The 286,770-nt window shown below is 47.5% G+C and overlaps 4 protein-coding genes and 1 long non-coding RNA gene across 12 annotated transcripts; 4 read left to right on the top strand and 1 right to left on the bottom strand.

The window, feature by feature from the left end:
• Positions 1–11,706: 11,706 nt before the first annotated feature.
• Positions 11,707–24,321, top strand: RNASEH1 (ribonuclease H1). Of its 2 annotated transcripts, XM_084793009.1 has the most exons (8): positions 11,708–11,922; positions 14,279–14,394; positions 15,694–15,855; positions 19,524–19,623; positions 21,043–21,097; positions 21,589–21,673; positions 22,127–22,251; positions 23,689–24,321. In XM_084793009.1, the coding sequence occupies exons 1-8, from the start codon at positions 11,795–11,797 to the stop codon at positions 23,773–23,775; spliced, it is 858 nt and encodes a 285-aa protein (XP_084649135.1). In that variant the 5' UTR covers positions 11,708–11,794; the 3' UTR covers positions 23,776–24,321. The 2 variants fall into 2 exon arrangements, with proteins under 2 accessions (XP_084649136.1, XP_084649135.1); XM_084793010.1 differs by lacking the exons at positions 19,524–19,623; positions 21,043–21,097 and having other exon boundaries at positions 11,707–11,922; positions 21,593–21,673.
• Positions 24,322–41,497: 17,176 nt separating this feature from the next.
• Positions 41,498–49,270, top strand: ADI1 (acireductone dioxygenase 1). The gene is made up of 4 exons (XM_084793614.1): positions 41,498–41,680; positions 44,568–44,687; positions 45,726–45,905; positions 48,421–49,270. Exons 1-4 carry the CDS (start codon positions 41,561–41,563, stop codon positions 48,538–48,540), a joined length of 540 nt encoding a protein of 179 aa, XP_084649740.1. The 5' UTR covers positions 41,498–41,560; the 3' UTR covers positions 48,541–49,270.
• Positions 49,271–57,305: 8,035 nt separating this feature from the next.
• Positions 57,306–124,801, bottom strand: TRAPPC12 (trafficking protein particle complex subunit 12; the record flags this gene model as incomplete). Of its 3 annotated transcripts, none has more annotated exons than XM_084793600.1 (12): positions 57,306–58,265; positions 58,468–58,555; positions 59,376–59,476; positions 63,810–63,908; positions 68,428–68,501; positions 70,931–71,003; positions 80,868–80,980; positions 91,240–91,378; positions 92,982–93,095; positions 110,942–111,058; positions 120,955–122,191; positions 124,644–124,801. In XM_084793600.1, 11 exons carry the CDS (start codon positions 122,188–122,190, stop codon positions 58,023–58,025), a joined length of 2,397 nt encoding a protein of 798 aa, XP_084649726.1. In that variant the 3' UTR covers positions 57,306–58,022. The 3 variants fall into 3 exon arrangements, with proteins under 3 accessions (XP_084649726.1, XP_084649725.1, XP_084649727.1); XM_084793599.1 differs by having other exon boundaries at positions 124,676–124,788; XM_084793601.1 differs by lacking the exon at positions 124,644–124,801 and adding an exon at positions 124,461–124,630.
• LOC311604086 lies at positions 59,486–61,449 on the top strand. Its single transcript, XR_014781372.1, has 2 exons — positions 59,486–60,220; positions 61,236–61,449. It is a non-coding gene; the product is annotated as an uncharacterized lncRNA (long non-coding RNA).
• A 1,213-nt stretch (positions 124,802–126,014) lies between the features above and the next one.
• Positions 126,015–244,577, top strand: EIPR1 (EARP complex and GARP complex interacting protein 1). 5 transcript variants are annotated; one of them, XM_084793605.1, is made up of 10 exons: positions 126,015–126,221; positions 133,903–133,986; positions 136,107–136,239; positions 168,453–168,536; positions 200,041–200,197; positions 216,773–216,872; positions 236,562–236,698; positions 239,988–240,155; positions 241,644–241,808; positions 244,039–244,577. In XM_084793605.1, exons 1-10 carry the CDS (start codon positions 126,180–126,182, stop codon positions 244,211–244,213), a joined length of 1,245 nt encoding a protein of 414 aa, XP_084649731.1. In that variant the 5' UTR covers positions 126,015–126,179; the 3' UTR covers positions 244,214–244,577. The 5 variants fall into 5 exon arrangements, with proteins under 5 accessions (XP_084649731.1, XP_084649732.1, XP_084649735.1 ...); XM_084793606.1 differs by lacking the exon at positions 168,453–168,536 and having other exon boundaries at positions 126,017–126,221; XM_084793607.1 differs by lacking the exons at positions 126,015–126,221; positions 133,903–133,986; positions 136,107–136,239 and adding an exon at positions 167,915–167,932.
• The last annotated feature ends 42,193 nt before the right edge of the window (positions 244,578–286,770 follow it).

Here is a 286,770-nt window from a genome sequence, read left to right as displayed (position 1 = left end):
CTTCTGTCTGAGATTGCACCCTAACAGCCAATCCCTGCTTGCCTTTGAGTGGCAAGACCCTGAAAACAGAAGAACTGGACAGCTTACGTGGACGAGATTGCCCCGGGGGTTTAAAAGCTCCCTCACCCTATTTGATGAAGCCCTACATTGGGACCTTGCCCCTTTCCGTGCTAATAATCCCCAGGTGACTCTTCTACAGTATGTAGATGACCTCCTATTGGCTGCAGAGACCCGTGAAGAATGTGAGCTTGGGACTCAGAAAATCCTGGCTGAGCTAGGTGAGTTGGGGTATCGGGCTTCTGCCAAAAAGGCACAACTGTGCCGGACTGAAGTGACATATCTGGGATACACCCTGAAAGACGGACAACGGTGGCTCACAGAAGCCAGGAAACAAACAGTGACTCAGATCCCGACCCCAACCACTCCTTGCCAGGTAAGAGAATTCCTAGGGACCGTGGGATTCTGCAGGCTTTGGATTCCCAGGTTCGCCACTCTGGCGGCCCCATTATACCCTTTAACAAGAGAAAGGGGGTACTCTAGGACCCTGGAAGAGCCCAGTGGCCTATCTGTCAAAAAAACTGGACCCTGTGGCCAGTGGGTGGCCCTCTTGTTTGCGGGCGATAGCAGCAACGGCTGTATTGGTAAAAGATGCTGATAAATTAACCATGGGCCAAAATGTGATAGTGATGGCCTCCCACGCCCTCGAGAACATTATCAGACAACTACCAGACTGTTGGATGACCAACGCCCAGATGACCCACTACCAGAGCTTGTTGCTGACAGAGCAGGTGACCTTCGCTCCGCCCGCCATCCTTAACCCTGCCACCTTGCTACCCGAAGCTGGCGAGACCCCAGTTCATCATTGTAAAGAGATACTGGCTGAAAAAACAGGGACTCAATCAGACCTCACTGACCAGCCGTGGCCTGGGGTAAAAACTTGGTTCACCGACGGAAGTAACTTTGTGGTAGCAGGTAAGCGGAGGGCTGGGGCAGCAGTAGTAAACGGGAAGTCTGTCATCTGGGCCAGCAGTTTACCAGAAGGAACGTCGGCCCAAAAAGCTGAACTTATTGCTTTGACCCAAGCACTAAGACTGGCGGAGAAAAAGGCTATCAATATCTACACTGATAGCTGGTATGCTTTCGCAACAGCTCATGTCCATGGAGTGATTTATAGACAACGTGGGCTGCTGACTTCAGCTGACAAAGACATTAAAAAAAAAAAAAATCCTCACAGAGAAAGAGGGGTAAAATACCTGGCTAGTATACACCGCCTTACCCACCTAGGGCCCAAGAAGATGACAGAACTGGTCAATAAGTCTCCCTATCACATCCCCAGACTACAAAAGACAGTAAAGGATCTGGTAAAAAAAAAAAACTGCAAGGCTTGCGCTCTCACTAATGCCGGGTCCAGCAGACACTGTGCAGGAAAGCGCTTGCGGGGAGATCGACCTGGAACTTATTGAGAGGTTGATTTCACTGAAGTCAAACCGGCCCGATATGGTAATAAATACCTTCTAGTTTTCATAGACACCTTCTCGGGGTGGGTCGAGGCGTTTCCCACGAAAAAAAGAAACGGCAAATGTATTGGCCAAGAAGATACTTAAAGAAATCCTTCCCCGGTTCGGGATACCTAAGGTAACTGGGTCGGACAACGGGCCTGCCTTCGTCGCCCAGGTAAGTCAGGGACTGGCCAGACAATTGGGGATAAATTGGAAATTACATTGTGCTTAGACCCCAGAGCTCAGGACAGGTAAAAAGAACGAAAAGAGACCTTAACAAAATTGACCTTAGAGACTGGCGGGGGTGATTGGACAGCCCTTCTCTCCCTTGCCTTGTTCCGGGTACGGAACACGCCTGGACCAATGGGACTGACACCCTTTGAGATACTGTTTGGTGCACCACCACCTCTGTTTAAAATCCTAGAAAGTGTGGCGCGTCCTGATGACAGTTTTGTGCCTTCCACCCATCTTTTAGCCCGTTTAAAGGCTCTCGAGACGATCAGGCGAGAGATTTGAAAACAGCTGAAAAACGCTTACGCCGTTGGAGACCCTACAGTTCCTCATCAGTTCGAGATTGGAGATAATCCTCTTAAGCTGCGTCTGCGTCGCGGACGCGACCCTGAGTCAGGACAACAACCCTCATGCCCCGATGCAACAGACTTGGGAGGTGATCAATGAAGAGGGGAACACTGGTCGATCACTGCAGTACACCCCCCATAGACTTGGTGGCCGGATCTAACGCCAGATATTTGTAAGTTGGTGGCTGGATCGCTCACCGGGATCTCCCCGACCACACAGACCTCTCTAAACCACTGGCTGAAAAACAGTGCGTCCTGGGTGGGATAGGGAGCACATTCAGGTGCTCAGGACAGTTCTACCGGGCCAACCTCCGGTCCTCAAAATTTTATGTTTGCCCTGGTCAGGGCCACAGTTAAAAGCTTCGACACAAGTGTGGGGGGACCTCTGATTTCTATTGTGCTGCATGGGGTTGTGAAACTACTGGTGAGGCTCATTAAAACCCTACTTCCACCTGGGATCTGATCACGGTAAAAAGAAACAGTAGCTATGACAGGCCAAACCAGGAAAAAAAAAATGGGTCCCCCTGGCTTACCACCCTAGTCTCCTCCCTGCTGAGACCAATTATTATTATACTCCTGATTCTCCTATTTGGACCCTACATCCTCAACAGATTAGTCCAATTCATAAAAGATAGGTTATCCATAATCCAGGCGATGGTCCTCACCCAACAATACCATTGCCTGAGGCAGGAAATGGAAACTGAAATAGAATGAAAGATTCCATTCTAGTTCATAGAAAAAGAGGGGAATGAAAGACCCCATTTCTAAATGTTGTTTAGTCAAATAGTTTAAGGCTTGTGTAATGCTATTTTGTAAGGCTGTACAACAGTTCAGGGAGGTCACCTGAAAGGCCCAGTCAGACTGGAAAAATACCACCATGTCCCAAGGCTCGCAGATGTCACAAGACTCGTGGTCACCCACCATTTCACAAGGCCTGCACAAACGGTTCTAGGAAACTGCCCTGGGGCAACAGGATGTATGGGAAACTGCCCTGGGGCAACAGGATGTATGATCTGTGAGTAAGCTACTGGTAAAAATAGCCCAACCGTTTCCTGATTCCAAAAGCCCTGACCAGAGCTAAATCTAGCCGCATCAAATTAGCCAATCAAAACCCTGTAATTATGCCTCTCGCTTCTGTAACCCTGCTTCCTGCTTTCCACCCTATAAAAGGGTCTCCTCCCCTTCACTCGGCGCGCCAGCCTCTCCAGAGACTGAGACGCCCGGGTACCCGTCCCCCTACAATAAAGCCTCTTGCGTGTTGCAACCGAAACCTTGGTCTCGCTGGTTCTTGGTGGGGGTCTCCACGTTAAGACCACCGTGCTGGGGGTCTTACAAAATAATGAACATTATTAGCCATTTTTATTCACTACAACAAAACCTTGTATCCAGTTTTTAAAAATTGTTCTTTATTGTGTGAAATACTAGTAGATAAAGGTGCTTGTCTCCAAGCTGAGGACCCAAGTTCAATCACTCAGACTAATGTGGTAGAAGACAACTGACTTCCACAAATGTGTCCTCTCACCTACACACACACCCTTGTGTGTACTCACATGCACAAATGCGCACACACACACACACACACACACACACACAAGATAAATGTAACAAAGACTTTAAAATCCCCTATGTCGGCAATGTGTCATCTCAGGGTCTAAAAAGCAAAAAGTCAGAGGAGCTTCAAAGTCATCTCTTCTCCAGAGCCTCGTGCCGTAATGAGCTTCAGAGAGATGGTGATGAATCTTTGCACAAGAGATGGATTCATGCACCTGCCTTTGATCAAAAGTTAATGGACTGAGTTTTACCGAAGGTCTCTTCTCTCCCTCCACTTAGGGCTCGCAGGGCTTTCATCATGTTCTTAGCAACTTGGAATGAAGATGAAAAGCATGGGGTAGCAGATGCTCGGTGAGCTCGGGGTCACAGGCCTGTTCTGTGAAGCTGCAAGGTCACTTGTTCCGAGCACCAGCTCATGATCTTCCAACACCAGAGCCCATCGGGCGGAGGGAGGGAGGGAGGGAGGGAGGGAGGGAGAGAGGGAGGGTAATCACTCTTCAGTTTTCTATCATAAAGCTGAGAATCTGCTGATCATTTATGTATTCCACCAAAAGAGCACATTCTCAGCGTGAACTTTAATGAATGAAGTGTTAGGGTGAGAAGGCACGTGGCACCCAGGTGACAGCATGAGGGGCACTGCACACAGCGTCCAAGTCACCATCTGGCACTGCCAGCATCATTATCTCCATCTTTCGCAGGAGAAAGGGGTCATAAGCAACTCACTAGATCTACAGAGCTGTGGAGCTGGGGATTGAAGTTGATGCTTATGAACTTTGCAGCTCAGGGATAGCAGAGCAGAGGAGGCTAGGGGAGGAATGAGCCCTGTGTTTCTCCCATGCTGGTCTTCAGGGGTTGGCATAGATGGTTCCACAGCCGTCCCAGGGATGTAGTGTATGGGGCACCTGATCCCCATTTCTCCAGTGACAAAACAAGTCTACACAGGGTAAGTCACTTGACAGATTCCCCCAATGGAAGGAGGTTTTTGTTTGTTTGTTTGTTTTTAATTGTTTGGGTTTTCAAGACAAGGTTTCCCTGTGCAGCCTTGGCTGTCCTGGATTCACTTTGTAGATCAGGCTGAACTTGAACTCAGAGATCCGCCTGCTTCTGCCTCCCGGAGTGTTGGGATTACAGGCGTGTGCTTGAAAGGAGTATTGCTGATTTACCTTTAGGATACAGCACTTGACAGGTTACATAACAAAAGTACTATGGAAAGTAAAATTCAATTATTATTAATAAGCTGGGCATGGCGATGCATGCCTTTAATCCCAGCACGTAGGAGGCAGAGGCATGTGGATCCCAGAGTTTCAGGCCAGCCTGGTCTACAGAGTGAGTTCCAGCATAGCCAGGGCTATAGAAAGAAACTGTGTCTCGAAAGACCACCAAAAAAAACTTGTTAATAACGTCCTCTACAAGGGGACATTTATGGAGATTGTCCAAGAGGGTAGAGGGAGCAGGTCTCCTACATAATGGACCCGGGGGGGGGGGGGGAGGTAGGTTGGGAAGGATTCAGACAGTGACTCCCAGTATATCCAATGCCCATTGTATTATTACAACACACACACACACAAACACACACACACTGCACTGCAAAAGGGTACTGAGTGCTGGTCTAACTAACTCCCTTTTGTTCCTCTCTGGCTAAAACATGGTGGTACCCAGAAGATGTACTTTGGGATCATTAGATCCCTTTTATCTGTTCTTCCCAATTTGAACCAAATCCACTAAATCTCCTTTCTCCGTTTTCTGTCAGTATTCTTTTTAATGGTATTTTTGTTGTTGGTGGTGGTGGTAATGTGTATGCTCATATATTTGTAGATGTGTCTAAGGAGTCCAGAAAAAGGCCAGATCCCTTGGAGCTGGAGTTATAAGGCCCCAGAACAAGACCCAAGAAGAGATTATGTGCTCTCAACTGCTGAGCCATCTCTCCAACACCCAGCACTCATTTCTTTTTCTTTTTCTTTTTTTTTTTTTTTTTTTTTTTTTTTTGGTTTTTCAAGATAGGGTCTCTCTGTGTAGCCTTGGCTGTCCTGGACTCGCTTTGTAGACCAGGCTGGCCTCGAACTCACAGGGATCCGCCTGCCTCTGCCTCCCGAGTGCTGGGATTAAAGGCATGCGCCACCACGCCTGGCTCCCCAGCACTCATTTCTTTAGTTGTTACTTTGGGACAGGTGCCAGGACATCACCTTTTGTGGTTTCTGGAACCAGGCTTCTGCTGGTTACAGATACAATCACACAGAGGAGGAAAAACAGGCTTTAATAAGTTGAAGTTTAGCAATAAGAACAGTACCTTCAGGGCTGGACAGATGGCTCAGAAGTTAAGAGCACGGACTGCTCTTCCAGAGGTCCTGAGTTCAATTCCCAGCAACCACATGGTGGCTGACAACCATCTATAACATGATCTGGTGCCCTCTTCTGGCCTGCAGGTGTACATGCAGGTAGAGCACTGTATACAAAATAATACATAAATCTTAAAAAAAAAAAAAAAAAGAACTGTAGCTTCTCTGACTTGACCAAGGAAAGATTATCCTGGGAGTTGCACTTATCACAGGCAATGTGAGCAGGCCTTAGAAGTGCTGGAGTTTGGGGGGCAATAGAAACAAAATTTATTTTTCCTTGAAACAATATGTAGTTCTGGCTGTCCTGGAATTTGGTATGTAGATCAGGCTAGCCTTAAACTCCCAGAAATCTGGCGCCTTTGGCTCCCGAGTGCTGGGATTAAAACCTGCACCACCACACCCAGCTTCTCCTCAAGTCCCACACCTGACTTTCACTTTGGTGTTCAGTATTTTTTCATGTTGCTCTAAAATTCTTTACAGATAACATGCCTGGTTTGGTGTGTGCCGGGTGACTCTTTCCCCACCTAGCTACTGGGGCATGGCGAGAGGTAGATGCAGGTGGGGGACGGAACACTGGGAAGGTGAAGTTGCAAAGTGGGTGCCCAGGAAAGATGGCGTCCTCCTCTAGGTTTCGGCTGGGCTTCACTTTTGTAGCAATGACTGGATCTCGGTGTGGAGGGTTGAGTCTCAGAAGGAGGCATTCAATCCCGTGCCCTGAAAATGGCTGCAGGGGAGGGGGTCCACTCTCAGCCAACCTCGAGAGAGCCACCCTGAGGCCCCTTTGATCCAGACCAGACCTTCCAAATGCTGCGGCCCTTTAATGCAGTTCCTCATGTTGTAATGACCCCAAACCATAACACTATTTTGTTGCTACTTTATAACTGTAATGTTGCTACTGTTATGAATCATAATGTAAATATCTGATATGTGAGGTATCTGATATTTGACTCCCAAAAGGGGTTGAGACCCACAGTTGAGACCAGCTGATCTAAAGCAATGCCATGATCTCGTCACCACTGCAGCTTAAAGCTGGAAGGCTGCCATAGACCCTCCAGGCCAAAGCCAGTATGAAGAGCCACAATCCCTCTGTATTCTCCTTTTCCTCTCCTATGTAGGAGCCTTGCAACCTCTGACTACTGAGCTCTACCTGACACCCTATGTTATGGTCTGGGGTGCAACTTGAAATCCCTTTTATTCGCCTGTTTCAATTGCTGTCTCAGAGGCTTATTGCTTAATAAACTCGCCCTTTCTTGTTCTCTCTGAGCTCAAAGCTGGCTGGTTCAATTCAGCTGTTCTGGCTCAAACTCCTCTCAGCTGACTTATTCAGTCTGGCTTTTTCCTCAGCCTCTGAATTGCTCTGCTTGGCCTCAAACTAACTGCAGCCATCTTTTCTAATCTTCTGGCTCTTTCTCAGCCGCTGGCTTGTTCTTGTCTTCACCTGAGTCTAGCTTGTGTTCCCTCTCTACAACCTGTCTCTCTATTACTGTCCTGGTAAAAAACTGCCGCCCCTCTCTCTGTGTTACTCCTTAAATAGCTTCCCTTTCCTGTCTGTTTTGTGAACAGTAGGACGTATTCTATTCTGCCAAATCTTTCTCTTATTCCTCACTTTTTCTTTCACTCAATTAGACATCACTTTCAAATATGGGTGCTTCTTTCTACAAACAAACTTTGCCTACATTGTTTGGGATTAAAGTTATGTACCATCTCGGAAGGCAGAGGCAGGTGGGTTGCTGTGAGTTTGAGGCTAGCCTGGTCCACAAAGCAAGTCCAGGACACCAAGGCTACACAGAGAAACCCTGTCTCAAAAAAACCAACCCCCCCCCCAAAATTTATGTGCCACCATGCCTGGATCTAAGTTTTTCTTTACCTGAAACTTGCTCTATACCAGGCTGGTCTTGAACTCAGAGATCTACATAGTGAGTTACAGGACAGCCAAGGCTATACAAAGAAACCCTGTCTCAAAAAGATAGATAGATAGATAGATAGATAGATAGACAGACAGACAGATAGATAGATAGTAGTCTCACTATAAAAAGTAATTAAGCCAGGCAAAATAGTGCACACCAGTAATACAAGCAATTGGGAGGCCAAGTCAGAGGGACTCAAGTTCAAGACCAGTCTGGGCTTCACAAGAAGACACTTTTTTTTTTCTGGGGATGGGGTTTAGAGGGGGCATCTGTCTACATAGCCCTGGGTATTCCAGAACTCACTATGTAGACCAGGCTGATCTGAACCTCACAGAGATCCACCTGCCTCTTCCTCCCAAGTGCTGGGATAAAAGACGTGCATTGCCACATGCAGCTTGCACACCCAGTATACACATGATACTAGGTCCTCTTGTTATTTTTGTTTTGGTTTGTTTCTGATTGAATCCTCCTATGTAGCCCAAGACAACTTCCTGCCTCTGCCTTATAAATGCTGTGCTTACAGCTGTGTGCTTGCACAGCCAGCCACACAATTCTTTCTACAGAAATGGATGATTACAGAGATGTGTGCATAAAGTGTGAGTCTGTGTGTGAGTGCACAAACTATGTTCCTTTGTGCGTGTGGTGTTTGCTGATCATGAAAGCCTGAAGAGCTGTTTGTTTCTGTTGTCATGATAGAACACCCTGACTAAAATTGACTTAGGGAAGAAGAGATTTAGTCTAGCTAAAAATTCCAGGTTACAGTAAGTCTTTGCAGGGAAGTCAAGGCAGAAACTTGAAATAGTCTCCAGTCAAAAGACAGACAATGGACACATGCCAGGTTACGCATGCTCAGCCCACCCTCTTTACCCACAGAGGCCAGAACTCCTTCCTACCTCTTCCTTTGTCTCAGGGTCTCTCCCTGAACCCAGCAAGCCCTAACAATCCCATCTCTGTCCCATTTAGAGATGAGATCACAGGCATGTGCTGGAGCCCCAGCCTGTTACAAGGGTGAGAGGAGCCAAATTCCAATCTTTGCACTTTCAAGGCAAGTTTTATTTGGGGGGGGGGGGTGTTGGGTTTTTGAGACAGGGCTTCTCTGTGTAGCCCTGGCTGTCCTGGAACTCACTCTGTAGATCAGGCTGGCCTCGAATTCAGAGATCCACCTGCCTCTGCCTCCTGAGTGCGAGCATTAAAGGTGACAACGAAAGGATTCTTAATTGCTGAGCCATCATCTCTCCAGGCCCAACAAGGAGTTTTCTCATATTGGAGTCCCACATATTGGGACATACTAAAGTATTTACCACAATAATTACATTAAGTGTTAATCAGTGTTTATGAAAAATCTAATTTGCAAGAAAATCTAAGTTGAAGTTAGAGATTCAAAGTTAGAACACTATTATTATTATTATTATTATTATTATTATTATTATTATTATTATTATTATTATTTTGAGACAGGGTTTCTCTGTGTAACCCTGGCTGTCCTAGACTCCCCTTGTAGACCAGGCTGGCCTCGAACTCACAGTGAGTTTGCCTGCCTCAGCCTCCCGAGTGGTGGGATTAAAGGCGTGCGCCACCACCCTCACCTGGAACATATTATTTTTCACATTTAGTTCTTTTGTTGATTTTTAGCTATTTTCAAGATCAGCATTAAAAAAAAAACCCTAATGTGTGCTGGAGTGGGAGCACACAGCATTCTTGTGGATGTTAGAGGATGACTTTGTGACATCAGGTCCCTCCATTCGCTTTTCTTTTTCTTTTTGAGACAAGGTCTCCCTATATAATCCTGGCTGTCTTGGAGCTCCATATATAGACCACACTTACCTTAAACTCATAGAGATCCTCCTGCCTCTGCCTCCTGAGTGCTGTGATTAAAGGCCTGACACACCATGCCCAGCTTTCCATCCACTCTTATGAGTTCTGGAGATCTGATTCACGACTCCAAGCTTGCACAGCAAACACTTTACCTACTGAGCCATCTAGCCCAAGGCCAGAAGTTATTAAGATTTTTTTTTTGTCTTAAGACCTCTTATTTTTTTCCAAATTGTTCTTATTTTTTAAGTGTCTCTTGTATCCCAGGCTGAATTTGTTATGTAGCCAAGGATGACCCTGAACTCTCAATCCTCTCTCCTCTTCCTCCTTAGGCTGAGATGGCAAACATATGCCACCACGCCTGTTTTCTGCAATACTGGTTGGTCCATACCTCCTTCTTTAAACTTTAGAATAGTTTTTTAACTTTGAAGTATTATTTGAGTTGATATCTATTAATACTTTCTACATAAAACTAAAATAAAGGCCTGAGAGGAAGCTCTGCGGGGCCTGTGCTTATTATCTGTGAGACTCTAACTTTGATTTCCAGTGCCACAATTCACTGTGTAGCCAAGGCTGGCCTTGAACTCACAGTAATCCTCCGCCCATTAGCCTATACAGTATTGAAATTACAGGTTTGAGACACCATGGCTGGTTTTAATTATATAGATATAATTCTAGTTGGGCTGGAGAGTCAGCTCGCTCATTAAGAGTAGTAGCTGCTCTTGCAGAGGACCTGGGCTTGATTTCCAACTGCAGGGGATTCAGTGCCCTTTCTTGGCCTTTATGTGCAGGAACTTTGCATGTGGTACAGATAAACAAGCAAGTAAAACACCCATGTACATGAGATAAACAACTGATTTCTTTCTTTCTTTTCTTTTTTTTGGGGGGGGGGTATTTTGGTTTTGTTTGTTTGTTTTTTCAAGACAGGGTTTCTATGTGTAGCCTTGACTGTCCTGGACTCACTTTGTAGACCAGGCTGGCCTCGAATTCACAGCAATCTGCCTCCTGCCTCTGCCTCCCAAGTGCTGGGATTAAAGGCATGCACCACCACTGCCCAGCTAAACAACTAATTTCTAATGCAAAGAGAAAAATAGAATTGCTTTCCATTCCAAAAACCCACTGACATTTGGCTCAAGGACAGACAACCAGAAGCAATCATTACAAAGAATTTTCCTTTTCCCACTTTTCCTTTATATTTAGCACTTTTTGCATATCTATGTAACTTCAAGGAGTATACATTTTTTTAAAAATGTAGTTGTGTGCACACATATACTTGCATCGTGGCACATGTGTGGAGATCCGAGGACACTTGTAAGAGTCAGTTCTCTCCTGCTGCTGTGTGGGTCCTGAATATGGAACTTGAGTTGTCAAGCTTGGCGGCAAGCCATCTTACTAGTGCTTCAAGGAGTATATTTTAACTTTTTAGTTGTTTTGGGATTATAAGGAGGATTTCCCACTTTTTTATACTAACTTGCTTCATTCCCTTAATTATATGGCCAGAATGGTGTTGTGTATTCCTGACATTCCTTTATTCCTTTTTCTTTTTCTTTCTTTTTTTATTTATGGTTTTTCGAGACAGGGTTTCCCTGTGTATCCTTGACTATCCTGGACTTACTTTGTAGACCAGGCTGGCCTCGAACTCACAGCGATTCGCCTGTCTCTGCCTCCCAAGTGCTGGGATTAAAGGCGTGCGCCACCACCGCCCGGCTTTATTCATTTTTCTATGGTCATCTCTACGGTCCAGTATCTGCTGAAAGAGAGGGGAGCCATTTTCTGCAAGGCGGGCATCCTAGAGTAGATGGTGTAGTTTCACAGGGCCTGTCTGTCTGCCTTCACATCCATTCACTCATCCAGCCAAAACTTCTCCCTCCCTCCCCCTTCCAAGCCAATTTTGCCGTGTTGTGAGTGGATTTTACACTCGCAGCCGGAAGGCACCTCAGCATGCGGGACTACCATTCTAGCGACGTCTGGGAAACAGACGACACAATCCTAGGTCTCACCCCGCTCCGGGACAGGCGCCTGACAGACGTCACCTTCCTGCGCCGGAAGTGTGCCGGGCGCTGGCGGGAGTCTCGCCCGCAGCAATGTGGGTTGCAGCGCAGCCGTGAGTGATGCGTTGGCTGCTGTCGTTCTCTCGCACAGTGATACTGGCCGTCGTGCGCGGGAGGCGAGGCGTTTGCGGGCTCGGGATGTTCTATGCGGTGAGAAGGGGCCGGAAGACCGGCGTCTTCCTGAGTTGGTGAGACGGAGCCCTTTATTCTAAACACCAAACAGCTTGTTTAGTCCTTCCGTGTTGCAAAGACTACTAAAGAGAACACTCAATCACTGCAGACTAGTATTTACGCTAGGATTCCCCTGTTTTGATCGTCCCTGTGTGGCGGTGTTTTGTTACTGATACAGGACCCCACATAATCCAGGATGTTGGTCTCACTGCCGTGCCCCACAACACCCGGCTTCCTTGTGTTCTTAGTTATTTTCTTGGCAACAGGGTTTGTTTATTTGTTTGTTTGGTTTTTGGTTTTTCGAGACCGAGTTTCTCTGTGTAACAGCTCTGGGTGACCTGGACTCCCCTGTAGAATCAGGCCGGTCTTGAACTCACAGAGATTTGCCAGCCTCTACCTCGAGAGTGCTAGGATTAAAGGCGTGTCCTGCGCCTAGCTGCAGCAGGGTTTCTTTTCTCCAGCTAGTTATGTGCCAGGTAGAACTTCTGCTCTTTCTGCCTTCACTGACCAAATGCAGGCATCGCAGATAAGCACTGTTATGCTCAATTAAGTCCTGTCTGGGGGAAATGACAAAATGTTGAAAGCTAAGCCCTCCCAAAAAGCTGCACTTAGCCATGTATGGAGATTTAGCTCGTAATTGACCAAATTTGGAAGCTGAGTTTCCAGTAGGCAGTGGATTGATAAACTACTGGAATATCACGCAGACCTGAAGTGGGTTATCAAAGGTGAGGTAGTATGAAGGGGAACTAACCATATTGAGCTAAGAAAAAAGGCTAATGTGAAATGACCACAGTGTGTGATTCCAACTCCATGACATCCTGGACCAGATACAGAGAGTGCAAAACAAGTCAGTGGTTGTTAGGGGTTAGAACCAAAGGAGGGTGACTATGAGAGTAGATAGGGCTGGGCGTGGCGGCCACACCTTTAATCCCAGCAGTCGGAGGCAGAGGAAGGTGGATCGCTGTGAGTTCAAGGCCAGCCTGGTCTACAAAGCAAGTTCAAGACAGCCAAGGCTACACAGAGAAACCCAGTCTTTGGGGGGGGGGGGAGGAGAAAAAAAAAACAAGAAAGAAAGAAAGAAAAAAAGCAAAAGGGTCTTATGTATCTTTTTTTTTTTTTTTTTTTTTTTTTGGTTTTTCGAGACAGGGTCTCTGTAGCCTTGGCTGTCCTGGACTCACTTTGTCGACCAGGCTGGCCTCGAACTCACAGTGATCCGCCCGCCTCTGCCTCCCGAGTGCTGGGATTAAAGGCGTGCGCCACCACGGGTCTTATGTATCTTAAACTGACTTTGAACTGAACTATCTACAAATCAAAGATGATCTGGAACTTTTTCTTCCTTTTTTTTTTTATTTAATTTTAATTTATGTGCATTGGTGTGAGGGTGTCAGATCTTGGAGTTACAGACAGTTGTGAGCTGCCATGTGGGTGCTGGGAATTGAACCCGGGACCTTTGGAAGAGCAGACAGTGTTCTTAATCACTTTCAGCCCAACCTGGAACTTTTGACCTTTTGTCTCCACTTCCCAAGTGCTGGGATTACAGGTGTGCACTCCCAAACCAAGGTGCTTTTAGACTGAGTTTCTATGAGGCACTGGCTGGCCTGGGACCTGTATACAGATTAGGGTGTCATTGGACTTGTCAGGATCCTCCTGCCTCTGCCTCTAGAGTATGGGATTATAGGCATGCACCCCCCACCCCCAGCTTCCAGCAGGGGTCTTTTAAGGCATGAGGTTTTTCTGAGTGGCGTGGTAATGTAGACCCATGTCTCTGTCGTTACATATCCACTAACCCTGTAGACGGTACAGCACTGAGTGAGCCTTGATGGAAGCAGTGGACATTTGTCAGGGCAGAAGCTAAAGAGGACTCTGCCTTTTCTCTTCCTATTTGAGGTGGACCTGAAACTGCTGGAAAACATGACTCTGATACATAGATGAATTATAATAGTAAAAATAAAATTCAGACCAAGAAGAGACTTGATACCCTATGATCATATACAGGGGGAGGTAATCCCCCTCAGGAACAGTCATAGGGGAGGGGAATAAGGGGAAAATGGGAGGGAGGGAAGAATGGGAGGATACAAGGGAAGGGATAACCATTGAGATGTAACAAGAATAAATTAATAAAAGAAATTTAAAAAAAAATTCAGTTTAAGAAAGCAAAAAGGAGCCAGGCACGGTGGCGCATGCCTGTAATCCTAGCACTTGGGAAGCAGAGGCAGGAGGATGGCTGTGAGTCTGAGGTCAGTTTGGTGTACAAAGTGAGTCCAGGGCAGCCATGGCTACGTAGAGAAACCCTGTCTCTGGGGGGAGGGGTGGGGGAGGGGTGGAGAATGTGGAAGAAAGAAAGAGCCTGGGCTAATGAACACACTTTTTCAGGAGTGAGTGCAAAGTACAGGTGGACCGGTTTCCTGCTGCCAGGTTTAAGAAATTTGCCACAGAAGATGAGGCCTGGGCCTTTGTCAGGAACTCTTCAAGCCCAGATGGCTCAAAAGGTATGTCACTTAGCGTGGGGTAACATTTTAACCTGTGAAAACCCCTGTATCCTCAGCACCTCCTCATCTACCTCTGCAGAGGAGGTGAGGTAATTGTCTTAGTTCCCCTCTACGTTGGAGTTAAGAATATTGGTCCAAAGGCTAGAGAGATGGCTCAGAGGATCAGAGTTTGACTGTAGCACCCATATTAGTGACTCACAAGCTCCTGTAACAAACACACACACACACACACACATGGACAAACGAACACATGCATGCATGCAAATAAATAATATTGGAAGCTGAGTTTCCAGTAGGCAGTGGATTGATAAACTACTGGAATATCACACAGACCTGAAGTGGGTTATCAAAGGTGAGGGAGTATGAAGGAGAACTAACCATATTGAGCTAAGAGAAAAGGCTAATTTGAAATGGCCACAGTCATTTTAAATATTTTAAAGCTGGGCCTGGTGGCTCACGCCTTTAATCCCAGCACTCGGGAGGAAGAGGCAGGCAGATCGCTGTGAGTTCGAGGTCAGCCTGGTCTACAAAGCAAGTCCAGGACAGCCAAGGCTAATACAGAGAGACCCTGTCTCAAAACCCCCCCCCCAAAAAATAATAACAACAACAACAATAACTATTATTATTATTTTTTTTTTTTTAATAAGGGATAGTGTGCTTCAGTCAGGTGTATGATGCCTGGGATTGGGAGTTTGAGGCATGAATGACACAGCCAGTTCCAGACTTAGCCTACACTGCAGGACCCTGTAGGAGCAAACAGTAAATAGACCAGTGGTCCCTGCAGTAACAGTATTATCAGTTCTGGGACTCAGTTCTCCAGTGGCATACTCAGAAGTGCTCATAATGTCCCTATTATTGTCCACATACTCATACCTCTTAAGTTTCTTTGCATTTCACATGTCATGGAATGTACTGGAAGCTGAGGGCCTGCTGTAAGGGACATCAGATTAGAACAGACACAGGACTCAGATCAGCAAGCTGACTCTAATTTAAAATAAGAGACAAAACCAAACAAACAAAAATACCAAGAAACTATCTGAACCTCCCTTGAGAAGTGGGATCTCAAGAGCTTTTTATTTGTTTAACCATCTGTTACTGTGTTCAGTGGGAGCCTTGCACTCTCTGCAGCTCCTTCAGGCCACCGGGGATGGTTTGTTCTCAGTCGTTCCCTCTTGGTAGGCCACATCTGGAGTGCCCCAGTCTGGTGTACTGATGTTAAAAACTCTGGCCCCAGGGTCTTTGGTTCCTCAATGTTCATGTACTCTCTGGTTATGGATCATGGTTGGAATCTCCTTTCAGGGCAGGAAAATGCATATGTGCAGAAGTCACAGGCGAAGACCAGCAAGCGGCCTCGGGAGCCTCTGGGTGTTGGGGAAGAACCTCCAGAGCCAGGGACAAAGCACCCCAGGCAGAACACAGAACCAGCTACTCCAGTGAGCAGGGACACGTTTTCTTATATGGGTATGCCTTTGTGGGTTTGTGTTTGTTTTTGTGAGGTGGGGTGGAGGGCTCAAGACAGCTTCTCTCCGTGTAGCTCTGGCTGTCCTAGAACTCATTCTGTAGACCAGGCTGGCCTCACAGATCCTTCTGCCTCTGCTTCCAAGTGCTGGGATCCAGGATGTGCACCACCACTGCCCTGCACCTTTCTTGGGTTCAAAATTTTTAATACAATTATGAAAAATTACAATTGTCAGAAGGAAATCTTTTCCTTTCTAAACAAGTGGAATTTAAGCTGGTTGTTTTGGTGGTGATGTGGTGTTTTGTTTTGTTTTGTTTCGAGACAGGGTTTCTCTGTGTAGCTTTGGTTGTCCTGGACTTGCTTTGTAGACCAGGCTGGTCTCGAACTCACAGAGATCCGCCTGCCTCTGCCTCCCAAGTGCTAGGATTACAGGTGTGCACCACCATGCCCAGTGGTGGCGTTTTGTTTTGAGACAGGCTCACTGTGTAGTCTGGTCTGCCATGCCTGGCATTTAAACTACGCTGATCTCTTTTGTTTTTGTTTTTTGGTTTTTGAGACAGGGTTTCTCTGTGGAACAGCTCTGGTTGTCTTGGACCCTCTTGGTAGACCAGGATGGCCTCGAACTCTCAGTGATCCACGTGCCTCTGCCTCCCAAGTGCTGGGATTAAAGGCGCGCACCACCACCACCTGGCTCAACAAAGCTGATCTTTAGCCCCAATTTTTATTTTGGAGGGAGGGCATTAACAGAGTTCCTTTGCTTTCCTAGACCAGTGCTCTTACTGATGTGGGCCTACCCCTCTTTTTACTTTTTATTTTGCAGCAAGGCCTCTGAGTCACCCAGGGTGGCAATGAACTCCTTGCTTTGAAGCCTAGGCTAACTTTGAACTTGCAATCTGTTAGCATACTATTTAATCTACTTTATTGGGGTTTCTTAGATCTCTTTCTCCCTTCTCCACTGCAGTCCCTTCCAACACCTCAGCCCCAGGTAGGAGAGAAACATAGTTTCCTTAGCTACTTCCTGCTAGTTAGGGTCATTGGGCTCCTTGGCAAGTCCAATCTTCATTTCAGGAGATCTCCTACTTTTTCTCAAACTGTAATAACAGCAACCAGGAGCAGCAAGGGGGAGATCCCTGTCTCTCTCTTTTCTCTGACATTTATTCCCTCTCCAGAGTCCTCAGAGTTAAACTATCTTCAGCTGGCAAGGAGCCGCTCTCAGGACCCTCACAAGGCGAATAGTGAGGCATTCTCTATTGAATTTGAAGCAGCCTCATATCCCACACCTGGGATTAAAACAAAAACATATTTACAAAGCATAACTGAGGTTTATTGTTTGTTTGTTTGTTTTTTGGTTTTTCGAGACAGGGTTTCTCTGTGTAAGCCTTGGCTGTCCTGGACTCATTTGTAGACCAGGCTGACCTTGAACTTACAGAGATCTGCCTGCCTTTGCCTCCCGAGTGTGCCACCACACCCAGCCCATAACTGAGTTGTTTTTGTTTTTTAATTTTTTTTCCATAACTGAGTTTTTAAGATACCAAAACTTTTCACTATAGCCATCTTCCTGCCTTAGCATCACAGCCACCCGGGTCCTCCACAAACAGGCCTGGCAATGAAGCCACTATTTCATAGCTAATCAAATAGTGAAAATTCATTAAGCTTTTGGGAATTTTTAAGAAACCTTTGCAGAGCCACAGGCTGCTGAGGTGGGAGTGAGGGCCCAGCCAGAGCTGCCTGTTTTAGCTGAGCAGAACAGTATGAGAAATTACGAGCTCGCATATGGTCATTCATCCACCCTCAGACCTCGCTGTGTCCTGAGGAAAAGAGATCTAGGGCTTTTCCTGTACGTAACTCCAAGGGCAGCTGTGTGCCTTTCAGTAACTATCGTATATACATTTCCTTTTCTTTCTTTTTTTTTTTTTCTTTTTCTTTCTTTTTGGTGTTTGGTGTTTGGTTTTTCGAGATAGGGTTTCACTGTGTAGCCTTGGCTGTCCTGGACTCACTTTTGTAGACCAGGCTGGCCTTGAACTCACAGCAATCCACCTGCCTCTGCCTCCTGAGTGCTGGGATTAAAGGCGTGTGGCGTACATTTTCTTTTTGTCTTGCATTCATGGGAACAAAAAGAATCAGCATTTAAAGCTGAATCAGCATTAGTATGTGCTTAGTTTTTTTGCCAAGAGGAAGCCATCTGTACTTTACCTCCAGGGAAGGCACCAGAAGACACTGTAGAGCTGTGCAAGTAGATGGGTTTGGCAGTTAGCTAAGATGAGCAAGTACCCTTTCACTGCTCATTGTGCTGGGTGTTGTATGTCAACTTGACACAGGCTACAGTCATTTGGGAGGAGGGAGCCTCAAGAGAAAATGCCTCCATTAGATCAGGCTGTAGGTAAGCCTGCAGGGTATTTTCTTAGTGATTCATAGGGAGGGGCCAGCCCATTGTGGGTGGGGTCACCTCTGGGCTAGTGGGCCTGAGTTCTATAAGAAAGCAGGTTGAGCAAGCCATGAGGAGCAAGCCAGTAAGCAGGCCCCCTCCGTGGCCTCTGCATCAGCTCTGCCTCCAGGTTCCTGCCCTGTTTGACCTCCTGTCCCGATTTCTTTCAGTGATGGACCAAGATGTGGAAGCTAGATAGAGCCTTTCCTTCCTAAGTTGCATTTGGTCACGGCGTGGTTTTTTTTTTTTTAATTAATTTAATTATATTTACATGCATTGTTGAGTCACCTGCATGTACGTATGTCTGAGAGTGTCGGGTCCCCTGGAACTGGAGTTAGACAGTTGTGAGCTGCCATGTGGGAGCCAGTAATTGAACCCAGGTCCTCTGGGAGAGAAGTCATTGCTCTTAGCCATTGAGCTATTTCTGCAGTACCATTGGTCATGGTGTTTTATTGCAGCAGTAGCAACCCTAACTGGGCACTTTGTGATGGAACAAACCTTTGTGATGCAGTAGAGGGATGAGCCATTTCCAGCATGCCAGCTGTTGCTTGGCACACAGCTTGTGATAAGTGGCTTCTAGGAAGGTTTAGTTGGAATCCGAGTTCAGCTGACAGAGGAGGCCTGGACCAGCCTCTGTGCTCAAATGCCCCCAGTCTTGCTTCTCTGAGGGACAGTGGTCTCTATGTTTCCCCTGAGCCTGCAATGCTCAGGCCACTGTCCTCTGGATGGTTCCTTGTGTGCAAGTGGTCTCTGACTGCTCCACTTCCATCCCAGACACTTTGCTCCTCAGTTCTCCCTGCACTGTGCTGAGGGTTTGCTGCTGGCCACAGACAGGCCCAGCAGTGGCCTTAGCTCTGCCCTCCCCACTTGAGCAAACCATGTTTGAAAGGAGGAAGCAGAGGTGAGAACTACTTTACAGTTAGTGGCAAATGGCCTAAGAGAAAATGAGACCATTTGCCAGCAGAGTTGGCTTTCTTGGCATGTGCGGCCAGCATCACACCAGCACTGCTGTCTCTGGAAGGACAGCTTGAGTGAAGGTGACCCAAGCACAGGCACCTCATTAGCTTGAGGTATAAGTAGACCTCAAAGGGGGGGAAGTTCTGTCTTAGCTCTAACTCACCTTGTGTGTGGAACAAGCAAAAGTGGCCACACCCCATGGGAGAATCCATGTCCTGAAGAGGAACCTGCAGCAGTGGGTCAGCGTTCAGCAGGTCAGTGCGGTGGCCTCACTCTTCCCTCTTACAGGAGAATCAGTCGTCGTCTACACGGATGGCTGTTGCTCCAGTAACGGGCGGAAGCGGGCGCGAGCAGGAATCGGCGTTTACTGGGGGCCAGGCCACCCCTTGTAAGTAAACACAGCTGAGTGTAAGCATCACATTTTACCGAGTCTTGGCAGGATTTGCTTATTGATATGTTCTTTGCTGCTTATTGATGTGTTCTTTGCCAAACTGCCGGGTATAGCGTTGGCGGAAGTAGAAGTAGAGCCTCTGACTTTGATTTATATTGGTGCCAGGCAGCGTGGTTCTTGACAGTGCCAAGTTCTGAGACCTGGTGGTGTTTCCCTGAGCCTGGCTCTTACAAATCATAAGACATTGGTAGAAGAGCCAACCGACAGTGATGCAGGGACAGGGCACCAGCTCAGAACCATCCCCTCATGAGATTTCTAGACTTGTTTCTGAGTCAGGGCTGATTATGTAGCTTTGGTTGGCTTGGAACTCACTATGAGACCAGATTGGCCTGGCACTCATGAAGATTCCCCTGCCTCTGTCTCCCCCAAGTGCTTGGGACTAAAGGCATGTGTCACCACACCTGGTGACTTTTAGACTCTTTTGAAGATGCTTTACTTAGAGGTAGTCAGAGAGCACAGCCAAAGATGTGGAACTGGACCAGTCATGTATACCCAGTCCATGTGGTGAAAGATAAGGAGTAGCATCTGTCAGCCATCCATCCCATGAGGCTTTTTTACACCTGGTCTGATGCTCATTGGGAATGGTTGTCAGACAGCTCATGTAAATTGTTCATTAGCAAATTTTAAAAGTATTTTTATATTTTATTTTAAATACTTGCATATATTCAACATATTAAGTAATTTAGGTAATGAGGGTGCGTTTTTGTTTTGTCTCACTATGTAGCCTGGCTGGTTAGTATTTCGTGGAGATTCTTGTGCCTCAGCCTCTCAGATGCTGGGATTAAAAGTAGCACCAAGGTGGGCAGTTGCTCAGCCTTCATCCCACCACTCTGGAGGCAGAGGCAGGTGGATCACTTAATTTGAGGCCAGCCTGATCTACAGAATGAGTTCCAGGACAGCCAGGGCTACACAGAGAAACCCTGTCTTGAGGAAAAAGAAGGTGTGTATCATCATGCCCAGCCTAGCAAAACGAGCCTGTTACATCGTCAACCTTGGATCTTTTGGTTTTCTTTTTGTGTCTTGAGGCAGGGTCTCTCTATGTAGTTCTGGCTGCCCTGGAGCTCTCTATGTAGACCAGGCCGGCCGCCATCTCACACAGACTCCTGCCCCTGCCTCCCGAGCGCTGGGGTTACAGGTGTTGTTTACAGGTATTGATATTTGGGCAGTGTCTTGTGGCAAGTACTCCAGCACAGAGCTGTGTGCTGGCCCTGGTGTGGTTTGCCAGGCTGTTATTTGTATATCGGTTTTATGTTTCAGTCGAAAGTGAGCACTACTTTGTTATTCCCCATTGAGAAGAATTGCTTTGGGAATTAGCATTGTCATTTTGTTTTTCTTTTTTATGCTGTTTTGAAACAGAAATGTAGGTGTTAGACTTCCTGGACGACAGACAAACCAGAGGGCCGAAATCCATGTAAGTTCCCAGATAAACGTGAGTCTGCCTTCCTCCTTGTGACCATAAGATCAGCCCTGCTCCCTTCCTTTCCTGTCTTAAATAGAAAGTATTGAAAGTGCACAAGAGCTGGGCGGTGGTGGTGCACGCCTTTAATCCCAGCACTTGGGAGGCAGAGGCAGGCAGATCGCTGTGAGTTCCAGCCTGGTCTACAAAGCGAGTTCAGCACAGCCAGGGCTACACAGAGAAACCCTGTTTCAAAAAACCAAAAGAAAGAAAGTCCACAGGAAACTTCTAGACTAGTAACAGTCTTAAAAGACAGTAATTCTCTAGAAAAGTTCTGGAATCATTCCACGTAGGCGCATGGGATGTTGTAGGTTTACCCTTCTTCACACAGAGAAGACAACATGGTGGTGAGAAAGAGCAGTGCTTCGGTCTTGTAACATTTGACAGGTCATGCAAAAAAGTCAAGCATTGTGCACGTAGCCTGATTGTGGACTTGCTTTTTCAAGGCAGCCTGCAAAGCCATCACGCAAGCCAAGGCTCAGAACATCAGCAAGCTGGTCCTGTACACAGACAGCATGTTCACCATCAATGGTAAGCTTTCCCAGGCACTGTGAAGGAAGCAGGCCCCTCTTAGTAGGAGGTAGTGTGACAGCCCTGGATGACACCGGGCTCCGAAGGGTCAAAGGGCTAGGAGTGTAGGTCTACTGTCTTGGAGAGCTAGGCTCCTTGGCTCCATAACACCTGGGTCAGGATGTGAGTAACTTAGGGTCACAATGTGCTGGCTTTGGGACTAGGGGTGGCTGTACAGAAGCACATGGCAGAGGCTTCCCTGAGGAAGCCCCATGCTCATCTGACTGGATGCAGCTAGCAGAAAGAGGAAAGGTTGGGGCCATGGAGTGTGCTAAAGACTTAAGCGAGGGAGGCACCAAAGGAAGGCAACAGTCCAGGCTGTGACACAGAGCGAGCAGAGGCAGTGCGGAGAGACTGTGAGGGAGGCCAGGCCAGGCCCTCCTCATGGACCAGCCTGCGAATGTGCTGCCCTAGGGATAACGAACTGGGTTCAGGGCTGGAAGAGGAATGGCTGGAGAACGAGCACAGGGAAGGACGTCATCAACAAGGAGGACTTCATGGAGCTGGATGAGCTCACCCAGGGCATGGACATCCAGTGGGTGAGTCACACTTGACACTGCGTGTTCTGCCTTAGCTGAGAGAACGGTGTTTGGAAGGAAGGGGTGTAGTGATGAGGTTAAAGTAGCAGCTTCCATGAAGGTACGTATGTATTTGTTAATGTGTGTTAGTTATACACAAGAATGGGTTCTTTGTACACGTATGTACATTATATTTAGGTCGTGTCCCCCCCCCCCCCTTTGAGTGTACTGTTTCCTTGGTTGCTTACAGGGGCATGGGCACCTTAGCAGTGTCTACACCACTGACTAAGTGTCTGTTCCTCCTTCATCAACCATTAACTGCCTGTAAAAGCCCAAGAGGACAGACGCTCATGCACCCTCCCCCATCTGTTGACCAGCCAGGTCCTGTGTAGGCCTTGTGCTGCTAATCACACTTCAGTATGTTCATGAGTGCAGTGCCCATGTCTTGCCTGGAAGATGGCGTCCTGTAACACTCACTCCTTTCTCTGGCTCTTACGTTGTTTCCTCCTGAGCCTTGGAATTGGTGACAGACATCCCATTTATGGCTGAGCACGCCATTTATCTCAGACCAGTCTGCAGTAACCACCATCCACTGGAAAAAGAAGCTTTTTGACCAAAGCTGACAGTGCTAATCTATGAGCAAAACCATGAACGTTTAGCAAAACAACAGTAGCTCTCCAGCTAGGCCCTGTGACTATCCAGCACGGGCTTTTCATAGTTTACAGTTCCAGATGTGAGTTGCTCCTGTGTGGTAGGCTGTAACTCCAGTCAGAGGGTGGATGGTTACAACCAAAAGAGACTTGTCACTATTGCTCCAGTGGGCACACTTGCCTGGTGGGTTGGTGTTTGATAAGACTGTTTCCCCAGCAGCCTACAGAGCACTTTCCAGTGCTGTGAAAGCTGGCCTGCAGGGAAGGAGCTTCCAGATCAGTTTCAAGTTGATTTCTGTATGTCTGGCAGCCAAGGTGTACATTGCCTTCAGCAGTTGGGGGTCTTATCATCTAGTTCTGGTGGCCACCCACGAGCAGAGGAATAGCCCGCGTTGTTTTGGGGGCCTTGGTGGACTTCTGAACCAAATAGTCTATATATTTTTGTCATCTTGAGTAGTCATCTTGGTTGGTTGGTTGAAGGCAGGGTCTCATGTGGGCCAGGTGGTCTGAAATGTGCTGTGTAACAAGGATGATCTTGAGTCTGTGATCTTGCCAGTGTTAGGACTGTAAGCATATGACACCTCACCCAGTTTATGTGGCACTGAGGATTGAGCTCCAGACTTATTCTGTGAGCTGACCGTGGCTCCAGCCCCAGTGTGTGTTACCCTAGTGAGGGAGGGCTTTGTGAACGTGAGCTTTGGCATCCGCCTCTTCTCTTCTGGTACACGAGCTTCTGGGTGTGAAATATAGCCATGTGATGCACATGTAAACATCTGAAAAAATTAAAGGGGAATTTTTATTTTAACAGATGCACATTCCTGGTCACTCAGGATTTGTGGGCAATGAAGAAGCTGACAGACTGGCAAGGGAAGGCGCAAAGCAGTCTGAAGACTGAGCAAAGTAGTTGCTGCACACTCAGACCCGAGACGGTGGCTGTTTCTTTACCCTGACGTGCATGGAGCACACGATGGTGACATGTGACAGAGCTTGATGACAAGTGCTTGAATAATGAAAGGAATTGTTGAGTCTCTTGCCCCTGAAACATCCTTGTGTCTCTGTGTGTATCAGAGATCATTTGGCCATATGGGACCTGAGGCTGGACTTTGCCTGCACCCAGGAGACCTTGGCTCCTGGATTACCTTGTAGGAACAGCTGAGACCTTTAAAAACCAAAATGCAGCCAGGTGTGGTGGTGCACGCCTTTAATCCCAGCACTCGGGAGGCAGAGGCAGGCAGATTGCTGTGAGTTCGAAGCGAGTCCAGGACAGCCAAAACTACACAGAGAAACCCTGTCTGGGGAAAAAACAACAACAACAACAAACCAAGATGCATAAATATATTGCTAATAGATTTCTTTGGCTATTTCTCTTAAAAACACTGTATAATGCTTGAAATTATCCTTATTTATTTTTATAATAAAAATACACAGGAATGACACAAAATACACCTAGTTTGAGTTACTGCTAAAGGTGCGTGTCCCTTACTATAAAACTAGAAATTAGCTGGGTGTGATGGTGCATGCCTTTAATCCCAGCACTCAGGAGGCACAGGCAGGCATATCACTGTGAGTTCAAGGTCAGCTTCATGTACAAAGTGAGCTCAACAGCCAAGGCTACACAGAGAAACCCTGTTTTTTAAAAAAAAAACTAGAAACTGAGAAATCACTCTAGAGAAAGGAGCTGGTCAATTTGTTCTCATGCAAACATGCACATTGCCCTTTTCAATGGAAAGTTGTGCAGCCTCAGTCTAGAGAGAATAGCAGTGACAGGGACACTGAGACAGTGCTGTCACCTGAGCTGACTCTGAGTTCCTTGGGTTGTGAGAAGCTGGGCCATCTGCTGGAGGCCAGGACAGATGGGGTCATCCCCGAGAGCCAGTGACAGCACAGTTCATATGCTCTCCAGCCTGCTCAGGAGATTTCACTGTTACAGCTGCACATGTGAAGATGGTATGTTTGGGCTGTCACAGCAGGCCTCCGAAAATCCTCAAAGAGCACATGTGTTGGGGAGAACAGGGCAGTGGGCCTGAGTGAGGCTGGGATGGCCCATCTTGGCTGACGTGGTGTGTGATCTGTGCAATAAGGCCAGCTCCAAGTCCTGTATGAGGGCTGGGGAGATGGCTCAGTGGGTGGGAGGGCATGCTTCATCAGCTTGAGGACCCGACCTGGGTCAGAACCCCCAGCAGCACACAAGATGAGCGTGACTAAGGCTCTCTCGGAACCTCAGTGTCGTGCAGGACAAAGTCAGGAGAACTGGGGGGCTTGCAGGACATCCAGCCTGACCAAAGGTCTGAGCTCCAGGTTCAGTGGTGAAAGCCACTCAGAAGGAACAGGGCAGAGGGATAGAGCAGGACATCCACCATCTACTGTTATTCAGCTGCACAAATACACATGTGCATAAACACGGTCCTATATCAGAACCAGGTGTGGTGGCACATACCTGTCATTTCAGGGTTTGGGAGGCAGAGGCAGGAGTGTGAGAAGGAGTGTAAGCTTTGTCACAGTCTTGGCAGGCTTTGCCCTTGGACACACCACGGATACTCCCTGAGGTTAACCTTGAGATAGACTGGGTGGATCCGTCCTTGGCCTGGAATTCAGGAAGCGGACCTGGGGACTCTACCTGGACTATTGTGTATCTAATTGACCCTCAATGGGAGAGGGAGACCGCCCCTTGCACGTGACAGGGAGGCGGAGAGGACAGAGAGGAGCAGCAGGTTGAGACTGGGCTTGAGCACACGTGGATTGGGAAAAGGATCAGTGAATAGGCCGGACTAGCGTGCAGACCAGAGATACCTAGGGACCTGTCCTGTGGAACGGATACTGGAAGGTTCACTCTTTTTTCCCTCTTGTGTAAGCTAGCTAGGTTGTATAATAAAGTTTAACTGTTAAGAAACAGCCAAGATAGCCAGGCGTGGTGGCGCACGCCTTTAATCCCAGCACTCGGGAGGCAGAGGCAGGCGGATCATTGTGAGTTTGAGGCCAGCCTGGTCTACAAAGCAAGTCCAGGATAGCCAAGGCTACACAGAGAAACCCTGTCTCGAAAAACCAAAAAAAAAAAGAAAAGAAAAGAAAAAGAAAAAAAGAAACAGCCAAGACAGGAGGGTAAACAGTCCCAGGTCAGCTTAGGCTATGTAGCAAGTTTGAGACTAGCCTGGGTAACCTGAAACCATGTCACCAAACAAGACCTCCTAGCATTGTTTTCTGTATATGTTTACTGGGGAATGTTTAATATGGTGGGCAAGCACTGTAACTACTGAGCTGCGTCTCAGCTCGCACTATGTGTGTAAGCTGGAGAGTATGCCAACTGTCTTTATCAGTTACTCTCCACCTCTGAAACATTTTATTAACATACATAACAGGTTTCATTTTATTTTCATACATGTGCATAACTAACGACTCATAACCCTATCTTCTCTGTCCCTGCTCCCCAATGGTCCCTTTTCTGAACCAGCCCCTTTTCGTTGACTGACAACTTTTGAAAGTTGTTCTATGGAGAGCAAAGGCCTCTCAGTGCTAGCTTGAGGTGAGGATTGTCTAGAAGCCAGAAGCCAGCTCTCCTGATGTGTTTTACAGGAAGTCTAGTGCAGTCACGCCCAAACACTAGAATAATGCACCCATAAGGATGCCATGTGAGAAGTCCCCTGGTGCTGTTGTGACTGTATTTGAAAGGTGTGAGAGTCATAATAAAATGGATGCGTAATATACAGTTGGTGAGTCTGCTACCCGTGTCTGATGGAATAGGTGCGATGTTATATAGTTGAAATGCATTCTAAAATCGCCTTGCTTTTTTTCACTTATGTGGGGCAAACACAAAGGGTATTGGATTCACAGGGACTGTATTTGTGGGTACCGGAAATGACCTTGGATCTGTAAGAGCAGCAAGTGCTCTGAGCCATCATCCGTCTCTCCCTGGATCTGGAGCTCACTGAGCAAGCCAACCCCCAGTAATCCACCAGTCCCTACCTCCCCAGGATTATAGGCACAAACATCAGTGTCTAGTTTTTGTGTGATTAGTTTGTTTGTTTGTGTACATGTTCCTGTATGTGTTCTCATGCCTGTGTGCAGGTGTATATGGAGCTGTGTGGTGGGTGTCTTCAATTGAGATATGGTGTTACTATGTGGCAGCCCTAGCTGACCTCGGTTTCACTATTGATTTATAAATGAAGCTTGCCTCAAAGCCACAGATTACCTGCCTCTCAGTGCTAGGCTTAAAGGTGTGTGCCACCACATCCAACCACCTTGCTTTTGACTCTGACTCCTGGAGCTCACCAATTTAGCTAGCCCGTCTGGTTAGCAACCATTACTATGTGCCTGTCTCCACATCCCTGTGCTGGCTTTACAGGAACCAACAGTCCTATGTCCCCAGTCTCCCTCTGGCGTTTTGTTGTAGTAACTATAAAAAAAAAATCTAATAATGTTTATTATAAAATTTGCCTATTAATTATTATGGCAGTATTATCTAACCCACTATGGAGAAAAGACACAGACACCCGTTGTATTTTCGAATAAGCTTTATTTTACCTGAGGCTGGGCAGATATTAACCCCTTAAACTACCTTCCATTATCTCCCAGCCCCCATCCCAAGCCATCTGCTTCAATCATTTCTGTCTGGTCTGTCTCCCATCCATAATCCCAAAATACTTGTTTGTTGTTCATCTGGGCCATTCCTTTCCAGGTGGAACTTCAGAGTTCCTCCTCCTGGCCTGTGTGGTTCCTGTGCCATGGCGATTCCGCTGCTGCCCCCTCCTCCTCAGGGACTTCCCTTCTCTCTGCCAAGATTCTTTCCCCTCCAAAGCCCGAGACCCGCCCCATTTCTGCCCTGCCCAGGGGTAGGCCTTTTTACTAGTAATATTATTAGTATTATCCAATCAACTTTAAATAGGGAGAGCAGCCGGGCGTGGTGGCGCACACCTTTAATCCCAGCACTCGGGAGGCAGAGGCGGGTGGATCGCTGTGAGTTCGAGGCCAGCCTGGTCTACAAAGTGAGTCCAGGATAGCCAAGGCTAACACAGAGAGACCGTGTCTCGAAAAACCAAAAATAAATAAATAAATAAATAAATAAATAAATAAATAAATAGGGAGAGCAAAGTTTACACAGCAGGGACAGGTATACATGAGAATGTGCTGTCTGGGCAGTATCTAGATCTTGGGGGCCAGTCATTAGCATCAGAGTACATAGCTCCAGACCAAGCCCCAACACACTTTGTGTCAGAGTCGTGCTAATTTGCTCAAGCCAGCCTTGAACTTTTAGTATCCCATTAAGTCTTTATTTTTTTTAAAAGATTTTATTTATTATTATATATACAGTGCTCTGCATGTACACCTGCAGGCCAGAAGAGGACATTAGATCACATTATAGATGGTTGTGAGCCATCATGTGGTTGCTGGAAATTGAACTCAGGACCTCTGGAAGAGCAGTCAGTGCTCTAAACCTCTGAGCCATCTCTCCAGCCCCCCCCCCCCCAATTAAGTCTTTAAAGTTGTTATTCTCCTGCCTCAGCTTCCAGAGTACTTAGGAATACAGGTCTCTAGCACCAAACACGGCTTTTTTTTTTTTTTAGAGGCAGGGTCTCAGGCTGGGGCCTTGAATTTACAATTCTGCCTCAGCCTAAGTGTTAGTTTATAGTTTGTATCACCAAGTCCAGTGAGGACTGGACGGGGCTTTGTGCATGCCACATCGCCAGCCCATCAGTGGCTTTAATTTTTTTCTCTCTTTAAATCATGTGTGTAGCAGTTTCAATGAGATGTCACTATGATTGAGGGCATTTGAATGCTTGGTGCTCATTTGGTAGCTCTGTGTGGAAGCCTCCTTGCTGGTGGAAGTTTGAGCTTAAGGACTGGCACATTTTGGGTTTGCCCTCTGTGGTGGTTTGAATGAAAATGGCCCCCCAGAGGCCCATGGCAATATTAGTAGGTGTCATCTTGGAGGAAGTTTGAGAAACTAAAGACAGGCCCAGTGTCATTCTCCCTGCTGCCTATCAATCCAGATGTTGAACTCCACGCCGGGCCCAAAATCATATATTTTTTAAAATAATTATGTAATCTATTCTGGGCTTGGTGGCATAAGCCTGAAGCAGGAGGATTTCAAGTTCAAGGTTAGCCTAAGCAACTTGGAGCTTTGCTTCAAAATAAACATAAAAAAGCCGTGCATGGGGGTGCACACCTTTAATCCCAGCACTCAGGAGGCAGAGGCAGGAGGATCTCTATAAGTTCAAGGCCAGCCTGGTCTACAAAGTGAGTCCTGGACAGCCAAGGCTACACAGAGAAACCTTGTCTCAAAAAACAATAACCCCCCCCCAAAAAAAGGGGGTGTGGGGATAGAGGCAAGTTGTTGAGTTCTTGTCTGGCTCATGAGGTCTCGGTTTAATCCCCATGAACACAGTGGGTATAGAAAGAATCCCTAATTGGTGGTCGCCTGCCACAGCTGCACAAAATGGACTGACAGGGTGTGTGTGCTGGGTGGTACAAGCTAGGAAAGCATGCAGCCACTCAATGAATCTAGTTTCTAATGTAATTAACAGCCAAGAGTACTGTTCATGCACAGAAAAGCCACCATCATAACTGCTTGTGGGGCCCTTCTTAGCACTTCTCTGCTAATTGCCTTGCACTTCCCAGGCATGCAGCCCCATCACCTGCTGAGGACACTCATTTCACTACTTCCTGTACTCCCGTCTCTCCCTCCTGGCTGACAGCTAATTGCCAGTCTCCTCGCACTTCCCACTCTGGTGGGAATGGCTGGGGTGCATCCCAGAGAGCACTGTGGGTGAGATGGGTCTCTCAACCATCACCATTTAGGATGCTTTTCTTTGATCATCTCTTAGCAACCCCGCCATCAAAAAAATACATCATTGAGTTAATGCACATTCTACAACTTCTGCAGGCTGCATGGCCCTGGGACGTTCTCTGTCCTTCCTTCCCTTCAGCAAAGCCCTGTCTCATCCCGTAACTGAGCTTTGCTGACTGCTTACCCCACTGTCCACATGCCACCTGGACACCTGCTCCCCAGAAGTCTTTCTTTGTCAGTGCTCTATCTGCTTACCTTCTGCCTGGCCCTGCCTTGAATCCTTATGTATTCTGTGTGCTGTGTTATTAAGTCCAAAGGAAACTCCACTTCCCCAAATCCCGAAAGGCCAAAGGAACAAAGGAAAGGCTATCTGTGGTGCCTATTGGCATACCGAAGTGCATGCTGGACTCCAGGCTCCCTCAGTATCATCAGTAGCTGGCTCTTCTCACCTCCCCATCATCCTAAACTTTTCCAGCTCACAGGCTTCCCTTCTCCCAGCTGTTTAGTTCTCCTTATAACCCTGCTATTTTGGCTATGGGCTCTCCATCTGTCTCTGTCTCCCTCCTTCTCCTCTCTCTTTGCTCTCCAAAGTTCTGTCTGTCTCTCTATTCCTTTCTTTGCTCTGCTGTGTTCCTGCTTCTCATTAATGTCAGATCCAGTCTGCTGGCCACGTTCAGTCTACTACTGCTTTCTTTCTCTCTTCTGGACTTTTCCAGATGCCTTTGGCTGTTGTCTCTCTCTCTCTCTCATATCTACAAAACAAACCTTCCACTTAACTAAAGCGGAGTGGTCATTTTTGTTGGTTTATACAGTGTGAACTCACAGTGTGCTCAGGGCCTCTGCGGATCTGGAAAATGGTAAAGTTACAGGAGTCCTTATCTTTAGCATTAGGCCACAGGTCCTTCCCATGATGCCACATTCCTCTGGAGCAGATGGTCTGGGATCACTTCATATAAGAAACTTGAAAGTCCAGCATGGAATAGGTGTCCTCTGGAGAAACAAAGGCAATTGCTTTGAACTTTTTCTCTGTTGACATCATGACACTAGGGACAGAGAGAAAACAAATATAGCTTTCCTTTGAGTAAATATACATCTTTTCAAAGAAAAATGTAACATTTTGCTTAAGTTTTTAAGTTTTCACACAAATATATACTATATGCTGAGTTTATTTCCTCATTCTTGATGGCTTTCTTCTCCTCTCCTGTCAACTAGCATGCTTCATTCTTGATTACTGTCAATTACAGCAATAAATACTAATGTGCAAGCTTAAAAAAAAAAAAAAAAAAGAAAGAAAATTGTCCTCTGACCACACATATACCATGACATAGGTACACCCATACATGTGGACACACACACACAGATGTGTACACACAGAAACAAACCCTTTTTATTTTTTGGTTTTTCAAGACAGAGTTTCTCTGTATAGCCTTAGCTGTCCTGGACTCACTTTGTAGACAAGGCTGGTCTCAAACTCAGAGATCCACCTGTAAGATTCCATGTGGCCTGAGCTCAGGCACCTTAACAATAGCATTGTAGGCTGATAGCAAGAACAAACAGAGCAAGTTAGCATTGTTAGCCAAGCAGAGCCCCCACCTCACCCTGCCTGCTCGGAATTTACTACCTGTACCTCACCCTGTTCAGAATTTACCTGCCTCTGAGAAAAGGCCACATCCACATATTTTACCTCAAACATCTGCCAGAATCAACTGCTCCCAACCCCACTGTTGCTGAGTTCTGCTTCTGTAAAGGGTATTTAAACCCTCAGCTTTTGCAGGATGGGGTCTTCAACTCTTCTGAGCTTGATGGACCCCAAAGCATTGGCTCAATAAAATTCCTTTGCTTTTGCATCGACTCTGGACTCTGGCTTTAATTGGGCTCCCAGGAATAGACTGATGATCTGAGTCTAACACTCCTGCCTCTGCCTCCCGAGTGCTGGGATAAAAGGTATGTCCCATTACATGCAACAACAGTTTCTTTTTAAAATTGCGCTGTACACATCCTACTAGGGAATGAAAAATATTTTTCTTTTTCCTATGTATATTATTTTTTTCATTGGCTACCAAGGTGTTGAGGTGTTGTACTGTTTACTTTTGTTTGTTGTAAGTAAACTTTTTTTTTTTTTTTTTTGTTTTTCGAGACAGGGTCTTTCTGTGTAGCCTTGGCTGTCCTGGACTTGCTTTATAGACCAGGCTGGCCTCGAACTCACTGCGATCCACCTGCCTCTGCCTCCTGAGTGCTGGGATTAAAGGCGTGAGCCACCACGCCCGGCGAGTAAACTATTTTTTGTTGTTTTTTTCTAGACAGGGTCTCTGTGTGTTGGCCTTGAATTCTCAACGATCAGTCTGCTTCTGCCTCCCAAGTGCTGGGATTAAAGGCATGTGCCAGCATGCCCAGCTTGAGTATACTACAAAACCTACATAAGCAAGTACTTATTTTGGTTCATGGTTGCAGGAAACCCATGGTAGAGGCATGCTGGTCACGTTGCCTCTCTAGTCAGGACTCAGAACGAGATGAATGCTGTCACTCAGCCTCCCTTTTCACTCCAGGCTCTCAACCCACGGAATGGTGCTGCCCACATGCAGGGTGAGTCTTCCCACTTCATCTAGCCCAGTTCAGAGCCTCCTTCACAAACACAGCCAGAGGTGGGTCACATATGACATCCATCCTGTTTGGCCCTTGCAGCTGGGTAGCAGGTGCCTCAGGTCGGAATGAAGTGGGCCTCAGAAGCCCTGATCGAGCTTTCTCCCTGGTCTCTGTAGTCACTCTTGGCTTTTACCTCTTTAATGTGAGTCCTTTCTCGGGGCAGTTTTAAACACGCTGTGTCTCTGCAGTAGGCTGAATCCACTCCTGTAGGATCCCGATACCTCCTGTCACATCTGAAGCCCCAAGGGGCTGTCAGGATGGTGCTGATGAGGACCGCAGAGGCTGAGAGCTCTCTGGAGAAAAAACGTGTGTGACAGGAAGGAAATGTCAGAACAGGCACCCTTCATCAGCTTGAGGGCTCTTGTTTACACTGCAGCCTCTGCAATCAGCATCTCCCTAGAACAGCAAGCAGCCTGTGCCCTTGCTGCTCAGCTGCTTCCCACGCCTAAGGGCACACACCTGACAAGATTTCAAATCTGGGTGGAGTTTATCTTGCTGAAATCTGTAAGTGGATCCAAGAGCTCCAGCACACAGTTGGCAAACCAGCACTCCTGAGGAATAGCCCTGAGTTTGGGAGGGGCTTCGTGGAAAATGAATAGAGTGCCTGCATGCAAAAATGTCTGGAAAGGCAGGAAGCAAGAAGGAGGTGGCAAAGGAAGAAAAGGCTGTCATCTTTCAACTTGAGCAGAGACCTGGCTTGTCTTAGCACCTCAGGGTGCAGGGACCAGGTCACAGAGGTAGCCTAGAGGGCCTTCACAGACTGCCCAGAGTGGAGGGAGAGAGATGACAGCCACTCTGAGGACACTGGGGTGGGGCCCATGGGTACCACAGTGAGGTGAAGCCAGGAAAAGGGTGCAGGGAATCTGCAAGCTGATTTTGTAACTCTGTAGCCAGTTAGATAGGCTGGTAATGGGTAGAGTGCAGTTCTTGGGGCTTTTTTCTCTTTAATTTTAATTTTTTAATGTATGGATGTTTTGCCTGAGTGTATGTCTGTGTACTATGTACATGTCTGGTCCCGTTGGAGGCCAGAAATGGTTATTGGATTCTATAGAACTGGAGTTAGAGTTGTAAGCCAGCAGCAGCAAATGCTCTTAACCATGGAACAGTCTCTGCAATCCCACTGTGACTCTTAGAAGTCAGCCTGCCCATAGTAGAAACCACACAGTGTAGAGGTTTGAGATTGGAGCTCTAAACCAGGTGTGGTGCACGCCTTTAATCCCAGCACTTGGGAGGCAGAGGCAGGAGAATTGCTATGAGTTCAAGGCCAGCCTGGTCTACAAAGAGTCCAGGACAGCCAGGGTTATTACACAGAGAAACCCTGTCTAAAACAAACAAGAGATTATGGCTCTACAGAGGGCTGACTGCTGGGGGCAGTGATAGCTTTGATATCTCAGATTCAAAGTGTTGAGTATTAGCTTTCAGTATGGAGACCTGCTAAGTCATTGACATGGCTGCCAGGAACCTGCCAGGTGAGAACTGCTCTATGAAATTATATCTGCATAATCCCTTCCGTATCACTTACATAGCCTTGCTTCTTAGGACCAGGCTATCAAATTCCTCAATGCTTGCTTCACTAGCTCTGCTTTCCTTTCAGGGCCCCATTCCCCAATGCCACAACATGGGGTTTATCACAGAATGTTTTGTGGACCACTCAGAAGCAGTAGGTACCAGGATGCCTCCCCAAAGAGCAAATGTTTGTCCTGGTTGAATAGTTTCTTCACGTCGGGTGGTTAGACGGGCTGCCATTTCATGTTAGGAAGTAGAGCCTCTTAGAGGCCATCCGGGTTAGACCTGATCACAAGAGCGAAGATTAAAGGCATCAGCAACTTTATGCTAACTCATCTTTGTTTGAATTTTTTTTTTTTTGAGACAAGGTTTCTCTGTGTAGCCTTGGCTGTCTTTGTCTTGCTTTGTAGACCAGGCTGGCCTCAAACTCACAGTGATCCACCTGCCTCTGCCTCTCAAGTGCTAGGATTAAACACGTGCACCACCACTGCCCAGATCTTTTTTTTTTCCTTCTTCCTGGAATTTTTTGATTTTTAAAAAAGATTTATTTGTTTTATTTGAGTGCTCTATCTGCATGTACACCTGCATACCAGAAGAGGGCATAAGATCCCAGTATAAATGGTTGTGGGTCACCATGTGGTTGCTAGGAATTGAACTCAGGACCTCTGGAAGAGCTGACGGTGCTCTCAAGCTCCCTAATTTTTTGATTTTTGAGGCAGGGTTTCACTATGCAGACCAGGCTGGCCTAGAACTATTGTGCAGACTAGGGTGACCTTGAACCCATGGAGATCCACCTGCCAGGGCACCAGAAGTTTCAGAAGGTGGTGAAGAGACCTGCCATTTGTACCAACTAATGTGACATGGAAATGTTTCAGTGCATATTTTGGGACAGTGAAATCCGCACTCTGGGGACAGCTAGCATCTCATCAAATGTTTGGGTTGATTTTTGTCCTGGGACCACAGTTGATTGAGATTACTCACATTTTGACAATTATGGCCCCATTTTTTTTCCTAGGAAAAAGAGCCTAGAGTTACACTCGTGTCATCCTTGTTTCCCTCAGAGACATATTATTAGGATCAAGAGACAGGTTTTTCTTTTAATTAGTTTGAACAGAATTTTGCTGAGTGTGGCCTCTAAGCAGCTGTTTGTAGACGTTGCTTTCTTGTTAAGAAATCCAGCCCCTTACTCATTTTTTCCTCAGGAAAATGTACATGCACAGATGGCTTCTTTCTTTCTTTCTTTCTTTCTTTCTTTCTTTCTTTCTTGATTTTTTGAGACAGGGTTTCTCTATGTAGCTTTGGCTGACCTCGAACTCACTCTGTAGATTACGATGGCCACCTCAAATTCACAGAAATCCACCTGCTTCTTCCTCTAGTGCTGGGATTAAAGGCATGGGCCACTATAGCCCATCTGGTTTGTTTATTACACAGATAAAAATTTAATTCTCTATCTCTCTTTTTGTTTTTTGTTTGGTTCTGAGACAGTGTTTCTCTGTAGTCTTGAGTGCTGGGATTAAAGGCGTGTACCACCACTCCTGGCTAACTTAAAAACCTTATTGGACAGTTTCAAATGTAGATAAATAAAAAAAGAATAGGGCCGGGCGCGGTGGCGCACGCCTTTAATCCCAGCACTCGGAAGGCAGAGGCGGGTGGATCGCTGTGAGTTCGAGGCCAGCCTGGTCTACAAAGTGAGTCCAGGACAGCCCAGGCTAACACAGAGAAACCCTGTCTCGGAAAAAAAAAAAAAGAATAGTTTGAATAGCTATTTGTCTGTCACCCAGCTTCGATAATTCCAACATTTGTTAAGCTAGCTTTGAAAGGTATTCTAGGATTGTTTCTTCTTTAAGCCAGAGGCAGGAATATGCTCCCTCCTGCCTGGTAGGCACTGGCTGGTTTCCTTGATGTGTTGGATCCGTGTCAGTCTCTCTGATTCTCATTATCCGTGTCTTCTGGTTGCCCGTGCTTATTTATAGATGGGCCCTTGAGTTTCACTGTGCACTTTTATTTTCTGTTCTTTGTTGTCGGATGCCAGCTCCTGTCCCCCAGAGTCTCATGTAGCTTCCAGCCATTGCTGCATCTTCAATTAGTTATTATTGTGCCCACCTCCCCTTAGCATTTGCTATTTCCCACAAAGCCCTCCAGGCTCTTCCATTTTGAAGACATTAATTCAGTTCTGACCTTAGCAGGGAAAGTAGTTTGAAGGTGGGCTCCACAATGGGTGGGCTCCACATTTTTCTGGCTAGCTCTGAGTAAATAGACCCAACCATGAAGTGGGGCTGAGGACCCAGGCCAAGTGGAGTTCTGTGCGCCTCCTGTGGCCCTGAATCCCCTGTCTTCTAGACACATAGAAAGCAAGAGGCTTGGACAGTGAGGCAGCGGGTGTGGAAATGCACCTGTGGCTCGATGTGTTTGCTATCTCCTGCCTGACCTTGACCCCAGCTGGCCACACAGAGCAATACCCCGGTCCTACGCATATCAACTGGAGCAATTTTATTATTATTTATTTATTTATTTATTTGCTTTACCCGGGCTACCTGGAATTTTCCAGAAGACTGGATTTAAGATGTTACCTAGAGAGCCTTTGCTCTGCGTCACAAGTAAGCAGTAGAGGCAGTTGCTGGGGGCTGTCCTGTGGTTCGCATCTGCCCCCACAGCTCATGTGTGGTAAGTTCATGCTGTATAGAGAATAAAGGACACGGGGTTGGGGTCAGATGTGGGGCACTGTCCTCAGGAGGACTCATGTGTTCTCTTTAGACCCTGTATACTTCCTGTAAGACCAGGTGACAGAAGACCCTGGCTCTAGCACATTGCTGGCTTCCTGTGACCCTCAAACATGTTCCCACCATGGTGTGTCACTCTGGAACAATGATGTCCCTTACCAGAGACCAAGGACCTAAGGCTGGCTAATACTGGATCCTCAACTTGCCAACCTTTGGCCTAAATAAATCTTTTTCCTTATAAAGAAACAGAGCCTCTGGTTTTGTATTTATGGCAGCGGGAAATGGGTCAATATATTAAATTCATTACAAATATAAATACATTAAATTAAATTAATAAAATAAGCCATAACACACAAAACAAGAGGTTGAGGAAGGAAGGGAGACAGGGGGAAGAGAGGATACAAGATACAAGGAGGGAAGAGGAGAGAGGACAGGAAGAGAGAAGACTGAGAGGTCAGAAATGAGATGGAGACAGACCTGTTAACATCTGAGGATCCGCAGCTAGCCACAGTGAAAGCCACTGTCATCCTTCTCAGGAGTGTGTTGAAAAAACTTGTTGGAGTCCTGCCATCTGCATCCTAAAGTGTCCAAATAGTAAGGACAAGAATAGGGCTCTTAGCTAGGCGTGATGGTGCACGCCTTTAATCCCAGCACTGAGGAGGCAGAGGCAGGCCGGCCTGGTCTACAAAGAGAGTCCAGGACAGCCAGGGCTACATAAAGAAACCCTGTCTTGAAAAAAAAAAAAAAACGAACAAAAAAGAAATAGGGCTCTTAAAATGTGATGAGACTTGGAGTGACTGTGGAAGTAACGTGATAATAGTGCCCAAGCCACTGGAGGCTCAGCTCCTGAGGTGAGGCAAGCCATGTGACCAGCAGTCACTGTTCCTCACACAGGTTAACAAAGATAAAGACATTCCTTAAAACTGTCCTTGTCTGAGCTTCCACACGAGTGGCTCCGCCTTCCAGACAACCCCGCCCCATGCCCCGCCCACCACGGCACCGCCCATAATGGTTCCGGCTCAGTCCCGCCCCGCCCCCTCCGGCGCAGCTTTTGGAATCCTTGTACGTGGACGAGATCAGATAAAAACTTCTAATAGCACGCCGCAGGATCAACAGTTAAACAGAGCTGAGCGCATCCGAGTGTATCCGTTTACCTCTTTGGAATGCTCTGTGAATTAAGAATTTTACTGTTAGGGCCGGGTGTGGTGGCTCACACCTTTAGTCCCAGCACTGGAGAGGCAGAGGCAGGCGACTCGCTGTGGATTTGAGGCAAACCTGCTCTACAAAACGAGTCCAGGACAGCTAAAGCTACACAGAGAAACCCTGTCTCGGAAAAAAAAAAGGAAAAAAAAAAAAGAATTTTATTGTTTTTGAGAAATAGTCTTAAGGGTATATAGTCCAGGCTGGCCTCAAATTTATTATCCTTCTGCCTGGGCCTCTCTGTTGCTGGGACTTTAGGCATGACATTCCAGCTTGAGAAGGTTTCCTGGGTCTGTAGAGTGGTTAAGAGGTTAAGATTGCTCTTGGAAAGGATCCTAGTTCGGCTCCCAGCACCCACATGGTGGCTCACAACTTGGTAACTCCAGTTGCAGGAGATCTGATGTCTTTTTCTGGCCTCTTCAGCCACTAATGTATATATCCATACATGCAAGCAAGCGTTCATACACATAAGAAAACAAAACAAAATGAATAAATCTTTAAGAATGTTTTTGTGAGCCAGGCTTGGTGGCTCATTCCTTTAATCTCAGCACTTGGGGAGGCAGAGGCAGGCGAATCTCTGAAGGTTCAGGGCCAGCCTGGTCTACAAAGTGAGACCAGAACAGTCAGGGCTATTACACAAAGAACCTCTGTCTTTAAAAAAAAATGTTTTTGTGTTTTCATTTTTTTCCCTGCAGTGCTGGCTACACCTCCTGTACAATTTTGTTACTACTGTTGTTGTTTGATACTGGATCTTGCTTATTAGCCCAGCCTGGCCTTGAACTTTCAATCTTCCTGCATCAACTTCTCAAGTGCTAGAATCACATGAATCCCTAGGCTCAACCCTAAGAATAGCCTTTATATTTAGAAACGACTGCTATAGGGCTGGGTATGGGGACACACACCTTTAATCCTAGCGCTAGAGAGGCAGATACAGGTAGATCTTTGTGAGTATGAGGCCAACTCGGTCTGAAAGTTCCAAGGCAGCCAGGGTGACATAATGAAACCCTGACTAAAAACAAGATCAGTGGGGCTGGAGAGAGGGCTCAGTGGTTAAGAGTGCCGCCTACTCTTCCAGAGGTCCTGAGTTCAAGTCCTAGCAACCACATGGTGGCTCACAACCATCTTATAATGTAAGCTGATTCCCTCTTCTGCAGATAAAGCACTCATATGCAATAAATAAAATAAACAAATCTTTAAAAAACCCAAACAACATCAACAACAACTACTGTTATAAAGGAGCCTATACACCATCTTCACATTCTTGCAAAAGCCTAGAGTAATACCAGTCCAGGCAGGTTTGCAATGATGGAGACCAGCTGCTTTTCAAAACACCTGAACAGTTCTTCCCAGGTGTCTTAACTGGGGCAATACATTCTGGTCATGAAACATGATTCTGGGTTGCTGCTGGCTATTTTGGAAGAAACGGTTCAAGTTCAGAAGAGCTTCCTTCAAAGGCGAACTCTCATGGGCAGGACAGCTGCAGGAGATCAACGTGCTGTTTCCAAGATTCTGCTTGAACTGGTGCCGGCAAACGTGGTTTCCCCCAACAATTCCTCAGGGCGTCTCGGCCATCTTACTTTTCTAAAGTATGATTTTCTTGGCATTTTTCTGCTGCCCTCCCTTGTCCCAGTTGGGACAGAAAAGACCTCAGCATAAGACAGAGGCTAACACACAGTGCTTGGGATTCTGCTGGGCCACTCTATCCCGAAGCAGCCAGTAGAAGGTGAGGAGCAGGCTCCCTCTCAAGACTGTTATTCTTAGGGCTGAGCAAAGGCTTTGCTTCTTGCTCTGTATTTTAGCAGCTATATGCAGAGGCTTTTGGGTGAGGCTTCCTGAGTTCAAACCCCTGCCTTGTCATCTCCTGAGCACATAAATTCCTTAAAGCCATCTATCTGGGCCTCAGTTGTCTTATTTTAAGATATGAGAAGACTTTTTTTTTCCTATCAAAGATGGCTAGCTCACTGTCTTAAGACCAAACATCATGACCAAAAGGCAAGTTTTGGGAGAAAAGAGTTTATTTGGTGTATACTTCCAGATCACAATCTATCACTGTTGAAAGTCAGGACAGGAACTCAGGGCTGGAACCTGGAGGCAGGAGCTGATGGAGAGGCCATGGAGGAGTGCTGCTTACTGACTTGCTCCCCATGGATTTCTCAGTATGTCCTTCCTTCCTTCCTTCCTTCCTTCCTTCCTCCCTCCCTCCCTCCCTCCCTCCCTCCCTTCCTTCCTTCCTTCCTTCCTTCTTTTTTGGCTTTGTGAGACAAGGTTTCTGTGTGTAGCCTTGGCTGTCCTGGACTCACTTTGTAGACCAGGCTGGCCTTGAACTCACCTAGTCCATGTAGCAGGCCTGCACCATAGCTGCAGCAGGAGATTCCACAAACTGAACAAGACGGGACGGGAGGGGCCGAGCCGGAACTATTATGGGCGGGGCCTTGGTGGGCGGGGTGTGGGGCGGGGCTGTCTGGGCCACGGGGCTATTCACGTGGAAGCCCGGACCAGAGGCAGGATCCGCATGCCTCTGCCTCCCAAGTGTTGGGATTAAAGGGATTAAAGACCACCACGCCCAACTTCAAAGAGACTTTGAGACAGGGTTTTTCTGTGTAGCCTTGGCTGTCCTGGACTTTGCTTTGTAGACCAGGCTGTCTTCGAATTTACAGTGATCCACCTGCCTCTACCTCCCGAGCGCTGGGATTAAAGGCATACGTCACCACACTTGGCTCAAAGGGACTTTCTTAGATTATTTGAAGAAGGAACACCTATCCTTAGTCTGTGCTATGCCTACTAATAGCATGGTGGTTAGTTTCTTTTATTTATTTTAGATTCATGTGTGTTTTGCCAGCATTATATGTGCATCACATGTGAACGTTCCCACAGAGGTCAGAAGAGGGCATCAGATTCATCAGAATTGGAGTTATGGATGGCTGCTGGGAATTGCACCCGGGTCCTCAGAAAGAGCAAGTAGTGCTCTTAACTGTTAACCCATCTTTCCAGGTCTATGATAGTTAATTTTAACTGTCATCTTAATACACCTAGAATCACCTAGGAAGAGAGTATTAGTGAGAAATTGTCAAGATCATGTTGGCTTATGGCATGTCTGCGGGTGACTGTCTAGATTACATTAATTGAAAAATGAAGACCTACCTCTGTGGGTGGCACTATTCCCTAGGCAAAGAAGTATAGAGAGGGGGCCGACCATTAGTTAACGCACAGGCATTCATTTCTCTCTGCTTTTGACGTGGATGTGACTAGCTGCTTCAAGTTCCTGCTCTGACAACTCTGCTGCTCCCAATGATGGGCTTTAAAATTTGGAATTGTGAGCCAAGAAAACCCTTTCTGCCTTAAAGCTGCCTTTGTCAAGAGTATTTTATTACAGTACCGGCAAGGAAAGTAGGGCAGACACATAACTGCCCCGACTGTGGATATGCTTTCATCTGAGGGTGGCGAGCCTAGGATCCCGCCTTGACTCCGGGGTCCTCTGTGTGACTGCGTCTGCAGGTGTAAATGCACCTGAGCCCCGTGGGCCGCAGTTTAGACAATCATGCTTTTGATTTGCATTTGCTTTTATTCTGTGAAATACGAATTGCATGTTGGTACCGAAAGTAAGCACAGCCTATGGGAAGCATGCCAGATGGTGCGCCTGGGGGTGAGGATGCTCAGCCCACCGGAGCTGGGCCACTGACCCTTCCTGTTCCGGGCTTCCACGTGAGTGGCCCCGCGGTCCAGACAGCCCCGCCCCCGTACCCCGCCCACCAAGGCACCGCCCATAATAGTTCCAGCTTGGCCCCGCTCCGCCCCCTCTTGTTCAGTTTGTGGAATCCTCCGCTGCCACCATGGTGCAGGCCTGGTACATGGACGAGTCCACGACCGACCCACGGATGCCCCACCGCGCGCAGCCTGACCACCCGGTGAGCCTGGAGCAGCTGCGCACGCTCGGAGTGCTCTATTGGAAGGTACGGGTGCGGGCTTGAAGTACCGCGCGCCTGCGCACGCCGTGAGGGGCTTAGGGCGCCGCGCATGCTCAGCGCGGCCGCTGACTCATGCACTCTCTTTGACTGCGGAGGCCCGTGGGCTGGTGTCCCCTGCTTTCCTCGTGGCACCCGCTCGCGCTCACAGCTAATGTTTACAAACGCAAGGCTAGCTAGTGTCACGAGTATGGCACTTCAAAAACGGGAAAGCCCGAGGGAACTTGGGGTTGGTGGAGGGGGACTGGTACAACCTGTCTGTATTGGTATGGCCAAAATGAAATACACACCAGCTGGCCTGGAGCCATGCCCGGGGAACATTTGATGAACCCTTTGCAGAGCCTTGCTCCTCAAAACCATGCAGGCCTGTTCACATGCTGTGCCCACAGATGAAGCAATGACCTGTGAACGCCGCAGAGTCCATGTGTAGGGTAGCCACATGAAATTGGGGACGACGCTCAAATCCATCTCTGCAAGAGTACTGTTAGCATTTTTTAGGATAGGAAGCAGGTGATAGGGGAAGAATATGCGGTGTGTACATACACAGTCAAGGCTCTGCATGGCACGCGTGCTCAGAAAATGGGTATTAGCATGATGTGATTGATGCACCTTTGTCCTTTTGAATCAAAAGGTCACTCATGTGACACTAGCTAGGGCTTGAGGGATGGCTTTAAAAAACAGCCTTGTAGCCAATGTGGTGGTGCATGCCTTTAGGTTAGCCTAGTCTACAGAGTGAGTTCTGGACAGCCAAGGCGACGTAGAGAAACTCTGTCTTGAAAAACCACCAACAACAATAACAACAAACACCCCCAAAAAACAGAAAGCAAAAACAAACAAAAAATATAACCACAACAAGACCACAGCCTTTCAGTTTCCAAGAAGTATTCTAGGTGTCCATGAAGATCTGACCCCTACACACTCACTTGGTGACCTCCAACTGAGTTACCTAAAGCCAGCAGTGGGGGGTGCTGGGTGCGGGAGTTGGGGCCGTTTGCTCAGTGATGCCTGTAGCATTCCTGTTGAGGGTTGTGTGTCTCCCCCCCCCCCCCAATCACTGCAGAAGTTGCTAGGCAAAGGGGACAGAAGCAGGGTGACAGGCCCCTCTCATGGCCACACAGTTGAAGTGATAACGTTTTGTTTGGAATAGTGCCTTTGTTCCTTCCTGCAGTTGTCACAGATACTTTAGACTTTGTGTGTACACCAGATGATCTGTAAACAACAGAAATGGGCTGCACTGTTGAGACTGGAATCCCATTGGGTGCCTTTGGCGTCTGTGGAAGGCCCACTCACCGCTACAAAGCAGTCCAGGACAGCCAAGGCTACACCCGGTCTGGGGGGGAAAAAGCATTAGGGCTAGAGGCATGGCTCAGTGCTGAGAGCATGGGTTTTCTTGTCATCTGCTCACAGTTCTCTGTAACTCCAGTTCCAGACGATCTCATGTTCTTTTCTGGTCTGTGAGAACATTAGGCAGGAGAGTGCTGCACAGGCATGCATGCATGCAAATCACCCACGCACACAAGATATATTGATGTCTATGCATTGCGGTGTTCTGTGATGATAAAATGTGCACTCCATTCTAAAACAAAAACTAAATGTCACTAAGTCCGTCAGTAGTCTCTTGTAGGATTCCAGATTAGTTCTCTAAGGGAGCCTTTGAAGAGCGAGTTAGGAAGAGAGTGTCCTTGGCTATGGACCTTAAAGAATAGGTAGGATTATGATAAAAGAAAATTATGAGCAGGAATTTGAGGTGTGGGACCTTGCCATGAAAGGGTGTGAATATGTATTTTTTCTTTTTTGGGATGGAGTTTTGCTATGTAGCCCAGGCTAGCTCCCAACTCACAATTCTCACATGCATTCTAAGGAGCTGGAATTACAGTCATGGGCCACAACACTCTTCACTGATTTAAAAAAATATATTTATTTATTTATTATTATGTATGCAATGTTCTGTCTGCATGTACACCTGCAAGCCAGAAGAGGGCATCAGATCACATTATAGATGGTTGTGAGCCACCATATGGTTGCTGGGAATTGCACTCAGGACCTTTAGGAAGAGCAGGCAGCGCTCTTAACCACTGAGCCATCTCTCCAGCCCCTCTTCAATAATTTTTAAGAATGGTGAGTGGTTTTTTAATTTTTAGTTTTGTGGTTTTTCAAGTCAGGGTTTCTCTGTGTAGCCTTGGCTATCCTGAACTCGCTTTGTAGACCAGGCTGGCCTTGAACTCACAGAGATCCACCTGCCTCTGCCTCCTGAGTGGGAGTGTTTTTTTTGTTTTTTGTTTGTTTGTTTGTTTGTTTAATTTAGAATCTAGATTGCTTTTGCAGTAGAGGGATGGGGACAATAGAAGCAGAAAACTCAAGTGGGGCCAGAGGACCGCAGCTCTCTTGGTCCATCTCAATCAAGTGGAGCTTGGACTGTGGCCCTGAAAGCATGCTGACCACAGAGAGCCTAGTGAGGCGTGCTGCGTGGAAGATGGCAGAGTGGTCACACACACTGAGGGAGCTGTGTCTTGGTAGCTGTGAGGGATGAAAACTTCCCCTGGAGATGTGGAGGACCCGTCAGGACTGCTGGAGAGGAGGGCAGGACTGGAGCCGAGCTGCGGGTCCCACCTGGCACTGAAAAGTGGACAGTCCATCAAGAGAGAAGGCGCAGGACTGTGCTGGGACTGGCAAAGGATTAAGGATGCTCTGTTGGGTTATCTAGCCACAGGTCTGGAAGGAACATGTTTCTATGCTTCCCTCACATAGGGTTCGGGAGTAAACCTAGGGCCATGCGCCCTACTAGGCAAGCATTGTACTGGGGAGCTATACTCCCAACTCAGTTGCTGCACATCCTTGTGCTAAGGTGACCTCCATTTTGCTTAAACTCATGTAGCTGGATGCCAACAAGTATGAGAATGATCCAGAACTAGAAAAGATCCGGAGAGAGAGAAACTACTCCTGGATGGACATCATCACCATATGCAAAGATGCACTCCCCAACTATGAGGAGAAGGTGAGCAGGCCCCGCTTGGAGAGAGAGTTATTACCCTCTTACCTGTTAACACAAGACTTTCCATTTAGTGTGGTTCAGAATGGGGCTGTCCTCATAGGATGAGCTGGGCTGATTGCCTCCCTTTCAGCTCTTCTAAGGGACATGGATGTAGCGGTGCTGTATCCTTTGTGTGTGGTAGGTCCACCAGTGATGCTTGGATCCCCTTGGGGTTTTCTCTGTGGGATTCAGAGCTCTGCATCTGCCTCTTTCTTATACTAGTTGGTCAGATGATACATTTTCCTGACAGCTTAGGGGTGCTGTCCTCGGGGTACCTGGCCACTTCGCTGGGACCGTTTGAGTTTAGTAGCGTAGTTATTTTGAGTGGAGAGTGGTCTCAGATGAAAGGCTTGTTGAAGTGGAGCTTCGTCTGTGGGCCCTGGGAAGGATACTGACCCAAGAGAGCTTAGTGAGGCTTGCTGCGTGGAAGATGGCAGAGTGGTCACACACACACTGTGGGAGCTGTGCCTTGGCAGCTGTGAGGGATGAGGACTTCCCCTGGAGATTGGAGGACCTGGCAGGACTCAAGCAGAGCTGGAACGTAAAGACAGGAGAATCAGAAGTTCAAGGTCATCTCAGCTACATAGCAAGTTCGAGGCCAGCCTGGGCTACATGAAACCCTGTCTCAGTTTGCTCCTTCTGTGATTTGGGATCTGGGGATTCAATTCAAGACGTCAGTGTTGGTGGCAGGTGCCTTTACTGACCGTTTCGTTTCCCTGGCTCAGCTCTTGGTACTTTTGTTTTGTTTTGTTTTTGAGACACCGTTTCTCTGTGTAGCCTTGGCTGTCCTGGACTCACTTTGTAAACCAGGCTGGCCTTGAACTCACAGTGATTCACCTGCCTCTGCCTCCCGAGTGCTGGGATTACAGGTGTGTGCCACCATGCCTGGCCCCGCTCTTGATACTTTTAATAACATGAATCATTTGCTGTAGTCTGGCTATAAGGGCTGGGCTGTGTGACTCACTGCCACCCAGCAGACTCACAGCTTTCCTCTTGCACTAGATCAAGATGTTCTTTGAGGAGCATCTGCATCTGGATGAGGAGATCCGCTACATCCTGGAGGGCAGTGGGTACTTCGATGTCAGGGACAAGGAGGACAAGTGGATCCGGATTTCCATGGAGAAGGGGGACATGATCACACTTCCTGCCGGCATCTATCACCGCTTCACGCTGGACGAGAAGGTGAGAGAGAGTGTGAGTGGGCCGTGCTGTGGTCTGGCCTGTGTGTGGACATCATAGGTAACCATGATGACCCACTAGCTGTGTTGGGTGAGGCTCCCCTGTGGCTGGTCACAGCGCTGTCAGAGAGAGCCAGCAGAGCCTGTGGCCAGGGAGCTCCTCCACCTAGGGGCAGCCTGCACTTGGGGCTTGGAGCTGTGATGCACCCGTAGGGTGGGGATGCTCTCAGTTGGGGATCTCCTCAGTAGTTTTGCAGTACAGTCATTTGGACTGGAAGTAAGCACCAGTATTAGTTCCTAGCATCTCAGATGATTTGGGTTTAAGTATCTTTTTTTTTTTCCTTTTTGGTTTTTCCGAGACAGGATTTCTCTGTGTAACCTTGGCTGTCCTAGACTCACTTAGTAGACCAGGCTAGCCTTGAACTCGCAGTGATCCCCCTGTCTCTGCCTCCCGAGTGATGGGATTAAAGGTGTGTGCCACCTCGCCTGGCCCTGTTTTTTGGTTTTTGAGACAGGATCTCATATATTCCAGGCTGACCTGGAACTCACTGTGTAGTTGAGGATGACCTTGAAAGTCTGCTCTTGGGCTGGGTGTGGTGGTGCAACCCTTTAATCCTAGCACTTGGGAGGCAGAGACAGACCTGGTGTACAAAGCAAGTCCAGGGCAGCCAGGGCTCTGTTACATAGAGAAACCCTGTCTTGAAAAACTGGACAAAGAAAAGAAAGAGATTCTGATCTTCCTGTCTTGACCTCCCAGTGCTGGGATTACAGATGTTTACCACGAAACTTGATTTCTTGGAGCTGGGGATGGAACCCAGGGCTTTGTGCATGCTGGAGAGAAAGTCTACCAACTGACTTACATCCCCAGCCCAAGTTAATTAAAAATAAAACATTTTTATCTTTAAATTATGTGTATGTTTGTTGGGATATGTGCACATGAGTGCAGGTTCCTGCAGAATCCAGAAGAGGGCATTGGATCTCCTGGAACTGGAGTTGTGGGCCACTTGATATGGGGGTTGGGAACTGAACTTAGGCCCTTCTCCAAGAGCATATGCATTTTTTATTTTCCCTTTGAGACAGGGTTTCTCTGTTACACAGAGCCCTGGCTGTCTTGGACTCTCTTTGTAGACCAGGCTGGCCTTGAATTTACAGAGATCCGCCTGCCTCTGCCTCCTGAGTGCTGTGATTACAGGTACCCGGCTGAACGGATGCACTCTTTTTTTTTGGTTTTTTGAGACAGGGTTTCCCTGTGTAGCCTTGGCCGTCCTGGACTAACTTTGTAGACCAGGCTGGCCTTGAACTCACAGTGATCCGCTTGCTTCTGCCTCCTGAGTGCTGGGATTAAAGGCATGCGCTACCACCGCCCGGCTAATATATGCACTCTTGTCCATTGATCCATCTCCTTTAGGTTTCCAGGTTAACAGTAAATACATGCATATGGTTTAAAATCCAGATTTATGAAGCCAGGCGTGGTAGCATATGTCTGTCCTCTCAGCATCTGGGAGGTTTGGAGGGAGGATTAGGGCTTCAAGGTCATCCTTAGATCAAGTTTTGAGGATAGGTTTGACTAGATGAGATCCTGTATCAAAAAGAAAAACAAAATAAAACAAAAATGAAGAATTATGAGATGGGTACAAGTGTTCGTGCATAGTGAGTGTCCTCTCCTCTGTTCCTCAGGGCCCCAGTTCGATCCCTGAAGGGTGCCAGTGTCTACATTTCAATAGTCCCTTTAGAGCAGTGGCTCTCAACTTCCTAATGCTGTTATCCTTTAATACAGTTCCTCGTGTTGTGGTAATCCCCCCAACCTTAAAATTATTTCACTGCTACTTCATAACTGTAATTTTGCTACTGTTAGGAATCATAATGTAAATATGTGATATAAACCCCCTAAAGGGGTTCCCACCCGAACTTGAGAACCATGGTTTTTGAGGGTGTTTGTATATTCAAGAGTCACAATTCTTTCTTCCTTTTACCCAGGAGGCAGTGGGCTCTGCCAGTGTGCTTTAGGGGTACATAAAGAGCCCTGCCTCTTGTTCACAGCTGCATTGTCAGGCATACCTGATTTATTTAACTATGATTTACCCACTGTGTGGGGAGTCCTAGTGATGAGCTTATTTGCAATTTTCTCGTGGCCATCAGTAGTCCTGTAAGTAACATACATTTGTCATCTTTACCTGGGTATGTTTATTTGTAGGATGAGGGTGAGGGCTACATGGAAAGCGCATTTCTGGCTCAGACAAGCACTGACAAATTATTCTCTTACCAGCCAGCATCAGGGCCTGGGGCTGGTCCCTAGGTGAGCTATGCTCAGGCGATGAAGCAAGGAGGGTGGACGGAGCCCAGATCTGTTTCTGCTCTGGTGGGGACCCTGGGCAGGAGCTGCAGATGCTTACGCTGCCTGGCTGTGGTCACTCACACAGAGGTCAGGCGGAGCAGAGCTCTAAGTGGATGAGACAGTTCTGAAGGTTCCCATGTGGATGAATTGAAGTGTTCAATGAAATGCGGGGCTTGTTTTCTAGAATTACGTGAAGGCCATGCGGCTGTTTGTTGGAGAACCTGTGTGGACACCGTACAACCGGCCTGCTGACCATTTTGATGCCCGGGTACAGTATGTGAGGTTTTTAGAAGGAACAGCATAACGGTGCTCCCTGAAGAGTAGACTGCACCGTGCTCATTACCTGCTGCTGTAACCGACTAGAAAGTTGCTCACCTCTCTGATTTTATATGTGCACTTGAGGCTAGACTAGCTCGCTTTGGCAAGATTGTCAGATCAGAGTCTTTTAAATGAAAATATCTATAAAAGCGATTTTTGCATGGAAGCCACAAAAATGTGAACAGGTGACCTTAATTTTCCCTAACTGTCAAGACTTAGAGTTGTGGGAGCCTTGGGTTGGTATGTACATTCCTACACAGCCAATCTTCAGCTCCCAGAAAGTCCTTCTGTGGGTGTCTGTTAGGGCGCGAAGCAATGCCCTCTGGGAGAGGCAGTTATACCCAGCCCAATTAACTAGATGGAAGATGGTTTTCTCCCTTGCTGATTTTTGGGTGGGGAGGTGGGGTTGTTTGTTCCTGTTATTTCAGACTAAAGCAGTTACCTTAATTGTATGTTCATGGCTAAGCTGTATTACACTCATGTGTACATACGGCATTTTACTTGATTCATCAAAGCCTCACATTTAGATTCCTTACATGATTTTATATGTACATAGTTAATTTCTACATCTGGGTAGATATTATTCAGTGTGATTTTGGGTTCTTTTATAATCAAGAATATATAATTTTTCTACACAAGACGTAAAACTCTAACCCAGCAAATGCAAGGTTTTAGGCGGGAGCCCGAGCACCACAAATAAAGAATCATAATCCTGAGATATGTTTATGTGTAGTGTGTTATAATTACAGAAACCCCCAATAATCTGTGCTGTTGAAGCGTAGGCCGTTTGTTCTCTGAGTAGCAGCCCTCAGTGTGAAGAGTCCCATTGTCTTCTTCATCACTGTGTTGGTTGGGGCCTCGCTTCCACCACACAAGGATGCATGAGCCATGAGGGAAGCTGCCTCAGCCATAGAACGCAAATGTGTACAATTCAAGCCCTCTGGGATTACTGTCAGCATTTTTGATGGGGTTTCTTGTTATTGTTGTTGTTTGTTTATTTTAAAGGATGTTTTACTCTGTATCAGTGGCTGGCCTGGAACTTGATATGTAGATCAGGTGTATACCACCATGCCTGGCTTTTTAAAAGTTATTTTGTGTTTGATTGCTTTTCCTCCATGTATATATGTGTACTACATGTATGCCTGGTGTCCACCTAAGTCAAAAGAGGAAGACAGATCCCCTGGGACTGGAGTTATGTTACAGATGGTTGTCAGCTGTCATCTGGAAGTTAGGAATTGAACCTGTGTCCTCTGCAAGATCAGCAAGTGTTCTTAACTACTGAGCCGTCTTTTTAGCCATATTTTTTTTGTTGTTCTAAAATTTCCTTTCTTTGTAGTAGGGCCTCTTGTGCCGTAGGCTGGTCTCAAATTCATCTTGTAGCTGATGATGACTCTGAGAAGGCAAGATGAGCTTGAAGTTCTGTTCTTGTTTGTACTTCCTGAGTTGCTGGGATTACAAGTATGTGCCACCATGCCTGCGTTATACAGTGCTAGGAATGGAACCCAGGGCTTCATGCCTGCTGGGCAAATGCTCTACGCACTGAGCTTCAGCCCCAGCCCCTGTTACTCTTTTCTAGTTCTAGGCAGGCTGGGCTTGCTCTTAAGCCCGCCTTCCTGCCTTCGTTTCCTGAGTCCTGATTACAGGTGTTTGCCACCACTTGTTTCGCTTCTTATTTTTTGTGGCTCCCTTGTTCCTGCTGAAGACTGACTATGTTTTCCACTATGTTCACATTGTAGAGGAATGTTAATTCAGAACGTGGCTGTTCTGGCAAGAGATCACATCCATAGACCTTCTAGGTCTGTGTGATCCAGCTGGAATACAAACATGCTTTTAATCCAGGAGATGGGGGCAGGCAGACCTGAGTTCAAGGCTAGCCTGGTATACAGCAAGTATCAGATACAGAAAAGCTTGGATCCAGGTGTGGTAGTACACGCCTTTAATCCCAGATGAAGGAGAAGTTAAGCAGAAGTTGTAGAAGGAAGCAACTGTGAAAGTGATGTCTAATTGAGGACACGCCCATCTCTCATGAGAAAAGAGAGGAAAGGGAAGCTACTTAAGAGGCAGTTTTACCAGGACAGTAATAGAGAGATGGGTTGCAGAGAGAGAGAGAGAACTGAGGTAAAGACAGAATGAGCCAGAAAATGAGAAGCCGGAAGATTAGAGCAGATTGCTGAGATAGTTTGAGGCCAAGCAGAGCAATTCTGGGCTGAGAGAGAAAGCAGATTGACTGTCAGTTGGGAGAAGAGTTTGAGGTAGAACAGCTGAGTTGAACCAGCCTGCTCAGAGCTCAGAAAGAACTAATAAGGGTGATCTTTTTTTTTTTAAAGATTTATTTTTATTTAAGTATACAGTGTTTCACCTTCATGTGTGCCTGTCTACCAGAAGAGGGCATCAGACCTCACTGTAGATGGTTGTGAGCCACCATGTGGTTGCTGGGAATTGAACTCAGGACCTTTGGAAGAACGGGCAGCGCTCTTAACCACTGAGCCATCTCTCCAGTCCCAATAAGGGTGATCTTAATAAGCAGGAAGTCTCAGAAGATGAAAACATTCTAGGCCTAGGTTAGATTATACAGAGGCTAGAAGCTTCCAGCACTAGGCCTAGGTTAGTAAACAGAGGCAGTAAGTCTACCAGACAACAATTGAGCCAGGGGAATAAAAGTTACTTTTACACTACATGCTGCAGGTCTTGGGTGTGAGCCATGATTTTACAGATTTGGTGTTAGATTGAGGAAGGTAACAGAATTCTGTCAGTACACCTGAGGCAATAGTTTATTAGCTCTCCCAGAGTATTCCTACGTTTTGTTTGTTTAGGTTTTTTGAGACCGGATGTGTGAGCGTGTGTACGTGTGTGCATGTGCATCTGTCTGTCTTTTGTTTTTTGTTTTTGTTTTTGTTTTTTTTGAGACAGGGTTTCTCTGTGTAGCCTTGGCTGTCCTGGACTTTCTTTGTAGACCAGGCTGGCCTCGAACTCACAGCGATCTGCCTGCATCTGCATCCCGAGTGCTGGGATTAAAAGCATGCACCACCACACCTGGCTCTTTCTTTCTATCTCATGGTACACAAGTGGAAGTCAGAGGTTAACTTGAGGAGTTGATTCCTTCTTAATAAATGAGTCTGAATGATTGAAATTAACTCATAAGAGGCAGGCAGATTTTTGTGAGTTCAAGACCAGCCTGGTCTACAAAGCAAATCGAAGACAGCCAGGGCTATTACACAGAGAAACCCTGTCTCAAAAAACAAAACCAACCAACCAACAACAACAACAACAACAGAGAAATTAAGTCACTAGGCTTGATGGCAGGCCCTGTTTATTAATTTTTTGAGATTGGATCTCACTCTGTAGCTTGGGCTGGCCTAGAATTCAGTATTGTAGACCAGGCTAGCTTCACAGTCAAAGGCTCCACTGCCTATGCCCCTGAGTACTGGGATTATAGGCCTCCACACTGGACCCTAGAATAAGTTTTTAAAGGTAAATCTGGGACTCCTGGACTTGTGTGATTCCCCTGCTTCTTGTCTCTTGAGTAGCTGGGATGCAGGCAGACCACCACTCTGGCTATGGGGTGGTGAACAAAGGAACTTGGGTAGGTCTCCGAACCCATGAAGGCATGTGGAGTTGGGAGCACAAAGTCTCATCGTTGGATCGTCAGATTCCACTTTTGATTAGATGGCCTCTGGGCCAATGTGTGCACACCACATCTAGACTGGAGGAGGAAAGCCATTTCTAAGGGTGGGGGTGTTTTCCCGAATTACACAGTGAGGCTCACAGCTTCAGACACATGCTTTTCTCTTGCTTCCTTGGGTTTGGTGGTGGGATAGAACCCACTAGGCTCATTTCTGTAAGACAGCTTTGGCATCTAAAAGGGAGCCTGTTGCTTATGCTGGGCTGGAGGGCTGCAGAGATCCAGGTCTCTGCTGGGCATCCTGGGAGCTCTAGTGGTATACAGAGCTGGGGCTGGGGCTGGCCTGAATCACACACAGTGGGATAAAAGCATAAATCTCACCTGTGGTGGACATAGAAAGTGGGAGGGTCGAGGAGAGAATTTGCTGTAATTTGTCAGTGTGAGGACTTAGAGCATTTTTCAGTGGTAAAGTTAAGTATATCGTGGTGAGCAGATAGGTGAGGAGTGTTGGGGCCGCAGGGAGTAGGCGGGTAGGTAGGGGGGGGGTGGGTGGGGGAGGGAGTGGCTGGCTGATGGTGGGTGGATGGATGGAGGTACTGGATTGATGAGTGGGAGGGGAGGGAGATGGGTTGTATTGATGAGTGGGTGGGTGGATGCAGTGGGTGAATAGGAAAATGGGCTGAGTTGATGAGTGGGTGGGTGAAGGGCGAGGAATATGAGTCTTGTTCAGATGTGTGAGCTGAACAGCCATTTTTCTGAAAACTGTTTTCTTTTGGAAAATATACTACGTAAAAGGTTTCAGAAACCTTAAATAGTTTTATGGCTATACAATGAAAATTCTCCTATTCTCTCTCTCTCTCTCTCTCTCTCTCTCTCTCTCTCTCTCTCTCTCTCTCTCTCTCTCTCTCTCTCACACACACACACACACACACACACACACACCCCAGCATCCTGAAAATGGCCAGATAAAAGAGGAAAGTCATACAGTGCTGGCTCTGCTTGCTCAGGAGCCTCTGAAATCTTTCACTGAGTTGCAGGATTGTAGGACATCAACATGGTGGCAGAACTGGGTATGTCTTTGTTTTAGAATTTAACCCATAGAACTCCCAAGCAACAAAATAAAACAAGAAACTATGGGTTTTGCTTCACTCTGTTCCCTCTTTGACTAGAGCCTGAGCCATTGGTATTTCAGCTAAGGTTTCTTTTGGGGTTTTCTGTTCTGCCCGTAGCTCTGGGGTACTGTGGGCAGGCTGCCTGTGCTGCTATGGCCTTGCTGCTTTGACAGTAAGCAGAGTGTTAGCTAGAAGCACTCAGACGTGGACGTGTGGATGGCACTGGATGCCAAAACCACAGAGGTTTATGGGTCAGTGAGGTTGAGGGTGGTCTGCACAGCTGTCCGGTAGCGGTCTAGGTGTGGGCCAACCCTAAAGGGAGCCCCTCTGTAGGTGTCCTGCTTACCTGTAGCAGTGCGTCCCAGTTGCAGGTCATAACCAAAGCATCCAGCTCTTCCCGTCAGCCCTTGCCACAACTGGGATCTGATATGTATGGAAGACCTGATTCCTAGTTAGTGGTGTTGTCGAGTGATTGAATCATGTGGGCTCTGGCCACACTAGGGAATTAACGATCACTAATAGACAGTGTCCAGTGCGGAGACTGAACCCAGAGCCTTGCACATGCTAGGAACACAGTCGGCCTGAGCTCTACACTCCTGTCATTAGGCTTCCATGGGTTAAGTGTGCTTGTCTGTGTCAGCCGTTATAGAAAGGCCTCCTGTCTTAAATCCACACACCTGCCTGGCAGACAGATCGATGCAATCAGTGATTGGCCTTGTGGTCTATACATCTTTCAGCCTGGCCAGTCGTTCATTAATCCTGATGGCTCTCAGGCGTCCTGGAGTAATTGATTATTGCTTCTCCAGGAGAACAAAGGAGGATCGTCATCCAAGGACATGGGAATGTCAGCAGAGCTGCGGACAGGGACACTTCCAGGGGCCTGTCCTACTGCCCCTGCCCCTCCCCCAGAGCAGGGCTTTGAACCACACAGTGGCGTCATCTGGGACACTGACACTAGTGGCCATGTTGGCTCCTCCACTGTACAAGCTTCCCTGTGAACTTGCTGAAAGGAGGCAGCACAGGCCGGGTCAGGCCTGCAGTGGACACTCAAGCCTCCAGGGCTGTGAATGGAAAGACCTTTGCATCCAGGTTCCAGGCAGGAACAGGATGGGGGACAGGACAAGTCTTGGGGGAGAGCAGAGCCAGGAGCACAGTGAGTGGGTGCAACCTTGCTCCTCCCAGATGTTCTGTGGATTATGTACTGATAAACCTCAAGCGGGGCGGCTGCTTTTCAGATTCGGGGTGTCTTGGGCTGTCAAAAGAAACACCACAGACCAGGAGACTCAGGTGACCACACTGGAGGCTGGGTGTCTGAGGTCGAGGTCAGCATCCCCTTCACAGGTTTGGGCCCCGGGGGCCACCTTACCACTGTGTCCTTCAGTTTATGCCAGGGCTTCGTTCCTATTGGCCCAGGCCCAAGCCTTACACAGGTCTTACTTAGTTGTAATTAGCTCCGCAAAGTTCCCATCTCCAAATCAAGTCACACTGAGCAACAAGGAATTCAATGTGTGGGTACTGCGGAGACCTATTTTAGTTCTCACAATGGAGGACGAGCTTTCCAGGCTCACAATGCTGAGGCCTCACGTGACAGCACGGAGAGAATATGTCTTGATGGAGGCACACCGTTAGGCTTCATAATTTGGTGTGCAGCAGGGACTGGGTCTCCCTCCGGGTAGAACCCAGGGAGCTCAGGGATAGAGAAGGCGTGGTCTGGCGAGGCCCTGGGTGGGGACAAGACCAGTTAAGAAGTGGTCCAAGCTGGGCACGGCAGCACATGCTTGTGATGTCAGCACTCTGTAGGCTGAGGCAGGAGGATCCAGAGTTCTGCGTGTGCCTGGTTTATCTACACAGGGAAATACTGTCTCAAAACAAAATGGACATGCTCACTGCAGGGGATGTGGTGATTTCCCAATGGTCCCTATTTGGGAATAGGGAATTTTAATTGAGAAAATGTTTTTATAAGGTTGGCTGGTAGGGTATTTTGATTAATGAATGACGTGGGAGGATCCAGCTTGTTGTTAGTGGTGCTACCCAGGGGCAGGTGGCCATGGATGGTGTAAGAAAGCGGGCTGATCAAGTCAGTACGCCAATGCTCCTTCATGGTGTTTGCTTCAGTTACTGGCCCCAGGTTTCTGCCTTGACTTCCCTTCGTGGTAGACTGGAACCTAGGAGATGAAATGAACCCTTATCTCCTCAAAAGGTACTGATGTTTATCACAGCGTAGAAACCAAGTCTCACAGGCTTCCCTTTTTATGTGTGCTGGTTGTTTTTTTTTTTTTTTTCCGAGACAGGGTTTCTCTGTGTAGCCTTGGCCATTCTGGACTCACTTTGTAGACCAGGCTGGCCTCGAACTCACAGCGATCCGCCTACTTCTGCCTCCCGAGTGCTGGGATTAAAGGCATGCACCACCACACCCGGCTGAATGTGTGCTGTTTTTTTTTTATGCTAGATGAATGGCCACGGGCCCAACCCTGGCCTGCCTGCGTATCCTGTCGCTTAGGCACCCAACATGTAGCAAGGATGCTGTGTGGAACTTGAGGTTTTGGTATTGGCTCTGCTAGATCCAGACCTGGGTGATCTTCCTGGTGGTGGGTTCCATATAAAGGTCCCTGGGAGGGCTGTCACATTGTGGCCTATCATTCTCAGCAGTGTGAGTGCATAGGACTTCACAGGTGTTGATAATCAAATGGCCCAGGCTCTGCAGGGATTAACACCCTAGGAGGAGAAAAGCAAGAAAAGGGAATTGCTCCTGAGGGAGTGTGGCCGTTTCTTATGAGCGATCCAAACAGTAATGGCTGTTTTAAAAATTGGCATAGTGAGCCTTTGAAAATAGCCTGTCGCTTGTGGTGCCAGTGTTGATAGCTTGGGTTCCCTTGTGTGAGGGAGTCTAATTCGTTTTAGATGCTGTGATCAGAAGAGTGAAGAGCTAGGTGTGGTGGTGCACACCTTTAATCTCAGCACTCGGGAGGCAGAGGCAGGTGGATCTGAGTTCGAGGCCAGCCTGGTCTACAAAGCGAGTCTAGGATGTGAGACCAGAACTTAGGATGCTGTGTCTGTTGCCCAGACTTGTGATTGTGTGATGATGTGGTGCCTGAGGGGAGCAGGGTGATTCTGGCACTTTCTCACTGTGACCAGAGACGAGGACCCTTGTGGCTTAGCTGACATTCCTGGTCTTATACAGTCAAGATGCTCTGCCTCAGCCCCCAGGGCCTTGTTTCTAGTCTGCAAGACTGAATTACTGTCTTTTGTCCTTGCCATAGTCCTAGTTCTAACCTTAAGAACTTGTAGAACATGAGGTCAGGTGACGTGGCTCAGGGCTAAGACTGCTTGCTGCAGAACCTGTATCAGGCTGCTCACAACCACCCACCTGCAACTCTGGCTACAGGGGATCTAATGCCCGCTGCTGGCTTCTAGTGGATTCAAGGTGCACTCCCCTGGAGGAAACTCATGTGACACTGAAAAGCAGGGCGGACTTGTGACTTTGTTAAAGCAGATGTGATGCGCCTGTTCAACCACCCTCTGAAACATCTGTGCTTACTCCAAAAGTGACTGATGAGACCCAGCCAGCCTGAGAGTGAGTGTTGCTGCAGCACAGGCACAGTGGGACAATGTTCAGTCATAACCCCTGCAGAGCTCAAGAAACACGCTGGAAGGGGGTGTGGAAAGAATGTAAGCCGAGAAAGAAGTAGAGTGCTGTGTAGCCATTTCCTCCCAACTGGACGGACAGCTCCTGCCTAACTGACCATGTTCATGAGGCTCCTCCTCAAGGGTACATTGCAGTAACAGCAGCTGGGACAGGAAGCTGGTCAGCTGAGCTGCCTCCAAGTTCTGCAAGGGCTCCAGAGATGCAAAATTTGAGACTCACCACCAAGGAGATGCCTTTTTAGTACCTTTGAGTATCCATGCCCTTGTGAGTGACCCTTCTAAACTCTCTAAGTTAGTCCTGGGTAAGACTGTCTGGTCTGTCTCTGCTGAATCTGAGATATTTGCTTATGTCTCCCCAGGAAGTCACATAAGTGCTCTACCTTTTCACTTTATTACAAAAGTGAAGAGACGTGTGGCTTTGCTCTGTGCCACAGACATTTTGTTTATGGAGCTCAGCACATGAGGTACACTTTATGCTCTACTGCACCCCACAGTCCTGTATCCTGCCTTTAAATGAGTGTTTTCACATGAATAAGGAAAGCTGGGTACCCAAAGCTATTTTCAGGTACTTTACATCTCTCAAAGTGGAAAGAGTTATAAGCATTAAGCAATGATCCTGCCTTCCAGGCACACAGGAACGCACAGATGCTGTGCTAGCCTGTCATGCTTCTTGCCCCAGCTGTGTTCTGAGTGTGCTGATGGATCTCAACATAGGCCATTAGGGTGGCCTGTGTCAGGACCGAAAGAAGTGACCTTAATAAAGTGATGCTTTGGTTGGGACGTGGAGGAAGCAAGACAATGAACTGTGATCATTTAACCCTTTAGTGAGAACAGACAATATTATGCACCTACTCTTTGTGAGTATTCAGACGTGATGAAAGAGCAGGTTAGCTTCCAGAACCAACCAAAGGGACTCCATGTGTCCTGTATTTCCTGTTTCACCAACAGGCAGTGCTGTGGGGACTGTATGGTAGGCAGGACAGCGAGTCTGAGAGCAGCTCAGCTCAAGGCATGCTCCCACACACCCGTCAAATGCTTGTACTGATCCATTTGGTCAAGTGTCTGCAGGGTGCAGGGCCCTGGGGGGAACTAGGCCAGCTTGAGGCACTGCGTGTTGAAGCTGTCCCCTTCTTTGCTGGCGACGGCCTCGAGTAGGCTCTGCTTCTTCTGCATGCTCCTTGAGGACTCCAGCTCATACATGGTGGTCAGGTTGAAGAGCACACTCTCGTGCAGGTAGTGCCTGGGGTCCTGCTGCACCATGGCCTCCAGCTGCCGCAGGGAGTCCTTGAGCTTGCCCAGGTAAAGCAGACACACAGCAGCATTGTTGTTGGCCTAGAGAAAGGGCAGGTACTTAGGGTGGCACAGACACAAGCCTGTCTGCACGTGGTGGTCCCTGGTCCCCATGTCTCACCATCCCCTTATCGACCTCTCCAGCTATCAGAGGCCAGGCCTGGCCAGGCCAGAGCAGGAATCTGGGTTGATAGGTCTGAAAACAGTAGAGGGGCCTGTGGGGTACCAAGTCTGCATGCCTTACCACTGCATTTGTGGGGTCCATCCTCAAAATCTCTGTGAAGAACTTGTGAGCTTCTTCAAAGTTATTCTGGCCAAGGTAGAGAAAGGCTCTGCAATGTACACAACAGATAAAGCAGTGAGCTCAGGTAAGCCATGGGTACCCACCAGCTGGGGCCAGTTCCACCATGTAGCATAGGGATACCAGGCATGTGAGTGTGCGCACGCGCGAGACAGACAGACAGACAGACAGACAGACAGACACACACACACACACACACACACACACACACATACACACACACACACACACACACACACCAGAGTGAGTCATGTGCTCTCAGATGGAGGCAGTGGCTTTACCACAACTGAAGCCTCTGACTCATAGGCAAGTCAGCCATCCAGGTCCCAGTCCAGACACAGTAGCTCCAACCAAGGTGACTTCCTGCCTTGTAAAATGACCCCTGTACCATGTCCACTTTCTGGTGTCTGGGCCTTGTTTGAAGGAGGAAGAAGCTTGTCCTAATGGCCACACGCTCATGATCCTGTGATATGTGACTCATAAAAGCTAATCTGAGACCAGCAGTGCCAGGAGCCCCTGACGGTGCTTGTTCCACAGCGGTCTAAGTCTATACTGAACACAAGCACGTGTTCTGAAGAGCAGGGATCCTCTCAGACTGGCTCTTAGGAGTAAGGGGCTGGGCCATGGTTCTCAAAGGCCAGCATGCTGCTGCCACCTGGCCTGAGGCTCTTGGGTCACAGCACTGAGGACAGGGACCTCAATGAGATGGCTCAGTCACCTGCTGTCCTTAAACCCTGAGTTCAATCCCTGGAGCTCATGTGTGTCCGAGCCATCTCCACAGTCAGTCTCTGAGCTCAGCATGCATGTGTACATGCACACACACACAAAGTAAATAATTAAAAGAGATTTACCTGTTCATTAAAACCATTATTTTACCCTGCAGTCCGTCCAACTTCTGTGTTACTTTCTCAACATCTTGAAAATATTTTTCAGCTGTTTTTATGTCTCCAATCTGCTTTGACAAAGTTATCCAGTTAGTTTAGCTGGCAGGTTAAAAGAGCTGTGAATGTACAGTCATACTTGTTCCTGGTATCGTGCCCGAATAGGAAGGGCACCCCAGAGCCCACACAGTGACCAGAAGATATGTACGCCAGTCTCAGGTTAGCATCCAGTGATAAACCCAAATGGCCCAACGTGTCTGATGCTCCCTGTCTCTGACAGGGAATTGTGTTAACAAGAATGCCTGGCACGGCTTACACCTTAGCAGCTGTGCCCCCTAGAATACATTTTGGTACAACATTAAGTAAAAACAAACTTTGATATAACCCAACAGGCCCCAGCCAATTTCTAGGGTATTTCTGGCTGAGGACAGAGTAGATACCACCAGTTTGCCAATTTCAAAGTACTATTTTGACCAAATAATACAGAATCCTACTGTAAAACTAAATGGAGAGACCCACTGGTAACCCTTGTGAGGAAACCATCAGCCCTACAAACAAAGCAGGCATCCAGGAGGTGAAGGGAACTTGTTCCCCAGGGGAAATGGTGAAGTTCTGACCTTTGCTCTTACAGCTCAGCCCTGGCTCCCCATCAGGGATGGGAGTGTCAGGAAGACATGGAGCTGAGATGAGTGGGCGCCATCCATGCCCTTCTTTTGCCTTAAGAGGATTGGGGGGGGGCCAGTGCTCTAAGCTGGGCCTGCAGTGGGAAGTGGGAGAAACAAAGGAGTCTGGTCACGACAGCTTTATACACACAGGTCAGGGACAGACAGATGACCCATGTGCTTTGGGCCTGCCTGAAGACCCTCCAAAAGTCTCACAGAATACCATCTTTTGACCACACTGCACCTTACTATAATACACACCCTGTTTGCCTCCTGATACCTGGGGGACCCCTGAGTGACTGAGCTGTATGAGTTCTGGGTTTTGGTAAAGTCCATGTTCTGTATTAGGAGGCTGTCTCAGCCTGGTGGCTCACCCCTTTGGCAGCACTTTGTCACTGTTTGGGACACCCTTGAGCTGGCTTCCTTTCTGCTTCCATTGCATGTAGGGAGTCCGACAGCTCTGGGGAACGGATCATCAGCTACTTATCGGGAGGCCTGCTTTTGGAACGAGAGTGATTCTAAAGTACACAGGGTAGGGTAGCACGGGGGTGGGGGTGGGGGTGGGGAGACAGCCTGAGCTCCTACCCTGGTGGGGCAGGGGGTAATGGATACCTAGTGTGACCACTATCCACGGTATAGGCCTGGGGAGGCAGAGCCCCTTGTCTCTCTGCACTGACTTGGATCCTACCCAGCAATAGTCATGAGGGGCAAGTGCAAGGAGCTCTCCCCAGCTTGGGTTATCTCACTGGCTGATAGGGATGTGGTTGGGGGCGGGGCCCTGGTTGAAACACTTCAGCTTTATTAATGTTCTTACGTAGACCCTCCCCACTTCTAGCCACTCAATGGCTCAAAAAATAAACATGAAAAGTTTTTGTATTTCTTGGGGAGGGGTTGACAGCTTAGCAAACCGGAGGCCATTCCTTTCTAAGCAGTTTTCTTTAGGTCTGATTGCTGGTTAGTGAGCTGCACGTATACAATACAAATATTTAATGTGACATCTAGGACATAACAGGGTGTACAGCCACCATCCATCAGGCATCCTTGGGCCACTGAGTACCACTGTTCGCCACCTGCTCCTACTCAGGGCTGCAATTGTGACTAGCTATCGGCACCTACTCTGTTGCCTCCACCCCTATCAGCCTCTCTAGCTCCTCCCCTTTGTTTCCAGCATTCACTTCCTAGCTCGGTGCTGGCTCCTTCCTGGCTCTCCAGTGACCTCTAATAGTCATGGGTCTCCTGCTTTGAAGGCAAGTGGTCATGAGTATCCTCTTGTCCTGCCCTGGACAGCAGAGCTGCTTTCACACAGTGACATCCTGTGGCCACTGCACTTCCATGGTGGCTTAAAAGCTACCTTGCTGGTGTGAGTGATGACCTCCCAAGACCCACGTGAAAAGATTTGGAGGAGCAGAGTCTGAGCCAGAGAGAAGTAACTTCAAAGGATGAATGCTCCAGATGTCGAGAGACTGGATTACTCTGCTCTGCCTTTGGACTGTCTGAGAAGTTCCCAGATACAGGCATCTCCAGCCTTCTGTCAACGGGCTTCCTCAATGTGGAATCTCTCTCATGTCCACTTCCCTCCCCCTAGCCACTGTCCACCTGCTTTCTGAGCAGACGGCACAAACTGTCTGCAGGATGCTGTGTGTGATGGTGACATCCACAGGCCTGAGAGTTTCAAATATGCAGATGGCACCTGGTCTTTCTGAAGGCTGGCAGGGAGTGTGGGCAGGAGGTAGTCACGCCTGTGGGGACAGGCAGAGGCATTAAGAGTTCCCTCATGTCTGGGAACTGAATCAAAAATAAGCCCTTTATTGTGCTGCAGGCCTGAGCTGGGTTTCCAGCTGTTACTTGAATGGCACAGAATCTACAGAGGTGACCCTCTGCTCACAGCCAGATTTGCTCTCTGCCCATCTCAGAAAGAATGAAGACTGCTCTTCCAGATAAAGCACCATGGAGAATTAAAACAGAAGGCTTGTGGCCAGGAGACTGGGGGAGGGGCACATGCCTCTGGGGCACTCGTATTTGTCAGTTATCTTCCTCTGTGGTCCAGCAATCCTGTGTGGGTCAGGGGAGAAGGTGACAAAATGATGCCTCACCTACTCTTAGGTCACACAAAATTTTAGAAAAACCTTAAAAACAAATTTAAATACAAGTGTGAAGGCCACAGAGAAAGTTCATGGCAAGATGCAAATTCACCTGTGTGAGATTATCTAGGAACCCACGGTTGGGCATTTACTTCACCTTGGTGGCTGCAGTCCCTCCCTGATGTTACCAGATCTCCTCAAGGTCCCCTGCACATTTGTTTACAGTAAGCCACTTCTGTTGCCACTCTTTAGCATCATAATGGAAAGTGCCCGGCCTTGTTTGCATCAGTGTCCACTTTTCAGCAATCTGTTGTGCTCTCTCAGACTCAGAAGCCAGACACAGTGTCTGAGAAGTGTGTGTGTGTGTGTCCGTTTACATTTGGTCTCACACACTCAGAGAGACAAAATGGCTGTGGAGTGGCTCACTCTGCTGACTTAGCAGGGTGGGATGGGATGACCATGTATCTTAGGCCTGGCCATGTCATTCTGATGAGGACCTGAGTCTACAGAGGGAAGCTGCTGCTCTTTTTCACTGAAGACTGGCCAGTTACTCTTGTGCCCTGGGGGCAAGAGAACAGGTATAAGATGCAGATGCTAGCACCACACTGCTTGCAGGTCAAACTCAACAGTGTCCAGGAATCTGCCTTCTTTGGGCTCTAATTCCTTGGCCTGGTGGATACTACATCTCTCATCTGGAGCACTATGTCCTGGGCTCTCTTTTGTCTTGGTTCCCGAGATGGAGCACTGGCCTGTAGCAGTCCTCAGGGCCAAATGGCCCAGCCCCACTACACAGCAAACCTACTGCCTGTGTAGAGAGCATTCAAGATGGAGCAAGGGCACTCTTTCCCATTATCCTCTCATGCACTCTTTAAACAGCTCCTGCTCAATAATGAAGTCAGTCTGACCCCGTAAGTGTTTACCTTCCTTATGTAACTCGGCTTTCACTGTTGAGATGTGATCTTTGAGGGATGCTCATCACCCAGGCCCCCAAACCATCCAATTTCCCACTCTGCACAAGTACTTTCAGTGTTCCCAGATGTGTGTGCAGATGGCCCCCTCCTGTGTCCTGGGTCCTCCAAGTGGGAGGGCATTGCTAAGGAGTTAGAGGATGCAGGACTCTGAACCTAGGAGTTCTGGACTCCCAGGTGCCAAGAAGGTGCCAACAACAGATGCTGTTAAGGTGGTTGTGGCCATGCAGGCTGTAGGACACTGTGAGGTCATGAGCATAGCAATGCTTGACTCCTGTGACCATGTGTGTGTGGGGGTTGGCTCTTTCTTCTCTTGCCATTAGCTGTTGTCTACCAGCCTTTCCCATATTCAGAGGCTCTCAGGGGACAGACACACAAGACCCATATGCTGAGCAGCCTGCAGTGGGAGATCATGATGCTGGAACTGACAGGATGACCACCAAACATTAGAGAGCCTTGCTGAGGGCGGCTGAGCCTCTGCATTACTGCAGCCACCCTGACAGGGTACACTCGAGTGTTCCCAACAGAGCAGCTGCAATTTAGCAGATGTCCGTAACTGCAACAGGACAGAAGGCCACCCAACAGAATCATTGCAACTAAAATAATTTCCCGTTTGTGTAAGTTCTGAGGGACAGAATTCCAGGCAACCTTACTGGGCTGCAGCTTTTGGACTGTCAGCAGTGTGGCTGGTACCTGGAGGAGGATGCGGCCGATGCCACTCAGCAGCTGTGGCTCCTGCTCTGGGTAGTACTTAATTACTGTGCGGTAAGCGTCTACGGCCAGCACATAGTCCTGTGGCAAAAGACCAAAAGCATGCAGTGAGCTGGAGAAGCTGTACAGCTGTTCGCAGTGCATTATGAGCCAAGGACACACACACACACACACACACACATACACACACACACACACACACACACACAGCTGTGAGGCAGCAGCTCAGAGCGCCGTCCATCCCATCAATGGTGATGGGCTGAGGACTCTGAATTCTGTGTGACATCCATGCTTCTGTCATCACAGGGACTCTGGACCTAGAATCAGGCCCTAACACTGCCTCTTGCTCCCATGTCCTAAGCCAACATTGGGTCCCTTCCGCTTTTCCGACAGAGTTCTTGTAAGGACTCGTGGTTTTGCACCGTCTCATCCTCCTAACACATTAGCCACATTTTCAAAGTGTCTCAAACATTTTCTGTGCTCAATATTGAGGTGAAATGTCTGTATTGAAACAAGTTACCATTCAACTTTGCTATGACAGTGATGGCATACGGATGTCGCTGCTTCCTGTAATGGCATGTAGTTACCACTGCTCTATGGAGACAAGTGCGCAGGCACTGAAGGTGCTGGGCTTGGTGTCTTCAGTGCCACAGTTCTGTGCACCTTCCTAGCAAGAGCCTCACACTGACCCAGCCTGGAGCCCCTCCTTGAGGCGAAGTCTGTCTACCACCCACCTCATGCCCATTTCTTACTTTCAGTCCACAGTACAAAAGGGTATGAAAGGCAGTCTTCATGAGACTGGTGTTGCCTATTACAAGGTTCAGAGGTCAGCTCCTCCTACATCTCTGTAGCTGAGAACCTGAGCAAGGTTTGTGGCAGGAACTGTGCTGCACACTTACTTCCTCTCAGTTACAGTGCATGCTGACCAGTTTGGGGTCACCACTGCTGATTTCCTCTCAACCACAGAATTCTGGAAGGTATTTCATTTCTGTATCCTAGACTTTTCACTTTCCTCCAAACTGGGACTACAGTTACTGAGCTTGCTAATTGGGAGGCTAGAAAGACAGACGACAAGTAAAATTCCAGTTTGGCAGGGGAAAAAAAAGGAAGACTCTCCAGTCTGGTACCTTCAAGTGCAGCTCGTTAAAACTAATTTTATTCAAGGCCTGATGCTCACAAGGAGCCAGACCACACATGCCTTGGTTTCCGCTCCCACCATGTTTGCTGCCTGTCGCTGCTGCCCGAGGCCGGGCTGCCTGGTCTCTAGTTGTGCCAGCAGGTGCACTTATGTACGTGTGTCTGTACCACGAGGTGCCTGCAGAGAAGGCTTTTGACAGCTCCTCTGCCTTTGGGAAGCCAGGGGACCTGCTTTCAGATCACTGTCCTGGGGTCTGGATGACTGCACAGATGAGCAGCAGCCAGTCTTGCGTCCCTGAAAAGCGTGATGGCCCCTGAGATCCATCCTGGTCTCGCCCTCTAACCGAGCATGTACCCTTACATTTGGTCGCAGTGGGCAAAGGGCAGATTGTGCTGAGTCACACCGCCACACCTGACCACAGGCCTTGACCTGTGTTGCATTCTGCTCATGATGCTTCTGAAGGCAGGCGTGGTGCCGAGTGCCTGGACCCCCAGCACTAGGGGAGGGAGAGGCAGGTGGATCTCTGTGAGTTCAAGGCTTACAAAGCAAGTCCAGGAAAGCCAAGGTTACCCAAAGAAATCCTGTCTGGAAAAACAAAACAAACAAAAAAGATGCTTCTGATGGACAGCTGTGGACAGGGCCAAGGTAGGAGCACAGAGAGCCAGTATGTGTAGGTAGCAAGCCAGGTTAGGAGTTCAGGTTTTTTGGATTATTGCCTTTCAAACCTGCTTGGGATCAGGAGGTCATGCTAAGGATGGCATGACAAAAAAGAAACAGGCTTTAAACATCCCATATATATATATATATGTATGTGTTTTTTTCTCTCTTGAGACCATGTCTTACGGTGTACTCCTGAACAGCCTGTAACTATACAGCCGAGGCTGGTCTTGAACTCTCAGAGATCCACTTGCTTCTACCTCCCAAGTGTTGGGATTAAAGGTGCGTACTACCACACCCAGCTTTGATGGGATTTTCCTACTCCCTGGGAGGCAGGATAGACCCACAGGCTAGGGAACAAAGAGAAGCAGCAGCAGCAGAGGAGGTATTGTCAGGCAGGTGCCAGAGGGATCAGTACTAGCACATGTCCACAAGCCTGGGGGTAAGGGTGAGCTTGTTAGAGGGAGCTTTTAGGGCTGTGCTGAAGTTGGTTACTATTCAGTGAAATTGCTCAGTCCAGGAACCTGGAGGGCTCCTTTAAAGAAATGCGGCTGACAGCAGTTTCTTAGAGTGCCCAGCCTACTCTTCTGACTACACCAACCTGCCCTTGAAAAGAAATACAGACACCCACACTCTAGCCCGACCTGCACCTAAAACCTGCACTGGCTAAGTGAATGCTAAACTGTGCTAACGGCCATTCTGCCACCAAAGGCTTCATGTAGTGTGACCTCAATGAAGAGGAGGTATCCTGTGTGTGGCAGGCTCTTTCCCACAAAGAAGCTACAACAGGAGCTGTGTCGTGGGGCGGTAAGGGGATATGGAGCTGGAGGGTGTCCAAAGGCTATAGCTCCAGACAGGTTCACTCCAGTGGCACAGGTACCTTAGGGCTCCTGTGAGGCCCAAGGACATCACGTTTACGAACAGAGAGCTTTGTCTTGCAAGTGAATGTGCCTGACAATGTATTATGGGATACATTGCCCAATACATTGTGGAATACATCAGAACTGGAACATATGAACAAATTTCTTATCATTAAAAGGCTGATTAACTAGGTCATTGTTTTACCAAGGCACGCAGGCCCCAGCTAGGCAGCTCAACTACTGTGGCCATACTGGTTGTGCCCACTAGATGGCAGCAGAACGCATATGCTTGCATCTACTTGCAACATTTCTTTCACTCCTTTAGCTCACAAAAATCAAGATTAAACCAAACTTTTAAGTTAAATTACACCCGTTATGAAAGTATTTCTGAAATATGATGATGTGTCCTGTCCTGAGTCCGGGGTGGCGGGTGACAGAGGCAGATGTTTGGTGCCTGTGCCTATGTTGCTGGTGGTATCACCACTGCAGTAAAACAAAGAAAAGCATTTTTGTTACACTGTTTTCTAACAGAGCATCTCAGAAATGCAAGCTGACCCAACAGCCCAGTGCCTGACAGTGGAGCAGTGACTTCCTCCCCTGAGGGTCTTCAGCTTGTGGTTGGGCAACACTAGGGCTGTAAGCCTGACTCAAGAGAATTTCAGGTGTCACTGGATGCTCACTGTGGCTTCTGAGGTTGCCATTGGCTACAGTAGTGCTGAGAGAGGCCTGTATAGGGGACTGTATGACAGGAAGAAGCAGGCCACTCCCTGGCTGAGGGCTGCAGCACATGGGGAGGTAGGGATCTGCAATGGTGTCACCAGGGAGGATGAAGTGGGAAGAGCCCAGGAACAAAGGGGCCTTACCTACAGACAACAGGCCCTGTGCAAAGGACTCAGACACAAGACTTGAAAAACTGTAATGTGTTAAAAGTTAGGAAAGAGCTACGAGGATGAGAGCTGGGAGAGGTTTTAGGAAACCCATTCTTCCTGTGGCAAGGTCACCTACCAGACGAGCCTGGCCTGCCCGTCTACACCCAGTGTCACACATCACACATCTGCAGAGGTGCAGAGGATGCAGGCTGTCCTATGGCTGGGCAGTGGCCACACACTTTCCTGCCAAAGCCAAGGACATGGCCATGTGGATGGCTGCCAGCTGGGGTAAAGCGAGGAGCACATTTCTCTACTTGATACCCTGCCCGCAGGATGACCTTGGCTGTGGGAGGAGTGATGAGCTGTCTTACCACAGCTCGGAAGGTGTTAACGGCGCTGCTCTGGGCGTCTGCTGCTGACAGATTCTGTGGCAGCTTCAGTGCCTGCAGCTGGCAGCAAGGCCGCCAGCTCTGTGGCAGGCCACCCGTGCCCAGGGCGGGAGGCAAGCCAGGCTTGGGATGTATTTGAAACAAGAGAGAAGCCTGAAAGCACGGCTGTCTAGGCTGGCAGGGCCTGTGTGGAGAACAGACTGAACACACAGTGACTGACAGCTCGGCTGGGCTCCCTGAGTCACACTGGCTCCTCAGGTGAAAGCTCAGGGTGAGCTCCTCACAAGTGGGTCTGGTTTGGAAAGCCTGCCTTCAGATGTCAAAACCATCAATCATTAAAAAAAAAAAAATGACCCTCATACTAAAACAAGGAGAACAAAGGACACTTCCCTGGATGGAGTTCAGAGGAAAACAAGTGAAATGAGCAGTTTTAATTAGACCATTTAGACCTAGGCCTGTGCAATTAAATTCAGTAATGTAAACTGTTTCTGTGGAAATTTCAAAACGACAAGTTAGGCCCCCAAGTGTGAGTGAACTCTACTGAGCAATCTAGGCCATGAAGAACACTGCTGAGCCCCTCAGCCCACTTCCTCGTCAGACCTGTCGGAACACACAGCACTCCCTTGCAGCTTCCTGCTGCCACCGTCTTCAAGAGCAAGGTGCGCTGCAGCTCAGCCGCCCACATACCTTCATCAGGAGCAGACAGTTTGCCATGGAATACAGCACACGGCCCAGACGAGACCTCCACAGCTGAACAGAGGCTACAGGACAGAGAGAGGCATGAGTATGCACAAGCTGGCAATCGCTGCTCCCTGTGTGCTAAGGCCCCTCCTCCTGCCCCTAACCCTACCAGGTCTCACCAAGAAGATTTCTTCACTGTATGCTGTACTGGAGACAGAAGACAGTGCTCTCAGTGGGATGGCCAAAATGCACTCTTATAAGAGAGCACCTGCGCCAGCATGGTGACGCATGTGTATAATCCCAGCCCTCAGAAGGCAGACTGCTGGGAGTTCAAGGCCAGCCTGGTCTACAAGGCAAGTCCAGGACAGCCACGGCTACACAGAGAAACCCTGTCTAGACAAATCAAAACAGAGGGAGTGGGGGGAGAGGCCATTTGCACAGACAGGGATCAGGAGCCTACTGTAAGGCAGAACCCTAATCCTGTGAGCATGCCTGATGCAGACACGGCACAGCTTCTGCCCAGGGTGGAGGCTAACTCACACATACAGTCCCTGTTGTGTCCAGAGGCATCGGCAGGATCTGCAGAGGTCTGGCCTTGGTGGCTATTTTTGTCCCTGCAGCCTGGAACTGGCCACGCCCCTAGGCCTTTAGTCTCAGATGGGAACAATGATGGTCTGCCTTTGTCACTGGCTTTAGTGAGGGTGGACACCAGTAGTGGCCACAAAAGGGCTACGTGAAAGGACAGAAACAGTCACTCATCTAGACAGGACAAGTCTGGGACCCATGGCTGTTAATGCAGTAGACAAGTGAATTGTGCGCCTCTGCTCATTTTGGATACCAGCCCCTACTGGCTTAAAACCTTCACTGAGCATTTATTTGTTCTCTGGTTTTCAAACTGGCTCTATGAACTTGCTGGGGTTGGAATGATGCCTTCACAGACGTTTGCTGTGATGAGAGGGCTAACTGATGGTTCTTGAGGTCATCAGGAGTAAGGGCTGAGTTGGGGACTATACTGCTTGCATCAGCTAGGGAAGCTGACACATTCATGCCTTTGGGTTTCAGAGCCTAGTTACCAGCAGGATACACCCTTGTAAATGTGCATGCACAACACACACACACACACACACACACACACACACACACACACACACACACACACACACGCATATTCCACATATCAGTCACCTACACAGCACACATACACACCTGGCCCTTGAAACCCAGGGAGTCATAAACTTTCTCAGAGACTGGCTCCTTTCTAGTGTGTTTAGCATACTGCAGCCAGAATAACTGCTATGGTAGAAATGTGTACACAAGTTCATGTACTAGGGATATAGTTCCTAATGATACACGTTGATGGTACTGAGGTGAGGGCCTTTGCAAGGGCATTAGGAGGTTAGATGAAGTTCTTTATTATTATTATTACTACTACTACTATTACTATTATTATTATTGGTTTTTTTTGAGACAAAGTTTCTCTATATAATGGTCCTGCCTGTCCTGAAACTCCTTTTGGAGACCAGGCTGGCCTTGAACTCACAGAGGTCCATCTATCTGCCTCTGCCTCCTGAGTGCTGGGATTAAAGGCGTGTGTCACCATGCCGTGCCCCACTGGTGGTTTTATAAGAGCTGAAGAGGCATTCTGTGCCTCATCATGTGGCGTCCACTTCTTGCTACAACACATGCCAATGGCATCTCATGGGCATCCCAGACTCCAGAACTGTGAATGTAACGCAACTCTCCTTTGTAAATTTACCAGGTTTGGGTATTTCATTATAGGAAATGGAAAAAGACTGAGACACAATCTTAGAGGCTGATCTGCACCTGCAGTCCACCTGTGTCCATAGGTAATTTCCAAGACACCATGAAAAATCAGGATGAGCTGGGTGTGGTGGTGCATGCCTTGAATCCCAGCACTTGGGAGGCAGAGACAGTCAGCTTGCTGAGTTCAAGGCAGCTTAGTCTACAAAGTAAGTCCAGGACAGCCAGGGAGACACAGAGAAACCTTGTCTTAAAAAAAAAAAAAATTGGATTAAGAGCACTGTCTGCTCTTCCAGAGGTCCTGAGCTCAATTCCCAGCAACCACAATGTGGCTCACATCCATCTATAATGTGATCTAATGCCCTCTTCTGGTGTGCAGGCAGAGCACTGTATACATAATAAATAAATAAACCTTAAAAAAAAAACAAGACAAAAAAGATCAGGATGCTCACACTAACTGCACACTGTGGCCTCCCTTCCTTCTCTATGGGCTCCCTCCTGCGATCAAATCTGTCCTGGCACATGAGAAGTCCCCAGTGCACCAAGGAGCTGGGCTGGGCTGTTCTCAGAATCGGTTTCTATTTCTCACCACTGGGTAAAAACCATGTTCTTCCTTTCATCTACTCAGAGCACAGATCGCTCTAACAGCTACAGGGGAAATGGGTGAAGGGACCACTCACTGTTGGCTAAGAGTGACAGCCAATGGTAGTGGAGACCCTTGAAGACCTGACACGAGGGCAATGCTCACCTTGCCTGCTCTCCTGGGTGACGCTGCTCAGGCCACCGTCTTCAGCTAAGCCTTGCTCCAAGTTGGCCAGGATCTGCGGTCATTTCAAACGAAGACAACAGAACTGTAAATGGACTTGTGTCTACACTGTCATCATATATTCTAGAAACAGCAAATCTCTCTGGGTGAAAATCAATCAGCCAAGGCAAGTTTGCCTTTTGCATGGTGATGACCACCAGTTACCTGGAGTGATGAGAAAAGCAGAGCCCCCACTCTCTGGCAGAAGGTGGAATTTAGGCTTATGAAACTCATAAAGCATTCTCGGACACGGAACATAGTGGGTGTTCATATTTTCTTTTCATGCAAAGCAATGGATGTGTTACACATGAGACTGATTAACTTCTGTGGCAACATCAGCACCTTCCTCCAGGGCCCCATCGAGCCTCCAGCCTTTCCTATCACATTGAGTAAATTCTAGGAAGCTGTCACTTTGCATAGTTTTTACTGTTTGGTTAAAACCTTTCTATTGTTTCGTCTGTATCTGGGTTTTCCCTGAAAGAAAAACTGTTATGGTGCTGTGACTTAGGGAGAGGATTTTAGCATGAGAATACGTGTTAAGAGTAAAGACTAAGGCAGGCTGTGGTGGCGCACACCTTTAATCTCAGCAGGTGGGAGGCAAAGTTTGAGGTCAACCTGGTCTACAGAGTGAGTTCCAGGAAAGCCAAAGCTACACAGAGAAACCTGGTCTCAAAAACAAACAAACAAACAAACAAACAAACAGAAAGAGTAAAGATTATGTGTGGGGGAAAATGGGGATATTAACGGACAAGGTTCTCCTGCAGGCAGCGCTCTGTGAGAACCCCTCCTCCTTCCACCATCTGCTCGGTGACATGGCCTCCGTGGAGGACACCACTGAATGTCTTCTCTTGACTCATCCATGCCACTCTGGCCACCCTTCTTTGTACAGTCATTACTCCCTATAAGTAAGAGAACAATTAGCAGTGGACTTTGACCCAGGACGCATGTTGGCCTCAGGACTGTGACCTCTGAGAGATTCAGAGGACAGACATGGGCTTCAAGACTGATCTTGGAGAGAAGTGAGCCAGTTCAAACCAGGTCAAATGACATTTCCCAGCTCATTTGTCTTCTGATAAGTAATCACGAAGTGAGAAACTGGTAGGGAGTAAGGGAGTAGGGGAAGGAAGGGAAGGGAAGGGAAGGGATAAAGGACAGCAGAGGGCACCAGCACGCAGGATTCCACCCGAGAGCTCAGTGAACTAGGACAAAGGCTGCATTTACATTTAGGAAAAAGCCCTACAACAGGCCAGTGGACAGTTCTCTGCGTCTGAGGGGTGTGGAGAGGTCTATGTGCACAGCTGTGTCCCAGGCCTACCCCACCACTGCTCAGAACACACCGGATCTCTGTGCTGGGGAAAGGCAGCATCTATGGAGCCCTGGACAGCTCAGTTAGCACCCACTGGGAGGGTGGAAGCTGCCTGTTCTGGCTCTAAAGGAGAAGTGGGGCACTTCAGAGGAGGAGCAGCAGCAGCAGCAGAGAAAATGAGAAAACAAGGAGGGGCTTTCCACTGCAGCACAAATGGAGGCTACTGGCGGTGGAGGCAGCAGAGCAAGATAGCAAAGCTAAAGCCACCAAGGACTCTCTACCACCTACTCTGGGCTCCCTTGGCCTTGGGACAGTCTGGGGAATCGCCTTTTCCCATACACATTATGGCTTGGATATGAGATGAACTCAACAGGCTCACTGGTTAATGCCTGTGTCCTAAGCTGGTGGTATTACTGTGAGGTTCTAGAAACTCCAGGAAGTACGGCTTACCTGGTGGAAGTAGGTACTGGGAAAAGGTCCTTGGGACCATCTGGTCTGGTCTGCTTGTGCCATACAATCTTCCTATGATGCTCTGCTGAAGCACATGGGGCCAAGGGACTGGCCTGAGCCCTCTGAAGCCAGGAATCAAAACAAACCTTTGTACCTTAAGGTGGTCTGTGTTGGGCACTAGGTAAAGAAAAGCAACTAACATCGCACGTGTCTACACAGCAGGAGCACAGGAGCAGGTCACAGCCTTTCTTAACTCTTTTTTTTTTCTTTTTTCCTTGAGACAGGGTCTCTCTGTGTTAGCCTTGGCTGTCCTGGACTCACTTTGTAGTCCAGGCTAGCCTCAAACACACAGTGATCTGCCTGGCTTTGCCTCCTGAGTGCTGGGATTAAAAGGCGTTTGCCACCATGCCTGGCCCCTTTCTTAACTCTTATGAGTTGGGTAAGGGGTATGTGAAGAGCTCCAGGGTCTGCAGTGTCCCAGGCCACTAAGGGGCTTGAGCACTAGTGGGAAGGACAGCCACCTGAGGTTCTGCCCATACACAGAAGAGCATGTCCAGTGCAGGTTTCTGATCCATCGTGGCCAAATCTGCACCATTTAGAAGATGTAGATACTGCAGAGAAATGCTGTACTTGTGGCTATGGTGTGGCTGCATCCCCACCCACAGGCCCATCTTGCCCTGGAAGCAAGAACAACCAGAATCAGCAATGTAACACCCGCCCACACCCAGAATCAGCAATGTGACAGGTGATGACACTATGGTCGACATGCCCCCATGGGAGCTGTGGGTGAGGTTCAGGCAAAGGTGCTGGCAAGCAATGCCACAGGAGTAGGCAATCCTCTAATCCAGGGTATGGCTCTCCAGTAGGAGATAAAAGGTAATGACCGTAGGTTAGTAGAATAGCTTATTCTGTAATTAAAAAAAAAAAAAAAAAGGAGGAGAGGGTCTTTTTCCCCTCCCTCAAAACAGGTCTCACAATATGGCCCAGAATGGCTTTGAACTCACGGGTTCAAATTATTCCTTCTCCTTTGGTAACCCAAGTAGTTAGCACTTTGTTTCCGCACCACACCTGGCCCAAATCTGTTGTGAGACAATGTCTTACGATTATTAAGTCTTTAAGGCCAGAACAGTTCTTAGCTGAGGCTCTGCAGGCATGTGGCTAGACCTGGTGGGACAAAGTGAGGTGACAGGCTCTGTAGGATGTCCCTTGGGTGCCATGTCCAGAGGATGGTGCAGGAGCTCCAGGATGGGTGGGAGGGGGCTGTGCTCAGGTGTCTTGGGGTCATCTTGGCCCCACGGGCAGGTCTAGGCTCCAAAGGCCTTCAGAGATCAAGCTTTGGGCCTGTGATCTCCCATTGCAGAGACAAGGAGCCTGAGGCCCAGGAGCCAGCGGCAGCCGGCACAGCTGAGAGCTCCCTGATGATGGGAGCTGAGGAAGCAGAGCTCTCTGTCCAGGACCGAGGATGGTGCCTTGACAGGCTAGGACAGCTGGAAGGCTGGGCGTAGAAGGGAGCGGTCAGTCCCCTCTCTATCTGTGGCTCATAGTTCCCCTTTGGTTGTCTGGCAAGAGACAGGATAGGAGCATCACATGGCACTGAGAAGTGTGTGCTGTTTGTCATCTGTAGGAGGAGGTGAGTGGAAGACGCCAGTGGACTGGGCTCTCAAAGTCCGCATAAAACATCAGGAGGGTCTGAGGCAGAGGAAGGAGGCAGAGGGACGCCAATGCAGAGCGACCATATGGGACAAAGAGAGTGACCATATAGGACCACACACTGCACAGTGCAGAGTTGCCATGAAGATATAGTGACCACACAGGACCACTTATTATGCAGGGCAAAATGACAACATGGGACAGTGACCTCACAGGACCAGAACCTGCACAGTACAGAGCGACCTACATGAGACTGAGTGACCACACAATGCACACGGTAGAGTGAACGCAGAGGACAAAGTAACAAGGGAGGATGTGTGTCCATGCGGGTGAATGAGGAATCTGTGCAGAATGGGCTGCCCACCTTACCCTCACCCCAGGGAGCTGTCCTGTAAGCTACAGGGAATGACAGATGTGACACTCATGACCAGAACACAGACAGTTCCTCTCCTCCCAGCCCTTCAGGTGCTTGTGTGGAGGAGGCGCAGGCACAGGCGCAGCGGTAACTCCAGGCACTGTGGGATGCTGCTTCAGGTTCAGGATGACTTAAGCTTATCATCTCTAATTTCTATTTCTCACCTGGATGCCCCAACACACTTTTCTCATCTGCATTACAGACTATGGGGCTCCATGGAGAATGTACTTATAGTGTTTTGTAAACTTTAAAAGTGCCGTGGGAAAATTAATTACACGGAGCAGCAACAAGAAATTAAAAAAAAATAAAAACTGCTCCACCGCCTCAGATTTTTCCTGTGGTCTTTTTCTGCCTTCTCCTTTTAACAAATATAAAAGGTTTGGGAATGTGTGATCTGGGAGCAATGAGGCTAATACTTGCTGACTACTAAATAGTAAGTGGGTCTCTGAAACTTCTGGGAGCTTTCTCAGCAGGCTGTGCAGGATGCTGTGGAGGAAGACGAGAGCTGTGGCCTACACTGAGGCCATGGGGAGTGGTTTTTCTAGACACGTGACCCTAGAGACCCCCTCCCGGAGCCATGAGCTCACACCAGGGCTTCAGGCCCATCCACTGTCAGGGAGAAAGAACGGAGGGCAGGGGTCCCTGAAGCAAGCAGTGGGGGCCTCTTTTGAACAAACACAATACCTGACAGGTAGGAGGGAGCTACCTGGCAGCCCACTCTAGGTGCTGTGGAGCAATCAGTGATATGATCCTGGTTGCCATCTCATCTGGAGACAGAACTACCCCAGAGATGCTCTAGACAGAAAACCCGTGGGTATGGTGGCATCACAGAGTTGTTACTGCCTTACAGACTAGGGAACAGAGTGACACATCCCCAGTTCTGAGAGAAAAAAGCCACCACCAACAGATCCTTTAATTTCAGAACTTGGGAGGCAGAGGCAGGCAGATCTCTTTGAGTTCGAGGATAGCCTGGTCTACAAAGCAAGTTCTAGGAGAGAAACTCTGTCTCTAAAAACCAAAACCAAACCAAACCAACCAACCAACCAACCAACCAACCAACCAACCAACAACCAATCAACCAACCAACTAACAAACCCCAAACCTGAAAACAGAACCACCGTATTGCACAGCACAGGCAGAAAGGTCAGAGTGGCATGCTTGTTTGAAGGAGTCGCACCCTCCTGGGGGACTCTGGTTTCACTTCTGGCCTCCATTTTTGCCCTTATTTCATTTACTTTTGCCTTCCTTCCACATCCAATCTCCTCTTTTCAGGTATCCCCTGCCCCCCGCCCTGTTCCCCTCAGTTCATATGAACATCTCACAGAGAAGTAGCTGTCTTGACCTGAGGGGAAAATACAGATGTTGGCGTCAGATCAAAACCCAGGAGAATTTTTAAGAGGCAAGGCCTTTGGAGATGTCCTGCCCAGCGTGGGCACGGCAGGGACCTCAAAGTTGTCTTAAGACACTCCAAGACCAAGTTCTCCACAAAAGAAGATTTATTTGCCCCAGAGGAACAGAGAGCAGAAATAAAGGACCAAGATACATAGTGGAAAAGGAAGAATAGGAAAGGAACAAGAGGAGAAAGGGGGCAAGGGAGAGGGGATGGGGTATCTTCCCCAGAGGGAATGGAAGGAGGACTGCATCTGGATAGAGGAGACAGATGTGGCCCATAGGCAAACGGCAGCTTATAAAGGTAAAAGAGGAAGCCCTGTGTTAGGATGAGGTGTTTAATTTTAATTGGGCATGTTAATTAAAGTGGACAAAAAGGGGGATTTGGTTTGCTGCCCTTTCACACTTCGGAAGATGGACCTTGGCAGTCAGCCTCAGGGAGAAAGTGGCCAAATAAGGGACTCGACCTTGGTGGCTAGCTTTAGGAATGTAACCTTACAGGTTTTAGCAAGGCAGAGCTAATGGGGGAGAAGGGCAAGGCCTGGCGGAGGCATGCTCGACACACTTGAGCTGGCCAGAGTCCCTTCAGGCACTTGCAGGCCAGCCGCATCTCCTCCACAGCCCTTCCTACCTACCGACAGAGATCTGAAGCCTCTGTCTCCTTCATGGCCTACCCTGGATAAGCTGGTCTCCTCCCAACGGTTTCTGTCTCCTGTGTTTTTAATAGAGTGGTAGCATATGAGCCAGCAAGCCTACAGCGAAGGGAATGATAGCTGCTGCCCCACAGGTGCCGTGTGCCTGCAGCACTGCCCACCCACAGCTGAGTGGACACGAGGCGGCTGCACACAGCTGAGTGGTGTGGAGGAGGAGAGAATGGGATTCTGCCACCTGCAGCAACATCCGATGGGACTGGAGGGCGGAATGGCCTGTCAGCTCTCCAGGTGGAAGTTAGGCCGATCTGAGCCTGGAGGTGTCAGGTGTGGGCAAAGGGTTGGTAAAGGAGGCTACACTTGCACGCATCGAAATACAGCGCCCAAACCCATCAACAGGTGCAATTAACCTACTAATCAAAAATGAAAGAAACTGCTTTAAGCCATAGAGTAATTTGCTAGGCAGCAGCTGAGTCAAGGTTACCTTGCACCGCTTTCAATTTAGGGCTTCCCATGAGGAGCACTGAGCCGAGACACTTTGGAATTTCAGTTCATTCAATCTGCGCAGCCCGAAAATGGATCCCTCATTGGGTGTCTTACGAGCTCACCACTGTAATCAAGTTCAGTCGTGGGCTGAGGGACTTGGAGCTGAGTGGGCAGGCCTTGGGAGGAAGCAATGAAGGGGAAGCGTGGGGCTGGAAGAGAGGGCTCCTGGCCTGGCAGTCTCTCTGATGAGGGGGCTCACTACAGCAGAGGGGCTCCTCCAGATCCCGAGCCCTGGGCACATCCTGGATTGGCTCTGGAGAACAGACTGCATTCCCACAATGCAGACAGCTATCACTCCCACGCACAGCACAGGAAGGCTATGCATACAAGGGGAAACGTGTCTTGAAGGACTTTGGTGCCCTGCTTGAATCTGTGGACAGCCACTATCACTTAGTTGCCACAGTATTTAAAAAGGCAACCTGTAACCTAAACATACGAATGGACCCAAATCCCTGCTTTGAGTTTTACAGTTACCTGAGGAGGGGGCTCAGCTAGCTTGCTCTGTACAACTGGGGAATGGGGCCTTGGCCTGCAGGAGGCTGTCATGGGCAAGGCAAGGTGTAGTCAAGAGGCCTCAGCACACACGCAGATCAGCGTGAGATGGACACCAACTCCAGGGCCCTCTTTGGTTCTGACTAACAGCTAGGCCTTCCTCCCTTTATCATCATCACCTGGGGACCTTCTGGAAGGCAGGCTTCCCACAGGGAAGAGCCCCACAAGAGGCTTCCTGGGCACTCGGAGGATTATTAAACACCCCCACTGCTCCAGCACTAAGAGGTCACTAGTCTGGGTCACTAGCAGCATTGCTCAGCACAGCAGGCCAGGACAAACAGCTGGATGTTTCTACCTAGTTGGGGTGACTCCGAAATGTCCTCCCGTCAATGCTTCTAGGACCTTCACACCTTGAAAAAAAGGGGGGGGGGTGCTTTTCTTTCTACTCATATCAGATTGAGGGAATGTATGTGCTGAGAAAAGAAAGGCTAAGAGCCTGAATGGGAGACATTTTTACTAGCCAGAAGGCCTGACTTTCTTTGGTGTTCCCACACATCCCTCTTCAGCCTTGGGGCCTGTGCTTGGTGTATCAAGACTCCGTAATGAGCTGGGCGTGGTGGCACACGTCTTTGATCCCAGCGCTTGGGAGGCAGAGGCAGGCAAATTGATGTGAGTTCAAGGCCAGCCTGGTCTACAAAGTGAGTACAGAACAGCCAAGGCTACACAGAGAAACCCTGTCTTGAAAACAAGTAAATAAAACAAAACAAAAGACTCCATAATGGCAGGGCAGTGCCCAGTGGCTCCCCCCACCCCCCGCCTTTTTCCCATTTTTTTGAGACTGGGGTTTCTCTGTCCGAGAGCTGGGGTTAAGGGTGTGCACCACCATGCCCAGCCCAGTGGCTTTTTTTTTTTTTAATTGTTCATGCACTGGGATTTGTAATGCTGCCATTTGGAGGTCTCTGATGTACATATCTACTGTGCTGTGATCCTGCAAACCCAGGAAGGGAGGCACAGCTCCTTCACTGAGGGCAACTGGCTCAGGGCAGACACAGGGCTCCAGGAGTGTGAGCCTGGAGGGCAGGGTGTGTGGCTGAAGCGGTCCCCATTCGTCCTTTCTGCTGCTTTAATCTGCTGGCTGAATGCCCCATCTTCTCTGATTAAGACAATTAATTTGCTCTCTGCAGGAGCTGCAGGAAAGTGGAGCAAGGGAAGCATGTGTGTCAGGGGACGCTAGCAGCGGGCAGGCCATCAGGGTGCTGACAGCTGGCCTGCTGAGCCTGCACCGAGGACGGTGGTGGCTGTTGTCCTGCATTTCTAACTTTGTCTACTGTAAAGCAGCAAATGCAAGTGCGCCCATCTGTCAGAAACCCCTTTTAGCAAAGACACCAACCCTTCCTGGAACAGAGCTCTCAGGCTGTCTTGTCAGCCATCAGTAGAGAAGCAGGCCACACTCACATCCCACGCGCTTCTTTTTCAGAGTGCAAGAGACAGAGGCTCATCTGCGGCAGCGGATGCTCTAAGCCTTTCCACCTGGCACCCCAAAGCCAAATCTAAGTGGGATTGCGGGGGTTGGGGTGGTGGTGCTCATCTGTATTGGCAAATGAAATTAACCTCAAGCTAATTGGACCTCACTGTTTATGGATTACACATATTTATGCAAATAGCTCTTACGAATGTCTCTGCTGTGTGGGTTCTTTCCCAATTGGTTTGCAAAACTCTGGTGAGACCTGGAGGTACAGACATTGTGCAGAGCCAGAAAGAAAGGCGTAGAAAGCAGAAGACAGGCATCTGCAGACGGTGACAGCCATGGACTTCTGAGTCACAGCAGCAGGACACACTTGATCCCATTTAAACCAGACAGGCAAAGTCACCAAAGGACTCAAGGACAATAAACAAAAGCTACACTGGATCTCCTTTGTGAAAAGTAAGTGATGTCTTAATAAAACTGGATGCTGCCTAAGAACATCGGCCTGCTCTAAGCTAGGCACACTGAACACGCAGACTATCCCTTCCTTGTGAGTCTTCCATACAGAAGAGGCTCATCTGGGGAACCTGGCTTACAGACGCTCAGAACTCTGTAATCAGTCTGCTTCCCTCTCTGCCTTGGTGACCAGGCTCTTAGGCTTCCCTGTGAATAGCCCTACATGCTGAGAAATCTCACTAGCATCTTCCTGAGCACAGGGAGCCAGGTCCTAAGAAAGAAGTGTAACAGCAAGAAAGAAGTTGGTTAAGTGCAGGAAAGCAGCAAGCGGGTTCTGTTTTTTGGGCAGTGTTCTGACATATAGCAAAAGCTGGTCTAATACTTGTGCTCTGCCCACCTCAGTCTCAGAGTCCTGGGATCTCAGGCAAGTGACACCATGCCTAGCTGTTCTATATTCTAGGTTATGGCAGGAGCAGTGAGGTGGATTAAAAACCTAAGTGGCTGAGGTGCCTGAATCCCTGTCCACACTCTGCACTCTGGGGAGGGCTCTCAGCACTCTGCATACTGCAGGGAGGCTAAGGTCATGACCCGGGAACACCACAACACTTTCATAAGAAACACTGGGAAGTGAAAAGAAACAAATCACCGAATGCAGTAGGAGGTTCTGTTGGCTCAAAAGTTACTTTGCAGTTGGAAACAATTAGAAAGTATCCACAGCCTCCTGGCCTCTGGGAATGGTCCTGTGAGTAATGACTCACTGCCCAGGGTAATCGGCTCGTGCTCTGCTTGGCACAGGAGTGGCCTGGCTCAGTCCTGGGGAGGCTGGGCAGCTTACCTGTGTGGTTTCCAGTGAGGAATGTGTCTGCTGTGAACTAAGGAAAGGGCTTTCAGGACTCAAGACTGCCCCAAACCTGTCTCTAGTCCTTGAAAAAACTTTAGTCGTACTATTTTAGGTCCTCGTGTACGAGGAAGAAGTGAGCGGCCTCCCTGGGGGACAGGTGGAGAATGACATGATGTGACTGCTGAGAGGAAGTGGACCGAATACCATGACCTTTATTTACCTTGCTGCAGACTGTCTTGACCCTGTGCAGTCGGTCCAGGGACTCCTGTGGGTTCCCCAGATACTGCTGCAGTTCTGCATGTAGAATGCGCATCGAAAAGGGGACCATGGAGCCTAGAGTAGAAATCAAGAGATAAGTGAATGGGCTTGCTGTGAACGTGTGTGTTTTCTGACTGCAAAGAGAGGAAGGAAGCATTTACAGGCTGTCTTAGTTATGATTTCTATCACTGTGAGGAAACACCGTGACCAATAGTAACTTGGGGGAAAAGGCTTATTCCATTTTACAGCTTGTAGTCCAGCATGCAGGGAAGTCAGGGCAGGAACTCAAGGCGGGCAGCTGGAGGCAGGCACTGATGCAGAATCCACAGAAGAGTGCTGTTTATTGGCCTGCTTTTCACACCACCCAGGGCCACCTGCCCAAGGTGGCACAGGCCCGGAGGAGCTGGGTCCTCTCACATCAAGTATCTATCAAGAAAGTGCCTCAGAGACTTGCCCACAGGCCAATCCGGTAGGAACATTTTCTCAACTAAGATTCCCTCTTTCCCAAGAGACTCTAGGTTTTATAGTTGACAAAACACCAGCCAGCATACAGGTGCTGAGTGGAAGGAAGGACAAAAGCCCTTTACCTTTTGGTCCAGCTATAAAGTACAAGCTGGTTTTCTTGGGTAAACTACCACATTGCCACAGCTCTGCAGCAACCTCGGAGGTTGTCCCAAATGAACTCAGTAGCTGACACTGAATAACCACCAGGGAAAGCCACAGCACAGTACGTTACTGTAGCAGTCCAGGGGGATGGGGAGTGTGATGGTTTGAATAATAATGGACCCCACAGGCTCATGCATTTAAACGATTAGTCCCTGGGGAGTGGGACTGGGTTAAAGGACTACAAGGATTAAGAGGTGTGGCTTTATTGGAGGAAGTACATTGCTGGGGGCGGTCTTTGTTGGCTCAAAAGTCAAAAGTTCAAGTTAGGCCAGTGGCTGTCTGTCTGTCTGTCTCTGTCTCCCGCCCCGCCCACCGCCTGCCCCTGCCCTCCTGAGGATCAAGCTCTTGGCTACTGCTCCAGTGTCTACTTGCTTGCAGCCATGGTACTCTCCAAGATTAATGGGCTAACCCTCTGAAACTGTAAGCAAACTCCCAATCAGATGCTTTCTTTTTATAAAAATTGCCTTGGTCATGGTATCAAACATTGACTGAGACAGTGGGTTAGCCTGAGTTTCCAAGCAGGGAGGGCTGCAAAGATAGTTCTGGAAGTGCCCTAGTGAGGCCAGAGAGGGGGCAGATAGCTCAGTGGGGGGACCTCTCTATTCTGGACTCAGAGAACAGGGTTCTGGAGGTGCTCCTGGGAATGCCAAAAAGGGTCCAGACGTCTCAGCAAGGGCACCTCTTCCTCTTGGTGCTCAGAAATGCCTGGAACAAAGTGAAGCCAAATCAGAAAAGGCTTCTTCTCGTTCCTGGGCTTGCACAAGAGAAGAGGCCTCTCCAGGTTAAATTCTTCAAGGCTGCCAATCAGCAAAAAAGCATGTGGCCTCTTATGAAAGAGGAAACTAATGGGAACAGGAAAAACAGGAGGTTCTAGAGCTGAGAAGGAAGAGAGCAGCTGGGGAAATACTATCTGCTAGGCACACAGATTTAACTTACAAATTATGTGGTAAGTTTTTAAGAGGCAAGTCAAGTCAAGGCCCTTGACGCAGACACAGCAAATGCCAGGTGTAGCCATTGTGTTCAAGCAAATACTCCTGTCTCTTCAAGTGCAAGCACACAGAAGCTGGGACATACTTCCCTTGGATAAGCCACACCCCCTAACAGCACCACCACCTGGGGATCAGGCATTTAAATGCCCCAGATGAGGGACATTTATTATTCAAGCCACCACACTCCCCCTGGATGAGCTGGCCTGTCTGAGCTGCTGAGAATTTCAGCACCTTTCATATGCAGTTTGGCTCCCCTTACAACAAAGCATGCCAGGCTTGCACACCACCTAAGCCCGCCTGCCTCTTCTTCTGGGCAGGGAGGCATGATCTTGCTAGGCAGAAAGGCCAATCAAAATCTGTAAGAAGACATAATTCCTAGTCCAGCTTTTTTTTTGTGGATGACTCCCATGTACACTTGTGACCTGTCTAAATCTAGGTTGATATGAATAAAAGTCTTCTCATTAATTGTTTAGAAAATAGTAAACGAAGCTGGGGTGGTGGTGCACACACACACAGACACACACACACACACACACAGACACAGATACAGACACACACACACAGACACACACACACACACACACACACACACAGACACAGATACAGACACACAGACACACAGACACATACACACACAGACACACACACACACACACACACACACAAAGAAAACATTAAATAAAAACACCCCTTCCAAATTTATTTCAGTCCCCTGTAGTGCTGAAAATCTACACCAGCACTGTGGAAGGTCAAGAAGGAATGTGCTAGAAATCTGCCAGGCCTTGGCATGGGCCCCCAAAAATGAAAGCAGAGAGCTACATGAGTGTGACCTCTGTGGGCGTCACTGCTGTTCTCAGAGGCATGCAGCTCTTGGCAGCGTGGGACAGCTGGACTTGCTGGGCTATGCTCACTGCTACGTGCATGGTTGCCACTGGCAACAGAGGCCATGTCAGGAGCATTCCACTGTAGCCTCTTCCTTCACTAGGGCACAGACTCAGAAGTTGGCCTCGGCCTTCCTTGTTCATCCTTGTAACAGGGACACTTGGCTGGAGTCACTGCTCCATTAGGTGCCCCTGGAACCCTCTCCCCTTCTACCTCCCCCATCACCAGGGCGGCTGGTTGGCAGCATTCCATCAGTTTCTTTGAGATGCTCCATGCCAGAGACACTGCCGAGTATGAATGTCCAACCCTGTGGGGACATCTTCCACCCAATGCTACATTTGTACACAAACAGAAATATCCTAGGCCAAGTATTTGTTATTTAAGTGGTTAACTTGATCAAAGTTTCTAGGTGGAGGTAGGCGATGATGATAAACATGGACTAGGCCATCCAAGCCAGGTAACGCTCCAGCTGGCTCCTCAGCTGTAGCAAAGGCTGGGGTAAAACCAGGCCCTCGCTTGGGTGAGCTAGTGGTAGCAATGAAACCTCAGAGTGAGTTTCCACATCTTCGATAATTTGCTCTAATGCAAAATTTAATGAAAATGATGAGCAGCCAACAGGCTCCTCCTCATGCTGTGGGGAACAGGATGAGGGCACCCCTTCTCCTCCAGCTGCAGGAAGCAGGAAGGGACATCCTTCCTTGGTGCTCAGGACTTCAGGCAGAGTAATGTGAACTATAAATCTAACTTCAGCCCAACATGTTAGCTGTGGGAGGTAAACTGATTTTGCAGTAAAAAAAAAGAAGTTCTAGATGGTTGCAGTATTATGCTGCACGTTTAATTCTGAGCAGCCATGTCAGGTTTTGTGTGGATATGAAAGAGTTTCAGAATTTAGCTGGAGAACAAGACCTGTGAGCTGCAGACATTAGAGGGAGCAGAGGAAGACTGAAGATGGGTGACAACTTAGCTGAGTGGATGGTCGCAGGGAGGATGGACACTTAGCACTCAGTTAATTCAAGAGTCTGTACATCTGGTTCAGATGAAGTGAGGGTGATCTCTCAGGACTAAGTTCTGAACTGAGTTTCTGCAGCATCCTTGTAGCTACTGCAATCTTAACTAAACACACAGCTCCCAACCCCTTGGGGGGACTGCTGGCATGGTGCACTGAAGACAATCAAAACGCGTTTTCTTTCTCGTGAGTGATTTCTACCCATGCACTGAAAGCGAAGGGACTGTACCATGAACAAACACCCTGAATTCGTGTCATGATGAGTCTGTCCTTGTTGTGGGAGACAGCTCCGAACAGACTCAAAGTGCTACTGTATGGCTGTGGCCTCTCACTTCTTGGAAGACAGAAATACAGCCAAGGCATACAGCGGAGTGAGCTCACTGGAAATCACAGTGACTGTTAAAGTCAGCAGGTCCAACCGTGCCACACGTGCTGCCCAGAACCAGTACACGATGCTAATACAAGCACGCAGTGAACAACCTACTGGTACTATCCAGGGATGTAACTCCTGTCAACACCTGAACACAAAGCCTGTAGTTGGAGAAACAAACTGCTCTAGTATATCACAAAACAAAAACTCATTTAATTAAGAGGCAATGAAAACCAGAGGGCCACTCCAGGTGCAAGGAAGGTTCTTAAAAGCAAAGCAGACAACAGGGTTTGGAAAGGGATTTTAAGTCCTTAAGTGCAGTTGTTCTGTTCTGAACATGACAGACAATAGACAAAACGAAAGTAATCCATACTGCCCAGTATTTAACATGGCCCTTTGTTTCCTCCTTCCATGTTAGTGGGGGTAGGGTGGGGGGTGGGGTAGTAAAAGTCTCCTAGGGAGGGCTGGATGCCCCCTGGGGGTACAGAAGTAGCAGTGGATAGCTGAGGCATGTGTGCAGTCACAGGATTGTCTGGTCAAGGCTCAACAGTCTGAGGCAGAGGATTCCACAGGCACATATGCTAAGCTAATTTGTGCTTCCTGTTTCCTTTTGTTGGTGAAGAAAAAAAGCGGTAAGTGTACTCTGAGGGAGTACAGCATGCCTCCACAGAGAACAGGGCACCCTCTGCAGCTGTCAACAGCTGTCCACGGCCCTTGGGGAATACAATTCCTGTACTTAGAGCTATGTCAATGTCCAGCTGATAGCCAGGGCAGCAGTGTGCTGTGGCTTAGTTAAGAAAATATTCCAGGAAGTTCTCTGTGCCTCATTTCCTAGTCTGATCCCAACAACACAGCCAGGATGTCAGTGGTTATGATTTTAGGTAATAGTGTACATGGTGCCACCAGGAGATGCTACTAAAAAAAAAAAAGTCCAGGTTGACCCTCCGAAATCAGAGTACCCTTCTGTAGGATTGGAAACAATCCTTTCTAGAATGGGAAAAGTTACTTTAAAATTACTAACAAAGGATTAAACACCCACAACATGCAAAGAACATCAACAAACCAGCAACAGCAAACAAAATGGTGGGAAACAAAGCCTGTGGGAGAGTGAGCCGCTGGGGAGGAAGCCCCCACAGAACAGGAGTCAGAGTGTGGAAGAACAGCAGGTGGGACTGCAGGCCCAGCAGCTCACAGTCCAACCAAGCTGCTGGCCTCAGTGAGGAAAGAAAACCACACATTACTGCTGGGAGGGGAAAAGGGCAGAGGACTATTTTGACAGTATTCGCCATCTTGGGGAGTTCAGCTACATCCTTTCGATTCCAGTTGGGCTTGTTGACTGTTCACAACCCACTATGGAGGGATGAGGTCAGGAGACCTTCCCCTGACTAGCCAGCCAATCCCCGCCACCTGTCATATGAACCGGCCTTAATGCACACGACCTCAGGAAGGGCTAGAAAATGCAGGCTAGGGAAGACTGGAGGAGGGCTCCATCTATGCAGCTGTGGGGGAGGCCTGGGGTCACCTGGGAGTCAAGGCTTTCTGTGCAGCCTGCTGGGCAGAGGGGCACCCACAGTCAACTCTTCACATTTGTTCCGTAAGAAGTGCAGGAAACTCACTGGTTCCCCAGAATGAATGCGGTGGATCATGATTCTTGTGTCCTTGGGACCTTAGGAGGAGGGACAGATATTACACCTCCTCCTGGGAAGGAATTTTAGCAACCTGGGGAAAGTGGGAAAACCAAGGAAGAGGCTCCCGCCACACAGACAGCAAGTCTGTTTAGTAAGCCTGTGGGAACACGGACTCTCTGGATCTGAGGTATGGCAGCTCCTCATAGGGATGGCTTTCAGGAGGGGCAGGACGGGCAGTGGGAGCGGAACTCATGGGCCCTCAGTGCTGGGGAGGGACATGCAGCCTTGGCAGGGAGAGAGCAGTGAGTGTGGTGGGAGGGCAGGATCAGAGGACAGAGAGCAGGACACTGTGGGTGCTGGGGCTGCTCTGCCTGAACTCACTGTCCTTCTTGCTCCCATGCACAAGAAGGAGCCTGCAGAGCAGACCAGCTGGGGCTGAGGGTCAGTGGACAAAGCTAACTCGGCTTGCAGAGCAGCTGAACATTGGGTAGAAACCGCTAAATTGTCTTAGAAATACATCAAACGCAGCACTGTCCCTTTTGTGAATGAAAAACAAAGCAAAAAACCTCAACTTCAACAGCTCCATACACAACTCATCAAGTCTTGTTATGAATATCATGAATGGGTACAAATTATGCCCAATCTTAAATGAAATATATTAAAGCTCGTTCATAAAAGTTATTTATTTGTATTACTATAACCTCCTTTTAAAAACACATTTTAATGATTTGCTTTGTTTATATATTGTGAGCTAAAATGAAATGAATGAATCAAATTCTTACATTTATGCTTGTAATGCCACAAAATGATAAGCGGCATTAGCCAACATCCAGCCTATCACTGTGGATGCATGTTAACACTTCAGCATTCGTAATTTATGTCCATTTTATAATTCGAATTAGCTGCTTAATGATGCACAGCTCTTGTCTTCCCTTCACCCACATCCAGGTGCCATTTAATTTCAGACAGAAGCTGCACATCTGCATGTTTGGCAGGCTGCAGATCAGAATGCTCTTCAGGTTGCACACCTGCATTCTCTTCAGGTTGCACATCTGTATGCTCTACAGGATGCACACCTGCATTTTCTTTGGGCTGCAGATCTGCATGTTCTTCAGGATATACACTGCATGCACTCAGGCTGCAGATCTGCATGCTCTCTCTCAGGCTGCACATCTGTATGCTCTACAGGCTGCACAGCTGTATGCTCCACAGGCTGCACATCTGTATGCTCTTCAAGATGCACATGTGCACACTCTACAGGCTGCAGATCTGAATGCGTTTCAGACTGTACATCTGCTGGGGAGATATGGCCTCAGATTGCACAGTGACAATGGGCCATTCTACACGTGGACTTAAACATGATGCTCCTATCCTTCAAGGAAGCTTGCTCCTTGTGGTGCAGAGGCCTCCATTCCTGAGCAGGAGACCTGTTGATGATGCCGAGGAGCAGGACAATGGTAGCCAGAAGCCCTCGGGAGCTGAGCTTTTAAATACTTCCACAGGAAACACCTGCCTTTTAGACTGCCCTCCAACTTCAGTCGAGTGCTCCGAAGCCATTATATGAAATAGAAAACTTGCACCTGCATTTCACAGGAATGCCACCAGGAAGAGCCCAGAACCTTTATGCAGCTATGTGCTTTCAGGCTTGGTAGCTTGGTGTCAGTGAGAGATGAGCCTGTGTGGTTCATGATCTATTCTTTGTTGGTCACAGACAAAACCCAATCAAATCTAGCTGCTACCCTGAAGCCAAGGCAAGTGCGGCAGAGGTAGGCAGCCTGTAGAGCATGCAGATGTGCAGCCTGAGAGCATGCAGATGTGCAGCCTGAAGAGCACAGAGACACACATCTAAGCCAGAAACCCTTAACTGACGTGGGAGGATGTGGCACTACCCCATGGGCAGGGTCCAGGAATGCATTCTGAGACTGAGGGGAGCACCAGCATTCTATCCATCTCTCTTCGCATGCAGACTGCTGCTGAGCTGTGACGGCTGCCTCACACTCCCACCACCATACATCCCTCCAGGATTGACTGTGTCCCTTCTGACATGTTGAATCAGAATAACCTGCCCTTCCTTAAGTTGTTTTTCTTGAGGATTTTAACACAGTAGCAAGGGAAGCATGGCTTGGAAGAAAATGGCCCCATAATCTCATATGTTTGAATGCTTGGTCCTGAGTTGGTGGAACTGTTTGGGAAGGAGTAGGATGCATGGCCTGGTGTCACTGGGGATGGATTTTGAGGTTTCAAAGACTCTCTTGCCTTGGGGCTGTGGATCCAGATGTGAGCTGTCCATGGCTACTCCAGTTGCCTGCCTTGGCTCTCACTCTACCATCATGAACTCTAACCATCTAGAATTTGAAGCCCAAATAACCTCTTTCTCTTATAATTGCCTTGGTCATGGTGTTTTGTCACAGCAACAGGAATGAAATTAATATACATAGTGAAAAAAAAAAGAGTATTACCGGAGATTGAACACAGGACCTCGTACATGCTAAGCCAATGGACTCCAACTTCCAGCTCTCACTGTCCAGGGCCTCGCATATGCTAAGTAGTGAATGACATCTCCAGCGATCACTGACTTACATGGAAAGAAGACCCTCAAGCAGTGCAAATATGTTGTGAGGAAAGAGTGGGGCAGCATCAGTGATGTCTGTCAGGCCACAGCCTGGAAGGCAGCCTGAGTCACCACAGGAGGCTGCATCTCTTTGGCATGTGGGGAGGACGCATGGGAATGGATGTGGAGTGGACTGGTGGACACTGGGGAAGGCACGGATGACCTAGTCACAGAGAAAGCAAGCTGACAACTCTAATGACGCTCAGGACACAGCAAGCAGCTTCAGCTGCAGCATGGGGGTGGGGCATTAGTGTGTGGTGCTCCAGGACAGCCTCACTAAGGAAAGACCAGCTGCAGCATGGGGTGGGGCATTAGTGTGTGGTGCTCCAGGGCAGCCTCACTCAGGGATGCCTCTGTCATACCTCCTCCAGCTGCTGACGAGGTATGGGAGGGACACATAGCATTTAGAAGACTCACTTTGAAAAGCCTGGTTGTGGCTCTTCTTTCCCTGGCTGCTCTGTTTGTACAGAGGCTAAAGAGACTTGCATGGCCCTGGATGAGTAAAAAGTTTTACCCATTAAGGATTGGAGGCCCCATCTCTGAGGTCTGATATGAAGTCTGTTTGGGATGCTGTTAGACTTCCTCTGACTCACACAGCCACTTCAGAATAAGGGCTTGGATTTATGCTCTGTTTTAGGTATCTTCCTTAGCAGCTCCAGTTGGGATACTACTAGTACAGGAGAAACTTGAAACTGGCCCTGAGCCATAAGGTTAAGAGCCTGCCTTGGGTTAAGAAAGATGAGCTCTTCCTAGCTCTATTTTGTACAAGGTAAAGGGGAACAGACCAAGCAAATACAGAGAGCCACCTTCTTCATTCTTCCCACATCCCTCCAAAGCCTCGGCATCTGACCTTAAAAACAACACAAAAAGTCACTAAGCACTTTACTTGCTCAGCCTTTTTGGGATATTTGATAACTAACAACCAAAATGCCGACGTGAATTTAAGGTTCTGACACTTGTTACCAGCCTGGTCTTTATACCCTTAGTCCTGTCTGAGACTGCAGGCTGCATTTCCTGACAGCCAGAGCCTCTCTTTGTAAAGCTGCTGTGGTACAGAAAGAATGTCCCCCAGCCTCACAGGAACACAGCAAGTGACACTAATGAACTCAAGACAGCATGGAATGGCAGATTTAATCATTGCTGTGCCACTCACACATATGACATAATCTCTACACACCTAGGTGAGGATTTCCCATGCTGCTTTACTAGTGAGGGTGTTGGAGCACACAGACACCAGTGAGTTTGCCCAGGGAGCATTGCTACCAGTGGAAGCCAGCCTTGGCCAGCCAGAGACAACTAAAGGCCCAAGCTCCCAGCAGCCAGTTCCAAGCTGTTTGAGACATTCTCCCAAGATGGCTTTCTCCCTGTGACACAGAGTTGATGTCTCTAAGGCCCTACATCTCCATGCTTTAGCTCTCTGTTGCTGTGGTAAAGTACCATGACCGTGGCAACTTATGAAAGGAAGTGGTTAATTTGGATTACAGTTTCAGTCCATGACGGTGGAGTAAAGAAACAGCAGTGAGCTCACATCTTGGTCCACAAGCAAGAGGAACAGTGAGTGCTGGGAAACCTCAAAGCCCACTTCCAGGGCTACATCTCCTCCAATGAGACCACACCTTCTCCAGCGAGGCCACACCTCCTAATGCTTCCCAATCAGCTCCCTCACCTGAGGACTAAGCCTCTCACCCAAACCACCACACAGGGACAAAAGACTTCAGACAGCTGGCTCTCCTTCTATCCAGCCTCATTTTCGCCCGTGTCCTAGCATAGTCCATGCTATGGCCCAGTGTTTCCAAACCATGGTGGAGACTGTGACGCCCTCAGTTATTATAACCAAATTTTAAAATAAATTAAGAACAGCAGCTGTCAACATAGAAGTTTCAGGAACATGTGCACTTGTGTTAGGCCATGTCACAATGGCAGTGTTCACTTGGAGAACATTGAGCAACAGGCTCTAGCAGGTGCTGGCCTGCTGGTTTCTAAGAGACCCAGAAAGCAGCAACAAGTACTTCCAGGTCAGCATATGCACAAGCGTTTGTAGCTTTAGGCTTTGTGCTAGGCTACTGATTTGACTTTCAGATTTGGGTAGGTAAGGAAAACCCAGGGTATTGAAGTTTGTATAAACCCCAGCAAAGCAAAGCAGAACACACAGGTACACTGAAAAGAAGCAGCACTGCCTTACCTCTGCGTCCTGGGTACACGTGTGGGTAGTATTCATAATACAGGTCTGGTTGATCCAGATTTCCAAAGGGTTCAAATTCCATCTCAGCATTCTGGAAAAGGCCCAGCTTCACCAGCAATGCCAGCCTCACAAACCAGAGCTGAAATGCAGGATTGGACAAAGGTCATTCTATGCCAGCCCAACTCCTTAGTGACCTTGGGTGGAGCCTGACCTCTAATATGAGAAAGCCAGGACTCAGGGATAAGGTTACCACTGTCCTCATATGTTCACACAGTTCCATGTTTATAAACACACTGCTGAGCTCCCCAGCAGCAACAATTTTTTTTAACTGAACCTAATTCAATAATACAAGGTGTGTATCTAAGCAGCACATTGACTTACGAAGAGAAAACAGCCCCTCTCACTGCATGGAAAGGTGTGGGTAGAAGGGAAGCACAGGGAGGCATGGGGTACACAGGCTGTGACAGGATGGCCCTTTAGAATGGAAGGGTTGACTCTGGGTAGGTGTTGAGTGGGAGCACCTGAGGTATCATGTGGAAGGCACTGTGGAAACAGAGGGCATTCTAACTGAGGGCAGATCTCCCCTTGCCGACAGGGCAGGGAGGTGCTTACTAATGGGAAAGGAAAACACAGCGTATGGGCTTTGGTGGAACACCTGTGACACTAAAAACAAAAAATCCTGTCATGAGATAACATGGAGGACATTATGCTAAGTGAGGTATGAAGCAAAGAGAAGCAAACACTGCAGGATCTCACTTGTGCAAGCAGATCTACTGGGGTACAGATAAGGCTGGGGAGGTGTTTGCTGAAAGATGTGACACGGTTAGGCAGGCGGGTTCAGGAGACACACTGATTAGCAAGGTGATTAAATAACCATACATCATATACTAAATATGAGATAATGTTCACGTTAGAATGATCTGCTCATCTCACAATGGATACATACATCAAACATTTTTGTTGTATGTCAAAACAAAACATCCAAGAGAAGGAAAATGAGACCTCCAGGAGATGCTGCCAGGACCAGTGAGCAACAGGCTTCACACTGAACCACTTTCCACTTGCCTTCCAAAATATGCTGAGCCCTGGCTGGGGAGAGTCCACTGAGCATGGTGTGCGAGGACGCTGCATGGCCAGCACTGTGAGAGGACTTTATCTGAGATCACAGTGGCCACGGCTTTTCAAACAAGAGGACAAGCATGAGAGGATGCTAGGGCACCATTCCCACAAGTGTGTGACTCTAGATGTGGAGGTGGGAGGCAGGAGGGCAGTGAGGCTGAGCTACTAGTGCCCCCATTCTCCAAGTGCGCAGGCTCTTGGTGGGAAGGCACCCAAGAGCAAGGAGCCCGCCATAGGCTGCTCTGCAGATGGTCCTCTGGAAGCTCTTCTCAGTGGCAGGGAGTGTGGAGGACTTGGTCATTCCGGGAGTCCTGGGGACATTAGACTTGAAGTTAAGAGCTCCACAGGGAGGGGGTGAGTCCTGAAGGACTTCCATGGCTGCTCCCCTTTGGAGGGGTTTCCTCCCATGCACACCTCTCTTTTCACATGCCTCATTGAATAGGTGAGCTCTACACTGCTGGAGACTGAGATCCTCAAGTCTCCTGGGAGACATTAAGCATACAGTGGAAACCAAGTTCAGGATGTAGAAATCTCTATTCTGTTTACCTTACATGAAAGGCCATGGTCCCCTGTATATCCCCAAGAGATGACAGACCAGGTAACAACACAATAGGAGCTCTGACCTGCAAGGAGTCTGTGGTGTGGCTGGTGGGCAGCCCACTCTTGCCATAGCCTTGTCCGTGGGCTGTGAGCAGGCGTCCACACAGGTCGACTGCCGCCCTCCAGTTTCTGCAGCTCTGTAATAGGAGCAGGTGATGTCAGACACACACAGACACATACACAGATACACATACACAGACAGACAGACAGACAGACAGACAGACAGACAGACAGACACACACACACACACACACACACACACACACACACAAACACACACACACTTTCTTGCTTTGTGAGAGCAGTGCCACCCAGATCTTAGCCGCCAGGACAAAAGCAGCTGGCCAGCTGATGCAGAGGCCAATGTCACTTGTCAACATGGCCAGTGTGACTTGGAAGTAAAAGGTACAAGAAGGAAGTGCCAGTCAGGACATTCACATTACAACATTAAAAGTGAATGATGCCAAACTGGGTGTGGTGTTGCATACCTGTAATCCCAGTACTCACAGAGGCAGAGGCAAGTGGATCTCTGTGAGTTTGAGGCCAGCCTGGTCTATAAAGCAAGTTGAGCACAGACAATGCTACACAGAGAAACCTTGTCTCAAAAAAAAAAACAAACAAACAACAACAACAAAAAAAAAACCAGAAAAGGAGGAGGAGGAAGAGGAAGAGAAGGAGAAGAAGTTGTTGAATGACACCTATAATGTGGGGAGGTCTTACCGGACAGCTCCCCTAGCCCCTAATAAGACTGAATTCCTCTTTGGCAGACAGCTCTAGACTATGATTTCTATCAATGTATCATCAGTTCAAATTTCTGCTAAAAGTGTTAGATACATATTTTTGTGTCTGTTGGAGCAGCACAGACTATAAAATATGGCGTCTTGTATGGTCAGCACAGTTCTACTTTCTCAATATGAATAGTCAATGAGCTAGGTAGAGGCGGCGCGTGGCAGGGCTGCCCACCAGTATGCGGCACATTTCCCTCATGCTACCTCCAGTCACAACCTGAAGCATGGAAAGGCTGGGAACAAGGACAAATGACTCATTTGATTGGGCTCTTATTTTTGTTTCTTCTCTATACAGTGACAAAGGGCTCACTAGGCAGAACTTCAGGACATCATCAGTATTTTAACCTTTGCAGGAATTAAAAGATGCTCAAACAGTCTCTCAACATAACCGGCACTAACCACACTGTAGATGAGGCCACATTAGTCCACAAACAGGCTGCCAATACCTGCTATGGACAAAGTGGTGAAGGACCTCGTTACTGCTAGGATCTCACAGGGAAGACAGGCGTTACATGCCTTTCAGGGATGCATGGAATGACCAGGTGTGTTGTTGAAAAAAAATATGTTTATTATTAAAACCTATAATTATTTCAGCAGTATTATCTAATCCACTATCATAATCAATAAAGACACAGACTCCTGTTGTATTTTAGAACAGCCCCATTTTACCGGGGACTGGGCAGATATTAACCCTCTTAACTATTTTATCCCAGCCGCCATCCGAGGCCATCTGCTTCAGTCATTCCTACCTCGGCTCCTTCCCTTCATCCACAGCAATCCAGCCATGGGCTTCTCTTCATGCTAACCCATCCAAACTGCTTCTTCCTTCCTCCTCCTCCTGTACCTGTCTCCTCTCTCTCTCTCTCTCTCTCTCTCTCTCTCTCTCTCTCTGCCTTGACTCCAGGCTTGCTAACCCCAAACTCCGCCTCTCTCTCCTCTGCCAAATCTCAAGCTTCAGCATTTTTATTAATAAATTAAATTTATATTTGTGATTTAAATATGTAGAGCAAGGTTTACACAACAGGGACAGGTATACATGAGAATGTGCTCGTCTGGGCAGTAACTAGATCTTGGGAGCCAGTAATTAGCATCAGTACATAGCTCCAGGCCAACCCCCAACACACGTGCATGGCCAGTGGCTCTCCAACAAGATGTTAAGTGTGTGGGTGAGGTGGGCACACAGAGCTGGGTGGCCAGACTGAGTCTCAGATGTGATGAGGAGGAAGGAGGAGGGAAGGAACAGGCCACCCAGGGATTAAGTGGGAAAAGAAAAGGGAGGGAGTCTATAGCAGAGCAAGCACCATAAATAATAGCTGTGTAACACCAGAGGAAGAAGAGTCAGGACAGCAGGGTTCAGGCTGAGCCAAAGTGGAACCTGAAAAGGCCTTCTGGGCCTAATCCGTAGGGCTATAGGAAGCCCCTGAGGAGTTCAAAGCATGGGAGGGATGTGGCCTGCTTTAAAAGATGGATCAGAGTCTGCCACACACGGTCTCTATGCATGAACGTGTGCACCCTGCACCCAACCCCTTCTGGTACCTTCTGTTTGACAGAAGACCTGCAATTGGTGAGGAAACAACAGGAGGCCTTGCACATGGAAAATTCAACACAAGACAACTGACCTCATATTTTACTGGGGTTCCTGGGTAGGAGCAGATGTGCACACTCTAGCATCACAAAGTGCCTGAGGCAGGGGGTTGCCCTGCTAGTTGGGAGACAAAGGCCTCACTGGTGAGGGCTGAGGCATTGATTTATTAACCTTTTCAGGTTCAGGGTTGGCCTGAGTTTCCAAGGTGAAGCCTTGTACTGTGCCTCATCGATGAAAGAGTACATGAGAGGTGGCTATGGAGACTTCCCCTGGGGAGACAGACACATTAGCCCTCCGCTAAGCCCATGCGTTTATTGTTTTCCTTTGCGAGCACAGGTGGTTACTTACAGGAATCCAGGAAAACCCAAAGCAGCCATGCCACCAAAAAGTATCCCACCCTGGTATGGATGACAACACCCCTAAAGCTACCTAGATGGGAGTGCCCCCTACAGTAAACCTTCAGAAGTCTATACCTCTTCCATCTTCTGAGGAGAGCACACACAGTCAGGGCAGCTACATACAGTTGGCTGGGAGGGGCAGGAGGAGCAGCACTCTCAGGTGAGTGTTCAGTGGCCCGCCCCACCTCTCCCTTTCTGATGGAAGTCAGCAAACAATCCCAGTATTGGGAGGTTGCTTTCAAGTAGCCACAGCTGTTCGGATAAAGATGAGGCTGCTATGTTTGAAGAGGAGTGGTTGATAACAGCACACAGAAAAATACCCGAAGTGTCCAGCAGTGTACTCCAGCCAGTCCCACTCCCCATGTCATCACCAACTGAGGCTGCTTGGGAGGAAAGACAGATTCGGGCTGCAGCTTCAAGGTGGCCTGCACTCTACGCTGAAGAGCTCTGTACCCTGCCTGACACATGGCCTGACTGTCCCTGTGCTGCCTGCAGCTCAGCCCCTGCTGGCTTTAAGGTGGCTGAGGGTTATTCCATTTACCCACTGAAGGGCATTGTGCCTGCCTCTAGCTAGCCCAACACTAGGTGTGGGTTTCTGTGTAGACATGTTCAGTTAATGGGATGGCAAGCCTAGCAGGGTAATGCGACACTTCAATTGCTGGACTGTACAGTGGTGACAATATGCTTAGCTTTGTGAGGACTGGCCAAGAGGCTTTCCAGAGAGGCCACCAGCTATGCATTCCCATCATGCCATATTCTGGCAGCACCTGTATCACCAGTGCTCCAGGCAGGGCCGATGGCATAGGGCGGTGTGGTTCCCACTTGCTGGATGGGCTTCTCAGCTGTTCCTCCTTCTTGCTCCTGCAGAGGTCACACACACACACACACACACACACACACACACACACACTGTACCAGCCCATCCATCCAGGAAGCTCTAAGTACTGGCTGGAGAATCAAAAAACCCTGTGGCTTTGCCTCCTTCTGGTGAAGAGGACACGGTTCAGCCAGGCGTTCCAGACACTGGGCACTTACTGTTCACAACAAGGGGAGCCTGCAGGTTTCCTCAGGGCAGGGCATGGCCCTTAACTCTGAGAACCAGAAATCAACTGCTAGGATGAACCTGGTGCCATGTTCCTCTGTGCTGTCCAAATCACAGCACCATAGTTTCTCTGTGGCACCCATGCTCTGATTCATAGCTCGGCGAGATCTTTAGTTACAATAGTTTACCCAAGTGCTCTCTCTAATTTAAACTCAGCAATGCCCACACCATGCATCAAGTGCCTAGGTATACTTGTTTTGAATTACAAATGTGAGAGAGTAAGAGAGGGGAAAGATCTGTCAAGTGGGGACGGGGAGGCAGCTGTGATCTGGGTTGGGGCAGACCTCAGGCCAACCCAGTGCACTGCTGCTTCCTTCCTGGATTCCTGCTCAGGCATGCTGGCCCTGCCTGCTAGTGGCACTTGGTGAAAACAGAGTCAGGCAGGCTTCCCTCAGGAAAAGACCTGCCCTATAGACAGTTAAGAACATCCTTCCTCTGGCAGGGACTCCAGAGGAAGACTGTGTAAAGCCTTGGAGAGTGGTAAGGGGATGAAGTGTTTGGGGATGAGGGGCACAAAGGCTCACGAGGGTAGGCTGCAAAGGTGAGGACGAGGCAGGGGCGAGCTACTTGAGTGAGAAGAAAGGGGCGAGTGGGAGGCAGGTGAGGCCATGCTCAGCAGCATCCACAAACTTCAAGAGTGCTTGGCTGAAAGTGTGAGGTTTCTTCAAACATGGGTGGATTTATGAGGCCTTAGATGGGAGGTAGTTACACTTTCCAGCCAGTGCTGGTACTGATCTGGTGCAGCTGACTGGAGCGTGTGGAGAGGCTCTCCCAGCCTTCCCTGGGTGTTGCCACAGGGAAACCATGGACTGTGCTCCGCTATGATGGAGATGTGTAGCTGCCACAGATACTACATAGCCAGGAAGCCTTGTGTATCCACACTATGGCCGTGGATAGCAAATGCCAGCTGATATTTCTGGAGGGCAGGGGCATGAAGGCAGACCTGACAGTGACTGGCACAGAGAGTAAGACACTGCCCTGTGAGATGACAGGCTTCTTATTGGCCTAATGCAACGACAACAAAAAGAAACTTAGCCGGGCGTGGTGGCGCACGCCTTTAATCCCAGCACTCGGGAGGCAGAGGCAGGCGGATCGCTGTGAGTTCGAGGCCAGCCTGGTCTACAAAGCGAGTCCAGGACAGCCAAGGCTCCACGGAGAAACTCTGTCTCAAAAAACCAAAAAAAAAACCAAAAAACAAAAAAAAAAAAAACAAAAAGAAACTTGTATGTGCACATTTTCCATTTCTTTTTTTCTTACTACCAATTTATAGTGATTCCCAAAACAGTTGTAGCACGCCAGAGGTGAGAAGTTCACAATTAAAAATGTAACCAGGCCTTTCGCAGAAAACTTGAACAATCTGAGGGAAGCGGGCTTGTGCCATATGACTATGAGGAGGGTTGGAGAACCAGGTCAGTGGTGATGTATTGGGGACTTAGGTGGGAAGAATTTTAGATTCTGACCTGTGGATCAGGCCAGGAGATACCAGGCAGAGAAAGGGAGGTGGGAAGGGACATGGCTCCGCAATGTGAAATTTGATCCAATTTAATTCCAGATAATTGAAGAATTTGTTGGATATGCATAAGCACACTTCTGTGCTTGGCCTGCTCAGCTGCTTGCCTTACCCCACCATGCCCACCTTTTAGAGGCTGGAAGCAATGTGATAACTGCTAGAGAACCAAGCAAGACTGTGGTGGCCACAGGATGCAAACAGGAGTAGGACCAGCTCCGTGGAAAATGCAGATGACGGACAAACCACTGTGCCATCATTCAAACAGGCCACCACAGCCTTTGCTATATACTGTGGGAGAAAATTCTGAACAAACTAGTTGTTGATGGAAACATGGACTGGTTCACACAAGTTCAGCACCAGGAGTGGAGGGGAAGGAGAACAGAGTAACAGGAAAACTGAAGGGGGGAGGTGGTGGCGGTGCATGAGCAAAGGCATCTGCACTCCACTGAAAGTTCCACCATCACCCAGGATGGGGGAACTGGCTTAGGTCAATGGGCAGCCTCCAAATAGGTCCTTTTATTACTACTCGATTTCCTTAACACCAACATTTTACATGTAGCTACTTCAGGTTTTAGCTAAACTAGAGCCAACCTTGGGTTAGTAAATATGGCTACTAAAAAAGGGACTCTAATATAAGGAAAATTCTCCTTGTACAAAAACCGTGGAGAGGTATCATGTGAACTTTGAGTGTAGTACTTTTATAAATACATCTTCATAGACACACATACATTGTGTATATATAAACACAGAGGAGGCCTTGTGTGTATCTACACACACACTATCGCAAATACCCCATCTCCGGAGCATTGTGAATGAAAAGCTCTTCCCCTCAGGGAGAGCTTCCACCTTCTGGCCCTCTAGGAATGGGGATGTCCATTACCGCCTTCCCACTGAAGTGATGGCTCCACCCCGACTCAGGGGTGCCATTTCGATAGGTGTTTCAGAACCAGAGCTGTAACTAACGAGCAAGCCACTCCTGTTTGCTTCCTGTGGCCACGCAGCCTTGCTTGACTTTTCAGCAGTCCCCACACTCCTTCCAGCTGCCGAAGGTGGCCATGGTGGGGTCAGGCAAGCAGCAAGCAGAGGTCGGGCATGGGAGTGTGTTGAAAAGTTTAAGGATTTAGAGCCAGCGGCCTCCTGTACCTGCACAATATGCAGACCCAAATCTAACTGACGAATAGTGTTAGAAATCCATGTGTGGGGGGCTGGAGAGATGACTCAGTGGTTAAGAGCACTGTCTGCTCTTCTAGAGTTCAATTCTCAGCACCCACATGGTGGCTCACAACCATCTATACTGGGATCTGATGCCCTCTTCTGGAATGCAGGTATATACACAGATAGAGCACTCATACATAAAATAAATACACCTTAAAAAAAAAAAACAAAGAAAAGAAAACACGTGTGCATTGTTTTCATGGCAGATGTCCCCTGTGATGTAGCCCAACAGCTGCAAAGCCCACACTTGAGGACATCAGGGTTAGAAGGAATGCCGTGGGGACAACCACACTGGGGTTGTGTAAGACGCACACAGACACTATGCCATGGTAATTGAGAGATCTCAACACCCACAGGTTTTGGTCCCCATGGGGTTCCTGAAAACCATTTCCATGGATACCAAGGGATGACTGTAGTAGACACTGAATCTCATGATTTTAAGTTTTATGATGCCACACTGTATGTTGTTATCTATTTAACACATTAGAAAGGCAATTAGAATTTTTGTGTGGGCAAAAATATGTGCATGAGAAAAATCTGTTCACATATTTTAAAACAATTCTTATGCAGTAAAGGCTTCTAACTCATTTTATAACCACTCTGTATGGATATCCACCACAAACAAAACATTTAAATGTGTAATAAAATTACTTGTAAGGAATTTGCAGATATGAAATGCTCCATAAGTGATTAAAAATAGTGAAATGTCTTAAAAACCCCACGGAGCCCCCGTGATCCCATATACTGAGTTGTCTTCTATATCTCAAACCAGATCTGCTAATAAAATAAAGCAAAACCCATCATCTTAATTATTTATCTTTTACGTAGGTGTAAATTTTCTGGAAGTGGCTTCTTCCCTGCATGAGCAGAATGCAGAAGTATTATGGTGTTACTGCCCCTCCCAAAGCAACATTCCCACAGATGCCTGGCTGTAGATTTCCGTAACTGACATAACTAGTCTATAGGCATGCATTTAAATCTGAAAAAGCTTACATTAACCTGACTGCCAAACTCTGGGAGTAACAAGGCCCCTCTTCCTCCTCACCATGACACACAGCAGCCCAGGGCAGCAGCCTTCACTTCTCAGGAGACTCAGGGGCTGTAAGGGCATTTTGAGGACAAAGAGCTTGTGGAAGAGGGTCATGGGCCAGGCTCAGATTTGGAACATGCAAGCAGAGTGGGCTCATGGTAGCTCAGGACTAATCGTTACTTAAGATTTGGCTCATCTAATGTGGGTCAACCAGGCAAGTGGGAAACAGATGTGGTACCACCTCCCCCGCCCCGCCCCTCCCCCCCCACCCCAGACTGCTGTTTAACCAGCAAGTCACCAAGGGAGGAAAGCAGAAACCACACACTGCACACCAGTAGATGTGCCTCTCTGCTTCGGCGCAATGCAGCTCCAGGTCTTTATTTCCCGAGGAGCGAATACAGAACACTCATTTGGCTTAAGTTTACTTTGTGCTTCGGACATTTTCAGATCAGGAATAACTTGTCACCAATGGAGTCAACCATGACTACAGCCATCGCTCCTCACTAATCTGCCATTACATCCTTTGGGAGCCAGCTGGGACAGAGGAGTCAATGCTCTGTCATGGGTTCCTGAAGAGTGAGAGAGGGATGACACAAGGGTGTGGAAGAGCCAAAAAGTAGCAAGGGACAAGATCTCTCCGACTTGCTAATATGGGGACAGCTTGTAACAGGTGCTGGGAGAACACACAGGGCAAGTGTTAAGTGAGTTGGGTAGATTACCAACAGAAAAACTTCCAGTTTGCCTGGAAGTTGTGGCTTCCGCGGTGTGGCTAAGGTGTCATCCATCAGTTTTCCCATATGAATATAAACTGGCACCCTCTAGGCAAGCTTGTGTAATTCGCTTTTATTGTTCAATATTGCTTTTCAAATTTATCCGTATTGATGAATGTCGCTGTGGCTCATTTATTTCAATTGCTCCAAAGTGTTTAATTGACTGCACATAACATGATTTTCTTTGTTGCTCTTACAAATATGTGCATGTGCCTTTGTGCATGTATGCAGAAGCCAGAGGAGAAAGTCTGCATGCCTTCCTCTATGTTATTCTCTCTGCGATAGTCTCTTGAAGCATCACCACTTGCTGTACTGGCAGCTTGCCTTTTCCGTTACACTGGCTGGCCAGCGAGCTCCTGGGGCCCATCTGTTTCTTCCCTAGTGCTACAATTACAGGAATATGCAACAATGCCCTGCTTTTATGTGGGTGTTGGGGATTTGAACCGGGGCCCCATTCTTATACTCTTAGATAGTACACACTCTTTTTCCTTTCCTGAGATAGTGTTTCACTATGCAGCCTGGGCTGGCCAAGAACTTGATTTGTAGACCAGGCTGGTAGTGGACTCAGAGACCTGTGCCTGCTTCTGCCTCTGCCTCCTGGTACTGGGATTAAAGATGTTCAGCATCATGCTTGGTTGTAAAAGATATTTTTGGCGTATCTTTCTTTCTTTCCTTTCTTTTTTGGGAGGTGGGGGTTTGAGATAGGGTTTCTGATGTGTAACTTTGGCTGTCCTGGACTTGCTTTGTACACCATGCTGGCCTTGAAGTCCCAGAGATCTGCCTGCCTCTGCCTCCCTGAGTGCTAGGATTACCAGCATGTACCACTGTGCCTCACTCTGGTGTATCTTTCTATACCTGCACACAGGAGATTTTTACTGTTAGCTATGGTTTCTTCTTGTTCTGAGACATGCCTGCTGAGTAGTCCAGACCTGGAAGCTAAGGTCTGGCTTCCACCTGGACGGCTGGGGTTCTAGGTGTTCTTTTCTCTTTGCCTTGCCTCTTGTGAAATCCTGTTTTTGTTGTCAGTCACAATCCCTTACACCTCCTTACTCAGGGCCTGTGCATACTCAGCACGTGCTGTCACTAAACTACAACCCTATCCTTTCCCTGGGAGCTTCTGGCGTGTGCTCTGGGTCTGTAAGACAGGATGTGATGTACCTTAGACCGGCCTAGAACTTTGGATCCTTCTGCTTCCATCTCCCAACCCCCTGCTGGGATCTGAGGTGTGAGGCACCACATCTGGCCTTCCAGGAAGTTTTCTAAAGCCTAACTGTGGGGTCAAAGGCAGAACATCCATGTGCTGCCTGATTTTATGTCAACTTGATGATATAAATCAGCCATTTTTCTTTTTAAAGATTTATTTATTTATTATGTATACAATGCTCTGCCTGCATGTACACCTGCAGGCCAGAAGAGGGCATCAGATCACATCATAGATGGTTGTGAGCTACCATGTGGTTGCTGGGAATTGAACTCAGGACCTCTCGAAGAGCAGTCAGTGCTCTTAACCACTGAGCCATCTCTCTAGCCATCATTTTTCTAAATGATTTGATATAGCCATTTAGAAAGAGGGAACCTTGATTGAGAAAATGTACCCACTATAACTGGTCTGTGGGTAACCTGTAGTACATTTTCTTGATTGATGGTTGATGTGAGAGGGTCCAGGCCATTGTGGTTAGAACCTCTGGTCTTGGGTTCTATAAGAAATCAGGCTGAGGAAGCTATGGGGAGTCAGTCAGTAAGCAGCACTCCTTCATGGCTTCTGCATCATCTCTTGCCTCTAGGTGCCCGCTTGAGTTCCTGTCTTGGCTTCCCTCAATGCACTATAACCCAGGATGTTTAAGCCAAATAAACTTTTTCTTCCTCAAGTTGCTTTGGTCATGGTGTTTCGTCACAGCAATAGAAAACTGAGACAATTCATGTCACTAGCTGCTGTCAGTCTGCTCTATAAGGCAGTTTTATGGACTTCTGTTCCAGCCACTGGCTCTGCTGCCAACCTCTGCCAAGCTGCTGGGGTTGGGATGTTCCCGTTCTGTTTACGTTTCTGTGGTCCCTGCTGGAGTTGAGCACTTCCCATATTTCCTGGCCACCTGGTTCCAGGAACCTCTCCATGTCTTCCCTTCTTTCCTACCAGCCTATTTTTTTTCCTTCTTCATTTAAGACATTCTTTTTATATTATATATAAATATATTCTATTTATATCTTTAATCCATGTCTTTTGTCAGTTCCACATATTCAATGTTCCAGATTTATTCAAAGCAGTTGTCTTTTTGTTGTTTTCCTTCAATATTTAGGTTTTTTGGGGTGCTGTTGGTGTTGGAACTGAACCTGAACACACTGGGCAATCACACCATCAGTGAACCTGAACACACAGGGCAATCACACCTTCACTGAGCCTGAGCACACTGGGCAATCACACCATCACTGAACCTGAGCACACTGGGCAATCACACTATCACTGAACCTGAACACACTGGGCAATCACACCATCACTGAACCTGAACACACTGGGCAATCACACCATCACTGAACTTGAATACACTGGGCAATCACACCATCACTGAGCCTGAACACACTGGGCAATCATACCATCACTGAGCCTGAACACACTGGGTAATCACACTATTACTAAGCCTGAACACACTGGGTAATCACATCATCACTGAGCCTGAACACACTGGGTAATCACACCATCACTGAGCCTGAACACACTGGGTAATCACACCATCAATGAGCCTGAACACACTGGGTAATCACACCATCACTGAGCCTGAACACACTGGGTAATCACACCATCACTGAGCCTGAACACACTGGGCAATCACACCATCCCTGAGCTACACTCCTAGCCCTAGCACTACTTCTTACAATCACTCACCCACCTCCTGTTGTTTGAAATAACTAGTTTCTTAGGCTCTTTTTTTTTTCTTTTTTCATATTCTCAGCATTTTCTACCTTCTTGTTTTCCTTTTATTTTCATGTTAGATGTTGAGAATGTTCAGTAAAAAATACATTTTTTAAAAAAAATTAGAATTTGAAACATGCCACATAATACTCTAGGCTCTAAGAAATCTTTGGGAAATGTCACCTCTACTTGATAGAATGTAGCACTCTAGTTAGTTTGATGGGAGAAATTTTTCTAAATTTAAATAAATATTACTTTTTAAAAAACTAGGAAATAAAACAAGACTCTTTGAAAACTGAACACGGCATTCTTGGATTTCAAAGCTGAGACAAATCGTCCAGTGAGAAGTATTCGGGTAATTAATGTAAGTGGATGACTCGTCCGCATGCACTCAGAGGACATCATTCATTCTGCCCATACCATCACAGAGGTGACTAAAGTGTCCTTCTCTCCAGGCAGTGACATTCACTTATCTGTAAATTACAGTCTTAGAACACTGACATGACTTAGGAAAATATATTCAGGAGCTCTTTCCTGTCCTTAAAGATGGCAGGAATAAGTTAGGACACAATTAAACACCACGGTCTTTCTATAAACACACCCATCTTGAAGATGTTCCGTGGTTGGGACCCTGAAGGAAAATCTCCAATGGCCTGGAGTATTTTCAGTGTAGGAGAAAAATAAAAGCTCGTATTACCCTTAGGAGTAACCACAGATGGCAGAAACACACAAAGCACACAGATTACAATCACACAGGGCCTGTGTGTGACTTTAGAGATGTCCTGGGAAATGAAGTCATGCTTCAAGTGAAGCCTGCCTGCCTGTTGTAAAGTCAGGGTGTGGTGCGCGCGCACGCGCGCGCACACACACACACACACACACACACACACACACACACACACACATATATATCTCCAAATTGAGGAAGAGGAATGTCCACCCCTTACCATGGAAGCTCTCTCACTTACTAGCTTACATGGGCTGCAGAGAAGGTCACCTACAATTTACCATCAATGAAAGGAAAGCAGACAACGCAGCTGTCTCTGCTTTTAAAAAAAAAAAAAGCATCTTGCTTTTTTCTCTGACAAAGTCTTATTTTCTTAAAGTGTTGCTATGTGCCCCAGACTAGTCTCAAACACATAATCCTCCCACCTCAGCCTCAGGCTGTTGGAATTCCAGGCACATGTCAACACACTGAGCTACATAAAGCTTTTAATCACAGGAATAACGGCAGAATCATCTCAGTAAGCCAATCAATGGGATTGACGTTTACTGAAAATTAAACCCTAATGGTTATGTATATTATACACCATGGCATGTGAGTCACTGACCTGAGAACACATCGGTAGTGTAGTGAAAGATGCTGAGAGGAATGGCAATTTCGGGGGCACACTGTAGCTGGTAGACCCAGGCTTCATCTGGCAAATGCCTGCCATGCTTCTGTCATAGGACGAAGTCTCTGCTGGGGTCCTATACTCTTTCAGGGCATTGAGTGAAGACTTGTGTGCATTTCTGGTGGCCACACAACTGTTCTAGAACAATCAGTGTGGAGAGGGGGCGGGGCAGAGGGTTTGGTCTTTCAGATTCTGGAGGGATCCCTCAGACCCCTCAAGGGGAACAGCTGGGACTCTACCATGAGCACAAAAGGCCCAAGGGACTCCTGATGGTGACTGGATTCAGGGAATTGCTATTCGGCAGTGGTCTGTGAAAGTGCAAGTGGCGATGGGGAGGAGACAGAAGCCAACCTTTGTCACCAGTGTCAGGAAAGCTGGGTTGTGCGGTCAGTGCTGAAGATGTTGATGAGAGCCCTCAGGTCAGTGAGTCTGGAGTGTGAAGTGTCTACAAATAGTACCAAATCTCTAAATATGAGTACACTGTGCAAGGGACTATAAAAGCAGGCCACTGGCTGTCATTTTTCAGAGCCAAAAGACTGGTTTGCTGAATAAACACAGAAACTGAAGAAACAGAAGTTTGTTTCAAGTTTCTCAGACACAGTCACACAGATACACAGACAGAAGGACACTCAGACACACACAAACACAGATACATACACAGAAACACAGACACACCTATATACAGACAGACAGACAGACAGACAGACATGAGATTCCTGCACCTCATTTCTGGACACAGCCCAGTCCTATAGAACACTCAGTAAAGCATAAACCCAGTGCACACAGTCAGTGGTTCAGAAATACTATGTCATGAGACAGGAAATGATGCAAGTCCATCAGAACTGTGGTCTTTGGGGGCTTCGTGGGACACTGCCTTAGGATCTTGTTTTCTAATCTGCAAAGTGAGGACTTCTGGGTGGCATTAGACTGCCACTCTTTCAGTTTTTTTGGGAAAAGGTTTATTTGGGCTCATAATTTCAAACTACAGTACATGCTGAAAAAGGCACAAAGGTAGGGGTGACTCGCCGGGCGTGGTGGTGCACACCTTTAATCCCAGCACTCGGGAGGCAGAGGTAGGCAGATCGCTGTGAGTTCGAGGCCAGCCTGGTCTACAAAGTGAGTCCAGGACAGCCAAGGCTACACAGAGAGACCCTGTCTCAAAAAACCAAAAAAAAAAAAAAAAAAAGGTAGGGGTGACTCTGTCCTTTGCGTTAGAGGTCCCCTCCCTTATTTTATGGATTGGGAAGAAGTCGGTTGTAAAAAACAAAAACAACCCTCCTAAGTCCAAAACCACTCCTGTTGCCTAGGCTGGCCTTGCGCTCATCGATCTTCCTGCCTCCTCCTCTCTAGCGCTGGCATCACATATGTCCACCACATCTGCCTCAGCTTTGCTTTCTTTTCTTCTTCTTCTTCTTTTTTTTTTTTTTAAGAAAAGTTCATACACTTCTCTTTTTATCTCCATAAAAAATAACAAAAGTGCCGGGTGTGGTGGTGCATGCCTTTAATCCCAGCACTCAGGAGGCAGAGGCAGGCAGATCGCTGTGAGTTCAAGGCCAGCCTGGTCTACAAATTGAGTCCAGGACAACCAAGGCTACACAGAGACCCTGTCTCGAAAAACCAAAACCAAAAAACCAACCAAACAAAAAATAACAAAAGTAGGATTTTCACACAAAGAACGGACATGGAGGAAGTGCTCTGCCCTAGGCTGTCCTGCAGCCTTCCTTGTCTATCTCCTCTAAGGCCCCTCTGGTGATGCCTGGGTCCTGGAGGCAGCATGGGCATGTGATTCATCTGTATTGTGTGAGCATCACACCAATCTGTAGTTGTCTGAATGAGTATAGGCCGCAGATGTTTGAATGCTTGGTCCTCAGTGGAACTTCTTAGAAAGGATTAGTAGGTGTGGCCTTATTTAAAGAGGAATGTCACCAGGGCTGGGCTTTCATGTTTCAAAGCCCATGGAATTCTCAGTGTACTCTGTCTCCTCCTCCTCCTCTTCCTCCTCCTCCTCCTCCTTCTTCTTCTCCTCCTTCTCCTCTTCCTCCTCCTCCTCCTCCTCCTCCTTCTTCTTCTTCTCTCTCTCTCTCTCTCTCTCTCTCTCTCTCTCTCTCTCTCTCTCTCTCTCTCTCTAGTCTTGCTACATAGGCCAGCCTCATCTCGAACTAGTAACCTCCTTTGTCCTGAAGTGTGTTCATGCCACCATGCCTGGTTTATCCTCCATTCTTTTTTCAAAACATACTTTTCATTTATTTATTATGCATGTATATATATGGGTGGGTGTGAATGTCATGTGTATATCTGGACATAAGAGACAACATAGAGAAATTGGTTGTCTCCTTCCATCACTGTGGGGAGTGCTTAGACAAGCCTTCTGGAGGCCCTCAGAGAACGGCGAGTGAAGCATCAGCGGCTCCTGAGACTCCTTGACCGGTTCTGATCCACTGCATAGTGTTCATCTACTAGGGACTCCTAGCACACTAGCGAAGTCTCAAAATGGATCTGAGGCAAGGGAGGTGACTGCTTCTCCCTTCTTTATGGAAGTATTCTGAGGTGACTCCCAGGCCCCACCCCCCACCCGCACATTTCCTCACGGCTACACCAACCTGACTGATTGCTATTGGTGCTTGAGGCTAGCAGGGGGTTGTCTGATTGGCCCTTCAACCTTTTAAAGGCTTATATACTGCAAAATAAAGCTCGATCTGCACCTCTGAGTCTGGTGTCCAGAGCCTGATTCCTGGGATTCTGTGCAAACATCATGTGAGGATCAAACTCATGTTATCAAGCAGTGAGCCTTTACCTACTGAGTCATCTCACCTGCCTCTCTCCCTCCATTTCTCCAAACCAGCATTTTGACTCTACTGTTTCAGCTCCCTGTCCAGAGCCGATTCTCTATAGTCCTCTATATACTTTCTGTGTGCAGATTCTGTTGATGAGACAGCGGTCTCCCAACTGTCTCGGTGTGTATTCTAGGGTCTGAGTTCTCATGATGTGGTTCTGCAGGACACAAAGCGATAGATCTGCCCACTGATACTGAAGTCTGGGCTCTGACAGGACAAGTGCACAGAAAGGCTCAGCACATTACCAAAACACTGGCTGTGTGGGGGTGGAGTGTGCAAGATCAAAAAACATTCCTGGCCCAAAGAACAGACACCAAAGGCAGATACTGAAAAATAAGAAGCAAACCTTTGAGTGGCAGGAGACAATGTTAGTTATTTTTCCTTTGGCGCTTGTAGGACACAGGTGAAATATGTGCAGCTAAGTAGGCACTGGGATGAAAACAGCTGCATCAGTGGGAAGCGTGGGGCAGGAATCAAGGGACAGTGTCTTCATTGCTGGTTGTGGTTCAGTTACAGAGGCAGCCTGACTTCTTCTGAACCATGGAAGACAGATATCAAAGTTATATGCAGGAGCCAGGAGAGACGGTTCAGGAGTTAAGATCACTGGCTGCTCTTTCAGAGCACTTGGGTTTAAATCTCAGCGCCCACACAGTGGCTCACAACCATCTGTAACTCCAGAGTACCGGATGTGGTGTCTGGAGGGACTGTGGACACACATGGTGCACAGACATGCATGTAGGCAGAACACACACACACACACACACACACATATAAACTAACAATTTATAAATAATAATAATATTTTTATTAACAATCTTTCATGTGGCTTGGGCATCTGAATTCAAGAGAACCTGTCAACAAAGGAGCAAAGCTACAGTGTTCTGTTAAGACATCTACTACCCGCTGGCTGTGCTTGGGGCACCTCTCAAACTTCTGTAGCCTCTGACAGGTGAGGGCAAGTGAATTTACTTGCCTTTTCCATCTGCATTAAATGTGGAACTGACGTCAATAAGAGACTGATGATCATCTTACTTTTGCCGTCCTCTCGTAAACTGCTCATGCAGCTAAGGGCTTTCCACAACATGAAAGGTGTACTCCCAGCCTGCTGAGCGGCACTCAACCATGGGTGGCTCCAACACAAAGTCAGAAAGCTTTTCTGTTTCTGGCTCACATGCTACCCTTCACCCGACTTAAAAACACTTCATTTTCAATCTCCTCCCCCTGCGCCCCCCCCTTCTCTGTGTGTGCGTGTGTGTGTGTGTGTGTGTGTGTGCGCGTGCGCGTGTGCGCGCGCATGTGCGCACAGCATGCATGTGGAAGTCAGAGGACAATTAGGAGGCCATTCTGTCCTTCCCTTACGCTAAACTCCAGTCCCTGGGCTTTATCCGCTGAGCCACTCACCGGCTCCCTTTATCTCATTTAGAGGATCTGCAGGTAATCCTTAATAAACCTGTGAGCATCTCAAATTTTCTATCTTTAGGTCCCAAAACTTGCTTGAAATAGATGAAAATCAAATAAAAAACTAGTTATGACGGGGGGAAAAACAAAAACAAACAAAATAAATTAAAACTCAAGACACAGAATTCCTGAAAAATGAGTGGCATAAAGCAGGAAGTCCACTCTCACTCTAAGTTTAAAAGCAAAATAATTCTTTGGTTTGTTCACACAATCAGGAGAGTGCTTGGACAGTCAGGGCACAGGCTGGGCCTTCCACAAGGACACCATGGGGGAGAGCACCGCCAGGGATGTCACTGGGTGAGGTGGGGGAAGGAGGTGCAGCCTGAGACGAGGCTACCATTTGAGAGTATTCCTTCATCAGAAGGCTGCCTGCGGATCCCACAGGAGACATACATGCATGACAAACTTCCAGACTTTCCCCATGATGATCCTGAAGAGCAACTAACACTGCAGGAGCTCTCCCACAATTCAGAAATCACTGGAAAGCAGTGAGCCTCTAGTGCTGACGGAGCAGGCCAGGCAGATTAGAGAGACCCGTTCATAAACCAGAGTGAAACGTGAATGTGTTTAGGGATTCACCAGACCAAATAAACCCAGGTTAAACGGAGCCCTTTTGAAATGACCATCAAGGCAAGGTAGTGCATGCCTGTTGTCACAGAGAGTGAGGAGGAAATGAGGCCGCAGTGAGACTGTGAAGTGAAAATGAAAATGAACAAGAAAGCAAAACAAAGCAAGCTATCTGTATTTGTTCTAGCTAATGGGAGTCTTGCTGCCTTCAGGCCTTTGATCATTCGCAGTAGCCAGATGAGCTTCAAATGGTCAGTATGTTAATGGAGTGCTCTTTGCTGCCTGGGACTGACAAGCAACACAACAGCACTTTCTATGCAACAGTTTCTGGTGCTGTTTTCAGAGCAATTAGCTTCCAGGGAGGGAGCGTGAAGGAAGCCAGGCCTTAGCAAAGACACACCGAAGAAATCAGTGTGTGGTTACTTACAATGAGCTGCTTCAGCCCCACAAAGGACTGTTCCACAGAGCTGGCATTTAAGACTTGTCTCTTGGCTGCAGCCTTCTCACCCAGGAAGCGAAGCATCAAGTCTTTTACTGCATCTCCCTAGAAAGGATGTGGGAAAGAGGTGGAGACAATGAAATGTTTACTGGCTCTGCACAAGAAAACTGCCGTCAGACAGAAGCTAAGCCATAACTTCTCAAGATTCCTAGTTTTACAGCTATTCTGTATTTTGAGAAGAAAGTAGTATATCACCATCAGGCTTTCAGCAGAGACCACAACCTGTCCAGGACAGGGAATTTCAGCAGTGGGCTCAGGGGAGAGCCCTATCAGGTGACACAATGGGGTCAGGGGCTTGTGGTCTCTCAGAGAAACACCATGTGGAAGACTCAACAGGGCTGTGTCCACATTGCACAAGTTCCTCAGGCTTACTGGGATGGTGTGTGTGTGTGTGTGTGTGTGTGTGTGTGTGTGTGTGTGTGTGTGTGTGTGTGTGTGAAGTTACCTCCATCAACATGCTAGTGGCCCCTTCTTCTTCTTCTTCTTTTTTTTTTTTCCAAGACAAGGTTTCTCTGTGTAACCTTGGCTGTTGTCCTGGACTCACTTTGTAGACCAGGCTGGCCTCAAACTCACAGTGATCCACCTGCCTCTGCTTCCCGAGTGCTGGGACTAAAGGCATGCACCACCACCGCCCAGCTTGGTGGCCCCTTCTTAATGATAAGCTCAGTAGCCAAGCACAGTGGGAGCAGGACTCTTGTCTCAGTCCTGTAGCTAGGGGTCTGGGCTTGCTGGAGTTGGAGGCCATGCTTTAAAACTGTCGCTGCACTGGGGCAATTTTCATATCTCAACTTGAGTTTTTATGTTTTGTCCATCTGGAAACAGGGTGGAAGTCATTAAGCGTCACTTCAAGCACTTTATGTACTTAGAAGGGAAGTTACAGTGGCCCAGGGGGAGGGGGAAAATGTCCTAAGGACTTAGAATGACAAGAAAAATCTAACTGACATGAAGCTTGGGATGTGCCAAATGATGAGTGTCTGTTCACAAGTTCCTTATTCTCCAAGGCTACATGAAGGAGGTGACTGTCGTACCATGTCAGTGACAAATGGGGACAAATATTCACCATGCTTACAGCAAGAAGCTGTGACAGTGCAGACCTCTGTCCTGCAGAGGCTCAGGGAGAATCTGATGTTGCCTCCTGTCCGGCTGACGCTGTCTAGAGAGGGAGGCTGCCGACCTCAGCAGGAGAGTAATGTGGGCTCTGTGCTGTTTCTGGCCCTGTGTGGTGGATGAGCCTGGTGCTTAAAGAGGCCAGGCCATGCATCTTAATACACTGCAGCAAATAGTTAGTAGCAGCAGCTTTGCAATTTCTGCTTTTGGAGAATAAGGTAAAATACTGCAACTATCACAGCCTCCAGAGTAGCTGTGATCTGCAAGCAACATTTAAAGGGTCAAAAAGAAAAAAGAAAAGAAAAGAAAAAGAAGTACTAGAACGCATGATCTGTTGAACTACAAAAATGCTATCTGTGCCAAATGCAGAGAATTCCTGAGCTGTGGGGGCAGAGAGTGGGGCAAAAGCAAAGTCAAACCCAAATGCCAGGTAGGACAGACAGAGACATCTCCTCCATCCCAGTGACATTATTCACTTAGATCACACTATAAATATATTTTATCCTTGAAATTATTTTCCTTAAAGTTTAGTTACTGGAACCTAAAAGTGGCTTAGCAGGTAGCAGAGCTTCCCTCAAGGTGGCAGAGAGAACCAACTCTATGAAGTCATCTCTGACCTCAACATATGCCCTGTGGAACGAACACACCCCCCTCCACACACATACACACACACGCACTAATAAATAATGTAAAAATTAAAAAGAGATTAGTTATGACAGGAGGCTCTTTGGGTAGAAAGATGTGTCTGACTAATCAATGTCACATTTAAGACAGCTAAAAGCTGTCACCACACATAAGACAAGCCTTGTGTCAGCTGTGTTCCTAAACTGAAGGTGAAGACACAAGTGAGACAGTGGAATTGTGTATGGTACACCTTTCACAGCCACCAGAGCAAGGACAGGAAGCTGTGCTGCTGCAATGGGCTGGGATCCAACTGCAACCTGAGGTCTACTCTAGCCCAGGAAAGGATGGGGACCATGGAGGAAAAGCCATGAGTATGCCAAGCCATTTTCCTGAGGGGTGTGAATAGTTCTTGGAGGGCAAGGTGCTGGGAACTAAACTTGGGTCCTATGAAAAAGCAGCAAGCGATCTTAATTGCTGAACCATCTCACCAGCCCAGGCCCAGGACTGATTAAATCCTTAAATTTTCTTCCTTTTAGATTTATTTATTTTATATGCATGAACTTTTTGCCTGCATGTATGCATGGGCATGCCTGATACCTGAAGAGGTCAGAGGTGTCAGATCCCATGTAACTGGAGCTATGGAAGACTGCGAGCTGCCAGGTGGGTGCTGGGAATTGAACCTGAGTCCTCAGAAGAGTATCATGTGTTCTTAACCACTGAAACATTTCACAACCCCACATTGGTTAAATCTTAACAGAATCGTAGGAGGAAGCACGCACGAGCTACTAAAAAGCAAAGGTGAAAACTGCTGGGCTAGAGAGATGGTTCAGAGGTTAAGAGCACTGTCTGCTCTTCAGAGGTCCTGAGTTCAATTCCCAGCAACAACGTGGTGGCTCACAACCATCTATACTGGGATCTGACACCCTCTTCTGGCATGCAGGTGTACATGCAGATAGAGCACTCGTATACATAAAATAAATAAATCTTAAAAGAAAAAAAAGGTGAAAACTGCTAATGACTCCCCAGCAGACAATAGCAAGGTGTCCCTGAGCCTTTAGAAACGAAGATGTAATAGTTTTCAAGCTAATGACAGCTGGGAGAATATAAACGAACTAATAGGCCCACAATAAAAAAAATTAAGGCTTTTGGCCAGGCAGTGATGGTGCATGTCTTTAATCCCAGCACTTGGGAGGCAGAGGCAGGTGGATTTGAGTTTCAAGACCAGTCTGGTCTACAAAGAGCATCTAGGACAGCCAGGGCTGTTACACAGAGAAACTCTGTCTCCTCCTCCCCCCAATAAATAGTTAAATAAATAAATAATAAAATAACAATTTTTAAAATTTAGGGTTTTAGCTTTCAAAAGACATCTGAGAAAATGTAATAGCAAGGCCCAGAATAGGGGAATATTTGCTATAGATTTTACTCAACTTCCACCAGCTCAGTTAAAGAGCTCTTAAAATCAGGCAGTAACAGTAAGGCAGATCTCCAAAGCTTAAAGACAAAGATAACATTTAAACAGACAACTTCACAACTTGGTATCTGAGGGTGGCAGGATGGCTCAGTGGGTGAAGATGGTGCTAAGCCTGATGCTGGGTTTGGACTCCAGGGCCCACAGGATGGAAGCAGAGAAGTGCCCCTCTGCAAATGCCCATTGATGTCTCTATGTGCCTTCTCCCAACAAATAAGTAAATAGTGCAAGGGGAAAAAAGATCCAAAAAAGTAGCATATATAGCAAATCTATATATATCAAAAGCCACCAGGACTATAAAGTAAAACAACAACAACAATAACAACAACAACAACAACAACAACAAGAAGTCCTCAGATTTACTAGAACAACCATAGAATGCTGAAGAAGGCGTAAACTGACATGCCCATTCTGGAAGCCAGTTCAGCTACTTATTAGAATTAAGCACACATTCTTCATAAACAAGCTAAGGAAAACATGGCATACATCCACACACAGGGCTATGCACAAATGTCTTGCTATGTCAAGCTGGCCTTGAACTCCCAGTTGGTTCTCTGCTTCAGCCTCCCTGGTGCTAGAATTAGTTGCACTCCACACACCTCACCTGTAACACTGCTATTTGGCTAAGTTACTGGTAGGAGTGTGTGTGACACGGTCTTGGCTGCATGATTAGTTTCACTTGGTCTGAACCCACCTACAGGTTCTAACAGGTCAACACAGGATAGATATGGAACCTACCTACTTGCTGGACACACCTACAGGCGCACTAGTTCAGCAACAGCAGCGACTACAGATGCAAGAACCTGAGACCTTTTGTGCCAAGGGAAGTCATGGCAGAAGAGAGTTAATTATCCATAAATCTCCATTTTTACCTTCTAGGGATACAATACCTTACCTTTGCCTAACTAACCCTGATCTGCAGGCTGGTGTGTTCAAGGGGCTGAGTCCTGGGCCAAGGGCCACAGGGCACACACACTTGGTTCTGCAGGAGCTCATGACTGCTTCAAAGGAATGTCAAAGGAATGCTCAGGTGCCCAGCCTTCCCTCACCCTGATGCTGGGCGACTCTAACAGAGCAGGAACCTGGGGGCAGGGGCTGATGCAGAGGTCAGGAGAGGAGCTGCTTACTGGCCTGCTCTTCTTGGCTTGCTTAGCCTGCTTTCTTATAGAACTCAGGACCACCAGCCCATCAATTACTGTTAAGAAAATGTTCTATAGCCAGAATTCATGGAAGCATTTTCTCAATTAGGGTTCCCTCCTTTCAGATGACTATAGTTCTTGTCAAATTGACATAAACCCAGCCACACACCTAGTTTGACCTTGGAGTTGGTATTTAGGTTGACCTTGAACTCCTGTTCTGCCTCCACTTCTCAAATACAGGGATATAGGTGTGCACCACTATGCCTGGGCTTCCTCCTTCTTAAAAAGATATTTACTTAGCCAGGCGGTGGTGGCGCACCCCTTTAATCCCAGCACTTGGGAGGCAGAGGCAGGTGGATCACTGTGAGTTCAAGGCCAGCCTGGTCTACAAAGGGAGTCCAGGGCAGCTAAGGCTACACAGAGAAACCATGTCTCAAAATCCTCCCTCCCCCCAAAAAAGATATTTACTTGACTTGTATGCAGTGTGTCCAACATGCTGATGCTGATTTAATATCAGAATAGGGTGCACTGAATAACACAAATTAATTAAACACTATCACTGCCCATAGCTACCATAACTACAGTGCGTGTGTGGGTGCCTGTCTGTGTGTGTCTGGATGTGCGCGTGAATGTGTGTGTGTGTGTGTATGCTGCCATCAATTCTGTGTTAATTATAGAGTATTCAAACCGGGTCATCATACCCCATTTTACATCTCATTCACCCAGCTCACCTCCAACTTGGTTCCCACAAACAACTTCTTTTTTTTTCCCCCCTTTATGGTTTTTTGAGACAGGTTTTCTCTGTGTAGCCTTGGCTGTCCTGGACTTGCTTTGTAGACCAGGCTGGCCTCAAACTCACAGCAATCCACCTGCTTTTGCCTCCTGACTTCTTCTTCTTTTCTTTTTTCTTTTTTTTTTTAAAGATTTATTTATTTATTTTATGTATATGAGTGATCTATCTGCATGTACACGTGCATACCAGAAGAGGGCATCACATCATATTATAGATGGTTGTGAGTCATCAATGTAGTTGGTGGGAGTTGAACTCAGGACCTCTGGAAGAACAGTCAGTGTTTTTAATCACTGAGCCATCTCTCCAGGCCAGTTTCCACAAACTTCTACTGTACTGACATAAGTTCAGGGTTTTTTTGTTGTTTTGTTTTGGCTTCTACAAGTATCCATCTTTTTATTGCTTGAGTAATTTCATTTATTATTTTATCCTTCATGTTGTTCCATGTTGTCAAAATGACAGGAGTCTTTTCTTCGTAAAGACTGGCTAACAGTCAGCTGCATGTGGCACATGCTCTGTATCTATATGGTAGATATACCCAGCACAATGTAACACACTGCATCTGGAACCAAGGCGAGAGCCCTGAGAATGTCAGCTGGTGCAGATGTTATAAGAACCGCACACCGAGGGTCTGTAAGAACAGAACGATTAGGAGATGGGTGTGGTGGCTGAGGCCTGTGAGCCAACACTCAGGAGGCTGGGACAGGACGAATATGTAGCCCAGTAAGTTCATGGGCAACCTGAGCTATGTAGCAAAATCTGTCTCAAAAGCAAACAAACAAACCAAACCAAACTCCCACCCAATCTAGCTATGCCATTCCAGGTTTACCCTCAAAGGAAGTTAAACAATGAAGTCAGCACAGTAGAGAGGAACCCGACTATCCACGTGTACTGCAGCACACCACAGGGATACCCGGCCATCCACGTGTACTGCAGCACACCACAGGGATACCCGGCCACCCACGTGTACTGCAGCACACCACAGAGATACCCGGCCATCCACGTGTACTGCAGCACACCACAGAGATACCCGGCCACCCATGTGTACTGCAGCACACCACAGGGATACCCGGCCACCCACGTGTACTGCAGCACACCACAGGGATACCCGGCCATCCACGTGTACTGCAGCACACCACAGGGATACCCGGCCACCCATGTGTACTGCAGCACACCACAGGGATACCCAGCCATCCACGTGTACTGTAGCACACCACAGGGATACCCGGCCATCCACGTGTACTGCAGCACCAGACCTAGAGTAGTCAAAATACAGAACCAGCCTCCATGCCGTGCACAGATGATTGGATAAAGACAAGAGAGTCTAGACACACAATGGAATTTTATGCAGCCATATGGTGAGTGAAGTCATGCCATTTGCAGGGAAACATATCTGAGTGGAAACCGTATTAAATGAGATAAAGCAGAACCTGGAAGACAAATATTGCATAGTTCCTGTCCCATGAGGACTCCACAGTAAAAAATACAAGATATGAAAGTAGAAAGGGGACTCTATTGGGGGAGGGAAGGACCCAAGGTGGGGGGGGGGCAAGAGAGTACAGTAGAAGGGAAAAGAGAAAGACAACTATTTTATGCTCTATTTCATATGTGAAGTCTAGATTAAAACAAACACACACACACACACACACACACACACACACACACACACACACACGTGACATGGTAAGCAGAATGGACTTTGGAGGAAAGAAGCTGGCTAGTGACAGAGAGAACAAAGGAATGTAATGGGAGGTGAATATAAGCAATGGACATGCCATCTGCTTATGGAAATGTTAGAGTGAAAAGCTATGATATCGTATGCTTGCTACACATGATCAAAAGGAACAAATGCCATCTCTGCTGGCTAGCTTTATATTAACTTGATGTAGGTTAGAGTCAGCAGATAGGGAGGGAGCCTCAATTAAGAAAATGCTTCTGTAAGATGGGGCTGCAGGCAAAATTGTAGGGCATTTTCTTAATAAGTGATTGATGTTGGAGTGCCCAGCCCAGTGTGGTGGTACTACATCCACATGCTGTTAGTCCTGGGTTCTATAAGAAAGCAGGCTGAGCAAGCCATAGGGAGCAAGTCAGTAAGCAGCAACCCTCCATGGTCTCTGCACAGCTCCTGCCTCCAGGTTCCTGCCCTGCTTGAGTCCTGCCCTCACTGCTTTTGAGGATGAACTGTTAAAAGGAACTGTGAGTGAAATAAACCCTCTTCTCCCCAAGTTTCTTTTGGTCATGGTGTTTCGTCACAGCAACAGTGACCTTAACTAAGACACCACCCAGCAGAGCACTTGGATGAAAAGCTGCATTACTTGCAGGGTGCTACTACAGCTGAATACCGCTTTGCAAGCATAACTCTTAAGGGTTCTCTAACTTAATTTCATTGCCACTGAAGTTGCTGAATAGATAAGTAATAAAAATTTATCCCATAAAAAGGAGACCTTTACTTAGATACTAGGATAAGCTACATGGAAAACAAACCTCAATGTAAGTATGGAGCTGATTTAGAACAAAGGGCACTCTACCCACACCAGTGCCAGAGGGAGGACAGCTGATTGGCATCTTATCCACAGAAGTTCACAGAAGAAAGCCACGTGTACACTGAAGGCTCTGAAAGACTGCTGACTGATTACAACTCCTTGATTGCAGAAGCCTGGACGGTTACAGACCCACAGGCAAAGGCATCTAGATGCTTCAGCGCATTCGTTCATCCACTGTCCTGTTCTGGGTCTGACCTAATCTACTGACTCTCAGGTGGCACTATTGAAATACACTCTTTTCTTTCATAAAGACTTTTGAGGGGGCTGTGTATATGTCTGTCTGACTGTTTGGGCGTTGGCTCTTTTGGAGCTGGAGTTACAGGCAGCTCATTGTCTGTGCTGGCAACCAAACTCTATAGTCCTCTGGGTGAGCAACAAGCACTAATAACCACTGAGCCATCTCTGTAGCGCGAGAATGCATCTTTTTTTATTTAATTTTTTTTTCAAAAATTTTCTTTTACATCTATGAGTATTTTGCCTGCATAAATGTCTGTGCACCACATGTGTGCCAGAGGAGGCCAGAAAAGGTTGTCAGATCCCCTGGAACCGACAGTTGTAAGCCACAATGTGGGTTCTGGGACTCAAAACCAGGTCCTCTCAAAGAATAGCCAGTGCTCTTAACCACTGAGCCATCTTTCCAGCTCTAGAATGCATTTAGGGGGCATATGATGGCTATTGCTTTTGAGACAGGGTTTCTCTGTGTAGCCCTGGCTGTCCCTGGAACCTGTTCTGTAGAGCAGGTTGGTCTTGAATGCAGAAATCCACCTGCCTGTGCTTCCCAAGTGCTGGGATTAGAGGTGTACAGAGTCCTGCATTAGAATGTATTCTTAACAGACAGGTAGGTTCTAGCAACATAAAAACTAAACCTATCATCAGATAGCACTGGAGACCCGCGGCAAGATGCTCGATCCTTCCTACTGTGCTACAACAGCCTACTTGATGTCCCCACACATCTATCTGTAAGTGACTTGATTTATGACTTTCTTTCATTCTATGACTATAAGGGTTCATATATCCCCATGTTGGAACATGTTATTCAAGGTAACTTAAGTCTATGTTCCCAGGCCATGGCCACTCACATTTGGCTCTGAATAAACTATCTTTTATTCCCTTTGAAGTAAGAGCTGTGTTTTGCACCAATGATCTTAAAAACCCGGTTTGTATGGAAAGCCAACAGAAAGACAATTCTTTGTCAAACCAATCTCAAGCCAGCAGCAAAAATATTCCACAGCATTTCTATTCAAAGTAAAATGCAATCATTTTTCCTTTCTACCCCAGGAACACAAAGGCTTTTCAGCACAATGTGGAACTGAAGAGAAACCGAGCAGGCGAACACCTGGCACACAGGCTCCGCTCTAAGTCATAGGTGTTAGTTCAGACCCACTTCCCATACAGCAAGAGGCGAGAAAGATGTAGTAACTCAGAGGAGGCGAAAAGAAAACAGCATCATAGTTGACTCTGGGAAGAGGTCCTACATGTTGTGGGTGCTCCACAACCTGGCTTATTCCCTGCTACTCCATGGTGGCTTTAGGAAGGGCCTGAGTAACTAAAGCCAGGCTGAGAAGGACCGACTGCAGAGCCTCCAGATTTGACCACACTGAAGGGAATCCTGTTCAGTCATGTTTCTTTTTTGAAAGTCTTTTATTTAATTTTTAAAATTTATGTGCATTGGTGTGAGGGTGTCAGATCTTGGAGTTACAGACAGTTGTGAGCTGCCATGTGGATGCTGGGAATTGAACTCAGGTCCTTTGGAAGAACAGGCAGTGCTCTTAACCACTGAGCCATCTCTCCAGCCCTCCCAGTCATGTTTCTTAAGAATGACCTTTACCTGGAGATGATCTCTTGTTGTGTAGCACTCCAGAGCCCCTGTGGACACTTAGCATTTTGCCAACCTCCCATCACTTTTGGCAACTAGGGTGAACTATTTCTGCAAGGCTCTAAAGGTACCCTCTTGGGAACCGCTAGGCTAAGGCCTCCTGCCCTGCGCTCCCCTGCACTCTATGGGTGTAAGGAAGGGAGCAAGGCAAACAACAGAGACTGGAAGGCACTGAAGGCCAGATCAGCTTGCTGCTGCAGGACGTCTGAAACAGGTAGGACCGACACACCTTAGAAGCACACTCAGCATGGTCTGCTTAGGAGGCTGCAGTTATAGCAGCTGTCAAGCCTAGTACTTAGAAAAGCCAGAGTTAATACAGGCCTCTTGTTATACACAATTCTAGAAAGAGTCTACATGGGTTGAGATATGGACACAGAAACATTCCGCACCCTACCTGAATGTTGTCAAACTTGAGGCCGGGCATGGTGAGGTTCTCCTTGTCTATGAACACGGTGCCATACTGCTGGGTCGCTACTGACATCAGGACATCTTTGGTCTCCTGGCTGGGAAGCCATGCGTCATTCCTCCGATCCAGCTCACTCATGCTCAGGGCTGTGGCAAAAGGGTCATCACTCCCAGCAAACACAGCCTGGATCTGTGAGAATGGCTTTGGAGACTCAGAGACATCCAAAGGGGCTGGAGACACACCTGACTCCGATCTATCCATCCTTGTAGAGTAGGATGGACTGGTGCAATCTGGTGACTTTTCTCCCGCATGGGCAGGGAGGGAAGATAGCTTTTCTGGAACCGGGGAACCTGCGTTGGGATTACTGACCGAAATGAAAGTAGATGTTGTGAAGGAATCAAAGAAGTCAGAGGCCAAGGAATTAGAGCTCACTGTATCTCCAAAAAATGTACTCAGGCTGGGACTGGGCTGGACCATCGGAGGAGGGGTCTTGGCTGATGTTTCACTGGTGCTACTGAAACTTGGAGATTTCACCATCTGGGACTCGAAGCCATCCTGCAGAAACAAGTGTGGCTGGGAGGGAGTGGAGGTGGCCTGGCTGAAGATGGTGCAGACAGGCAAGGGCTCGTCTTTGGAGGAGGACTGACTGGAGGACACTTCTGACATCTGCTCTTCTCGGGGCGCTTGGCTATCACTGGGCCCCTTGTCCTCTGTGCCAGCATTTTCCAGGGCAGGCGCGCCCGACACATCCTCCTGTGTTGAGTCCTCTTTCACGGATGCTCGGCTATCAGGCGTCATGTCTGAAACGTCTCTGGGCGTATCATCTCCGTCAGTCTCACTGCCATTACTCAGAGTGTCCACTGCTTCTTTGTCTGTGGCGGCGCTGGGCAGTCCGAGATCAGTGGTACCTCTGGGGGTCTCCACGACGTCCTGCAGACAGCCAAGGTCTCCCGCATCGCCCTCGCTGTTGTTCGGGGAGTCGGAGATGAGCACGCTCTCCATCATGTGCTCATTAAGTTTATCTCCAAAGTTGGGAGAGTCGGCTGACATGGGCTCGCTCTCTTCAGATCCGAACTCGTCTCCACCAAGATCAATGGTCTCCTCATGATACAGCAGCTGGCGCTCCTGCTCCTGAGACACCGGTTCAGGGATATTCTCAGGTCCCACCCGGGATGGAGGGCAGGTCTCATTTGGGCTCTGTTCACCATCTTTAGCTTTTTCCATGCTGTCGAAAAATGGAGACAGTCACAAATCACGTCATCGTTGTATTTCAAGTATTGGTAAATAACTAACTGGCTTTTCTTTTCTGAGAGAGGATCGCACAGAATCTGGGTGGACTTGAACTTACAACCTCCGCAGTTCTGAGATATAGGCTGGGCTACTCTTGTCTCTCAATGAAACAAAATGTTTAATCGTGCCACATCCAAATGGTACATAATTAGAAACATCTCCTTTTCAAGTTTATTTACATATTTTTAATTATGATAAAACACGCATAAAACTTACTAGCTACCATTTTTAAGTGTATAGTTCAGCAACGTTTAGTACCTTCTCCTTGTTGACAAATCAACAGCCAGAATTTTGGTCGTCTCGCAAAACAAAAACTCTATATCCATTTAGTAACTCCCAGTGTAGTCACACACGGACAAACACCATCCTACTTCTCATTTTTTTTTTTTTTTAATTCTCTAGGGACCACATGTAGGTGGAATCATAAAACATTCACCATGCTGTCCTTCACCCACTGCAGTATCTAGTGCAGTATCAGTAAACAAATGCTGTCTGCCCTTACTGTGAAGCTGGCATCCGCCCGGCCTGCATCTCAGGCCCAGCCATGCCTGTCTCCCAGGGTCCTCCGAGGGCCCTTGTCTGGGCAAAGGCTAAAAACAGCAACACATCTTGAGAGTGAAAACAAGCTCTTGAGATCTAGAAGGTAACCATTGGCAACAGACACTGTGTAGCTCATCCACGAAGAGCCTGCTCTGCTCTGCCCAGGACCCTTGACTCAGAACACAAGCATGGCCGCTGCTCCCCCAGCAGACTGCAGGGCGTTGTGAGCACTAATTTCATGGTGTCCTTTGCTCTCTATCAGGCTACTGCAGTCTTCTCTGTTGGATGTTTGAGCCCTGACTGGATGAAGTTTCACTGTGTACTTGATGCTTCGTCTGCTATGTGCTATCTGCTCTTTGCTTCCTAAATGCTCACTCATTTGACCTGGAAGCACACTCTCCACACTGTGCAGAACATCGATGCAGCAGCATGAGTGGGCTTTCCTCCCCTTTGACAGGTGAATAATAACACTGTATTGCAGGCACGTGGCAGTTTGTGCATCCATTTACCTGTTAAAAGAATACTTGTATTCCTTCTAGCCTCTAGCCACTGTGCACAGTGCTTTTGTGAACAGGATGTGTGAATGCATCTCTGAGACTTTAAATTTCAATTCTCCGGCACAGCAAATTCCTATTCCAATGCCCAGAGATGAACATGCTAGATCATACAGTAATCGTATTTAGTTTGTTTGTTTGTTGAGTCAGGGTTTCTCTGTGTATTAATGCCTAACCTGGAACTCACTATGGTGTCCAGACTGGACTCAAACTCAGATCTGCCTGCCTCTGTCTCCCCACCCCCAAGTCCTGAGATTAAAGGCATGTGCCTCCATTGCCTGAGAGTAATCACATTTTTATTTTCACAAGGAACTGCAGTTTTTTCCCACTGCAGCAGAACCCCTTTCCATTCCCTGCATCAGTGTACGCACACCTCAATTTCACTACACACTGGCTGGCTGATACTTATTTATTTTTATTTTTGCTTTTTACTTAGCTTTTTAATAAGTGTGAGAATTTATCTTTATAAATTAATGTCTTAGGTAACTTAACCTGGCCTTAAATGTGTTATTTAGCAGAAGACGATGGCTTTGAACCCCTGAACCTCGTGCCTCTACCTCCCAAATGCTGGGATACAGGCTCAGCACCAACGTCTTACTGTACTCATTCATTTGCGCATCTGTGATCAGAAGACAATCATCTGGAATTAGTCCTGCAGATCCAACTCAGGTCATCAGGATTGGTGGCAGACACTGAACCACCCTGTCAGCCCTTGTGTTAGTTTTTAGACTCTATTTTTTTCTTCCTTTTTGAGATGGGGGAAGTCTCCCTAGTTAGCCCAGACTGACCTCAAACTTACAACCTTTCCGTCCAAATCTCACTGAACGCTGGGCTTACAGGAATGAACCCTTTGCCCACCCAACCCTACCCACTATTCACTACTGAGGTTAAGTCTGTCTCTTAAGGTGCCCCCATCCCTAACTATCCTCACACCGACTTTGCCTTCCTGCTGTTTAATTGTGGGGATATGACACAGAGGGTGGCGGGAGCAAAAGTTGAGCCAAAACAAAAACAACCCATGAGCACTGGTGATGTAACACGGGCACCTACTATGCATGCATACGAACCCGCATTTTGTACATGAGAACCTGAGGCCTGGAGGGTGTGTACCTTGTCCAAAACTGGAGGGGGTACAGAATTGGCTATGGCCAAAGAAGCCAACCCCTGCTGGGGCTGCCAAGATTGTCAGGTCCCAGTTCCGCGTAGCGGAGAGAGGTAATAACGCGCGGACGCCGCCCTCCGTGGGAAGGTCGGGAGTCCAGGCGACCTTCCTCACTGCGACCCGCTCCTCACCTGCCACCCGCCCCCGAGGCCGGATCACCCACGGGTGAAAAGGGTCCAAAGAGATGACGGGAAACCGGAAATCGACCCAAGATGCAAGGTCCCGCGCGCTGGTGCGTCTGCGCGTGCCAGCCCGTGAGGCCCGACTTCCGCACATGCTCAGTTCGGGAGCTTCTGGCTCGTCTCTGGAAGCCGGGTGCATTTCCGGTTCATGGGTTGTAGGAGGGACCTAAAGCGATTGAAGGCGTCCTTGGGCGTGTGACCAACCAAGGATGCTTTTTCCTAGGACTTATTCTTGGTGCTTGCTGGACTTCTACACTCCCCCACCTGTGTCTGTGGCAGTGTGTGCTAACATCCATTACGATGGGAGGAGGAGTAACAAGGAGTGTGGAGAGTCAGTCTTGCTTGCTCAGTGTATGGTTGCTTGAGAACAGTTCTCAAGTCAAGGACCTTGCTTTAATGATTTCTAATGTAATCTGAGAAAATGCTGTAAGAATACAGCTCTCATCTCGAGGCGGAGAAGAGTTTATTCTGAAGCCAACGAGTGACTATAGCTTGGGAACACAGATTCGGGTCACCTTAAATTCTGCTGTCTGACATGATAACAATTTGATGAAGTTGTACAGTAACAAACAATAAATATACACGTCTCTAGCACACTTTGGAAGCAGTGGGTAGGCGGATTGCGATAAAGCGGGGAATCCTCTGCTGGTAGGTCTCAGGTGCTATCTGATGTTATTCGTAGTTTTGGGATCGGTGGAAGCTAGTGACAAGAGGTTTTACCAGAAAGTCAACATTAGACACAGAGACGGGTAATGGATGACTATTAAGGGGGCTAATGGAAGCATCCCATAAACTGCTGTCATAAAGGTCAGTCAAGAGACACTGGCACCAAGTCTCTAACACAGAAGAAATGTGTTTAGATCCAGAACGTCACCTTGTGGCGCGTTCTTATCTTGGGCTTAGCTGTATCGCTGTAGTAGTCACGTGAAATGCACATCGCTGCACCTCACTGCTCACCCGCACCACCACCATCTTGACTCAAGCTTGTAGTATCTCCTTTTTAAATGAGCGTCTAACTGAGAGCCTGTTCCTAAGGCTGGAGCAAAGGTCCTGGCAGTGGGTTGGGTTCAGGACCCCAGTTTAGGAGTGAAGCATGGCCAACCATAAGGCCCATTTAATTGTTCTCTTCAGGGTGCAGGGCATGGATGCTCTAGTGAGCAGCTCAAGAGCACAAGAGCGCCGCCCTGCTGGCTGTCCAGTCCTACAGCATTTGCTCCTGGCCCCGCCCTCCAACCCAGGATCCCCCGCGGCTGCTGGAGCCTCATGAGAGCCTAAGTGAGCATGCGCAGGATAAAGGCACTGCTGCCATTGGCCACCTGGGAGGAGCGTATGGATGACGCGCGAAGAAAACAGGAAGTGAGCCGTCAGGGAGTCGGTCTGGGGCTCGTAGTTCTAGTTTCCGCAAGGAATGAATGGGTTCTGGCCGATCGCTGGTGAGGCGGGACTCGGGCGCTGAGGCGTGAGCGACTGGTCAGGCAGAGCGTCATGGAGGACGACGCACCGGTGATCTACGGGCTGGAATTCCAGGTGGGCATTGCAGAGTCCGAGGGTCGTGGCCACCCGTGCCTGACCCGCACGGGCGGGCGAGCGAGCTCAGTCTGGTTCCGAGGATTCTGGGCGTCAGTGGCCAGGATTTGGAGCGAGGGGACGCTCACGGAATGTGGCTTAGTGAGGCTCTGGGCTGGCATGGACGGCTGAGGGTGTGAGCACTCGGCCCTTCAGGTGTCTTTATTACACTCGCACTACTGGCACTTCGAGGAGCAATTATTGAGCACTGACGTGTGTCTTGGATACTGCTCAATGCAAGTGGAGCTTCAAGGGAGGAAAGTGCTGGGTGGGTGTTATGAAGCGTTTTGCTCACTTAGGTTGGGATATACTTGCTTTTTTCCTTATGAACTTTTACTTTCAATATCGGTTAAATCCTACTTGTTTAACCTCTCCCTCCCTCCCTTAAATCGTATTTGGGATGAGTGCAGTTCGGGTTATAGATTCGAGTGAATAGGGGGATGAGGGTTTCTGCCTCCCACGGAGTTCTTCAGACTAGGACCATGATTTGCTAAGAATCCACTGGGGAGTTCTGCTATTTTCAGTGCCTTCCTGAGTGTCCAGAGCTCCCATGCTAAGAATCAGGATGCCTATTCTACACTCCCGGCCTTTGACTCTTGTTTATTTTGATAATTTTCTTGGTTGCCCCTGGAATTAGATCTGACATCTAGATGGGATCAAATCCAGTTTAGCCCCAGGACCTTTCTTTTTTGTTCCTTCCATAAAAGTAAAATCCTTGGACATCGTGTGCCCTTGAACACAGATTTATAATGATTTTTGTGGGGTTCCCCTTGACTTCTGATAGGCGAAGAAAGTCAGCTCTGTGTAGGTGATTTCTGTATGCCCGTTTTGCAGATTAAGAATGAGGACATAGATGCGTAGAGGGGTCATAGGGTGGGGCTAAGGTCGGACATTAAGGGATGGAGTGAAGGTATGCTTAGATATATAGTGAGCCTGGTGAGGGCATTTAGCCTGTCCAGGGTTTCAGTGTCTTTACTTACAAAATGAGAAGAACTGTGGAATATGTTAAGGGTCGATTTTTTTTTAAATCTAAGTACAGGAAGTTACTGGAAGACATTCCACTTTATCTCAGGGGTTGCCTGTCTATGGACTTTGATCATTTGTAAGTGAGATGCATCGTCCCAGCCGTCAGTGTAAGCCTCTAGACTCAAAGTGTGCAGGCAAGCCTAACTGAGACAGTGCGCGCACACGTTCAGTGTGTACCTTCCCGCAGACAGGCTCCAAGCCTGAAGTATGGGGAACGCATGGTGGAGGAGGAGAGGGGGAGGCTGACTTAAAACCTGCACAGATAAGCAACACCAAGTCAGGGCACAGCAATCTCGGGGCGGGGAGAAGCCCAGTGGGAGTTTCAGAAGCATTGTTGAGAGGAGTCTGGGAATGCTACTGGGCCTGCGCCAGGGTCGGCCTGCTGCTTCCTGAGGAAGCCTGTGTGTGTCTATGGGGCTCCCATGGATGTGTGCTTTTCAGAGGCTTTTAAAAAGATGTATTGATTTTTATTTTGTGCATATGAGCGTTTTCCCTGCATGCGTGTATGTACCGCACTTGTGTGTCTGGTGCCCAGGGAGGTCAGAAAAGGGCTCCGGGTTCCCTAGGATGGAGTTACAGATGTTGTGAGGCACCTGGTATGGGTGCTGGATCCTCTTCACAAACAGCAAGCACTCTTAGCTGCTGAGCTGTCTTTGCAGCACGTTACACCAGCAGCTTTCTAGATTTTGCATAATCCCTGAATACAGGGAAGGGATTTCCTTGCTGGCCCCATCTTACTTACTGACAGTTCTCTAGAAGGTTCTTTTTCTTGTCAGCATGAGATTTTCTTGGGAGGATGGCTTCATCAGACCTGGCAGCCTCAGGTTGTGGAACAGTAAGGGCAGCCTGGTGCCACCTGCCCCTGGCCTCTCACTCTCACGTCATCGCAACGTAGTTCCCTTCCCTTCCCTTCCCTTCCCTTCCCTTCCCTTCCCTTCCCTTCCCTTCCCTTCCCTTCCTTTCTATTTTTTCTTTCCTTCTTTCTTTCTTTCTTTCTTTCTTTCTTTCTTTCTTTCTTTCAGATTTATTTATTTTAATTTTCTGTATATCAGTGTTTTGCCTGCTTGTATGTCTGTGCGCTACAGGTGTACTGGTGCTCACAGGAGCCATAAGAGATGTCAGATCCCTTGGAACTGGACTTAGAGACAGTTGTGAGCCACTGTTAGGGTGCTGGGAATTGAACCTAGGTTTTCTGCAAGAAGCGCAAGTATTCTTAACCCCTGAGCCGTCTCTCCAGGTAGTCTTTCTTTTGGGATCAGTTTTGGTAACATATTTTCTGGTGGAATCTACTTAGTATTCGGTTGACAGATGTCTTAGCTAGCTTGCTCTCCACTCCCACGTCACCACCCCAAGTCAGAGTTTCTCTGTGTAGTCCTGCCTGTTCTGGAACTTAGCTTCTGTAGACCAGGCTGGCCTTAAACTCAAAGATTCGTCTGCCCCTGAGAGTGCTGGGATTGAAGGCAAGCACCACCACCACCCAGCTTACCTTGGTTTTCTATTGCTGTGATAAACACCAGGACCAAAAGCAATTTGGGGAAGAAAGGGCTTACTTCATTTCACAGGTCCATTATGAAGGGAAGGCAGGCCAGGGACTCAAGGCAGTACTGTGGGGGCAGGAACTGAAGCAGAGACCTTGGAGTAGTGCTGCTAACTGGCTTGCCTTCGACTCATGGTCAGCTACCTTTCCTATATCTCTCAGGACCACCTGCCCAGGGGTGTACTGCCCACACCAATCATTAATCAAGAAAACACACCCCCTACTTTACCCCCCACTTGCATAAAGGTCAGTCGAAGTTCCTTTTTCCAGATGACTCTAGCTTGTTTCAAATGACCTGGATATGAAACAATTACTTAATGTATGCCAGGCCTTGTGTGTACAATGGATCACAGCCGAGTTGGAAACAGACCAGTTGTAGTCTTGTGCATTGTGTTCACCCATGCCCAGGGCAGAGGTGTTTCTGCAGACAGGGTTTCTGGGTTCAGTTGCTCAGTTGGCTTTTGTGGTGCTGGGATGGAATGTGGGGCCCTTTGCATGGTAGTCAAGTGCTCTACCATGGATCCATGACCTGTCTAAAAATAAATCAGGGGGCTGTTTAGTATACAGTATGTTTATTCTTTCTTCTCTTCCTTCAGGCTTTCACTCCCACAGACACGCTGATATACACAAGTAAACATTCAAAAGTGACCTGTACTTAGAATGGGCTCAGTGGAACCTGGGAAAGTATCTTCCTGACCAGACCAAACTGCTAATGCAGGTCACTTAATTTTGGTTAACTTCTTCCACAAGCGATGGCATTTAATCCTGTTTTCTTCTTAATGTTGAGCCACAGGGCGATTTAGCTCAGTGTTAACTTACTATTGTGTTCTGTGCCAGTGTCTTTGATACTTAATCCTATAGCAGTTTGTCTTTTGATCTTGTAAACTCTTTGTCTTCCCTCTGCTACTGACAGCAAGAGATCTGACACCAGAATGACTGGAAAGAAACAACTTTAGCAATTCTGCTTAACAAATGGCATCTCTGAAAAATGGAAAGGTCTTAGTTTAAACTTTTGTGGAGCTTTTGCAGACAAGTTTCAGATTTGCTGGTGGGAATGATTTTCCTTATCCTTTTTTTCTAAAAACAAAAAAGCAAACAGAACCATGTATTGTTTGAGATTGAAGAAAACATCTCTAGATCAGTGATGCCATTCAGAATTTTGGCTGTTTGCTGTCTGAGCTCCGTTTCTTGTCACCTCTCTGACAGAGGTGCTGTCACTTCCCAGGGCACTGTAAGTAGCTTGCGCCAGCTGACATGCGTGCCTGCATTCTAGAATTGCTCTTTTTTAAAATGGCTGCTAATGGGGGTCACTTCAGTTTGATTGTCTTCTTTTGTAAAATGGTGACATTTACATATCCTGTTTTCTGCCTAATGTTGAGCCAAAGGGTGATTTTGTTAAATGTTTACCTGTTCCTGTGGTCAATGCCAGTGTCTTTGATATTAATCCCATGCCAGTTTGTCTCCTCTCTCTCTCTCTCTCTCTCTCTCTCTCTCTCTCTTTGGTTTTTCGAGACAGGGTTTCTCTGTGTAACCTTGGCTCTCCTGGACTCACTTTGTAGACCAGGCTGGCCTCGAACTCACCGCGATCTGCCTCTGCCTCCTGAGTGCTGGAATTAAAGGCGTGCATCACCACAACCTAGCACTTTTGTTTTGTTTTTTTGGTGTCTTCTCTTGATGAGTCTAGGCTTCCCACTTTTCGGACACTTCTATGGCACCTGTGGAGCTGGAGACACGTCCACACATCAGCCTTTCATAGTGAACTTGAAATACAGAAAAGACTTTTCATGTGAAATAGTCAGTTGGGTTCTCTCCCTGGTCCTAATTTGGGGACTTTAGTCTTGTATCATCTGTGTGACCCCAAGTTGCATTTGAAGGTCTTTGTGTACTAATCCAAAGGTGGAGCCCATCCTCTGTTTTCTCCTCATGAGGGTGAGCCTGAGTCCTAGCCTAAGTGGTGGCCTTCTTCCTTCCAGTAGTCAGTGTGGTCTGAGCCAGGTTCTTAAGGCACAGAGCGTTCAGAGGTGTTACTGATAGGCCTCACTTTTTTTGGTACATGTCTTTGGAGATTTCTAGATCCACAAAGGTTTATCAGTTTCACAATCTGGTTTAAGGCTGTCCAAACTGTCCATCCAAGAGTGCAGAGGGAGAGGGAGAGGCAGGCGTGGGCATGCATCTTTAGTCTGCTATGCACGGTGAGTGGACACCTTCTCCAGATGTTATAGTGTGTATGCCACCCTGGATGGATTGTTCCTCCATTTTATTTAAATACAGTTATCAGTTGAGTTTTGTGCTGCTGTCCCTGGAGGAGGGTGGGGACATAGAGGCAGTGTAATTGGCTCTTCTGAAATCTGAACTTTGTACTAATTATGAAAACAGTATAAACACTACAGACTAAATGGTCAAGACTGCTGTTATACTCTTTCTCTTACTGATTTTCAAAGAAAAGAAAGAGAAAACGTACATAACTAAATAAATAGTAAAAATACAGGGTGCTCAGCTGTGATAGTCAGGAAGCAGGCATTATGGGAGGAGCAGCTGTGGACAGGGGGCCACATCAAATGAGCTTGGTGAGGGAGGGGCTTCCTGTTGCTGTGTGACAGATTACAGACACTGAGGACCTACAACATTACCCAGGTTAGAATCCCCACACAAACCTCTCTCTGCTAAAACCAATTGATGAGGATGTCTTTGTCACTTTGGGGTGGTTCCATGTAAGTATCTGTAGCTCTGCCTTTACCAGCATCCAAAGCTACCCACATTCCTGGGCACATGGCTCCTTCCTCCATCTTTAGAGCCAGCAACAGCTGCTGTTGCCTTGCTGTTGCCTAAGTCTTTCCTAAGCTACTGTTACACTGATTGGAGACTCATACTGACAACCCAGTGTCTGAGAGGAGTGATGAGGATAAGGAACATAAGAGGAAAAGATGGAGCTTTGCTCACCAATCAGCATCTCCCTTCCCGGAGGATCTTGAAGGAATGATGAGGGGAGAGGATAAGAATTGGCGGAATATTCATGTCTTTTCTGAGAATGAGGGAGATTTTTTAGGAACACAGGGTGCTCCCTCTCTTCCTTCCTTCCAGGGTCTGGATTGAAGTTTCTTCATGGCTGGCTAAGCATCGTTAGCTTTGAGGTGGGAGGAGAGAGACTCAGGTCAGGTCTAGGTCAGGTAAGCCTAATTATTACAGTTCTGGACAAAATACTCAGCAGTGACCAATGTGTCTATGCAGAGCGTAATAGGATCTAGCCTAAAGGTGAGGCTGCCAAGGAGACCAACGCAAAGCTTCTTGCAGTGCTGTAGTCACCCATGGAATGCTGCATGTTAAGCAGAGAGTAGCTGCTCAGTGAAAGTGGCTCCACACAGCAGAGCTTTTGTCTATGGCAAATCAATAGTGTGTGGCTTAGCTCTGTGACTTCCAGATTGCCTGGTTCCCCCTTCTCAGTACCTAAGGGAAGTTCTCATATGTAGCCCAGGCTGACCTTGAACCCTGTGCCTGGGATCATGGGCATGTAGTGCCATACGCGAGTAGGAGCAAATGAAACTGGGTGGTTGACTGAAGCTTCCCGCTGTAGCTCACCTCTGCCTCTGCTTTCTTTCCGTGAGGCTGTGACTGCAGCGACAAGAGCATTCCTGGTTTCAAGCACCAGAGAGATTAACATCTTGGACATTCTTCTCTTCTCCAGTTCTTGACTTAATGGAAGCTGCAGTCCCTTTGCTGTGCGTATGAACAGCATCGTGTATCTAGGAATCAGACTGTAGACATTTTTAATGGGCTATTAATTGTGCCTACAGTGAAAAGTTTAAGCGTAAGTTACAGGGGCCTTGGTCAGGGTCCTGGTAATGGTTGGGCTGAAAGAGCTGAGCTAGTTCGCAAGTTTGAAGTACTATTAGGAGTTGGATAATATTTTCTTCTCAAGGTGTGAAAATTTCAATTTTGTCTCTTATCATGACTGCTCTAATCACAGTCACTGCCGCTTAGGCTGTTCCCAGTTTCCTGCACTTCACTTTCAGGAAGGCTGGCATCTTCTGAGCTTGGTGGTGGCTTGTAGCTCTCAGCTGGGTCCTGTAGCGCGAGGGGGCTTCACCTGCTCAGACCCTTTGCCCAGAGCCATTCTGCTTTCCAGTTGTTCAGCTGGGGTGCATGGTATAAAGCCCTGCCCTTTGTTTTAGCTCTGAAGGGCCATCCAGCTCCGGGCTCCCTAGATGGCAGGCCTCTGTGGCAAATGTCCTAGCTTTACTTTTCCTGGTACACACATCCTAGAATCTTAGAGCCTGTTTCTTAGGGGATGGGCCATTTGGACTCTGCCCCTTTCTATTTTCTTTTGTTTTTGTTTGTTTGGGTGCCCCCCCCAATGTGGCTTTATCTTACTTACCATATTTCATTGAAGGCTATGTTTCTGCGTGATAGCTTAGGATGTTCCCTATCTGTGGAGGACTTACTGCTGGCAGGTTTCCCCTAGCCTGGGAACAGTGGTCTGCTCAGTTCTCTTTTGTCAGATCAAGGATGCAGTTTCAGTCTGTGCCAGCCACTCTGGTTACAGTTCTGCTCCCCCCTGCTCTGTCCTGTGTGGTGAGAGCTGTGCCAGCCTCTTGGTGGTGGGCCTTGCCCTGTGCGTGTTTGAACAGCTTTCCTTAGACTTAAACCTGCAGATGCAATGTAGCCTGATCTGGGCTTCCTGACACACTTGGAGGCCTCAAGGCCAACTGTATTTTGTGTAGCTTTTCTAGTTCTCTGCAGGGAACTTGGCTTAAACTACCTGCATTGCATGGCTGGAAGCCATTTCTGTTGTGTTGTTTTGATGAAGTGTAATTTGTCGAACCAATCTATTTATTGCTGACATGGCGGTTTTATTACCCAACTTAACTATTGCTGTGTAAATAATTTGTATCTTTATTGCTTAGATTAGTGCCCACTTAGAGTTATTTCACGTACAGATTTGAAGTGCAATTGTGTTAGGAGTGTGCAGTCGCCTCTAGACACTGCTGATTTATCCTTCATCTCAGCAGATGAGATAAGCCGACTTTTCTGTGTCTATTAAGCCTAACTTCATAAATGTGTATTCGTTTCCTCCCTCCTCAGGCACGTGCTCTAACACCTCAAACTGCGGAAACAGATGCCATTCGCTTCTTGGTTGGGACGCAGTCTCTTAAATATGATAATCAGGTAACTATTTTTGACAAATGTATACATGCTAATTACTAAGCTTATTCTTAGTTTCATATCCATTTTGTTCTTGATTTTTTCAAGCAATGTTTAAAAAATTTAATGTCACATAAAAATTTTCATTAGATTTAAATATATATATTTATAAGTTGTAACTATTACCCAACTATGTATATGATTAATTATAGTAATTAAAACATTATGTTTAGTGTTTCTTTTTTTGTGTGTGCATGGTGTATATACATGTTTGTGTGTATGCACAGGTGCATGTATATGTGGAAGTTGAAGGTTGACTTTGAATATCTTCAGTTGTATTTTCTCTCTTTGTCTTTCTTTGCCTCTTTGTCCCTCCCATGTATGTATGTATGTATGTATGTATGTATGTATGTATGTATGTATGTGTAAATAACAGAGTAAGACATCTATCTCTGTATCCTGGCTGGCCTAGAACTATTTATATCAATTTGGCCTCAAAATCCAGGAGCTTTCTCTGCCTCCTGAATGTTGAGACTAGAGTTGTGTGTCACCATGCCAGGCAGTACCATATACATTGAGGTGGGGTTGCCCATCACTTTTGATTTTTTGTTTTGTTGAGTGTCTCCAGCCCTCAGCAGCTCTACCATGCCTGGTCTCTGTTACCTTAGATTTGTGTCATCTGCTTTTGAGCTCAAGGATAGGGAGAAATCAGACACTGTTTTTAAGGGTGGTTGTTTCCTAGTCTCTCCCAGAGGGAAGGGCACTGTACGTATGTGTGCTGGGCTTGTTTGTGCTAACTGGCCTGTTCAGCATTGTATGTGACTGGCACTGGCCATCTTAGGCCACTGCTGGGATTCAGTCCACAGTGATGATTGTAGAGCGACTCCTGAAGAGGAGAAAGAATCATGGTTAAGGAAGAGGCTCTGAGAAGCTGTACCACATAAACATGTTGTTTGCTATCGTGTGAACACTTTAGTATTGTTTTGATAGCAAAAGTCACACATCTTCATCATTAGAAACCCATTGGGGAAAAAAAAAAGAAACCCATTGCAAATACAAAGCACAGAGAGTCAAAGGCAAGGGCTGTCTGTGGCCCCCACCTCAAGAACAACTGCTCATTTCCACCCAGTTGGGGACATATGTACTTTTTAAAACAAAATGGATGTCATGTTTATATAGTTGTTTTTATGTTCCTGTTTCCTTAACTCTGTATTATGGACATCTTTCCATGCTGCTGACTAGTCCGCCAGGTACTAACTAGCTTCACAGGGCTCTCCTTTCAGCCAGGTGCTGGAAGGCATCTGAACTCATGTCAGGCCCTGACGTGGCCCTGACTCTTCCATTACAATAATCTGTGCCACTGCAGAGCTTTTTTGGGAAGAAATTGGTGCAGATCCATGTTATTTTCTTAGTGTATATATATTTTAAAAGTTAGTGTTTTCTACCAGCTTGAGTACTGATCAGAGAGATTGAGTGTGGAAATCATTTCAGTTCCTGTAAAAAAATTTTTTTTCCAGAAAAGCATGGAGATGGCATAGTTAACCTTCTTACTCAGAGACCTAAATTTAACAGTTGTAATTAATAGTATATGATCATAGGCACTGATATGTTGCCCTCATTTTAAAAAAGAAACCAAAAAAAAAATGTGTTAAAATATAGCCTTATCCACTTCAGTGACTACTGCCTTGATTTGAGTCTTGTCTATCACAGAGGGACTAGGCATAGCTCACCCGGTCCCTACTGGGCAGCAGCCCCTGTGGTCACTCTAAACCTCACTGGCCAGCAGTTTCCTTCCACTGCCTATCTTCCCTGCAACAACACAGCAGGTCTGAGAAGCGGAGAGGTTGACACTAGCGCACTCTCACATGTCAGCATCTTGAGAGTAGAGGCTTTAGCACCTAAGGACTTTAGACTGGAGAAGACCAGCTGGCAGAATTCTGCAGCTTGGGATTGTGGAAGCACTCCGTGGGGACATGCCACTCTGCCTTTGGGAAGGGGCTCAGTGAGAACTAAATGCAGGGGTGTGTACTGTTCAGAGGGTTAGCTGCCACTGAGTTTGCACGTGGTTCTTTATAATCACGGTGCGTATTAACGTGCCGAGGAAAGCATTTGAGATGCTGATTGTCCCTTTCTTGCATTTGTAGATCCACATCATAGATTTTGATGACGAAAATAACATTATAAATAAAAATGTCCTTCTCCATCAAGCGGGTGAGATCTGGCACATCAGCGCCAGCCCTGCAGATAAAGGTGTGCTGGCCACCTGCTACAACAAAAGTAAGTGCTGTGCTTATTGTTCTGTGTGTGTCAGCTGGGGGGTGTCACGTGAGAGGGATATTGTATTGCTAATGGGTCTGTGGGTGATTTAGAAGATGTGACCATCCACCAAGGTGCTGCCCATGTATACTGCGACAGTGGGAGTAGATGTTTGTGGTCGATGCTGCAGGAGCATTGCACTAGAGGGTTCCTGAAGGGTGGGCTCTGCTCTGCTCTGCTGTGAGCATGGGAGTGACTTGCCCCCTTCCCACTGCCTTATGTACCAGATGCCATACAGTCCTCTCTGACAGTAGTGGGGATGTACATCCATGAGCCTGACAGGCCTCCACCTGACTGTCTAGTGCTCCAGTCTCTGGGACCTTTGATTTGTGTCAGTGAGCTGACCTCTCTTTTCCCTCACTTCTCCTTGCTTTGTCTTTGTGACATTCCTGATGGTGGTTTCAAGGGAAGAACCTCACCTCATGCCATAGAGTGTATCATGTGCTGTTGGGCGGCTACAGGAAGCCTGCTTCTAGAACCTTTTGATTAGACTCTGCCTCCATAGGATTCTCCATGGTCACTCATTTCTGTCTTAACTTCAAGGCCAACCTGTTTGTTTTAAATGTATAGTCTCTTATTAAGGATAAAACAAAAATGTTTGATGAACGGTATTTTCCTCCTATAATCCATTGTAATATTCCTCCCCCTCCCCCGCCTCTCTCTGCCTATTTCTGTCTCTGTCTCTTGATAGGGATTTCCTATATGACCAAAGCAGGTCTTGAATTCTTGACCTTTGTGTCTCAAACTCTCATGTGCTTGGGTTACAGATGTCTGTGGACACACACCCAGTGCTCCCTACCATGCCTGGTCTTCCCCATATTCTTCTACCTTTCCTGTTAGCTTTTTACATGGTGTTACTCCATTTGTTGGGGAGGCATTCACATTGAATTTCACTGTCTTAGTTACTGTCATTGCTGTGAAGAGACACCATGACCAAGGCAACTTACAAAAAGAGAGTATGGGACCATGGTGAATCTCAGAGGGTGAGTCCATGACCGACATATCAGGGATCATGGGTGCAGGCAGGCAGGCAGGCAGGCAGGCAGGCACAGGAGCAGTAGCTGAAAGCTTACTTGTTGAGACAATGACAGTGAAGTAGAGGTAAAGGGAGAGAGAGAAATACTGAGCAAGCTAACTGGGAATGGTCTAAGCTTTTGAAACCTCCAAGCCCACTTCTAATAACATACTTCCTCCAACAAGGCCACACCTCCTAATCCTTTTCAGGGTGTTCCTGAAAGTTCCACACATCATGGACAAGCATTCATCTATATGAGCCTATGGGGGCTATTCTTACTCAAACCACCACATGCCAGCCTCTCCCCATCATCACTGAGTTGCTCTATGAGATGTTAGTCTGTCTGTTGCCCTGCCTTGGGCGATACAGCTCTTTCATATGTCTTCACATTGGCATGTCAGGGTGGCGAGTTTGCTATACTCCTGCCCTGCTGCTGAATTGAACATAGTACAAATGCTGACCCATGTGACTTGAGCAGACTCTTTTAGCCTCCGAAGGCAACCTGTACGTAGTCAGCTCACTAGCACTGTTGCCTCTGTTCCATGTCTGCGACAGCCATCACAGCATTCTACCTCCAATTGTCTGATTCAGCCCTCTACTTTCCCTCTGTACAGGGAGATTGCAGCCTTTCATGCTTGAAGACAGCCAAGTTGCTGTGCTTGAAGGCAGTGGTCTCTAGAAAGTAACATTTGTGATTAACTCAAGTGAGCTTACCTATGACATAACATGTGGTGCCGACAGTCATAGGACATCCCTTCGCTTGGCCACATTTAGTCAGTTCTAGGCAGACTGCAGGTCACACTGCACTCAGGGGATACATGAAGGTGGGCCTAGCCTGGATGTAGGCTCAGCCATGAGGCCTGCTGGGTATGCAGGATGTACCATCTGAAGTGGTGGGAGCAGAGCTTATTCTGATAGTATTGTCACCACAGCTCCTCAGGCACAGTGTCTCTCTAGCTGGTGGTCTGGAGCATGAGATGACTTGCCTGCCTCACATGCAGTACACAGATATGGCCACGATGGACATGCCAGTCAGAAAAAGGGAGATCAAAGGCGGCCAGAAGCCAAGGTCCATGGTGATTTCAGGTGCTCACTGGAGGTCTCTCTATAGTCCTCTGGGGTAGGATCCCTGGGGTCTTATTTTTACTTTATGGTAATGTTATCTTTCAGGTGTACTCTGTCCTCCCATGTATACTGTCCACAATATGTTCACTGTCCTCCCTATGCTCACTGTCCTCCATATGCTCACTGTGCTCCATATGCTCACTGTCCTCCATATGCTCACTGTGCTCCATATCCTCAAGGTCCTCCATATCCTCACTGTCCTCCATATGCTCACTGTCCTCCAAATCCTCACTGTCCTCCATATCCTCACTGTCCTCCATATGCTCACGGTCCTCCATATCCTCACTGTCCTCCATATCCTCACCGTCCTCCATATGCTCACTGTCCTCCATATCCTCACTGTCCTCCATATCCTCACTGTGCTCCATGTGCTCACTGTCCCCCATATCCTCACTGTCCTCCATATCCTCACTGTCCTCCATATCCTCACTGTCCTCCATATCCTCACTGTCCTCCATGTGCTCACTGTCCCCCATATCCTCACTGTCCTCCATATCCTCACTGTCCTCCATATCCTCACTGTCCTCCATGTGCTCACTGTTTTCCATGTGCTCACTGTCCTCCATATCCTCACTTTCCTCCATATCCTCACTGTCCTCCATATCCTCACTGTCCTCCATGTGCTCACTGTCCTCCATATCCTCATTGTCCTCCATATGCTCACTGTCCTCCATATCCTCACTGTCCCCCATATCCTCACTGTCCTCCATATGCTCACTGTGCTCCTTATGCTCACTGTCCTCCATATCCTCACTTTCCTCCATATCCTCACTGTCCTCCATATCCTCACTGTCCTCCATGTGCTCACTGTCCTCCATATCCTCATTGTCCTCCATATGCTCACTGTCCTCCATATCCTCACTGTCCTCCATATCCTCACTGTCGTCCATGTGCTCACTGTGCTCCATATGCTCACTGTCCTCCATATGCTCACTGTTCTCCATATGCTCACTGTCCTCCATATGCTCACTGTCCTCCATGTGCTCACTGTCCTCCATATCCTCACTGTCCTCCATGTGCTCACTGTCCTCCCTATGCTCACTGTCCTCCATATCCTCACTGTCCTCCATATGCTCACTGTCCTCCATATGCTCACTGTCCTCCATGTGCTCACTGTCCTCCATGTGCTCACTGTCCTCCATATGCTCACTGTCCTGCATATCCTCACTGTCCTCCATATCCTCACTGTCCTCCATATGCTCACTGTCCTCCATATCCTCACTGTCCTCCATATCCTCACTGTCCTCCATATGCTCACTGTCCTCCATATGCTCACTGTCCTCCATGTGCTCACTGTCCTCCATATGCTCACTGTGCTCCATATCCTCACTGTCCTCCATATCCTCACTGTCCTCCATATGCTCACTGTCCTCCATATGCTCACTGTCCTCCATGTGCTCACTGTACTCCATATGCTCACTGTCCTCCATATGCTCACTGTCATCCATATGCTCACTGTCCTCCATATGCTCACTGTCCTCCATGTGCTCACTGTCCTCCATATCCTCACTGTCCTCCATATGCTCACTGTACTCCATATGCTCACTGTCCTCCATATCCTCACTGTCCTCCATGTGCTCACTGTCCTCCATATGCTCACTGTCCTCCATATCCTCACTGTCCTCCATATCCTCACTGTCCTTTATATGCTCACTGTCCTCCATATCCTCACTGTCCTCCATATCCTCACTGTCCTCCATATCCTAACTGTCCTCCATATGCTCACTGTCCTCCATGTGCTCACTGTCCTCCATGTGCTCACTGTCCTCCATATCCTCACTGTCCTCCATATCCTCACTGTCCTCCATATGCTCACTGTCCTCCATATGCTCACTGTCCTCCATGTGCTCACTGTCCTCCATATGCTCACTGTCCTCCATATGCTCACTGTGCTCCATGTGCTCACTGTCCTCCATATCCTCACTGTCCTCCATATCCTCACTGTCCTCCATGTGCTCATTGTCCTCCATATCCTCACTGTCCTCCATATCCTCACTGTCCTCCATGTGCTCACTGTCTTCCATATCCTCACTGTGCTCCATATGCTCACTGTCCTCCATATCCTCACTGTCCTCCATATGCTCACTGTTTTCCATGTGCTCACTGTCCTCCATATCCTCACTGTCCTCCATATCCTCACTGTCCTCCATATGCTCACTGTCCTCCATGTGCTCACTGTGCTCCATATGCTCACTGTCCTCCATGTGCTCACTGTCCTCCATATCTTCACTGTCCTCCATATGCTCACTGTGCTCCTTATGCTCACTGTCCTCCATATCCTCACTGTCCTCCATATCCTCACTGTCCTCCATGTGCTCACTGTACTCCATATGCTCACTGTCCTCCATATGCTCACTGTCCTCCATATGCTCACTGTCCTCCATATGCTCACTGTCCTCCATGTGCTCACTGTCCTCCATATCCTCACTGTCCTCCATATGCTCACTGTCCTCCATATGCTCACTGTCCTCCATATCCTCACTGTCCTCCATGTGCTCACTGTCCTCCATATGCTCACTGTCCTCCATATCCTCACTGTCCTCCATATCCTCACTGTCCTTTATATGCTCACTGTCCTCCATATCCTCACTGTCCTCCATATGCTCACTGTCCTCCATATCCTCACTGTCCTCCATATCCTCACTGTCCTCCATATGCTCACTGTCCTCCATGTGTTCACTGTCCTCCATGTGCTCACTGTCCTCCATGTGCTCACTGTCCTCCATATGCTCACTGTCCTCCATATCCTCACTGTCCTCCATATCCTCACTGTCCTCCATATGCTCACTGTCCTCCATGTGCTCACTGTCCTCCATGTGCTCACTGTCCTCCATATGCTCACTGTCCTCCATATCCTCACTTTCCTCCATATGCTCACTGTCCTCCATGTGCTCACTGTCCTCCATATGCTCACTGTCCTCCATATCCTCACTGTCCTCCATATCCTCACTGTCCTCCATATGCTCACTGTCCTCCATGTGCTCACTGTCCTCCATATCCTCACTGTCCTCCATATCCTCACTGTCCTCCATGTGCTCACTGTCCTCCATGTGCTCACTGTCCTCCATATCCTCACTGTGCTCCATATGCTCACTGTGCTCCATGTGCTCACTGTCCTCCATATCCTCACTGTCCTCCATATCCTCACTGTCCTCCATGTGCTCACTGTCCTCCATATGCTCACTGTCCTCCATGTGCTCACTGTCCTCCATATCCTCACTGTCCTCCATGTGCTCACTGTCCTCCATATCCTCACTGTCCTCCATATCCTCACTGTCCTCCATGTGCTCACTGTCCTCCATGTGCTCACTGTGCTCTATATCCTCACTGTCCTCCATATCCTCACTGTCCTCCATATGCTCACTGTCCTCCATATCCTCACTGTCCTCCATATGCTCACTGTGCTCCATATGCTCACTGTGCTCCATATCCTCACTGTCCTCCATATCCTCACTGTCCTCCATGTGCTCACTGTGCTATATATCCTCACTGTCCTCCATATCCTCACTGTCCTCCATATGCTCACTGTCCTCCATATCCTCACTGTCCTCCATATGCTCACTGTGCTCCATATCCTCACTGTCCTCCATATGCTCACTGTCCTCCATGTGTTCACTGTCCTCCATGTGCTCACTGTCCTCCATGTGCTCACTGTCCTCCATATGCCCACTGTCCTCCATATCCTCACTGTCCTCCATATCCTCACTGTCCTCCATATGCTCACTGTCCTCCATGTGCTCACTGTCCTCCATGTGCTCACTGTCCTCCATATGCTCACTGTCCTCCATATCCTCACTTTCCTCCATATGCTCACTGTCCTCCATGTGCTCACTGTCCTCCATATCCTCACTGTCCTCCATATCCTCACTTTCCTCCATATGCTCACTTTCCTCCATATGCTCACTGTCCTCCATATCCTCACTGTCCTCCATATCCTCACTGTCCTCCATATGCTCACTGTCCTCCATGTGCTCACTGTCCTCCATATCCTCACTGTCCTCCATATCCTCACTGTCCTCCATATCCTCACTGTCCTCCATGTGCTCACTGTCCTCCATATGCTCACTGTCCTCCATATCCTCACTGTCCTCCATGTGCTCACTGTGCTCCATATGCTCACTGTCCTCCATGTGCTCACTGTCCTCCATATCCTCACTGTGCTCCATATCCTCACTGTCCTCCATATCCTCACTGTCCTCCATATGCTCACTGTCCTCCATATCCTCACTGTCCTCCATATCCTCACTGTGCTCCATATCCTCACTGTCCTCCATATCCTCACTGTCCTCCATATCCTCACTGTCCTCCATATGCTCACTGTGCTCCATATGCTCACTGACCTCCATATGCTCACTGTGCTCCATATCCTCACTGTCCTCCATATCCTCACTGTCCTCCATATCCTCAATGTGCTCCATATCCTCTCTGTTCCTTGACTCTCCACATGGTTCTCTCCAGCTCCTTGGGTTGTAGAAGGTTGTTGGTGAGTTGAGCTGCTCACCTACTATGGGCCACAGCAGCAGTAAACTAGTTTGCGATGAAGTCTTCATCTTGGCTTGCTGCCATGTGTATCACTTTTTTCCAGGTACACTAGGTGTTTGCACTAGATGTTGATGGCAGCCTGGCCCAGCACCATCAGTGTTGTCCTCATGTCACCCTGTCTAGGAAGGAGGCAGTTTAACAGTATTCAAGCATCAATTCCAGGAACCCTGTTTGCAAGTTCGGGCTGCAGGCAGTACTGCTTTCCAGAATGCTAAGCTCTTTCTTCTCTGTGCAGCCAGCAGGAGCCAGTGGAGCTCCTTAGCTCTTTGCTCTTTGAAGCCATGTTTTCCGTTGCACCCAATGTACTCAAATGATCTATGGTGACAGTCACCATTATGGAGCCAGGTACCCAACTCTTCTCTCCAGATGCCTCTAGGAAGCCTTGGCTTTACAGAGCACACCTCTGCCATGTGGGACTGAATACATACAGCCTTCTCAGGGAGAGCTACTATACTTAGCAGGTGAATACTTGTGCCTTTTTTTTTTTTTAAAAATGCAGAATAGCCATGAACTACTCAGTTTCTATGCTTTATATATTAAATAAGAATTTGGTCCAAAAGCACCACATACTGGGATTAGAACATGCTGCTTAAGGAACATGCTGCTTCATGCAAATCCTCCTGTGAGAAACAGAGTTGTCTTTCACCTGGTGTTTTATTGGCTGGTCATAGACTTCTTGTTAGCATTTGTTGCATGTTTTCCTGTGATCAATTTGCTAGTGAATGTTTGTAGGGAAGCCCACTCCTTGTACTCTCCAATTTGATGCTCTGGGAGGCATAGCAGTTTTCAGTCAAAGCTGAGGCCTTCAAGATGTGTCTCAGTGTGCAGCCCCTGGGGTGAACAGATGTGGGAAGTAGATTGTGGGTTGAGGCCAGCAGGCTTTGGGAACTACTTATGTCAATTTGTGTCCTCAGTTTAGTGCCTGTGTCCTTGTTGACATGTGTGCTAAATTCTGAGGGGATCATACTGAGAGTATGGCAGAGAGAACCATGGGAAGGGGCCTCTAAGAAGAGAGTTAGACTTGGAGCTCTTTGAGAGGCAAGTCCTTCTGTGGGAATCTTGGTGTGGACATTATTGTCAAGAGTAGTGCTCAGGTTGTGTCTTAGTTGGATGCAGACTCTCCACAGTCATTGGGAGTCTGACAATGGTGGCACCTTGATGAGACACAGGAACTCAAGTGCCTTGTGAGTACATGTGGGTAGTGGGGTGGACTGGCCATGCAAATAAGAAAATGTCCCTTAGTTTTCTGCATGTATGTGCAGGTATATGTTGTCGCAGGTTACCTGATGAGGCTTGTGCTCTGTGGGTCTGTGTTTAGCCATTGCCTGGAAAAGATGTTCTCAAACCTAGGGTGGTGGTTGGGGGGTGCATAGTAAGACGTAAAGGTCAGCCCTACCTTTTTGCACTAACCAGTCCTGAAGAATGAACCCAGGATCTCATACGTGTGAGGCCAGTCTTCTTCCCTTTGAGCTGCAGCCCGGTGCCTGGTACTGATAACTCCCTAGGAAGCAAAGTGGAGCTGTTTCCAGAGCAGAAGATACATAGAATGTATGAGGACTCATGGTATCAAGTAGCTGGTGGCACGTGAAGACAGTGGTGACAGTGGTCTTGATTGTACGCATATCCTAAAGGTGATGTTACCACCACCTGAAAATAGTTAAGGCACTCAAATGAAGGCACAGAAGATGTGTACTGCTGCTGGTCGGCCAGGCCTCTCTGCTGTGCATCTCCCTCAAGTGTGTATCTGGTAGACTTTTAGGCCTTATGAAGGTTTTGCTTCTTAGGCCAGCTTTCTGTTGACTTACAGGGTTTTCATACAGTTCACAGGAGAAGGAAAGCACATGCATCAGAGAAAAGACCTTACTGTATTTACTTAAGGTTTATTTTATCTTCATGTGTACATGTGTGTGTGTGAGTGTCTGCCACATGTGTGTTCGGATCGTTTGGAGTTGGAGTTCCATGCAGTTATGAGTTACCAGGGTGGGTGGGAAGTGGACAGCAGTCCTCTGAAAGAGCCCCATGTACTCTCCTAACAGCCGAGCTGCCTCTCCACCTTCGACTATCCTGTTTTAGTATCATTTTTATTTTTCTGAATTAAGAGTGAATTGTATGTGTCTTAGTTTGGGTTTTATTGCTATGAAGAGACACCATTATCAAGGCAAACATTTAATTGGGATGGCTTACAGTTTCAGAGGTTTAGTCCATTATCATTAATAGCAGGAAGCACGGCAGTGTGCAGGAAGACATGGTGCTGGAGGAGCCAAAAGTCCTACATCTTGATCTGAAGGTAGCCAGGAGGAGACTCTGATTTCACACTAGGTGGAGCTTGAGAGTAGAAGACCTCAAAGCCCACTTACACAGCGACACACTTCCTGCAACAAGGCCACACCTCCTAATAGTGATATTCTGTATGGCTGAACATTCAAACACTCACACATGAATCTATGGGGCCAAATCTATTCAGACCACCACAGTGTGTGTGTGTGTGTGTGTGTGTGTGTGTGTGTGTGTGTGTGTGTGTGTGTTTTTGGAGGACGGATTTGAGACAGAGTTTCTCTGTGTAGTCTTGATTGTCCTGGATTCGCTATGTAGACCAGGCTGGCCTCGAACTCACAAAAATTCACCTACCTTTGCCTCTGGAGTGCTAGGATTAGAGGCATGCACCACCTCTGCCTGGCACACAGTGTTTGCTTATACTGTTCCTGTGTGTGCTGTGTGTAGTATGTGTGTTTATAATATTCTTTGACACATGTGCACCCGTGCCATTCACACACAAGCGCGTGCACATGCATGTGTGTGTGTTGTGTTCTGCCTCTGCTGACACTGTCCTTGCCAATACTCATGTAGCAGTGACCTTACAGTCAGTAGAGGGCACCATTGTCCTGGCTCTGTGTCCATACCTGTGGCCCATCACAGGGTCCCCACATCATGGTGGCCCCATCTTTATTGATGTACTGACTGGTCACACAGGATTTCTGAAGCCTTTTCTGCTGAGCCTTCTAGAACTGTGCACCTGGAGTGCGTGCCGCAGCTTGGATTGATTCCTGGTGTCTGCATCCTTGTGGTCAGTTTGCATTCATGGGGTGGGCACAGGATCTGTAGGCAATTTAGCTCCTGACTCCTAAACCACAGGAATTCATAGATGGGTCTCCAGGGCCAGGGGACCAGTAGAACCTGGAATGGTTAGAGTATGGTGGGCGGGTTGGGCAGCAACTGGAGTGTGGTGTACCGCTGCCCTCTAGGTCACCATGTGCACACCTTATTCACAAAGCCTGTCTGTGATGGAAGCAGGAGCTTCTAAAATGCAGGCACATCACTCTTGGGGCAGCTGCAGAGTCGGGGCCCAGTTCCACAGGGTAGATATGGTATATCTTTCTCTAGTGTCAACTGTATTGATTTAAGCAATGAAAGGATTATTTATAGTGTAAAATGAATTTAGATATGTTAGCAAGCAGAGTGCGAAATTCACAGGAATCTCATGAATAAAACACGAGCCTACTGAGGACCCCTCAGATCTGTTATGCAAACACTTAACAGTTTGTAAAGGACATAGCCCTGTTGGGATGCACTTTCCTTCTTTCTGTTGGTGAGCTCCAGAGAATAGGGACAGCTGCTCTGTTTTGGGTAGGATGGGGAGGACAGGGTCACACAGGAACTTCAAGTATGAACCAGATTTTCCTCAGGTTTGAGAGTCCAGGTTGCCCTGCATATTAATGCCAAAGTTATCATCAGAGTGCTCCTCCCTCTGTGGGCCTCTCTGGCTTGCTGGAGCACATGACAAGTGACTGACAGAAGTCTGCCCCACTGTCTGGGCAATCTGAAGACCACATGTGACCCAGGGCTTTGAATCCGCAAGATGTCCTGGTGGAGCAGACTCATCCTCCAGAGTCAAGAGTGCTTGATGGAGGCCATTCTCACCCCTAGAGTCACAAGATGGCCTTGATCTCTTTGAAGAAGTGGTGTATTAGCTACTGTTTTTGCCATTGTAATCAAATACTTAACAAAAGAAATGTAAAGGAAGTAGGATTTATTTGGATTTATGGTATAAGAGGCTTAGTCCATCATGGGGCAGAAGGCATGGCAGCAGGAGCATATGGCCTCTTGCTCACATTGTGATGCACCAGGAAGCAGGGAGCTTGAGCCGGAAGTGGGTTCAGGGCCAGAAACAGCTGAATTGTAATTCTTAAAGCCAGCCCATGACCCTATGTCCACCAGCTAGGTCTCACGTCCAGTAGATGCCACAGCATCCCAAAACAGAGCTACCAGCTAGAGACTAACTGGTCAGACATGTGATCCTGCAGGAGACATTTCATAATCAAAATATAACAAGCACTAGTGGAGTGTACTACACATGATGCCTGGTGTGGGGTGGGGTGGCCAGCTCTCCAAATGTGAGTGAACCAGCCAGCAGTGAGTAGACTGGTACACTGTAGGCAGTTGGACCTGGTGCACATAGCAAGAGGGTCCATGAGGTGCCATCTGCTCAGGGCTGAAACCCCAGGAAGACAACTGTGATCTTGGACCTGCCTATGCCCATGAGTGGAGCTTGAGTTCAGTGTCCTGAAGATGGGCCTTTTAAACATGCACAGTCGGCAGAATGTTCTAGAAATTATGTCCTGTTTTGTCACTGTCCGTCAAAGAAAAGATAAAGCTGGAGCAGGTCCTAAGAACAGCTGTGAAGATTCCTGATCTGGCCTGAGGCGCCTGCTCTGTCTCATTCTCAGGTGGTATTTATCCATGTAAAGGGTTCAGGCCAGAAGGGCAGGACGAACATAGCATTTTACATATCAGCACAGCTTTGTGGTGGGTTCTTACTGCCTCTGAGCCTCAGTTTCCTGGAAGATAGGAAGGAGCGTCTTGACTATTTGTAGCTGTTGAGCTCATGGGAAGACTGTCTGCATAGGCTGTTTTGAGAACTCTGGTGGCGACTGAGCAGTCTGTTGTGTTAAGCAGTGTTCGCTCAGTCCTGGCATTATTTTAACACTGGTGCCGTTGACTTAAGTTTTATATTTATGCCTGCTCTTTGAATCTGGTGAGAGCTTAAGGGTGTCCTTGCTGAGCACTGTGCACAAACCAGCACCGGGAGCACCTCTGTCCTGGCACCAGGCATTCAGCGCAGGCACCCTACACACTGACCTGCTCTTCAAATGGCAGTCATTTGTCCCTATTTTTCAGAGAGAGAACTAGTGTGTGCTAGAAGGGGTGACAGGCTGCGCGCTGGGCTGCTGTCCCAGGACTGCCCCTTGCGCCTTCAGTTCTCCAACTCACATCCCAGCACCCCTGCTTTGTTAGGGTACACTGAACATATTCCTTGTGGAGGAGCTGGTAAGCTGAGTCTGTCGCGTGGAATGTCACACAGCTGTCCATACAGTCAGCGAAGGTAAAGGAGTTGCTTAGGTGTTTTCATGGATTTGAGCCTGTCACAGGTCTGTGAGGAAGGTGTAGCTGAAGTGTCTAGGACAGAGAGTCCCAGTACAGGGCTCTAGAGCATGTGGGGCAGACAGATGTGGCTGGCAGCCATGCCAGTGGTGTGGTGTGGTTTGAGTGCTGGATCCTTTTGTGAGATGAGGGTCACTGTCCCCTCTGTGGACCAGAGGCTGTGAAAAAGTTTATCAAAGCAGCTGCTATCACTTGAGCTTATATGTGGATCCCTGAACCATGGGCTCCTGAGTGCTGGGAAGAGAAGTTAGCCCATGCCTGTTAGATCTGTGCCTCCTGCTGTTGAGCATGAGGCTTCTTCAGAGGAGTACGGAGGGTCATCCCACAGCCCTCATGCTTGAGTGTCCTGGCGCAGTCTGTTTATCTGTAGCGTAGAGGTGCTGAGATAGATGGTCCATGATACCCTGCTGGCCCCAGGACCCCAAGTGCTCTGATTACAGTAATGGCCACATCCGTGGGTCAGGGTACAACTCCCTGTTAAAAAGCCACCATTTCCCCTTTATCTCTGTGCCACATTAGAAAAGAATTACATTTTTCAATTTAAATGATTGCTTGCTGAAAATGAGCTAAGAGAAGAAGGGTTTCCTGGGAAGAGAGTATCTTAAGGCTTCTCTTTATAAAACCAGAATTCTGAGATGAAATGATCAAGAGTCCTTTGAGAATGGCACCCGGGAGAGACAGGGAGAACAATTAGAGTCCATGAGGATCACTGTCGAGGGGATGCTAATTAAATGTGGGACCAGAGGATGCCTGGCTGCACGCGGGGCTCTGCTGCATATCTCTGAAGCTCTGGCTTCTGTCTTTGCTTACTTCCCTTCGTGCTTGCTGAGCAGGTATTAAGACCGAGTCCTGACTTTGTTTTAAGGTAATACGTACTTGGAAACGGCAGGGCTAGCTTTTCTCATGATCTTGGCCCGAGAAAGAGCTCTTTGAAAAAGACAGAGGAATCAAGAGCTCACTGCTGAGGACCTGCTACTTTGGAGACCCTTGGGGGCTATTCACATGCTGGGGCTCCCAGGTACCCTTCCTGTTAGCCTGTTGGTGGCAGGCTTCTTTTCAGAACCCTTGTCTTACTCAGATGTTGAATGTGAGAGTGTCTCAACACTCTCAGACCTTGTCTGTAATGTCATATTAATTTTCACACTACAATATGGTTTGAAATGAAACATTTTGTATTTACATTTAAACTTAAATGCAGTATGTAACTTAATAACATGGACACATTCTGAGAATTATGTGACTAGGTGATGTCATAGCATCATAGCGAGTGCTTACACACTCTAGATGGTGTGGCCTGACATATCTCATGCTATTTGGTATATGTATATCATATAGCTTGCTTCTGTTAGGGCCAAATAGTGAACAACATGAGACTCAATCTACCCCAAGAGAAAATACTGGAATCAAAACACATGAGTCAGGCAATGCTACTACACACTCACAGGATAGGTTGTTTAACACTATATCTGCTTCTTCTGTAAGTAGATCAAAGTCTAGTGTGGTAAATACATAAGCCAGCAACAGTTAATTATCACTAGAGTGTGTAGTTGTATGTGACATGCTCTCACAGACTAGCACCAGTACTCACATAAGTAATCTGTTGTGCTGTGACATCACTAGGTGATGGAGACTAGGAGCCTCTAGCTTAGTGTGTGGCCTATCGCTGACTGAATTATCACAGATTGCATTATCTCATCTGATGGGTCTTAGTTTTTCTTGGATAAGCAAATGTCACATTGGTTGAGCTGTCTTCTCTGGAATAGCTAAAGATGTGCTGAATGTGCTGAAGATGATGGCCCTGGGAGGCAAAAGCCTAGAGTTAACTGTGTACATTTTATGAACATTGGAAGCTGCTGTTCCTATACTTGGTTTGGTTTGGAGTTTGTATAGAACAGATCTGTTGAGGAGGTCTCTTTGTTGTGGTGAAAGATGAGAAGTCCACACAATGCCAACTCATCCAGGTTCCTGTGGTTCTGATTTTGGGAAATAGTCATTATATTAATTTGATGATGTCTCCTTTTGGGTATGGATATTCTAAGTTTTATTCTTTTTAAAATTCTATTGCTTCTTGTTCTAATCAATAGCTAGTGATAAACAAAGGATAGCTTCATAAAGACACAAATTTTCTTCCCATCTCTAGCTTATTTCTACTCTCTTGATGTAAGTAAGGGTGCGGAAGGCCTGTCTAAAGGGCTCTGTCTGTGGCCCCACCCAGAGTGGACCGCATCCTACAGTGTAGGGAGGAAGGGCACACAGTGGCTTGACCGAAGCTGCTCTGAGAGGATCAGGGAGTAAACAGGAGCCCGGGGTACCTGGGGTTCAGCTCATTGCTATTTGGACAAGTCACTTAATACTTTTGGCTTGCATCATTTCCATCATCCTTACTTTATACACAAGGAAGTCCCACAATGACAATGAAAATGGTGATGGCAACAAAGGACATAGTGATGCTTTTCACTGCTACAGTGTCAGACATGAAGACAAGTGTTTTTATCTAATCACGAATTATGAGTTACTGGCTAACACCTGCTTTTTTTTTTATTTATTTTTTTAAGACAGAGTTTCTCTGTGTAGCCTTGGTTGTCTTGGACTTGCTTTGTAGACCAGGCTGGCCTCAAACTCACAGAGATCAGCCTACTTCTCCTCCCCAAGTGCTGGGATTACAGGCATGTGCCACCATATCTGACTAATACCTGTTTTTTTTTAAAATTACATGTGTGTGTACGTGTATGTGTGTGTGTGTGCACGCGCGCGCGTGCCATGCTCACATGCATGGAAATCAGGACAACCAGGGGGAGTTGGTTCTCTCCTTCCACCATCTGGGTCACTGGGATTCAAATCAGCTTGTCAGTCTTAGCAGCAAGTATTTTATCTGTTGGTTCTGTTCTTTGGTTTTGAGGATGCTATGGAAAGAACCCAGGGCCTTGTATGTGCGCTACGTGAGCATTCTTTCATCAAGATACATGCCTAGCCAATGGGCTATTTTCTTTTTGGAACAGAGTTTTGTAGACCAGCCTGGCCTTAAATGGGCAATGCTCCTGCCTCTGCCTCCTGAGGGCTAGGATTGCATACACGTGCTTTGCCTGGCCGCTCCTGTGTTCTCATTTCCATTTTCCCACTGACAATCACTAGTGACTTTGCAAGCCAGCAGCCCAGGGCAAGTGCTGTGCAGCTTGGCTTTAGTGCATGTGCCTTCAGTCAGAGGCCGGTGCTGATTACAGCTGTGTGCTGTAGTCTGAGATGTGGAGATCCTGAACGCCTCCTCAGTCAGTCCTCAGGTCCCACCAGCAGAGGCTATGCAGCAGGAGTAGAAAGCCCCCTCCAGGGAGGCCTTCTTGTAGTTGTGCTTTGTTATCTGGAGGCCTGGATGTGCGTGTGAGCTTGTCGCCACAAGTTCCTGTGCAGATGGAAAGGGTGCTTGGGGTTGGGATCTCAATCTGCCTGGTAGAAAAGTGCATGAGCATATATGTTTTGAGGAGTGCCAGGCCCTGAAGGAAAGCATATTTCCCACCACAGTGTAAGACTCAGCTTAGAGCTACTGTTCCTGTGGGGCAGGTAGGTCTCAGGGCCCACCCTCAAGTAGCTGCTTGCTGCCCTCCCTACAGCACTCTGCCTTGTTTCCAGGTCACACACTAGGCCCCTGTCATCATATCCTTGCCCTGTTGGAGGTGCAGGTGGTGTAAAGACCTCAAGACAGTTCTCATTTGCTTTACGGTTTCTTGACAGTCTGACTCATTGCTCTGTGTGCACAGCACTTTGTGAAGAGTGCTGAACATTTGCATTTGTGAGAGGTGACTGGCTGCATTCAGCTAGCTGGTCTGCCTCCTCTGAGGATGCAGCCTGTTTGCCTTGGCTTTCTTTCATGGTGACTGTTGTTGCACAGCTGTGTGCATAGTGACCAGCTTTTACCTTTGTGCCTTTTCTTTAGGAGTGTTCTATTTCACTGGGTCACGGCTGTTATCCTGGAGAGCTTATGCTTTGCACAAATATATGACTTTGTTACTACAGCATGGCTGATGTTGTGCTCTGCGTGTTGTCATTTTCATTTAAATAAATCCTTTGAACACATAAGTAAATGTCTTCTAAAAAGTGATTTTATAATTTTCTCCAGATTCTATTTTTGGGATTTTGGCCCTTCTGGATTTGTTGTTCCAGGAGAACAGCATTTGTCACAATGTCACAGGCCTCTGACAGACCTCAAGGATGTTGCTTCTGTGATGCACACTGTGTTTCTTACAAGTGTTTGTCCTATAGGACTGAGCTGTAACTGTCGCTTCGTGTTGTGTTTGTAGTACTTTTTACATATTGGATTTTGGAGGTCATGAGTTCAAAGGCCTTAAACATGTGTCTCCTTTATATCTTTATTATGAGTCGAAGTTCTAGGGACTCAAGTATTGTTTTGCTGATTAAGCCCCGGGAGTCCTAATTCCTGTCTTTCTGGGTGTCCACCTTGGCATCCATGCATCACAGTGAACCCAGCTATTCTTGCTGATGGGTGGGCTTCCTGAGTGTGGATCACAAGCTTGGGGTAATCTTAGCTATGGCGTGAGACCTGAATTGTTCCACTAACAGGCAGGGAGACTTTGGCCTGCTAGCATTTGCTTAACTGCTGCTGTTTATTACTGCGTAGCTGTGGGTAGGGAGGACTTGACTTGTGCCTGCCAGACTTGGGCAATGGCTGTTGACTCAGAGCACAGACGTGTTCCCATCAGCCTCTTTTATGTGGGCTGAGCCCTGGATAGTGCCTGCGATCCTTGCAAAGGCCTGTGGGTCCCATTTGCGTCATTTCTCTGTCCTCATTGACTTTCTGCAGCACCTCCAAATTCAGAATCATCTGGATGTGTAATTAATGTGCTGTTTACTGCTCCTTCCAGATCACTAATGAAGATGTTAAATAAGGCCTGGTCCCTGAGCACCCCGGACGCCCCTCAAAGCTCAGTGTTCTGCCATTTATCAGTGTGCTTTGTTTATAGTCCTTCCTCCTGGTCTCAGCCCATGGGGGTGCTTTGACAAAACCCAATCTGAATTAATTTTTCCAGTAAGACCGTAAAAAACACTGTGCCGGTTCCCGCCCTCCGCTCCAGATGGGTCATTTGCTGTGCTTGCCCACGGCCTAGTGTTTGTTCTCTGTCCTTGGCCCTCACCTCTCCCGAAGCATCTGCAGTTCTGTGAGAAGGAACATGCAATGTCCCAGGCTTTCCAAGGCCTGGACTCTGCATTAGGAAGGTGGCCTTGCGTGATTCCTTGCCCCAAGTGTCTTTTATCCTTTCTCAAAAGTCCACTGTCCTGGATGGCAACTCCCCACTGGAGAGGTTTAAACAACAGATGCTTAGTCCTTGAGGGATCTATAGACTGGAAGTGCAAAAGGAAGGCCTAGACGTGTGTGTCTCCCAAGGCCTCTCTCTGTGCTTTTTGTGTGCTCAGTGGCCTTGCCTCTGTATGCTGTTGTGCCTGTCTTTTATAAGGACACCAGCCATGTCAGGTCACATCCCTACCCTTGTGGGCTCCTTTAACCTTAATTCTTTCCTAGAAGCCTGTCTTCGTACATGGTCACCTGGGACTTGGGGCTTTAACATATGCACATCTTTAACAGCCATGATGTCTTTTTTATTAGTTTATTTATGGGGAAGTTTGGGAAGGGCCTTCTGTTACCATTAGGTTCCCATACCAGCTGTGAGGCAAACCTGCCTGTTACCACTTTCCTGGTGTTCCATGAGCCACACCCCAAGCAGAGTACACATGGGCGCCCCAGCTTGCACACTTTCTGCTTTGTGTTTCTGATTAGAAGTGATGTCCTGTAGGCCATATTATGCTTTGCTGGGGGCATTTTGAGCTGCTCACTGTTGGGGCTATCTTGGCTATGGCAGGGCGTTGTGACCAGAAGAGCTGGATCCTTGATTAAGTGGATTCCAAAGTGAAGGAGGCTGACTGAGCAGCCGGGATCTGCTGTGTAGCCAGCTCTGTGGTCTTTGGCCTGAAGTTATTTCTGTAACACCTTTTAAGGGAGACAACAATAATCAAAGGACTTTGTGAAAAGGAAACCCCAATTAAGACAGAAAAGCTTGAAATGAAAGACAGTTAGCTTGAGGAAGGGATGTCTCTGTTCTTGAGCCATGTGTACCTAGGCCACGAGTAGAAGATTCAATCCAGAACATCAGATATTTCAAGAGATGGCATATGTTCGGAGAAACATGTTGCTTGGGCTGTCCCTCTGCGCAAAGGACACAGAGCTTGTGTTCACAGTCTGGTGCTCAGGGTTATCAATCCTAATGCAAAGAGAGATACCATAATGCAAAGAGAGTCTGTTGCTGGTGAATACTGCATGCTGATTTTGGGTTTTTGTTCATTTGTTTTTGTTGTTTTGACACAGAGTCTCCTTAGGTAGTACAGGGTAACCTGGAACAGAACTCACAGGCTGGTTTCAAACTCAGGATTATCTTGCCTTGGCTTTCTGAATGCTGGGATTATAGGTGGATAAAAACAACTGACCAACCAACCAAACAACACAGTTCTAAAGTAGGCTCTAAACTTTAAAACAAAAAAGGAGCCCACTAAAAAATAACAGAAGAAATTCTAGTAGAGTAAGTACAGAATCCAATGCTATAATTGATGGTTATCCAGTGCTCTGTACTATATGTGAGTTCATGTGCTTCATTACTAAACCAGCGGCACTGCAAATGTGTGATGCATTTCATTGTGCTGTTATGGTGGCGATGGTGTCACTAGGTGGCAGGAACTCTTCGGTTCTATTATCATCTTATGGGACCACTTTTGTTTCCAGAGTACATTATTGCCTGAATCATATATTTCACTCATGACTTTGTTTCTGATTCTGAAAATTCAGGTATAATGGTCATCTGTGAGTTCCTATTGTGCCTGGCTGAATAGTGATTTTAGTTTGAAGCATGTAAAGTAAGTGTGTATGGAAGCCAGCTGTGTCCTGCAGTCCTTTTAAAGAAAGCAACAGGTAGAGGAGGGTGAGGAGGTTGTTCTGCTGTGAGGTGCCTGTGATGGTGAATTGCTCTGTGCCCTGTGTTACTGTGGTATGCAGACATACGAATGTGGTATGCAAATGGTCGTTATGAGTGGTTGAGGTGGTGAGGATTGGGTAGAGTCATAGTGGTGATGATGGTGGTGATAATGTGAGGATGGTGGTGGTGGTTTGGATGCCAGTGATGGTGGGAGCAATGGTGTTGGTAGGGATGACGGTTGTGGTGATGATGGCAGCGATAGTGGTAAGGATGCTGGGAGGTGATGGTGCAATGAGGATGTGGGGATGATGAGAATAATGATGGTACCTACCTCTACCTATAGATATCTGCCTATATGGCTTTATGTCATACAGCTGGAAGTGCTTTGTGGACGTGGCTGGGCAACTTGCCAGAGAAGTTGTGAGTAAGTGACAGACTTAGCTGCTGGTCCTATGGGTAGAAGGAGGTTGACTGGAAATTTGGTGAGTTTCTCAGGCTGGGCATCCAGGGCATCGTAAGGCTGGGTACTGTGAAGGGAGCTAGGATAGGCAATGCAGGGTTAGAGGTCTTCACAGTGAGACTGGGCATGATAACATGACCCAGGGCAGGCAATATGGCTGTTGGAGGCCATCACAGAGACCTCATCAGAAGCCAGAGTGCCTTTGGGATCAGGCTTGTTTCCAGGGGACAGGTGAGGGACGGGAAAGGTTCAAGAAGAGAAATAGTAGTGGGCATAAGACAGCCAAGGCAAGTTCCCAGCCTGAAGCTGAGGTTGCCTAGCCCTCCTCCTTAGGCCTGTTGTTGTGGACCCATGTCTTCAGCCGACAAAGTGGCAGAAACATACTGTGAAGCTGGGGATCTCAACAGCTGGGCTTCAGGAAGACCAAAAGATGGCTTATGTCTTTAAAATTAACAGCTATTCAGTGAGCCGTGGCAGATGGTAGGTAAATTATAAGCTCTAAAGTCTGTAAATGGTGGCTTGCTGAACTCCATCCATGGCTGCAGAAGGGCAGCAAGGCAGCAGATACTAGTGACGGTGGCCAGCATCCATCTTCCGCCTTATGCTTGGGCAAGAGCATCCCACATGAGGACCAGCATGAATTTTTCAGCAGAGGAAGGTGAAATGTCAGGAAGAGCGTAGATCATGTCAGCACTGCATCCTCAGGAAATGAGAATTATGGGAGCTGACAGCACACAGTGCAGAGGAAATACTTACTGCCCAGTGCTCCTTCTGGAGCCTCCTGGGCTGGTGGGGAGGGGGTTGTGTGCACCAGGGATAGGCAGGATGCCCTTCTTGGAGCTGTGGATAGGGGCCACTCAAGCTCTTGCTGTGGCACATGATAATTGAGAACCTAAGGTTATGCACGCTAACCAGGCCTGCCCTTTCCTCATCTCCCTACCCCACCAGGAGCACATTTTTGACCCATTTCCCTCCAAGGCCCTAGCTTGGCCCCATGGCACCTACCTGAAGGGTTGCTAGTCAAGCCATATAACAAGATTCAGGTTAGATCAGTGTAATCAAGCCCAAGTCCTTGGTGCACATCAGTTGGTGAGAGAGGCTGCTAAGTATGAGTTTTACTCTGGCCTGTTGGCTCTCTCTACCTTGGGCAAAGTGTAGGCCCTCCCTTAGCCTCAGCTCATTTACAGTGGGTGGCGCCATGCAGACTCAAGGCTCTAGCCTGTGAGGACCACTCCCTCCATCATCCCTCTGTAACCTATTCCCAGGCCCTTCCCTCCATCACCTCTGTCCACAGAGCTCCAGAGTTCTTGGGCTCATATTTTATGGATTGTGGCTGAAAACACACAAACAAACAAAATACCCACATTCAATACCAAGCTTTGTAAGATCCCAAAGGGGCCTTCTATAAAATTGTAGTGAGACTGACAGAAGCCAGACTTACAGAGACTCTGTTCATGGCACTTCACAGGGCAAGGACCTGGGTCATAGGGCCTAAGTCTCTTGCTGAGGCCCCCCTAGGGCCTCCCTTCTTCTGCCTTGCCCGGGGCTGTTCAGTCTGCCCTCCTATTTCCCTTTTGCTGTGCCATGGGTACTACCACACTGGAACATCCGTAGGCCAGCCACTGTGAAGTCCTGGCCTCTCCTGGAATCGTGTGAGGAAGGCAGGCAGCAGACAGCTATTCAGCAGAGTGACCTTGGTGCAGGGGGTGTGGTGCAGGGGCATGGTGTCACTGGAAAGTTGTGGGAAGGATCAGCCAGGATGGGTACTCAGAGAGGGTTGAAGGGTGACTCGGAGCCAAGATCTGGAAATCCGCAAGTGGTCATCACGATGAGGACAATTTGTTTCCAGGTTGCTGGTAAGTAGAGTGGAAACATGAAAAGAAGGCTGGTGCCAGTAGGAAGGTGGATGGTGTGGTGAAGCGGATGTTGAGTTTAGAGCAGCAGCTTGAAGCTGTGGAGCCTATAGGTTAGCCTGTGTAGCATGTGATGCTCACGGTGTGACTGACTTGGAAAACATTCTCTGCTTTTAAGGTCAGTTTTCTCTCTGCTTTAGGGTGGTCTTGTCTGTGCTCTGCCAGCACTGGAGAATCACCAGAGCTTGTGATACCCTTGCCACACTTGAGCTATGAGTTCAGAACATTGTTTCTCTTGCTGTGTACCGAGAGGCTTTCAAATGGCTTGGAAACCTCAGGCCACCGAGGGAGTGTTCTGTACACAGTGTCTCGAGTTCATTACACTCTGGAGATTTTGCTGCAGTGTGTGCAGGCTCAGGAGCCCCATTAAAAAGTCTGCTACATTCTGCCTCAGTGCATCTGGCAGCTCCCTCTCCCCAAGCCTTCCTGTGGTCCTGTCACGTTCTAATTAATGTGCGGTCCCACCTCCTGGCCTCTTGACCCATTTGTTCTTATTCCCTTGTGTTCTAATGAGAACACCTGCCACAGCTGAGGCCCAGGGTAGTGTAAACGGTGGAGTCAAGCATCGGAAGATATGCAAGATTATCCTCCGTCCCTTGACAGCGTAACTGTGTCTACACCACACCTCTTAGTTTGTCACCTGAGCTCACAGACTGACTAAGTCTGAATTGGGAGGAAGAACTTTGACCTGTTAGACCAGCGTTGCAAGACCAGGAGTATTTTCTGAACATAATCCTAAGACAACGCTGGTCTATTAACCAGGTGATAGTCCTGCCCCCTTGTCAGTTCCCAGTTATTACCCTTCAGTTGCTGGTCAGCCTGATAGCCTGGGAAGGGGGAAAGGTTCTCGGGGTTAGCAGCTTGGTTTGGGAAGTCCCAGCATTCACACAGATTCCATGGTTTGCCCACGGATGAAGCTCTGTGCTTGTTAATGAGAGGAGGATGGGGAAAGTGCTGGATGTCTGCTGTGGTATATCCTATCTCATGGAAACTCCAGGGCTCCCTGGACTATCCTAAGTAGACTCAGTGAACCTAGCCTCCCAAGTGATAGCAGGCCTCCACTTTTTTTCTTGGAAACGGCCTCTTCTCAATGGCAGCTTCCATTTGTTTTTGTTTTTGTTTTTTTTTTTTTAAAGGAAATTGGTAGTGGCAAGAAAGAATTAGGATGAGCCCATCCAGGGTGGTCCCTAGGGGCTAGTTAGAAAGTGGAATGTGAAAGGTTCTGGGATGGGAACAGGGACATGCAAGGCCTCAGGGTCATGTGGAGTCACATGAGGCTCCTTTAGGAACCAGTTATGACTATGCCTCTGAGAGTGAGTGAGCGTACACCAGTGCAGGGGGCGGCAGGGGGTGGCGAGTCCTGAGGTTGGCCACACACCTACACTGCCTGGGTGCAGTAGGAAATGCACTGCTGGGGGAAAAGCTGTCTTTAGGAGACCGTTGATGTCTTAAAAAGACTATAGTAGCCCAGGATATCCATTTTGCTTATGGGAAAATTGAGAGGTAAGAAAGCCTTGGTTGAGGTTTCCCAAGATTGAACTGCAGAAGCTGCCGAGATCTGAGTGCTTGTGACCTGTGATGGGTGGCTGCTTCTTATGGTTCACTGATCTGCCAGATCCGTCACTGCACTGCAGTACCCTGTCCCTGCTGCCTGGCTCACTGAGTATTGTGTGGCCTAGAATTGTTGTTGAAGAGTGTGTTGGAAATTGAGTGGCCTGACCTGTTCATTGGGCTTGTCACCCTGGGCTCTGAGCGCTTGGATAGTTGGCCCAGATTGCCTGGCTCAGATAGGTGGTGGTGCTGAGCCTAGAACAGCTTTCTGTCTTTATGGCCTAGACCACTCCCCTACCTGTGCTGTCAGGATGGGATACTGCTAGGTTGGGGTGATCCCTTCGGGATTGGTAAGATTGTATCTAAAATGCCAGGGTGCATGTCTTTCATGATTTGGCCAAACTTAAGAAGTAGTACTGTATACATATCCGAGAGACAGAGAGAGAGAGAGGGTGGTGGTGGTGGGGAGGAACCATTTCTGAAATTTAGCATGCACACCAATGAGGTCTTAGTTGCCTATGGGTTAAAGCCAGCAATGTGGTTTGCCATCAAACCAAAGCTGACTTGATCTCAGGGCTGTTATGAGCTAAAGGTGCAGTCAGCATGGACAGCACCTGGTCACAGGATGTTGCGATCCATGCTGTGGTAGAGTTGGCACTGAAGTGCCTGTGCTCTGGGTGAGGGGAGAGGTGGGTGAAGGCTCATTTGCACATTATCTGTGGGTACTTTTGCTGCAGTGACAGAGCTGAGGCACGGCTACAGTGGATAAATAGTTGCTGCTAGCCACACTGAGAAGTGTCTTCTGTGCCATGGACAAGTGGGAGAGCGAGCCTGTATTCCCCAAGTAGTGTAGCAGGCCCTGAGTATTCCAGACCTACCTCATCATGAAGCCTCAGACACAGAAGGGACTGCACCCTTCACTCATTGTTGGGGGCCGGGCACTGAGGTTTCCCAGACACCTCCTGTTGACTGAGCTCGGCTGTACTGTCTCATAGTGAGTGTGTGGTGTCAACAGTGCTGTCTCAGGCTACCTGGGTGTGGTTGAGAAGCCTGACTCCATCTGTAGCTGATATCTAAGAGCTAAGTCTTCACCTGCAGCGTGTTAACAGAGTCACTAGCGGGGCATGGTGGTGCATTCCTTTAATCCCAGCACTTGCAGGCAGCTCTCTGTGAATCTGAGGCCAGCCTGGTCGACAAAGCATGTCCAGGACAGCCATGGCTACACAGAGAAATCCTGTCTCGAAAAACAACCAAAAATAATGAATGAATGAATGAATGAATGAATGAATAAATAAATAAATAAATAAATAAATAAGAGAGAGAGGGGTGGGGGAGGGAGAGAGAGAGAGAATGAGAATATGAATGCCTCAGGCATGGGCAGGCACAGAGTAGAAGATACAGGTTGGGATGCACACAAGGCCACATGGCAGTTGTGGCCGACTCTCAGGCTGTGAAGCAGTGGTTCCAGTCCAAGCTGGTCTCTGATGTTAGTATGTGATAGGAGCCTGGCTGTCCACTGGGCATTTATAATCTGCATAGAACCTTTTCTACCCAGTGTGCCCCGTTCAGTGCTGACCTTCACCAGTACTTCTCAAGTCCACACAGAGCCATGCTCGGGACAAGGATTCTCCGTCCTCTTTCCTTCTGGACCATCATCAGGTCCTGGGAGTGTGGAGGAACACCTGGAAGGCTGTGGTGGAGCAAAGATGTTGCTGGGCCCTTGGCACATCATGTCGTCAGTCCACAGTGTTGGGGTATGGCGATTCCTCAAGGGAGGCACTGTGGTGGAGTGAAGAGAAACAAAGGGCCTACAGGGAAGGGCCGAGGTGTACCGTGGAAGAGTGTGGCTCCTGAGAGCCTGGAAGTGGGCGCTTCAGCGGGACATTGAGTATGACTGGTTTAAAACGGCTTGTCTTATTCAATGTGGAAAATCAGCTCGTTTTATTCCAACTAATAATTTTGGCGTCTAGATCAAGTCATTAATGTGATGTCTATTTAGGTGTTCTTTTTGGGGGTGTGTGCAAAATATTCCCCTTTCTGTGTTAAATGTTTAGATTCTCAGGAGTACTCGAATCCTGTATGATACTGGCATTGTTTCATTCTCCTTTGTGCTGTAGCAGAGGCACTGAGGGCTCTTGCTTGGCTGTTTCCAGTTCATCACAGGCCTGAAAGAGGCAGAGAAAGTAAAGTGTTAGACACCCCTGGATTTGATGACAGTTCTAATCTGAGGCTCAGTACCCTGGCAGACATTTCTTAGCCTCTCTAGGCTTAGGATCATTATACAGAAAGAACAGGAAGCAGAAGGAAATGAACCAGGATTAGACTGCTATCCCCTATAGCTTGGCCAATGCAGTAAAAGAAGTAGATTCAGAAGGCTTAAGATGCTTATGTCTACTATGTATGTTAAAGATAATGAACCATTAGCAGACATGTGCACCTGACCATCTGCTTGCTGGTCTGGTCTCAGGCACAGGGGTCCTGTGTGCTGGTTTCATCTTGATCAGAATACTTACTTCCCAGGTAGACCTACATGTTGGCAGAGTAGCCCTCCCAGTGTTGCTAGCATGGAGATGGAAGGGACAAATCATGATGTAAGACATCCTTTTCAAGTCAGGAGTAGGGGCAGGACAATATGGGCTTCAGTGCTCAAGTGCAGCCCACATCCAGCTCTGGGCCACCAGGAAAGTACTGTCTGATGTTGTCTGAGGGCATGTGGCTTTGTCTGGTTTACCCTGTATTTGGTAACCAGTGGTGTCTTTGAATGATGATAACTCCTGTTCTAGAAGGATCAGAATCTACAGATCTGTTGTACAGATTACAGGAAGCACGCAGGCAGGATCCTGGGACCATCCTCATTCACACACTCATTGTGTCACTCCATGTATGGATTAAGTATGTTTTTGCTAAAGATGTGTAGATGAACATTTTGGGTTTTTGGGAGGGGGGCAAAATGTTCCCCTTTCTGTCTTAAACATTTAGATTTAATTTTAAAATCATCTTAGGAGCCATGCATTACATTTAGACAAAGGATTTTTAAACCATATGTCATCACATTTACAATGTGGTTTGACCTACATCATAATGCATTCAGCTCCTAGTACATCCTAGATGACTTTTGAAAGAGACAGCACAGGAGCTATAGATATTCTGTGCCCAGCCCACTGGTACACAGAGGCATTCAGGTATGTAATGAACTGTGTACTAGTCACAAGTACAGCATCCCATTTTGCACTGGCATGGATCCTAATTACAAAAACCTGAGCTTTCTAAATGGATGCAGTGATGCTGGGTGGGGCCGTGGCTCTGCTCTGAGCTCTCACCCCATCCTGCATTGTCTCTACTGTTGGTGCTGGCAGCTGATGTATGAGCTTTGTTCATCAGATGGGCATTGGCTTTTGAGTGTCCAGCACATGTCCTCGTCACTGCCCTTGATGAAAGACCTCTCAGAAGTGTGAGCAGAAGTTACCCTGCTCATCCCTGGTCCATGGCTCATGCAGATAGGCTGGCTCCTGCGCAGCTGTAGGAGCACCTGTTACCCCTGAGTACATGGACCTCGATGGCAGAGGGTCTGGTGGGTTAGACCAGGACTCCTCAAACTTCCCACTCACGACATTTTCACAAGAGCCTGGGTACATGTATTTAAGACAAACTTACAAGTCAAGTATTTGCTGGTATTAAATTAAAACTTTATTTGTAAACAGTTTTTTGGTATACATACTGCTTTACCATATAGTAAAGATTACATTTGCACATTAATGCATGTGTTTATTTTTATAAAGAATTCATCTTGGCTGTATTTTATTTTTCCAAGCCAAAAACTTTATTTTTCTATACCAGAATTAAAGTACTTAACAGAAAATCAGGCAGACAGATTTTTTTGTGAGTCAAGGCCAGCCTGGATCTATATAACAAGTTTCAAGTCAGCCAGGGCTATAAAGAAAGACCCAATTACCCCCTCCATATTCCCCTCCCCCCATAAAAATCCTTAGCAGAAAAGGGAGAGTGGTAGGAGGCCAGTGCACAGAGCATCACAGGAGGCTGCACTAGTCCTGCCATTGTACCACGACCTCTGCTGGCAGTATTTCCTTTTTCCTTCTTAAGTAGCTTTTACAGTCACCAGGTCCTTGGGCTTGGCCACATCAGCACTCAAGTGTACAAGGTCACCTCCCTACTGCTGTAGCATTACAACAGCTGCATATTTAACACTGCAGGATGTGGAGCATCTTCTGTTAGTCCCAGTTGATGGATACTCTGGCTTTGTGCTGAGCAGTGCTGTCGCAGGCAAGGGCGTGAGTCTGGAGGGCAGGTGCTGGAGGGATCAGGTTTCTGGGCCTCTTTTCAGGGAGTTGCACAGACACATTGGAGCTACCTGAAAGGAAGACTTTATTAAGAGGTGCAAAGGGGCCTGGGCGTGTTCCATGTCTCCCCTGTGATCTGCTTTCAAGAAGGCAGGAAGGGAGGGAAGGTGTGAAGGGAAGTCTTTCATTCACATAGTTGCCTGCCTCTCCCAAGATTGTATAATTTGGCCTTTAGAGCTTGCTTCCTTAGTGAGCAAAGTGAAAGTAGGGCTTCGAGGCTCTGCCTTTCACAGGCCAATCCCTGCAATTTCCTCCTCCTTTTCTGTTTTCCTTTTTTAGATTTTTAAATGCGCGCGCGCGCGTGTGTGTGTGTGTGTGTGTGCGCGCCTGCATGTGGGTGGAGGCCAGAGATGTCCAATTCCCTGGAGCTGGAGTTATAGGCAATTATGAGTCTACTGATATGGGTGCTGGGCATTGAACTTGGGTCCTCTTCAAGAGCACTATTTACTCCTGATCACTGATCCATCTCACCAGATTCTCCTTTTCTATTTTCCTGCCCCATTTTAAACTCCACTTTGTATATGTATGCTCAATTTTCTTAACCAACATATTTTATTAACAACTTAGTGATCGAGCATACATCACTTATAACCCAACTAACCAAAACAATAGGAAATGAGGATTAATGGACGCAATAACAAAACCGTAAGGATATCAGTTCGGAGGAACAATTCTCCTGGCGCAATCTGCAGAATTTCTTCTGCTGGAACCTAGAGTAACCAGAACCCAGAACCTCAGCAGGAGCCGGAGCCCCGAAGCCTTCCCCCAAGTGGTTCTCTCTAGGAGCATCTCGAAGTGCAGTGATGAACAGCCAAAACTATCCCAAGTTTCCAAAAAGCCCCGCCTCCAGTTCTGGGCTCATTTATGTATCTCCTCCCAGACTCTGTTCATGGGATCTTTTCAGCTGGCAACAATTAAGCTGCACAAGGTGGTTGCTCTTCTAGTGGATTAACCTCACCTGTTCTCTCACGAGACCATTCCAATCCTGCACTTGGGATCCTAACAAACAGGTTTATCTCTCCTTCAAGTATATAGTTCAAAATGGTAGATGTGTGTTTGGGCTTATTTCAGAAATTGTTGGAGCGTTTATCCTAATATTAAGCCAAAATTCACTGAATTGTTTTCTTTTTTTTTTTTTCATCACAAAACTCAAATCAGCAACTCAAACATGTTTTTTTCTTTAACCAAACATTGTAATGCACTTTAATCCATGCATGCTGAAGAATGGCAGTAGGAAAGTACCGAAAGGCCCCGCTCCCTGTAACTAAACCATTCTGCTTCTGAAGAACAGAGGCTTTGCATGTGGAGAACATGAGCTGCAGCTGTGACTGGGCTGCTGTGTTTCAGGCACCTTTCTTTGGTAATTTTGCTCCAAACTGAGGCCGTGGTAAACCTGCTCAGTGTAGCATGGATGAGTACTGGCAGACTCTGTAGATTCAGGACGCATCTGACTTTGATGTAATTTGTGCTGTGCATTCAGAGCCTTCCACTGTTGCTAAGGTTTTTCTTTACCCCAGATTCTGTTGCATGACCTCAGATGGGGATTGTGACCCATAATTTGAGAAACTGCGTGTTGGAGAGCACTGACTGTACTTTTCTGAAGTCAGCCACATGTGCTCTACCACTCCTTAGAGACCTACACAGTGTGCCCAGTCCAGATGATCATGGGTAAGAGCTGTTGGAAACAGACATAATGACCTCTAGGAAAAGGTCTTGAAGACCACCTTGCTGTCAATATAGCTTGGGTACCTGGGATTACTCAACAGCCCCAATTCCAACCTTCCCCACCCATTCTACCATCAAAGTCTAGGGATGAAATAATCTACTCTTTACAAAGAAACCATCAATTTTATGATCTTCTGTTTCTAAAATACTTTGCATCTCTTCAATCCTTTTGTGCATATCATTTATGTTTGCATCATGCATTCACTGTCTCCTGAAGATTTTCTGGGAGTTCGAGGGTTCTAACCCTGCGGATGAGGCCCTGAGCTGGCAAGGGTCCTCAGTCATGGAGCTGCATTGGTGCGAGGACCAGTAGCATGTTTTCCCCCTCCATGCAGGTAGCGACAATAGGCAGGGCCTTGCTGTACCAAACAAATGATGAACTATACTGTATATTCTGGGGCCCATGATATCCTAGGCTGAGCAGAGTAAGCAGGGACGTTGTGATTGCCTGGGAGCAGAGATAGAGGCTTGATCTAGGGTGGTGGCCATGGAGGAAACGAGAGGGGTACAGTTGATGGGATGTCTGGTGTCTGGTGTAAAAGGACTTGAGGGTCAAGATCACGTGTGCTGAGTGAGCCATATTTACTAGTTGGGGGGCCTGGGGATGGAAGGTGGGGCTTACATATGACACCTCTTGGTACACGCAAAGCTATATGAGCCCAGCCGGGCAGCTGAAGAGTATGCCTGGTGTAGCGAAGAGCCATGAAATTCAACCTAGTGCCAATGGAGAGGAGCACAGCTGAAGACTGTGCCACTGCTTACAAGCTGAGGAGGAAACTGAGGACAGAGAAACGGGGCACCCAGAGAGCCTGTCACAGGAGGCTTCCAGGGTCTGAACGATGGAGTTGAGTGACTGAGTAATGAGACTTCTGGACCTGCTGCTTGCCCCTCCCGTGCCCTGCCATTCTGCACCCCTGTTGTCAGGGTCACTGAAAGTATAATCCCCCACTCCCAGCCTTTGGGTCATATTATCCCTGTTGTCAAGACAAAGAGGAAGGACATTATGAGACTGGCATCTGAAGGTGATAAAAAGACAGCCGAGTGACTGAGGTGGATGACAGAGCAGCAGAGCTTTGCCTGTTACCTTGAAAACAGGGCTCCCCGAAGCCAGAGTCAGGGAGGGATGGAGTACTTTTGCTGGTAGAGGGCACAGGGACAAGTTAGTCCCTAGAACATTCCACAGAGCTCAGATATCACAGCCTGGGAAAGTGGTATGCCATTCACATGAGGAAATGATGAGCAGGCGCTTGGAGGAAACTTCTGGTGCTCTAGAGCAGAGGTCACTAACTGGTGTGCATTCACACAGCCTGTTGTGGAGAGGTTCACGAAGGCCACTGGATAGGCTGTGCTGGGAGTGTGCAAGAACCAACGTGAAGGTGACTTAATCACACGTAAAATAATATCCCTCCAACCTTATGTGCGCATCTCCCATTGCAGCTTTTGTGTGAAATGTCTATTTTCTGAGGTTAGTATTTGAAGCTGACATGTGCTTCCCTGTGTCACAGTGTCTGCTGTAGTCTCAGAAAAGCCTTTTCTCTCAGACAGTAGAAGGTCATCCCATCTGTGATCTGCACATTTGGGCCCAAGTAAGGTTGGTGCCACCTTCTGACGTGAGCTGGCAGGTCACACAGCAGATACCTGAGCCCAACAGAGGGTAGCCAGGCTGTTGCCTAGCAACAGTTTCATTCTGCCTCTTTAAGGACCACATTGGTGCCTGACTTTGTCATTGGGAGTACTTCTTCCCCACATTATTGCCTCCTTGGTAACTGTTGTTTACCTGACACCAACAGTGAAGCAAAGGAATCTTGCAAGCACCATGGCAGACTTGGGGACAGACCTCTCTAGCAGTGACATTTGGTGTTCCACAGTCATCTGTTTTTCTGCCCTGTGGTAACTTTCAAAGGACCAGGAGAATTGGGATGAAATGTCCTGGTACTGTGAGAGTCTTCCCAGCATGCACTTCAAATTCAGTGTTGATTTCACATATTTCCTTCTCTCCCCTCACCTAAGATTTCTTATGGGCCTGGAGGAACAAGAACTCCATATGAAGACCAACAGACTCAACTAACCTGGGCCTGGGGGTGGGGGGGTGGTTATAGAGACTGAAGCACCAACCATTGACCCTGCATGGGCTGGATGTAGGGCCCTTACACATATGTAGCCAATGGGCAGGTTAACCTTCATGTGGGTCCCCTGTAAGGGGAGCAGGGGCTGTCTCTGACATGGACTCTGCTGCATGCTTTTTGATCAGTTCCCTCTGGTCGGGCTACATTGCCAGGTCTCAGTGGAAGAGGAGGATACACTCTCATTCCTGATGTAACTTGATGTGTTGGGGCGGGTTGGTAGGGGGCTCCCCTTTTCTGAAGAATAGGGGATGGGGAAGAGGGGGGATGGTGGGGCCAGGAAGAGATACGATTAGGACGTAAAGTAAATGGATAATAATAATAAAAAATTTTTTCTTCTTCTCCTTTCATGGCCTCTTTTCTAGTTTCATGTCCATATCCAGCAGGGAGTCAGAGAAGGAACCAGGGGGAGGACCAGTAAGAAAAGAGTAGGTATGAAAATGTATAGTGAAATCCATTACTTAGTGTATTAACTTACAGAACTATTAATTAAAAAAAAGACCCTGTGGGTTTTTTTTGGGGGGGGAGGGGGCGTTGATGTTGAGTCGCTTTCCAACTCTGTAGTCCAAAAGCAATCTGTATTTTAGAGGACCTCTGGGCTAGTTAACAGTGTTTGAGAACAAATATCCTTCCTACCACGTAAGGGACATTTCAAGGTCACAGACTGCCTCTGCCACCTGTTGTTCTGACCTTGGGCTCAGGTGCTCTCTGTGGCATACACCACCTGCCGATCTCTTATCCACATCTGACAGGCAAGGTGAGTGGGAAGAGGGTCCATGTTGGCAGTCCAGAGGGGTGGGCACAGGTCTCACATGCTGGGGAGTCTCTTCCAGAAATGGGAGAAAAGCGGAGACTGAGCAAAGTCCTGAGAATGCAGAGGAGAGGAGAGGGAGTGGGGAGCTGGTGGCAAACAGGCCCGGGCATGGGGCCTCTTTCCTTTCTTTTCTTCTAGGAAAGCAGGAAGCAGATTGTCCCAGCTCCTGCCAGCCAGTGTGGGGAGTGTGTGGAGGCTGCAGCATGCCTTCAGTCATTCAAGGTACGCCACTGAGGCAGGCTGCCTTCTCAGCGAGTCTCCGTGTGTGAGTAATATATTCATTAGCCGGAGACCCTACCTTCCTGCAGCCTGGAGCTGCTTCAAGTGCAGATCCACTGCACCACTGCAGCCCTGCTCCAGAGGAAGAGGGGGTGGACCCTGGCAACTGGACTTGTTACAGAGTCAGGGTGGCCTCAGCCTGCTCCTTGCTAGTGGGTTGTACTGTGACCTGGACATGCTGTAACACTATACAGGAGAGCAGGCTCTGGCTTAGCTACTGTTCTATCACTATGAAGAGACACCATGACCAAGGCAACTCTTTTTCTTTTTAAACTTTTATTTTTTCTCATACATTACATCCTGACTGCAGTTTACCCTCCCTTCATTCCTCCCTGTCCTTTCCCTCACCTCCCCTCTCCCCAAGATCAACTTCTCTATTTCCTTTTAAAACAAACAAACAAACAAACAAACAAACAAACAAACAAGCCCTCCTATCATGGCTGGACATGGTGACCCAGTAGAAGGAAAAAGTTGGAAGTACAGGCAAAAGTCTGAGACAGCCCTCACTCATTGTTTGGAAATCCACAAAAACATCAAATTACACAACCAGAAGGTATAGGTTGTGTAGAGGACCTAGCTCAGACTTGTACAGGGTCCCTATTTCTCCCTTTAGTTTCTGTGAACCTCTATGAGCACTTGATTCTGTGGGCTGTGTTCTCATGGTGTCCTTGACCCCGTCTGGCTCCTAAAATCCTTCCTCCTCCTCTTCCACAGGGTTCTCCTGGCTCTGAGAGTATTTGGCTTTGTCTCTGTATGTGTTCCCATCGCTTGCTGGATTACATCTCTCTGATGACAATTTGGCTAGACACTGATCTATGAATATAGCAGAATATCATTAGGAATCATTTCATGGACTTTCTTCTCCCCTTGGCAAACATGTTTGGTTCTATCCTGGCTCTCTAGGCTGTTCTGCCTCTGGTTCCTGGCCATCCAGGTAATGTCAAGTGTGGATAGAGTTATGACATGGGCCTCAAGTTGGACCAGTCATAAGTTGGCCACTTCCACCAGTTCTGTGCCACCACTGAGTGCCCCAGCGTGTCTTGCAGGCAGGAAAGATTGTAGGTTTGAAGGTTTTGTGCCTGAGTTGGTGGTCCAGTACCAGTTTAAGGAGCCTTGTCTGGTTATAGAAGATGGCTATTCTGGGCTCCAAATCCCACATTACTAGGAGACTTCACTAGGGTCACTCTTGTAGATTCCAAGGAATTTCCCACTGTACTAGGTTACTACATTGCCCTTTTAAATGTCCCCCAGTGCCAATCGTCTCATCTCTTCTTCCCTCCTTCTCCTCTTCCTCCTCTTCCTCCTCCTCCTCCTCCTCCTCCTCCTCCTCTTCTTCTTCTTCTTCTTCTTCTTCTTCTTCTTCTTCTCTCTCTCTCTCTCTCTCTCTCTCTCTCTCTCTCTCTCTCTCTCTCTCTCCTTCCCTGCCAATCTGATCCCTCCTGTTCTCATCCCCACCTACCCCCAGTCCACACACAGAATCTATTTTGTTTTCCCCAAAGCAACTCTTATAAAAGAGAGCATTTGATTGGGGGCTTGCTTAGAATTTCAGAGGGTTATTCTATTATCAACATGCTGCAGAGAGAGCCTAGGCCTCTGACATGGGCTTTTGAAACCTCAAAGGCCACCCCAATGACACACTTCCTTCAATAAGGCCATGGCTCCTAGTCCTTCTAATTCTTTTAAAGAGTTCTATGAGCCTATGGGGGCTGTTCTTATTTAAACTACCACAGGCATCCAGCCCCAAGGGGCCTCTAGGACAAGTTTACAAGATGTGCACACAGTGTCTGGCAGTCACTGGTTTAGGTGCTTTGGGACCCCCTGACTAAAAGATGCCCTACCCTCCAGAGAACCTTTATGTGTGCTCAGGAAAATGCCCAGGTGCTTCTGAGATAACAACAAACAACCTCTGGATACAGACTAGAACAGCATTGAATACAGTGTTCCCACTCCCTGGTTTTTTATGTGCCAGGCTATGCCTGGTAGGAAGCCAGCTCTGGTGGTGTGTGTCCTGTAGCTTTCTGAAGTGTAGACCCTGATGGCTGGAGGCATGTGGAAACTCAAAACAATCTACAAAATGTGTGGATGAAGGCAGGCATTTAAAACCATCTTTGGCTTTGTTTGTTTGGTTTTAGTTTTTGGTTTTTGGCTTTTCAAGACAGAGCTTCTCTGTGTAGCCTTGGCTGTCCTGGATTTACTTGGTAGACCAGGTTACGTTGGCCTCAAACACATAGAATTCTGCCTGTTTCTGCCTCCCTGAGTGCTGGGATTACAGGTGTGCCACCTTGCCTGGCTAACCTTTGGCTTTTATATGAAGTTGACATTCTTTTTTTTTTTTCCTTCCTTTTTAAAAAAATATATCCTTGGTTATCTTAGAAAACTAGCTCTGTAGACTAGGCTGGCCTCAAACTCACAGAGATCCGCCTGCCTCTGTCTCCTGAGTGCTGGGACTAAAGACGTACACTACCATTACCAGGCTAAATTTTATTATATGTGTATGAGTGTATGAGTGTTTTGCTGCATTTATACACATACACCACATGCTTGCTTGGTGCCCTTAGAGGTCAGAAGATGTCAGATCCCCTGGGACTGGAATTGCAAATGGTTGCAAGCCGCTGTGTGAATGGTGGGAATTGAATCTGAGTCCTCTGCAAGAACAGGTGTTCTTAACCTTAGAGCCAACTCTCCAGCCCTGAAGTTGACACTTTTTTAAAAAAAATTATTTTATTTTTGTACATATACATTCATATTATTATACATATATACAATAGATGACCTATGGCAAGAAGAACCATGACACAATCAGGAATTATATAAATGTTACATTCTTAGTGTTTTGGCTATTTGTATTTGACAGCCTTGAAGAAGACATCTTTCCTATCTTGGTACATCTAAATGTCTGAATGTAAACGAATCTCCATCACATCTTGTCATTATTAACTTAAAACATCCATCTAATCCTAAAAACATCTTAACCTCTAAACAGTTATGCTTCACTGTAAAACTAAACTACCTGGTCTTCAACTCCCTCAGAGACTGCAAACTAGTCACTGGGCAAAAGGTCCTCATTTATACCACAGACAGAAGTTGACACTCTTAAAACTAAAGAATACTCATTGTGGTGCCTGTGGGTTTGAGGGTTGGGAATCAGGTATCTCTTGTCTTGTGCCATGGGCTGGGGCTCCAGAGTTTGGCCTTTTCTGTGGCTAGAGCATCCTCCTGCCTTTGTATTCATAGCCCCTTCTGTTAGCCTGAGGTCTACAGAATCCCTGGCTGGCCAGGCTGCCCAGCTTGCTCCAAGATGGCCATGCTCTGTGGTTGTGTGAGATATTCTGTAATCTAACTAGTGCTCCTTTGGTGGCTATTTATGTCTAGTCTTTTTCTCTTAATGTGGTTGGAGTGTGGTTCAGTGGTAAAGAGCCTGTGGCCCAGGATTCCATCATCAATAACCCACCCCCCACACACTCCCAGATTCATGCATGCATACACATATACACAGATGCAGACACATCTGTGTAGACACATATACACAGAAATACATACAGACACATAAACACAGGGATACACACAAACACAGACAAACTCATAAACACACTGCTCACAGAACCAGCAGCTTCATGGGCGGCATGGCCAGTCTATAGGGGTGTGAGAGCTAGATGCTAGTCCTTGTTAGTGGGTTGCTTGGCTAGCTGTTCTGACTGGCTCACTGCACCTCAGGGGATGGGGATAGAATAAGCCTCTGCCAAGGTAGACCTCTTCTAGAAAGGTAGGGAGCACAGGTTAGGGGCGATGGGGCTCCCAGGTCTGCACACAATGGCACTGCTTGTGTGTTTTGTATGCTTTTGAATGAGGACTGTAGACCTGGTGGAAGACTAATTGGGATGGAACGCCTGTAAAATGCAGTAAATAGCTGCAATAATGAAAAGCACTAGAAGGCTGGTCAAGCTGTAGGTGTGCCGGCTACTTCTGTTGTTTCGTTGAACAGGTGCTGTTGAGAATAATCAGGGCTCGTCTGGGAGGTGATTATTTCTTCATACCTCTGCATGTGGCCTGGGGTGTGAGGGACACTGGGCTCATTAGTGGGCAGCCACATGGCCTTCTTGTCAGTGGGAAGGGTGGGGCCCCTGCAAGTCCCCTTGTTCCTGCCCTGCGAAGCGTTAATGGGCACCAGCTGGGTCTTCCTGGATTCTCCTTGAGTAGCAGAGGTGCCCAGTAGAGTGCTGCCTTGGAGCACACACTTCAACAGCTGTTCCCTGGGCAGCAGGGCTTTTGGCTCTGCCCCATCAGAGCACACACCAGCCAAGAGCTGGTTTTGTAGCCTATGCCACTCTGTAGGGTGAGTGGCAGACACCCTAGTAGTCAGCTCTGAGGTTAAACTGGAGAGAATGGAGATACAATTCTGGGTTTGGTTAGATGTGCACAGTGAGAGGGAAGCGAGAAGAGGAAATGCCAACTGATAGGAGCCTATGACAGGTCTTTTTGCTCCAGACCACAGGCCAGAGAGGACAGATTTCATTGCTGGTCAGCTGTGTCCAGCCACAGTTATCAGGCTCATGTGTGGGGTCCCCAGAGTGGCCCTGCTGCTGTGAGGCAGGGATGACCCACCAGGAAGGGCTCCCCAATAGTCCAGGTTCTTCTTGACTGTCACAGAAGGATGGGGTGGGTGGCCAGGGCGTTGGTGGTGTTGTCATGTGGATCTTGGTGTTTACCAAGTTTGACCTGGAATTTTCATAGACTGGATGCTTACTGCCATTTGTCCCTTCAGATGCTGCTCCAGAGGCCTATTTTGCTGGACATGACACCTCTGCATCCTTCCAGCAGCATGCTGGATCCTGACTGGACCTTCTCATCATCACTTATGTCCTTAATAAGGGGCCTTTTCTAGCTCACGGGGTCTCTGGTTTAATCCCCTTTTCTTTTAAAATAATCTATTAGGATTCTTTTTGGCTCATCTCTAGAGATTTGAAATAAACACAGTATATTTGAAAAGAATATGGAAATTTTAAATGATTTATTTTGCAATCTAATTTCAGCATAGAATTTCAATTTGTGTTATTGAGATGGGCAAGGATGCGTTTTATTCACATTGTGTGACAATTCAGTGAATGAACAGTGTTTTGGAATTGGCCACAGGAAGGGCACTTGCAGGGCTTTGGTCTATGCCTTGTCCCACATGACTGGCACGTCCAGCGCTGACCTTTTCCTGTGTGGCTGTGTCTGAGGGTATGCCCTGCTTCCTTCTCATTCTCTTAAGGCTGTGTCCTGTAAGTGCATACATGCACACAAGGCATTCCACCTCAGAAATGCCTGTAACCCTCCCTTTTCAAGAACATGTGCTTTGGCTGGTGATGTCTAGCAGTGCTAACAAGAGGGCTGGGAGAGGGCTCCCCAAACCAGAGGCACTTTTGTATAAAAAGAGATTTTTATTTTTTATTTTTATTTTTTACCATGCAGACCTCTATCATGATTGTGAGCCAAACTGTGATGTCACATAGGCCAAGATAGATATACCTAGTATAACTAGTTGTGTTCATGGGGGCAAAGACAAGTTATTATCCCCAGTGAGCACTGTCACATTTCAGTGACAGTTTGCTTAAGAGACTGTCTTCCAAGTTCACCTGTTAGAGGTATGGTTCCCAGCTGGCTGAGGACTCAGGATCATGAGTTCACTAACCTAGGGAGCTCATAGCTAAGTGTTAGGGGTGTGTATGTTGGAGGAAGTATGTCTTTGAAGGAACTGTTTTGTCTCTGGTCCTTGCTTTTCTCTGTGTGCCTTCCATCCTTACAATGTGCACTTTTTACCCATGTGTTCAGCCTTGTCTGAGGCCCACAAATACAGGCTAGTGACCCTGGCTTGAAACCAAGGTGAATCAAGTCTTCTAGGTTGTTTTAGTCAGGTGTTTAGACACCGAGGTGAAAAGCTAATGTAGGTGTCCACAGGGCCCAGGCAGCCTTCTTTGTCTGCTTGGTCCCAGGAGACAGTCTGATAGTGCTCAGCCCCCAGCAGGAGACTGGCTTAGGGAGCAATGCTCAGTAGGGTCCTGTGGATGATTCTTAGACATAACTGTGCGAGATGGCCAGGATCTGTAAGCTGCCCTGCAGTGGTGCAGGCCGTGCATCTGCAGAGCCCAGACCCTGAGTGGACAGGGGTGAGAGGAGCCACTCATGGATCCGCAGAACCCACACCCTGGGTGATAGCTGAGACAGGTGGATGGTGATGATGCCCTGGAAGTGCCCTGGGAGGCAGGCCTCCTGTCCATCTTGCTGGGTCCCAGTGAGTGCTACCACGTTGCAGCTGCGTTTGTGGGAGAGCATCCCTAACCCAGAAGGGCTTGCTTGTCACTGCTAGAATTGGAGCAAGGCTTGAATAGGCCATAGAGGAGCCACACTGTCTACTCAGGAGCGGTTTCCCTCTGTGGACATGCTAATAGGAGTGAGCCAGGTAGCTGGGGAGCTGTCAGCCTCCTCACTTTCAGTGAGGGAGACAGGTCACTTGGGGCACAGAAGCATCTTCCCAGGTAGAGCTCGGAGATGTGGGAATGGCACCTCTTCCCAATGTCATTTATGTGCAGACAAGATGGTTCCCTTCCTCCTAGACCTAGAGTCACAGGACCCTTTGCAAGCTGTCAGTTGATACAGTTCTTCCTGAGGCAGCAAGAGGGGAGTGCCACATGCAGGATAGTCTAGTCCCCAGTCCCTCCCAAGGAAGTCAGTGTCCATGTATAACTTCTTTGCAGTTTTCTTGACCCATTTGAGAATGTGGATAACAATATAAAATGCCTGAAGAGAAAGGATGTCATGAACAGATTTGCCAACATCCTAAACAGGCTTAAAGGATTTTGCTGCAGAAAACTGGCCATCTGGGGTGTCTCCTTTCTCCACTGACTTGAAAAACCACAAAGTAATCTGCTACATCACCTCCCTGTTCTATTTTATTTAAATTTTTTATATTTATTTATTTTGTGCATGTGTATGTATGAATATGTGCATGTGTGTGATTGCTGTGGTGTGTGTGTGTGTGTGTGTGTGTGTGTGTGTGTGTGTGTGTGTGTAGGTCAGAGGACAACCTGTGGAATCAGCACTCTCCTTAACCACGTGGGTCCTAGAAATTGAACTCAGATCATCAGATTTGGTGGCAAGTGTCTTTACCCAGCTTTATTTTTCTATTTCATTAATTCATTCATTTGCTCATTTTGGTTTTTTCGAGACAGGGTTTTTCTATGTAACAGCCCTGGCTGTCCTGAAACGTTCTTTGTAGACCATTCTGGCCTTAAACTCACAGCGATCCACCTGCCTCTGCTTCCCAAGTGCTGGGATTAAAGGTGTGCACTACCACACCCTGCTTATTTTTGTGTTTTAAAGAGAACCACCCCCACCACCAAAATAGACCTGTGGATTATCTGGAAAGTTAAAGTTTATGTTGCTTTTCTCTCTCTTTCCAAAGGACACTTGAGAAAGTTAGCTGTGAGCTACAGGCTGCAGTGGGACACAGCAAACATGGGGCTCTCTATGTAGGTAGAGGCTGCTATGAGCTGTTGTAGCCCTGGGGCCTCAGATTTGTCACAGAGCCAGGCTCCTCATCTCAGTGCAAGGCTGTCCTGCTGGGTCCCTTCCTGCTGTTCTCTGCTGTGTGTTAGTTTGCCCGCACAGGCTTGGTGGCGCTGTTCTTACACTGACCTCTGAGTTAGTTACTGGCCTTCCCATGACCTGTTCCTTTTGGCATCAGCCTGTCTCAATAATGGGGCAAGGACACTCATTCTTTTTTCCACTTAGTCTTTTCCGAAGTCTTCAGAGATTGAGATTTATCTACATTTTGCAGGTGAGGCACCAAGGCCTATGAACTTGGTGAAGTAACTTGCCTGTGACTGGTCACAGAGCTGATGAGCAGAAGCCGGAAATATAATTTGCTTCCTTTGATGGCCAAGTGGACCCTCTTGATGGCTGCCCAGTGCACCTTCCTTGTACCTGATGGAACAACTTTCCTCAGAATTTACTGAGAAAACTAAGATGTTTTTACGTGTAAATTGTGTCAAGTGGATATTTCTGTAAGAGAGTGTTTTTGGTATTTCAGCCTGAGGAAAAATAGTAGAAGCCTAAACATGACAGTCTGCAAATCGTTAGATTTTTCAAAGAATGAAGGTGTGATTTTTTTTTTTTAATTTGCAAGGGTGTTAATTAATGTCTGACGTGGCCGAGTGCCAGAGGAGAACTCTGATGTCAGTTTAAAGCCTCCTCTCTTGGGTCTGATGCTTCTGTTCATGCTGTGGACTCACCGTTTCACTATAACAAGCGTGTTCTCCCGAGAGCAAATAGTTTGACATTTTGTGGATGTCACTGCCCTTTCTTAGGTAGCAAGGGTTGCACTAGAGAGCAGGCAGAGGTATGTATCAACCGTGTGTCAGTCTCTGCTGCTTCAGGTGCCGGATTGCTTCATTTGGCTGGGCTTGAGGCTGGGTAGTTCCTGTCCTGGGCATGGCATCTCCATCAGGCCGGGCCAGGTGCCAGGGTGCCAGGGTACCAGTGCCAGTGAAACAGCCATGCTCTTCACCTGTTCCATCCTCTGGAGACATTTGCATTCTGCACATACTCCGCTTTTAGAAGGGCAAACCCTTCTAATAGCCAGTGCTTTTTAAATCAGACTCAGCTCAGGGAAAGAGCCATCACCACCCTCCCTCCCTTAAAGAACTGGCTATGAGAGAAAGCTCTGGGGGAGGAGGTCAACCTATGCATGGGAAGTTGGGAGTGGGACCAGCAGAGATAGAATTTTTGACATTGCTACTTGATATCCAAGAGGATGCTGAGTCATGCATGCAAGAAGGAGTTGGGGGTGGTGGTGCAGCATATCCCTCATAGGCCAGGCCTAGAGCTTGCCGCGTAGAGCAAGCCTCACGGTTTATTTATCTGTCTCTGTCTCCCCAGCTCTGGGAGCTTTTTGCCTGATTCTCAGACTTAGGTTTTCCTGTTGCAACATAAGCTCTTTACTGTCCGAGTTGTTTCACCGCCCCTGAGAACACTCTTGGCTGCCGCCTGTGCTCCTCCTTGGGTGAATTTGGCTATGTCTTGACCTCTTCCCTTCCAGATGTCCTGCAGGTCTAGGGAAATAGGAAAATGGGGCCTGTGATTAAAGAGAACAGGGCCTGGGCACTGCAGCTCCATTACAGGGCATTCTCAGAGCCCTGTGGGTGGAGACATGTTCCTGTGGCTCAGGCAGGGAAGCAGAAGCCAGGAGGAGGCAGGGCAGCCTGGGTTGGAGAGGAGAGGTTGTAGGTGGCTCTGACACCAGCGGGCTTGCTGCCATTGCTTGCAGGCTGCCATTGCATTGCCCTGCCCCCCCCCCCCCCCCCCAGACCTCTGGGAGTTATCACTGGACTGAGACCTGGAGTCAAGCTTCAGAGATGACCTGAGGCTAACTTCCGCTGCCTGAGCATTCCTGATAGGCTCAGGAACAAGCAAGGACAGCAGTTTCAGGCAAGGCTGGAGGGTTGCAGGGTGGGCCACAGGCCACAGCAGTCGTAGTTGCTTTTGTTTGCTCCACTCAGAGCCTATATGCCAGGCACTGATGTTCTAGCTCAGAACAGAGCACTGCAGGAGAGGAAGGATTCTTGGTGGTGCCCTCTTCGCGTCTCTGACTTTGCTGCAGTCTTTTGGACTCACACACAAGATGGCTGCCTTCACATAGGTTGCATGACTGAGCCAAGATAGTATAAGGCATACGTGGGATTGGATGGAGCACAACCTGAGTGGCCTCACACACTCAGGAAACACACCCACGACGGCCAGTCAGCTGCTTAGGAAGAGGCAGCAAACCGTGGGCAAGCTGTCCCATTTCCCATAAGCATTAATGTTTGCCAAGCCTTTGGTGACTCCCCTGAAGCCACTGCTATAGGTAACTGTGCATTCACAACAGTCCTTATTTATTTGTTTGTTTTTAAATTATGTGTGTGTGCGCGTGTGGTTGTGCAAGGGCATGCACATGGAGGCCAGGCATTGGATTGGCCCTGGAGCTAGAGTTAGAGGCCGTTGTCAGCCTGCAGACATGGGTACCGTCTCCTGCATCTGTATTCCTCTTTTCTATAGCTCTTCCCATAACCCACCTCTGTGTTTCCGGTGTTAGTTGTAGTACATCAGGGAGGGGATGAGGAGGCTCTGGGTTGTGACTCCTGCCCCTGTGTGTGTGTTTTCTGTTTGTTTTCTTTCGGCTCTTGTTTTGTTTTGGTTTAGTCTTCTAAGTAGGCAGGACTTTTAATAGTTTGCTATTACTGAGGCTTTTAAGAACATTGTACTTCATTTTCACAGAAACTTCTCTTTAGTATTTTTAACCAAGACAATACACAGCTGGTATAAATAGGACTTGCCAGGTGAGTAGGAGCCTGGATGGACTGAGGACTTGGGCTCAGGTATAGGTGCTTATCTCAGAGGAACCAGATAGCTCTGTTGGGACATCGATACTGCTTCTACCACTGGATTAAATGTTAATATTTAATCACAGTGTCTATGCCATAATCTTTTTGTCATCTTGTTCCCCAGGTGACTCCTCATGGTGTTGCTAAAAGTATAAAATATAACTCTAGAGGAATTTCAGACAGCTGATATGCCAGTGCCAATGTCAATATCCTAACTTTAATAATACAGTTGCTATTGCTGTTTTCCCCCATACTCATGCTGCTATTTTTAGCAGTAGCTATGCTTATATTTTTGTTCTTTGTTAGGACAACAAGGATTTATTTGTACTTACTATTTTTTGAAGATTTCCTTTTTATTTGTGTGTGTGTGTGAGAGAGAGTACAGACATACACAATAGGTGCCCTCGGGAGCTAGAAGAGGATATCAGCTCCCCTGAAGTCTCAGGCAGTTGTGAGTGGCCCTGTGTGGGTGCTGGGAACTGAACTTAGATTCCTCAAGAGCAGCAGGTACTCTTAATCGTTGAGCCATCTTTTCAGCCCTAACAACTGAAACTCATAGGAAGCTGTCTACCCAGGGTGTACCAGCAGAGAGCATCTCTGCTGTGATCCTGAGGCCCTTGAGTGTTTCACAGAGCACCCAGCACCATCCCAGAGATCCACAAACACAGCAGTCCCTGGCCTGTTAAGAATATTGATGTGGACTGGAGAAATGGCTCAGTGGTTAAGAGCACTTGCCGCTTTTCCAGAGGTCGTGAGTTCAATTCCCAGCAACCACATGGTGGCTCACAGCCATCTGTAATACGATCTGGTGCCCTCTTGTGGTGTGCACGAAGACAGTATACTCATATAAATAAAATAAATCTTTAAAAACAAAAACAAACAAACAAAAAAACCCCAGTTAATGTGAAGTGGGGGATAGCAAGGCCATCAGTCGCAGCTTTAGACCACGTGGCAGCCTACATGTGAAGGACACTGTTTTGCCTGTGCTGATAGGCCCAAGGCTATTGTCTGCTGGAGGGAAGGAGATGGTGGCCTGGGCTTCTCCCACTTTAGAAAAACAGTTCCTCAGAGTAGCTGGAAGATGGCCTTCCATCCCTAGGAGCTGTCTCTTAGGTTTCTTGGGAAGTAGCGTTTCCTATGGAGGAGAGGGCCATCCACTGCATATCTGTCATCACAGGGCCTCAGCACACTCACTCTGGATGACTATGGAATCTGTCAGAGAAGGTACTGTATTTCCAATAAATCACCCAGGAAGAATCTTGTAAAATCCCATGTATACCATTTGCAACAACAAGGAAGTAAACAACCCACTGTTGGCCCATTTTCACCCTAAATGGCCATTTTAAAAATGGAGTGCATTTGTCTTGAAAATATGTCTGTAATTACTAGTGCTATCTAAAACCTGGCAGAATTGTTTCCTCACTCTAGTGTGGTCCTTTCACTGCCTGCCCTAATGATTTGAGACAGGACATTGGCACCCGTGGATGCTGGCTGGGGCCCTGTGCCTAGCTCTGTTCATGCTCTGTCCTTGCATGCAGCTGCTTGGCTACAGTTGTCTTGTCGCCATTAGATGCTTAAGTAAGAGCAACATCACACTGCATTATAAGGGCTTCTGCTCTGGCTTCCATGGTCAGCTCTGTTTGCTGGGCCCTTTAGAGCAAGGTGTGTTCTTTGAAGATAAGAGATTTCTCTAGTCTCTTAATCTTTCCTGGTGGTTTTCAGACATTACAATGCCGTTCTACAGTCTGTTTCCCATGGTAGAGACATTTGTGAAAAATAAATCATGATTGTTTGCCAAATTTTAGATTGAGGTTTTTGGTACTTTATTTATACTTCTGATATTTATGTTTGAGAAGAGTTGTGTTCAATTCTTGCATAGACTTACGTTTTCCCATTGAATCTCAGTTAATGAAAGGGCAGTGTCCATGGCACACTGTCACTTCCTGTGACAGACTTGGTTCGTTTTATCAAATACATAAACTAGGGTTAAATTCGGAGACACACCCTTGTAATCTCAGTTCCTGGGAGGCAGAGTCAGGATGGATTGAGAATAGTGGAGCTTTGTAGCAGAATGCCAGCTCAAAATGAAATGAGAATTATTCTAAACGGATTTCTGTATCTTTTTAGTGGATTGAAGCTTTGATTATACCCTAACATATTCTGGCTGTTAATAATACCTTATCATTTCCTGCTTGCTGCCTTTTTGTGTCCTTCAGTTGTAGGGTTATTTCTTAAAAAGAATGTTCCTCTGACTTTTTTCTTTTTAAATATTTATTTATTTATTATGTATACACTGCTCTACCTGCATGTGTGCATCCCTGCCTTCCAGAAGAGGACACCCAATCTCATTACAGATGCTTGTGAGCCAGAATGTGCTTGTTAGGAATTGAACTCAGGACCTCTAGAAGAGCAAGTGGTACTCTTACCCTCTGAGCCATCTCTCCAGCCCTCCTCTGACTTAACAAACAAACAAACAAACAAACAAACACACAAATGTATTTACTGTGTGTGTGTGTGTTGGGGAAGGGGTCCAAAGGACAACTCTCAGGAGTTATTTTGCTCCTTCCATGTCTCTGGGGTCCAGAGATTGAACTCAGGAAGTCAGGCTTGGAGGCAAGTGCCTTTTTTCCTTGAGCCATCTTCCTGGCCTGGTGTTCGGCTAGTTTTTGCAAATGTGTCTGGCAGTCTTATAACTGCTAGCTCATTACAGCACTGCGATCATGGAATTTCTTTTGTCTGATATTGTGTGGGCTCTGCTGCTCTGGTTTTCTGAGTGGCTGGGAGCCTAGGTAGCCCTTAGTTGCCTTAACAGTTACTCAGTGCTTTTCTGCTCTTCAAGTGCTTATTCTTGAAGTTTGTTATTCACATGAATCTTAAAATTTATGTTAAATATTCCCTCCTTCCTTTCCACAGTGTAAGAAGCGGTAATGTCTCTGCACCCCACCCTATACCTTATTGGGCAGGTTTTAAATTTCACCTTTATCAACTTCAGAACCAAAGTTACTGTTCTCCTCATGATCATCTGTATCTAGATGTTTTCTGAGTTGTTGCCATTGTTTTTCTTAGCTGTAACTTGAGACCTTCCTTCTGGGGTCCTGGTGGCTCTTTTTTGGGGTGTCTTAGAAGCTACCTTGAAGGTCTTTGGGGAGGGCGAGTTCTTATGCTTTGGATAATCTGAGAAAAGCCTGTGATTCTCTTCTGTGTGGGGAAAGTTGAGACAGGGTCTCCCTCGGTAGCCCAGGCTGGTGGGAACATGCCTGCCTTTGTCTCCCATGTGCCAGGATTGTGCACACAGTTAAAGGCAGTGTTTCTTGAGTGTATGATTGCTTTGCTGACTGGTCGCCCCTCCATGCAGCCAGTGTTGAGCTGCTCTGGACTGCCTGGCTCCTCTGGAGAAATCAGCCTCAGGCTGCTCACAGGTCTGCAGCCTTCAGATGCTGCCTTCTCTTTGAGGTTCTTCACTTTTCTCTAGCTAGCCAGGAATGGGTTTGCTTTTGAGTGTGCTGATTGGAAGTTGTCCTGCTCCCTGGCCCAGAGAATTTGGATCTCTCTCTCAAGATTCTGTAAAGCTTTCAGGCCTCAGCACCATGTGCTCCCTACTCTACCCCAACTAATTGTGTGGTAGCTGTAATAGGTTGTAGCACCCTGTTTCCTCAGAGCCCACCTCCTCAGTTTTCTGTGCTCTACCCAGTGCTTTCTTGACATCTTTATTCCAATCAGTTTCAGTCTCCAGGATTTTCTGGTCTGCTGTTAAATTGCCAAATGAGATTTTTAAATAGCTGTAAGTTTTATTTCTAGATATTTCATTTAATTCTAAAACCCAAAACCAACCAACCAAAACCCCCCAAAAGACCTCTGTTAAAATTTGGTAGTGTTGTTATTCGCTCACATTTGCATTCCAGTACTCACTTAAGCATGTTTAAGATTATGGTGTCTGACATCACTGGAGCTGCGGTTCTGTTCTGTGGTTCTTTGGCTAACTGTCACACAAGGTCACAATTTTGTTGTGAGTTGTATCACGTTTCGCATAAGCTCCCATCAGGATGCTCTGCCTCTGAGGGATTGAGGGTGGCCTGTGGGTGTGTTCCTTCCTCCAGCCACAGTGAGTGTTGGGTTCTGGAAAATGCCTGGGGCTGTCTACAGCCTAGGGTAGCTCTCTCTCCCAGCCTCCCTCCTTTTCTTCCTCTCACCCTCTTTTACATGAAGCAGTTATTACTTCTACATAAGCAGCGAGGGGCAACAGCAGCTCAGGATCTGTTGTGCATCGTCTCCTCAGATTCAGGGAGCTGCCAGGGCCTGGGGCTGCAGCTCAGTGGAAGACACTTCAGAAGGCCCTGGCTTCAGTTCTCTGCAGAGAGAGTGACAGAGGGAGAAGGGAGAAGGGAGGGAGAGGAGGTGGAAGGTAGGGGATTGAGAGGTTGAGAGAGAATTGAATGACTGTGGAGCCTGGTTCAGTGTGCCTCTTGTGCACAGCTGAAAGTTGTCTGCCCTTCCAGGCTTGCGTTCCTCATGGTCTGGATCCACACTGGGTAGTCTTTAAAGGCTATCCTGTTTCCCAGGGAGAAAGGAAGAACAGGCCCTGCCATTAGCAGTTCCTCCCAACATAAGACACTACATTTCCAGCACATTCTTTTTTTTTTCTTTTTATAAAATTAAAAATAGTTAAAGGGAGTGGGGGCTGAAGAGACGCCTCAAAGGTTAAGAGTGCTTCTGCTGGCTACTCTTTCAGAGGTCCTGAGTTCAATTCCTCACAACCACATGGTGGCTCATAATCATCTAGAGTGAGATCTGATGCTCTCTTTTGGCATGCAGGCCTAACACTGTATACGTAATAAATAAACAAATCTTAAAAATAGTTAAACTGTCAGTAGCTCTCATCAAGCACTAACTATGAAGGTGACTAAGAGGTTGTTGTTAGAAGCAGTGGCAGAGCTCAGGTGAGAGCACAGTCCAGGGAGGACTAGGTGAGCAGGGGAGGCAGGAGCTTTTTCTCATTTGTACTTTGAGGTCCTTCCTAGTTTTTTTGTTTTGTTTTGTTTTTTGGTTTTTTTTTTCCCTCTGCTCCACTATTGTTATTTTACAGAAACAGTGAAAATGTCTAAGATGGTGGATTTGTAACTTCGGGCTGGTGAGATGCCTAGCTGGCCAGAGCAGGCCCTTCCAGAGGATCTGGTGTTGATTCCCAGCGCCTATGCTGGGGAGTTCACAACCGCAGATAACTCCAGGGACATTTGGCCTGTGGTCTCTGTGCATGCCTATACCCACATGCAGCTCCCCCAATATACATAATTTTAAAAAGAAAATTTAAACTTTACCTAGAGTTTGGGGAACTTCTGCTCTAATTTAATTGAATATATCTTATGTGCCTTTTGTTTTTAATCTCACCTACACCTTGGTATTGTTTATGGCATCCTGACCGTGTCCCAGAGTTTTTAGACGCTGTGGTCATGACCCTCCTCCCCAGAATCCTTATTATTCATTAATATAATATCCAATAGTTTTGTGAAATTCCGATGTAACTGGGCATTCATCCTTGTTTTCTGAGACTTGTTTCCTTGTCCTTGTTTTCCACCCCTGACGTTTTTCCGTGGTGTGTTCTGTTGATGCTGTTTGTCACAGTGCCTTTCTTTCCACTGAGTTCTTCATTCCTGTGTCAGTTATTGTTCCTATTGCTTTGACAAAGTATTCACCTTCCTGACAGGAAATCCCCTGTACCACAGTGGAGAAAACAAACTGCTGCAGTAACAGTAACTCTCAAACAAAAGCTGCTCAAGAGAGGATAGATAGACATATAGGCTCACAGTTTGCGGGCGTGTAGCCCTCTATGGTGGGGAAGGCATGGTGACAGGAGTGTGAGGCAGCTGGTCTCAGTCGTCAGCAGACAGAAAGCAGAGCGGTGAGTGCTGGTGCTTAGCTCTTGTGGTGCTCTGACTGAGAATGGCTCCCACAGGCTCATATGTTTAAAGGCTTGGTTCTCAGTTGGTGGAATCATTTGGGAAGGATTAGGGGGTGTGTCACTGAGGGCACACACTCTGCCACTCTTTTATAGGACTTTCAGTTTCTGCGGTAGAATTCTGCACCACGCCAGAAAACAAACTGAACATTTAAAAAATTGGTATTTATTTCTATTGTTTGGGTGGAGTGCGTGGGTTGTGCATAATGCCATGGTATGCTGCTACTACATGCATGCCTCAGAATGTGGAGAGGGCAGCTTGCACAAGAAGTCAGTTCTCTTCCCACATGTGGGGTTCAGGGACTGAATTCAGGCCGCCAAGTTTGGTAGCAACCACTTCTATTCACTTAGCCATCTTTCTGCCCACTGCACCCCCAAATCAAACTTTTAAAGGACCCATATGAGTTACAGACTCCTCAGAATAGAAAAGTCTCTGTAGGTGATAATTGTATTCTTGATAGTTCCAGTAGCAGCCGAGAGTAGTCTTTCCTAGTTCAGGCTTTCACCTAGGAACCTTAGTCTCACACAGAGGTCTCAGTTCTGACTACCTCTGTTTGCCTCTTGCTAATTTCCTGCTCTGTGTGTAGTCCTGGGGTCTCAGGAAGGACCAGTACTGACAGAGAAGCTGTATTTACCACTTGGCTCTTCTGATTAGCTTTAGTTTTTACTCTTCATTGTGTTCTTTCTGTCTTCTGAAAGTAAGCTGTGTGTTTAACATGTTGTCTAGTAACTTTATGGACAGCAGGGCTTTGTCGTCACTGTTGCTAACACCAGAAGTCCTAGACTCTACTGCCAGCTGATAACCAAAATAAATGGTTAAGCACCCTGTAAGGTAAAATTAATTTCAATGCTTTGCATCCGTCACTGGCTTGCAGCTGTAGATGTCAAGCTGCCTCGTAGTCATTTTCACCTGGATATGTCTTGGCATCTTAAACACAACGTAGACTAACCATGCTCCAAATCACTCATGTCATGAAGGCCCACCTTCTGCTTAAGATATCCAGCGTGACCACTGGCATCTAGAAACCCTACTGGCCATTTCAGAAAGAAGGGCTTCATCCAGGACCGTGGAGAATCCGTCATCCTGGCAGGAACTGGAGCAACACAGATTTTAGTCACCAAGGGTCACTATGGAGCATAGTCAGTGCACACCAGGCCTTAGGCACACCTGGCAGCAGCAGAGCAGGGCTTCCTGGGACCTGTTGTGTGTCACAAATGCTCCTCGTGGGGCCAGGTCTGTACTGTTCATGTCTTGGCCAAATAGCCTGAATGGGCGCCCTGCCTATCAGTGGGTGAAGGGCATTGTTCCTGACTGGCTTCTTGTCTGGAGGGTATGGGTGGCCAGGCTGTGTCTCTGGGTTTTGTTTCCTGGGATTTCCCTTCAGTCCCTTTCACTCCTATGTAGTGGCTGCTAGAGCCATGCTTGATGCAGGAAGGGGGTCTTTCTTACTTCCAGCTTCAGGACTCTCCAGTAAGCAGAGACATGGAACACTGTGTAGCAGAGTCCCGGGTGTGCATCCTCCCTGAGCCTCACCTCCTCCCTGAGGTGATAGTGTTTACAAAGCATGAGAATTCCACTGGGGAACAGGTGGCTGCATTTGTCTGTGCTGTGGCCAACAGAGTTGCCCACGCTCAACATGTGACACAGTCCTCTATGCCGTGGAGTTCCCACTCTCAGTTGGACCAGGGTGAGATCTGCCCATCGCCTCCCATGTACATGAGTTGCAGGTGTGCACTGCCATGTCTGGCTTGGCTGCTTCTTGACTGGAGGAGTTGTGTGCAAAGGGTACTCACTACTTGGCTTCTAGACCCTAGCCTCTAGCTGTGTTTATCCCATTGGGGGGTATCCAGGTTTGTCCCCCCCCCCCCAACTCTGTAGGTGTCAGTGTGATGCTATGTGCTAGGATTCAAGCATAACTATCAGCTTTGAAGGCCACTGGGTGGAGCCACACTGTCAGCAAGTCAAATGATGCCTCCCAGATCCAAAAAGGCCCTAAGTGGTTGGCTTCTTATTGGCAAAAATGCTGCATGCTGCTCCAGGCCACTGGCCCTGGAAGCTGCATTCTAATATTACTGGGGACTCCGTGGGGCTTCCTCACCACCCCTGTGTACCTGTCCCCTTGGGCATTTAATACTTCTCCTCTGCCAGTGGCTGCTGTTTACCAGGCAATGTGCGAGGTCCTGGGCACCCTGCTGGTCTGTACAGTCTGCTTTGGCAGGTTAAACAGCAAAGTAGTATAGAATTACTACGAGAGGAAAGTAGCTGACCTCATGTGGAAGGCTACACAGGAAGAGAGCCCTTGAAACCGTGCTGACCCTGTGGAATAATGTAGGCCTAGACTGGTAGAGAAACTGGGGCCAGGACGGTCCAGAGCTTGTCTGTAGTTTCTGGGCAGCCAGTGATCACTCTCCAAAATCTACAGTGTATACAGAGAGATCAGGAGCCTCCTGTCAGCCTTCACTGGGAGTGGGAGCAATGGCACAGCTACAAGGCTTCCTAGAGCTGCTGTAGGCTAGAAGCTCTGTGTAGAGAGGCTTGGGGAATGATTGACCAGACCAAAGCAGAGGGGACAGAGAGGCCTGGGATGCAGACCCATCTAAAGGCCCGCATTATGAGAGCCCCTTCCCTGCATACTCCTTCCAGTGTCTCTCCTGAAAGCAGGGTGCCCTCTGCAGTTTGCAAATAACAGAGGGTGCTGGCGAGGTTAGTACCTAAAGCTGGAAGTTGGTAATAGGACACGGATACAGCCGCTGGAAAGGGCTGAAGAGGCAGTACTTGAGGCTCTGAAGGTCACATGATCCTACATTCTGCCTCCTGACCTTTTATGCCAATCTTAGCTCATGGATCACACAAAACAGGCCAGAGTTTCCCTGTCCCCACTCCTTCAGCCCCTGGCCCAGGCCCCTGGCAGGATAGTGGGTGTGTACCTGGGCCTGCTAGGTAATAAATAGGTGACTCTGAGGACCCTTTTATACTGGTCTGGTGAGAGCTAAGGGCTACATCAACCTCAGTATTAGATCTGGCACATCTAGACAGCACCCCCTGCTGGAGATTTGTGGTTTTCTCTAATAGCATTCTGCTAAAGTCAACAGATTGCACATCGAGGCTGGGAAAAAGGCAGCATCCAACATCAAGAGGCCTTGCTCTGTGCCAGCCATGCTGTAGTATTGCCCTTGACTGGCTGTTTTTCTAAGCTAAACTTGGGACTTTCCTGTTCCTCTTAACATGACTGACTCTTCTGCTCACCATAGGTGGAATGCTGCCAGGGAGAGAGGATTGGCCCTGCAAGTGTCAGGGGCGTTTTTTCTGATACACACTCAGGAATTAGAGAAGTAAGTGTAGGTTGAATGGATGGCTCCTGTGAGTTGGATTTGAGACAGAGCCCTGCAGTCCCACTTGAGCACGGACTTGTGTGTCAAGGTCTAGCTACCTCCCTTCTTCGAGAGGACTGAGGGCTTGGGCTGTGACCTGTCTTAGGTGCAGAATGGAGCAAGAAGCCAGGACTATCCCCTGGTCACTTAGGGAAGTTCTCTGCTGGGCCCTGCAGCGAATCACGTGGTGCTCCAGTGTACCAGAGCTGCTTGTTAAAACTCTTACTTTGCTGACGACACCCGATCTCTGTTACACCCACTTCTCAGCCAGTCTTTCTACCTGCACAGAAACTTTTAGAGTTGCCTGTGTCCCATTACATCTGTCTGGAGAAGGACAACAAGAGCCATGCAAGGGGACAAGTCCCATGCCATGTTGGGATGCCTACAACCCTGTCCCCTCACTATAGTCAGTCTATACATCTCAAATACTTACTGTGCATTCTGCACATGGCCATGTCTCTGGAGCACCATGGAGGCCACTGGAGAAGGTATTTTTAGCCTCAGGTGCCAAGGCACTCATTGTACACCGGGAGCACCAGGAGCTGTGCCTGTGTCGGGCGATTGCCTCTGCTGGCTTCCGTCTCACTCACCTGCCTGGCCTGCACCATATGCTGAGATGGCTGTAGTCTCTAAAAATAGCCCTTAGACTCTGAATATGCTCATTATGCAGCAGCCCATGGAAGCCTCCTCCTCCTCCAGCTGGGGATCACACCACGTCCCCCAGCCAGGGCATTGTTAGCCCTTTAGCAAGCTGGCTGCAGCTGCTATTCAGCCCACAAAGGCTCTAATCTCCTTTGAATTCCTCTAAGCCTTTTGACTCTAATCCCTTACAGCACGCAGCACACTCCACGGATACAGTTGGTGCCTCAAGTATGCCTCTTCCATTCATTTTGCCCTGATTATCTTTTTATCTCATTAAGTGCTTTTAGCTCTTGTGTTTCATATAAAAAAAATAGTTAGAAGCATCAAATTGGCCTTAAAGGCATAACTTGGTATTTTCTCGTTTAAAGCAGTGGACTCTTCTGAGGCAAGAGGCTCTATTTTATTCCTGATGCTGTACTATCATGTACCTCGTGAACTGGGAAGAGGCAGTTACCTTCATCCAGCCTCAGTTTCCTCATTGCTAAAATGGAAGGTCAGGTTATTGAGTGACAGTTGAATTCTATTCTAGCTTAGCTGTCCTGTGGCTGTCTGGCTGTGTGTGACAGCATGAACAGGATTGCTGTGTGCAGCAGGGCCATGATTTGCTTGTGTACCCTGACTGTGCCTGGTGCCCTGGTTTGGTTGTATACAGAGCCTGTCCTTTTGCTGTGGCCTGCTTTTGTTTGGAGGCTGTGCCTGGTATGTCTTGGTTGCACACGGTCCTTGTCTCTTGTGCCATGCCACAGACTTTGTTTTATCTAGGGTCTGCGCCCTTTGTAGGTTCCTAGTCATGGTAATATTAATCTTGCCCCAGTGGTTACATCATAGGACCTATTTCAGGGAAGTGTTACAATAGAGATGAAAGCCGAATGCCTCCCTGGTTATTAGAGCTCATTGCTTCTGAAGGTGGGCTCGCCTCCTTGAAAGTACTTCCGCTTCTTTGATATCCACTGGCTGTGCACCGAAGGCTCTGCTGAGATGCATGCAGCCATGGAAATCCTCAGAGTTTCAGAACCAATTTGTGCGTCTCCGTGGCATACCTCCTGTGTTTCCTGCTTAGCTCTATTTACCTTAAATTTCACCTGCTTCTGAGTTTCTGGTACTGGCTACTGTTTGCTTGGGCCTACACCACAGCTCTTACTAAGCTGGTTTTATCTACAGGGCCATGGGGCTGGCAGTTGCTGCCTGAGTGAGACACCTGAAGCTTTCTGGTCTCCCTAGTACATTTTTGTGTTAACATTTTCTGTGAGTGATTTTGAACATTCTTGAACCCAGTAAAATTTCAGTTTAAGCTTTGGAACAGAAATTGTAAATTTTCAAAACTAAAAATAAATTTACATGTACTTGACAGCCCTTTTTGCTTTTTATTTACTAATTTTTAGAAAAATGTATTGATTCACAACATTTTTTCTTTTATTTTTGAGATAATATAATTACATTTCTCCCTTCCCTTTTCTCCCTCCAAACCATTCATGTATCCCTCTTTCTCTCTTTCAAATTTATGTCCTCTTTTTCATTACTTATTGTTGCATGTATATGTGTATATACACATATACTAAATACTCCCTGGTCAGTCTGTGCTGCACTGCTCCTGTGGCTGTGTTCAGGGCTGATAGTTTCCAGCTGGAACTGATAAGTGCTGATTTGCAACATTTTGCACAGTGTCAATTAAGGTTTGCTTGTGTCCACTGCACAAACAAACTGGTCAGACCTTGTGGTGTACACTACTGTTGCACTGTTCCCCTAGGTATTTCCCAGCAGTGTCTCTGCTAACTGGTTTGCTGTTTACATTCATCTTGTGTAGGGTTGCTGTACCTTTCCACTTGAGGCCCCTTTTTAGCCTGAGAAATATTTATGCTACCCTAGGTATATAAAATAGTTATGCATAGCAAACATCTCACATTCATAAAGAAATTTATTTTAAAGCAATTCTTTGGTGTACATATAATTTTACTATTTATTAAAGATGAAAGAATTCATATATGAGATGGATATCCTTGTTTATTTTCACACAGAGAATTAAATTGAATATTGGCTGAATACTTGATACTGCAGGGCATAGGTCATCTTCAACATTTTCAAAGTTGATCAATATTTTGGTTTCATGATCAATGCTGAGAAGACAGCTTTGAAAAAAATACATAGTATAAAACAGATGTATATTCATGGTTTTTCAAAAACTGTTGTAAATCCTATCATAATCCCAAGTCAAAATGCAGTAATGAATTTTTTCTTTTCTTTTTAAGATTTGTGTGTGTTTATCTGTCTGTCTGTCTGTGTATGTCTATGTATGTCATGTGTGTGCCTTCGGAGGCCAGAGCTGTGTGGTTGTGAGCTGCCTGATGTGGGTGCTGGAAACCAAACTCAGGTCCTCTGCCAGAGTGGCAAGTACTCTTAACTGCTGAGCTGTCTTGTCAGACCTTCTTTGATTAGTTGGGACTTGGTCAGCAACTCAAGCAACAGTTTTCAAAGTCAAGTAATGCAAGATGCTGAAGGATGATGGTGAAAAATATTAAAAGTCTTTGCTTTGCTATGAAAGTTATGAGATAACCTGGGCTTAGAAAGGAAATACCACATCCTATATCTCATGTGTATCCTAGTTTATACTTTTTAAATTTATTTTTATTTTATTTTTTTAAAGATTTATTTATTTATTATTATGTATACAGGGTTCTGCCTGCATGCACACCTGCAGGTCAGAAGGGGACATCACATCACAGATGGTTGTGAACTACCGTGTGGGTGCTGGGAATTGAACTCAGGACCTCTGGAAGAGCAGGTGGCACTCTTAACCACTGAGCCATCTCTCCAGCCCCGTTTGTAATTTTTTAAAATCCAATTTTATTTATTGTGTGTATGAGAATGTGGGTATGGCTACACTATATCATGCTTGTGGGAGTCAAAGGAAACTTTCTAGAATTTGTTTTGGTTTTTTTCACTATTGGTTTTGGGGTGTGTGTCAAACTTGGAACTGTGGGCCTGAGACATTGCTCTGGCCCCTGATTTTATCTTATCTTATTCTCCTCTCCTCACTTCTTCTCTACTCACTTCTGCTTTTCCTTTCCTTTCCTTTCTCTTTCTTCTCTCAGTGTAGCTCTGGCTATCCTAGAGCTACCTCTGTAGATCAGGCTGGCCTCAAACTCAAAGATCAGTCTGCCTCTGCCTCCTGAGCATTGGGATTAAAGGCGTGCACCACCATACCCAGCTCCCTCAATTGTCATATATGTGTATTTCTGTGAGAGTATGTAGAGAGGCCAGGGAACTAGAAAAATGCCCACGAGAAATAAGAAATAAGGCTGTAAGGGGCAGTGAGGGCTGGCAGGAGGGCTTGCGCTGTGAACGTGGCTGCAGGGGTAGGATGCAGGGGAATGCTGCTTAGCCTGGGAAGCAGGCAGAGTATAACTAGTGAGATCTTGGATGAGCATGGCCAACATTGTGCTGAGTGTAACAAGCCAAGCACAGAAGACCAGTTCTACATTACCACACTTCATCCAGGGGCTGGGGCGGGGCAAAAAGACACAAATTTCACTGAGACAAGATAGGTTCATGGTGACCAGAGGTGCACTGTTTACCTGAAAGTCAACAAGGGAGTAGATTTTGGATGTTGTAAGGCAGTGCTTATATTAATTTGGTTCCATTTTTTTCATCCCAGTGCTTACACAATTCAGAACATATTATTGTCTATCATAAATACATGCAGTTTCTGATAATTGAAAGTAAAAACCCTGCACTGTCCTGTCACTTGCTGGGGTACAGTGGTGTTTGGTGAGGTTCTCTTCTTCAGAGCCTGACTGTCTATGGAGAGGTGGTATGCTGAGGATGGTGGCTCCTGTGATTTTGGGTCAGTCTGCCTACTCAGTAGTTCAGGGGCTTCCCTGATCAGGTACCTGTGGCATCAGTGCACTGACTGGCTCAGAGCCCAGGGGCAAACTCAAGACTGTAGTAGGTGTCAGTCACAGTGAGCATGAACAGTGCTCTTTGAGGGTTGATGGGTCTGAAGCATCCGCCTGTCACCAGGTGCATAGCTAGTCCTTGTTTCTGATGCATCTTTTTTTATTTTTCTAGTCTACTGACCAGCCAGCCAGGCCATCGGCCATGCTTTGAGTGTGTGCCGTCTCTGCTCACATGACTTGAGGACAGAGCAGTGTTGAAAGTCTTGCCTTGAGTTCCTTCCTTGTGTGTCTGGTCAACACTTTCTAAGAACAGATGTTATGTGTCTGTGCATTCTTAGTTTTCACCTCTAAGCTGAGCCCTCCCTGTCTATTCACCAGCTCTGTCTTTTCCTTTTCCCCAACTGAGTGTGTAGGTTCCTAAGATCCTGTGTGCACAGGGGCAGTGGGTCCTATCAGGCCTGGGCTCTACTCTATGTGTTTGCATGCTCTCCGGTCCTATCTGGCTCTGGGTGCAGTGTTTCAGCTGGCCTGCCTTGCTTCAGAACTGGTACATATGACTGCACTGGTCTCATGAGTGACATGTGGCATATGTTGCCTCATGACCTGGGGACCACCTTTTGACCTAGCAGTATGGTTAGAGCTGTGCTCCAAAGGGTATCTGACTGTGCTGGAGGCAGAGGGCCTTACTTTAGGATCTGAAGGCAGTGCTGGGGCTGTTCTTGTGCTTGCTATGAGGTCCATGCTGCTCGCTTCATCCACAGATTCCACACTGCAAGGCCTGCAGATAGAATGTGACAGGGTCATCGCCTCCCTTTCTGAACTTGCTATAAGGCTTTTCTGGTCCTCAACTGGCAGCTTTTGTGCCCATGCTAGGCTGCTGTCGAGTGAGGCCACCTAGCTCTGTGCTCCTTTTCTATGGAGCTAGCACAGAACTCTTGCTTCTCTCTGGATGTCTTGGCCTTCTGACCTTTGACAGGTGCCAGGCCCCTGACTCTGTGTGGCTGCATCTCTTGCCACTGGCTGAGGCCTTCTGTACTCTCCTGCCTAGTCAGCATGATGCCACCAACCACTGGCCAGTGTGATGTCCTGTGGGGTTGTCCTCAGACCTTGGACTACATTCCAGTGGGAATGGGAGAGCAGACACAGCTCTATGAAAGACTGCACTCTACTTTCTACTGTGTATGTGTGCATCCAGGTTTCAGCCTCCCTTTGTTTTCCTGGGCAGGAGTAGGCTAAAATCTCTCCTACCCTCTGGCAGTATGAGAGGAACGGGCAGTTTTAGAAGCTTCTGTGACTGCACAGGCCACAGTCATGGACATTCCCCAAACTGCCTTTCCTGCCAGTCTCATTTTATACACATGGACCGTAGAGAGGGCACAGAGTGGGCCACTCCCAGAGGACCTTCTGTACATAAAGTTCAGGACTTTACTTGATATTTGGTCCCCAAATGTCTCCATGGTGACTCCTTGGATCTCTAGGTAGTAGTATGAGCACACATCTGGATGGGGCAGCCTTGCCATACATAAGTGTTTGTTACTTTTTGCCCAGTGAGTGACCACTCAAGCAAATGGCAGCAGGTGCTCCTGAGTGCGGACTGGAGGGACTGTACGGGGTATGCTCCTTGTAGGGCTGCAGGCTCTTCACCCCTGGTCTACAGTCAGTGGGGTCAAGGTGTGAAACTGACTTAGCTGGGCCCGAGTCAAGACTGCCTTCTCTCAGCTTCCTGCTCACTCACGCCTGTCCTTTCCAACGTATCTGTGCACACATATGTGCGTGCATGTTAGGCATAGAACACTCCTGTTGGATGCCTGCCTGTGTGCCCCTGTGGGTGCCACGTTGTTTCCGTCCCCTCAGCTCTGCTCTAGTCCATCACTGCTCATCATGCCTTTCCTGACTTGGCTGCAGCAGTCTACCCATGGCCACTAGGGGAGGGGCCAGGCTTAACTGCCAGATGGTTGGAAGTTGCCACAAAGCGTGAGCAGGCTCTCCTAAGATGGGGATTGTAGGGTCATCTGGTGTTTTTGGAAGTGTGTGTACTGTTTTCATGCTTGTCAACCCGTGAGAGATCTGGTTCTTCAACTCTTCGCACACTCAGCGTTGTCTTTTTTGGATTAGGCATTTGGCCTCCTGCCGGGTATGGTGTGTCTCACTTTAATTTTACTTTGCATTTCTTTAATTACTGAAGGTGCTGAGCATGGGTGATGGAGCATGCTGGCCGTTTATACATCTTCATTGCTAAAGTGTCTCATTCAGTCTGGCACCCATTTAAAAAATGTGCTCTTCATTTTATTGTCATGTTGAAAGGTTCTTCGTAACTTCTGGACACAGCCCTTAGTGAGTTATAGGTATTATAATGTTTCTCCTAGTTTTGCTTCCCTTTTTAAATACATCTGTATTTTATTTAGATGAAGCCCAAATAGTAGTGTGTTTCGGTGAGTAGATGTTCTTAATTTTAATGCTGTTTATTGTCCGTCTTTTCCTTAGTGGCCAGTGTGCCTCTTCTGTTGAGGAACTCCGTTGGCCTCGGGTTGTGAAGGTGTTAAATGTGTCCTGTTCTGGCTCCTTCTATGCTTTTATCTTCAGTCATCCTCAGCATGTGGTGTGTGAGACTGTTATGGATAGGAGGAAAGTTGGCTTTTTCATATGGATACAAAGCTGACTCGGCAAAGGCCTTTGTCCATTCTCAAGCAGTGGAATTTTTTGTTGTTGGTTTGTTTTTGTTTTTGATTTTTTTGAGACGGGGTTTCTCTGTGTAGCCTTGGCTGTCCTGGTCTCACTTTGTGGCTGAGGTGGCCTGGAACTCACAGAGATCCACCTATCTCTACTCCCAGAGTTCTAGGATTACAGGCGTGCACCATTATTCCCAGCTGCACGGGAATTTTTGTTGAACATCAAGTCTTAGCAACCGCCCCTTTCTCGACTCTTGTCCTCCTCTGGACCACTCGCCTATCTGTGTCCACAGAAAACTGACACCTGGCTGGTAACTCGCCACATTTTGTTTTCCTTTCTCAGGACTGTTGGGTATCTGGGGTGTGCACATTCTCCTGCAAGTTGTCGATTTCCACTCCCCATAAGTTCCTCACAGTGGTAAGTGAGGTTCCTGCCCATGGACATGGCCTGTCTTTCCATTTGTTTACTTCTTTGGTTTTTCTTGCTAGTGTTATTTGTTGACGTTTGTGTGTGTGTGTGTGTGCACATGTGTGCACACAGGAATGCACACACACACTTGCACATTTTTAGTTGAAATATTATTTGACAGTAAACTTTTGGGTGCCTTTAAAAAGATTTTTATTCTTTTTAATTATATATTTTATTGTTTTAATTATGTGACTTGTGTGGATATATGCATGGGTGCAGGTAGCGATGTAGGCTAGAGGGACAGGTGGTTGTGAGCTGCTTGACATGGGTGCTGGGAACTGAACTTGTGTTCTTTGCAAGAACGGCCGTGCTGCTTTTGACTGTGAGCCATCTCTGCAGCGCAAAGCGGTGCTCTTTGACATCACTGGAAACCTTTAGTCTTGTTGCTGATAACCAGTGGACAGCGAGCCGAGCTTCACATCAGCTGCTTTGCTCCTGACAGTGTGATGCAGACTCATGTGTGTGAGTTCTTCTTTTCCTGTTCTCCACACAGGTGAAGTAGCTCTCCTTCTAGCACAGTGCTGAGTGGCCTTGGCAGCACGACGCTTCCTCTTCCTGTTCTCAGAGGCGGCTTCACACTCCATCCACAGCTTGTATGTGCTGTACGACTTTTCTTTTGCTTCCAACTCTCTCCTCCCTGATGCTTCCATCCCCTTCTCTCCTCCTTCCCCACTGAGTAAGTTTTCTTCTATTTCTAGTCTTCAAAGGGTGTTACTGAGGCAACACTGAATTGTATTGGGTGTGTCTGTATTTTTGGTGATCATACGTTTTTCCTTTAGCTTGTCAATGTCATGAATTAGGTTGCTTAATTTGGAGTCAACCTTATTTCCTTATTCTTTATTTATTTCATTCATGCGTGTATTCATTCATTTACGTGTGTTGGTGACACACTTACACCACAGTGTGCACTTGGAGGTCAGAGGCTAGCTTGCAGGAGCTGATTGTTTTCTTTCACTCTGTGGGTTCTGAGACTTGAACTCACGTTATCAGGTTTGGAGGCACGTGCCTTTACCCATTAAGCCACCTTCCAGCCCAACCTCATTTCCTTGTGATGGCTACACCATTGCGCTTTATTATCATTTTTACATCTGTATGACTGAAAGGGGCCGCATGATCTCTTGTAATTCCTTCTAGATTCTTGCTATCAAGTCGGTAGCCCTCCTCCACCCTCCCTGCTGTCCTCACCCTCCCCATTCCCGTTCCCTCTGTCCCTCCTTCTTTCTCCCCTCTGTCCTTTCTCCCTCCCTCTGTCCTCTCTCCCCATTTTGAGACAGGCTCTCACTATGTAGCACAGCAAATTTTGGACATTTTAGTCTTCCTCTTTGTACTCTGTGGTTAAGGCCGGAACTCTCATGCCTGGTATTGCTTTTTGTTTGAATGCTTAGAAGGATTTGTGGTGTAGTCAGCTGAGCTAGAGGGTTCTGAGTAAGGATTATTATTTTATTCACTCATTTAGTTATTTATTTACTGCATGGGAGTGTGTGTGTGTGTGTGTGTGTGTGTGTGTGTGTGTGTGTGTGTGTGTATGCTTAGCTGTGGAGGCAAGAAGACAACTTGCACGAATGGAGTCTCCTTCTGCTGTGTGCGTCCCGGGGATTGAATTCAGGTCGCAGGCTTTCTGGCCAGTGCCTTTACCCCCTGAGCTGTCTCTCCAGGCCTTATATAGACCCTTGTCTAGTCAGCAGGTTTACTTCTTTTGTCATTACTGCTAAATGTCACTATTCCTACGAACTTACTATTTCATCTGAATCCTAAGCATCTTTAATATGAATCTGTATCATGTCTGTGTGATGCTTTACAGTGTTGGTCTCTTTCCCCCGAGAAGCAGACAGCCCCTGCTACCTTTATTGCTGCTCTAGGAACAGATAGCTGGCCTTGCTCTTCTCGTTTATGCCAAGACAGGACCTTTCTATATAGCCTATGGTGTTTCTGCCTCAGCCTCCCCGGTGCTGGGATTGCAGGCCTGGGCCACGTGCCTGACATTATTTCCTAACTTGGTCTCTTGTTTATCCAGTTTCTATATGTAGCCAGGTTCAGTCTGAATGATGTGAACACGCTTGTTCTAAGCTTTCCACTGCTGCCTGGAGTCAGCTTTCTTCTATGTGAAGTCATTTGGCATCGAACCAGCTGCTTTCCATCTTCTTTCACATGTCTTTAAAACAAAACAAAAAAATGTGAGCATGCGCGCGCGCACACACACACACACACACACACACACACGCTCATGTGCACACACACAACTCATGTACACACTCACATACATGCACACTCCTGTGCACACACGTACACACGCACACATACACACTCGCACAGACACGCACACACACGAACATGCAAGAGTAAATGAAACAAAAGAAAACAGAAACCAAAGATCCTTTTTGTTTTATGCAAAGTGACACAGGATGGTATGGCAGTTGAAGCAAGTGTATATTCTAAGAGTGGCGTTGTCTTGAATGCCCTTCAGCTGATCTCTGTTGTGGCAAGGTAGGCTCAGGTGTGGCTTGGCCAATACAGGGTTATCAGTGAGGAAGGACACCCAATAAGCGGAGTATTCCTGCCGGCTGGTATGGCTTTTGAAGGGAGAGAGCTTGTTAGAAAGTGGAATTGCTATGTCATAAGCGCCTTTTCAATACTTAGCGAGAGGCGTGACCAAGGACTCTGGTGAGCAGCCGGGGTAGGACAGATGATCACTCCACAGAACATCTGCTTTCACACCAGGGACCTGACCTTGACGACCCCACAGAGCAGCTGCTTGGACATCTCAAGGCTCTGTCTCTGGTCACACCACAGAGCAGCTGCTTTCACACTAGGGCACTGCTCATTGAGGTGATCTTTAAGGCCAAAAGATGCTGTTTAGCACATTTCCAAGTTAAAAGTAAATGGCAGCTGTGAGTGGTGGTTTTGTAATCCCAGTACCTGGGAAGTAGAGCCTGAGTGATGAGGAATTCAAAACCATCCTGGCCTATGTAGACAGTTCAGAGCCTGCCTGGGCTACCTGACATTCCACCTCAGAAAACAGAAACACTGACACCCAAACCAAACTAAAACTAAATGGAAAGCAAATTTTAAAATAGATTTCAGAGCTGGACATGGTGGCACATGCCTTAATCCTAGCACTTGGGAGGAAAAGGCAGGTGGCTCTCTGTGAGTTTGAGGCCAGCCTGCTCTACAGAGAGAGTCTGGGACAGCCAAGGCTGTTACACAGAGAAACCCTGTCTCAAAAAACGAAAGAGAGAAAGAGAGAAGGGCGGCGGGGCGGGGGGGGGGTGTTGGGGGGAGAGAAAATCTCAGAACCTAATTAAAATCCTATTTTTAACACCCTCCCCACTGGAGTGCTTGAGACCTGTCCTGGCATGTGCCTGGAGAGTTGTGAATCCACATTTTCCATATTAGTTTATTTTCTCTGTACACACATGACTTTTCAAGGTGCTCTAAGAATGCCCAGATCCCTGGAGTGTCTGTAGAATACCAGGTGTCCAGGATCTGAGAATGGCAGGAAGCCACCCAAATGGCAGCTAGGAGGACAGTCATGTTCACAGGTGCTGCGCAGCTGACCTTGGATCCTGGCTGTTCTCCTCCCACGTGCTAGCTTGTTATGAGGAGCACAGTGGATTTCTGCTTGTACCACTTCTAAGTGTCCCTTGCCCTCTCAACCCAGACATGGGCCATTTCAGGCAAACTGAGGCAGAGCATTTGGCAAGTGAAGAATATTTCTGTGTTTGACATCTGTTTGTGGTCCCATGAAGCTGTGAGTAGAGACCCCAAGCATAGGCCTGACAGTTATGGCAGTGTGTCCCCATCCTGTTCCCTTTCTTAAAAACGACTCTTAAAGAACAGGATGAAACCAAATTTGAGGAGGTTAAATTCTGTAAAGCGGAATGACGGTTTATAAGCCAAGGATGATGGGCTCCCTGCTGCTGGTCCAGGCTGTGCCTTGCTCACTCTGCTGCCTGTTAGTATTTCAGGGAGCAGCATGCCATACTTGTAGGCTTGTGTAACGGTTGAGTGTATGTGGGGCTGAGCTCTGCTGACATTTTCCTTTTGCTTAGCTTCAGACAGTCGAGTCCAGGCGTGTGCAGCTGTGTGGAGGATGCCCAAGGAATTAGAATCCGGTAGCCACGAGTCCCCTGACGACCCCGCAAGCACTGCGCAGACCCTGGAGCTGCTCTGTCACCTTGACAACGCGGCCCACGGCAACGTGGCCTGGTAGGATGCTACATATTTCATACATGAGGAAGAAGCCTAGAGGCTGCTGAGGTGCTGTGTGTGCACAGCTCCCTTCACTTCATCCAGTTCCTCCCCCTTTGCTCCCCACTTCTGCTACTCTTTCTCTAAGAAGATGTTTATTCTCGAGTGCCACTTTTAGTCCCACAGAGAAAGCCTCCCCCCAAGGATGGTGAAGAGCACATGTCTTTCCCTCTTTCACATCACATTGCCTGCAGTCACCTGCCAGAATAATAGACTAGCCTGGCCCCGTGCAGCATTTATAACAGTCACCCATCACCTCAGCTTGAGAGATGCAACTTTCTCTTCCCGTGGCCTCCTTAGGAAGGAAGCATTCGCCTGGCAGCATCCCCAGGTCCCTCTGTGTCTCTGTCCTTTCCTTTGGTTTCCTGTCAGTCCTGTGGCAAGTGTGGAGATGAAGAAATGTGACTACCATTTGTGGGGCTCCTGGCCAGTCCCTGCTGTGTTGTTAAAGGTTGGCTTTATCTATCCTGGACCTCCTCCGCACAGTGGCCATGGCTGATCTGGTAATGTTGAGAAACCAAGGCTTTAAGCTTTAAACATCACCACGTGATGCTGTTTTGGCTGTCTCAGCAAGAATCATTGCTTTACTTGATACCATATATTTCAGTGTGATTGCCCATGCCCGTGTGAGCATGTCACACAGACCTGGATGTTCTGAAGGTGGTCAGCTCAGCCAGTTAAATAAATCCAATCCAGCTAACTATTAAGCAGATGTTGCACACACTCTCAGGCTTCAGGATTGATGGTTGGACGTCAAGGGACCTGGCCTTAAGGACTCATGGTCCCTAGGGGAGACCCAGAGCACAACAGCCTGCTGTGACAGGATGGGCTGTAACATACCCTGGGCTGTCATGAGTGTGTACTGTACCCCAGCAGGAAGCACTGAGTCATGTTTGCCAGGGGACTAAAAAGGGACTCACTTGGAGGTAGCACTTAGAACTGGCCACTGTGGGACCAGTCTGTCACTGTCTGCCACAATAAAGCTATGTGGGGCTCTGGTGGCTTCAATGCTAGCCCTAGGGGATTTGTTTGTATGTCGGCCATGTTTCTACCTGGTCAGTAGTCATTTGCTTCTCCAGAGGAGCTCTAAGTACTGATGTCACCCCAGTCTCACAGGCAAAGAGAAGCCAACGAGTCCTTAAACTGCAGGAGGAAATGCTTCCGTGCTGTCACCCCTCTGCCTATGTCTGTTCCTTGCACAACTCTCTTGTAGAGATCTGTCAAACATTGAGCGTGTTCTCTGATTAAGCAGACCTTGGTGTGTGGCTAGGGGTGTCGTGGGTATGCACATTTCTAGAGGCACAGCAGCACTAGAAGGCAGATGATGGAGCCATGGCAGGCGAGCTGTCTCATAGAGAGGGCCAGGCCTATCCAGAAGGCTCCAAGGTTGCCTGGGGATGAGGGGCCTGAAGGTTGCTTGCTTCCTTGACTTTCCAGCATGACAGTACTCTTGTTACACACCACTCGGAAGGGCACGCTGCACTGTGTGCGCTGTAGGAAACTGGGTAGTAGAGTGCCTGCTCCGTGGCCTTCTGCCTGTGTACACTCACAAAGGCTGACCCAGTGTGTGTGTGGTCTTGACTTACCTCAGATTCATCTGGAGTGCTCTTGATTCTTTTTGGTTTCCCAATGCATCCTTGTACATTCCTTTTTTCTTTATACTTTCTTGTCTTAAGTATTTTTTTTTTACTTTAAAGTAATTAAAGCCCTACTAGCAGTTATAGGAATGACCTGGGGACCCTGGGAACCCCGTGCACCCTTCACTTGGGTTCCTATGGTAACTGCATTATGGCAAAACACCAGTGACTCCACTATCTTTGCGATTCCACAACCAACCTGTGCTTATGTATGGGATTTCAGTTCCCAGTACCCCAGTATTGTCTCTGCTGTTGTAGGGCTTGTTTCCTGTAGGTCAGAAGTGTCTGAGGGAACACGTCAGGGACCTCTCTCCTTGTGACCACCTGAGCAGAGCCGTTTGTTCTTGAGCAGTCCCATCAACCCGCTGTGGCCCCCCTAGCAAACAGGAGTTGGATGCAGAGCAGAGATGAGTCTTTTTTTTTTTTTTCCTGAGAGGAAAGGCTTGCAGTCCAGCATATGACCCATCAGATGTTCTTCTAAAAGAGACAGATGGGCCCGGGCTCTTGTCCTCACTCTCCCTAGGCATGATAGCATCATTGGAAGCAAACAATCTGAGTGGAAATGCTCTCTTAAAGTTACTGCAGGACTTCTGTGGCATGACCTGGACGTGGACATGTGGTATTTACTTGAAAAATGACAACTTTACAGTAGGGGAGTGAGGGCTTTCAAATGTCCTTCAGCCATCATCTTCTCTGTTCTCTTGGGACAGAGGCTTCATGCTGTGCTTAGTGGAGTTGTCAGGTGACCAGTAGCAGTCACTAGCAACTTTCTGGCTCTGCTCAGCTCCTGAGAGGTCAAGTAACTGTGCTCCACCCTCCCCCTGATGTGGCATCATCACATCAATTCCATCTTGCCAGCAGCCACTTCCTGCTAGTGCTCCATGTACTGTGCTCTCTGTAATTTCTGAGCTTGGTTAGGGGCAAGGTGGAGTCTTCAGCACCATGGACAGCACTGGGCACAGAGGCTAGAAATGAATCACCACCCCAGCAACATAGAGCTGCTCTCTGAATGAGACAGAGACACCCTGCCAACGAGCCAGGCCCCTTTCTCCACTGATCTCATAGGAGGCGCTGCCAGTGTCCTGCAGCCTGGGGAGTGAAGCAGAGTGCATGGCTTGCTGACTTCTGTGAGGATTGCTGGACTTGAGGCCTCCTCACCACAGGAGCAGAAGCAGAAGCAGCCGCCATCACTTGGATCTGGCTGTTGTCTCAGGTGTTGGGAATGGTTCGCTTCATCAGAGTAGGCTTCCAGTGTTTTGCCTTCATCTGTGTCTTTGAACCACATGTGTGCATGGTGGGTAGAAGAGGAGCCATTGAAATGAGTTGCAGAAGGTGTGAGCCACCACGTGGGTGCTGAGAATAGAAGCAGGTGTGGCAGGAGCAGCTGGTGCCCTTAACCACTGAGCCATCTCTCCTGCCTGAGGATGATCTATTTAAAAATCTCCCATTTATCTTTCGTGTAGTTCTCCTTGAGTTTATGGCTAGCCTGAGACATGTTTTAGTATGAAGGGGGGATGTTAACTCTGGGACACCCTGCTTGAATGCTTCCTAGCACTTTCTCCATGGCCAGCTGGTGTATCGCAGCATCTTTAGGAGACCTGGTAAAGGGGAGGTGTTTTGGAGCCCAGCTTGTGAGGAGAGAAGAGACGATTTCTCTCTGAGAGTCATACAACACAGCAGCATCACCATGGGTTTAATGGCTGATTAGCCACAACAGGGAGATTCTGCTGCGCTCCTCCTTCTGATGATCAAGAGAACTCCAACTGCTTGTTAGTGAGCACCTTGGCTAACAGATGAAAAGCCCAAACAATAGAAACCTCAGCACTGTGGTGTTGTGTGCACCCGTCCCAGTAGTGTGTGGGGCAGTTCTGCAAACCACTCTCACGGGTGATGAAGATTTCCTTCATAAGTAGTCAGAAGCTTTGAAGATGTGTGTAAAGTTAATTGCAGCCCCCTTTGGCTTGTTCCCAGCAACTACATCCAAGATCTGGCTTGTGTAGTAGGTGTCATCGTGTTCTTGAGCTTGCAGCTCCATGTAGGTATTTATTTCTCTGGCAGCATTCTGAGTGACTGTAGCACTGCACAGCCAACTGACCCCTACTTCCCGAGCCAGCTGCTGGGGAGGAGAACCCCTCCCATACGGATAAAGCAAATATCACACTGAAATGCCAGCCAGGCTGAGCGTGTAGGACACCTGGGAGGAGGGCTGGTATGCATAGCAAGATGGTGATTAGGAAGTAAAGGGCAGGAGTGGTGTTGGGAGAGGAGAGGGAGAGGACCCAGAGCGTTTGTCAGGAGTAGAAGCCCAGGCCCTGTGTCTCTTTCCTTTCTTCTTTGGTTTATGTCAGGGACCAGTGGATGCTGCCATAGGGTGACTATTGTGAGGAACAAATTGATGGTTGTCCTAAGTCTTGATGTTTAGAAATCTAAGCTCATATTCCCTGCAGACCTGAAGTCTGGTGAAGTCCCTCTATCTAGCTCACTGTGTTTTCGTGTCTGCACAGGAAGATGAGCTCCTAGTGCCTTGTTGTTTTTGATGAGGCCACCAGTGGTTTGAAGTTCTCTTATTGAAGCTTGATGCCCAATAACAATATTAAACCTAAAGGTATGATGATCCTGCGTGGGAGGATTTTCTCTCTAGCTATCACTCCTAATGCTGAGGAGGTAGAGATGAGAGGACAAAGAAGGAGTCACCTGGATGATCAGAAGTGCATTTCCATATTACTTTGTTCTTTATTTCAAAATTTCCTATAATTTAAAAGCTACCATTGAACTTTCTGAGATCTAGGCACAAGAATCTTTGGAGTTATGTAATGTATCCTTGGAAGTCAAGTCAACATCACCCGGGCTTGCTTTCTTCTTGAATCGTAGGTGGACTCCTGCGAGGAGAGTGCTGTAAAGGAGACTGGGCCTCTGAGCATGGCCAGGGTAGCGTGGTGTGGGTGGTGAATTTCCTGTATTAATTAAGATGACTTGAGGCAGCTCTGCTTGTTCAGCTCAAAGACAAGGAACAGGCTCTACATAGAGTCCTTCGTGCTCTGTCTGTCCCTCAACCCTGCTCCACCCCAAGCAGCAGTGCACCCAGGGATAGGTGTAGAGTTTGTGTGCCTCTTGCGTGGTTAGTGGGGAAGGCTTCCCTGTTACACTCAGTCTCTGGTCCTCTTTGCTCTTGCTGGTGGAAGGCTTCTCTCTGCTGAGTTGGGCATGCATACCATGGAGTTGTACCCCAGTTGCTAACTGTGTTACACTCCAGAGAGGCAGCAAACACACAACACAACCACTTTTCCCTTGCCTCCAGGCTGTGTTTTTTCTTGGCTTTCTGTTTGCCTGAAAACGGAAATTTTTGGTTGATGGAGCCATACATTTGTCCCAGTGAGATGTCAGAGTAAACAGACTTTTAATAACCAAGTCACCCGGTGTCAAAAGTTACATGCTTGCCTGTCAGAAAGGTCCCAAGCAATGTATCAGCACACCTCTGTCACTGGAAGTGCTCCTCATGTCACAGCACAGAGGCCATGCACCTCTGCAGATAGATCAAAAGGGCTTGTTGCTTTCCTGATGTGCCTCTCAAAGCTACGTTTTCAATCCTTATAGCTCTTGTATGAAGTTTACTAACCAGATCTGTGTGCCATGGGAGCATTGTTCTGTGATCCGAGGAAAGAATTTATTACATTGAATTGATTATGTAATATTATTTTAAAAAGAGTTGACTTGCATAGAAGCATTTCTTTCCCTAAGCGCTGCCTTTGTGGAGAACCTGGCAGCTGGGGCTACTGCTTCTCATGCAGCAGGACCGTGTGCACTGTTGTCCCCTCTTGTTAGATGGCCTGCACTGCTACTCGCTCCCTTGATGGTCAGGGGAAGTGAGGAGGAGCATGCATGGAGAATGCAGGTTGCAGTTGTGTTGGGGTTGCTTCTAGAGTGTCCTGGTGGCCGTGGGACTATCCCTTCCCTAGGTGCTAATGGAGAATCATTAGTTTTGGGCTTACGTACTTATAGCAAAGTGAAGTTTTTGTTTGAACATGAAACCCACTGAATTAGAGGCATCATTCTGCTCCTCAGAGGACCCCAGCTGTAACTTTATTGGGTTTACTCACATTCAGCCTTGCTTGTGTTTTTGCATCATGGTTACATAGGGGCAGAGAGCATATTCCTACTGGCTGTGAGCGACTGTATTCTTGACTTGTTAATATTGTTTATGTCCTCATTCTTTGGTAGAGTGATAAAAAGCGGGTGGTTTTTATGAACAACAAATAAATAAAACTTAGTTTGGAGTGGAAAGGTTGGCAGGCACTGTAGGCTGTTTCCCCATTTATAGCACTGGTTTCATGGTGATGATATACAAGAAGATGGAATTTCCCTTTTTATTGGGTTTTGTGTACTGCAGCTATCGCAAACAGTGATGACCAGAGTAGGGTTACCTATGAAACAACGACAGAGGTAAGGGTCATTGGTGGTGCAGCTCTGTAGAAGCTCTGCCAGCCCTGCCCAGTGTTGCAGCTCCATGCTGCCTGCAAGCAACTAAAGTCCTTTCTGCCTGTGTCTTGTGTGAGTACTTGTTGTAGGGTAAAAGACAAACTGGAAAGTAAGAGTTGTCATCACTTACAGTGTCCTCCCAGCAATGACCCACGCAGTGGCCACAGCAGAAGGAAAGTCCATGGGGGCAGAGTGTGTTCTCTGTGGGGCATCCGCCTTCTGCATGTGACTTGTAGGAATCACAGTTAGCTGAAGGAAGGGACCCTGGTCTTCTGTTTGTGCTCAGAACGTGTCTTGTCTGATGACAGCTTTCCTTTGTCTGCCTTCTGTGTGTTGCCTGCATGATGCTGTGTTTGCTTCACCTACGGATTTTAATTGGTGAGCTGTCAACGTTTCTTACAGTGTTTTCTGGGAGTCTACTGTCAGAGATTCCAAGAAGCCCAACTCTGATGTGTCTCAGCTTTTTACGTCTTTCCCTGTGTTGCCTTCCTGGGGCTGGGGCTATGGTGGTGGCAACAGGAAGCTACACTGGGTGGGACTTTGATGGGGTGGATCTTGTGTGTGGCCGTTGGTGGCGTTCATGTGCTTTCCTCTTAGATCATCCCTGATCTCTCCTCCTAAACCCTGCTTTGGACTTGTCCTACAAGGAAAAGTCCAGGAGCTTCCTCAGTCCTGCTGGGATGACTGGTTGTTTCCTCCGACTCACCTTTAAAAAGACTGGCTAGGGAGCTGTTAGTGGCATAGTCACTGTGCCCCTGGAGCACCTGGGACCATGGGTTGGCACCTGCCTGGCTTCCATGGATGACTGCCAGAGACCCTAAGCCAAGTACTGTGAAGATGACTCAGTGATGCAGGACTCCAGGTGCATAGGAAAGCAAAACACAGCTAACTGTCTGCACTTTACAGAGCCATGTGTTGAGTGTCTGGCCTCTGCTGCTGACTTTCCCCTTTAAAACCAGTCTCTATGGAAATTTTTTTGTTCTATTTATATAAACAGGTTACCTGACAACAGGAATCTGGGGAAAGAAGGGCTTGACAGCTCATAGTTTAAGGGTGTAGTCCATCATGGCAGTGAAGGCACGGTGATGAGAGCAACTGTAGCTGTGTGTCAGCAAGGGATGCTGCTGACATCACATCTGCAGTCAGGATGCAGAGATGAACCCTGGTGCCCAGCTCACTTTATCCTTTCAAGTTAGTCCAGGACCTCAGTCCCTGAGAAGGTGGTTCCCTTGGTCGTGCTAAGTCCTCCTCAGCTAATGCTTTATGTGGAAATATTTGAAACACTTAACAGTGTCCATGGACATGAATGTGACTTGGCCCTGATTACAAGGCACACCGTCCTCTGCTGAGCTCTAACCTAAGGGTCACGGTAAGGAGTTGGGACTCCAGCCTCCAGACAGCACATAGGAGGCAGTTGTGGGTCATGCTTAGGAAATGTGTTCTTCATCCCAAGCCCTTTACATCTGGACCAAATCCTAGTGCTGGTCAACATTTAGTTAGCCTGAAGGAAGACTTTCTGTTACTTTTTGGTCACTTTCTTTACATAGCTATAATCCTCACATTAAAATTATATAATCTTTAGGAAACACATGAAGTCTTTACTTATAACTTGGCACTTTGCCATGCTTTGGAGTTGATATCACTAGTACACTTTGAGCCCCCCCTGAGAGCTCTTAACTGCAGGGCCCCAAGGATTTTCTGTGCTTCTGAAGAGCAGAGTCAGGGCGTAGGGTAAGACCCCAGTGCAGCTACCTTTAAAATACTAGGAAGTCACACTGAGCCTTGGTTGTTGGAGCATGCACCTTATGTGCATGTGGGTGTGCATGGCTGTGGTTTCAAAGGATGCCTCTAGTGACCGAGAGTTGCTGTTGCCACGCCACCATGTGAGCTGATATGTGGATGCCCATGATTTGTCTCCAGACTCTGTCTGGGGAAGTGAACGCATGTAGGGTAAGTGCTATACCACTGAGCCAGATCCGGCCTTCATCATGTTGCTCAAACAGGCCTTGAACTCATGACCCTCCGTCTTAGCTTCCTGAGTAGCTGGTATCAGTAGCAGGTAAATGGTCAACAGATATATACACATATACATATACTTATACATATACATATATATATGTACACACACATACATATATGTGTGTATATATATCCTTGATATATATATGTGTGTATACACATATGTATAAATATATGTATATATTCACACACACATACACACAGTGTATCAGTATAGCTCTGGTTGACCTGGAACTAACCATGTAGCACAAACTGACCAGGAACTTAAACTATATACACCAGGCTGGCCTCAAACTGAAAACAGCTGTCCTGCCTTTGCTCCCTGAGTACTGGGGTTAAAGGTACACACCACCATGCCAGCTTCTTTTTCTATTCTCAATTTACTGTTTCTGGGGAGAAATCTTTGCTTTCAGACTTGTACCCTAGCCTCTAAGTTGCAAATGGAAATCATTTGTGACTTTCAGTTTCATAAAAATGGCTTCAGAAATTCCTCACTCAGTTTTTTGGGGGAAAGAAAGCTTTCTCCATTAGTATTTTCTACAGGTGCCCTTCTAAACCCTGCGACTCACACTCTCTCCTCAAAGACGAGGCTTTTGGCTACAGAGGTGTCTGTCTTCTCTCTGCTGAGTCCCACACCCCAGAAAGGTACCGTTTTGTTGGATGTGAGAGTGCTGTGAGCCAAGGGTAGGAAGAGGCTGCAGTGGTGTCAAGGAGCTGCCAGATGTGAACACAGATACAGGGTTGGAGCACCGCGCTTTCAGAGGGAAACTGGGAACAGTTGGAGTCGCAGGACACAGACTGAACAGGGACGGACATTATATTTCTTCTTCTGTTAGGATGTCAGCAGTCCCTTCCCTGGGCTATTCTGGCCACAGCCTGGGCCATTTTGATTTCCTCTGAACTCCTGGGTCAGTATTCTGTGATGTAATCTGGAGAGTCTGGCCATGTGGCCTGACAGCCAAGACTGGCACATTCTCTCCTCACAGGTGGGTGTCCTGGGTGCACATGTGAGCCTGGCCACCTCTCTGAGGGCCCCATGCCTGTTCTTAAAGATGGCAAGGATGACAATGAGAAGGATGCCTACAGTTTTTGGAGCAGAACAATAGCATGAATTGACATTAAATGAACGACTTTTGGGTATTTTAAGGGAGGAAAGACTCAGCATAGTGAGTCACTCTAACAAATAAAGAGCTCTGAATCTCTGCTAAGCTTTGTGCTGTGTAATAACGTAGGCAGCATTCAACTCTCACTCACTGAGCCCTCATGTAAATAAAGTTTTATTCCATTGTAGCTGCCAAGGTTTGGTCCTGTATCTGGACCTGTGTTGCCTACAGTTGAGACAGAAGCCGCACTGCTCACCTAGTCCATACTGTGTTCTGTCCAGCCCTTGTGGAGGAGGCTTGATGACACCTACGAAGCTGCTTGACACAGTGACACCTAACTTTGAGAGTTTCATACTTTGGTTGAACAAATTATGGATTTTGCTTAATGTTGAGAGTAATGCTGTGGCTTTTATTTTACAGTTGAATAGATTTAAGTTCTAAAAGAAAGACTAATGGCATCTCTGGTCCTGCAGTTCTTCACCCCTCAGGCCTCTGCTCACTGAGAATCTGCTCCAGTGAAACACTGATGAAGAAAGAAGCCTCACACGTCAGCAAGTGCCTGTGAAGGCTGCCTTTTAGAGACCATGTCATAAAGCAGACAAGGTTCATAAGAGAACCAGAGGCTGCTGCTCACATTTTACAGGACTGCAAACTACCTGTGTCAAGGAAATGAAAATTAGAGCAAGAGATATGCTGTTCTGGTGGTGGTGGTGGTGGGGACTGAGGAGTTTTTAACAGAATGGCCAAGATCACATTCATGACCAAAACTGGGAAAGCTCCTCTGTGGGAAGAGTCTGCAGGCACATCTGTCTGCCGAACCTGAAATTGCAGCTCTGAGAACTGATCTGATCTTCACATGTGCCAGGAAGTGTATCTCCAAGATGCCTACGGCTTTATCATATGAATCAGTTGTGTGAAAAATTGGAAACAAGCCCAGAATTGCTGTGTAGTAGTAACTAGGTTTTAAATGCACAGAAATCCTGGGGCTGCAGATGGGGCAGTGGTTAAGAACGTTTTCTGTTCTTGCAAAGGACTTGAGTTTTCCAGAGGATCCAGTGTCCATTTCTGGCCTCCATGGTTACCAGGCACTCATGTGGTATACTGACATACATGCAGGCAAAATGCCCGTACACATAAGATAAACACTTAAAAATATTAAAAATCAGAGAAATTTGTATAATTGACTTATATGAACCTTGTGGATAGAAGTGTGTGAGTGAGTGTGTGTGGCCTAGAATGTTGACCAGGATAATTTTAAGAACTGAGCTTGCACAGTGATACCAGTAGCCGGTGACAATGCTCCAGGGACCTCTGTAATGTGCCATTTGCACCCTGCATGTAAGAGATGGCGCAGAGAGCATGTAATCCGAGCAGTGAGTTGTCTCAGGAAGGGAGACTGTGAGGGATGGCAACCTTTCTAACTTCACCTTTTAACTTGTGAGGTGTCACAAAGGCAAGAGCCATCTTAAACTTAATGCCCAGAGGAAAGCTCCTTTAGTATCTGCTGAGGGCTGGATATTATTTTGTTAACAAGATTTGTTAGATATGGGTGGTTATGTTTTCCAAGTTCTCTGACAATGGAGAGAGGACAGTGCTGTCGGGGGGATGTAGGAGCAGTAAAGATGGTCAGCTGAGCTGCTACTGCAAACCCTGGTGAAGAACTGCAAAGCAGAGCTACAGACACACAGCAAGTCTGTGTGCTAAGGCCCTGATACAGCCACCAGGCTTAAGATAGCAGAGCAAGTCAAGTCTTTTAGGGGAAATACATGTCCCTGGACAAATGGCAGTGGAGTGATACACAACCAGATTTACAGGGTGTAGGAATTGCCCTTCTAAGAGGGACTTTCGTAGTACCGAGTGTCCATGCTAAGTGTGGAGTGCTAAGAGTCTGCATTAGGTGTGGAGTGCTGAGTGTCTGCATTAGGTGTGGAGTGCTGAGAGTCTGCATTAGGTGTGGAGTGCTGAGTGTCTGCATTAGGTGTGGAGTGCTGAGAGTCTGCATTAAGTGTGGAGTGCTGAGTGTCCATGTTAAGTGTGGAGTACTGAGTGTCTGCATTAAGTGTAGAGTGCTGAGTATCATCTCCACTAAGGAAAGACATCACATGAAGCACCCAGCATGTGGCAGGTGGTTCCAGGCAGTGCCTGGCATGTGGCAGGTACACCTTAAGTGTCATTGTAGCAGTCTTCCTGTTGAGCATTGCACTGAGCTAAAACTGGCCAGGCAGTATTTCCATAAAATATGACAGCATAAGGTTCTTAAAAGATAAAATCCAACAAGCTTAGTTTTTGCCTGTGGAGTTTAAGAAATGGACATAGAAGATTTCTTCAAAACCTGTGTCTTCACAAAGATCATCAACGCCATAGGTAACACTGCTGACAGAGGGGCAGTATGGCTGAGTGCTGCATGTGGTGCCTAGGAGTTCCACGTGAAGAAGCAAGACTGACTGCCAGTAGTGCAGTTGGCCAGGCTTGCGAGCTGGATGTGTGAGCTTTGACTTCAGTACAAAGCTGCTCTGTGATTTACAGCTGGGAATAGTAGTAGACACATTTGGAGGATAAGGGCAGAGGGCCTAAGAGTCTGTCCACCAAGGCCTGCAGGGCTTTTCTTATCTGCTTTTAAGCTTTCCCAACAGTTACTTCCTCAGCAGCCCTCTTCATAGGAGAAAGTGTGTGCTCTTGAGGAACAGCCCTGTCTCTAGGGAGGAACCTGTACTCTTGGAGAGCAGCCCTGTGAGTGGGCTTCTCTTCCTTGAGCTATTCGTGATACGTGGGATCTACTCAGTTCTCCTCTGTGCATCTTAAGTACATGGAACATGCAAGAAGCAGAGAGAAGTCTGCACCTCTCCTCAGTACTCTCCTGTGCAGTGCTCTCCTAGGCTGTGAGAATTGACACTTGGCCAGGAAGCCAGACATTCAGCTGTGAGGAGTGTGAGGCGTGGTGTGCCTGCCACTGAGAAAGGCAAGGATGGTTCCATGCATCCAGTGAGGGCAGGTCACTGCTGTGTGTTTGAGAGAGGCGGAAAGAGGGAGGTACAACTTTCTGGGAATAATAATACCTGCAGACTGTGGTTCTCCGTAGTTGACTTGCCCTTCCTGGTGTCAGCTCTGGGCCAGTGACAGCAGTGATACTCCCCACCTCAGATCAGAGGTGTGTGTAATGTGTTTGAGTGCTTATGATTAGGTCCATGGGAGTTTACGCCCTTGGCCCTGTCACCTGCAGGATACTAGATGCACAGGGCAACTGTTTGACGGATCACCCTGTCTACATGGAGGCAGCCTCGTGACTGTTTCTAGAAGCCACCTAGCCTTGTCATTGTGCTTTTTAGTGAGCATTTAGTGAATGAAGGGTCAGCTGGTTTCTCCCTAGGCCGGTCTGTGATGCCATCATATACCTGTCCAGCCATTAGGGTTCCAGAGCAGGGACTAGCTTCTCTGAATTTGGTAAATACTGTGTTTTGTCTGCCTGCTCCTTCCAGGCTTGATGGATGCTGTCTTTAGGTTTTAGATTCGTGACCTTCAGAACACAAGTGACAGAGACTTTGAGTTTGGGACGTGAAGCTTTTGATAAATGCTCAGCTATAAAATCTCAAAACCAGGTTATTTTCTAAAGCAATTGAATGCTGCCTCTTGTGAGCCTTAAGCATGTGCCACTTCTTTTCAAATTAGAATCTATTTCTCCTTTTTGGATATAAAAGTTATGTTTGCAGCCACTTGAAAATCATTTCCTCTTTTCCTCTGTTCAGAATACTGAGAAATATGATTTTTTCCTGAGACACGGACAGATCTGCAGATGAGGAGGCTGGGTAGAGCAGTGGTCACCATAGTCAGGGGAAAGGTGCCATTGCAGCCTTGTGTTAGCAGGAGCGGTGTCTTCCTCACAAGTACTTCCAGGTAGGATGCGTTTAGCTGGCCCTCTGTGTTTAGGTGACTTTTCTCATTGCTGTGACCATATCTCTGACAGAAATAACGTAAGGGAGGGAGAATTTATTTGGGCTCATGGACTGAGGGGATACAGTCTATTGTGGCAGAAAAGGTATGTCAACCGGAAGAAGCTCCCTGCTCATGTCTCCATGGATAGGAAATAGCTCAGATGGAAGAGAAGCCAGCCCAGAAGCCTCAAGGCTCACCTGCATTGATGAGACTTCTCGAGCATATGTAGAAGACAAAATTTTATACCGAACTTCCTGTTCCTCTGGCTCTTAAGAATCTTTCCACTCCCTCTTGCACTATGATCTCTGAGCATTAGGTGCAGAAATTGTATTGTAGACTTGTCAGCTTGGGCAGGGTACCCCATGGTCACTTGTTCCCTGTATTTTCTTCACTTGTAGTTTTCTGTAATGATCTTCATCTGTTGCAAGGAGACTCTTTTTATTTATTTATTTTTAGTTTTTTTATTTTTATTTTTTTATGAGAAGAGTAAGAGCTATACTTGGCCATAAGGATAAATATCTAGAATGTACTTTATGGTTTAGTGCTGTGATTCTCTTGAGGGGATGTCAAATGACCCTTTCACAGAAATCCCTTAAGACCATCAGAAAGCACAGATATTCACATTATGATTCATAACAGTAGCAAAGCTATACTTATGAAGAAGCAATGAAAATAATTCTATGGTTGGGGGTCACCACAAAATGATGAACTACATTGAAGGAAGGAAGGAAGCTTGAGAACTACTGGTTTAATGAAATGGTGGTTGTGTGTTCTTCTTTGAGAGCCATGGCCTCACTAGTCCTGAGCAGTTGGGTGGGTTTTCAGTGACAGGCATGATTACCCTCTTGTTGAGTGGACCTTATGTCCAACTAGAGAGCTGTTGGTTATTCACAAAGGATGCATGCCACTACCGTACCCTTAAGGTTATTGTACTGTGCTGGTTGTTGCTTTGGATCATAGGAGTCATATCTGGGTAGGACTATTGGTTACTTCACTCCCTTGGAAGCTTGTATGGAACCAGTCCCCAGTAATTTGAAATGGCAGGAATAAGGGTCCTGATTGGTGAGATATTGATTAGGGGGACTAGGGATGAGAAATAAAGAAGAAAAAACAATAGCTGGGACCAGAGGATCTTATATAAGCTGATACAAGTTTATTAAGAAGTAGAGCAGCTTATATACTATATGCAGGGGCAAAATGCCTAAGATCAATAGAGAGCTAAGTCAGACAAAGATGTCAAAGAGAACACAGGATACCTCAGACACAGATGACTGAAAACCACAGCTCAAGGGGAAGAGAGGGCATCCCAGAAACCTTGACCTCTGTGAGGCACTGGCTCCAGTGTCAGGCATGCCTTGCCAAGACAAGGACACAGAACTGATGTTCCCTCTGTTATCTGGGTTATCTGACTCAATATGATCTTTCCTTGCTCCACCCATTTACTTGCAAAGTTCATGGTTTTATTTTTCTTTACATCTGCATAGTGTTCCATCTATATATGAAAACACATTTTCATTATCCATTCCTCAGATGAAAGGCATTACATTGTTTCTACTTTCTAGTTATGGTGAATAGAGTGGCAATGAATGTGGCTGAGGAATTACTTGTAGAGTAGGTTGTTGAGTCCTTTGGCCATCTGCCGAGGAGTGGTATAGCTGGGTCACATGGTAGATTTACTTGTAGCCTTGGATGGCTCTCCACACTGATTTCTAGAGTGGCCGGATTGGTTTGTAATCACCCACATGAAGTTCTCCTTTCCCCCCACGTCTTCTCCAGTGTTTGTTGTTGGTTGCTTTGTTGATCACTGCGTTTTGACTGGGTAATATGGAGTCTCTAAGCTGCTTAGATACCAGTTCCCTAATTGCTAGAGATGGTGAGCATTTTTTCTTTTCTTACTTTCTTTCTTTTCTTTTTTCTTTTTTGGTTTTGTTTTGTTTTTCTTTCTTCCTTTGAGCTATTTCTTAGCTTTTTTTCTTCTTGTTTTAAGAACTTCTGTTTAGATTTCAACCCTTCTTGCCCATGGTTCATTTGGGTTTTTGACTTTTGAGTTCTTTGTATATTATAGATATTAATCCTCTGTCGGATGTATAGCTGGCAAAGAATCTCTCCCAATCTGTGGGCTTCTTCTTTAACATCTTCATATCTTCAACATCTTCCCAATTGATTGTTGTGCAGAATTTTTTAGTTTTATGAAGCCACCCTCTATCAATCACTAAGCAAATGGGATCTTACCCAGAAATTTCTTTTCTATACCTCTGTCCAGTAGGGTGCTGCCTATGTTTTCTTCCAGCATTTGCAATATTTCACGTTTCACATTTAGGTCTTTGATATATTTGGCGGTTTTTTGTTTGTTTGCTTGTTTTGTATTGTTTTGCAATAAAAATATGCTATAGATCTCAACAGAAGGTTTTCAAAAGAAGTAAAAATGTCTAAGAAACAGCTCTAAAATGTTCATTGTTCCTAGTAATTAGGGAACTGCAAATTAAAACAACTTTAGATTTCCTCTTACCCCAGGCAGAATGGCAAAGATCAACAAAGCCTCCAACAAATGCTGAAGAGGCTGTGGGGGAAAGGAACCCTTATTCACTGTGTTCCTTGATCATATCCATTCCCAGCTCTCTAAGACATTTGTTTTTTGTTAACCCTTCAGATCCATGGTTAGAGTAGTTGGGCTTCAACAGCTGGAAACTGGTTGTGATTGGCTAAGACAGGGAACCATCTCCTGACACAGATGAGTGGCCCAGCTAGAGCCTGGAGCATGGGTACAGCTCTCATCTGTGCCCGACTGACCCCTACAAGGTCTTGCCTTTACCCTACCAAAGACAAGATATCACATGTGAAATCAACTTCTCCTGTGCCTTCTCTAGCTGCCCATCCTCATGGGCCAGCTGTTTGTTCCTTAGCTGCTGGTGAGCTGTGTAGTAAGAGCATCAAAGTCAGCATGTGGTGCTCTTCTGGCTTGTGAGGCTGGAAGGCCAACACTCTGGGATTGGCTTATATAATTCCTGGTGAGGTCTTTTGTTGTTGTTTTTAATATGGCTGCCTTCTTGCTGTCCTGACATGGTAGAGAGAGACTGGGGCTGCAAATTCTGCTCTATTTTACAGGGACTCAGGTCCCATCAAGAGAACCTATCCTCATGATCTCCAACCCCAATTGTGTCTGTTGTGCTGGGGTCACACTTTGACATAGAACTTTGGAGACACTGAGACAGTGGTAGTGTCTTCAACGTATACTATTAGATGCCAGTATTAAGATGCTCTTCACGAAAGAGCTTGCCGAAGTAGGAAGAGTGTGTATAAAAGCTATGGGCTACAGGCTCAGTGGTCCCCATTGGTCACATTAATATTTGGCATTTGTCTTTCTTTAGTGTCGTGTGGGAGCCGATGGGTGATGGGAAGAAGGTCATTTCCCTGGCCGACAGCCACATCCTGCTGTGGGACCTCCAGGAGAGCTCAAGCAAGGCTGTGGTGAGTAAGAAGGAAGAAGGTCTGAGTCACTGGTGGCCTTTGGAATTGGACCTTTTGACTGAGTTCAGAGTACACTTCCTGGTCCTCACATTTGGAATTTTGAAATTAACTATCACAGAGGGAATGATGCAGGGACTGGGATATCAAGTAGACAACTGAGTGCTAGGCCTTGTGGGTACAAGTTGAAAGGACTGTGAGGTGCTATTGAGCCTCACTGAGGATGGCTTCAGGTTCATGTTTGTTGTTTTTACAAGGACATTTTCAAGGTATGCTCCTCTAAAAATCATGCTTTGATGAGGGGCACTTATACAAGCTAGTTCCATATCAGTGCATAGCTTTTCAATGTATTTACACATACTTAAAAAAATAAATTCTAGCACTTTCTCAGGAGCCGGTTTGTTTTCAGATATTCATTTTGAATGTTTTGTAGAGTTAAATATTGTGTGTATTTTTCACATTTGATTCCTTAAGTCTTTCTTTTTAAAAAATACATGTTTATAGCCATTTATAATTTCATTGTACTTGTCAAAATATCAGTTGTAGAAAGAAGAAAACTCAGGAACCCTGCAACAAAACCTTATAGTGTTACATCCCCAGGGGTCATGTGGTTACCTTCACAGCATCCTAGCGTGGGTTCCTCAGGTGGCCATGTCTTATGTTTATTTGTTTCCATAAAGCTTACTTAGCTCTATTCCCTCTTGGTGCCTTACAATATTAATAATGCCCCTAGGTTAAAGAGAAAACATGAGTAATGATTCATTGTTATTAATATGAGGCATAGATGCTAGACTTCTTAAAATATTAAGTTGCTTTTTGAAGCTTAAACACTCTGACCACACTGTCAAGTGAAGTTCGAGTTGGCGTGTTTTGCTAGAGCACTGATAGTATTTTAAAGGAGAAAAATCATCAGAAAAAGACAGATCACCACACTATATATAATAACCCCAAATCCACAGGAGACAGGAGAGGTAGTGCCTGGGCTAGCCCATGGACAGGTCTAGACCTAGGAACACACTTACTTCCCTCACCCTTAGGAGATATGGTGGAGGGCTGGGCTCTCCAGTTGTTCTTTAGTTGTATCTTAGCTGTCACAGTTTCAAAAGGAAAGGAAATACTTTTCCCATGCATACCAGGCAGGCCTTGCTATGACCCTGGGAAGAATGAGCACAGCCTCCTAAGCACTCTTGGTGTCCCTGAGCAGGGAGTGTGCCCAGCAGAGGCCCAGGGGACAACACTCTGGAGTTGAGAAGGCCCCACTTGCCCTTTGCTGTCCTGCACTGTGGTCAGCTGGTGAACACATCTTAACACCCCAAGTCATCACTAAAGCATTTCATGTCGGGGTGATTAATCTGTAACTTATTTTCTGCAGAGACCAATTTAGTTTTCTCTCCCCCTTTTTTATCTGCTGTCAGCAGTTCTGTCAATATCCCTTTGTGACCCAGTGCTGTGGTATTTAATACAGAAACCTTCCCATCGATTGCAGCCTCCTCATACTAGCTTCTCTTTTTCTATTGTTTGAGGATATTGCCTTCTGTGGTGAATTTAATCTTATGCTCACTGCATCATTACCTTCTGCAATTAAATTGGAGATCCTTTGCCATTTATAATCATTAGCTGAACCCTGGGGAGGCCTGGAGTGGGAGGGTCTATGGGGTATGTGGACACTGATGAAGGCCTGGGCTGCCTCCCTGTTTCCATCTGCTCACTCATCTCCACGTCCCGCTGCCCTCACCTCTGTGGACACCAGTAATTCTGCCATGTGGCAAAGCAAAGACCCTGGTGCTGCCTCTGTTAGTGTCCACAAAGGAGTTCCTTAGTGTGATGGGTCTTACACATGCGGGCGCCTGTTAAGGACCAAAGCATATTTTAGAGACACAGTGCTGCCTGGAGTTCTTTTTTTTTCCCATTAATTAATTAATTTAATCACTTTAGAGCCTGATGGAAAGCTCCCTCCCTCCTCTCCTCCTACCCTCACATGCCCCTCCCCCAAACCTCTTCCCCTTCTCTGAGAAGGGGAGGTACCCCCATGGGTACCAACATACCCTGCCACATCAAGTCACAGCAGAACTAAGTGCATCCTCTCTCACTGAGGCCAAAGTAGCCCAGCTAGGGGAAAGGGATCTAAAGGCAGGGGCCCTTTGTTAGGGGTCCCACATAATGGCCAAGCTACACATCTGCTACATATGTGTAGGGGGTCGAGGTCTAGCCCATGCATGCTCTTTGGTTGGTGGTTCATTCAGTCTCTGTGTGGCCCCATGGGGCCCAGGTTACTTTACTCTGTAGGTTCTCTTGTGGTGTCCTGTACCCCTTTGACTCCATCAGTTTGGTTGTAGGTCTCTGCTTCTGTTTCCATCAGCTGCTGGATAAAGCGTTTCAAAAGGCAGTTATGCTAGGCTCCTGTCTGCAAGCATAGCAGAGAGTCATTAACAGTGTTAGGGGTTGGATCTCTCCCATGGGAAGGGTCTCAAATTGGGCCAGTCATTGGTTTGCCTTTTCCTCATTCTCTGCTCCAACTTTATTTCTACACTTCTTGTAGGAGGTCAAATTTTGGGTTGAATGTTTTATGGGTGGGTTAGTGTCCTCCTGACTCCACTGGAAGTCCCATCTGGCTACAGGAGGTAGCAAATACAGGCAGGCACCTTAATCCCTGCTACTAGGAGTCTCAGCTAAGGTTACCCCATAGATTCCTGGAAGCCTCCCCCACCACAGAGAAGCCCCCCCCTACTGATTTACTTTCTCTCTTCCAGTATGTGCCTCCCTCCTGCATCTGATCCCCACCCCTATCTCTCCCCAGCCCATCTCCCTCCCTCCATCTATTTCAGGTGCCCATTTTACTTCCCCTTCTGTGTGAAATTCAAGCATCTTCCCCTTGGGCCCTCCTTGTTACTTAGATTCTTTGGGTCTATGAATTGTAGTGTGGTGATCCTGTACTTTATGGCTAATATCTACTTATAAGTAAGCACATACCATACATGTTTTTCTGTGTCTGGGTTGCCTCACTCAGGATATTCTTTTCTAATTTCATCCATTTGCCTGCAAATTGAATGATGTCTTTGTTTTTAATAGGTAAATAGTATTCCATTGTGTAAATGTAACATTCTTTGCTTGAGGGACATATAGGTTGTTTCCAGTTTCTGGCTATTCTGAGGAATAAAGCTGCTGTGAACAGTTGAACAGTTGTCTTTGTGGTATGGTGGGGCATCTTTTAGGTGGTATAGCTGGGTCTTGAGGTAGATCCATTCTCAGATTTCTAAGAAACCTCCAGATGGATTTCCACAGTGGTTGTACAAGTTTGCATTCTCACCAGTATTGGAAGGGTGTTCCCCTTGCTCTACATCCTTGCTAGCATGTGCTATCACTTGAATTTTTTATCTTAGCCATTTTGATGGATGCAAGATGGAATCTCCGAATCATTTTGATTTGCATTTCCCTGATAAGTAAGGATGTTGAAAATTTCTTTAAGTGACTCATGGGCCATTAGAGATTCTTCTGTTGATAATTCTGTTTAATTCTGTACCACATTCTTGAATTGGATTGTTTGGTTTGCTGGTGTCTAATTTCTGGAGCTCTGTATATATTTTGGATAATAGCCCTCTGTCAGATGTAGGGTTGGTGAAGATCTTTTCCCAATCTGTAGACTCCCATTTTATCCATTGACATTGTCCTTTGCCATACAGAAGCTTTTCAGTTTCATTAGGTTCCATTTATGAATCATTGATGTTAGTGCCTGAGCTGTTAGGTTCTGTTCAGGAAGTCTTCTGGGCAAATGGGTTCAAATCTATTACCCACTTTCTCTTCTATCCGATTTTATGTTGAAGTCTTTGATTCACTTGGACTTGAGTTTTATGCAGGGTGATAAATATGGTTCTATTTGCATTCTTATACATGCAGACCTCCAGTTAGACCGACATCATTTGTTGAAGATGCTTTCATTTTTCCATTGTATGGTTTTGGCTTCTTTGTCAAAAATCAACTGTCCATAGGTATGTGAATTTATTCTAGGTCTTCAGTTCGATTTCATTGACCAACCTCTCTGTTTTTATTGCCAATACCATGCAGTTTAAAAAAAATTATTATTGCTATTGCTCTGTAATGCAGCTTGAAATCAGTGATGGTGATGACCTCTAGAAGATCTTTTATTATACAGGATTGTTTTAGCTATCTGGGTTTTTTACTTTTCCATATAAAGTTGAGAATTGCATTTTCCGTGTCTGTAAAGAATCGTGTTGGAATTTTGATGGGAATTGCATTGAATCTGTAGATTACTTTTGGTAGGATGGCCAGTTTTACTATGTTAATTCTACAGATCCATGAGCATGAGAGATCGTTCCATCCTCTGATACCTTCTTCAATTTCTTTCTTCAGAGACTTGAAGTTCTTGTTGTATAGGTCATTCACGTGCTTAGTTAGAGTTCCACCAAGTTTTTTTTTTTTGTGCTATTTGAGGGGTGAAGGATGTTGTTTCCCTAATTTCTTTTTCATCCAGTTTGTCTATTGTATATAGGAGGCCTATGATTTTTTTTTTTTTGAGTTAATTTTGTATCCAGCCACTTTGCTGAAGGTACTTACCAGCTGTAGGAATTCTCTGGTAGAATTTTTGGAGTTATTTATGTATACTGTCATATCATCTGTGAATGGTAATACTTCTTCCTTTCTAATTTGTATCCCCTTGATCTCCTTTCATTGTCTTATTCCTCTGGCTAGAATTCAAGTACGATATTGAAGAGCCATGGAGAGAATGGGCAGCCTTGTCTTGTCCCTCATTTTTCAGGAATTGCTTTAAGTTTCTTTCCTTTTAATTTGATGTTGGTTATTGGCTAGCTACACATTGCCTTTATTGTGTTTAAGTATGTGCCTTGTATCCGTGATCTCTTCAAGACATGAAGAGTTGTTGATTTTGTCAAAGGCTTTTTTAGCACCTAATGAGGTGATCATGTCATTTTTTTGTTGTTGGTTTTGTTTTGCTTTGTTTTGTTTAGTTTGTTTATATGGATGGATTTACATTGATGGATTTTTGTATATTGAGCCACTCCTGGGATTAGGCCTACTTTATGGTGGTAGATGATGCTTTTGATGTGTTCTTGGATTTGATTTGTAAGTATCTTTTTTTTTGCTGGGGTCGGGGTTCAGTGTTAGTTTTTGGTTTTTCGAGACAGAGTTTCGCTGTGTGGCCTTGGCTGTCCTAGCCCTCTGCCTCGCTGAGTGCTGTGATTACAGGCATGTGCCACCACTCCTGGCTTGTTTGCCAGTATCTTACTGCTTTTGCATCAGTGTTCATAAAGGAGATTGGTCTGAACTTTTTTTCTTTGTTCAGTCTATGGTTTAGGTATTAGGGTGACTGGTCATATCGAATGAATTTTGGCAGTGTTCCTTAGGTTTCTATTTTGCAAAATAGTTTGAGGAGTATTGGTATTAGCTATTCTTTGAATTCTGTCCTGAAACCATCAGGCTCAGGGATTTTTGTGGCTGGAAACTTTAATGACTGCCTCTATTTGCTTAGGAGTTATAGGAATATTTAAGTGTTAACCTGATCTTGATTTAACGTTGCTAAGTGAAATCTATAAGGAAAGTTTTCTATTTCACTTAGACTTTACTATTTTGTAGAGTATAGGCCTTTGAAGTAAGACCTAATGATTCTTTGGATTTTATCATTGTCCCCCTTTTAATTTCTGATTTTGTTCATGTGGAGTTTTTTTTTTTTTCTTTTAGTTAGTTTGGCTAAGGGTTTGTCTATCTTGTTGATTTTTCTCAAAGAACCAGCTTTTTGTTTCATTGATTCTTTTTATTGTTCTTTTTGTTTCTTTATTGATTTCAACCCTGAGTTTCATTATTTCCTGCCAGCTACTCCTCTTAGGTGTGTTTGTTTCTTCTTTTTCTAAAGCTTTCAGATGTGCTGTTTAGTTGCCAGTATGAGATCTTTTCTATGTCTTTATGAAGGCACTTAGTATTATGAACTTTCCTCTGAGCATTGATTTCATTGTGTTCAGTAAGTTTGTGTATGTTGTGCCTTCATTTTCATTGAATTCTAGGAAGTCTTTAATTTACTTCTTTATTTCTTCCCTCTTTATTTCAACCTCTTCATGAAGTTGTAGGCTTTCTCTTGTTGTTGATGTCCAGATTTAATTCTTGGTGACCTGATAATATACAAGAGGTTATTTCAATTATTTTGAATTGGTTGAGGCTTGCTTTGTGACCGACTATATGGTCCATTTTGGAGAAGGTTCTCTGAGATTCTGAGAAGGAGGTACACTTTTTTGTGCTTGGGTGAAAAGTTCTGTAGATATCTGTTAGGTCCATTTGATTCATGGCATCTATTAGTTTCATTATTTTTTTGTTTAGTTTCTGTCTCCATGACCTGTCAACCTGGTGGGAGTGGGTTGCTGAAGTCTCTCACTATCAGTGTGTGAGGCTTGATATGTGATTTAAGATTTAGTAATGTTTCTTTTACAAATGTGGGTGCCCTTCTATTGAGGCATAGATATTAAGAGCTGCAATGCCATCTTGGAATTTTCATTTGTTGAGTATGAAGTGTCTTTCCCCATCTCTTTCAATTAATTTTACTTGTAAGTCTATTTTATTAGTTATTAGAATAGGCACTCTAGCTTGTTTCTTGGGTCCATTTGCTTGGAAAACCCTTTGCCAGCCCATTACTTTGAGGTAATGTCTATGTTTGTTGCTGAGATGTGTTTCTTGTGTGCAGCAGAATGATGCATCCTATTTTACGCATGCACTCTGTTAGCCTGTCTCTTTTTATTGGACAATTGAGCCAACTGATGTTTAGAGATATTATTGACCAATGATTGTTAGCTCCTGTTATTTTGATGTTGGTGGTTTGTCTGTGTATCTCTCTCTCTCTCTCTCTCTCTCTCTCTCTCTCTCTCTCTCTCTCTCTCTCTCTCTGTGTGTGTGTGTGTGTGTGTGTATGTGTGTGTGCACACTTCTCTTTTTGGTTTAACTGCAATGGATTTCTTTATTTCCTGTGCTTTCTTGGGTGTTATTAACCTCCTTGGGTTGGAATTTTCCTTCTAATATCTTTTGTAGAGCTGGATTTGTGCATAGATAATAAGTTTGGTTTTGTCACAGGATATCTTATTTTCTCCATTTATAGTGATTGAAAGTTTTGTTGGGTATAGTAGTCTGGTCTGACATCTGTGGTCTCTCAGGGTCTGCAAGACATCTGCCCAGGCCTTTCTGACTTTTTGAGTCTCTGTTGAGAATTCAGGTGCAATTCTGATAGGTCTCCTTTTATATATTACTTGGCCTTTTTCTCTTGTAGCTTTTAATATGCTTTCTTTGTTCTATACATTTATTATTTTGATTATTATGTGGCAAGAGGATTTTCTATTCTGGTTCAATCTATTTGCTGTTCTTTAAGCTTCATGTATGTTTATAGACTTTTCTTTCTATAGGTTGGGGAAGTTTTCTTCTACGATTTTATTGATAATATTTTCTGGTCTTTGGAGCTGTGAATCTTCTCTTTCTTCTATTCTTATTACTCATAGTTTTGCTCTTTTTTATAGTGTCTCAGATTTCCTGAATGTTTTATGTCTGTAACTTTTTAGATTTAACATTTTCTTTGACCAGTTTGTTAATTTGTATCATCTACACATGAGATTCTCTCCTTTATCTCATTTATCAAGTTGATGATGCTTATTTCTGAAGTTCCAGTTCTCTCCCCTAAGTTTTCCATCTCCAGGATTCCTTCAGATTGTGTTTTCTTTATTGCTTCTACTTTCATTTTCACGTCTTGAATCATTTTATTTACTTCCTTTACCTATTTGATTGTATTTTCCTGTATTTCTTTAAAGGATTTATTTGTTTTCTCTTTGAAGGTCTCTATCTGTTTGATTGTATTTTTGTTTTTCTTTAAGAAATTTATTCATTTCCTTTTTAAAGGCCTCTATCATCTTTATAAGGTTGAACTTAAGGTCATTTTCTTGTTCTTTGGCTGTGTTTGGATATCCAGGACTTTCTGTAGTAGTATAAGTGAGCTCTGGCAGTGCCATATTGCTCTGGCTCTTGTTGATTGTGTTCTTACATTGGCCTTTAGCCATCTGGTTGTCCCTGGTGTTAGCTGGATTTGCTTGACGCCAACAGGGCTTCTTAGGGAGGCAGATAGAGCCTTGGGCCTGACAATGGGGCTCAGAGAACAGCTCACCTTTGCTGACTGTGCTGCAGGTGGACCTGAATGTTCCTGGGGCCCCCTGGTCTCAGGATTGTAGTCAGAGCTGTGAGCCTGACAGTGGAGCTTAGGGGGCAGAATGTTGCTTATCTATTCTGGCTATGCCTCAGGAGGGCCAGCTAGGCAGGAAATAGACAGGGAGGGGGTCTGAGCTGGATGTTCCTGGGACCCTGCATGCCTCCTCAGGAAGGAGGTGGAGCTTGGGGGAACTTCTGGCACTGCCTGAAGTTCTTAATTAGTATTCACAGCAATGTTTCCTTTTACTTTTAGCTCCCCTTTCCCAGAACTAGATATGGGTTGGAAATATTTTTCCTACCATGTCACCTTTCTTTTCATCTTTTTGGTATGGTCTTGCACAAAGCACAAGTTTGGTTTTGTCTTGCTTTCTTTTTGATTTTTTTTTAATTCATCGAGAATTTTATACATGCTTTAATCGTATTCGTCCTCCTCCTTTAATTTATAGATCCTCCCCTGTCTCTGTACTCACCCAACTCATTTTCAATTGGTATACAAATTCCTTTCATTATGGCATTTTTTTAAACAAAATTTGCTTTTGTTATTTCTCTTCCTACCACCCTTCTATCCCACCAAGCTTTATCTTCCCACACAAAAGGCTTTCATTAAGAAGAAGAAGAGGAAGACTTTAAGATGCACAGGCTTATAATTCCACTAATCAAGATGCGGAGGCAGGAAGGCTGCAATTTTAAGGCTTATTTATTTATTTGTTTGTTTGTTTATTTATTTATTTATTTTGACTATAGAGTGTGTTCAAAGTCAGAATGGACAACTTAGTGAGACCCTGTTTTGAAATCAAAGTCAAAAGGGCAGAGCTCTAAGTCAGTGGTAGAGTATCCCTAGCAGTCCCTGAATGTGATCTCCATAACAGCAGAATCCTGAAATAAGTGATATCCCAGCTTCCTCAGCAGCATCCCAGACAGCACTTCGTGTTGTTAGCCATGCACATTGCATTGCCTCCCAATGTCCACAGTGCACAGGCTTGTCCTTGAGTCGGACCTCTGGTCCAGACAGATGCACAGTGATGGGGTTTCTTCAGGGGCCCCCACTGCCTTTACGGCCCACTGTTTAGCTTGTTTTCTCTCTATTCTCTTCTTGTTCTTCTAGTAACCACCTATCTTCTTGCCTTGTTATTATTTGCACAGCTTTGTCTTTTCCAAAATGTCACAGAATTGAGACCTGACATATATGGTGTTCAACTCAGCTTCCCTCACTTTGCCAATGCATACAAGGTTCCCATGTCTACTCATAGCCCAAATGCTACTTCTTAACCAAGTACTGACCATCTTGGGGATTGTCCTATAGCTTAAGCCTGAGAATTTCGAGGAGCCTTGGATTCCAAAGGCTTGCTCATCCTGGTCTTCCTTGGTGCCTCTGTTTTCTATGTACATTGAGATCCATGAACCAACTGAGGCACTATTTACCTAAGGCCTTGCATCTTGGACTCTACCCAGAGGGATCATGTGGCCTTCCACCAGGCAGGTGAGTAGGAAAGTGGCTGCTCCTGTTTAGAGTTTATCTTCTGAGGTATTTGGAGAGGTTACTATCTGAAAGTTTCCTGACTGGCTTGTATGTGTATTTTGCAGGGTATATGTAGGCTTCCTTAGGCATTTCTGAGTCTATTCTGCTGGTGTTTACTGCTGTGGCCTCTCTTTCTGTACATCTGAGATGAGTAAGGCCAAAAGCAAGCCTGGAAAAACTCAAGGCCCCCCGTGGTCAGCCTCCTCCTCCCTCCTCCTGGAGTTGCCTTATGTGTCGTACAGCAGCTACAGCTCTGCTTCACTGAGCAGAGATAGTAAAGAGTGCACATTACCCCTTCTAGTCATAGATCCCTCCTTTGACGTCTTCCCTTCCTGCTTTGTGTTTGGAGACCTGGATGATAGGAGAATTTGTCATCTCTAATCAAGAAAAGCCTTAACACCCACACCTATGGAGTGGAATGCTGTGTATGTGTCTTTACTCAAGCAGTTCCAGGGAGATTGGGAGGAAGAAAGCAAGCAGACAATGAGTAGTGGTGGCTGACTCCACAGTGAAGATGACAGGCATTGCTCTCTATGCATCTCTTGTGACCTGGGGCTAAGGTGAAACTGTAAGAGACAGCTGTGTACCAGGCCAAGGTCAGTGGATGTCAGAAGTGATCCCTGGCAGCTTTGGAGAAGCATCATTTGGTAGATTTGTAGTGCGTAGCTACTTCTCACTGGTGTTTGACTACATTTAAATTGAGATGCAGGCCTCATGGCTATGTGTTCGTTGACCCTCTGACTTGATAGATAAAAGCAGGAGCCTTGAAGAGGGCAAGGAGCCTTCTGAAGGGCACTTGATATGAGTGAGAGTTGCAGGACTGGCCTTCCTATTCCAGTAATGGAGATTCCCAAGGTCCTCACCTGCCCAGGCCCTGTCTCCACCCTTCAAGATGGGAGGAATCTCAGTGACTGGCTCATAACTTCAGTTTGAGTGGCTTCAGTGACCAGTGACATTGTGCCCCAGGAGGATGAGTTTGATTTTTGGCAAAAAGTTATTTGGAACAACATGCTGTAAATGAGATTGTTAATGGAGCTTGTTAAGCTGTTTGGTGGAAAGGTGAAAAATAAATGAAAAACTGATTTTCTTGTGAGACTTGCATTCCAATGTGTTGTGAGTCTTGTCTGAATTATGAAAGTAAACGTTGTCTTTAGAGCCTGGGCTTGAGGTAGAGATCAGTGGACTTAGATTTAGGGCAGCTTACTGGGTTTAGTGACACACCTGCAACTTGAGTGCCAGGGAGCTGGGGCAGGGGAACATCAAGAGTTCATGGTCTGCTTGGTGCTCCAGATTCAGGGCTGAGCTTGTGCTTTATATGCAAAGCTATCTCCTTCTAAAAGTGACTATCTTTCAGGTACAGAGTTTACTAGGTACTTACATATCTTGAGTAGCTATCTGTGTCTTTGGGTTTATAAACATTACAGATAACTCTCTGATCCCCAGCCCTGGAGTCATGTGTCCAATAACTGAGGGCTGGTGTCCCCGACTATAGGGAAATCTTCCTAGCAACGAGTAGATCTACCTCTTTAACACTATGTTTACAGAAAGAAGCTGCTAATACTGGAGTTGTGGTGCAGTCCTAGTTCTGAATGCCCACCTCTCCACATCCAGGTTCCTCTGACAGGTGACCCACTGTAGAACCTGTGGTGCAATACCTAGATGTTGCCTTGGTCAAGGCTGAAGTGATGGAGGACAAGCAAGGGGACATAGGCTTTAGGATGAAGGCCTGTTTAATGCTGCTCTGTAACAGGATGAGCCTAGGCAGATTGCCATGCTTGCTTGTTCAAGCATCTTCATTATCTGCTAGAGATCATGGAATATAATAGCAGAGTTGTTTAAGGACAGAATTCCTCACTGTGGCATGGCTAGCACTTGCCACATACCTGACGGACAGAAGGGTAGGTGAGTGGGAGTTGGATGGTAGGCCCCTGAGAGGGAGGCTAGATAGATAGGTACGCATGGGTACATAGATGCATGGGTGCATAGATGCATGGGTGCATACATGGATGGATGGATGCATGAAGGGGATGCCATAGTACTCAATGTACAGGCTGGATTATTGATAATGGCCACCAAAGATCCTAGAGCAGAGGCAGGAGCTAAAGAAGAAAGAAACTGAGGTACCAAAAAGCAGGTTGTATTTACTTCCTGATTAAATGATGTTCCCAAACTAAACAAATGATAATCAACATTCAATCATGGAAGACATTGATATGTCCAAGGCCAGCTCTTGAGAGACCCAGGCAGGAAGAGCTCAAGTTCAGGGTCATCTTGGGCTACCTAGAGAGTCCCTGTTTCAAAAAACAAAGTGAACTGAAGCCACACTGTAGACACAGTATAACTTAGTTGTTGCTGGCCTTACTTTTCATTAAGTCTTAGTTGTTCCTCACAAACGGTCCTTGTTCCTGGCTAAAGAATTGTCTGTAACTAGAATGATCTCTTCAGAGGTCACTGGGGTCTAATTGGTATCACAAAAACTATCTTTGTATGCTGGTCAATCTTGATAATGACTCATGAGTTTGTATGTGTGGCTTTCCAGCACCAAGGTGTTCTGTGTAACTAAGACTATAGAACCATGTTTTGTATAAACTGAGTACATGGACAGAATACAGGGTTCTGCTCCCTTGTGTTGTACGTATACCCTATGTATATTTTCTATTCAGGAAGATCCCCCTTCCTAGGAGGCCCCTCCAGATCCTCAAACCAGCCAACGTAGTAAGTATAATTCAGAGCACAGGTGATATATAGGTGACACACTGGCCTCTGTGTCTACTGATGTGCAGTGTCACAAATTGTGGTTCCCACACAAATATGGCAGGACCCCTTCTGTACCTCTCCTCCAGGTCCTTGGTTGCATTAGCTTTCCCATTGCTGTCACAGTCTGTTACAAACGATGAAGAAGGAAGGAAGACTTATTTTAATAGCTTGGTTTCATTCCACCATGGTGATGACAGGGTAGAGCACTTCACATCCTGGTAAGAGCAGAGCAGTCACATCATAGTAGCCGGGAAGCACAGCAAAGCAAAGAATTCAGACAAGATGCAACCTTAAGAGGCACATCCCAATGACCTACTTCCTTTAACTAGGCCCTACCTCCTAAGCTTTCCAGATCCTCCCAAAATATAGCACCACCAGTTGGGAACCAAACATAAAATATAAAGTCAAAAGGACACTTCTTATTTAAGCCATAGCATTCTCCTCCTGGCCCCCAAAGGTCATGGCCGTCTTATAATACAAAATGACTTTAGCCCATTACTAAGAATGCACAGTCTTAACAATGCAAACATTGTTCAAAAGCCCATGTTGATTCAAGGCTACTCTTAGCTGTGTGCCCTATAAAATTCAAAAACAAATTAAATTACTTACTCCAATATACAGTGGCACCAAGTAACCAGCCCTGTTCCAAAAGGGAGGAATAGGAAGACAGCAGTGAAAGATTGGACCAAAGCAAAACTGGAACTCAGCAGGACAAATATTAAAATCTGTAGTTTCATGTCTGGCAAGCAGTACACAGCAGTGTGATATGAGGGCTGGAGGCCTTGGGCCGCCCTGTGCTAATGGTCTGGCCAATTGCAGAGCACACAGCTTCTCTCCTGGGCTGGCTCTGTTCAGTTCCCTCTGCTTTGCTTTGTAGATGTTCTGTGTGCTTCTCATCCCAACATATTCGTATCTCTAATGAAGCTTTGGTTTCACCCTCATGGCTCCACACTACTTTCAGAGGAGCCTTGCCCTTGGGGACAATGCCCTCCCACACACTACCTAGCCTCCAGTCTTTTCTTTCAGATCTTGGTGGAAGCTTCCATGATCCTATAGCTCTTGTATTCTGCATCCTTGTAAAATTAGCATCATGTGGATGATGCCAGGGTCTGTTGCCAGCTTGAGTGGCAGCCAGGTCTTCTTGGAGTAGTAGCAGCCTCTGAGTGCCTGGGCGGTCTAACACAGCAAAAAGGAATCCTACAGGAACAATTCTTGGGCAGCCTCTGTAAGAAGGGCATCCTGGGGTGCTTTGTCTCAAGGGAAAGTCTTTCAGTGGTTTATTCTTTCATTCTTGTGGGCCCATGGGATCTGGCCACTTTCTATGATGCCCTCAAGGAGGCTTCCTTTTGTCCTGTTGAAAAGCAAGACCTTTCTAGTAACTTAGTCTCTTTAGCATTTATGTCAGTTTGTCCACAGTTTTCAATATGCTTGTTTTCTAGCCAAAGTGCATGTTTTTCAGGCCTTTCTGCTGTGTTTTTACTTCTGATTCTCACCGTAAGTCAGGTTATAAGCAGCCAATAGTGGCCCTGCCACAGCCTTGAGGTTTCTTCCTGCGGGTTAGTCTGCCCTCTTTAAATCTAGGCCCTCACATGAGCACCACTCCCACTTTCTCCAGTCTGCATTGCCTTTGCTCTGACCTCACCAGGGCAGCTCAGAGCTCTTGAAACATCCACGTGCTGTGTACTGAGTCATGATAAAATTGAAGAAAAACATTCAGTGCAGCCACCATGCACCAGGCTATTGCAATGTTGCATTTTATTTGATTCTTGTACCCAGGCCTATAAGGACTGTCTCCACTGTGCGCCTGAATTACATTAGAGGATGCCACTCCTCCTGAGACTCAGTGACCTGCCTAGGGTAACCCTTAGAAGCTGGCAGAGCCACACCACCCCTGGGATGGAGTTCCTAGCCGGAGATGGGGACTGGGGGTGCTGTAGTTAGTACTTTCAGATGGTGTTGCAAGATGGCAGGCTGCATTAGGCTGCAAGTGCAAGACTGGGCTCAAGGAAAAAGGGAGTTGGACAGTCCAGTGCAAGAATCAAGAAGACGAAGCAGTTCCAAGGTTGGTTGGTTCAGTTTTTCAACAGCATGAAGGTCTCTTGTCCCATATCCTTCTGCTCAGCCATAGCTACATATCACTGCTGTGTGTCATCATGCTGGCAAGACAGCTGCAGCTGTTCCAGCCATCACATCAAGATCCCCAGAGCACCACCAAAGAGACACCTCTGTCCAGGTGTCAGACACAATGCCATGTCATACCTAAACTAGTCACTGGCTTCAAATAGTCTCAGGCTCCAGGCTGGGAAGGGACTCTGGGTAGGGTGGTCAGACCTATCACAAAAGCTGCTTCTGCCTTGCCCGTCACACAGCCTCCATGGGTCACTTCCTGCCACTGTAGGCACTCCAGCCCTGTCTCCTCTTCTTCAAGGATGTGGGATGGGGCGCTTATGTCTCTGCAGGGCAGCCATGAATGAGTGCTTTTCTTGGCTGCTTTCTGGCTCGGTGGTCATAGTGGTAAAAGTGCAGGTCTTTGTCTTTGCAACGCTGACATTGAGGCTCTTCTGAAATATACCCATGCAAGGCTCAAGAAGGATGCAGGTCACCATGCTTTGTTCGCTGGAAATTGTTTCCTTTTGTTTGTGTCCTGGTGTTAGTGACATTTTATCTGAAAACATTTACTAGATGCCTTTAATCATCCTTTTTGGTCTAGGAAGCCCTGAATATTTCCAAGTGCTGAAAACACGACAATGTTTGTGATACCCTTTGGGGTTCTTGCTGAGCTGTCTCCATGCCTCAGGAAAACAGGTGTGACAGCCACCCTTGTAGCATGTGCTGCTGCCCTGAGAGGGTCATTTCTAAGGTTTATCTTCTCTTTTCCTTGCCTCAGGAGTTGGTACCCTAGCCTGATCAGGGATCAGGTCCTGGTTCTGCCTCAACTGGCCGCTTGGCCATGTGTGAGTTCCCACCCCGTCTTGAGGTCTAGTCTTCCTATCTTTGAAAAAAAGGAGGCCATATGGAGTCTCTAGGCTTGAAGTTCTTTTTCATTCTGTCTCCCCTTGACCTCTGAACTTCTTGATACCTCAGCTTAGGACCTCTACTGCTGTCTTACACCTGGCCGCAACCTTGTTTGTCTCATACAGCCAACACTGATACATGTGAATGTTATGTACCACTTGAGACCTGGGTGTGGTCAAATGGATTCACATGAACTATCTCTGGACCTGTGGGCTAGTGACTGACAGGAGGTTTGCCTGGGGAGACTGCTTCCAAGCTCAGCAACATGGCTTTTGGAGGATGCAGCTCCTGCTAGCTGAGCATTTTCAGAATGTCTCTCATAGTGTGGGTCCCTGAGGTAGGGCTAGTTAGGGGTCTGTTGCCCAGGAAAGTGAGTTGCTGAGGCCACTTCTGACTGTCTCAGCTGTGACTGGCCATAGGCATTTTTGTCTCTAGCTCCCAAGGAGACAGTTCATCTTCTTATAGCTTGGTTTCCTGTCCACGTTAAGCCCATCCTGGTTGCCACCCTTTCTGCCTGCCGTGGTCTTCACACCTCCACCCCTGCTCACGTCTCCTGCTCCTCTGCCTGCCTTGGTTTCCTTTCCTTCTACTTTGTTCTTGTTCTTGCCTCATTCCTGTGTTTCCCAGATTCAGTTATGGCTGTCCCTCAGGAAACTGCACTCCTTCCCACAGCTGGGGAGATCTTGGAAACTTATACGGTCATTGCTTACTGGGCCACACCACACATTTGCTAGGTTTCTTTATTACCCTATGGTTTGAATTGTCAGTACAGCCATGGCTTCCTCATCTGTGTCATATGACTATTGGTCATATAATTAGGAAATAAACTGGTAGTCAGCTCTGTGTGCCTTGCCTGCCTCTATAGTTGGGCTCTGTGCTTCTGTCCTGAGCTTTTGCCTTCTGGCAAACACTGAGTGTGAGGAGACAGCTCTTGCGTAGCAGGAGGCGCTTGCTGTTTGGCCATGTGGTTAATTGGTGGTTGGTTGATGACTTACTAATAGACTGTTGATTCAGAAGTGTAGAACTGCCCACAGGTGTGGAGTTAGCAGGGCAAGCAGGCTGTGCTTGCTAGGCTTTGCCACAGGGTCCTCGTGGACTGGGGTGGGCATCGTGAGGTTTCAGGGTGGGGGTCATCCTTCCTGGCATGGTGCCAGGCGTATACCCATTCAGCTTCATCAGTGAGCTTGCTCTTTCCCCTCTTGAACCTGTAACCTTTGAAATACATGACCTGGAGCTGCAGAGATGACTCAGAGGTTTAGAGGACTGGCTTCCAGAGGACCCGGGTTTGAGTCTCAGCACCCTAATGATGGTTTACAACCATTTGTAACTCCAGTCCCAGGAGATTCAATTCGCTCTTCAGGACTCTGGGGTACCAGGCACATTTGTGGCACATAGGCATCAATGTGGGCAAACACTCTTACACATAAAATAAAAATAAATCTTAAAACATCTGATATGACCTTATGCTCTCATTTTTCTTAAGACTTGGACAGAGAATGAATGTGCCCGATGGAAAATTGATGAGAACCCAGTGTTGAATAATAAAAATGTTCCTGCTTATTGAACTTGTGTGTTTTAGTGTAGTCTCTGTCACCAGTGAGTTGTCATTAACCAGAACACTATGTTTTCTGGAGACTATACTTAGCCTTGAGAAGATACTGTGGGAAGATGTTTTCATTCACACTGGGTGTTTGAATATTAAGATATTAACCCTAAGTTGTCAGCATTAACACCCCAGACTAGCCATTCTGCATCCTTATTGTGGTAATACACAAGTGGGTGTTAGCGCAGTAAGTGCATTGTGCGCGTAGACTTTCTTTTGGATCTGGACGAGCATTGCTGTTTGCTCTCCCCTTTAGTACCTGCTTCCACCATGGCTGCCAGCCTTCTTGTGACTCGGAGGCCAGGTGCCATGTGTGCTCCCTGCTGCCATTCTCTCCCCCTTCTCCTCCTATGCAGCATCACAGCAGCTTCCTCAGACCTCAGTGTGCTCTTCACTTGCTCTACAATGTCCCCTTGTAACTCAGTCAGGACCTCAGCCTTCCTTCTGTGTGCTTTGTTGTCATTGTTGATTGCAATCCTGGGGCTAGAACTGGGCCTCGTGTCTGCTAGGCAGGCAGTGCTCTGCCACTGAGTCACACGTCCAGCCTTCCTCAAGCCCCTGTCCTGAATGCTTGAAAGCAGCGCACTCACCCCTGTGCTATCTGAAAGGAACTGTACCCTGGGAGCAGAACTGAGTACCCCATTCTGTGAGAATAAGGAAAAACAAGGGAATGTGAACTAGAGAGAGCAGAGGGCACCAGTCTCATAGTGGAACACCCCTCTTTTGCCTACCCCAACCCCTGGCCCCCTTTTGACCATCCCTAATGGGTTATGCTGTCCATTACCTTTCTGTGGGAATTCTAAGGTGAGTCCTGAAAGTTGGCTTTTACCTGGCCAGTGTTAGCCTGCTCTGTGCTCTGGGCATCATTCCTTCTGCCTTGGGCTTTGAGCTGGGTAAGATAAAGGACTTCATTCTCTTCTCTGAGTAATGCTATTTCTCTATCCCAGAAAAATCACACCCCCTCTGCAAGACCCGTACTCCTATCTGACTCATCAGTGTGCTGTTTGGATGAGGAGTCCAACTCTGAAAATCCACAGACCTCACTGTCACAGGCCTGACCTTTCACACTTCTGCTCTGAGCAGAAGGCATTCACCCTGTTCCATAGGGGGCACTGCGGCAGTTATGCGTCAGGCAGCAGGGCAGAGAGATTTGCATTGTGAGCTATGTGCTAAAGAAATGCTGCTTGTGCTTTCCTTGGCTCATAGTCTCCCTGAAGGGGATGATGGATGCTTTCCTCTAAATGCCTGGGGAAGAGGAATAGGAAGTGTATTCTCTTAGCCACTTTGGACACATTGTCTAGGCACCCACGACCATTCCCATGGATTCCGTGGGACAGTTTGGCCCACCATCTTCTTTCCTGCCAGGACCTCCTGTGTCCCACCTGCCTATGACCTTTTCTCACACACGCTCTGCTGGGTGATGTCTTCTAGAATATCTGATCTCAAAAAGTGAGAGCTGCAGTTGTTATAATGCCTCCACCAGACGGGCCCTTACCTCTGTGCACCTGTGTCCGTGTGCCCAGCCAGGGCTGCTGCAGGGTCTCTACTGTCCAGTCAGCTTTTTCAAAGCAGTGTAGGGACCTTATAACTCCAGCCTCAAAACACTTCCATGCTGATGGCCTCAAGTGGTGAGAGAAAGGGCTCAGTTTCAGGTGAGGGTGGCTTCTCACTCTCTCCCCAGAAGCCCTGATGACTCTTCCATCATATGCTCTCACGACTTTGCTTCCTAGTGCTGTGATTCAGGCCCATGTTTCTCTTGTGGTTGGAGGACGCATTAATACCAAGTCCTGCCACAGGATGCTGTGCCTCACCTGCAATCCCAGAAGGCCTTGCTAACCTGACTGTTCCCGACTGCTGAGGATTGGCCAGGCTCTCTCAGCGCGGCTTGTCACACAGCCTTTCAGGGCGCTCTGAGGAGCATGGTTTGAAGGTTTAAATGAAGTGACCAATAGTGGGTTTGGGATGTTGGAGAAGGATGAGAGGTGGTACTTAAGCCAATCAGATGAATGGAGCTTCAAGTAGAAAAGGGAAAGACTTGTGGGACTTTGCCAGAAGATCCCCAGCAGGGGCAAAATGGGGTAGACTTCTTTACCAGCCTCGGAGCCAAGGCTTGCCTTTTCTCAGCACACCAAAAGACAGCTTTGTGGCCTCACCAGCCTGTGGAGATTGTGAGGATCCTGCGATCCTCATGATAAAGGGGAAAGAGGTTGTGTATTGGGAGCAGCGTTTGATTAAAGAACATGTGTCATTCCGGAAGGAGCTGGCCATGGGGACTTGGTTTTTCCCCCGTCTCTGGGAAAGCCAGATGTTTGCGTTATTCCATATTGTTCTCTTCAAGTTTGAGCTGATTGTCTCTAATCACACACTCGAAGCAAGCCCTCCATAATAGGGGCTATTAATGTGCCTTCTATTTTTTGCTGTGCTCGCTTTTATTTTATTTTATTTTTCCAATAAGGTTCAGACGGCCTTGCCTTTTAAGGGAGGGAAACAAAGACTGAACCTCCTAATTGTTCTAATTATTCCCATAAAATCCTGAGAATCTTATAAAGGGCTTACATTTTTCTTCTCTCCCTTGAACAATACCCATCATACCCAGCTGGCCAGCTCAGCAGCCCTGGAAGGAAGGGGGCAGCTGAAGTTCACCGCGGGGCGGTGGAGCCCACACCACAACTGTACTCAGGTGGCCACAGCAAGTGACACCACCCTTCGAGGATGGGACACACGGAGCATGAGGTCAGTGAAGTGCCCACACCTTGGATCCTTGCTCTTCTCCCTTCCCTTCCTCATCCTCTGAAGGAGCTGATTGAAAGCCAGAGGCCCTAAGGACGAGTGGCTTGCTGTCTTCGTCTCATTTCTGTGGGAATTATCTTCATCCCAAATTAAGCTGGCAGGTCTGTTCCATTGCAGGGAGCTGCCACGTTACTGGCTTTGTGGTGTCCCTTAGCTTCTCCTGTGTCAAAGGCAGTGTAGAAGGAAACCCAGGCCAGGGCTTTGTGGTGCCTCACAAGCCCCATGGCGACACAGATGCTCCATCTCTGTGATTAGCGCTGCAGGCTGGCACTTTTAGTCCCCAGCCTATACCCCCCTTGTGGAGTTGTCTAGCCAATTCTGTGCTTTCAAGAGCCATACCTATTGGGCAATCATATTTTGTCATTTAAGTAATTATACGCAACAACCAGCAGTTCTAATGGAACAAACAAGAGCGATTTTTCTGTTCCAGTTGTGATTTTGATAGGCAGAGGAGTGATGGTGGGATGTCTGTTGCCATGGCAACAGGAGCCTGCACAGGCTTCTTTAAGATGCAGTTTATCCCCTTAGCACACCATCATTTATCACTGAGCTGAAGAGACGGATGTCATGTAATAACGTGAGTTTCTTCCACGGTGGGGGAACACCTTTAATTTTAGTTCTGAGGCCCCCTTTAAAATCCAGGCCTGATAAATAACCGGTCGGCACTCCTCCCCTGTGCATATCTGCACAAAGGAGTGATTTGGCTTCCTGATCAAGCTGGAGGCCGTAGACTCAAACCGTGATGGATATCCCACACAGCCCACTTCTCCTTGTCCTCTGGGCCTCTCTCCTTGCGGCTCTTTGAAGAATGTGAAGGCAAGAAGCTCAAAGACCGGCTCACACACCAAAACACAAGACGCACACAGTGTCGGCTGGCAACTCCCACAGGACCTTGTTGTGCCCTGGTTGTGTCTGTGACAAGGCACCAACTTGCAAAGGTAGTGTTGCCACAACGGAGAGCCTTTGCTCCTCCCATTGATGAGTGACTCCTTTGGCAACAGCTTTTTTCTTTTCTTTTTCCTTTTTTATTTTTTGTCTAGCCAGGATGCCTGTACTGTTTCTTCTGGTGTGTATTAAAGTTATGCTGCCAGAAACTGAATCAAGCCTCAGAGGGAGCACAGTGCACCTGTGACTGCCCATGACCCCCCAGAATATTCCACATTTTTTATTTTACAGCTTTCCTTGTTTCACGCAAAAGTTCTTTAAGGATTGGCTGGCTCTGATTTTGGGGGGTTGGGATACTAGAATATTTTAAAAAACAACTGCAGGATATCTGAGCCAGCTGAAGATGTAAAATGCCAGGCTGGGGAGACACTTCCGGGGTAAAAACCCTTGCTCCATGACCCTGACAACCCAAGCGCACATCCCCAGGACTCACATAAAAGCCAGACAGGAGGTTCTGTACTCCCAGCACACCCTGCTGTTAGTGACTGATGGAAGGCAGAGGCTAAGGCTTTCCAGAAACTTAAGAATGGATTCCAGTTTATATAGCAGCAAAAAGACCCTGTTTTAGAATTTAAAGTGGAAAGGCAGGACAGATTCCTGAAGGTTGTCCTCTGACGTCACTCCACACATAGGCACCTGTGCTCATGTACACAAGTACACATGTGCACATATCTCACACCTGCACACATTAATTCAAATGCCACAGACTGGCGAATGCAACCAGAGGAGAAGGAAAGGCATTGAGGTGATGTTTGTTGCCGGGCAGAAGAGTATGATAGGGTTCTGTGTGTGAAAGATAATTAAGACTTCCACCTTGTTTCCCAAACCTCACGGAAGCCATAGCAAGTGAGGAAGCCAACAATGGCACTGGAGGCGGGAGTTCCCCTCGAGGAAGAGGGGGGGCAGTGAAGTGTGGATAGGAATGTCACAACAGGGCTATACCTGACGCAGCAGCAACTGCGCCTGTTGTCCACCCGCACTGGGTAACCTGACCCTCTTGTGGGTACATAGCATTAGAAAGACAATAATCACCAGAATTTGTGGGTTTCAGACCTTGTGAGGAACAGCCAGAGAAGCAAGGATAGGGTGGGGCAGTGGGGAGAGGAAACGAGGGGAGAGAAGAGAGAGACAATATGAATATATACAAGTGCACGTGTGTGCACGTGTGTGAGCAGTACATATGTATGTGAAGAATGTGCACAGGTGTTTGTGTGTAACGCGCATGTGCACTGTAACCCTCCATATGGCTAATTTCAAACACCCCTTTTCCATACCTTGAGAACTAGTTGAGGGCGGGAACAGACACGCAATAAGTCCAGCAAAGCAAACCCCATCTCCTTCATCTTTCTTGTAGGTTTTCCACATTTTCTATTTGTTCTTTTTTCTTTCTTTCTTTCTACACATATCTCCTAATAACAGCAGCAAAATAAGCAAGATGAGACTTGATAGCCTATGACCATATAGTCAGGGAGGAGGTTCCCCTGGGTCATAGACCTAGGGGAGGGGAACAGGGTGAAAGCGGGAGGGAGGGAGGAACGGGAGGATATAAATGATGGGATAACAATTGAGATGTAATCTGAATAAATTAATAAAAATTTAAAAACAAAACAAAATAAAACAAACAAACAAACAAACAAACAAACCCAGCAACACACCACCCATCGGTGTCCAGTCTTTTCCTCTGTCTTTCTCGTTCTGTGCTACAGAGCTGCCAGGGTCCTCCCACATCTGGTCCAGTGCCATGTGGCTGTCACTATCCTTCTGTCCTCTTCCACTCTCAAGATACCAGTTATATTTTTTAAAGCTTTAAAAAACTATTACATTCACTATATAATAGTATACATTATTTAGAGTCGGGGGGGGGGGGCTGTGTGTGGAAAACATAGGACAATTAGAAGCAATTGGATCTCTCCTTCCATAGTCTGGGGCCCTGGGATCAAACTCAGGTGATCAAGCTCGGTGGCGGGCACTTTTACCCACTGTGGCATCCCACTGGCCCACCAAATTATATTTTTGAGACCTACAAGCCATTGTCCATTTGTCCAATTGGCCCAGAGAACCACACATATAACCCTGGGATGCCAGCACTGTTTATACCCTGAGTGGTTTCTGCAGGGGGAGGAACGTGATGAGCCCAGGCACCCGGGCTGGGATTCCCTCTGCTCGGCTGCCAACAGGGGCATGGGCCAGCTCTTCCTTCAGTCGGGGGCTTAGGCAGAGCCCTGGAAAAGTAAAGTGGCTTCCAGGGCCCAGCCACTCCCCACATGTGCTGCCCTTCTCCCTCCAGCCAGATATACTGCATAGAGAACGCTCATGGGCAGCTGGTGCGCGACCTCGACTTCAACCCCAACAAGCAGTATTACCTCGCCAGCTGCGGAGATGACTGCAAGGTGAAGTTCTGGGACACACGGAATGTCACCGAGCCCGTGAAGACCCTGGAGGAGCACTCCCACTGGTACAGAAGCTCATTTGCATGCTGCTTTAGGGAAGAGGGGATTATGTAATTTATTTTGCTAATTACTTTACCATTTGGAAAAGCACAAACCAGCTTAGTTTGTGCTGCTGTGAATCATTCAATCAGCCCAGTTTTATTCTTCCTAAAGAAACACTAATTCCAAATGTGAATGTTTGTGATTTATAAGTATAGGAAAAAAAGAAAAACACCAGATTCAGTTCCTCTTTAAACCGCGCCGGTTCAAGTGTGGAAAAGTAAATGTGCGCAGATGTTCACACAGCATTGTTTGCCACGCATGGAACCTGGAACTGACCCAAATGTCCATCAGTAGGGGATTGGTTAGGTAAATTTGGTGACATCCGTGCAAGGGAGATTATGCAGCTGCCAGAAGGAATGAGGCGTATCTATGTGTGTGGCTGTGGAAGGACGCCCGACCCCATCCATCCTCTCCAGATATTGTCTGGATGTGCACCATATGCTGAGAGAGAAAAAGTGAGGTGCACACTAGTATATACAGCATGAAACCGTGTTTTTATTCCAACAAAGCTTGTATGTGCTCACGTGTTTGTGTGTATGAGTGTATAATGTGTGTATGTGTATAGGAAATGTGTGAGGGGATATGCATGTATAATAGATATATAGGAAATGTGTGTGTGTGTGTGTGTGTGTGTGTGTGTGTGTGTGTGTGTGTGTAGGAAACATGTACATGTGCTATGTAGTGTGTACGTGTGTGTGCAGGAAATGTATTTGTGTCTGTGTGTCTGTGTGTAGGAAAGTCTGGCTGAGAGAGCTGCTTTCCTGAGAACTCCTCACCAGGTAAGGGAGTCCCTCCAGGGCTTTTCCTTCCTAAGCTCGTGTCTGGCTTTGTGAATTCCTTACCAGAAGTGTTGCTATGTGTGCAAAGCCCCAGGGTCCTCCTGTGCTGTTCTGATGAACTGGATGAATGGCTGTAATTTGCTGCAGCCCGAGCAGAAAGCTTAGCTGTGCCCACTGTGCTGAGCACAGCTTTGCATGTGAGGCCCGCTGCACTCTCCAACTAGGCACTAGAGCCTTCTGTGGTTTTAGCAGGATCAGGAGGTCAAATTCAGCAGGGCCCCTGGCCACTGTGAAGTGGAATGGCCCCAGGATCAGACCTGCCACTTGAGGGAGGCTCAGGCCATTGTGTTATCCTGTGGCAATACCTGGTTGCAAAGACATGTAGGACTTTGTTAGATGTTCCAGGTTGTAGCTAATCCATGTGTTGCTTCAAGGGGGGTGATATGCTGAGTGACAAGCCTCCCTCTGCAGGTGCAAGCTGACATTTAGTCTTCTGGTCTTGTTTGATAGGTCCTAAAAGAATATTTTGGAGCAGCACATGGTAGGCTTTACCTCCTCAAAAACATACGTGGTGTTGATTACATTGTCATACCTAGTGCATCCCTGTCCAGTAAGGTCAGCGACATCCATATGTGTTCACTCAAAATTGTGCATCTGCCATGACCATTTCAGGGTGTGGAGCGTCCGCTACAACCACTCTCATGACCAGCTGGTCCTCACTGGCAGCAGCGACAGCAGAGTCATCCTGTCCAACATGGTGTCTATCTCTTCAGAACCCTTTGGCCACCTAGTGGACGATGATGACGTCAGTGACCCAGAGGAGCACCATGCTGAGAAGTAAGGGATACAGCTTTGAGTGACTCTGGGCAGGAGTGCTCTATGATCGCAGATGGTATCTAGTGCCAGGCAGTTTCCGTGTGTGATAAGGATGACTTCCCCTTCCTCCCTGCAGTCAGTTACATACTGCAGATCTGTAGGTCATTAGTTGTGAGGTAAGGAGCAGTGCAGTTATAAGGTGTCTTTCTACATGGGTTATACCTGGATCTGGATTCTCTACTGTCTTGCTGAATGCCACATGACAGTTCTGAAAGACTGTTGTCTCCAGATTTGAACCCTGGTGACAATATGATTGATACTCCCTGGGCCTTGTTACTCCCTGTGCAGCTATCTAAGTGGGTAGTTCATCAGCATTGACCATTTCTTTGTTGCCCTCAGCTTGTTAATATGGTTCTTAGTCCTGTTCAGTGAGTCAGTGAGGCCTTCTCAGACTGGAGATGCTGCACAGAATGTCCTGGTATACATATCCCGGTCACACCCTTGTGGTTTAGTGTCCTCTAAAAGCCCTTTGTCATGTATCTCTTCCCCATGCTATTGTATTTATGACTGGGAGATGACTTTGATTGCATCCTCTACTTGTCAGGGCTTCTGTCTCTGGGACACATAGGACTCCGAGGTTACCCTTTTAGCTGATGATCATAGAGTTCTTTCCTGGGCTCTCAGTGCAGGTCAGCATGGGTGCTCTCATTATGTTGTGAGAGAAGGCCTCAGGGTCCATGGCTTGCTTTGTGGGGCCCACACTGGAGGGAGATGCTCTTGTCCTCTTCAGTACTTTTACCATGCTCCTGAGTGTCAGTGGCTTCCTGCAAGGCACACCCCAGAAATTCATGCCCAGATTACAGAGAAAGGAGGCTCCAGAGTGTGAAAGCCAACAAATTGGACAGCTAGAGAGCCAGAGCACACTGCAGGCCTCCGCACTGACCTGTGTCTGCATACATTCCTTTGTTCACTTGAGTCTGGCTAGTCACGTTAGGAGGGGACACCTCTGTGGCTGTGCTGCAGGCTTGTCCCTCCACTGTCACTTTCCTGTTGGTGCACTGCTGAGCACAGGTGCAGAGCCTCCAGCTGTTCTTCCCTGGTGCCATGTAGACTTGGCTTCTGCTGAGGAGGAGGAGGAGGAGGAGGAGGAGGCTGCCTCTCACCCGCTCCCTGCCAGGGGAAAAACCGACTTATTCCCTTAGTCTGCTGAGTGATTAATGTGTGTGCTGCCCCCCATGTGGGAAGCATTAAGGAAGCAGGGGAGGGATTGTGGCTGGCAGACTGTCCTGATGACTTCCTGCCATGCTGTTGCCACTGAATTCAGGAAAATGGGATTCCCTGTGGAGACTCTTCCTGGTATTTGTCACAAACTATTCTTTGACCACTGGCAAGTCCACTTGCTGGGAAAGTGGGGGCTTCGTGATACCCTAGAACCCAGGTAAAATTCAAGGGTGGGTGGAGGACTTTAAGACCTCCAGCTGTCTCATAGGGAAAGGAAACATTTTGTACAGGCATGCAGGACACCCAGACTGCATTCAATGCCTGGAGGTCATTCTGTGAAATGGGGAGAAAGCGCCATAGTGCCCTGCCTTCTGAGAATTTGCCTGTGTGTGTGTAACAGTCTTGGGCTGCACTTTCCAGACAGAAAGCCCTGGGCTTTCAGGCCTCCTGATGCAGGGCTAGGAGGCCTGCTCCTTGGGAATGCATACAGCCCTGGATTCTTTATGAGGACCATTTGGGCTAATGTTTGAGGATGTAGGGAGAGGTTATTGCCTCACCCAGTACCAGGCCCAGGTAGGCTACATACCTGAACAAAACCTTCCTCTTGGTGCCTTGGGCAGGCTCAGCTGAGATCTTGGACAGGGCCTTTTGTAGGCAGACTGGCTCCTCTGTGCAGCAGAGAGCTAGTTGGCTGCTTCCAGAGTCCTTTGGGCTCACATGCTAGCAGCTTTGCTGTTAGACTCTACTAAGCAGAGTGTACCAGTCTCTAAACAGGGCTCTCATAATACACCAGCCAGATGACCACCTCAGAAACCCAAGGACGGGAGAAAAGGCTCGCCAGGCATTCATGATATCTATAATTCACAAGTTCACCCTGTCCTCACAGCTGCCGTGAGGGCTGCTGAGTTTCAGTATGCTGGCCCCACACAAGCTGCATGTGGTTCTTGCCACGCCCCATGTCAGTCCTCACCCCTGCCCCCACTCTCACATCCTCTGTGCCTCACTTGAGTCTCTGTCTCTTGGGCTGTAGGAGTAAGGAACCCCTGCAGGACAACGTTATCGCCACCTATGAGGAACACGAGGACAGTGTGTATGCTGTGGATTGGGCCTCAGCTGACCCATGGCTGTTTGCTTCTCTGAGTTACGACGGGAGATTAGTTATCAACAGAGTCCCCAGGGCACTGAAGTACCACATACTGCTCTAGTGGCCCGTGGCACTGCTGGTTGGTACTTGGCAGATTCTCAGAAATCTGCAGCTACGAGGTAATTCCCTTTGCAGACAGATCCCTCCATGGGAGAACCAACGTTGCTTCTGCAGGAGCTCTAAAGGACGTGGAGCTTCAGGCAGCAGCTCATCTGAAGCTGTCAGCACACTGCCCAGCATGGGAGGGAGCCATTCTGGACACAGCTGGGGTTCCTGTGTGAATTGATGGCTGCCCCGTCTCTGCTCTGCTCCGCTCTGTTTCTGGTTTTTGTTCTAAGGGTATTGGGAGATTCACTTTTCACCAATGTATTTTCACCTTGCTGTCCTCATGAGATTACAAGCTGAAATAAAGCAAGTGGAGTGCACACAGCCTCCTCCTTTCAGACTCTCTGCCTCCCTGAGGAAAGCACGTGGCTCTTTGTTTGTTTCTCTGTCACAACCTGGAAAGAATGAGTGCTGTGAACAGGTGTGTCCTCCCCACAGTGCCATCCCTCAGGTGGGGCCCCTTCTGGACTATTGTCCCCCAGTGTGATCAGTGCCCAGCCTTGGGAGCCTGGCCTATTGGTAGTTCACTATAGTGTCCTAGTTAGAGTTATTATTGCTGGGATGAAATACCAAGACCAAAAAGCAAGTTGGGGAGAAAAGCAATTATTTGGCTTACACTTCCACATTGTATTTTTATCATTGGAAGAAGTCAGCACAGGAGCTCAAAACAAGGCAGGAACCTGGAGGCTGGAATTGATGCAGAGGCTTTGGAGAAGTGTTGCTTACTGCCTTGCTCAGACTGCATTCTAATAGTACTAAGGACCACCAGCCCAGGGATGACACCACCCACAATGTGCTGAGCCCTTCCCATCAATCACTAATTAAGAAAATGCCCTACAGCCCAATGTCACAGAGACATTTCTTAATTGATGTTCCCTCCTCTCAGATGACTCTAGCTTGTGTCAAGTTGACATAAAACTGTCCAGCACATATAGTGAAGTTCTCACTCAGCCAGAGGAACATCCTTCCTTGTATTTGTAGAACCAAACTGTGAACAGCTAGCTTTTTACTGGTCTCTGACATGTCAAAAGTAAGGCATGGGTAGAGTCACCATGGGCGACCAGCAGCACATTCCACAGGGAGGCCTGGACACTGATGACCTACCTTCTTGTGTGGGTCCTGCAGCCTTTTCTGGTATATCTGACACATGCTTACACCCGAGAAGCTACCTGTGTATGGCAATAGTTCACTTGTTCCTGCAGACACCACTTTGCTACCCTGATGCCCCGCCCCCCTTTCTCACCTGTCAGGAGAGGCTGGAGGAGAGGGGAAGGCCCAGTCAATGCTTGCTCATCAGACCTCGGCATCAATCTGAAGCCCTGACCTGACATCTCTGTATACCTGGAAAGTGGAGCACTTGCTTTCTCTGGACAGCCTGTATTGCAAGCCCAGGGGTCACATCCTGGATCAGGCTCTGGGTGCCTGAGCACAGGCAAGGATAGAAATTGTGCATAGATGTGCTCACTGCCCTGGTGGGTGATGTCACTTTCCCTGTACATTCTATGGATTTTTACAGAGCAGAAGAGTTTGTCAAACCATAGACTCTTCCCTGCTGTCTTGGCCTCCCAGCTCTTGGCGTGACTGTCTGGATCCTCCTCCCTGTGTGAATTTTTTCTTTGGAGACTTTCACAGAGTCTTCTGGGTGGCTGTGCCTGGGCGTCTTGCTTCTTCCTACAGGCTATGGGGACCCATAGCCATCTGTGGCTTGTGAATCCAAAATGTATGCCCCGGCACTTTTATTTCTGGGCAGGGGCTAACGAGCTATGGCCTTGTCGCCAAATCCATGCCACAACTGGTAGCACATGGCAGTCACCCCCTGAGCTGAAGGACTACCCATGACCTGGTGGCCTTTAGTTCTGGTGTTTCTTCTAGCCCCTCCGGGCTCACTGGTGCTGCTCCAAGTAGAACTAGATTGCAGCTCCAGATGTGATACACATATCTGTAGTCCAGCACTCAGCCTGAAGCAGGAGGATTGCTGTGAGTTCAAGGCCAGCCTGGAGTACACAGTGAGACCCTGTCTCAAAGAAACAAAGAGTGGATCTCAAGGTATGTGGTCATTGTGTGTATAACTTTGCACACTGTCTAGTTCTTTCCAGGTTCCATGGCTTCCCCTCCATGTAGAGCCTGCCCCTTCCCCTCAGCCCACGCTTCAATCTCATCCCCTGCAGACCTCGTCCCTGCCACACAGCTCATGCACTCATTAGCCATCTGATAGTCTCCTTGCCAAAGCCTGTAAATTCAGCTGGTTGGTAATTAGTAGTGTGTTTAATTAGTATTGATTTTGACAGTTCCTTATTTTGGGTGTAAGTTCCTTATCAGCTATGCAGTTTCAAATAACCTCTGTTTTCCTCACCTTGATGCTTGCTGAGGAGTATATCCTATAGGGGGATTAAAAAAAAAAAAAAAAAGAAAAGAAAAGAAAAGAAAGAAAGATGCAGTCCAGCTTGCCTAGCTTTTCTCTTTATAGTTTGGACCTGCCTGATGAACCTACCAAGATGTTCTCCAGCGTTTTCTTTTGAGCGTTTCCTGATTCTACATTTAGTTCCTGGATCCATTTGGGATGGTTTTACTTCTTTTCATATAGACATCCAGGTATCCCAGCATCCCTTGCTGTTGTTCTTCCTTTGCTATGCTCCTGTATCCTCACCGGGTCCTCCTGCTTGTTATCTGCTCCTCCACATTCCCCTCCACTGCTCTCTGCCTCACTAGGAATTCCTTTGGACCTTTATGAGGTATTTTCCAGAACTTAACTTTTTAAAATGATTAATTAATTTATTTATTCACTTTACATCCTGGCCATAGCCCCATCCCTCCTCACCTCCCAGTTCCACCCTCCCTTCTTCTCTGTGACCACTTCCCTGAGGACTAAGTCTCCTAGTTACTACTCCTCTCACAGCCATGCCTGTGTCTGGGGCCAGTGGCAAAGGACAGGAAGACCCCATGTCCCCTGATAGGCCAGAGAAGAAAGCTCCACATCCTCAGTCTGAAGCTTCCATGGCCCCCGTGACTGCAGCCACACAGTCATACAGGGGAGTGGGAGACTCCTCTCTCTACCTGCTGCAAGAGAGCCCTGCCTTCTCTTAATGCTCAAGAACCTTCTGGTCTTCATAGCATCAGGGTCCTGCTGGACCTCCCCTAGTCCTGCCCACACTCCCTATGTATAGAAAGCAACTGAAAGAGAAAACGGCTTCACACTCTGAATTCTAGTGCAGGCTGGACTAAGCCTGGGAGAAACAGGGGCAAGTAGGACCATGGCAGGGATGAAGTGTGGCTGTTGGGTATCTTTTATTTGGTCAGCTGCTAGACCCGTGCAGGTGTGACCTTGGCCATCTTTCCTCTTCTAGTTTTATAAGGAGTAAAATACTTCCTCCCTCAATGATTGACATTTCAAGGGCGTTTGGCTCTGTGGTTCCCTTCTGGAGCAGAGGGTCCCCTTGGGCGAGGGCCTGAAGCTCAATACGTACCAAGGGCCCCTGAGGCCTACTCGGGGCACACTGACTCCCTTCATCCACATCTAAGGTCCCCCACTATACTGACGTCCCTGGCATAACCAGGTTAGTAGCCACACCCGTGGGGACCCTGGGCACCTTCCTAGTTTCTCCCTGCCCCCGCCCCCATCACAGACAGCACTGCAAGAGTACCTCTGAATTCTGCCCTCAGCCACCTTCCCCAAGGCAGTGTCTCCTTGTCTAGGAAGCCTTTCCCAGACACAGCCCTGCCCAAAGTATTGGCTGTTCCATGCTGTGAAACAGAGAAGACGACAAGCCATGTAATGTATTTGTCATCTCTGGGGCCAGAGCTTCTGCTGGTCAGGGCAGCCACCATCACAGAAGGGGGAGCGGTCAGGAAGCACCTACAAGAGTCAGCTTGGAGTCTTCTGGGCCAGGGTGCAAGAGAAGAATGTAAAGCCAGCATGAATGATGGGTGAGCAAGACCTGGTGTGTAAGGATTTTAGGTGAGCTAGTCAGGACTCTGCTGCGAGAGGAGTAGGCAGCACACTTCTCGGGGCAGCATTATGGGGGGGGGGGATCCATGACCCTTAATGAGTTTGCATTTCTTTCCCCATGTCAGGTTCATTTGTCAACCGTGATGGCATTACACTTATCAGGGTTTCAAATGAAAGCTGCCATGAGGGGCTATACTGAGGCTGCTATGCACATCTTGTTCATGGATGCCCTCAGTGACCTGTACCTACCAGCTTGAGGGACACTGGGCCCTGCTGGACACTAGGAACAGTATAGGTGCTGCTAGCAAAGTCAGCCTCAGTGCCACCTGATGAACTGTTGCTGAAGTTACTGAGGTTGGAAGGCGAACAGCAGGTTGTGGCAATAGAGCTTCACACGTATGAGACATCTTTATGGTGGATTGGCACTCCCCCTGTACATGAGGACATTGGGAGTGCAAAGGCATATGGCCAGCAGTGGACAGAGGTGTCCCAGTGTGACAGTGCTGCGTCTGAGACTCAGATAGTCCTGAGATGTGTGAGTTGATAGTGAGGAGGTCATGCAGGTGTGGCAGGGATGGTTTGGGAGACTTGAAGCATGGGAAATTCCCATGTTCCCTTGTAAGAATTTAGAGTGGAGGAAAAGAGCAGTAGTGTGGTTTGAAAGGTCAGCTGGGCTCACCTGATGCATGCAGGCAACAAGGAGGGCAGGATCTGGGATTGGCCAGGCCCTGTACTAGTGTGGATCTGAGATGGCCCACAGGAGCAACTGGGAAGCTGGTTCCCCTCGGAGTCGGGTGGGTAAAAATCATGTAAAAAACACATTCCTGTCTCAAGTGGTGCCTGGCCAACCAAGAGCTATTGCCAGTGCGGTGCCTAGCTCAAACATGAGGAGGTACATAGGCTGGGTAGGAGAGCGGAAGAGGAATAGGGAGTCAGTATCTGAGATGTGCCTGCTTGTGGTGCTGGTGGAGAGGGAGCAAGTCATCCTCTTCAGGTAATTTTCAGATGTTGGTAAGATGCTCAGGTGGGCTGGTGAGCCTTCCCAAGAGGGATGGGCATCTTCATCAAAGAGCAGATGCCAGCCCTGTTTCTTGAAGAGCCTTCTCACTCAGTCCCCGAGGAAGCGCAGAGTTTCTAAGTGGGTGGCACGTTGCTGGTCTGGAGCCTGCCTCTCAGATAAGCTCGGAGTTGCGTGGGAGGCGTCTCCTCGCCTGTGAAATGAAATCACAGTCTCCGTTCTGTTCACTTGGGTGTTTGCCTCCACTGAAGGAGACACACATGACAGCAGCCTGTGACAGGCATACACATGGCCAGGATGCACGCTGGCTCTTGGGTGAAGATGGTGGGTGTGCCAAGCTTAAACCATCTGAGTGAGCTGACCTTATAGCACCACACTGCCTGCCCATTATTAGCTGTCTACGTGACAAGCCTCAGTGTCCTCATAGGCTGTCAGGACAGGCTAGTGCTGGTCTCCTAGGCCTCAGCGTCTTCTTCTGGCTTGGGGGTTGTGCTACGAAGAAAATATGAGGTTACCATGGAGGGCACAGTGTGTCTTAGTTTTCTCCAGAGCAGACTCAGTTCTTCAGCTCCAGCGGCAGCTCGGTGGAGGAGGGGGCACTGTGGCTCCTTCCAGGTCACCAGCTCACACAGATTAACCACGGGCCCTGCCATGCAGACCTGTGCCACTGCTCATGGATCACTGTTGGAATGCCTGTCACCAAGCTATGATTTAAGACCAGGTATGGCCATAATTCTTAGTTCCTCCCGCTCATGCCTGGCAGTTCCTTGGTGCAGTGCCTCACAGCCTACTGAGGAATGGCTTTGGTGGCGGTATGCCCTTTGACAAATACCACACAGGCCCTGCAGTGGCCAGGTCTCCCCCAAGGTCAGTGCAGACCACCCTATGGTCCTGTGCAATGCTGTGTAAATAGCGGCATGTGACCAAGTACACATTTGTCAGGACACTGACCAGCCCCCCCCCTCCCACCCCCCCACCCCCCCACGGTCTCAGAAGGAAGGAGCTGCACTTACTGGGCTGGCTTGGGCACTGTTTCCAATGCAGAAAATAACCGAGCTGATCTTGAGTCTGCAGGTCTGCAGCTCTTGGTAATTGTTAAAGAGCCTTCTAGACCAATTACACAGACAACTGAAGCTAGGAGCACTTAGGCAAACAGCCCACCTGCAGCGGGGCTGTGGCTTCAGCAGGGGAAGGGCCAGCTAAGGGATGTTTGGGAGTGGTTGGCTGGAGGTGGCCCCAAGCACAGCAATGGCTGCAGGGTTCTCGGTTAAGACTGTTGGGCTTCAGCTGCGAATGGGTGTAACTGTCTGTGGTATCTTGAATAAAGGCCCTTTATCTGAGTCTCAGTTTCTTTCCACATAAATGGTAGGCCATTAAGACTTATTTTGTGCATGGTAGAGAGGCTGCACCACTCTGTATTTAGTGGTAGATAGTCTTTAGGTTTGCCACAGAACTGAGCAGAACGTACCAAGTTCCACATGCCTCTTGGGTCTCTTCTTGATATGTGACAGTGGCACCTGGCGACCCATGCCAACCTGTCATGGTAAATGATGCTGTGGTACATGATGAGCTCACTCTTGGTGCCGGCACTCCTGAGGTATCGACGAACAAACAAAGCCAGCTACCCAGCACTCTTCCAGTGCTCTTCAGGACAAGTGCATGGCCTTGAGGTACACAGGTGCCATCAGCCATCAGCCATCAGCCCCTCTGATTATGGTGTCCCTGCTGTACTCATCTGAGTGGACATTTCCTGATTCCTGTCGGTCTCAGGATATTTGTGGCAGCAGTTTTCCAGCCTTTGCGGATGAAGATCTAGGGGTTTGGGGTCAACTAAATCCAGTGCTGGAGGGAGGCAGAGCAGGGGCAGGCAGCCTGCTTGACCCTAAAGCTTAATGCCTTCCCATGTCCCAGCTACTGGCCTTGTGGGGGACTCAAGGGATGCTGGGGCAGGTCTGAGTGAGTTGGATCCTGCAGCATGCATATCAGGTGTACTAAGGCAGAAATTAGAGTATAGGTATTAGGGTAGGTGCTGGGGAGGGCACTGAGGCTCATTAGGGTGGGCATTTGGGTAAATACTCAGATAGTTACTGTGTGCAAATAATAAAGTGGGTACTGAGGTGGGTATTGGGGTACACTAGGGTAGATGCTGAGGGTGGATATTAGAGTAGGTGCTGGTGGGTAGTGGGATGGATACTAAGGTAGATGTTGGAGCGGACATTGCTGAGGTAAGTGCAGGAGTGGCTAAGGCTCAGAAGAGACTGTAACTTCAGATGACAGCCTTTGGGGCTGAACATCAAAGCAGCCTATGCCAGCTGAGGATCTAACCACCTCACTTGCCCCTACCAGGTAACACTGGCCTTGTCCCTCAGCCATGTGGGAACAATAGAGAAAGAAGGCACGTTTCTCCACAGGATGGATGGGATCTTGAACTCAAATTTCTCCAGCATCGCTGATTTCTCCAATGTAACTAATGAGTCCCGCAGTTGGGCCCTAAGCCAGAGCCTACAGCTGGGTGTCTATTGTAATGAGCTACCTCAGGCTGCTGGTGGCACCTCCCTCCGGCTGGCCCGAGGCCATCGTTAATGTCCCAGGATTGGGTGGCCACAGAATCCTGAATTTTCCCTCAAGTCTCTTTAAGGGACTCTGCAGCCCGTCCATCACTGCTGTCCGTTCTTCATTAAGGGTGGCACGATGCCATGTCCATATTCCTGTGAGGACATGAAATAGCATTGAGCTGTCCCATGCCTATCCATCCGTTATAGCAGCTGCGTGACTGGGGCTGTGTCCATGCTTTCTTGTCCCTAGGAGAATGTCTTCCCTCTTACCACAGTCCCGCCTTGCAGCACCCTGCTTGCCTTTTCTATGGGCAGCAGCGTGTGGGCAGTGGCATCTTGGAAGCAAACCTGGCTCTCTTACTGGGAACTTCCTTTTTTTGCTGTTTTTTTTTTTAAAGCAGGAGTAAGAAATCACATATTTATCATCTACCAGTAACAGAACCCAAACCTAAGTAAAGAACTCTTAAGAGTGTTTCCTGCTTAGCGCCTGGCTTATCTTAAACTGTCGAAGTTGATAGCCCAATCCACTTTTTGATGTAACTATGATGGTTTTAGGAGATTTAGACATGATTTTTTTATAGCGCGAAAAAGAAAAATAGAACCGAATATATGATAATGATGAATCCGCCGACTTCTGCGTCTGAAATTGCTTCCAGGCACGAGTTATTGCATAATAATTCATGCCCTGTTGTGTCTTGCTGCTTAATAAGCGTATGGAGAGGCTTGTGCTGGAATTGTCTTTCTATTGCCGTCTCAGAGCTGGCTACACTACGGGAGCGTGGGGGAGGGCTGAGGTGTGCATCCCTGACTGGTGAAGCCATCAAGGCCAGGGCAGAGGCAAAGGACCTAGCCCATAGTGCAGGGGCCAGGGGAGAAGGCTTTATTGGCAGAAACCACTTCATCCAACGGAAGAATAGTCCACACAAGAATAGTCTGGCTTCTCTGGCTGGAGCCTCTCAGAGCATGTATCAGACATGGTCCTAGGCACGTGTTTCAGCATTGGTAGCACATACTAGGTGAAAGTTATTCTTTTAAAAAAATTTATATTAATTTATTCATATTACATCTCAATTGTTAACCCATCCCTTGTATCCTCCCATTCCTCCCTCCCTCCCACTTCCCCCTCTATTCCCCTTCCCTATGTCTGTGACTGAGGGGGACCTCCTCCCCCTGTATATGCTCATAGGGTATCGAGTCTCTTCTTGGTGACCTATTTTCCTTTCTCTGAGTGCCACCAGGCCTCCCCATCCAAGGGACATGGTCAAATATGGGGCACCAGAGCTTGTGTGAAATTCAGATCTCCTTCTCCACTTAACGGTGGAGAATGTCCTGTCCATCGGCTAGTCTGGGTAGGGGTTCTAAGTTTACTGCTTATATTTTCCTTGGCTGGTGCCATAGTTTGAGGAGGACCCCAGGGCCCAGATCCGCCTGTGAAAGTTATTCTTAATGGGTCGATGGCAAAATGAGCTTCAGTAGGACAGGGGTTCGCTGAGACCCTCCTGTGTGCACGCAGGCCAGGCTGTGGTCCCCTATGGAAGCACGCCATGGAAGTGCGTGGTCCAAGGTAAGTCCGTGTCTTTAGCCCCGCCTCCTCCTCTGCTGTGTATTGTTTTTTTATTTCAGCATTGGTAATGCAGCAGGTCAGGTGGTCATGATAGCCCGGGCGTTTGGGTTTGCCTGGTGGGGGAGGCTCCCTGATGAACTAGGGCAGGGTTCTTTACTGTTCTGGGCAGGAGTCTCCAGCTGTAAAAAGAAGGTTACACGGCCCCTGTCCTGAAGGTGGAAGTAGAATTCTACAATGCTTGTAGGGGGATTAGGGTTCCCAAAGACCTGTGTGAAGTTGGTCACTAGGCCTCCTGGGAGGTGCTCTGCTGCTGATACACTGAGGCAGTGAGCTACCTGCCAGTGCTGACCTCAACATCCTCGTCAAGACAAGGGCGCTGTGGAGCGAATCTCCACAAACACTACAAGCTCCAGAACATCTGTGAAGTGACTTCAGTAGGGTTCTCTGGGACATCCCTTCACAAGCGTTGGGCAGCATACTCTCCCTTTTATTATGGTTTTGGGCCCTGGCTTATCTCCTTAGCCCATGTACACCCTGCAGAGAGGCTATGCGCCACACCCTGCAGACAGGCTATGCGCCATGAAAGTCAGAGTGGCACCATGCAGCATCTCTGGAAGGCCAGTGTGTCATCACCTCTGTGCTTTGTCTTGCCCTTGTCAGGGAGATATCAGTTATGTATCTGGTCAGTGTCCTGTCATCAGTACTCAGAGATGCTATGAGAGATGGCACTTGTGGCACAGAGGATGTGGGGACATGGGAGACACTGTGGAGTGGACAAACCTGATGGCACCCTAGCAGGGAAGCAACAGAGCAATGACTGACTGGCACTGCACAGGGCCTTGGCATGGAATGGGGACACTCAGGGTGTGTCTGGATAAGGCTGCTGCTCTTGGCCTCTTGAGGCTTGTTATGCCTCTGAACTCTGGGCTAGCTAGACTGTGTACCTCGGACTTGTATTAAGCACGTCAGCCTGTGGCTCAGGTGGGCTGGGGACGAGCTATGACATGAGAGGCCAAGCCAAGAGTGTCCACCACTGAGGCCTGTTTGTCCTATGACTTCCCTCCTGTTGTGTGTTGCAGACTCATCTATTCTGGGCACTCTCCTCTCAAGTAAAAAGCTGTGGTCAAAGGAAGGGCACCCGAGCCAGCTTTTGTAGTCCCAGATAATTGCAAGGCTGAAATGGCCATTACTTGAGGCCAGAATTTCTACATTAGCCTGGACAATGTATGAAGAGCTCATACCCCTCTCCATGTCAAAGGCGGGGGTTGGAGGGTGAAAGGGAGAGAGAGAGAGATGAGGGGAGGGGAGGGGAGGGGAGGGGAGAGAAGGTTTGCTTCACTCTGTGTTGTACAAGGTCTGCTCCTGGAAGAGGCAGCCCCTCCTGATGCTACAGCTGGGCTGCATGCCTGATTTGAGGTACCCTGGAGAATGGGCAACATCTACGCCCGTGGTCACACACGTAGAACAAAGACATGGAATTTTCAGTTCTTCAGACACTGAGCAGGGACTCAGGAGGTCTCTGCTAGCCTGAACGTGACCTTCAGCTCAGACGCACTTTGACCTGGTCTACAGGGCATCTAGTTGAAGTCTAGCCAGATGGGTCACACGTGTCCACCTTCGTAGTCATCATACCCATGGTCACCTCTCATTCACTGATGCACACTGATACCATAGTGACCAGGGAACTGTCCAACCGTGGCCTGCTAACTGCTGGCCCAGCTGGTGGCCCCTCCTCCACACTGCACCCCTGCTCAGCGCCATCCGTAATACACGGAACTTAGGCTGCCTCCCCAAGTTGAGCAGAGCAAACTCATATCCAGATACTGGAGTGGTTTGGGCTTCGATGGGGAAAGAGAGTTCAGGGTAGAGTGACCTTGGTTGGAGACTTGTGGAAGTGAAACTAGAGTATATTCATTGGAGCTCAAGGTATCTGTGAAAACTAATGAATAATCTTAACAGGAGGCAGGTTTGAGCTTGATCGAAAGAACATGGTGGGCCTTAGAAGCATGTTTGGAGATCAGTCCTGCACAGTAGGTGTCTGGACAGTATATGGACAGGGCTGTGGCATCTGGCCATCTATGTGCTATTAATTAGACATGGCTTCCCAGAGGCTGCAGCCCCTGTATCAGCCCTGGCTCCACCTTCCCTCCTTCTCTTGCTGGATCCCCTGAGTGACTTCTTTGTGTTGAGTCCATCTGCTGCCCACAGCTCTGTCCCACTGTCCTGGAAGGACACTCTGACCCAGGGCACACATGCTGACTTTGAGGCTCGGGAGGGGACAGAGAAGTCTCAGGTTGTGCAGCAGGTTAACTGTTGTGTCAGGATGGGAACAAAGGCTTTGTGCTCCCCGGAGAGACAGCACAGCACCCTATGTGTGCTTGGACCACTGTGTGCATCTGCACCTGAGTCCTTTCAAGTTGTAAGCCTCTGACATGGTGGGTGTGAGCTCTGCCTCTGCAATGCACCAGAGCGCTCGAAGTTCTCCAGTGTTTCTACTTCACGTTTAATATATTCGTGTTGAAGCAATTGTCTCATTTGGGGGCTTATCCTGAAAGGTTAGAAATCAAAAGCGCAAAAAACATGGCTCACATTCATCATTGAATTTTGTGCAATTAACGGTGCCTGGGCTATTGTTCTCCAATAAACATCATTCCTGGGTGAATAAAGAGACAGAGGAGCTTCCTCCAAAATTGCCCAGATCTTTTAGGAAAGAATGCACCATTTTAAGGATGGCTATCAAACATGACAACAGTAGGCATGTAGACTAATTCTCAAAGCGTTGTCCCCCAGGGGTTCAGGGCAGAGGGTTCTGTCCCATGGTCACCACCAAGTGCTATTCGATACCATTTGCTCCCAAGTGTATATGGGTCCTTGGTGCCCTGCCAAGTGCAGGGGACAAAAACGGGATGGAGTGTTACCTTTAGAGAGCTCATGATTTAGTCTAGTCATTCAGACAAGAAAGCAGAGGTATCACCAAAGGGCAGCTCACCTCCGGGGAGCAGAGTATAGCCCTGGACCTGCATCTTAGTAGTGACGCCCACCTGAAAGAAGCCAGGAGAAGATTCCAGAGATGGACCTAGAGGATCTGCTTCTTCTGTCTGCCTTGGCCCTCCCTCTGCCGCTAAGAGCCCCAACATTAGGGCTGGAGCTGGTGCCAAAGCGTCTGTCTGTGTAATTAAGGGAGCTCCACCAGATGGGAGTGAGGTTCCAAGAGTACCCTGGCCTCTGACACCAGCCTAGACCCTTCTGCGGGGGCGGGGGGGGGGGGTGGGGAGCCAGGAGGAGGAAGGAGGGGCTGGAAGACTCCCAGGGCCCCTGTGGCGACCTGAGCCCTCTGTCTTCTTGAAAGTCTTCCCAGCTCTCCTCCCAGCCTTGGCAAATAAATCCTGCGTGACCTTCACGTGTTCACGACCGAATACTGCTAATGTGTGGTCCTTTTGAAATATGCAAGATGTTGAGTGTGGTGAAGTTGAAGAAAGGTTAAAGTGAGCCACTCCTTTGTTTAAGCTTTAGCGTCTAGACTAGACTCACACGGGAAGGGATTTAAAGTGTTCACAGAGCCACCAGGCAAAGGTTACGTTGTGGTATAGATGTCATGTATTACAGGATAGGGGGAGCTTCTTATCAGGCACCCTAACTCCTAACACCCTAATACCGCCAAGTCATCCTGCCTTGATTTGGATGGAGGCTGAGCAAAGAAAGACCCAAGGGGTGTGTCCTGAGCACCCACGAAGTGCCACATGCAGCCTGGGTTGGCCTGATGAGCCAGCTGCCTTCTTCCTGTTAAGTACCTTTCCAAATAGCTTCTTCCTGCCCTATCTGTAGCCAGAGCTCACAGACCAGCCTTTAAAGATTAGCTGCCCCCCAGCACTTGGGTCCCACACTCATTTCATTTCACAAATCCTTCATTTGTAAGGTAAGCCTTCTTCCTTAAGCCCAGTGCACATGTCTCGGTGTGCGGCTGTCCTGGTAAATCCATTCTGAGAGAACATTTACAGGGAAAACTGGATTAGGACGTAGGGGAATCTGGTGGGCTGAGAGTCTCCTGTTCCCTGTTGTCTGAGTCTGTGCTATCTGTCGGCGGCTCATGGCATTGTGGGAATCACACCTGCTGGGCAATCCCAGCAGAGTGGGAATTCAGAGGCCATTGCTCCTGGGCTGGGACTTAGAGTCTACCTCTGCCTTATGCCATTAACCTTCTCCACTCAGTTTCTTCATTTGTAAGGTGGAAATTGTGTATATTTGCAAGAGTCTTCCAGACTCACCACTATGCCTTGTGAGGATGATCATGGCTTTCAGTGTGGGAATGGTAGCTGTAGAAATGGCTGGGAGGTACAGAGACCACGGCATCACTTTAGCCACTGTTGCCATCACTACCTCCACAAATGCGCAAGCCCAGGCAGCTGAGGGATTCCTGCAGGCCATCCCCAGGCTGGACAGATGAAAGTCTGCAGCTGTCTACAGCTTGACACTGGCCTCCTCTGCAGGTAACAGCGACTTCAGGTTCTGATGCTGTGTTCTGAGGGGGACTCTTTCCGGAGTCCCACGAAGGTGGCTGTGAGCAGCCTGCTGCTGGAGCAGAATTCATTTCAGACGCAAGTGCCTAGGGCTCTCTGTTTGTACTGTGATGGGTTAGTTGTGATTTGTATTTTGCAGTTCCACACACTGGCCTATAAATTTGCATAAGTAACTGCTTCATGCCCTGTAGGCAGGCGTATCGGCTCTGACTCCCCCTCCAGTTGGTATAGTGAGCTATGCCCTGCCTGCCTCTGTCCAGCTGCACTGAGTCCCCTCCCCCACCTTCCAACCTCTTCCCTCTCCTCTCAGTCCTGTACTCTGTAGTCCTGGCTGGCTGGAACTCTCTCTGTTAACCAAGCTGGTCTCCTCCTTACAGGACTCCTGGAGTCTCTGCTTTCAGATTGCTGGGATTAAGGGTGTGTACCACCACGCCAAGCACTTCTCTTTTGTTCTCAATCAATGTGCTGAGTTTTCCCACTGCCCCAGCACCCTCGGCAGGGCATAGCAGCCACCACCTGGCTGGCTGGTGCTCTGGCTCTCTCTCTGCAAACGTGGAAAGAGAGAGACAGCATGCTTTCAGCTCAGGTTAGGAACCCAATATAGATTCACGAGATGAGGAAATATCACCAAGGCATGGCACGCACTCCGGGCCTTGTTCATAATAAATGTGTCCAAGGGTCCATGGGAGGCATGATCTGGCTGGGCTTGAGTTCAGAGGACAGTCTAATGATGTCCCTGCTCGCAGGGTGCTCAAACTCAGGTGATGAGAGAGATGTTTGTGAGTAGGCAATGTAATCCTATGGGGAACTAGAAAGATGTCTTAAGGCTTTGGGAGAAATAAATGTTCCTGACAAAGAAGCAAATGACAAGACTAGAAGATACCTGGGGGGGAGGGGAATATGCTACTAAAACAATCAAGGTCTGTGCATGGAGTTCAGGTATTTATTTGAAGTTTATGAGATAAAGCCAGAGAGATGGAACAGGCAGGTAGGTAGCAGTCTTCTACCCTGGATGGACAGCTTGACATACACCTGTGGTAGCCAAGGAGGAAAGGCACAGATACACATATGTCTATGCATATTCCTTGCAAAGAGGTTCTTCTGGCTGCTTACACCATGGCAGAAGGGCCTCGTGTGTGCACCATAGCAGAGGAGTTCCATGTGCATCCACCATGACTGGAATTTCTCATGTGTGCAGAATGTCATGTGGACATGAGTCTGAAGAACTTTACCTCAATAACTACAAGATGGCCAGGAAAAAGCAGACATTGCCAGGATAATGTTAGAATAATGCAGGCAAAGAGTAGGGAGATGCCTGTTACTTTAAGGGTCATACCTTCATGAGGACCTGAGTTCAATCCCCAGGGCCCATGTTTAAAAAGCTGATTTGTTACCTCCATAACATTTATGCCACTGTTGTTTCCACATATCTTGCATGCAGGTTCTTATCGTAGCTCACGGGGCTCATAGTTGGGAGAGACTGATGATTATTTTTCTCCTCTGCTACTGTATATAGCACCTTCCAGCACTGTGAATGCTAGTCAGTAGGGACGAAGCTTCTAGGCAAATATAAACTGGATCTCACCACGTTCAGTGACATAAGCATATGGTATCCTCTGCAAAAGAGTCTACTGTCGGGATGTGGAGATTAGCCAGTAGCACTGGCAATAGCCTGAAATGTTTGAGGTGGTCTATGGGACTCATTTGGCTAATGACTCAAATAAATGTAACACATGCCTAGCACTGAAAGTTTTACTTGGTAACATAAAACATCTAAGTGGGGCTTTTCTTCCCCATTTCAATGGTAAATCTCTCTCTCTCTCTCTCTCTCTCTCTCTCTCTCTCTCTCTCTTACACACACACACACACACACACACACACATGTGTATATGTATATGTATATATATTTTTCCAGTTTTTAAAAAAATATTTATTTATTTATTACTTATGCAGTGTTCTTCTTGCATTGCGAACTTGCAAGCCAGAAGAAGGCACCAGATCTCAGTATAGGTGGTTGTGAGCCACCATGTGGTTGCTGGGAATTGAACTCAGGACCTTTGGAAGAGCAGACAGTGCTCTTAACCTCTGAGCCATCTCTCCAGCCATATATATATATATTAAAGATGATTCTACAGTGGTAGGTTTCCATGTGGCTTTTAAGAAGGTCTTTAGTGTTTGTTGACCCTCCTCATATTGCTTCCTTTTCCTCACCCTCCCATCCACTCCATTAAATCCTCTTATCTAGTTTCCCCTTTATCTTTCTTTGTTTTGTTTTGTTGAGACAGGGTTTCTCTGTGTAGTCTTAGCTGGCCTGGAGTCACTTTGTAGACCAGGCTGGCCTTGAACTCATATCAATCCACCTGCCTCTGCCTCTAACCCTGAGTGCTGGGATTAAAGGCATGTGCCACCATGCCACTGGTTCCTAACTAGGTATCTAACCTCTGTATAGTCTAAATGAAACACACACACACACACACACACACACACACACACACACACCCCTAAAATTTAAGATCCAAAATCCACATACAAAGGAACACATGCAATGGTTGTCTTTCTCGGGACAACCAACCACTTTCTGATAGGATTTAAGACCCAAATCGTGAAACGGAACCTATAGCTGACACTGTCGATGAGGACAAGAACCTGAGGCTAGAGAGGCCATGGACCCAGGAGAAAACCTATAACTATTTTTCTGCTAAATGAACAGCAGTAAATGACTCCCAATGACATCCTGCTATAGCCATAGATCAGAGCATCGCTCAGACCTCATTAGAGAAGCTGCTTCTTACAGAGACTCACAACCAGATAATGTGCAACAGAGAGTGAGAGACCTTGAAGCGCCCGGCCCTACGTGGTCTCCATCACACCTCTCTCCTCAAGGCTCAGGGAGAGAAGTAGAGGCAGAAAGCTTGTAAGAGCCTGAGGTGGCGGAGGACTCCAAGAAAACATCGTCTTTCAGACACATCGTGGCTAATGAACAAACAGATGAGACCGTGACTGCATATACAAGACCTGCACAGATTTAAGCCAGACAGAGCCCCTTCAGGGAGAAGGGGACATGGGCACAAAGTCCTACCCCTAACCAAGGAGCTGTTTGCAGTCAGTTCTCACTGGGAGAGAGAAAATCTGTTTTCTCTATTAGCGTGTCCCTGGGTGTGTCAACTGCACTCCAGGAAGACTTCGCTCCATGTTTTTTGTGGTATGTGTGTGTGTGTGTGGGGAGGGCAGGGAGAGAGAGAGAGAGAGAGAGAGAGAGAGAGAGAGAGAGAGAGAGAGAGAGAGAGAAGGAGAGAGAGAGAGAGAGAGAGAGAGAGAGAGAGAAGGAGAGAGAGAGAGAGAGAGAGAGAGAGAGAGAGGAGAGAGAGAGAGAGAGAGAGAAGGAGAGAGAGAGAGAGAGAGAAGGAGAGAGAGAGAGAGAGAGAGAAGGAGGAGAGAGAGAGAGAGAGAGAGAGAGAAGAGAGAGAGAGAGAGAGAGAGAGAGAGAGAGAAGGAGAGAGAGAGAGAGAGAGAGAGAGAGAGAAGGAGAGAGAGAGAGAGAGAGAGAGAAGGAGAGAGAGAGAGAGAGAGAGAGAGAGAGAAGGAGAGAGAGAGAGAGAAGGAGAGAGAGAGAGAGAGAGAGAGAAGGAGAGAGAGAGAGAGAGAGAAGGAGAGAGAGAGAGAGAGAGAAGGAGAGAGAGAGAGAGAGAGAGAGAGAGAGAGAGAGAGAGAGGAGAGCATGAAGTTGGGTGGGTACAGATGGGGAGAAGAATCTGGGAGGAGTTAGGGACAGAAAAGAATATGATCAAAATATATTGTATGTAAATTTTAAAAAATGAAATAAAAAAAGAAAAGCTGAGTGGGTGGAGTTGCACACATTTGTCACTTTTGTAATCTCAGCTTTAGAGAGACAGAGATAGGTGGATCTCTGGAGCTTGCTGGCTAGCCCTCGTAGCTAGATCAGTAAGCCTCAGGCTGGTGAGAAACTCTGTCTCAAAACACAGTAGAGAGTGTCTGAGGAACAGCACCTTATGTTTGTTCTCTAAATGCCACCCCTCCCTACATGTGTGCACTTGAACACACACACTCACTACACATCCTCGTCCTCCACTTACATATCCCTCCACCCATCCCCTACACACACACAGACACACACATACACACACACACACACACACACACACACACACACACAAACACCCTCCACATACATACCTCTTGACCCACCCCCTACATACATACGTATATACATACTCTCTCTCCCCTATACCTTTCCCCTCCCTCCCTTTTACATCCTTACACCCTTACATCCTTACATCCTCTACATACATACATACATACATACATACATACATACATACATACATACATACAACCCCCACTTACCCACTGCCCCACTTCTCCCTACATCCTTCCATACCCACCCGTACACCTCCCGACATGGGCACATGCACCCTGATCCCCTCCCACAATGCAGGTAGCATGATATTGGCTGGTGAGACTACAGAGGAAATGGACTGCTTTTGCAGGACGGAGTGGAAAGTGAGATGGATTGTAGGAGTATGAGAAGGGGAAGCAGGGTCAGGGAAATGCTGGAAGGCCCTTGAACCTTGTTGCCAAGAAGACACGTACCAGAACATGTGGGGTGCGCAGGGAGCCCTGCGTGAGTGGAGTCATGAGAGAATGTGTACTCTTGACATGGGCACCGACGTGTCAAGGACTCCAATGCCTCAGACTCAGAAGGAAATAGCAAGCTCTCCCACCTTCCCTAGTGGGAGAGGCTCAGGGGAAAATGGCAAAGCTCTCCTTGACAGATCTGAGTGTGGTGTCCATAGTGTGTGCAGAGAATGCCCACCATAGTTTCTTCCTCCTACAGTGACCGCTTCTATAGAGATGAGCAAAATCTGTCTCCTTGATCCAGTTGTATACCATAAACTCTGTCTCCTTCTTTATCTGAATGTAATAACCCCACCTCCTTATTCAGTTGTATGCAATAACCCCACCTCCATGTTCAACTGTATATAATAATGCACCAAGCTTCTGTGGTACTGTGACTTTTCCATCCAAGAGCACAGTTTACCCAAGCCCAGCTTTTCTATGGTCTGTCTGTGTGTGTCTTTTCTTCATCCCCTTTATTCTCCTAGTCTGGCCAAGTCTCTGGAGCCATGCAGCCTGCCAGTTGGCACCCTGGCTTACCATGCCTATTTACCAGTAGCATTGGTCATTGCTGCTAGGGACATGGTCAGGACCCCAAAAGGCACACGAATTAGGTATAGCAAGATGTTGGTAGAGCCTAATGTATGCTTGCTTTTCAGGGACTAAAAAATCTGGAATTCATGCCTGGCATGTCAGTTGTCTGAGCACCTGGGCCCAGCCATTTTACCACCAAAGAGGGGAATACACTTCAAATTATCACCACTGATTAGTACTTTACATAGTATAAATTATTTTGTATAACAAATAATTTTCCTCCCCTCTCCCTTCTTTGTGTAAACTAATTTCTTATAAAAGGAATAGAATTCCGCTTTACTGTCTTGGAACAAAGCAGATAATAGACCTTAGGAATGCAGAGCAAACCCTGGAGATGGCAGAGTGAAGTTCAACTGACCTTGTGCCACAAATTAATCTGCAGTCCACTTAAAGTGTCAGCAGCAATAAATTAAGCCATTGCGCTTGAAGGACACTGGGATTGCCGTGGAGCGGGGCCAGGATCCCCTGAGGCGACATCTCTTAGTGTGTATTCTGTGTCTCCCATTTGTGCTGAGCGTCAGGATGGTGCCACACGTGGGAGTCGCCACTTGATAGGGGCGGGGTTAGTGCAGCAAACCTGGGAGGGTTGCCTTTTTGTGAAAGAGCATTGGAGTTCACTAAGGTAGGACCATAGTGGCAAGAGGTGGGCTGAGTTGTCAGGCTCAGAGAGGTTGATACCATTGTCCTTTTAGTTTGAGGTCATTCCGTTTGTATCTTCCTGTTCCCATGGGTCAGTAACGGCTTTAGTCAAAATATGACACAATGTAAGAGCTGGGAACCTGGCTGCCGGATGACCCGGGTCATGACCCTGATCTCCAGATGAGCTGGAGGTTTTAATGAGCTGCTTAAACACCTCCTACATAATTTCCTCAGAGGGCAGTAACATCAGATCACTATTTTCTGATTCCCAGTCACCCCGAACTTACTAAGGGCTAAGATCTCACCTCCTTCTCTTTCCATGGTCTCCTCTCTCTGTCTCATTTATAGGGTTGTAGGGAGCTTGTGAATCAGTCACAGCACACCAGCACACTGCACAGCGTCCAGAATAAGAGAACCGTGAGCCTGTAGTAGCAGATGAAAGTCCGTACATCCCAAGAGGCAATTCACCACTCCCTGTGATGTCTGCATCCTCATCCTTCCCTTGCTGGTTGATAATATCACCTGCTGACCACATGCCTGGAGTGTAGGACAAAGGACTCCACGGCCTTTGTGCACTAACAAGATTGGAAGGCGTCAGATATTATAAGCTTGACCATGCCCGACCACCCCTGGTTAGTGGCAGAAAGCCACCTGGGTCCCCTCTCAGACTCTCCCATCTCAGCTGCTGAATCCCATAGGTAGGATGGGCAGGTGTCTACTGAAGGCCATAGCTGGGCTGTGGATAGCCACCTTGCTCCTTACAGCCTACCTGCCATGCATGGGCACCCACCAGGTTCCCCCTGAGTCAGAGTGGGTGGGGCTTGCAATCCATCCATCTTCCTTATGCATCACCCTTGTGTGTAGGCATGTGTTACTTGTGTCTACTTGTTTGTAATGGTCCTAGTTAGACATAGACCTTTCATTAGGAAGAAGGAAGAAAATGCAAATAAGCAGAGTAGATACATTTGCAAAAGGTGAAATGATTTTGAATTCTGTGGCTCCAACCAATACGGTCAGCCAAACCAGCACAAAGGTGGGAAGAAAGACGTGAGCTGTTCCCTAGAGTACTGTTCCACAGTGACCCTAGCTGAGGGCGCAGGACATCAAATCTGGGGGCTCACACTTGGCTCAGCTCCCTGAGGTCTGTTGTGCACAGCCAGGAGAGAGGATGGCAAACTTGAGAGGCAAGTGTGGTGGTAACGTTCTGGAATTCAGAGGCACCCATGACAGGGTGTGAAAACTCCTCTCTCCTGCTCTGCACTGAGAACTTTTACGTGAATGGAAGTTCAATTTTGTTGAATGCGTCCCTGTGTCGGTTTGGTGAGATTGTGCAGTTTCCTTCAGTTTGTTCACGTGGTCAGAGGCCCTGGAAAGGCCCTTTTGGCATCTGCCATCCTTACAGAGCACCACTGTTTTCAGTTGCTAACATTGTGCCAAGGAGTTTGGCATTTACATCCACGAAGGCTAAGTCTCTGGTTTCCTCATCTGTGGGCTGCTGACATCAGCAGTGCTGGCGATATGAACTATCAGTGTGGTCTGATACGCTTCCCTTCCACTTTAAGCACTGGCAGAATTGCAGTAAAATCACCTGGGCTGGGGATTTTCTTGGTCAGGAGCTTGAAATTACCCAGTAGCTTCCTTCCTTCCTTCCTTCCTTCCTTCCTTCCTTCCTTCCTTCCTTCCTTCCTTTCCTCCCTCCCTCCCTCCCTCCCTCCCAGCCTCCCTCCCTCCCTCCCTCCCTCCCTCCCTCCCTCCCTCCCTCCCAGCCTCCCTCCCTTCCATGCACTCTTTATTTTTTAAGGTTTTATTTTTATTATGTGTATATATTTGTGTCTGTGTGTGGGATTGTGAATGTGAGTGCAGGTGTCCACAGAGTCAAGAGAGGGATGTTGGATGTCCTGGAGCTGGAGTTAGAGGTGGTTACAGGGCTCCAAACTTTGCCAGAACAGTTCACACTCTTCACCTCTGAACTATCTCTCCAGCCCTGCCCTGCTTCGGTGTCAAAGGCTGTGCTTTGCTATGCTTCCCTGTCTTCCTGGTGAGACTGACCATTTGTAACTGTCTTCAACATTTTAAGCAACTTCCTGTAATCTGAAGTCTCCAACTGAAGCTTTCCTGGGACTTTGTTTTTGGTTTTTTGGTTTTTTTCCTTCCTATGATTTGTATTTGCCTACCTGACATTTCCGTGGTCTAAGTGCTGTTTCTCTGTAGGTATTTGAAGGCTTCTCTTTGTTTCCACAGTGTTCACCTTCATCTCTGGAGCACAGCGATGATAGCTGAGTGTAGATAAATGGATAATTCAGGCATTGACTGCATCTCAAGGTTGGCACACGCTGGCTGTCTTCAACCTTGAGAATCTGATTTTCCTGATTCCTAGGGTAAGGAGCAGTCTTAGATTACATCATGTACATCCCACGATGTGAGGTACGCGGTCTCTTTAAGCCTGTGGTTTTCAACCAAGGATGTTCTTGCCTCCCCCCAGGACATTTGGGAATCTTTGCTGACAACTTGAATGTCCCAGCTGTAGGGTGTTACTGGCATCTAGTGGATAGAGATCAGGCGTGACGTATCACATCCTGGAGCATATCAAATGGTTTCTGCTCACAGATATTCATTCAGAAACACAAACCATGCACATGCTGAGGAACCCTCGCTTAAAGCTGGAGGAAGTGGGCTCAGACCCCCCCAGGACTATCTCACAGGATGCAAGGTGAGTTTAGTGTGTGCCACAGATAGAGTTTCATCTCCCAAATTTATATGTAGCTTTAATCCTCAGTGTAAGGGCACTTGGAAATGATTAAGGTCATATGAGGTCATGGGTGGTGTCCCCATCACAGGATTAGTGCCCTGATGAGAAAAGAGGCCAAGGCGGTCTGTCTGATTGAAGACATGGGCTGTCTGGAGCCGGAGAGAAAGGCCTTGCCAGCACCTGGTCCTGCTGGCATTCTGGTCATTGCAGGACTATCAAAAAGTCAATTTCTACTGACTAAGCTGCTGGTCTGCTGTGTTTTAGAATGGGGCCCGGGCTGACAAATGCCTTGCGCTTCTTTGGGTCTGCTGCAGATATGCACAGCTTCCTAGGAAGCCTGTGAGTGACGTCAGAGTCCCTGTGCACTCTGGCGTTTCCTTACTGGGCATGGTCATGGCCAGGTGGTGAGAGGAAAGAGAGACAGAAACACAAGGGATTCCCAGTTGTGCCACTTGGGAGTGCCCCATTGGCCCTGGTCCTGTAGTCAGGCGAGCTGAGTGCAGAAGGAACAAAGGGCTCCAAGGATGCTGTAGCAGAGTCACAGTTGGAGACACTCAGGATCTGTCCCCAGGCCCTGTAGGAGGTCTGGGAGTGCTGCCTGGGCACAAAGTGTCTGAGCCAGACAGGCTGAGTTAGAATGAAGTCCGTGCTTGTTTGTCACCCTAATAAACATGCTGTCCTGGATGCTCTGAGTCTTTCCCTTACTTGACCATTGACTGCAACCTCAGAATGGTGACGAGGTATTCATATCTCTCATCTGCATTAACCCCCATCAATCAGGTCCGTTGGTCTGACCCACAGATAGCACATCATTTTTTTTTCTCAGTATCACCAAGAGAGAGAAACCCAAGCAGTCTTTGGAAGGTCTGAGCGGATGAGGTGTTGCCCTTATCATAATTCTTGGCACACTCTGCTGAGCACACACAGAAAAAAAAATCGTTAGTTACTCTTCGCCTTGACAGAAGTATCATTTTTGCAGTTGAGATCTGCAGATAATTAAAAAGCGCATGGCTCCCGACTCCCCATCCCTGCCTTCCCTCTGATGATGCAGTGCTCTGAATAGAATCATCCTCTGGCACCCTGACTGACGGCTGGAAGCATCTAGCCCAGCCACCTGGGAGTGCTAGCTCTGCAGACAGGATTTTGTGGCATGGTGCTGGGGGAAGCTGCCCTGCCTAGATCACTTGAGCGATGTGGTCTAGTGAAGCAAGGAGAGCCACGGAGAGAAGACAGCTCCGCCCGAGCTTTGATTCGTATGCTGGCTGCTGAAAGTCCCTCAAGAACCCATGTTGTGCAAATGGAGGGAGTCACTCACCTGAGTGATTCCGTTAGCATTGTGTTAGCATTAGCATTGCACCAAGCTTTGTTAAAGGAGCCTGCGGGGGGGAAGCTGCTCTCTCCAGCCCCCACCTCTCTAGGGGGGAGAGGGGGCTGAAGGTTGGTACCCTGCACAGTGGTTCCTAGTCCTAGCTGGCTATGGGTCCCTAGGAGCAAGCTTGTTGTTGCCAACGGTCCCCAGGCCCAGCCAGAATGCAGGTCAGACTGTGCTTACAAGGTCAGGGGAATGTATTCCCTGCTTTAAAGAAGCCTACTTAGTTGGCTATGATTGCAGGCTCACAGACAAGAGACAACGGGGAGGGCCCACAGATTCTTTACCCAGGTCCTTTCCTGTAAGCTGCCTTATGAAATCATCACACCAGGCTGTCAGCTCTAACACAAACCGCCCTGTATACCCACTTCTCTGCCTCTGGCTCTGAGCATCTGTGCCTGGGCGTGTGTGACTCTACAGTATTATTGTGTGCCTTGTCGTCAAGAGGCAGAGTTGCCCATGACCACCCACCCTGTGCCTGGGATGGGAGGGTCACTACATGAGGACCCCACAAGCCACTGCACATGGACCGTCTACCTCCCTGTTAAAGTGGACAGAGGCACTGTCACGGCAAAGAAAGAGCGAGAGTGAGCAAACAAAAGAGACCCTGGAGAAGTCCTGTCAGCCATAGCTCTGGGAACAGTGTGTGCCAACCAGGGCACGGATGGTGGTGGCTGCTTTGGACAGGCAGAAATGTTCATGAAAGAACTACAGGTGTGTCGCTACCCATAGTATGTCGAGGTCGTGGTTCCAATGGCTCTAACCAGGCTACTGCTACTTCCTTTGAGCTCGGCTGGTACATGGTAGCGCCTGGCAGAAGTATTTTCCCAGTGCCAGGAGAGTATTTAGACACTGAGGATTTTGTGTCTGTTGTCACATACTGTGATGAGGAACTTTGTCCTGGGACATGTGTGAGGAAGTTCAGTTTATCACTCTAGTTGACAGTTATTCTTCCGTTCATATTCTGTGTGTGAACAAAACTAAGATTCGGTTCATACGCAGCGTGTAGGCCCCAGCACACCTGTGTCAGTGCTCTCTTGTAAAGCTGGTGCATGGTTTTCTGCAGGGCTTGCTACATATTGTTGGCTTTGGTGTAGTGCTAGTGTGGAGTGAGTGTGCTCAGTGTAGTGCTAGTGTGGGGCGAGCACAGATAGTGTGGTGCTAGTGTGGGTGAGCATGATTGATGTGATGCTAGTGTGTGGGTGAGTGTGGTTAGTGTGGTGCTAGTGTGTGTGTGAGCATGGTTGGTGTGGTGCTAGTGTGTGGGTGAGCATGGTTAGTGTGGTGCTAGTGTGTGGGTGAGTGTGGTTAGTGTGGTGCTAGTGTGTGTGTGAGCATGGTTGGTGTGGTGCTAGTGTGGGGTGAGCATAGTTCGTGTGGTGCTAGTGTGGGATAAGCATGGTTCATGTGGTGCTAGCATGTGGTTGACATGGTTAGTGTGATGCTAGCATGGCATTGTCATGGCTAACATAGTGTTGGCATGAGATTAGCATGGTTAGTGTGTTCTGTGTTTGGTGCCAGTGTGGCTCTAGCATTGTTCTAGCTTGCTGTTAGTATGATGTGAGTGTAGCCCCAGGTGGTGTCTGTGTGGTGTTCTACGGTGTTAGGAGACAGCAGTGATGTCTCTGCCTTTGGGCCACATGGATGCAGGTTCAAATCCAGGTCGCATCCTTCATCCCAACATCAGAGCTCTCCATGCCTCCGTTGCCTCTCTCAACCTCATAGTAATGCCCCTTTCTTTGCAAGTACAGGAAGTGAGAGAGAATTCAGGTCATGCTGAACCAAATGCTTGGCTAATCAATGGGATTTCTGACCCTCTCTCAGTAAGTCCAAAGATTTCTCTGCTTTCTGATGCTAGGGCCCATGTGTGAGGCTATGCTATCCTCTGTCTGGCACTCACAGAAATCATGTTATGGGGAAAAGAATTCAAGGACTCAAGACCACAGAAGGCGCCTGTCTAGATTTGCTCTCACATGCATGCCATTAAGCATTCCCGTGTAACATATGACAATGTATGTGCTCAGGTTGCTATGGAGACATCGGGCATCACATCACAGCAGTTAGGGAAGGTGTCTGAAGGCTTGGGACATCTATCCACATAGATTATCAATCAAAACAGCTTCCTACATTCTCATTCAGAAAACTACAGCAAATTCCTGGTGTCACATGGACCCAAGTGCTCATGGTAAGTTCTTCTCTATCCTTTCCCTCCCTTCTTTCCCAGAAGGACCCCAGCTGATGAGACCCTGTCTCCCATTCATGGGGCTCTCATCTTTTTAGTCCCAGGCAACTTGAATGATGCATTCAATCCCTATAGACACTGTCTTCTCCCTTCCTGTTCCCTGGGAGCAGGCTTCTGCACCTGTCAGCTCTCTTTTGTTTGCACAAGAGGGCTAGACTCTGTCTTGAGATGACAGATTGGGAGCAATGTTTATCTCCTTCCTCCCCAAGATCTCTTTAAGATGAGCTGGGAGAGGAGCCATCAGCACATGAGTTTTAGGAGATGACTGCAGCACTGTTGGGGCCGGAGGAGGAGTTCTCGCTCAGCGGGTATGAACGGTGTGTGCATCTGATGGAGCAGACTGGAGAAGCAGAGAGGATGCTGGGTACGGGGGTGTCACAGCAGAGGTCAATCCCAGGTAGACCTGCCTTGCGAGGCACCAGTAGTGGCAGTCGGTGCTCCACTCTGTGGAGAGGCCAAAAGCCCTTCCTTCTTCTCTGAAGAGCTTGAGAGAACAGTGTGAGTTCACATGGGGCAGGACTGCTGGGATGTTGGTACCTTGGAGTAAAGATGTTTAATTGTGACACTTGGGGGTTCCTGCTCACCTCCAAAAAAAAAAAAAGCCTGCCACCAACTTACAGAACTTCACTGTCAGATGCGCCTGGAGGGGTCTGGTAGTGCTTCTTAGTGGCAGGCCATGCACCTGTCAGGCACCAGGCCCTGGCTTGACTTCGGAGTTCTGATACCCACACCACAAATAATCCTTCCAATATGATTGGAAATATTCAAAACTGCTTAAAATAAACAAATGGGATAAAAATAGCCTGTGTAGGCAAACAATAATGAAATCCCCAGTAATTAGACTCCTCAGAGACACTGAAGGATAAAATGCAGGCAGAATACATGAGCGGTGTGCTGTGAGAAGAGCTGTACCTCAGGGAAGTTCTAGAAAACCTGAGGCTTCCTTTCCCTCCCTCCCTCCCTCCCTCTCTTCAGTCATCCCTCTCCTCAGCCCCTGCTCACGTTTTCTTTTTCCAGCACCACCTGTATTATTTTATACATTAAACATGTGCATTTATTAAAGATTCACTAAGCAAACAGATTTTTTTAAGCTATTCAAAGCACATGAAGCTTGTCTGGTTCTAGTACCCAGGGCCATTAATTATTTACTGGCATCAGTTTACTGACCCTCCTTGTCTCTGTATCTGGGGAAATCTCCAGGCCTCTGGTTCAGGATACTCTACTGTCTGCTACTCTTTGGGAAAGCTCCGGCTGCCACAGGACCACTCTTCTATCAACCATCATCCTGTGAAGTCTAAGTAGATCTGCTTTTGTAGCATGGAAACAATGCACATGTTGATGGGACACAGAGCAGGAGGTCTTGGGAGTGCTGAGAACTGCTTCTCCAGGACCAAGAAGCCAGGAAAATTCAAAAGGTCATGATCCTACACGCTTCCCACAGAGAAGGGAGACATAGATTCATTTGAACAATGATCATATTTACCTGATACCATTTGGATGGGAATACTCTGGAAGAATGCTGTGAACAGTAAAACCACCTGCCTATATCCATCTGTGCAATGGTGGGGTTAATCAACTGCTCTCTGATTGGAACTGAGGCCCACTCTTTAGGAGAGAGCTCATAGTATAAGCCCAGTCAAAAGCTCATGCTTTGGGAGTTCATGGCCTCTAGGAGGGGGACTTACTACTGTTGCTTAACTAAGTCAATATAGCATCAAACTGCCTTCTAACTATCTATTTTTATACCCCCAGATGTAGAAGCCTGTCTGAGGATGAATGCTGAGATGTGTGGGTGCCCACATGCTGAGAATAAGTGACAATTGAGAGGGCAGTCCTAAGCAGGACTTTTATATTACCCCATCTAAGGCTCAGGATACATTACAGAGGCAGGCAGGAAGGAATGTAAGGGCAGGAGGATGGAGAGAAGAGTTGTGAAATGCCATCTCTGGGCATGACACTGCAACCTTGGCTTCATAGTAGCTCCTCTTACTGGCACTGGGCCTGCACATGGCTGGCCTTGTCAACAGTCATCAATGAATGGTGAAGTGCTTGTGGACTATATCCTTTATTACTGAACTATTGGCTACTGACAAGTTCTAAGGGATGTGAAATCATTGTTTTCAGTTGTGTATCCACAGATGAGCCTTCCTGGGTTCCAGTGAGTAGTTCCATGGCCATACAGATGATCATGTTTAAATTCAAGTGAGTCACAAGACAAAAGACATGAATGTTGGAAACAGATGGATTGAAGATGTGGGAGAAAGGGAAGAGGTGTGTGGATAGCAATCAGAACACATTTTATACATGTATGAAGTGATCAAATAGGAAAGTTTAATAAATAATTAAAAATAAAAAATACACTAGGGCTTCCATGTCACTGAGGTACATGAGAAATGATGCTGCTCATGAACCTCCTCTAGTTTGTCCTGCAGGGAAGTCTGAAGATGTTGCATGGAAGCCATCTTAAAGATGCCATGAAGGAGCAAGGATGTAAGGCTCAGAGTGGCAGATGGAGGACCAAAAGCCTCCCAGGGCACACACTACCTAGCCGAGTGAGCTCTCTCCTCTGCCATGTTGTATGGCCCTACAGGGAAGCTCTGTTTCTCAGTGAGGCTACAAGTGTCTGCCGGGCCAGTCTTCTTCCGTACCTGTCTCTAGTCACTGCATACAACAGGCGTCTACTACAAAATGATGTCCCTTCCTGAATACTGAAGCCTGACAGTGGTCACCCTCTCCCTGAGTCTTCACTGTCCTCTCTGTGGCAGGGGTCTTCCATGCTACTCCTGTCCCTCTTGTACTTCATGATGGTGCAGGACAAAAATTCAGAGGTCCTCTTGTGGATGACAGTTAGGTAACATTGTCACCTTGCCTAATCTGCATGATCTTAGCAGAGTCCTAAGAGAAGGAGACATCCAAAGGTAGTGTGGCTGCAGTGGGGAGGAATGATGATGGAGAGACCATGGTAAGTCAGCATGCTTGAGCCTCGGTGACAGGAGTGAGGCCCTACAAGAAGCTAGGGCCAGTAAGGACAGTAGCCCAGTGCGCAATGGGTCATGGGTATACAGCATGCAGTAATAGGTGAGGCTGGCTTAGGGGTACCAAAGAGACAAGAGGACTTAGGCCCAAATCCTCTAGCTTTTCACTTGTTTAAGAATTTATCGTGGGACTGGAGAGGGATCAACTGATAAACGGCTGGCTATGAAAGTGTGACAACCTGAGTGATTACAGAACCCAGAAATTTGGAGAAAGGTGGAGTTGGGGGACACAAGGAGGGGCTGGAGGAAGATAGTATCGGATGGATATGATTAAAATACGTTGTATGAATGTATGAAGCTTTCAAAGAATATAACATGCTAATTTTATTATTTATTTTTATTTATTTATTTGATTTTTCAAGACAGGGGTTCTCTGTGTAGCCTTGGATGTCCTGGACTCACTTTTGTAGACCAGGCTGGCCTCAAACTCACAGTGATCCACCTGCCTCTGCCTCCTGAGTACTGGGATTAAAGGTGTGCACCACCATGCCCAGCTAATTTTTTTTTTAAAGCAGAGAATGGTTAACATGGTCTTGTAATCCCAGCTCTGGGGAGATGAAGACAGGCAGATCCTTGAGGCATAACCTTCTTGGTGAGCACTAGGCCATTAAGAGACTGCTGCCGAAATCAAGTTGGATGGCACCTGAGGAGCAACAGCTGGCCTCCACATGTCCACATGCATGGGCACACATATGCACACGTACCCATACATACACGTACCTACACACACACACACACACACACACACACACACACACACACACACACACACACAATGATCTGTTCAAAAGTTCCACTTACTTACTTTAACATAGATGAGGACAGGAATATTGGTTGCTCCATGGGAAGAGGCCTGGGCTATGGAGGATGGCCTTAGGAAGGCTGAAGGTGTTGGGGTCAGGAAATGCCTTGGGGACCAGGAAGAAGCACTATTTTCTGACTTTAAAGCAGTACTCTGGAAAGAGGTCCTCAGTGGACAGGCAAGCTGAGGAGGCCACAGCATCATGTAGGCTCATGGTCCCCCAAGGCACAAGGGTTTCTTACAGCTGAGGAGATAATAGTAAAGATGGGGAGGAGGGCCAGGCCAGAGAGAAGGCTACAGAGCCCTGGGCTTCCCCAGGCAGAGTCTTGCCTGTTCTCAGTTTTGCCACATGACCTAGACCAAAGATAGGGTTCCCCACCCCCATGCAGCATGTGTTCTAAGGAGGTTTACTGTCTTCTAGGATAACAGCAGGAGTGCATGTATGCATCTCATTCCTCTCAGTGTTGCCTCTGGAGCAGCCTCCCACCCTAGTGTCTACACCTTGCATGTCAGGCCCCAGGATTTCAAAACCACCAGTGGCAAGGATGAGCCATGGCACTTGCTGGAAGCACAGGCTATGCATGCTAGCCCAGGGTCTCCTCTGTTCCTTATCCTCAGTCACTCTGGGATTACTGTCCCAGTTATAGGATGTGGGTCATGACTGACTTTCCCAACGTCATGTACTAGGAAGGTCCCAAGCAGGATCTAAAGGCACAAAAAGTGTGTTCCTCACACTTTAGTCACCCAAGTCCTCTGGTATTCTGTGGGGATGCTAAGGATCTAGATTCCTCTGGGTGGTGGGGCCACCAAAGACATGCCAATTATGACCAAATAGAAAGGACAAAAGGAATTAGCAGGGTCGTTGTGGTAGATTGAATGAGACTGGTCTCCATGCACTCATGTTTTAAAGCTGGGGCTGCAGATGGTGGGGATGTTTACAAAGCGTGAGGAGGTGTGGCCTTGTGGGAGGAGGTGTCTCACTAGTATGGGCCCTGAGGTTCCAAAAAGCCCATGTCATTTCCAGTTCTTTCTCCCTCCCCTCCTCCCCTCCCTCCCTCCATGGCTCACTCTTGCTCCCCCCACCCCCATTTCTCTGCTTTGTGCTTATGGATAAAGATGTGAGCTCTCAGCTACTGTTCCAGCACATTCCCTGCCGGCCTGCTGCCATGCTTCCCACCATGACCATGTACTCTAGTGTTGTTGCTTGTCTGCTTTGTGTGGGTAGTGTAGCTTGCCTTCCAGTCCTCAGGTGGAAGGGTGTCGACAACTCTGAGATCTGGAAAGGTATCCCAACCCTGAGGTGGGACAGTGTCACAAGCGTATCCTGAGACATGGGAGCCCAGGAACCCCACAGCTCTGAAAAGAGATGCAGCTCCCAGGGAAGTGTTGCCCCTAAAGCCTGTGGAACTGAGGAGCCTTGGAGCCTGAGCTTTATTCCTTTTCCTTCGCCTCCTCTCCTCCTTTTTCTAATGAAAGAGTCACAGCATGTTGTAACTCTCTTAAAAGAGATTTATTGGAGGGAAGAATCCAAGAGAGGAGAGATGAATCCAGGAATGGCTGCCTCTGCTTCTGTGAGGAAACAGTAGAGAACTGGGCAGACACAGCCTTTATATAGGGTTTCTTAGGAGGCAGAGCTTTCTGGAACAGGGATCTCCAGAGTGGGGATTGGTGGGATTTCAAGCCTGAGCTGGGGGATGCTCAGGGATTGGTGTTTTTTTGTCCTGACTTCTCATCCCAAATTAGCATAATCTGGGATGAGTCCTATTGAGGGCCTGGAGATGGCAGTTACAGAGGTGGGGGTGTGTGTGGGGCTGGGCTGCTGGAGTTTTCTCAGGCAGAGGTCTGGCCAATTTTTCCTTAAGGGGTAATAAAATTTACAATGTGTCCAGAATTTACAAAGAGTCCATTGTGAAGGCAGTGGGCTGAAGCAGGAAAGGCCATAGTCACGGACAGCTTCCATGGCAGTGGCAGCAGCAGGCTTTCTGAGGCAGGAAAGGTGTCTGGTTTTCATAGAGCAGTTGGCTGAAGCAGGAATTGTCACCATGGACAGCTCCAATGGAGGCGGCAGGAAAGAGTTGGCTGAGGCAGATTTAGTCACCAGGGACAGCTCCCACTGAGGCACTGACTGGAGCTGCTGCCATTTTCTCTTCCCACATCCACAGCCCCAGGGTGGGAAGCAGGGGCTGACAGCCCTGTGGTGGGAGAAGGACTAGCAGCAAGCCACCTTAAATTTAGTGGCTCACTGTCACAAGGTTGGGGGTGGTGACTGGTAGTGACTGGTAGCACAGAGAAACCCTTAAATGAGTGTGTGTATGTGTGTGTGTGTGTGTGTGTGTGTGTGTGTGTGTGTGTGTGTGTGTGTGTGTGTGTCGGCCTCCCCGGCAGCAGTGGCGATGGCTGAGCAGGCCTGGATCTGGGCAGCAGTGAAGGTGGCCTTTATCTGGGCAGAGGAGGCAGTGAGTCAGTGGCATAAAACCTATATCTAGCTCTCTGGAGCTGTGACCCCCAATAAATATATTTTTTTATAAGTTGCCTTAGCCATGTGTCTCTTCACAGCAATAGAAAAATAGCTAAGAAAGGTGCTATGGGCAACTTTCCAGTGGTTTTTATTATTTCTCAAAGAAAATGAAAAATGTCATTATATATTTCATCTACCATACACACACCCCTCATTTGTCTGTCCATCTGTTCAACAACTCTCAGAGGTACTTTGTTTCAAGCCTTGGGGGTGGTGAGGTACAGGGGCATGCAGATCAACTGTCTAGATCTGGAAGGGTCTATGTGGTGGGTAAACTGAGGCCAGCCTTCTGTCTTAGTTGGATTTTTATTGTTGCAATAAAAGCACTATCACCAAAAAGCAAGATGGTGAGGAAAGGATTTATTTGGCTTATACTTGCACATTGTAGTCCATCATTGGAGGAAGCCAAGACAGGAACTCAAACAGGTAGGAACTGATGCAGAGGCCATGGGTGCTGCTTACTGCCTTGTTTCTCCTGGCTTGCTCACCTGATTTCTTATAGAACCCAGGACCACAAGCCCAGCGATGGCTCCACCCATGATGGGTTGAGCCCTCTCCACTAATCACGAATTAAGAAAATGCCTTGCAGGCCTGCCTACAACCTGATCTTATGGAGTCATTTTCTTATTTGAGATCCTTCCTCTCAGATGACTTTAGCTTGTGTCAAGTTGACATAAAACTAGCCAGCACACCTTTCCACCCAGCCCCAGGGAGCAAGACACCTGGCTCACCAGCTGACAGTGCTAGCAAGCTGCGATGTGCCAGTTGTTCCCATTGACATCTCTGATGTTGTATGGCTTCCGAGGATGAGGTCACATCAGCTCAGAGCCATCTGGGCAGAATGAAGTCCATTTCCAGAGCATCTTATTGACTCATGGAGAGGACTGAGCAAATTCTGCTGGTCTTGCATGCCACACACTTGTGCTTCCAATAGTATGGGTCTCTCAGCTGGAAACGGAGCAAGGTCATGGCAAGGTCACAGCCTTTCTGAGCTTGGTCCTGCTGTTCTTGGTTTTGGGGGCTCCCCTGGTAGCTGATGTGTGACCCTGCTGCCATGTGCCCTGTGACCCTCACTGTCTGTTAGTTCCCACCCGTGGTGTCAGGGTCACTGTGGCTCATGGAGCTCTCTGGGGCTGGTGCCGGGGAGGTAGCTGAGCAGCCCACGGGGAGGGGCTCTGTGGACTTTGATCTTCCTGCAAAGGCCGACAAGGCAATTCCTATTCTGGGGACGTTCTTCACAATAAATCTGAGTCCAGTTTTGAGAGATTGAAGTCCCTGGGAACGAGGTTATGGGGCAACTTGACAGACTGGAAGGAAGTAGATCACCCGGACAGATGACAAACGGAGCGGAAGGTCTAATCAGAAAGAAGGATGAGGGTCTAACTCAGCAAGGTTTATGGATGGTGGCAGGAAAGTTGCTGATGTGTCTTTCCTCTGGGAGGATAGAGGTCAGGGGCCAGGGGTCAGGGAGGGCAGGGTGATCAATGGGAACCCCTCTGGAAGACATGAGCACTTGGCAGGTCTGGGGACGTGGGAAGTTGTCTGGTGTGTTCATTTGTGTTTTGCTAGCTTCATTTTACTGAGGGTTTAACTTGGCTTATGGGAAGTACCTTGCATAAAACAGATGTAAATACACAGTGACACACCACGCCCAGGAAATGGCTAAGTCAGAAGGAGGGGTGGGGGCCAGAATGGAAATTCGGGGAAAGTCCACACTATCTCTTTATTACACAGTGGAAATGGCCAGTGTACTCTGCATTTATGATATAGGCTCCACACTATAGTCTTTACAGAGGCTAGTGTCATGCTCACTAGATAGGGACAGAAGGGAGGACTGTACTGCTGGTCAGGGACCCCTGGAGCAGTGCAGACCAGTCTCCCTTCTCTTCCCAGTCTAAACACCAGTGGGAAGTCATGGTTACATTGTCCTGCCCTACTTAGCCAAGTGACGCACAGAAGTTTCTAGAACATGGTAGATTGAGTGCGATGGGGTAGGAAGTCTGAAGTGATGTTTCCGAGAAGGTTGGGGGTGACTCCAAGGGTGCTGAAAACTTCTGGGACAGAGAGCCCACAGTTCACACTGATGAATCTGCTTGCTCAACCGCCTTGGGCAGCAAATGGCATAATGGCCCTTTTACGGTTGAGGAAACTGAGGCTCCCGGAGGTTAATTAACTCACAGGGTCACACAGTTGGGAAGCGGCAGGGCTGGAGATGGCTCTGGCAGCGCAGCTTCCCTCCTGGCTGCCCTTCCAGGCATGACTGTGCTGCAGAGGATATGGCTTACCGGTTATAGGCCACGTGTCCTCAGGAGAACGACCTGGATAGCTCACATGATGGCAAGCATGCTCCCTCCCACCGAGGTCCCTTCCCTTCTAACCTGGGATGACCTGTAGGCATTGATTGGGAGATGGGGTGGAGGTGACTGTCCTGGGTTTGGGCCCTGGCCCAAGAATCATGGGACAGCCTCTGCCTTACTTTTGTCCTCATGGCCACATAGTCTGTTCTGTCCTGAGCAGGGCTCTCCAGTGAGGCCACACGGAGGAGCAGATTTTGCCCAGAGACAGCCTCACCCACACCCCAGTACGATGGTGCCATTCTGATTCCTACATGATACAGCTTCCCAGGAAACACTCTGAGTTGGGAGAGCTCCGGGGTGACTATCCACAGGAGGCCAGCCATTGCACTATGCTTCTAGGTTTTGTTTTAGTGACCAAGTGGAAAGGACTGCGAAGTCAGACCTCATCTGCTGTTCTGGGGGCAGGCTGGAGCCAGGTGGCAAAAGTCAGACTTGGCTACTCTGAGCCATGCTATCCACCTGCCTGGCCTCTGGGTTTAAGAACAGGGCAGGTTATGGGAGTCCAGAAGGCCTAGGAGAACACTTGTCACTTCAGAAGAAAGGAAAACACACCAAGGGCTCCTTTTCTGAATGCCAGGGTCAGTGAATTTCATTAATACGTATTTATTATGGAAAAGTCTCCAACACTGGCCAACAGTAAGCAGGTGGCGCTGCCTGCCAATCAGGGCATCAGGAGTGATGGGGCTGTGGGGGCCAGGAGAACACAAGATTGTTAAGATGTTTCTGGGATGCTGGGGAGGCAGAATTCAGAGACCTTACTTCCATCCAGCTTTGCAATACACCCCAGCAAGTGACTGCTGGCCTTGACTTAGTCCCTACAGCATGATCTAAACCCTAAGGCCTCAGGACTTCTAGTCAGGGCTTGAGGGGGTTGTGTGTTTGTGTTTCTGCTCCTTTTTTGTCCTGCCCATCTCTCTGATGTGTAAAGCTCCTTACAGAGGCCACAGCACCAGCTCAGCACTCAGTCACAGTGAGGGACCACCATGGCCCACCCCTCTTTACCCTTGTCTGCTGGCTTGGTTTGCTTTCATGCCAGATCAGTTGTTTCTGTTGTTGTCATAAAATGCCCATCCAAAAACAAAGAAGGAGGGGTGTGTCTGTGGCTCCTGACTCAAGAGTACCAGTCTTCCATGGCTGAGGCATCATGGCTGTGGGAAGCTGTTTGAGCCTGCAGCAGCTGATCACTTTGTGTCTGCAATCAGGAAGTGATGGGTGCTGGTGTTCTTTGGCCCTGCACTCCATCCTGTGTCATGGTGCTGCCCAGGGAAGCTAACTAGGTCTTTTCACCTCATTTAACCTAATGTAGACACTTTCTCACAGGCACGTCTAGAAGCTTGTGTCCTAGATAATTGTGTCAAGATGACATTAACCATCCTAAGTGCTTTGGCAGAGGCAGGAAAGGGAAGGGAGTGCATGTGCATGCTGGGGAGCAGGTGTGGACTCCCAGACAGCAGAGATTCACTTTCCACTTCTCTGAAGGCTGGAAGTCTAAGTATGATCAAGGCTCTGGCAGATTTTGGGGTTTGGTGAGGGCTGTGTACCCATTCATAGATGGTGCCTCCTAACTGTGTCCCTGTGTGACCTCTTTTCTTCCTGTCTCTTCTCCCTCTCTCTCTCTCTCTCTCTCTCTCTCTCTCTCTCTCTCTCTCTCTCTCTCTCTCTCTTGTCTGTCTGTCTCTGTCTCTGCCTCTCTCTCTCTTTCTCTCTCTCTGTCTCTGTCTCTCTGTCTCTCTCTCCTCCCCCCCTCTGTCCTTTCCTGCCTCCCTTGGATTCTGAGGGAACAGAAGCTTAGAGAATTGGAGGCTTGCTCAGAGCCCAGGGGCACAGGATTATGCTACCCTCTAACCTATGTATGCCTGACAAGTAGTGTCAGAATTTTGGGGCCCAAGAATGGAGTTGTACGGGAGGAATTCTGAGTGCTTGTGAGAAAACTCCAAGGAAATGGCAAAACGGTCCTGTGACCTCAGTTTCTTCAAAAAAACATAGAATTGTTCTTGGAATGCGCTTCTGTGCCTCTCGCAGGTGACTGAGTTTACTTCAGGTTACTCATGGCAACTGGTTATTGTTATTTGTTTCTGTGCCTCTATGGAAAAACATGTTTTTGCCACATGCAGCTTGTCCTTGTGATTGTACACAGCTTGAACTCATGAGAACTTTACCCATGTGACCTTTCTTAACCTCCACCCTCCCCCCCCCCCCCCAGAGTATAAATTGTCTGGTGCTCTGAGTAAAGTTGGCTGTCACACGAGACTTTAGTCTGTCTCATTTTTAGGCTCCATTCTCCCAGGTTCCGTTGCCTTTAGAGTGATAAACATTCTAGGTGCACACTTCGCACTAAAGGGAACTTCACATAGAAACCAAATGCTCTTCAGGCAACTTTCCGGGGGGCCTGACCCTACTGTAGACTGTTCTCAAGCCCTCACTCCTGCCTGCTGTACACAGCCGCTGTTCACAATCAGTGTTTAGGGGAAGCTGGCCTCCTCTGTTTCTCTTGTCCAGCACGGCTGATTTGTGGCCATGCCGATGAGTCACAGTTCAGATGGAGCAGGTCTGTGCAGTTACCTCGCATCAGAAAAAAGGGGTGATGAACCTGGCCCATTAGCTCTGAGTTAATGGTGTGATAATGGCTCCATATTTCTTTTTCCTGATGTGCGGCAGGAAGCTGGTTCACAGCAGCAGGTCATCGACAGGGCAGACCCAGGGTAAAAACCCAGTTGTGAATCTCTCCAGCCACGAGATAGTCCTCACTGCGTGTACGTGTATAGTATACACACATTTCTGGCAGGCATCGTTGTGTGCACACGTGCGTGTATATGAATGGTATGTGCGAATGTGTTTACATCTGTCTGCCTTTGTACCTCTCTCTCTCTCTCTCTCTCTCTCTCTCTCTCTCTCTCTCTCTCTCTCTCTCTCTCTCCCTCCCGCCCTCCCTCCTCCTCCGTGTGTGTGTGTGTGTGTGTGTGTGTATGTGTGTGTGTGTGTGTGTGAAATATATCGTTGTGCCTATGTGCTTATGTGTGCATTTGTGTTACATATACATGCCTATATGTACGCTTGTTCACAAATGTATGTGTACCTTGAAATTTAAAGTAAAAAGAAGGTCTCAGAGTTGGAGGGAAATGAAAACTAGCAAAGACAGTTATTAGCATGTCAGCATTGCCTTGTGGCCTGCTTGCCTTCTAAAACGGCCAATTTGCTTCCTTTCTTTTGTTCCTTCAGCAGAGACAGCTAGACAAATGGAGATGCATGGCCTGCTGGATAGGGGTCTGGCTTATTGGGGAAGAAGCATATTCCGGAAGGATCCAAGGAGGAGGGGGGAAAGTCCTTTCTTACTTTGAAATAAAGCCACATGGGACCTGCTTATTTCCCTCAGATGCTCTTCTGCAGTAGCTCTTGGTGGTATTTCCTCTTTTTGTGGCTGCACTTTGAAACCACTCACTGCACAGAGTCCTCAGAGGGCCCAGGATGCTATGCCTCACTGGAGCTGTCTGGAATCACCTATGAGAGGACAGTATAGGTGCAAATGGGCAAATTCCTGGGGTCCCAGAGAGGAAGGGCACTAGAGTCTATAGGCCTTTACCAAGGAATCCATCTCTGCTACAAGTCAGGACATGTCTCTAGGGCTGTGATTACACAAACATGTACATGAAGAGGCAGTGCTATGTGGAGGATCATGGGGGTCTGGGCCCACTCTCCTGTTGTTTGCTGAAGGGCCCCAGAGCTGAAATAATCACCTATAGAAACTACCGGCTGGGCCATGGGAGTGGGGAGAGAGGATGTGTTATGGTTCCTAGGAAGAGGTAGTTTGTGGCTAGTTCCATGACCCTGGGGTAGTCACGGAACTCTAGCCAGGGAACCTGTGCCTCGCCCCAGCTACGTCTCCTCTTTGAAGATCATTCCATCGAGAGCAGCATCACTGTTAGTTGTGTTTTGTAAATTTAATACACATTAGAGTCATTTGTAAAAAGGGAACTTGAACTGAAAAATTGCCTCTGTCAGATTGGCATGCGGGCATATCTGGGGCCTCTCTCCCCTCCTTTTCTTTTTCTTTTTGAGACAGGGTCTCTTTCTGTATTATAGCCCTGGATGTCCTGCAACTCACTACGAGACCAGGCCTCAAACTTACAGAGATACACCTGCCTATGCCCCCTGAGTACTGAGACCAAAGGTGCACACCACATGCCCAGCTCCTGGGCATTTTCTTGATTGCTGATTAATATAGAAAGACCACATGGTCAGCTCCTGGGCATTTTCCTGATTGCTGATTAATATAGGAGGACCTAGGCTACTGTGGGCGGTACCATCACCATGCAAGCAGGCATGGGCTGCGTAAGAGACAGCTGACCAAGCCAGAGGAAGCAAGCCAGTAAGCAGTATTCCTTTGTGGTCTCTGCTTCAGTTCCCGTGTCCAGGTTCCTGCCTCGGCTTGCTTTGATCATGGACTGTTACTGGTAAGCTGAAATAAATCCTTTCATGCTGTTTATCACAGTGACAGAAAGCAAACAAGGACAGCCAAAAAGCAAGCCAGGTCTTCAGATTTACTGATGCTACAGTGTTCCACTGGCTCTGCTCCTGTTCTCACTTGGTTGGTCACTGTGACTGTAGCCATCATAAGCCCTTTATTCCATTTTAACTTCAGTTACTATTTTCACAACGCTCAAATCACACAGGATAACTCCCAATGGCTGAATTAGGTTATGTAGAGGTGAAATAGTTGATGAGGCCTTGGAAATACTAGGAGTCACAGCAAAGAGTAAACACAAACGCAAAGAGTCATTGCAGGTGATCAGTGCCAGGTTACAAGTCTGTGGCAAGGCTGTCAAAGCCAAAGGCAGTGCCAAAGTTTTGGCAACACAGCTGGAACAGTGGTGTTGAGCTAAACTCGTGACAGAGATGGATGCTCTTCCGGAGGCCATGCCCGTCTCACATGTCTCTCTTTTATGTATCGTAGCAAGGCACCTTGCTCTGGTGTGTGACACTATCGTGAGCCAGGTGTCTCTCTTACAGTGCAGGAAGCCCGCTGGTCTCTGTGCCTGCATTTAATCAGCCAAGTTCACAGGCAGTAAGTTTTTCATTGCTTATCAGACTGTGCCTTGTGTTAAAGATGGTGGTTACTTCCTTGCACAAATGTGGTGCAAAGTCCATCCACCTTTTCTCTGTAGGCGTCTTGGAGCATCTTGGGGTGAGCTGGTAAGTTCAGGCATTTCAGTGTTTCTATTCAAACTCACATGGACAATTAATCTCCATTGTAAAGTCTCAAGACTTTTAACAAGATGACATTTGCAAGGTGATTTGGGTTGGAAGGGTGGCCCATTCATGGTTTGGTGGACTATTGCGTGTGAGCCTGCTTGGTAGTCAGTGTGTCTCTGTTTCTTAGCTGAGCCTTCTAACCACGGGCTGAGTGCCCAGTGCTACTTTGGGGGCTCGGCAACTATTCCCACCAGTAAAAACTGACCCCAGACCTCTAAAGTTTACAGATTGTGAACAAACATCACCAAGCTGGAGGTCTTCAGTCACTGCCAAGAGGGAGCATGCTTAAGACCTCATTTCCAATTCTCTTTGGAGTAACTCTGGATGTGGCCCATACTATTCTGACAGGGCTTCGCTGCTCACACCCTACAGTGATGCTCAAAGGTTTGACTGGAACAAAAGACTAGAAAGAACTACCCTCAATGAAATGGAGATCTAGAACCACTGCATCCCAGGGGCCTCATGTGCAGGGCCCATCTTTTGAGGTCAGTATGTGAGTTGCAGGACTCCACAGGGCCAGTGGGGCCAGGAGGGGAAGGGACCAGAGCCCTCTACCATCCTTAGGCTCTCAAGATCCCTGATATCAGTGGGCCACATGTGGAACAGATAGGTTGACCTATGTTGACCTGTGTTGGGATGTAAAGTCTGGCTTCTGGGTCTGCATGGTCCAAGAGGCTGCTTTCCTGGCTCTATCATCATTATTTGTGACTTCATGCATGTAAATACATATAGTGTATTTTGATAAGATTAACCTTCTCCCCCGCCCCCCCTCCTCTTCATGTCTCTCTCTGTGTGAGCCACTGAGTTTAATTAAGATGGCTTGCATGAGCATTGGTGAGAGGTATTTATTGGAATTTGGGCATTTTTAAAAAGTTTTTTTTGTTTTGTTTTTTTGGTTTTTTTTTTTTTATCTTTCCAGACAGGGTTTCTCTGTGTAGCTCTTGCTGTCCTGGACTCTCTTTGTAGACCAGGCTGGCCTCGAACTCACAGAGATCCACCTGCGTCTGCCTCCCGAGTGCTGGGATTAAAGGTATGCGCCTCCATGCCTGGTGGAATTGGGGCATCTTGACAGTGGCTACATCACTATAGAAAATTATTGCCCTCTCCCAGTTTTTAAAAAACCTCTCTTTCCTTTTCTAAAGAGACACATCTCTGTTTGGGTGAGTGCTACAGCCAGATGCAAGAGCTGTGTCGAGTGCTGAGGTGCCTCTGGTCTCCTCCGAGGTCCTTGAACCTCTTCCTTGCAGCGAGGCTGGGTGCTTCTGCATACCTCTGGTTTGAGGGTGTGGACAGAAGCATCGATAAACCAACAGGCAGTTGTGAAGTGTGAGAGGTGAGGATAAGTTAGCAGGTTGCACCTAGAATTCAGGTATTTTCCTGGAGTGTGCTTTTCAGAATCCAAGGGCAGAGCAAGGCTGATCTGAACTGCAGAGAAGACCAGCTTAGGACCGTCCCTGGGCAGAGCCAAATTCACAGTTCCTGAATGTGTGGATGATGGTGTCTGTGTTCAGTAGGAAAGGAGAGGGTCCCACAGGGGGGTCTCCATCCTTCCTTTTAATAAGAGAGACAAACAAGATGCTGATGGTGGAGGTTAGCAGCCACATTCCTCTGCCAGACAGGTGCAGAGCCACCTTAAGACAGGGCTGCTTGTGACATTGCTCTTGTAATTTAAGGCTTAAGCGGCTTTGCAGAATATATAAGGGCCTGTGGATCACAGGGAAGGTTCATATTTTATTTTTCTCTACAAATAAGGCAGGCACGGTGGCTGTAGCTGACACTGCCAGCAATGATTCTGTCCTCTCTCTATCTGAGGGAGACCACACACAGGGAATTTGCCCTGACTGCGCTGAGAGCACAGGGTTTAAAGAGACAGCTCGTATTTTTCACTCTACCGATTTTTCCTCTCGGTTTCCATTTCGCCATGTCTAACAGTCCCCATGATCTTGGGTTCTGTTCTGCAGCATGCACTCTTTTGTTCATTAACAAAGGCAGGAAACCACTCATGCCTCGTTGTTTTGGGGACAGCATAAAGTGGAAGAAAACCAGAGCCAAAGACCATGGTTATACCTGGATGCTTCTGGGGGTGGGCGTGGTGTGCTTCTCCAGCCGAGGGATCCTGAGACCCAAGCTGAAGGAATTCATGGCTGTTGGTCACATGGTGATCCCTCTCTAGAGGATGAAGAGACCCGGCCCCTGTGTGGCACAAGTACCCCTGCCTCCTTTAGATGTGGTCACAGCCTATAGAGTTCTCTGACCTATCAGGTACAACTGTTAGTGTGTTAGAAATAAGGAAAAAGGGAGGGAGGGAGGGAGGAGAGAGGAGCAGGAGAGGGAAGGTGGGATGGGAGATCTTTCCTTCCAGCTCCCTGAGTGAAGTGATTCCCTACTGTACTCCCTGAATGAAGCAGAAAATGTCTGTGGAGAATACTGGCTCTGTGCCCCAGACTGGCTCCTCCTGGGGTGATCCGTCCCTGCAGTGTTGGAGATGACCTTTTGCAAAGATTCCCCTTGATTCCAATTATTGATTCTTTAATGGTGTCTAATGATGATGTAAAGACACTGCCAGCGCAGCCTTGGCCCTATCGATTGCTCTGAGGAGCTGCGTGGAGCCGCCCCCCCACCCTGTGCACTCCCATCCTCCTTCCCTACTGCTACAGAGGCTTTCCCAGTTCCAGCCCTGGCCCCTCTACTTCACCTGGGGTGCTTCTCGTCTCCCCTGTTTC

The sequence above is a fragment of the Acomys minous genome, assembly GCF_964271855.1.
Source record: "Acomys minous genome assembly, chromosome: 8".
In the NCBI taxonomy this organism is placed as follows: Eukaryota; Metazoa; Chordata; class Mammalia; order Rodentia; family Muridae; genus Acomys; species Acomys minous.
The sequence above is the reverse complement of the archived record's forward strand: the minus strand, read 5'-3'. Positions and strand labels throughout refer to the sequence as shown.

Excerpts from the sequence above, each read along its gene's own strand:
- RNASEH1 (XM_084793009.1), top strand. The coding sequence starts at position 11,795 with ATGCGTTGGCTGCTGTCGTTCTCTCGCACAGTGATACTGGCCGTCGTG. Across the intron at positions 15,856-19,523 it reads GGACACGTTTTCTTATATGG|GAGAATCAGTCGTCGTCTAC; the intron begins GTATGCCTTTGT and ends TCCCTCTTACAG. Across the intron at positions 19,624-21,042 it reads TGGGGGCCAGGCCACCCCTT|AAATGTAGGTGTTAGACTTC; the intron begins GTAAGTAAACAC and ends GTTTTGAAACAG.
- ADI1 (XM_084793614.1), top strand. The coding sequence starts at position 41,561 with ATGGTGCAGGCCTGGTACATGGACGAGTCCACGACCGACCCACGGATG. Across the intron at positions 41,681-44,567 it reads TCGGAGTGCTCTATTGGAAG|CTGGATGCCAACAAGTATGA; the intron begins GTACGGGTGCGG and ends AAACTCATGTAG. Across the intron at positions 44,688-45,725 it reads TCCCCAACTATGAGGAGAAG|ATCAAGATGTTCTTTGAGGA; the intron begins GTGAGCAGGCCC and ends CTCTTGCACTAG.
- EIPR1 (XM_084793605.1), top strand. The coding sequence starts at position 126,180 with ATGGAGGACGACGCACCGGTGATCTACGGGCTGGAATTCCAG. Across the intron at positions 136,240-168,452 it reads GGCCACCTGCTACAACAAAA|GAAAGCAGGAAGCAGATTGT; the intron begins GTAAGTGCTGTG and ends CTTTTCTTCTAG. Across the intron at positions 168,537-200,040 it reads CATGCCTTCAGTCATTCAAG|CTTCAGACAGTCGAGTCCAG; the intron begins GTACGCCACTGA and ends CCTTTTGCTTAG.